This window comes from Xenopus laevis, chromosome 6L (genome assembly GCF_017654675.1).
Source record: "Xenopus laevis strain J_2021 chromosome 6L, Xenopus_laevis_v10.1, whole genome shotgun sequence".
In the NCBI taxonomy this organism is placed as follows: domain Eukaryota; kingdom Metazoa; phylum Chordata; class Amphibia; order Anura; family Pipidae; genus Xenopus; species Xenopus laevis.
The window spans coordinates 77047436-77335793 of record NC_054381.1 but is presented as its reverse complement, the minus strand read 5'-3'; the positions used below and the strand labels follow the sequence as shown (position 1 = coordinate 77335793).

At 39.9% G+C, this 288358-nt stretch overlaps 4 protein-coding genes across 8 annotated transcripts; 2 read left to right on the top strand and 2 right to left on the bottom strand.

Annotated features, from left to right (window-relative positions):
• The first annotated feature begins 51368 nt into the window (after positions 1 to 51368).
• On the top strand, positions 51369 to 54076 carry LOC121394663. Of its 2 annotated transcripts, XM_041566215.1 has the most exons (3): positions 51369 to 51483; positions 51839 to 52592; positions 52887 to 54076. In XM_041566215.1, exons 2-3 carry the CDS (start codon positions 51861 to 51863, stop codon positions 54072 to 54074), a joined length of 1920 nt encoding a protein of 639 aa, XP_041422149.1. In that variant the 5' UTR covers positions 51369 to 51483; positions 51839 to 51860; the 3' UTR covers positions 54075 to 54076. The 2 variants fall into 2 exon arrangements, with proteins under 2 accessions (XP_041422149.1, XP_041422148.1); XM_041566214.1 differs by having other exon boundaries at positions 51371 to 52592.
• A 16291-nt stretch (positions 54077 to 70367) lies between these two features.
• On the bottom strand, positions 70368 to 119356 carry fastkd3.L (FAST kinase domains 3 L homeolog). Of its 2 annotated transcripts, none has more exons than XM_018267663.2 (8): positions 119217 to 119356; positions 118002 to 118083; positions 105308 to 106771; positions 104057 to 104142; positions 99554 to 99728; positions 88537 to 88606; positions 86516 to 86630; positions 70368 to 71112 (listed from the first exon to the last, which is right to left on the bottom strand). In XM_018267663.2, the coding sequence occupies exons 3-8, from the start codon at positions 106746 to 106748 to the stop codon at positions 71014 to 71016; spliced, it is 1986 nt and encodes a 661-aa protein (XP_018123152.1). In that variant the 5' UTR covers positions 106749 to 106771; positions 118002 to 118083; positions 119217 to 119356; the 3' UTR covers positions 70368 to 71013. The 2 variants fall into 2 exon arrangements, with proteins under 2 accessions (XP_018123152.1, XP_018123154.1); XM_018267665.2 differs by lacking the exon at positions 70368 to 71112 and adding an exon at positions 75531 to 75586.
• Positions 119295 to 268040, top strand: mtrr.L (5-methyltetrahydrofolate-homocysteine methyltransferase reductase L homeolog). Of its 2 annotated transcripts, none has more exons than XM_041566211.1 (16): positions 119295 to 119422; positions 140668 to 140829; positions 141208 to 141751; positions 174186 to 174339; positions 180867 to 180984; positions 181986 to 182310; positions 183198 to 183320; positions 188470 to 188623; positions 214681 to 214769; positions 235578 to 235758; positions 247097 to 247139; positions 250577 to 250745; positions 251896 to 252014; positions 265525 to 265617; positions 266337 to 266519; positions 266936 to 268040. In XM_041566211.1, the coding sequence occupies exons 3-16, from the start codon at positions 141551 to 141553 to the stop codon at positions 267078 to 267080; spliced, it is 2097 nt and encodes a 698-aa protein (XP_041422145.1). In that variant the 5' UTR covers positions 119295 to 119422; positions 140668 to 140829; positions 141208 to 141550; the 3' UTR covers positions 267081 to 268040. The 2 variants fall into 2 exon arrangements, with proteins under 2 accessions (XP_041422145.1, XP_041422144.1); XM_041566210.1 differs by having other exon boundaries at positions 119409 to 119538.
• Positions 197830 to 201448, bottom strand: LOC121394662. 2 transcript variants are annotated; one of them, XM_041566213.1, is made up of 3 exons: positions 200564 to 201448; positions 198183 to 198222; positions 197830 to 198066 (listed from the first exon to the last, which is right to left on the bottom strand). In XM_041566213.1, exons 1-2 carry the CDS (start codon positions 201155 to 201157, stop codon positions 198208 to 198210), a joined length of 609 nt encoding a protein of 202 aa, XP_041422147.1. In that variant the 5' UTR covers positions 201158 to 201448; the 3' UTR covers positions 197830 to 198066; positions 198183 to 198207. The 2 variants fall into 2 exon arrangements, with proteins under 2 accessions (XP_041422147.1, XP_041422146.1); XM_041566212.1 differs by having other exon boundaries at positions 197830 to 198222.
• Positions 268041 to 288358: the final 20318 nt, after the last annotated feature.

The following is a 288358-nucleotide window of genomic DNA, read 5'->3' as shown; positions in this document are numbered from 1 at the left end:
TCTTGTACATAAACACTGGAAAGTAAGTTTAGAAGGCATTTTTACTAGTCTGTTCCGATGTAAATTCTCCCACATTTTAAATGTAAATCCCCCTGCCCCCCACGAAGTCAGGCTGCTGTGACTGATTACCATGTATAAGCTTTAAGGCCGAAACTCCACAGACGTCTTCAACGCGATCTAACGCAATTCGATGATTCGCATGCATTACTTCGGATGCGCCGAATCTAAGGTAAGTAATAGCAGTAAAATGTGCCCGTGGAGTTTTGTCCTTAAAGGAATCAGTACTGCGATTAGCTGGCTTCTGCATAGTTTACATCTCATATTCAGGCTGTAAAAGCCGTCTATTTTTGCTCAAACCTTACACTCAGATTGTACAGTAAATGCCCACATTGTTTACCTGTTCAACAGGCCTGGACTGGCAATCTATGGGTTCTGGAAAATGCTAGAGGGGCTGCTGTAAGTTGCAATAGACAGTCACTATTTGTTGGGCTGGTGGAGAGATGTTTGGGCCCCTGTGTACTTGAAATGCCAGGGCCTATTTTGACTCCCAGTCCAGACCTAGTTCACACCTTACTGTAAGTACTACAGATAGGGTTGCCACCTGGCCGGGAAAAATATAAATATATAGGAAGGCCAGTATTTTTTTTCCAGAAAAGGTGGCAACCCTAACTACAGGGCATATTATTTACCTTTGGGCTGATCTTTATTTCTACTCCGTGGAAGCTGTGATTTGTCACCCAATAGTATCTGGGAGATGCTGAAAAGTGGAAGCTATGAGGGGAATTTTTGAAATGTAACAAAATTCACAAAATATAGGAAAGCTGTCCCTAATTTAAAAGTCCCCTGAACTGAAATAGCATCATTAAATTAAATGTACCACAAGTGACTAAATCATCTGGCAGTGGAAGGGTTAAACAATGGACTACTCTAAGTACAAGTAGGCTTGGTTGCCAAGCTTCCCCCCAGCTCATTTACATTTAAATTTTTGTGTTCAAGAACTCACGCGTAAGACTTTAGTTGGCACTACTTATTGCTAACTTGATAGCAAATGATATTGTGAATATTAATACAGTCAAAATAAAATATTCAATACAGAAGTGTTTCCAATTTCAATGTATCCATTCCTTTTGTCCTTCAAACATTCCACATGCCTGGGTACTGCAATGCACTGTGAGTATTTTTGACCCTCAAATGGTTAGGATTTTGGGCTGGGGTTCTTTATGTTACTGACTGACAATTTCTTTTTCAATTTACCTATAATCCATTGATATTTAAAAGCATAATGTACATTTTACAACATATTAAATAAACATGTTTTTTTACTGTATATTGAGTCTATGAGCATTTTTATTTTTTTATTTATATATATATATATATATATATATATATATATATATATATATATATATATATATATATATATATATATATCTCTCTCTATATCGGGAGCCCCTAGGCCCAATGCCATTTGTGCCCACTGCAGCACAGTGAGCGCCTCCCAGATACAGCCCGGCCCCCAGCTCAAAACCATGAATGCGGCGGAGGGTGCGGATGATGGAGGGGGCCAGGAAGTAGGGAGAGAGGAGAAGTAGCGGAAAGCAAAGCAGCGCAGAGAGCAGCTGCATTGTTCATGCTGGAAGCGCTGCTGCACACGGAAGCAGCGGCGCTTCCATATTAGGGCTCTTACAGACGAGCGTTTTTACCTGCGCTCCCCTACGTTCCGTTTTTCTGCGTTCAGCCGCAGGGGAGCGCAGGAATAGACACATTACATTTTTTCCAATGGGGCTGTACTCACACAGACGCGTGTAGGCGCCAAACACAGGTTGAGATGCAACATGCTGCATTTTTCCTGCGTTCGGCGCCTACACGCGCCTGTGTGAGTACAGCCCCATTGAAAAAAATGTAATGTGTCTATTCCTGCACTCCCCTGTGGCTGAACGCAGAAAAACGGAACGCAGGGGAGCGCAGGTAAAAACGCTCGTCTGTAAGAGCCCTTACTGGTCCTTTAAGTATAGATGGGGGTTTCTCTCCCTACACAAAATCTCACATCACCATCTCCCACAACCTCTTAGGGTAGGGACACACTGGGCGATTTGGGGAGATTTAGTCGCCTGGCGACTAATCGCCGCGACTTTCCATGACCAATCTTCCCCGAATGCCTCCACTCGCTCTGCACCTGGCTAAAATGAAAAATCGCCTGCGCTAATCACACGCGGCGATTAGTTTTCCAAAGTCGCCCGAAGTTTCCTCGTGAGGCAACTTCGGCCGATTTCGGAAAACGAATCGCCGTGTGTGATTAGCGCCGGCGACTTTTCATTTTATCCAGGCGCAGAGTGAGGGGAGGCATTCGGGGAGAAAAGTCGCTGCGATTAGTCGCCAGGCGACTAAATCTCCCCAAATCGCCCAGTGTGTCCCTACCCTTACTAAGCATATGTAATACAACAACCCCCACCCCTACCCTTTGTTGTCTGTACCTTAATCACCTTAAATGTGTATTGCTGTGCACTTTTTTGCATTTGAAAAGCACAAGAGCTTGCTCATGTGAACTGTCTCACAAGCAGGGCAGGACTGCTGCTTTCAATGGGGATAGGATAGGATATAGTCTCTGAATGCACCCAGGTAAAGTTTTTTGCACCGTGTTAGCCCGTTGAGAAAGTTATAGGGAAGAGCTTTTGATATGAAACATAACAAAAGTGGTGTAAAGGTGATACCTTTATTGGCTAACTAAGATGATAATCACAGCAAGCTTTCAGAACATTGCAGTTCCTTCTTCAAAGCTGATTACAATGAAGCTCTGTTGGCACTGACATATTTACAGCATTTTGTTTACAAAGAAGACTGTGAGGGACAAAAGGAGAAACAACACATAAGCATAATTTGTATTACAAGCAAGGACAGATTTACAGAGAGGTGGGTTATGCAAAGTAGTCCAGACTAGGCACAAATTAGACCTACAGTGTGAAATAGATAACAGATTCCCATAGTAGTTTGTTGTCTCAACAGAAAAAATGAATGTGTTTGTTGCTAGTTTTGGTAATTTGCCATGAATCCATGGCATAAATTTAGTCCTGTCTCCAGACTCCTGAAGGTTTGCATACATTTGTGCACAAAATGCCCAACAAGAGGCATTTACATTGGAGAAACTGGACAAAGCCTCAGAAAAAGAACCAATCACTACAGGTTCACAATAAACAATAAAAAATTGGACACACCAGTAGGTGAACATTTTAATAGCCCCAACCACAGTCTGGGAGACTTTCAAATTTCTGTCATCAAAGGCAATTTCAAAACAGAAAATGAACGCAAAGTATGGGAATACAAACTTATGCAACCCCTCAGGAGTCTGGAGACAGGACTAAATTTAGGCCATGGATTCAAACAGGCTTCATGCCAAACAAAGGCACAGATATCAATATTAGGTGCCTATGTACAAATATCTAGGCTAATCATCAGAATGTGGGTGAGAGAATTGTGGTATCCCTGGATACTGAAAAGGCCTTCGATACCATAGAGTGGCCCTACCTGTGGCAAATCCTTTCCCGTTTTGCTATTGGCGGCAACTACATAGAGTGGGTTAGGGCTCTGTATGATTCACCCAGGCCAGAATACGGGTAAACTCAGGTCTGATGCAGGAAGTCCCCCTAGCAAGAGGGACCCGGCATGGGTGCCCATTGTCTTTCTCCTTTTTGCTCTAGCAATTGAACGTCATTAAAATCAGAGCAAACCCACAAATTAAGGGACTGCAGATGCAGAGATGGGAGGAAAAACTTTGACTATATGCAGACGACATGCTTGTCTATCTGGCAGACCCGAGGGACTCCCTGTGTGAGATAGCTAACTTTGGAGACTTTTCTGGCCTCCGGGTGAATTGGGGAAATCATTTGTTTTCCCCATTGACACCAGAGGCTAGCAGGACAGAAGCCATGGCCCCCTTCTGTAGTGGGTAGATAGCTTTAGGTATCTTGGGATAGAAATACATAACGATGACCTCAACCTAGCCCCTATTATTAAATTCCTAGAACTTAAAGTGCAGAATTGGGCGACTCTGTCTATATCGCAGCCCATATTGAAAATGGTCTTTTTGCCCAAATTCCTTTATGCCTTCCCAATCAAGTGGTAGTCCTCAAGGCAGGGTTAATCACCTCATTCAAGGCTCTGGCTAGTCAGTTGCACAGGGGACTTGCCTCCATATATAGTTTTATACCCGGTATGAAGACGGTATGTAGAGTCTTCCAAAAGATGGTGGTGTCTCCTTACCGAAAGAAAAAACAATGGTCCAAATGGACCCCTTTGTGGGGCAATGACAGTCTGACACAGCTAAGGCTGTTGCCTGATGCTGCCACTTGGGCAACTGCTTTGTGGGCAGCCCAAATTGTACCAATTGTCAATTCCTCATCTATATTGTTTTCACAATATTCCTGTAGATCATCGACAATTGCATTAGTCACAAAAGAATCTGATAAGAGAGATTAATTTAGACGCCAAGTATGTATGATGTGAGAAGGTTTTAATAGTGTGCAGACAGCAAGTAATGGAGCATGGTCTGACCAAGACATTGGGAATATTGCAGTTCGGGTAATATATTGTAAGGTATTATGACACTAGTATGTGTTCAATTCTGGAAAAGGAATTATGTATCGGGGAGAAAAATGTGAAGACTGCATCAGTAGGGTTCTGGGGGGAGATACCGAATGCCAAATGCACACTGGTAGCGAGAGACCCCCAGCGCTCGTTTCCGACTCCGCATGTTATGTTGGTGGGATATGTAGGAATGGATACTTATAAAGGTTTCTTTGTTTCCCGGTAGGTTTTTCAAGGTGAATTCGATTCAGGACTTGATGATTTCGATGAATGGGTTGGTGTCATCTTAGCTCATGTGAACAAGGAAATATCTTCAAATAAAAAGCAATCCAGACAAGCCCAGCAGGCATTAGAGGTGGAAGTCACATATATAGAAAATGTTCTCACAGATAACCCTTCACTAGAACTGGCTGCTCAATTAAAACAAGCTCTGGGGAAATATGCAAAGGCTATGTGGGAAAGATCCCAGTATAAACATTTGTTTGCCAAAGCCCACATTTTAGAACAAGGAGAGTAGGTAAGCTAAGTAGGGCTCAATCTACTCCCCCCACGGTAGTAAAACTTACAAATGCAGACTCAGTAGTCACCACAGACCCTAAAGAAATTAATCAAATCATGACTACCTTCTATACAGAACTGTATAGCTCTAAACTAGAACGCGGGGAAGCAGCACTGGATTGATTCTTAGGTAGGTTGAGGTTCCCTACCTTAACTGTAGAATTTAAACAGTTCTTAGAACAGCACTTGTCAATAATTGAAATTCAGGAGGCAATCGACTCTTTTCCCTCTGGTAAAGCAGCAGGATCTGATGGTATTCCAATTGAATTTTACAAAAAACATGCCCCTTTGCTAGCGCCAAAACTTTTAGAAACTCCCTAAACAACCAAAGGCTTCTTTTCTCAATGTATGAGGCTACAATTGTACTTTAACCAAAACCAGGCAAAGACTTAGCAACTCCTGAGGCTTATAGACCAATATCGATTTTAACAACTGATATAATAATACTGGCAAACGTGCTTGCCAGATGGCTAAATAATTACTGAAGACCAAACTGGCTTCATCCCTCAAAAAACCACTGCACACAATATTAGAAGGCTGATGCTCAATTTATCTTTGGATCACTGTAATAAGGGTCAGAGAGCAGTTGCTGCTTTGGACATAGCCAAAGCATTTGATACGGTTGAATGGGCATATCAATGGAGAGTTCTTAAAGCCTTTGGTGTAGGCCCTCAATTTACATTACTAATCAAACTTCTATACAAAGCCCCGGTGGCGTCCCTAAGACTCAATGCCTCACAAACTGAAAACTTTGCTCTACACGTCAGGGGTGCCCTTTGTCCCCCTTGTTGTTCGCCATGGCCATTGAACCTTTAGTCTTAGCAATTAAACAAAATACCCGTATTGTTGGCCTGCAGTTGGCGAATAGAGAAGAAAAAGTACAAATGTATGCAGACGATACCCTAGTGTATTTGGGGGACACACAAAATTCACTGGCAGAACTTCTGGCAATAACAGCTGACTTTGGGCGAATTTCTGGCCTAAAAATTAATCCCTCCAAATCAGCACGTTTACCAATTGATCCCATAATTGGTCCACTGAATCTAGATTGTACTAAACTGCAAATGGTTGACAAACTTACTTATTTGGGAATTCAAATTGCTATACCCATCTCTTCCTATTACACTCTTAACATTACCCCCTACTTCAATGGACACAAGCCAAATTTCTAGCATGGGAATGCCTTCCTTTTGGTAGAAATATGTAAAGGTATGGGACAAATCCAAGGCAGCAACTGGACTGAAATATTTCTTTATTTTTCCCACTTGACAAAGGGCGCTGCCCGAAACATGTTCTGTACCCCTATCCCCAATAAAGAAGTTTTGCAGTCCAGTTGCTGCCTTGGATTTGTCACACACCTTTACATATTTCTACAGATTGATTTAATTGGGATATCACACACAGGATACCCCGATGGGAAAATCCGACAAAGATATTTGGTGAGCTCCACTTGTACTCTTAATTGCATGTCCTTCCTTTGGGTCCCACTGGGCCTATACAACTTATAAAGATGGTGATTGCCTCAAAAATTCTTTACATCCTATGGCATGCGCCCATCAAGATACAGGTCCCCTTTTTTGAGCATTTGGCATCCCTTTTCCGGCAATTTATATGGGGGAAAAATAGAAGTAGACGGTCCATAAAACACCCAAAACTGAAGGTGGCACGGCCCTCCCAGATATGCACTTGTATTATGTCTCAGCCCAACTCTCACAAATTCGTACTTTGAAAAGTGCTCAGCCCGAGGATGCTCTATACCAACTTTGGCAGTGTCTACTAAAAACTGATCTCCCCCAATTCTATGCTATTTTGGGCCTGAACCTGTATAAGAAAAAGCAGATGACAATTAATTTCCCACTAGTGGAATCTCAGAAACTCGGTTTAAAATGGTCTCTCCAGTTTGTACAACATGCAATATTGGAACGGCAAACCCCCTTGGTATAACAGTAAATTGGCCCCTCTGGATAAATTAAGCCCTCCAAAAGAGTGGTTACAGGCCGGTGTGTGGTCCATAGGCCAGGTTTGGTCAGACCAGGGAATGAGCTGTGCTTTACAGGCTTAATAAGTCCAAGCACCTGCAGTTTGGTACCTCCTAGATAATGGAATTGCAATTGCAATCAGAGAACTCCAGGCACTCTATAACGCTCTTTTACAAAGAGCTACAAAACCTCCTACTACGGAAAAACACAATAAAAGCAAGGGCACAATGGGAACTCTCCATTGACTTTATAACTGATGACCGATGGACCCAGGTGTTACTGACCCCATTGAATATTTCCCCCATATATAAATATAGAATATTGCAATTGTATTTGATACACAGGGCTTATTACACAAGATCTAGGCTGCACAAAATCAACCCTGGTATCCCAGCAACCTGTGTGAGATGCAATGCAGCGGAATGAATGTTAATTCATACGTTCTGGTCCTGTCATGTGCTTACAGAATATTGGGCCGAAATACAAAAGCGAATTACCAAAATCCTAGGCTTTGAGCTTCCACTTAACTCCAAATGGTATATTCTGGGTATGGACCCACCTAATCAGCTGACCCGTCCTGCTCAAAAAATATTCCAAGCCTGTAGACTTATAGCCCAACAGTGGAAATCTCAGGCCCCCCCCCAATATGCAGACTGGGAAAAGTCGGTTCAAAACATGTGTAATGTAGAACAACTAATTGCTAGGAGAAACAATAATTCTGATCAATGTATGACAATATGGCAGTTGTGGTTCTGGAAAATGTATAACTAATTATGCTTGCATGTACCTAAAGAGAAATGGAGAAAGTGTCCTTTTTATATGACTTGCTACTATTACACTTTTGTACCCTGTCAGTATTCGAATTGTAATTGATATGTTTGACATACCTGTGTGTGTATTTTCATCAACAAATAAAATTCTCACCTGAGTTTAAAAAAAAAAAAAGGCCATTATAACGGACCTCTTTGGGTACAGTTTAGAAGCTGAATTAAAACTTTTTTATGCAACATTTTGTATTTCATTTTTAATAAAATTTTCACATATTATGTGGCTTTTAAGTTGATTAACATGTTTTTGGCAAAAAAAATACAAGAAACATAATTACCAGAATGCCAGACAATATGTTATGCATGTGTGTATGTATATGCATGTGTGTATGTATATTAATTTTAGAACTATTAAGGTACTGTCATGTTACAGAGTTAGTATTACCACTTATGGTTTTGTGTTTCCAGGTTTAGTAAATGCAGAATTAGCGTTGTCTGGCATGTTTTCATGCTGTGTAGTGGGCAAGGTTAGAACTAGGGGTAGACAAAAGCAGGGTCGGACTGAAGCCTTTGGGGGTCCATCGGGGCTGCAAAAGAAGGGCCTTTTGGCAGTCTCTGGGGCCCCTCGTGACCACTAATTCCTGGGCCCAGTGTGCACATGCGGGCCATACCTCCCATTTTTTGACCACACCCATTTTTGTGGCCACACCCCCTAATGGCCATTTTACAAAATTTGACAGGTTATGAAAGTGAACATATTTCTGTGTTTTTTTCAGTTATTACAGTTTTGTCAATGAAGGTGAATTGCCCTTTAAGCTGTGAGTCTGTCTCCCAAAGGACCTGTTATCTTATATTGCTACAATTACTTGTTTGCTTATCTCAAAATTGTTACAAAAGTATCTTATCTGCAGCTGTGGCTGTTCTGGGCTCTCTGCCAAAAGCCAATTAAGTTAGAAACATTGTTTCTTTTTCTGGCTGTTCAGTGCAGAGAAAATCGAGACTCTCCAGTACAAACGAAGGACTGCGGGTTGAGCTGTCAAAAGAGGGACTGTCCCCCTGAAAACGGGACAGTTGGGAGGTATGGCCGCGCACACGTTAGACTTTTTTTTGTTTCCATTTCCTGGAGTGATTTTACTGCCATTCCTTAAGTAAATTTAATGGGCCATATGCATTTTATGCAGTTATCTCCACTGGCGTATATTGGGTTAATACATAGTAACATAGTAAATTAGGTTGAAAAAAGACACACGTCCATCAAGTTCAACCTTTTAACTTTTTTTAACCTGCCTAATTGCTAGTTGATCCAGAGGAAGGCAAAAAAAACCATCTGAAGCCTCTCCAATTTGCCAAATTTGAAAAAATTCTTTTCTGACTCCAAAATGGCAATTGGACTAGTCCCTGGATCAACTTGTACTATGAGCTATCTTCCATAACCCTGTATTCCCTCACTTGCTAAAAAGCCATCTGTTATGTTTTGGTAGCCGAGGGTGAGTAGAGTATAACAGTGCTTTATTAGCAGGTTCATTGCAGTACAGTGCCATTACACTTCAACTCTAATACTTTAAAACAGTCTAGAAAGTACATAGAACAGTATAACCCTTGTGCACAGTGACACCTACAGGCCCTTTGTATAAACACCACATATTCCTCCTATAGTAGAAAAGCATTTGGGCAAATGTAATAAACAGCACCAATTAAACAGTATGCATCTTAAAGTAATATTATGCATTATTCACATCACATAGTCCTGGGTCCATGCAGGTAGTTTTCTGATTCTCTCAGTATGCCTTATAGGTTCACTTTCTTCAGGCCTATTGCAGTTGACATCAGGAGTAGGAAAATGTCCTTCATCAAATGGCGCTTCTCCAAAGTCATTCCTAACAGGAGCAAGACGACTTGCATTCCAAATGCTCTGTAGTTATGTAGGAACTCTGTTGTAAATACTTTCCAAGATTTCCCAGTAAGATTTGCTGTCTGCAGTGTTTCTTTCAGACTTCTGTTGAATCGCTCGATTTCTCCATTTGCTTGTGAGTAATACACTGAAGATTTCTTCTGCACAATATTTCTCTATCTCATAAACTCAGATGAGACAAACTGTGGGCCGTTGTCTGATATTAACTCCTTTGGATTATCTTCTCTGCTGAAGACTGTAGACAGAAATGTTATTACTGTAGCTGATGTTATTTGAGAAACAAATGCAATTTCTGGCCATTTACTGTAATAGTCTATCAAGGTTATAGCAAATCTGCAGTGTATAGGAGCATCTGTAAAAGGACCGACAATATCAATAGCAATTTTTTCCCATGCTTAATCAGGGAATGGTACTGGCTGAAGTTTAGGTGTATCGTGTTTTGTACGTACAATTCCTTGATGGCTCTCATGTGCAAGTTGTATGAGCTGTTCTCGCAAGGTCTTTGGTACCAGTAAACGGTGAGCTCAACGGACAACATAGCCATCTACTAAGGACAGTTTGTTTCTAATCCTGTAGTATGGTTGAAGATCAGGACTGAGTTTCTTCTCAGCATTTGGAAATTTGCTTTGTAAGATGTCCTGTAGTATAACTTGAATTGGACATGTGAGGCAAGCTTGCTTAAAATCAGCAGCTATAACTGTAGGTGATAGTAAATCAGTCAGTGCTACAACTTCTATGTCCTCATCCAGTGTATCAGAAGCTGCAGGTAAAGGTAAACGTGACAAACAATCAGCAGTAACATTTTTCAAACCTGGTTTGTACGCATTCCAGCTCTTCCTAGTCGCTTTGTTGTAAGCAGTGTAGTTAAAGGGCTATGATCAGTGCATAAGGTAAATTCTCTACCCCATAGGTAGGTTCTCCATTTTTCTGTTGCCCAAACACATGCTAGAGCTTCTTTTTCAACAGTTGAATACTTATGCTCTGTTTCTGTAAGTGTTCTGGGTGCAAATGCAACAGTTTTCTCTGTATGATCAGCATGGATCTGTGTGAGAACTTCACCAACGCCATATTCTGAAGCATCTGTAGTAACCATATAGTGGGTAGTGTAGGATCAAATAAAGCTAGCGCTGGACTGTTCACAATTAGCTGTTTCACTATTTCGAAGCTATATTGAGCAGACTCTGACCACACCAGACTTAAAGTTCCACGTAGTAGTGCTCTAAGTGGCTCCACAACTGAAGCATAGTTGGGAATAAACTTAGAATACCATGAAGTAAAACCTAAGAAAGCTCGTAAGGTCTGGAAATCAGATGGAGTAGGTGCTGGTGTAACAGCGCTGACATGGTCAGGGTCAGGCAGTAATCCATCTTGTAAAATTATATGACCCAGAAATGACAGCTGAGGATGTCTGAAGTGGCATTTGGAAAGGTTCAGTTTCAGTCCTGCAGAATCAATGCATTTCAGAGCATTTTTTAGGTACTTGTCATGAAGATCCATAGTTGGAGCATAGATGATTATATCATCCAAGTAGCATTCTACACCAGGTGTGCCATGGAGTATAGAAGACATCAGTCTTTGAAAATAACTTGGTGCTGAAGCCAGTCCAAGCGGTACACGCTTGAACCGAAACAAACTATCATGGTTGATAAATGCAATGAGGTCTCTGCTTTCCTCATGCAGTAATACTTGATGATAAGCACTCTGAAGATCCAGAGTAGAAAAGAATTTTGCTCCTCGGAGTTCTGAAAATATTCCCTCTATGTGGGGCAAACGATAATTATCTATAACAACTGCTTTATTAGGTTCACGGAGATCAACACACAATCGAATACCTCCAGTTACAACAATCAGTGAAATCTTAGATATGACTCTTGAGAACCAATTTCTTGTTCAGTGATTCATTTATTCAAAAACTGCATGACATGTTTCCGACCAAGTGGCCCTTCCTCAGGTGCTTGTACAAAAATCGGTGAAACCGGATTCTGATTTTTCAATCACATCTTGCTCTACCAGTTTCTTTAGTTCCTGTGAGACAGGAATCGCCTCAATTTGTGGCCTACTGGTTTTACATCTGGTCTCAACTTAACTTTGTGTACAAAGTTCTTTGCACAACCCAGTGAAGTGTTGCTTTGTTGTGAAATTTTAGACACTGGCTGTGTGGCAGGCACTGGTGCTGTAGTAATGAGACCATCAACTAATTGTAGGTTGGTTTAATGCAGCAAAGAGATCCCTTCCAAGTATAGCAGTACCCTTATTCACAATATAAAAGTCACATTTTGCAGTATTTGATTCAAATTGTACAGTCACTGGCAAGGAACCTAGCACAGGGATAGGATCCTTTAAGTAACTGACCAGTCTCAGGGCAGGTGCAACAAGTGGATCTTTTGCAAAGTATTTCAAGAAAATATCCTTTTGGTGCTCTAGGAGCAGTCTCTCTCTAATGCGAGAGGAGTTTGTTTTTTCCACTATTGGTCTCTTAGCATTTCATCTGTTAAGATTCCCAAACTCACAGGTAACAACCAGCTCTCTCAAAGCTGCTACAAACTGTTCTGTGGATTCGCCATTACGTTGTCCACATTGGCGGAATTTATATCTTTCAGCCAAGTTACTCATGGAACGAAAAAGTTCTTTACAGTAGTAAGAGCAGTTTCACAAGTATATAATGGTAATGTATAGAATATACGCTGTCGCTCTGCTCCCAGGCAGTGAATAAGTAAACTGTATATAGTAGAAAATCAGATTTCACACACTCTGGCAAATATGCAAAAAAACTTGTAGTTTATTGAGATCTCAAAAAACTACAAGTTTTTTGCACATTTGCCAGAGTGTGGGCCATCTGATTTTCTACTATATACAGATTACTGAAACCAAGGTTTGCAGCACAGTTTTCAGACTGAGCACCACCCGAATACACGCACAGGTTTTGCATTAGCACTGAGTGAATAAGTAAAGCACGCTTTCTAGCAGCAGAAATCTCCCCTTGGTCAGCAGTAATAATGTAATTTTCAAACATACGGATCCAAGAAGTAAAAGGTATGGTAGGCTCACCAGGGTTTGGGAGAAAAGCTGCAGGTTGCCGCAGAGGTAGAAGAGACATCTCATCACCAATATGTTATGTTTTGGTAGCCCAGGATGAGTAGAGTATAACAGTGCTTTATTAGCAGGTTCATGCAGCCATTACACTAAAACTCTAATGCTTTAAAACAGTCTAGAAAGTACTATGTACACAGTATAACTCTTGTGCTCAGTGACACTGTTAGGGACGTAATCAGTCCTGAGAGTATCTATTCCCGTCCTAATTAGTTTGTGCAAAGGTCTAGACCGGAAGAATGACACTGACACAGACAGTTCAGTATACAAAATGCTTCTTCTGCTTTATTCTAAGGCACAGAGAATTATATAGTCAAATAGGGAATTGAGTGGTAGCTCAGGATGTATGTGGTTTAGCTATTTAGCCAATAAGCATAGCATATGGCACAACATGTCCTTATTCGGAGTGTGTTTTTGCAGTCTTCTCTCAGGAAGCAGGTGCAGAGTGTCATGACCACAAGCCGTCATGACGTGTTCAGACTGACTCCTGGAGAGGTTGTAACTTGGTTTCATCTAGCAGTTTTGTGATATATGGTTTTGCAAATAGCTGAGCAAGGAAATAAGTGATAACACACAGCATAACAGTAAAATAGACTTTTTATCTAGAAGATAATAAAGTAGCACAGACACCTGTCCTCCACAATCCCCCCTAAAAATGTCTATTTTGCTGTCCCTACCTACCGTATATACTCGTGTATAAGCCGACCCGCGTATAAGCCGAGGTACCTAATTTTACCTATGAAAACCAGAAAAACTTATTGACTCGCGTATAAGCCTAGACACAACTATGTTATATATGTTGCTCTTTCTTCACGGCTGGGATGCCTCACTACAACATGCAGGAGCCGTGAATGCAAAGGTTCTTTGATCTTGAAACGCCATCATTTAGATTAAAGAAGAACCCAGATGTATAAAATCGCTCACTCTGGCAGTGGGGTATTTGACAGCCATGATCTATGGCAGGTAAGTGGTTAAAGGATACTATATTACTTGAATAAGGATAATCTTCCATTTACCTAAGGAAACAAAGTGTGAGGACATATTTGGTTTTATGTTTATGAGTGGAATATTGTTTATTGTTTAGCTATGCATGACAGTAAGCTATGCCCTTATATTTGCCTATAATAGAGTATTACCCAATAGCATTGCAAAAGTCATAGCTGGACAACAGATAGAGGGCTGCAGGTTTGACATCGCTGATTTTTATCAATGCACCTTCCACCATTCCTTCCTCCATGTGTGACAAGCAGAGAGTTGGGCAGGCACAAGATACAAGAGACGGCACTTACCCTGAGGTGAAGGTCTCACTGGTCGCTGCTTAAGGCGCTGGGACTAGAGAAGACGCGCACTCGCGCAGTTCAACAAAGCTGTCACGTGGGGCAGGGGTTTGCCTTCTCTGTACGGAACGCATTTTAGGACATATGCGCCTACCGTAATTACGGTACCTTTGACGCATGCGTTGTCCTATGCCTTCTCCATAGCCTTCTCCATAGCGCATCGTCACGCCTGCTCCAAATGCGCATTCACACCAGATGACACGCGCTGTTGCTCTTTGCGGCTGGGAGGGGGATTCATCGCTACAAGGCAGCTGACCCGCGTATAAGCCGAGGTAGGATTTTCAAGCACATTTTGGGTGCTGAAAATCTCGGCTTATACGCGAGTATATACGGTATGTAGAAGTTTGTAAGTTGCTCCAGAGGGAATACACCATAAGGGTGGGTATGGATGTTCAGCTTAGCCTGGAGAGGCCTGCACAAAGCCAGGGACCAACCCTACCAACTCCACAAACCTGACTATCCCTGGGAAGGAAATATTCAATTTGACAGTTGCAAAACGTTTAGTAATAGCCATTCTATTGATCAAGTATTTACCATCCTTATTCGTCCTGCCTAGGGCAGTGGCAGGCTTATATTCCCAATTGGGCCCAGTATTCCATCACATCGCAGCCCAGTAATCACAGTTGTTTCCCCAATACGTATCTGTCACACATATATATATATATAGGCTATTCCACGATCATCAGAGCTCACAGCTTCAGAGATTTCCCTACATGTTACATCACATCTTGGTGTCTGAGATAAGTGCCATGACTTTGATATGTCACAAACACTAAAGGTGTAAGTTGCTACATGGGTGTTAGAGGAGTTATACCAGAATTGTGTGAGTCCTGCACTTGTCTTGCGTATTGCCACCTCCTGGGCTAGTCCCAGGGCAGTAGGTAAAGGATATAGAGCAATATCTGGTTCCTTAGGTGCATCTGCTTTCTTGCAGTGTGAGGCATGGATCCAGGTGGGTTTTCCTTCTAGCTTCACTGAAGTAGCTGTGGTAAGGAGAACTTGGAAGGGGCCATCAAATCTGGGCTCCAAACAGTGCTTTCTCAGAAACTTCTTGACGATGACCCAATCTCGTTGCTTGAGGCTGTGAGTACCTGTGGCAAGAGAGGGATCTGGAATAGAAGAAAAGACCTGAGCATGCACTCTTGTTAGTTCACTGGTTAATTGAGATACAAAGTCAGTCAATACATTTGATTGTAATTGTAATTGTTGGGGAAAATAACACCCTAACCTGGGGGCTGACACAAACAGAATCTCGAAGGGGGACAATTTATGGTCCCTCCTTGGTGTGTATCTGACACTGAACAGAGCAATAGGCAGGCTGTCTGGCCACTGCATTCCGGAGTCTTGCGCCATTTTTTTTTTTTTTTTTTATTCATCCTTTCCACCTTTCCACTATTCTGAGGATGATAAGGCGTGTGGTAGTGAAGAGTCACTCCCAAGGCTGTCCAAATTTGTTTGTTAACATTTGTTTGTTAACATTGGCGATGATCACTCTCTATCACTTCCGGTATTCCATAGTGACATACTACTTCTGAGTGTAATTTCTTTGCGGTAGTCTTGGTGGTCATATTGGTCATATTGGTCACTGTGTATGCTTCTGGCCGGAAAACATCTCAATGATCACCAGAGCATATTCTAATTGTCCACTCTTTGACATTTGGATGTGGTCGATCTGGATCCTCTGGAAGGGATATAAAGGCTTAACTAAATGTTTTGATGGAGGTTTTCTCCAACCGTCCTGGGTTACATTTAGCACATATCGCACAGGATGCGCTATAGTTCCTGGTAATAGTGGTTATCCTGGGAGCAAAGTATGTCCTTGATATGAGGTTGTTCATCAAATTTTTGGATATATGTGCTGGTCCATGGGCCCATTGGACTAAGGCCGGATACAAGCTTTTTGGTATACACAATTTCTTATTGTGTGTATATACTCCATTCCGTAACACAGCTCCTTTTCCCAGCCACCCGTCCTTTTCCTCTTGACTTGCGTTTGTCTGACTTTCTTTCAGTTTGTCAAAATTATCTAGGAGATCCATCTGGAAAAGAGGAGCTGTTTCATTGGTCTCTTCCTGATGAGTCGACTCTACTTGCACATCTTCTGGCAATTCCTGTAATTGGTCCTTTGCCGCTTCTTTTGCAGTTTGATCAGCCATATGGTTGCCCAGTGCTTCTGGGGAGTCAAGTTTTCCATGAGCTTTAAATTTTAGGATGGCAACTTGTTTTGGAAGAGCTAGTGCATCCATAAGTTCAACAACAGACTTGCCATGCTTGATAGGTGCTCCCGTTGCTGTCAAGTATCCTCTTGTCTTCCAAATAACGCCAAAGTCTAATGCCACTCCTTGGGCATATCGGGAGTCTATGTGAATGTTGACACGTTTATCCTTAGCAATTTTGCATGCTAGTGTAAGAGCTTTTGGCTCCGCTTCTTGTGAGGACAGGATGGTGGGGAAGGCTCCTGTCTGAAGTACCTTATCCGTGGTGGTGACTGCATATCCAATCATGAAATTTTCCAGTATCATCTGCAAATCTGGATCCATCCAAAAACATGGTTATAGCTGGGTTATCCAATGGGGATGCACTAACTGTGGGAAGATGGGCCGTTTCTTGTTGCATAAGTTCAAAACAGTCATGTGCATCATGTGCTCCTTTCCCATTCCTTATGTTTTCGTTGTCATCGTCTATATCCTACTGTATTCCCCCCTCAGGAATTGGCAGAAGTGTGGAGGGATTGAGGATAGAGGGTGATTTTGTCGGGTATAAGGAGGGAGCATTGAAGGCGGAGATGGCGGGCGGCAGACATGTGCTTTGTTGTGAGAGTTGAATCCCAGATCATAGAACACCTGCATAATGCGGACCTTGTATTTCTCCACCGATTCCGCCTAATCTTGGTTGATGTCCTGAATGCTTATAGCCCGATCAGCCAACCTATTCTGTGCCCAGGATTTAATTTGCTCACAGAATTCCACACCGGATTCATAGGTTGTGTCATTTACAACTTTAGTGTTGTCAAGAGAATATGTAATCTATCTGCAATATCTGAAATGGGTACATTGAGTGTACATATTTGGCTGCAATAGATGAGAACCCAGGGCAAACCAAACTCTTGATACTGTATCACACATCCCCCCTTTTGAAATGTGGGTGAGACCATGTGAGGCAGCAACCAAATATGGTAACAGAGCAGGGGGTGCAACAGGGCAATTGCCTAAATAGCAAACAGAAACATCACCACTGGGAGTTTGTGTGCACCCGTCTTTAAGCCAATGTTCCTTCTCTTAAGGCTCCACTTGGTCCTGAAGGGCTGATAAAACAGCACTAGAGGGAACAGAGTTGGTTCTTTTACAACACATGCTTTAAACATTTTATTATACAATGCTGCCTGCTTCACAGCTACATCAACATGGGCATTACCTTGTGCTACAGGGTCAAAGAACCCGATATGGGCTTGGTACATAATGACTGTAACCTGCTTTGGTAGTCGGATTAGGCACTACCGGATGGGATGCAATAACAACTTTGTTAACTGCTGTGAGATCCTGAAAAAAAAAAAACACCACTCATTTTAATTGGCAAGATGGGCTGATCTTGTGAATTAATACTCCCCTCTCAAGTAACCCTTGAAAGACTGGGCGGATCCCCTCTACTTGCGCCCTGGACAGTGGGTGCTGTGAGATTTTGGGCAGGGGGGGCCCTGGGTTTACTTGTTTGGACACAGGTGGGATGGATGACATCAACTAGACATCCGTCGGTGATAAAGCCCATACATCACCTAGGACACATTGTAATTCAGGAGGTAGGTTCCTCCTTAGACATTTCTTTTAGTGACAGAAGATTTGCTGTATCTGGGGCATTAGTCATCTCAGACACTTACTGAGGTGGGACAGACACAAACACTGCATCCGGATTGCAGTATATGTTGCTCCCTAGTTTACAAAGGATGTCCCTACCTATGCAACTGTCAGGGATGGGGAAAATTATAAGAAAGGCAGCATGTGTAAATACGGGACCCCTACTTGTTTGATTACAACTAACATATCAGTCCAATTAGGGTTATGGGCACTATGGATAAACAAGAGTTCCTGTCCAAATTTGAGTGGATTAGTACGGGGTTGTGAAACGTCTTGAAAAATCCTTCTAAGATTTGGTGCTGTGTGTGTGTGTGTGTGTGTGTGCCTGCCTCCCCCCCCCCTTTTCTCTAGTTTGTACTGTATGGGCGGGGTAGAGCTAGGCTGCGGGGCTGAGAACTGCCTGTATCAGCGCTGCTGTTTTCAGCACTGAAAGATGAATTGTCTCTTCTCACTATTCTCTATTTTTCTAACTTAACCCTTCTGCTAGCAGCTTTTCTTGTTCTTCTCTTTGCTTTCTATTATGGGAAGCATTCCCAGTATAGGGGGCTGACGGCTCTATGTATGCCATATGAGTAACAACCACTCAACTCTTGTAGGACTAGAGCTTCTAATACATCACTTTAACTTTACTATTTGATTCGAAAATTCTTTGTGTAAGCATTTAACAACTTTGAACTTCAGCGGTCTCTACAAGACCCTTATCATGTAGCAATTTCTCTTCTTGGTTAAGAGAAGACGCCATTCTTCCGGCTGTAGCCGGGGGCCATTCTTGGTCAAATTGCATTCTTTCGGCAATCTATCTTATTTTCTTACGTACCTTTTACCCACCCGGCCTGCCACTAACTCACATGCCAGGACCCCCTCACTCATTGTACTGATGTTTTTGTCCCATTATTACTCTTCAGATCCAGACCGGGACAGTGACCAAGGGGAAGATGGCCACCAGGGAAACTCAATGACGTTTTAGTTCTCATACTATCTGTCCTTTTTCTGAGGCGCCATTATAGGGCGGTGGCTGTATATTTGCCATGCAAGGGAAAGGTGGTTCTCTGTGGTACAAATACTTGATTTTGCCATCTGGCTGTATAACCCTATCCCCAGACCTAATGCAAAAAATACACTTTGTGGATAGACAAGGAGTAGAGACTGTATTGCGCAGGGTTCTTGGTCAGTCTGTAGAATGATTAAATTGATACACATAAGTAAAACAAACATGACATAACTGAGCTCATGACATTGACATGGACATTGACACAACCTCAACTCTGTTGGGATGTCTTTACTGGGTTTAGTCAGAGATAGTATAATACGTACTCGTGCACTTCCGGAAGTGCCAGGACAGCCACACACGGGTTACTCCTCTTCACCACGTTGTACTGTCCCTTAGACGTATATAGACACACCACCCCCCACTGGACACGGTTCCCAGTCAAGGAGGGACCAGGGTATGTCTATCTAAATATATAGTCACAGACAATAGCCGCCATACAAGGACGGGCTCAACTCATCTATGCCGCCTCTCACTGCCTGGGCTACGCCACCTTTGACTGCTCTGAACTATTCCAGATTGCTACAGTGACAGTGAGAAGTTTACCCGGTATATATTTTGGGGATATAAGATACCACCCGATACTATCTCTTTTCTCTCCGTCCAGGGTCCCCTCTATTTTTAATCCAAATCACCCAGAGATGAAGTAACATATAACATAAACAGCCGGCAATGATTACAACCACAATCACAAAACATAAACAGGGCAATAGATACTCTTATACAGGTCAGGTAAATGGCACCAGGCAAGATGTTACCTGTCTTTGCTGGCTGCTAAAAGTCGATATTGACAACAGGCACCATCAGTAGTAGGTATAGGTATGACACAGGTAAGAAACTAATAACATAGGTCTTACCTGTGTCCCGGAGGTGATCAGTCTCCGTCCTTTTCCACTACTGGGTGACTGCTGTCCGTGGCATCGGCTAATGGTCAGCCAGAACCTGGTGCCCCACGTTGGGCGCCAAAATTGTTAGGGACGTAATCAGTCCTGAGAGTATCTATTCCCGTCCTAATTAGTTTGTGCAAAGGTCTAGACTGGAAGAATGACACTGACACAGACAGTTCAGTATACAAAATGCTTCTTCTGCTTTATTCTAAGGCACAGAGAATTATATAGTCAAATAGGGAATTGAGTGGTAGCTCAGGATGTATGTGGTTTAGCTATTTAGCCAATAAGCATAGCATATGGCACAACATGTCCTTATTCGGAGTGTGTTTGTGCAGTCTTCTCTCAGGAAGCAGGTGCAGAGTGTCATGACCACAAGCCGTCATGACGTGTTCAGACTGACTTCTGGAGAGGTTGTAACTTGGTTTCATCTAGCAGTGTGTATATGTGTTAGTATGGGTATAAGTAGGTAAGAATATAGGTGTGAGCTAAAATAAGTAAAGGACAAGCTTTGGGGTTTACCATGACGTGGTATGGTGGCTTATCAACTTTATGATCATAACTTTGTAACAAAAAACCCCTGTTTTCTAAACATATGCACTTGCATTTATACTGAATTATTTGTGAAACAGGGGTCCAGGGAATGTGCATTTAAAAATAGCACTTCCCTTATACTTAAATATAAACTATACATTAACTTAGCCTTTTGAGTGCTCCCACAACCCCGTATTACTGTATATTGTATTATAGCCTGAAGCTGTGGCTGAGCTTCATATGTGGTTTCTAATAGCACCCCATACCCACCATTTAAACTAATGGTGGTCCTATGTTTTTAACTGCACCAAGTAACACTTAAGAATTCATTCACATTCACTACACTTATTACTACACCTAATTTAGTTTGTCCTTTTTTTACTTTTACTCACACCTATATTCTTACCTACTTATACCCATATATATATATATATATACATATATACAAAAGTAATAGAATTCTTAATGAATCTGATGAAAATTGAGCATAGTACTGGCCAGATATGGGATGACCTTGACGTAGTTGGCCAGCTTAAATATATTGCAATATATGGACAAACAATCCCTGTTTTGTTTAAAGGGTAAGGCATTTTTCAGTAGCAGTATGGACAAAATGTCTCTGTCTTAAATATATTGATAATGGGTTGAGTGCAGAGGACTCTTGCATTTATCTCTCTCTCTCTCTCTCTCTCTCTCTCTCTCTCTCTCTCTCTCTCTCTCTCTCTCTCTCTCTCTCTCTATATATATATATATATATATATATAGAACAGTCCTAGTCAGGTGCACTCTCTCCCAAACAAAACATCCGCCTGGGTGCTGGTAAAATATTACTGTATAAACCTCTCACAAACCGCACTCCAAGGACTTAAAAGGTGCAAAAAATCAAAATGCCTTTATTTCAACGTTTCGGCTCTCACATGTGAGCCGTCTTCAGGAAAGTTTCCTGAAGACGGCTCACGTGTAAGTCACGTGTTTAAGTCCTTGGAGTGCGGTTTGTGAGAGGTTTATATATATATATATATATATATATATATATATATATATATATATATATATACATATATACATTTTCCAAGTGTGCACGTATAATTTTACTTTGCCTTCACTATTTTTACATCATTAAACTTTTTTTAAAAATGGACGCTGGTTTGGCCAATCACTCACTCTTAAAAGCGGCAAGTCGGCAGCGGGGGAGGACTTAGCCTTCAGACTGAAACCAAGGTTCAGCAGACTTTTACTTCAATTAATGGTACTATGCAGAGAGGCACTAGATCCTTTATACTATGACCAGAGGTAACAACTTAAGGACCACCGTGTGAGGTTTACCTTGACGTGGTATGGTGGCTTATCAACTTTATGATCATAACTTTGTAACAAAAAAAAAAACCCTGTTTTGTAAACATATGCACTTGCATTTATACTGAATTATTTGTGAAACAGGGGGCCGGGGAATGTTCATTGAAAAATAACACTTCCCTTATACTTAAATATAAACTATACTTTTTGAGTGCTCCCACAACCCCCTATTAGGGCAGTGACACACCAGGAGATCGCTAGCGATAAATAGGCAATAATGTGAATCGCTGGTGGTAAAACATGTGTCGCTCCAGTCTCCCAAGTTTCCTCTTGTGGCGATTTTGGGAGATTGGAGCGACACGTGTTTTATCACCAGCGATTCACATTATTGCCTATGGGAAAGCTTTTTACTGGAGAGTGCAGGAGATCAGTTGCCAAGAAAAGCAGCAATTTATCGCTAGCGATTAATCTCCTGGTGTGTCACTGCCCTTATTGTATATCAGATTTTCAATAAAGGCTTAAGGCAGCTAAGCCTCCCAAACCTACCTGACTTCTGCTAAAAGAAAAGTGAAAAAAAAAACCCATAATAAATCCATCAGCCTGTTGCTGTCCTCAGCCTTGCTGAAGCCTGATCTTCCAGAGTGAGGAGGCAGGGCTAGCTGTTGGTGGGAGCACACAAAGTCAGAAGCTCTTGATCGCAGCCATCGTTTGATACAGAAAATCATAAGCCTGCACTGTGATATGTTGCTTTGGATCAGTTATGGCTACAATGGTCACATATTCCTCATACCTCTAAGGAAGCTGACAATTCAGCGAAACGCGTTAGGCGAGGGAGACGTCGCACAAGGGCTGCAATGAAACGCCACGAGAAAGCTGGCAAGACTACCCCCTGGAACAACAGAGCGCCCAATCTCGGACTTTATGCGACTAACCTTAAGGACATTTGTGAGTGCAATTGTTTTTTATAAGAAATATTTTTTAATAAAATAGTATTACACTATTCAGATTCTCGTTTCCATGTTGGAGTCAGAAGATAGGTGTGCAGATGGTGGGAGACCCATGTGAGGATCCATAATACACAATACCAAACCATTGGTTTGTAAGTAGGCACTTTGGCCGTTTGGTGGAGGTGTTTCCTGGATACCCAACATAATAACGTATATTCACCAACACAATTGTAAAACTCTATTTTAATTCTTGGGGTGTCTTTTTCAAAGGTGTAAAATAAGCACCCTTGTATTAACCCCTGCGAGCACTGGGTGGCGCTGATCCCCCCTTTTTTATTTGAATGGTCACACATCTGCCTGCTAGATGGATTTTCATGGCTGTTCATTTGGGTTGAGGTCAGCTCTTTGTGCAGTTAAAGGGCACCTGTTGGGTTACAATGTTATCCCCAACCAAAGGTGTGGGCTCTTAGCCCACTTTCCGGCTGGGGATAACAATTGTTTTTTTTTCTAAAAAAAAATGCCAGCGCTACGCTACCCACACCAGGAGGGAGCATGTCCAGTCACTCGCATGCGCATAATGTGTATGTGACATTACGTTCATGCGCATAATGAGCAATTTGGGGCAGCTTTTCATTATGCACATGCGAATGACCAGACATGGCTGCTTGAACCGGGAGTTCCCTCCTGGTGCAAGTAGCGTAGAGCTGGCGGGGGGCTTTTTTTTTATATAAAAAAAAAAAAACTACTGTTATCCCCAACCGAAATGTGGGCTCTATTTGCCCACACCTTTGGTTGGGGATAACATTTTTACCCAACAGGTGCCTTTTAAGCTTTTATCTCAGCAAACCTGGCTTTGTGCAGGGGGAATTATTGTGCTGAAACAGGAAAGGGCTAAAAGTCCTTCTCCAAACTGTTCCACAAAATAGGTAGCACGGAATTGTCAAGGATATCATTATACCCTGTAGACTTAAGACTTGATTTTCTGGAACCCTACACCTAGCCCAAACCATGGAAATCAATGCAAGACTATGAAATTTTCTTCACCAAACCTTCCATCTGGCATTAGACATTAAGTCAGGCTCTATTCTCCTGGCACCCATCACGTGACTCACCACAGATTGCAAGATAGAAAATTACATTTATCATTCCGGAGTATATGCTTCCCAAGCTGCCTCTGGCTGACAACTGCCCATAGTTATGTTTGTCATGTGTAAGTACATTTAAACTGATTTTAGCCATATAATGTGTGTTCCAATGTTATTTATTTGTTGTTTGTTTGGATTGTAATAAAGTATTGAAATATTTATTGTCTATACAAGAATACAAATGGGAATGGCTAATAGCATGCGGTAATTAACCATTCAGCCTGTACACCCATTAGGTTATTACTTTAAGTGCATCTGTGTATGTTGCCTTTCTGTGTATGTTTAGCCTCTCCAAATAAAAAAATCACCCTTCGCCTATGCTTTCAGCTTTAATTAAGTGGGTTGAAAAAAAAGATTGCATAAAAATGTGAGGAACTAAAGCCTTTTTTTAAAACAAACACTTCATTTCAGGTGCTCAAAAGAAATTGGACAATTGACTCAAAGGCTATTTCATGGGCAGGTGTGGGCAATTCCTTCGTTATTGCATTATCAATGAAGTAGAGAAAAGTGCTGGAGTTGATTTGAGGGAGTGATGCTTGTATGTGGAAGATTTTGCTGTGAACAGACAACATTCGGTCAAAGGAGCTCTCCATGCAGGTGAAACAAGCCATCCTTAACCCTTTAACTGCCAAGCATGAACGGCGTATGTGCTAGCTGTTCAGGGCTCCGACTGCCAAGCACGTACACCGTACGTTCTCAGCAGCTGAGCCCTTCTCTCTGCATCGGCTTTTGCCGCCTCCGCAGATAGTTAGCAGCATTGACAGCCTGGGAAACAAGGCTGGGTGGCTGTCATGCTGGTCCTTTGACAGGATTGTCGCAGGGCCAACTTAAAATCCAAGAAGCAGCATGTGCGGCACTTACCGATTTCCTCCTGCTTGCATCTGCTTCTTCCTTCATCAGCAACGCCCACACACTTCTTGCTTGCCGAGACTCTGCATACATGCTGCTCCAGGACTCCTCCAGCCATCAGATCGTCCCTCCTGCTCCAGGAATGGTAAGTGGCCTTCATTTACACACTACACACACTTATTTTTGTGGTTTTATTGCAATTTTTGTGGTTTTATTGCAATTTCATCCCTGCATTATTGTTCCTTATGTATCTTTAGAATAGTTTTGTGGTTTGGTGCTTTAGTTTAGAAAGATATATTTTATCTTGTTTGATCTGTCAGAATATGTAATTTCCAAAAATATATGGTATGGTTTTCTGGGGGTTTTTATACAAGTTTGGGGGACTTACGGCACATAACTTAGGGCTCTGTTTTCAGCATCTGAGTTGGCCAGTGTGAAAATTCATATGCACGTTTTCCATTTGGGGTCTGTACATACCAAATACTTTGGTAAATCTATGCATATTAGCCATCAAACTATTCAGTAGACCTCTGATGGCCATATGTAGGGTGAATTTTCATTGTACATAAAACATTGTGTGAGATAAAATGAGGCAAAAATTTTTGGCGATTTTCAGAAATGTTATAAAAACCTCTACCTTTAGAAAAGCTTTGCAGTTTGGTAGTTTAGTGTAGAAAGACGTCTTTATCTTTGTTGGATTCATCAGAATGTGTACTTTCCAAAAATATTGGTTTTGGGGGGGTCTTTGTCCTGTTAGGGGGGTCTTGTGGCACATAATATGAAGTCAAGGGTTTATGTTCACAGAAGGCGAATCAGCAGCAGAGAAAATTCATATGCACTATTTTTATTTGGGGTCCATACATAGTTACATAGTTAAATTAGGTTGAAAAAAGACAAAGTCCATCAAGTTCAACCCCTCCAAATGAAAACCCAGCATCCATACACACACCCCTCCCTACTTTTAATTTAATTCTATATACCCATACCTATACTAACTATAGAGCTTAGTATCACAATAGCCTTTGATATTATGTCTGTCCAAAAAATCATCCAAGCCATTCTTAAAGGCATTAACTGAATCAGCCATCACAACATCACCCGGCAGTGCATTCCACAACCTCACTGTCCTAAATGTGAAGAACCCCCTACGTTGCTTCAAATGAAAGTTCTTTTCTTTTAGTCTAAAGGGGTGGCCTCTGGTACGGTGATCCACTTTATGGGTAAAAAGGTCCCCCGCTATTTGTCTATAATGTCCTCTAATGTACTTTTAAAGTGTAATCATGTCCCCTCGCAAGTGCCTTTTTTCCAGAGAAAACAACCCCAACCTTGACAGTCTACCGTCATAATTTAAGTTTTCCATCCCTCTAACCAATTTAGTTGCACGTCTCTGCACTCTCTCCAGCTCATTTATATCCCTCTTAAGGACTGGAGTCCAAAACTGCACTGCATACTCCAGATGAGGCCTTACCAGGGACCTATAAAGAGTCATAATTATGTTTTCATCCCTTGAGTTAATGCCCTTTTTTATGCAAGACAGAACTTTATTTGCTTTAGTAGCCACAGAATGACACTGCCCAGAATTAGACAACGTGTTATCTACAAAGACCCCTAGATCCTTCTCATTTAAGGAAACTCCCAACACACTGCCATTTAGTGTATAACTTGCATTTATATTATTTTTGCCAAAGTGCAAAACCTTTCATTTATTAACATTGAACCTCATTTTCCAGTTTGCTGCCCAGTTTTCCAATTTAGACAAATCACTCTGCAAAGTGGCAGCATCCTGCATGGAACCTATAGTTCTGAACAATTTAGTATCATCTGCAGTAGAAACAGTACTTTCAATGCCCACCTCCAGGTCATTAATAAACAAGTTGAAAAGCAAGGGACCTAGTACAGAGCCCTGCGGTACTCCACTAACAACACTGGTCCAATTAGAAAATGTTCAATTTAACACCACTTTTGTAGTCTATCTTTTAGCCAGTTCTCTATCCAGGTACAAATACTATGTTGCAGGCCAACATTTCTTAATTTAACCAGTAACCTTTTGTGTGGCACTGTATCAAATGCTTTAGCAAAGTCTAAGTAAATCACATCCACTGCCATCCCAGAATCGAGGTCTCTACTTACCTTCTCATAAAAAGAAATTAAGTTAGTCTGGCAAGATCTATTACGCATAAATCCATGCTGGCACAAACTCATAGTATTATGATTTGCTATGAAGTCCAGAATCTTATCCTTTATTAACCCTTCGAAAAGCTTTCCTACCACTGACGTACTGGCCTATAGTTTTGAGGCTGAGAACGGGATCCTTTTTTGAATAGAGGCACCACATTAGCAATTCGCCAGTCTCTCGGCACTATGCCAGATCTCAATGAATCCTGAAAAATTAAGTACCTGCTTTGGTATATCTATGCATATTGGGCACTGCTCGGTAGACCCTTGGTGTCAATATTTAGGGTGGTTTCCAGTTGTATGTAAGAATTTGAGAGGGATAAATGCGGCTAATTGAAATATTTTTGGTCGATTTTCAGAAATTTCATAAAAAACGCTGCCTTTACGTAGCTTTGCAGTATGGCAGGTGGAATATAAAAACGGAATTACCCATTTTTGATTTTTCAGAATGTGCATTTTCCAAAAATATATGGTTTTTGGGGTCTTTGTGCCATTAGCCGGTCTTGTGGCACATAATAAATTGCCAGGGGCCTTTGTTCACAGAAGGCGAATTGGCAGCTGAGAAAATTCGAATGCACTATTTTCATTTGGGGTTCGCACATGTCAGCTGCTTTGGTATATCTATGCATATTGGTTCAGTAGACCTTTGGCGTCAATATTTAGGGTGTTTTCCAATTGTATGTAAGAAATTGGGTGAGATAAATGCGGCCAATTGCAATATTTTTAGGCGATTTTAAGAAATGTAAAAACCGCTGCCTTTATCACCAAATTTAGGAAAGGTTTACGACTTGGTGCTTTGGAGTAGAAAGACATGCATACCCAATTTGGATTCGGGGGAATATGTACTTATATATGGTTTGCCCCCCCCCCAAAACTATGTAAATGTGTTGTTGTTTTTTTGCAGTACTTGAAATGACAGACCAAATGGGGGGGTCTTCATTTTGGGGCCCCTATATGCCACGTGCTTATGTAAACCTATACATATTAGGCATAAAACTATTCAGAGGACCCCAGGCTTTCATATTTGGGGTGATTTGTTTTGATACCCAAAAGTATGTGGGAAATACGATGCTGCAGGATGGAAATTTTGAGGTGATTTTTGGAAATGTCACCAAAATTCCCAAATTTAGGAAAGGTTTGCGGCTTGGTGCTTTGGAGTAGAAAGACATGTATACCCCATTTGGATTCAAGGGAATATTGTACTTTCCAAGAATATATGGTTTTCTGGGGTAAACATACTTTTTCTACCTTTACCCCCCCCAAACTATGTAAATGTGTTAATTTTGCAGTATCTGGAATTACAGAACTGATAGCTCAAATGGAGTGTCTACGTGCTTAGGTAAACCTATACATATTGGGCATCAAACTGTTCAGTGGACTCCTGCCAATCATATTTGGGTGTTTTATATTGGTACCTAATTATATGTGGGAGATATGATGCTGTAGATTGGAAGCTTTGAGGTAATTTTTCAAATAATTCACCAATTTCTATAAAACATTATAATTAGGAGGGGCGTGGCCAAGCTGACTACCTGAATGGCAGCGTGATCTGCGAGCTCCGTCCACCCGCTCCATAAGCAACCAGAAAATAAGCACAATACACAGATTTACAGCTTCGGTACTGAGAGGATACTGATCGGTAACTGTCAGATGGCTCCTAAACCGAGAGCTACTCATAAACCAGGCGAAGTGGCCGATTTCTTTAAATGTTAGGACCAGGCCTCAAACAGCTAAGATGGCGACGAGGTGGCTGTGTCCGAACCCTCGTTGGATACGACTGACCAGGTTAGCAAGCAGTACCTGAAGGACTTATACGATAACCTCGCTCATAACATTCTCGCAACAAAGAACGGTAAAGGAGATTACGGCAGAAGTGACGGCCCTCGGGGAGAGAGTTGCTGACAACGAAGAAGCCATTGAAGGGCTCCGTGCTTACTGCGCTCAAACTGAGGCGGATATCTCCGATATAAAGAGACATTTGTTTGCTTTGCAAGACCAGCAGGAAGACCTTGAGAATCGTTCAAGGCGCAACAACCTGCGCATTAAAAACCTGCCTGAAAGCTATACGGACCTGGAATCTACCGTCATGAAACTCTTACAGAACATTTTACTGGACATTGAGCCTGCTCAGCTCGAGATTGACCGGATCCATCCCACATTGCGAGGCAAACCTAGGGACGGTGATCCACCCAGAGATGTCGTAATGAGATTGCATTTTTTCAAAACCAAAGAATTGCTACTGCGTGGCACTTATAATAAGGAAACCAAGCTCGATGATGACACAGTAGTCCAATTCTATGCTGATATATCCCCAACCACACTCAAACGACGGAGGAAGCTTAAACCCTTAACGGAACTATTAAACCAACACCAAGTAAGATACCGCTGGGGTTTTCCTTTCAAACTGCTGGTCAATCACAACGGGAGAACCATCGCAATTTCTGACTTGCGAGAACAGAATAAATTGCTCACGGCTCTTGGAATCCCGACGGCAGAGGATAATGAACCGACAAGCTCCAAACAGATATCCCCGCCGACCTCGACATGGGCATCCACCAAGCCACATCGAGCCTCTAGGCCTTCAGATGAACCACCTACCTAAGCTGCACAAAGGCCAAAACAGAGCTCAAGCCTATATTTCCTCTTCCCTTCGGCCAACTGTTACTTCGTGACTGACTCTGCAGCGGGTGTTCGGGCGTGAGTACATACCTTCCTATGCACGACACCTACCTGGACGGTTATAGTGGGAAGGTGCCCGCTCCGATTAGGGAAACAGAAAATGTTCCCTTACTAGTTACACTGTTTGGCTTGTGGGCGCAGCCATTCACAACCACACATTTTGTTTGTTTTTGTTTATGTTTAATGCATTGCGCAGTTATCATGTTGTCACTGTGTCACGAAATGTTTGAAGCGCTTCCTGGGCCCCCTCTAACACAGCCTACCCAAATTGATAACCTCCATGGATCTGAAACTAATATCCCATAATGTTAAGGGTCTCAATAACCCCCCGTAAAAGACGACTAGCAGCGGATTATTACAAAAAATTGGGTGGTGATATCATAAATATGCAGGAGACCCACTTTCTCAAGGGAAAGGAACCCAAACATTGGGCAGGAGGCTTCACCAAAAGCTACTATGCTTCAGATCAAGTTAAAAAAAGGGGGGTGGCGATCCTCATTAAGAAGAACACTCCCTTCGTTGAGAAGAAAGTGATTAGAGATCCCAGGGGGCGCTTCTTGAGAAACGACTCTAGTGTCGGTTTACGCTCCTAGTGACAAACAAAAACTTTTCTATGATGATCTGGAGATGAGATTAGCTACTCACGCATCAGGCTACATCTTAATTGGGGGAGACTTCAATACTACACCTCAGGCTGGCCTCGATAGATCCGGCACCCATACCCTCTCCCAAGCGTTCCCACCCACTAGAACACTTACCACCTTTATGGCCAATTTGTCACTGTGGGATGTATGTAGAATCCAACATCCAGATGACAGGTCCTACACCTTCTATTCTAATGCCCACAAAACCTACCCTTGCATAGATCTCTGGCTAACTGACCCTAAGACTCTGCCCTTTATAAAACATACAGATATAACAGAAATCTCTTGGTCTGATCACGCAGCGATTCTTCATACATTAACGAATTGGGGCACAGTCAACACAAACAAGAGATGGCGGCTTAATGAATCGCTACTAGCTGCAGAGAGTGTCACCCAGGAATTGGCGGATGAAACTAAACATTACTTTACACATAATACCACAGAAGAAGTTAGTATAGCAACCACATGGGTAGGCTACAAAGCTGTAATACGGGATCACCTTATCAAACTAGCATCCCAAAAGAAAAAGTCTAGACAACAGAAAATATTACAGTTGACAAATAAAATACGGCAACTCACAAAAGAACAAACCCTCATACAATGCAGAGGTGAACTCAATGTGATTTTGTATGAACAAGCTGATCAGGCCATAAGATATACCAATAAAAATTTTTACGATAAGGCCAACAAAGCTGATACGCTGCTGGCACGTAAACTCAATCCCAGAGCTCATGCCCACACCCTACATCCACTCAAAGAACACAATGGGTCGCTGACGTACGTCTCGAATCGTATAGTGCAACTATTCCAAAATTATTACTCAGAATTATATTCAGGGCATACCACTAATCAAGCCATTAATACTCCTACCCAAATCAACTCCTTCTTAGATAAATTAGATATCCCTCAACTTCACGTACATGAGAAAGATGCGCTAAACAGCCCAATCACTATTGAGGAAACAGAGGAGGCAATAAAGTCTTTGAATGCAGGTAAAGCTCTGGGGCCTGACGGCTTCTCTGCGCAATTTTATAAAAAACTAACCAAAACTATATCCCAACACCTAACTAACTTTTACAATGCTGTCCTAGATGGCGAAGCTTCATTCCCTGCTGAAATGCTCCAAGCCAACATAGTTGTGATCCCTAAGCCGGACAGAGACCTGACAAATGTGGGTAATTACAGGCCAATTTCGCTGATAAATACAGACGTTAAATTATTGGCCAAGATTTTAGCCAATAGACTGAATACAGTAATAGGTAGACTGATACATCCCGATCAAACTGGTTTCATACCAGGTAGGCAGTCCACGGACAACATTAGGAGAATACTGGACATTATGGCCTTCACTAAAGCAAAGAAGGTGCCGTCGATCACTCTGTCATTGGACGCTGAAAAAGCTTTTGACAGGGTCGACTGGCGGTACCTTCACTGTGTACTTGTAAAATTTGGCCTCCCACTTAAATTTCTCAATGCGGTAACGAATTTGTATTCCAAACCCTCGGCCAAGGTGTGTAATCTAGGTATATCCTCTGACGATTTTCCCATACTCAACGGCACCCGCCAAGGATGCCTGCTTTCGCCACTACTCTTTAACCTTTGCATAGAGCCTTTAGCTATATTTGTCAGATCAGACCCCTCAATACAAGGGATAGATGTAGGTCGGGGAACTTACAAGGTTGCTTTATTTGCTGATGATACTGTTTTCACCTTCTCACGCCCTTTCACATGGCTCCCGAATCTATTCACATGCATTACGACCTTTTGCACAGTTTCAGGCTTTCGTATAAACCAATCTACGACAGTAGCTACACCACATATCCTATCAAACGCCTCTCTCAAGCTTCTCAAATTGAACTTTAACTTCAAATGGTTAGAAACAGGTATAGTATCTGGGGTTCAAACTGGCGGACGACCCCAACACACTCCACCACCTCAATTTCACGCCAATGTATGCCTACCTGAAAAACCTCATGCATGTCTTATCCAATATCCCTACTGGGTAGGGTTAATGCTATCAAAATGGTAATACTACCGAAACTATTATACCTGTTTAGGGCTTTGCCCATTAAAATACCAGAGAAAGAAATAAAAGCCTTTCAATCTCATATAACATCTTTTATATGGCAAAACAAGAGAGCTAGAATATCCGCAGCTATATTGGCAAGGTCTAAAGGCAGGGGCGGGTGGGGACTGCCGGACGTTAAAAGATACTATCTGGCAGCCAGATTAGCGCAGTTGGCCCAATGGAACTCGGCTATAGAGACTCATAGATGGGTTGAACTAGAGCACTATCTTACCTATCCTATCGGGGTCCAAGGGCTACCTTGGCTCACCAAAAAACATAGACCATCACACTCAGAATACTTATCTCCTTATATATATCATACGCTATTAGTTTGGGTTTCTTGCCGTTTAAGATACAATCTTCAAGGCTCACCAGGTCTGATTGTCCCAATCCATAATAATCGGGATTTTGCCCCGGGCCTGGTGACCCTCGGCTACAAACGCTGGGCTGCCAAAGGGCTATGGTCCTTACATAAATTCATTCAATGGGACAAACTGCTTTCATGGAGCACCTTTAAGGATAAATTTAGTATGACAGATCAGGATCAGTTCCAATATTTGCAAATATCCCATTTCATCTTTACTCGATTTCCTATAGCGCCTATAGCTAAACCGACTAGGTTTGAATGGTTATATTGTAACTTGTCCTTTCGTAAAGCTTTGATTTCAGAACTTTATAGGCTGTTATGGCATGATAGACCACCAGCGAAAACTAAACACCAAATAAGGTGGGAGACGCACATAGGTGAAAGCCTATCAGAAGAGCAAAGGACAGACATATTCATCGACATGGCGAAGATTTCTCTGAATGTTCTAATAAAAGAAAAACCATACAAAATACTGTACGATTGGTATGTGTCACCCACTTTGCTCCACAAATGGGACTCTACTAAACCCAAGACGTGTTTTAGAGGTTGTGGTCAGGAAGCTGACAACTGGCACAACTGGTGGACTTGCCCAATAGTTCAACAAATATGGACTGATACATTCAGCATAATTTCCTCGATTCTCCAAACTAATGTGGCTCCAGACCCATGGGCGGCGCTATTTGGCAGACGCTTGCAGCTCTCCAGGAATCGCAATAAATTAGCTACACAAATCTGCTCCGCCACAAGATGTGTTTTAGGTTCAATGTGGAAGGGCTCTGGCCCTCACCGATCAGCGCTGGAAAGGAAAATATTGTGGATTGCAGCCAACGAAAAAATTACATACCTGCTGAAAGATAAGATGGACAAATATGATCTAATTTGGACTCCCTGGATTACTAAAGATGACCCCATTTAGTCTGTTTATATCCCACTGAATGTGATATAACTCTATTCTTTGCTCATATAGGAAACTTGACTTGATGACACAGTGACAACAGAAAATGTATTTTTTTTCCCTTTTCCTTATTTTTTATTTTCTGTATTGTTTTATTGTATGTTGTGATACAGATTTGCAAATTACAACTTTACAATGGCATATTGTATAAGATGTTAAATCTGAATAAACACAAAGTTGAAAAAAAAAAACCCATTATAATTAGGAAATAATTGCAACTTGGTAGTTTGGAGTACATTTATATATTTTTATATTTACCCATTTTTGATTCTCCAGAATCTGTTCTTTCTAATAATGGATAGTTTTGTAGGGTAAACCTACTGTTAGCGGAATGTTTGTATGACGTTTTGTGGAGTGGTGCTTTAGAAATTTGGTAGTGTATTGCTTGTAGATTTTGATCTATACAAGTGAGAAATCTCCATAAAACTATATATATTTGGTATTGCCGCATTCAGGAGACATAGTCCTTTCCAAATCGGCTGTGTTCTTGTACATAAAATAAATTATGTAAATTATGTTTCCTATATATGTGATTGAACTTTGTGAAACCGGATTTTTTTTTTATTTTATTAGACACTTAGAAGCCTATATCTTTTTACAGAAGTGGAGTTACACCAAAATGCATATTTTGAAAGCTCAGATTGTCCTGAAAAAAACAATATATTGCTTTCTTGGGTAATCAATGTCTAAAAACTGCTTGGCAGTAAAGGTTCTCATTTAGGACAACATGGCTGGCAGGGAAAGGGTTAAGCTGAAAAAACAGAAAAAACCCATCCAAGAAACTGCTACAATATTAGGAGTGGCAACATCCACACTTTGGTACATCCTGAGAAAGAAAGAAAGCACTGGTGAACTCAGCAAAGACCTGGACGTACCATGGAAGACAACAGTGGTGGATGATCGCAGAATCATTTCCATGCTGAAGAGAAACCCCTTCCCAACAGCCAAACAAGTGAACAACACTCTACAGGAGGTAGGCGTATCAATATCCAAGTCTACCATAAAGAGAAAACTGCATGAAAGTAATTACAGAGGGTGCACTGCAAGGTGCAAGCCACTCATAAGCATCAAGAATAAAAAGGCTAGATTGGACTAAAAAAAAAAGCCTGCACAGTTCTGGAAAAAAACATTCTTTGGACAGATGAAACCAAGATCAACCTCTACCAGAATGATGGCAAGAAAAAAGTATGGAGAAGGCGTGGAACAGCTCATGATCCAAAGCATACCACAGCATCTGTAAAACATGGCGGAGGCAGTGTGGTGGTTTGGGCATGCACAGGGCCGGATTTACATAGCGGGCGCCCCTAGGCCCACTGCCGTTTGTCCCCCCTGTCCCCTACCCTTTATTCATGCAAATTTTCATGGAGATTGTATCTCCTGCGCATCCCCAGTGTTTTTGAACCAATGTGGGTGTGGTTGGGCAGCATGCCGCCCCCCTAAAATCCTGCCCCCCTAGGCCCGGGCCTAGGTGGCCTTCCCACAAATCCGGGCCTGGGCATGCATGGCTGCCAGAGGCATTGGGACACTAGTGTTTATCGATGATGTGACACAGGACAGAAGCAGCCGAATTAATTCTGAGGTGTTCAGAGACATACTGTCTGCTCATATCAAGCTAAATACAGTCAAATTGACTAGATATTTATACATAGTTATCATATCACCCCTTAAGTGTTTCTTCTCCAGCGTCAACATCCTAAATTTGGCCAGTCTTTCCTCATAGCTAAGATTTTCCATACCTTTTACCGACTTAGTTGCCCTTCTCTGTAGCCTCTCTAATTCTACAATGTCCTGTTTGAGCACTGGAGACCAAAACTGTACGGCACATTCTAGATGGGGCCTTACCAGTGCTCTTTAAAGTGGAAGAATGACCCCTCCTCCCTTGAATCTATGCCCCTTTCAATACAACTCAAGACCTTATTTGCCCTTGATGCTGCTGACTGGCATTGCTTGCTACAGCTAAGTTTATCATCTACAATGATTCCAATGTCCTTCTCCATAATGGATTTGCCTAGTGCAGTACCATTAAGTGTATAAGTGGCTTGTATATTTTTACATCTCAGGTGCATGACTTTACATTTTTCAACATTGAATCTCATTTGCCACTTAGCTGCCCAGATTGCCAGTTTGTCAAGATCCTGTTGCAAGGATGCCGCATTCTGGATGGAATTAAAGGAACAGTAACACCAAAAAATGTAAGTGTTTTAAAGTAATGAAAATATCATGTAGTGTTGCCCTGCACTGGTAAAACTGATGTGTTTGCTTCAGAAACTCTACTATAGATCATATAAACAAGCTGCTGTGGAGCAGTGCCGGGCCAACGCGGGCAGACGCCCTAGGCAGCCAGGCCCTGCAAAGCGCCCAATACGCTAGTGCGCATGCGCAAAAAGACGCAAGAGCGCATGCGCGAAAAAACACGAGTGCGCATGCGCACTTTATTTTCTGACGTTACTGTTCCTTTAATTGGGCTGGATAGTTTTGTGTCATCTGCAAACACTGATACATTACCTACAATACCCTCCCCTAAGTCATTAATGAACAAGTTAAATAAAAGTAGATCCAATACCGAGCCCTGAGGGACCCCACTAAGATCCTTACTCCAAGCAGACAGTGTACCATAAACAACCACCCTATGTACCCTATCCTGTAGCCAGTTTCCTATGTGCAAACAACTTCATTAAGCCCAACAGACCTTAGTTTACAAAGCAGTCATTTGTGGGTCACGGTATCAAATGATTTGGCAAAGTCCAATTAGATCACATCTTCTTCCCCCCCCCCCACTGTCCAGCATCTTACTTACCTCATCATAAAATGAAATCAAATTTGTCTGACATGACCTATGGCATTATGAGCAGCAATCAGCATGACTTTATGAAGATAAAGCCATGCTGTATGCCATCAGGCCCTGGAGCCTTGTTTACATTAATATTTATTAAAGCTTTATGAATCATATCCTGAGTTAACAACTGACTAGATTGAATTGAGCTATCAATGCAGCTATGACGTCAGCCTGGGAACTCAGACTCCTCTTATTGTATACACTGAAGAAAAGAACTGATTTAGCACATTTGCCTTTTCTGTATTTGTTACAATGATACTGGTACCATTATTTAAGGGAACAATACTCTCAACCCGCATCCTTTTACTATTAATATACTTAAAAACGTTTTGGAATTAGTCTTAGCATCAGCTGCAATGCACTCTCCAATTCCTTTCTTCGCCTTCCGAATTGCTGATTTACAAAATTATTATAGTGTTTATATTCATCAAATGCAGCTTCTGTCCCAACAGACTTGTAGTTTTTAAATGCCTTTCTCTTCTTTCCTATTAAAGGGATACGGTCATGGGAAAAAAAAATGTCAAAATGAATCAGTTAATAGTGCTGCTCCAGCAGAATTCTGCAATGAAATCCATTTCTCAAAAGAGCAAACAGATTTTTTTTATATTCAATTTTGAAATCTGACATGGGGCTAGACATGTTGTCAATTTCCCAGCTGCCCCAAGTCATGTGACTTGTGCTCTGATAAACTTCAATCACTCTTTACTGCTGTACTATAAGTTGGAGTGATATCACCCCCCTCCCTTTTTCCCTCCAGCAGCCAAACAAAAGAACAATGGGAAGGTAACCAGATAACAGCTCCCTAACACAAGATAACAGCTGCCTGGTAGATCTAAGAACAACACTCAATAGTAAAAACCCATGTCCCACTGAGACACATTCAGTTACATTGAGAAGGAAAAACAGCAGCCTGCCAAAAAGCATTTCTCTCTTAAAGTGCAGGCACAAGTCACATGACCAGGGGCAGCTGGGAAATTGACAAAATGTCTAGCCCCATGTCAGATTTCAAAATTGAGAAATGGATTTCAGTGCAGAATTCTGTTGGAGCAGCACTATTAACTGATTAATTTTGAAAAAAAAATTTTTCCCATGACAGTATCCCTTTAACCTCTTTACTTCTATATTAAGCCACATAAGGTGATTCCTAATGCTTCTATATTTACTCCTTAAAGGGGTGGTTCACCTTTAGGGTAACTTTTATTATGTTATAGAACGGTCAATTCTAAGCAACTTTTCAATTGGTTTTCATTATTTATTTTTTATAGTGTTATAGTTATTTGCCTTTGCTCTTTGCAGCTTTCAAATGGGCGTCGCTGACCCCTTCTAAAAAAACAAATGCTCTGTAAGGCTACAAATGTATTGTTATTGTTATTTTTTGTTACTGATCCTTCTATTGGGGCCTCTCCTATTCATATTCCTCTTTTATTCAGATCAATGCATGGTTGCTAGGGTAATGTGGACCCTAGCAACCAGATTGCTTAAGATGCAAACTGCTGAATAAAAAGCAAAATAACTCAAAAACCACAAATAATAAAAAATGAAAACCAATTGCAAATTGTCTCAGAATATCCCTCTCTACGTCATGCTAACAGTGATCAACCCCTTTAAAGTGATACTGACACGTTCCTTTATGTGTCAGTATCACTTTAAGGGAATAAATTGAGAACAGTAACAATTTAATATAATTTTAAATGACAACCATTTCTGTTCTGTGTTTTGAGCTGAAATCAACAACCTGTGCCATGAAATTGTCATGCAAAAAGTTTATAAACTTGTTCCCATTAACTGATCTGGCAGTACTGTTGCTCCAGTCAATATCTGGGTAATTAAATTCCCCCATTATCATTACGTTACCCAAACTAGCTGCCTTTTCTGTTTGCATCAGGAGCTTAGCCTCCTTCTCCTCACATACATTAAATAGCATACCCCTACACAGGGCCGGCCTTAGGCCAATTGGACCAATTGGGCCCAATTGGGCCCCGCACCTCTGGGGGCCCCGCACTGCCCCTTTCCTTTCTATTTTGTGCCTGTATGCCCTTATTTTCCTAAATACTTGCTGTGTCAGTAGCCAGCAACACTTTGTCTAGGGGCCCCGCCAACATGGTCCCAATTGGGCCCCACATTTGATAGGACCAGCCCTGCCCCTACAATTAATTTGCTGGACTCTTTACAATTGGTGAAGAACTCCACCCATAAGATTTCTGCCCCCCTCATGTTCTAACATAACCTCCTCCTTTACTTAAGCTTTTAAATCCAGCCTAATGAACAGACATACCACTCCTCCTTTTCTATTGCCACTGATATTAACTGCCCAGTCATGCAACTCATTCAGCCATGTTTCAGCCACACCAATATCATCATAATTTCCCTCCAGCACCAGCACCTCCAGCTCTCCCATTTTACCAGACTCCTTGCATTTGCAAACAAACATTTAGTACTGGTACCATATTGAACAAATGACATGTGGTGCTCCCTGTCCTTAACAGTACCCCCATTCAAATCTCCTCCCACATTTTCCCTTCCTTTGACCACTATCTCATCTAACCTGTCTTCCACTGAATCTTTTACTGAACCATTTCACCCATGCCTAGTTTAAAATCTCCTCCAACCTTCTAGCCGATTTGCCCCCCAAGACAGCTACACCATCATCATTAAGGTGCAGCCCATACCTAGCAAAGAGCCTGTAGCTGAGAAATCAGCCCAGTTCTCCCAAAATCCTCCTCCCTACACCACGGATTAATCTCCCTAACCTCCCGCTGTTTTCTTAACGTTGCTCGTGGCACAGGTAATTTCTCGGAAAAAATTACCTTGGAAGTCTTCGCCCTCAACTTTACACGTAGTTTTTTAAAATCGTTCTTGAGGACTTCATCACCTCGGTCTAATTTGTCATTAGTACCTAAGTGTACCAAGACCACTGGGTCTTCCCCAGCCCCTCCCAATAATCTGTCCACTCGTTCCACCACATGCCGAACCCTAGCACCAGGCAAGCAGCAGACTGTTCGGCATGAAGGGGCCTTACGGCAGATTACCTTGTCCACCTTTCTAATAATTGAATCCCCTATAACTTAAACCTGCCTTTCCTTCCTTGCACTCCCCCCACCACCTGTGTTAGAGCCACTGCCTCCCAGGGTGAGTCAGCCTGCTCCATACACGCCAGTTCAGAGCTTTCCTCCCCAACATCTTCAGCCAAAATGGTGAATCTGTTGTTTTAGACAAACTGTGGACCAGTCGCCCTACCCTTCTGTCCCCTACTTTCCCTCTTTACTGTAACACACCTGCTTCCCTCATTAGCCTCCACTGCCCCTTGTCCTCCCCACTACACTGGCCCCTGCCAGTGGTTGCTCTGCGAGCCTCCTTTCCTCCTTCATGTTTGCCACTGCCCTCAGTGCTGCAAGTTCCCCCTGTCTGCTGTTCAGATTCCATGATGAAAACCCACCATCTTTCATATGTAAATACTGCATGGAACTGCTGCTCGAACACCACATACATGCAACAAGACACACACCAAGTAATACCAGCAATGTTCATTGATTTCTACAGTGATCTCACTAAGTTAATTCAGTGCTTACTAATTTTCTGCAGCAACTTCACTGGCACTAAGGTTAATGTTATGTTCATTATACATTATTTTGGACTACTCTGCATCCAAAAGAACATACAGTTAGGCCCCTAAATCTTTGGACAGAGTCAACTTTTTTTCTTATTTTGGTTCTGTACATTACACAATGAATTTTAAATAAAACAACTCAGATGCAGTTGAACTGCAGACTTTCAGCTTTAATTCAGTGGGTTGAACAAAAAGATTACATAAAATGTGAGGAACTAAAGCCTTTTTTAACAGAATCACTTCATTTCAGGGGCTGAAAAGTAATTGGAAAAATTAAAAAACTGAAAATAAAATGTTAATTTCTATTACTTGGTTGAAAACCCTTTGCTGACAGCAACAGCCTGAAGTCTTGAACTCGTGGACATCACCAGATTCTGGGTTTCCTCCTTGTTAATGGGCCTTTGCTGTAGCGGCTTTCAGTTGCTGTTTGTTTGTGGTCCTTTCTGTCCGACATTTAGTTTTCAACAAGTGAAATGCATGCTCAATTGGGATCAGGTGACTGACTGTTCCATTCAAAAATATTCCACTTCTTTGCTTTAATAAACTCCTGAGTTGCTTTGGCTTTATGTTTTGGGTCATTAGCCATCTGTATTATGAAACGCCTCCTAGTCATTTTGACTGTACTTAGCTGGATTTGAGCAGACAGTATGACTGTAGAAATCAATGAACATTGCTGGTATGTCAGAATTAATTTGGCTGCTTCTGTCTTGTGTCACATCATAGATAAACACTAGTGTCCCAGTGCCACTGGCAGTCATGCACGCCCAAGCCATCACACTGCTTCTGCCATGAGCTGTTCCATGCCTTCTCCAATCTCCATACTTTTTAAATACAGAGGAGGCACTGCAAAAGGCAAGCCACTCATAAGTAAATCATTCATGCAGTCTTCTCTTTATTACCATAAAGAGAGACGGATATCGATACGCCTACTTCCTGGAGAGTGTTGTTTACTTGTTTGGCTGTTGTGAAAGGGTTTCTCTTCACCACGGAAATGATCCACCACTGTTGTCTTCCATGGACATCCTGGTCTTTTTGCATTGCTGAGTTCACCAGTGCTTTCTTTCTTTCTCAGGATGTACCAAACTGTGGATTTAGCCACTCCTAATATTGTAGCAATTTCTCGGATGGGTTTTTTCTGTTTTTGCAGCTTAAGGATGGCTTGTTTCAACTGCATGGAGAGCTCCATTGACCGTATGTTGTCCACAGCAAATTCTTCCACATACAAGGCCCCCCCCCCTCAAATCAACTCCAGGGCTTTTATCTGCTTAATTGATAATGACATAAAGAATTAATTGCCCACACCTGCCCAGGAAATAGCCTTTGAGTCAATGGTCCAATTACTTTTGAGCCCCTGAAATGAAGTGATTGTGCTAAAAAAGGCTTAAAGCTGAACGTCTGCAGTTCAACTGCATCTGAGTTGTTTCATTTAAAATTCATTGTATAAAGTATCTGACTAAAGAACTATTCATTCCAAAAATAAATAACAATGTATTGCTTGTGATTGGATGATCTATTCACCCTCAACAGGAACAAAATTCTGTGTAAATTTAATAGTAGTTTCTCTCATGCTGTCCGTACTTATTGGGATTCGATCCCTGGACTGTTCACTAAACCACTGTGCTGTTTTTGATCAATTTCTTTAAAGTGTGTCTTGTATTTCTGTATTCTGCTTTCTTTTCTCCACCCACCTCATTTACTTCACGTGTCAATTGTCTCTCAATTAATGGCCTCGATAAGCCTACCTTTGGCAACAAATTGTTGCTTGGCCATTATGCTTCTCATCTAAGATCTTGCTTCTCTGTGCTCCTTGTTCCCAATTTCCCTGCCTGGTTCCTTGCTCCAGTGTCCCTATAACCCTTTTCCTGTGGATCTCCCGGTTTTGACCCTTGCCTGCACTTTGACTCTGGTTGCCTGCTGTCTATCCTGATGGCTGGCCTGATTACTGTACTCTGACTCAGCCTGCTGTTAGCTACTTTCTTTGGCTTGTATAATTATGTTTGTATCTGAAGCTGTTAAATTATTTTGCTTTGTTTATTAAAGACTTGGCATTCACTCAACATGGCTTTCTGTCTCGGTTCTGTAATTTACGGGTATACTCTGGGATATTCATCATACAGGCTCCCATCTGACTGCCTTCTCTCAGTGACGGAACATAATAGAATGACAAGCCATATTTTAAGTAGCCTGCTGGTAACCCCTCCATTTTAAGCAAAGTGAATGAACTACATCTCTCTACTGCTTGGTGGCCTTCTTCACTCAAGGGTATAAAAGTGAGGAAGATTTATTTTCTAACATGTAAAGACTTTGCTCTTACTCCTTTTTTTTTTTTTTCAAACAAGCTTCTGATCTGCTAAGAACCAGACTTGAATTAATCTTTTATAGGCCCACTTTTTAGAAGAGCATTGTACCTTGTGGTCTTATTTGAAGGCAACCTTACAGGAGAGCTATCTGTTTCCATCATCAAGTACATCTTCAGCCCCTGGTTCTGAAAAGACTTAGTTTGGCATAAAGGTAAATCCAGCCAGTCCTGTTTTGCAGTTGGCAGGGAGAGCTATTTCCCTGGCAGTTCAGTAGTTGGCCAGGGGTGTCAGGTTTCAATAGTCTTTAAAGAGGGAAGGCACCATGTGCTCGATCTCTTTGGACCCTCCTTGCTGGAGGGGGTGGTTGATTCAAGAAGAGGTAGAGGCAGGCCTCTAGGAGTAGGAGTAGTCAGTGTCAGGAAAGAATTGTAATACTGCACTCTAGGAGTGAAAGATAGGATCAGGTTTGTAGAAGCCTATGAGGCCCTGCCAATGGGTGTGCTGGATGGATCTCTGGAGGAATCAAAGTGTTAGAAGTCACCAGGTGGTGGGAGTGGCCCTCCTGACTTGTTTGCAACAAACTATAACCCCTTCAACCTCAACATAATTCATGCTCAGCTACCACTTCCTCAGGAGGGCATGGGGTACTGTACATCTTACATCAATAATCAACCATTAACCAATTAATAACTGGAAAAGATTATAAACAAAGGTCAAACAATAAATAAAGGTATGGGATCTGTTATCCAGAAACACATTATCCAGAAAGCTCCAATTTACAGGAAGCACATTCCATCTGTAATAATAAACAAATTACTGTACAATGTTATCAACTAATTTTACTTTATATGCTGACCCTACTATCCAATACTTTTCAGAATTAGAAGGATGTTAGGAATGCTGAGGAAAAAGGGAAGCAAATTATTTGATGACTTCCCCTTTACATGTACTGTTTCTATACCATTTTCCCATGATTCAACTGTCTTGTGGATCCCCTGGGTCACCCAATTTTATTAGGCATTAATTCTATTACTTCCCATTGGTTTTATAGAGCATTTCCTACATCAGTTGGTAATTAATTTATCTTCTTACTTCTGTTTTACTTTGGAAAATTTAAATTGGGAAGATATGTTAATAGTGTCTTTAGTTTTTCAATCGCTTTATGCTTGCATCCCCCAACAGGGAGGGCTGTAGGCTGAAATGTACTTTTTAGAGCAATTTAGTAATCTGACATCACAGCAAGCCTTTATTTTGGAAGTAACTATGTTAATTTTTTATCGATGCTGAAAACCATTGTAACAAAAATGTTATATAACATTACAATTACATTTGCGACAAATCAGTTAGTTACAAGGTATTGAATAGATCTTACAAGTTGTAAACATCCCCCCCCCCACAATCTCCAAGTGAAGTCATGCACTTGTGAGGATAACAGTATAAGAACTATGTTCATTTTATAACACAATTATTTTTCGTTTAACAATCAATTTCTCAAACAGATGGTTTGGCTAATTTATATATATATATATATATATATATATATATATATATATATATATATATAGAGAGAGAGAGAGTAATGGACGCACACCTTCAAAATGGTGTAAATGTGGGTGCCAGTCTAGAAAAAATCCAATAGGCAATGCGAAATGACGGCACACCAAGGAGTTGCAACAACACAAAAGATTTGAAAATAAAGGAGGTTTATTAGGACTGAACCAACGTTTCAGTTCCTCACAGGAACTTTCATCAGGGAGTGAAAAGCATGGTGCACAGTGGGACGCTTATATTCAACTTAAGGCGCCAAAATTGGTTGCTAGGCAACCCATGTGTAAACAGAAACCGTAATGGTGGCACCTAGTAGTGAAGTGTGGGGAATTAAAACAAAACCGCATAGCGATACTTTCCAATATCCTACCTCATTAGCCATGGCAAGCCGCCTCTACATTGCGCTGATCGTGATTCTCAATATGTGGCTATGGCAAGACTTGGTCCTCGTCCAGGGTCCTGTAGGTTGTGTGCGTATCGCGGCTGCAGGCACGGAGGGGGCGGGGCTAAGTAAGTCATGCGCCTACTTGCGCGTCCTTGTACATTGCAGGCCATACAGATTGACAGCAGGGAGCCGTAACCAACATTGCTACATGGTAGCAACGGTGGCGCTCCCCTGCTGCTCTCCCAGAATACGGACACAGCAAAATAAGAGTGTGTGAGCTGCGAGTTAACGCAGGACAACACATCCATATTGCATTTAGTCTTGCTGGGTATTGATATGCCAATATTTGCCCCCACTTAAACCTCACGCTCAACAGGACAGGATAAGGAACCAGAGTTAGCCAATAGCAATTTACAGTCTATCGGGGGTATTGCCCATGGGATCAATATGCCAGGCTAAATCATGGGACAGGTGGAAAGAAGAAATACATCTAGCGGCCAAAAACTGTGAACATAAAAAAATTTTTGATGTTAAAAGATAACTAACACAGTGACTAGAGACAATAAGATACAGTTTGTACAAACAGTTGATATCATGACAGTCAATATAACGGAGTCCGTAGGGTGTTGGTGAATAAGTTCATAAGAAACATCCCAGAGGGAGTGTTTCATTTAAGCCACGAGGAGATACAGTGTCTAGTGAATGGATCCACCTGGATTCTCTTCTCAGTAAGGCTTGCGCCCGATCCCCTCCTCTTTCCAAAGGAGGTTGGTAGTCTATAGCCATGCACCTAAATGTCGGTAGGGTATGGCCTTCCACTAGGAAGTGTTTTGCCACGGGTTGCATGGCTTTTCCTTCCTTCCATGCTTTGCTGATGGCGGAACGGTGGTTGCTGATTCTCTCACGGAGAGTGGTGCATGTTTTCCCAACATAGTATTTGCCACAAGGGCACGAAATGATGTACACAATATATGTAGAGGTGCAGCTTAATCTCTCTCTTATCTTAATCCTCTTGCCAGTGTGAGGATGAGGAAAGTCGGGGCCTGTAAGTAAGCTTCTGCATGTAACACAGTTTGGACATTTGTAGCATCCTGGTTTTTTATTTGTTTGTGACAGCCAATCTGTTTCCGAAGTCTTAATGCCTTTGAAGTCAGTCCGCACCAATAGGTCTTTGAGAGATTTGCCTCTTCGGAACCCCATCATTGGTTTCTTGTTTGCATATAGTGAAAGAGATTCATCCATACCGAGCATGGGCCAATGTTTGTTAATACTAGAGGTGAGATGTTTAGATGCAGCAGAAAAAGTAGTGGTGAATATCAATGGAGTATCTGTAACCATCCTTTGCTGTTTTTTTGCCAGTAGGTCCCTTTGGGTATGTTGTAGAGCTTTGTCCAATTGTCTGTATAGGAGATCCTCTGAATACCCTCTTTCAAGAAACCGATTAAACATGTCACGAAGTTGTGTTTCAGCTGTTTCTCTTATGTTGTTGTTGCGTATCACTCTGAGAAATTGGGAGTATGGGATGCCCCGGATTGTAGCTGGCGGATGGTTGCTGGAGGCATGCAGTATAGAGTTGCGATCCGTCGGTTTCCTATACAGCCTGGTGCCTAGTTTAGAGTCTTTGATAAAAATGTTCAAATCCAGAAAGTCAATCTTCTCCATGTCATAATTGATGGTAAGTTTGATTGGACTATTTAGGTCATCCAGGTGTTGATGAAATGACTGGAGGGCCTCCTGTGTATCGACCCATATCATGAACAGGTCGTCGATATACCGAAAGTAGGTAAGTATAGACAAGCCAATCATTGGAAGAATGTGCAAACGTTCAAAATTTAGCATATAAATGTTTGCATACGAGGGAGCTAGTGCACTTCCCATAGCCGTCCCGGATACTTGTAGGTAGAAGGACTTCTCAAATCTAAAGAAATTCCTAGACAGAGTCAATTCAAGGAGTTGTATAAGGAATTCTGTAGGTACAAGTTTTGATGGTGCAGTGATGAGTGCTTCTCTGCATGCTTGGATCCCTTGATCGTGCGGAATGACAGTGTAGAGACTCTTCACATCCATTGTTACTAATATGCTGTTAGGGGGAATACACTGTAGTTCCTGCAATCGTCTGATAACATGACTGGAATCTTGTGTGTAAGATGCCATAGACTGTACGATTGGTTGTAAATGAAAGTCTACATAGGTAGAAATAGATTGGTAGAGGGAGCCGATGGCGGAGATGATTGGTCTTCCTGGTGGGGCCGAAAGGGATTTATGAATTTTGGGTAATGTGTATAGTATGGGAGTTCTTGGATGGTCGGTCAACAGATATCTGTAGGTGTCTTGGTCTATCCATCCGGCGTTCCTGGCCAGTAGGAGAAATTCATCCAGTTCGCGTTTAAATTTGTTGGTCGGGTCCCCAGGGAGGGGCCTGTATGTCGTTGAGTCTGATAGTTGTTCCAGGATTTCATTCCTGTAGTAAGTATAGTCCAACAGGACAATGGCACCACCTTTGTCAGCTGCTCGTATTACCAGGTCTGGATCTGCTTTCAGGGATTTGATCGCTTGTCTCTCAGAGGGAGTCAGGTTGCAGTTAGAGTTGAATTTTGTTTCGAGGTTCATGATGTCTCTGCTTAGGATGTTGCCAAACGTTTTGATAGGAGCGGGAGAGTTAGTGGGCTCAAAGGTACTTTTTTCTTTAAATAGTGGTGTAACACTTCTCGGTGAGTCTTTAAAAAATTCTTTTAATTTCAATTTCCGTTGAAATTTATGGATATCGACCAATAGGTCGAGAGTGTCTGGGACAACACTAGGCACGAAAGAAAGTCCTTTGGATAAAAGTGATGTTTCACCGGCAGACAGTGTGTGGCGACTTAAGTTGAAAATTATATTTTCTTGCCCCTTGGGGGTTTTCCTCTTATTATGCCTCCCGCCTCGTCTCGTGTGCGTTCTTTTCCTGTTCTTTCTTTTGTACTCTGAGATCTGGTGGCCACCCCTAAAAAAGAGTTAGGATTTGTGTTTTCTGGTCCAGCATCTGAGTCCGTAGACTGATCCGAGCTGTCCACGGTTTGGAATAGTCTTGGTATATGTCTCCTTCTGCGTGGGGGTGCTCTCTGATTATCGTGTCTTAGGCCCATCAGCCATCCATATACACGTTTTGCTTTGTAGTCATCAGTTACTTTTGTCAATTTATTTTGCTTGAAGAGTGTCAAGTCTTGTTTGTATTTGTCGGTTAACTTTTGGATTCTGTCTATCCAATCAGATGAGGTATCAGTTTTCAATGTCTCAAGGTATTGATCCTCCAGACGTTTGATTTCTTCTTTGACAGTGGTAAGCTCTTTGCCCACCTGTTCCACCACCAGTAGGATTAGATCAAATGAGCATCTATTAAGGATCCCACACCATTTGGCGCAGAATTCTGGATTGCTACGTCCCAAGGTGGGGATGTTATTGATTCTGAAACCTCTAGGGATTAATCGTTGCCGGTGATAGTTGGAAAGATAGATGCCGTGGAGTTGTAGATCGGTTGCTTTTTTCTTGAGGTTCAAAAGTTCATGATATATGTCATTGCTTGGTTTGTCCACAGCTATATCCAATGGGGTCTCTGTGAAGAGAATCCTATCCACGTCTTGTATATTAAAAGAAAAGTCCAAAGTGGTATCGATATCCAATGGTAATTGTGAAAGGTTCTCAGCCATGTTCATAAACAGTTCTGTGTTACAGATAAGACGGATAGTAATTTTCCCAGATGTTGGAGTTTCTTAAGATGTTTACGGCTGTGTCAGTTTCTTTTAAAATCAAAACTAATCTTTTCAGGGAACGACCTCCGATGCAGGGTTAAAACTTCAATCGACTTTTACAGGAAAGCAGGATCGTCCGCATAGGGGACGATTCATCCACAGGAAGCAGGGTGCGAGCCAAGATAGAACCCCAAACTGGGGTTGAATCGTATGTAGAGAGAGTAATGGACGCACACCTTCAAAATGGTGTAAATGTGGGTGCCAGTCTAGAAAAAATCCAATAGGCAATGCGAAATGACGGCACACCAAGGAGTTGCAACAACACAAAAGATTTGAAAATAAAGGAGGTTTATTAGGACTGAACCAACGTTTCAGTTCCTCACAGGAACTTTCATCAGGGAGTGAAAAGCATGGTGCACAGTGGGACGCTTATATTCAACTTAAGGCGCCAAAATTGGTTGCTAGGCAACCCATGTGTAAACAGAAACCGTAATGGTGGCACCTAGTAGGTGCCAATATGGGCCAATTAGGAATATCAGTTTATAAAAAAAGTTAAGTCACAAGTTCTTCTATAGCATTGTTATATTGACAATATCTTGCTTATCTGGACAGGGGGAGGGGAAGAATTGAAGTCCTTTGTAGGAACAGCAACTATTTCAATCTAGTTTTTACCCATACAGTCTCAAGAAGATCAGTACTGTTTCTATTTGTGTAAAATGGTATGTTCAATATCTGTACACATGTCAGTGATAATTTGTATTTACACCCCAAGAGTATGTATCCTTCCCATTACATTAATAATATCAGTGGATAAGGTCCATAAATTTTGATAAGTATGCTAAGGATCTTGCCATAAAATGTAGTGATAAGGGCTATGATGTGAATGTGGCCATAGAAGGACCCTTTTGAGAACTAAGAATAAGGCCAAAGAAGATCGATTTCCTCCATTTATCACCACTGCAGCAAACTCGATATGCAGAATTCTAAAGACATCGGCAGGTTCTATCTTCGGGATCCCATTTTAAATAAAATTATGCCACCCAAACCCAATATAGTTTTTGTCAAAAGGAACATGATTAAGAACATCTTGGCTCTAAGCTTAAAATGGGAGCTACAATGTAAACTAAGTAGTATTTCAGTAGGGAATCACTATAATGATAAGGGGGATTATTAATATTTCCAAATTCATCAAAGCAGTAAAACCCTTAACACATATGAAACAGCATTTTTAGTCTGGAGGGAAAGTGATTTGAAAAGAGAGAGGATTCCAGCAGAGAAGCAGAATTTCAGTGAGAAGTTTTATGTAGGAGACTGTACAGAACTCTACAGAAAGGCACATACAGGTGGTAATCTGGGTGCAGGCAGGGAATCTGTGGGTGTGTGTAGGCTGTGTTTTTTTTTAGTGAATTACACTGACATCTTAATGTAACATAGAGGCTCTGAGGGCAGAGAGCTGCAAATTATCTTTCTAGCTCAAAACAAATCTGCTTCCCAATTACTTTTGGTATATTTGTGCAATAAATGTGCTGTACAAGCGATTGTAATGTGTTTCTTAATGCTAAAATAGTAAGTTGTAACCATGTGCTCTTTGCCTCCCAGGATGATCTCATTTATGTTCTGCCTGGTAGGATGGTGATGTCACTATGAGCTGCCTGGTAGGATGGTTTTCCTATGAGTTGCCTGATGGGATATTGTTGTCACTATGAGCTGCCTGGTAGGATGTTGTTGTCACTATGAGCTGCCTGGTAGGATGCTTTTCCTATGAGTTACCTGGTAGGATGGTTTTCCTATGAGCTGCCTGATAGGATGGAGTTGTCTCTATGAACTGCCTAGTAGGATGGTTTTCCTATGAGATGCTTGATAGGATGTTGTTGTCACTATGAGCTGCCTGGTAGGATGTGTTGTCACTATGAGCTGCCTGGTAGGATAGTGTCGTTACTTTGAGCTGCCTGGTAGGATGGTTTTCCTTTGAGCTGTTTGATAGGATGTTGTTGTTGTCACTATGAGCTGCCTGGTAGGATGGTTTTCCTATAAGCTGTCTGGTAGGATGGTGTTATCTCTATGAACTGCCTGGTAGGATGGTGTTCTTATGAGATGCCTGGTAGGATGGTGTTTCTATGAGCGGCCTAGTGGGATGATGCCATTTCTATGTGCTGCCTTGTATATATAATATTGTATTCCTATGTGGGATGGTGCCATCTTTATATGCTGCCTGGTAGGATGGCGTTCCTTTGCGCTACCTGGTAGGATGGTGTTCCAATAAACTTCATGGTGGGATGGTGTTTATAGGAACACACCTCACCAGGGATCTCCTACCAGTGATGTCACCTCTATAAGCTGCCTGGTGGGATGGTTTACCCAAGACCTGCCTGGTGGGATGGTGTTCCTATTAGCGGCCTGGTAGGGTAGTATTTCAAAGAGATGCCTGGTGGGATGGTGTTCATATCAGCTGCCTGGTGGGATGGCATTCCTATTAATGCTTGGTGGGGTGGTGTCATTCCTATGAGTGAAAGGGATTGCAAGGGGCTAATGTCTTTTCCTGCCTGAACACTTGATTGCACAAGTATGCTTCTTATCAAATACACACAAGTTGTAGACTGTGTAAACCTACTATAGCCACTCAGGTGTTCAAACATTACCAAATATAGGGTAGTTACATTGTGTATGACATCACAATGGAATCTCTTTGTTTACTATGCTATATAAGTTGTAGTACTACCCATAATAAACTGAACTTGTTTTGCAACACACAAGCCTACAGTGTCGTTCATTGCAAGTTCCCTGATCAGCACGCTTGGAGAGATGATATCAGATGGTTTGCCGTTGCATCAAGTATAAGACGAGCCGGCTCGCAGCTGCAAGGACAGTGCAGGGATAGCACAGTGGAGTTTAGTGGCCCTAACAGTTTTCTGGTGTCAGAAGTGGAACGGCTGGAAATCCAGAGGTAAGTAGAATCACTGTCTGAACTGACGGTGTTTTCTCTTACCTTTGGCTCTTTCCGATTGACCAATTCTTTAGTTTAAATAAGTGTCTCATGTATGGTTGAGACTGTCTCATGTATGGTTGAGACAAGGGCATGATTTGCAGCTAAAGTGTCTCATGTATGGTTGAGACTGTCTCATGTATGGTTGAGACGGGTTATAGAGATCCCATGGTAGTATAGTAAAATAGGGATACTCAGGTTGTGCACGGGAACCATTTCTTACTGACTGATTAATCTTTCCATGCGTATTATTGTCTTGTCTGTGTATTTGTGTATTTGTGTTTTAAAATATATCTGTGAATGGTTGCAGTGTTAAGAGTGATCACGAGTTGCTAACGGGTATTGTCGGGACCTTGATCTCAGTTCAGCCCTGGCTTCTCTGTTTCGTTGCAATCGTACATGACACGTTCTTTGATAAGAATTTAAGGTATTGAGATATTTGTTTTTTTATTGAATTCAATAGTCGACATAATTGATTAACCAATATTTCTGTTGACTCTATTTCACTTCTCTTCCTTCGGCCTATTCTTATCCCATTATACACCGTAGACGTATAAACTCTGCGTGTTCAGAGTTCGAGGCTATCTTTCCTGCAAAAAGTTTAGATTTATGAGTCCAGGCAATAGGTGAATAAACCTGGAACAGAGAGTCAGCCTATAATATAAGAACAAATAAACAGTTCTCGTTAGGAAAACTGTGAGTTACATTTAATCATTACACCACTAATTAGTCTATCCTATACCTTCTTTTTCTTTTTTGATACTTACTAATCTTATTTGTAGACTGTACTTGTCTTGAATCAAGATGGGTGGTAAGACTTCAAAAAATTTACCACCGCCCCTCCTTAATGAGACTTGCAAACAGTATGTGTATAGATGTAGTCCTACTGGAGGATTTTATGTTGACCCCTGGGTAGATAATCTTGCAGGTTGGTGTGAACATTTAGAACTAGACAATCCTTTTCCACGTGATGGAGCTAATGATTTATATTATATGAATATAGTTTATCAAATGTGTGTTCAGAAGAAAGAAGGTGACCCTAAATGGGATTATACATATATGACACCGGGTGGGGAAAATTGGCTTAAGATTGCCCCAGGTTGGTACTCTACACCTTCCCTCCCTAAGAACCACAATCCTCGAAAAACTGGTGTTTTAAAACTATTTAAACGACACAATTCACAATGCTCTACAACCTGTGATCAAACTGTTAATACTACCCCACCCCCTTACATGGCTATCTACCCTAATTTGACACATAAACCAGACACCATGGAGGATGACGAGATTTGCATTGCTGTAGCTTCTGCTCCTATAGTACCCCAAGCTGCCCCTATAGCACCAGTCCAAGCAGCCCCATTGGTTCAACAACCAATGCCTGTCCCTGCCCCACCCCGTATGATTGAAGCTGCAGCCTACCCATTGCCGGCCTTCCCCCTATCTGGCTTAGATACAGTAGATACTGATAAAATTGAGATACCCCTAATGCCCGAATTAGAAAAAGATATGGGTATAATCACTCAAGCAGGTTATGAAATAGTTCATGAGTTTGTAGGTGCAGCACCAAGGAATCCAGGAGGTAGAAAAATTAAAAATATAAACCTTTATTCAAGCATTTTAAAATGGTAGTAGGAAAAAACTACCATTTTAAAATGCTTGAATAAAGGTTTATATTTTTAATTTTTCTACCTCCTGGATTCCTTGGTGCTGCACCTACAAACTCACTCTCTCTTTGGAAGCAACCGTTGGGATCTTCGGTTTTGTGACATGCACAGGTGAATCCTAGTACCTGGTAAGTGCTCCCACTATTTTTTGCAAGTTTTGTATGAAATAGTTCATATCACTCCTGACCGTCTGAAGATGACGGTAAGAAAAAAAGAACCTAAAAAAAGGGGGGATCAACATCCAGTTACAAAACAGTATCCTTTTCTTACTGTTGGTGAACAACTCATAATGAAACCTTTAAGCCCCACAGATTTACAAAATATACTTGCTAATGCCCCTGATCCCAGAAAGAATCCCGGTGCTTGTCTTGTTTATTTAAAAAGAATGTGTCAAGGACAATGTATGCATCAGTCTGATATAAAATTGATTATTGATGGGATCTTGGGCTACGATCTTGAATCAGGATGGGATTGGACTAAGGTTCCCTCAATCTCGGTACCTGTTAATGTTAACGCCATGAATGCTGCTCAATATCCATTAAATACCCCAGCAGGCATAGATATCATGTGGCAGGAGGTAGAACAGGAAATGAAACGCTTATGGACCGATCGACAGTCTATGTCGATCGCTCTGGGATGTAAGCAAAAATCGCATGAAACAGCAAGTGACTTTGTCAAAAGATTCTATAAAGTATGGAAAGAGGAAGCCGCCCTTTCCTCTGAGGGAAACATGTCGCAACTAAAGGTTCAAACATGTTTGGGAAACATGACTCCTCAATTTAGTCTTACTACTAAACAACTTATTTCAGAATGGCCCACACTCACCTCAGGAGATTTCCAGAAAAGAGTAATAGAGAAAGAAGCAGCAAGTTGTTATGAAAACCTCATTAGAACAGATAAGAAAGTACAAGGCACGTATATGGAAGTAGTTAGTCCAGAATACAATACCCAAAATGGGACTCTCTCTGGTCCAAACAGTACTACAGAAATGTATTCTCATAATCCTCAGGGTTTTAATAATCAATACACTGAAAGGGGTGGATATGGCAGAGGTCGCTGGAATAGAGGTCGTGGTAGAGGAAGAGGTAGACGTAATTGGGTTAATCAGAATAATAGTTGGGGTTCTCCCAATAACTCCAATACTTCACCAAATAATACTCGATGTTTTAATTGTCATGAATTTGGCCACAGGCGTAATCAATGCCCCTGCCCGCCGTGTCCTACTTTTCAAAATCAACGAACAGTCCCTAATGCCCCAGCCCCAACATTTCAAACACAAGCACCTCACACACAACCCCAGACTTCGACAAATTCCACTCCCAGACACACCATCAACTGGCCAGGTTCTACATAGGGCTGCCCTGAAGGTTGTACCCCACTTTTCCCTGTCATCTCATCCTCATTCAGTGCAGACCCATACATTGTATTAAACGTTGCAGGAGTGGATTTATTATTCCTAGTGGACACGGGAGCCACCACCTCCTGCATTAATACAAAATATTATGAGGGAGACAGACACGGATCGATACCTTCAGTTGGGATTAACGGGGTACTAACTCCCACCTTCCAAACACCGCCTTTACCTATTGTATGCCCAGGCTCTACCCGTACCATTTCACACCCATTTACACTCATCCCTGGGTGCCCCGAAAATCTGTTAGGCAGAGATCTATTCCACAAGTTAGGATTTCAATCCATCAGAATTTCCCCTGATGGGGGCCTTTCTGCAGATATTTTTGTTTCCGAAACTAACTCTATTTTTCTAAATTTTAACGACCTTTTTACTAACCCTTCCATTCTGTCTGTATGGGCTAATGACAAATTTGATGTGGGCTTTGTTGACTGTACACCTTACAAAGCACTACTTAAACCACACTCACATCCAGTATACATAAAACAGTACCCTCTTTCACAGGAAAAGCTAGATGGTATCCGTTTGTTAATACAGATATTCCTTAATCAGGATATCCTCACTAGTGTTGTGTCTCTTTACAATACTCCCATCAATCCAGTTCCTAAGAAGAACAATGAATTTCGATTCGTACAAGATTTAAGAACTATTAATTCACTAATTATACCAATTGCACCTATTGTGCCAGACATTACAGTTCTTCTTACCTCCATTCCGTGTGATGCTTTGGTGTTCACGGTTTTGGAGTTATCTAATGCATTTTTTTATGGTTCCAGTAGACCCTGAGACACAGTTACTTTTGGCTTTTACTTTTGAGGTGTTCCAACTTACCTGGAAACGCCTCCCCCAAGGCCTAGTGGATTCACCAGCGGCTTACTCCCTGGTGCTCCAGCATACCCTTAAGTCATGGGCCCCAGGCCATGGTTCTGTCCTGCTTCAATATGTTTATGATTTATTGTTGTGTAGTCCAAGCCAGGAAGCTAACCACCATGATACCACCTCACTGCTGCAACATCTGGCAGCAGAGGGTCATAAGGTTGCTAAACATAAAGCTCAGATGGGGGCTGAGACTGTTGAATATTTGGGATTCATTCTTTCCCACGGCCAGAGACAAATAAACCCAAAGAGAGTACAAGCACTGACTAAGATAAAAAAACCTGAAACTCCAAAGGAAATGCTGTCCTTCCTTGGCATCGTCAAGTATTGCCGTCAATGGATACCAAACTGTTCTTACTTTGACAATATCTTAAGACAATGTACTAAAAAGGATGCACCACCTTACGTACAATGGACTGAACAAATGACTAATGCTTTTCATTCTCTCCTACAGACATTGGTTACAGCACCTGCACTTGGTTTACCTAATTATGCTAAACCTTTTCATTTGTATGTCAAGGACACCTGTAAAACCATGGCTGCGGTCTGTGCTCAAGAATCTGGGGGAAGTTTTCATCCTGTGGCCTATTTTTCCAAAGTAATGCCACTTCCAGTACAGGGGATGCCGGCGTGTCTCAGAGCTTTAGCAGCTAGTGCTATGGCTGTTGAACTGTCACAGTCTGTCACAATAGGCCACAATACTATTTTGCACACCTCACATCAGGTTACACACCTATTGAAGAACATTACCACCCAACACATGACCTCCCAAAGATTAAGTGGCTATGAAGTTATTCTATTAGGTACTGCAAATTTACAGATCAAATACGCAATCAACACTCAAGGGCCTGCTGCCTTACTGCATGCTCTATTACAGTGATCCCCAACCAGTAGCTCGCGAGCAACATGTTGCTCTCCAACCCCTTGGATGTTGCTCTCAGGGTCCTTAAAGCAGGTGCTTATTTTTGGATTCCAAGCTTGAAAACAAGTTTTGGTTGCATAAAAACTAAGTATAGTGCCAAGTAGAGCCTCCTGTAGGCTACCAGTCCACATAGGGGCTACCAAATAGCCAATCACAGCCCTTATTTTGCACCCCAAGGTACTTCTTTTATTTGTGTTGCTCCCCGACTCTTTTTACATTTGTATGTGGCTCACAGGTAAAAAAGGTTGGGGACCCCTGCTCTATTACATCTTTCTGACCCTACTAATGCTTTTATACTCGATCCTCATGACTGTGTTGAATCTATCCACTACTCTACCTCATCTCGACTCGATCTAACTGACACTCCTTTGCCATATGCTACTAACGTTTTTGTTGATGGTTCCTGCTCCAGGCCTTCCGATGACACCTACAAAGCAGCATATTCAGTTGTCCAACTCCCTGATATTGTACTCGAGACTAAGTCTCGAGACTAAGTCTATCCCTGTTAATTCTGCAGAACTTATAGCACTCACTAGGGCCTGTCACTTGTTTGCATGATTTTGGCAAAACTTGGCAACAAAGAGGTTATGTTACTACAGATGGGAAATCCATCGCACACCCTGCCCTCATTGATAATCTTTTACAGGCCATCCAACTTCCTTCCGAAATTGCAATTATCCATTGCAGGGCACATACCAACAGAACTGATGAGATTTCCCTCGGTAATGCCCTAGCAGACCAGGTTGCCAAAACTACTGCATCCTCTGCCACTCCCACTGTCATCCCCATGTTTCTCCACACACCTCCGAGTTGTCCAAACAGTCAAATTCTACAGTATTTGCAAACATTTGCCACTCAGACTGACCTGCATTTTTGGGAACAGCAAAATCTTACCCTTGACCAGTTTGGTCTTTATTCCATCCAAGGCAAAGTGGGTACCCCGAAAACAGTCTACCCCTACTTACCCCTACTTCAGTAACAACATCTAATACAAAGTGTGGCTCTCCCCCAAAGGATCAAAGATGGAAGAGATACGATCTCCCTCGACAGTCTAGATTTTCAAATGACTCAAGACCTTCTCAAGTTCAGACCAAATCTAGATCGAGATCTCCACTTCCTCCTAAAACAGACAGTCTTCCACATTTCAGTGAAGAAGATATGATTTCTGATACTTGACTCTTAAGGGGAACAAACTTTTTCTTCAATATGACCCTGTAGTGGGTTGTTATTCTCTCTGTTTAACTCGTAGAGAGAGTTGTTAGTTTTCCATCCTTAGGGAAAAAAGGAAGTGTCCTATCACTTGATATACCTTGTTATTCGATTTTATAAATCACTATTTTTCAGTTCTACATGCTATTACTGATTACTGATCAATAATGTTTGCTTTGTTTTGTTCATGCCAGTGGATGTAATTATATATGTATTATTTTACTTAAATCTGCTCAAGCTCATCTTTCAGGTCGATGTTTTCACCTAGATCAAATTCTTTGTCCTTTGTTTCCTGGAATGTTAATGGATTGAATCACTTTTCTAAGAGAAAGATTATACTTAGAAATTTAAAGAAGACCAAATGTGACATAGCATTCTTACAAGAAACCCATCTTAATGGTTCAGAGAAATTCTGGATGAAAAAAGATTGGGTTGGCGAACTAGCTTTTTCCTCTGCTGTTAATAAAAAATGTGGAGTAGCTATTTTATTCCATCGTAAATTAAATGTTGCTATAGCAAAGTCAGTTGAGGATGAGCTGGGCAGATTTATTTATACTGAAGTACTAATTAACGATATTGTGTGGCACCTATGTTCAGTATATGTTCCAAATAGTTCTAAATCTGATTATTTTAATTGGCTCAAAAAACAAATCTCTCTGCTTCCTGCTAATAATATAATTCTGGCAGGGGATTTAAATGAGTCCTTTCTTAGTTCTTTAGACAGATCTGATTGTAAATTGAATAATCCTTATAAGAAGTCTATGCTCCTACGTGATTTTTGCAGAGATACTAATCTTAATGATGTTTGGAGTTTTTTTCACCCTGCTGAAAAAGATTTCACCTTTTTCTCATCTGCTCATCATGTAGGTACAAGAATAGATTATTTTCTAATTTCCAATAATCTGATAAATAGAACTATTGAAACAAATATAGGGAATATTAATATCTCAGACCATGCACTAATTTCATTGGTGGTCTCCATTTCACCTGCTCCCAGAAACTTTGTCTCTTGGTCTTTTCCTGATTTGCTTAAGGATAATCCAGACTTCATAAAGATGCTGCATAGCAGATGGGATTTGTTTTTCAAGGAAAATAAAATACACTTGAAAGATCCATCCTTGCTATGGGAAACATGGAAGGCAGTGGCTAGAGGGGAAATTTCCTCTTTTAAATCTCACTTCTTTAAAAAAGTTCACAAAAATCTTCTTGAATTGAGTAAACGACAAAGTGTCTCTTACATTAGATTTAAACAACATCCCTCGTTTGAAAATGCTCAAAAATATAAGAATATTTTGGATGAACTTAAAGTTTGGATCAAATTAAGACAAAAAGTTTTTACATCTTATTCCCAGGCCAGGCTCAATAACCTGAATAACAAAGCAAATAACCTACTTTTTAATCTTACTAAGGCTGAAAATAAACAGGCTAAACTTATTAAGATTAAAGATATTCATAACCAGCTAACAAATGAAATAAAATTGTAGGCATTTTCAAGGATTATTATAAGGATCTATACTCTAATCCAAATAAAAAATTCTGAGAAAATGGAGAATTTCTTTGAAAATGGTAAAATCCCCCAGATTTGGAAAATTCAGTTAGAAAAGCTAAATAGTCCGCTATTATTAAGAATCTGAAAACAGCAAAGGCAGGTGGCCCTGATGGCCTTACTCCTTCTTTTTACAAAATTATGAAGGATAAAATCTCACCTTTTCTGACAAACCTATTTAATGATATATTATTTTTTGGAAAAAGTCTACCTTCTAGTGAAATTTCAAATCTTAGAGTCATCCCAAAAAAAGACAAAGATCCATCCCTTCCTTTCTCCTATAGGCCTATTTCCCTATTAAATCAAGATATCAAGATATTATCTAAGGTCCTTGCTGATAGGCTTTCTTTAATTCTTCCCTCTATAATCTCCGAGGCCCAAAATGGTTTTATTAAGAATAGATCAGGAGTAAAAAATATTAGAGCTCTGATTCATATTTTATATTACGCCAAACAACACATGACCACATATGTATGAATGGAATTATTGCCGAAAAAGCAAAGATAAATCTCCTAATTAGAAGCGCCCGACAAGAGTGAAAAACTGACTTCCGGGAGAAAACACGCCGAAAGTAATCATCAGATCCGGCACCTGCGGCAGAACTGCATCTCCCAGCAGAGCTGGTAAAGAACGGCGGATCCCGACCGGCTAATCTATCCACGAGGATTACACCATCTGACCGACATTAAGAAAGGATAAACCGCATGTGAACACCTACGTCCGGTAAGCCTAAAACTTTTCGCCTTCCCCTGCACGCTAGCCGACTGTTCTGCACCATTGTCAGTTTTTTTCCCCGATGGCTCACAACAGATAAGACCGACTTCAGCAGGATCCTGAAGCGATCGCTGGCTTCTTACTGCTTGAGACTTCATTAACTCCCTGTGAGTAGTTTTCAGCGCATATTACCTTTATCATCTAAAGGTTAATACACCATCGAGGCTTTCTTTATCTCTCTTTCAGGGAATTGTCATTCTACCATATAGCGCACCTTCATTCGTTTTTATTTTCTTACAAGTGGATAAGTGGATCCATATCTTTGGTGCAGCTGTTACCTTCCCCCCCCCCTTTTTTCTAGCTAGCGCGGACTCTAATCTCCCGTACCTGATTTTCAAAAATACCACAGTAAGAAGACCGCTGCTGCAAACACAGAAGTATGGATATTTTTAACGAATGGAGAAATAGGAACGTGGACATTAACCATATATTTAAATACAAGGACGATAAAAATATGAACGGTGAATATATGATTAATGAATTGTATAAACTTCTTAACAAGGAAATGAAAATCTGGTGGGACATGGTAACTCTAGAAAAATACTTAGAACAAGACATGATACCCCAGGGATTATTGATACAAAAAGAACCCTCTTTTAACAGCATTGATCCCACTTTTAAAGAAAGATGGGACTTCATTCTAAAACGTACTTCATTTGACCTAATGAGTCTCATAATACTGGATCACAAAAACCAATTAGAAAAACTTGAAACTGAAATAAACACAATCCAAGAAAAATTGGAACCAATTAAAAGCATAAGAGAATATAAAGAACAAGCAATTGAAATACAAGGTAGACTAAAAAAACTGAAAAAGAAATAATAGAAAGAAAGAGAACCAAATTCTGGAGGGACAAGAATAGACCCCCTAAAGAAATAATTCTAATAAAAAAAGACCATAAACAAACTAGATACATGGAGACACAAAATCGACCACCTCCAAAGTACCCAAACCATATAGAACATTCAACATATTCAAACAGACAGCCATATAAAAATAAAAATAAGTATGATTATAAAACTCAGAACCAATCATCCAAATTTTGCTGTCCTAAATACCATAAAGATTCATACCATCACAATTGGGATTTTCAGGAGAAACAAAACAAAGACAGAGAGAAACGTCCCTCCCATCGCACAGGAGGACCCCCGCCGATAGGCACACCACACAAAAAAAGGAAAATGCTAGATTCAGAAAACGAGGATGTAGAGGTGGAAAGAAGTCCAATAAACAGAATATTGGTGGTGAGATTGTGGATCCCTAAAAGGGGATCCACATTTCCCTTCTGTCTTTTAATTCTCTAACACCTGATCAAATTAAAGTACTACGAAAAGGTTTAAAATTCGCTCCAACCAATAATTTCGACAAATTTCAAACATATATCGATACCCATAAGTTTATTAGAAAACTCAATCTAAAGAAATTCTTCAATAAACAATTAGACATCCCGATGGAATCAACTCAAACCTATCTACATACTACACTTAAACCCAAATCTACATTCAATCCCACTCATTCGAACAGTCATTTTATCAATACCTTCAGAGATTTGGTTATAGGCGACCTTGAAAATCTGCAATTTAACAAACTCAAAAAACCCAATTTAACAGCAGGTGAGCGCCAAGCCCTTAAACAACTCAAAAATGACAATACTATTGTAATAAAACCAGCAGATAAGGGCGGAAGCATCGTAATAATGACCAAAGATTATTACATTCAAGAGATTAAAAGACAACTATCAGATAACACCACTTACAAAAAACTCAACAATAATCCTACAAACGACTTTAAAGGACAGCTGAATCAGTTACTTGAGGATGCAAATAAATTAGGAATTCTAAACAAAAAGGATTTTTATTTTTTAATTTTAGTACATCAGGGTAAATCACCCCAAAGTTCCAGTCATATACACATTACCAAAAATACATAAAAATATAGACAAACCACCAGGAAGACCAATCATTTCAGGTTGCGGTTCCCTGACTTCAAACCTTTCAGAATATATAGATTTATTCTTGCAAAAATACGTAACAACTTTACCTTCCTATTTAAAGGACACTATTGAACAGGGCCGGACTGGGAGTAGAAAGCAGCCCTGGCAAAATAAATTAAAGCCGCCCACACAGAAATGCGTGCTGGTCTTTTATTTAAACACGAGCATATTTTATATATATATATATTATATATATATATATTAGTCATAAACAAATACAAAAGGAGTACATTTTAGTTTCTAAAAATGCATCCTATAAGATACATACCAATAGGCATTTAAATTTGTTTGCTTATAATTTACAGTAGGGGGTACATTATCCCTTATAATACATGAGTGATACTCAGAGTTCCCTGTATAACTCAGCCTGCAGCCTTGTGCCTTTATATGGTCACAGAACAACCCCTCAGTGACTTCTAATATCCTTATCATTTACAGTAGGGGGTACATTATCCCTTATAATACATGAGTGATACTCAGAGTTCCCTGTATAACTCCGCTGGCAGCAGTTCTAGAGGTACGCAAGTTAAGTGCAGCACCGCAAGGCTGGTCTTATCAAGTGTGGGGCTATTTTGGTGGGGACCCTTAGACTGAGTTGCCAGCTGGCATACCACAGGGACTCCAGTGCCTGTCTCTGCTTCTCTCCTGCTAACTGTTGCTATAACCCTGCCTGTAACACACGGGTTCGGGCCGACCCCTGGACAAAATGCGCGGGTCGCGACCTAGTACTGCCGGCTTCCGGAATATATAGACTTCCGCCTGCCCCGCCCCTTTCGTGACGTCACTGCGGGCCGGGCGCGGGTCTATAAATAAAGGGGAGCAGCGGGGCCGGGTCGGGTGCAGGTAGGGAGCAGGTGGGTTAGGGTTGGTTGCGGATCGAGAAATTCTTTTCCCGCACATCAGTACTTTGTACTGTATCACTTCCTTGTTCCATTAGCCCTAGCACTTAATGGAACATAGTGGCCGACAATTATTTCATACTATCACAGCCCACTGCTGCAAGAATTACAGAAAGAAAAGAGGAGATATCCTTTCTACTTTTTTCAAATTCTCACTCATAACCCTTCATTTTTCCACCCTTCACCATTTAGCTTTACTTTTTTCCAGCTTTCTGTCCTTATTCTGCTTGCCCATCTTCACTCCTATTTATTTTGCCCCTTTATTTTTTATTAGATCAGCCTCTCCTTTTTCTTCAATTGTTTAGTCTGCACAGTGCAAAAAAATGGATAATTGACTCTTATTGTGGCAGGGAGCATTGCATTCAGGCTCAGCACAGGCAGGCCAGCAAACAGCATAAAAAATATGATCCGCACCTCTTCACACCAGTAGTGTGCTGCAGCTGTCTGTGCTGATGCGGTCGCGCAGAGACAGGGGATTGACATGCCCTGTTGAAGGCCCTGTTCATCCGGCTTCCACTGTGAACGGCAGCAACAGAGAACGGAGAGAAGTGGGAGGGGCAGAGCCACAGTGGGAGCTAGGACGGAGGAGCAGTCCTAGAGCCCTCCAGATGCATTAAAAGGTACAGGAAATTCTAATTAGTATTATCTCTCAGGAGCGGCCCACTTAAGCAAAATATAGAGCGGCCCTTAGGGCAAATGCCCGACCACACAGATTGCCAGTCCGGGCCTGCTATTGAAACAATTAATTTTACGGACACTATCATTTGGCAAGATGATTACTTTTTAGGAACATGTGATGTCACTTCGCTCTACACTATCATCGAACAACAGTTAGGGTTAAGGGCAGTGAATAATTTTCTACAGGATGACACCTCTATGACAGCAGCACAACGGGAATTTATAATCAAAGGAATCTAATTTATTCTGAATAAGAACTATTTTTGGTTTGAAGGTGACCATTACTTACAAATCAAGGGCACTGCAATGGGAACACGATTTGCTCCGAGCTATGCCAATTTGTTTATGGGATATTGGGAACAACAATTTATCATACCGCTGCTGAACCAAAAAAAAAAGGACTTTTACAATGGAAATGCTATATTGACGATTGTATGTTTATTTGGCAAGGCTCTGAAGGAGAATTAGCCCATTTCCTAGATTCATTAAATAATAACGTGTACAATATAAAATTTACAACCAATTATTCTAAAAAGAGCGTACATTTTTTGGATTTAGTCATAACAGCAGAAAGCAGCAAATTATATACCAGTCTATACCGTAAGCCCACAGACAGCAATGGATTTATTTTAAACAGTAGCTGCCATCACAAAAAATGGCTGAATAATATTCCATTGAGTCAATTCAACAGAGTAAAATGGAATTGCAGCAAGCAGATGGACTATGAGAAGGAATGTGTCTTTTTGCGAAAACAATTTAAAGATAAGGGATACAACAATCAAATTGTCAGCAAAGTAAAAACCGCATGTGATCAAAAAGATCATAAAGAAATGCTAACAAGCAAAAATATAAAACAGGATGACATAACAAACAAATTCATTACTTTCATTACTACATACAACGGGTCTCATAAAGTGTTTCAACAAATCTTGAAAAAACACTGGCACCTTTTAAAAAAAGATAAAGATTTATCAGAACATCTATCCGAAATTCCACAAATAATATATAAAAAACCACAAACTTTAAAACAAATTTTAGCTCCTAGTTGTATTCCAGTAAAACAGAAAAATATCAAAACATTTCTCTCACAAGACAACAATGGATTTTTTAGCTGCAGAAACTGTAAGGCCTGCAGGACTTGCAAAAGCAAGGATAAGAAGATTTCCTCCTTCAGATCCAACGTAACAAATGAAAAATTTGATATTAAATGTTTCATTAACTGCAACAGTAACAATGTCATTTATCTCCTTGAATGTCATTGTAAACTGCAGTACATAGGAAGGACGGGTAGAAATCTCAAAATAAGAATACGTGAACACATTAACAATATTAAAAAAGGGGTCTTAACACAATGTATCGGCACACTTCAAATCCCACCATAACTCAGATCCCACACTGTTAACCTTCATAGGAATAACCCAAAAAAAGGTACATTGGAGAGGTAGCAACATAATTAATCAAATATCCAAAGAGGAGACATTCTGGATACATAAATTACAAACCCTGACACCAAAAGGACTAAATATAGAAATCGATCTTAAGTGTTTTCTAATTGATTAGTGTTTTTTAATTGACTAATTTTAACCTGTAAGAAATATCTTAAGTATTAACGAAAAATATCGTTCATTGTTTTAACCTTAATTGTGCTAATTATGCAAATTGACAAACCCACCTACCAACCTGATAAATTGTGGCAAATGGTTGTGTGGGTAATTTTGCCCCTGAGGAAGTATTCCAAGACACGAAACGCGTTGGGCTATGAGCTAAGCTAAAAGCTCTGTAAAGTTTTTTTATATCACAAATAAAATATCCTTTCATCCCCTACGACCACATGTGTATGAATGGCATTATTGCCGAAAAAGCAAAGATAAATCTCCTAATTAGAAGCGCCCGACAAGAGTGAAAAACTGACTTCCGGGAGAAAACTACCGAAACCAACCATCAGATCCGGCACCTGCTGCAGAACTGCATCTCCCAGCAGAGCTGGTAAAGAACGGCGGATCCCGACCGGCTAACCTATCCACGAGGATTACACCATCTGACCGACATTAAGAAAGGATAAACCGCATGTGAACACCTACGTCTGGTAAGCCTAAAACTTCTTGCCTTCCCCTGCACGCTAGCCGACTGTTCTGCACCATTGTCAGTTTTTTCCCCCGCTAGGCTCACAACAGATAAGACCGACTTCAGCAGGATCCTGAAGCGATCATGGCTTCTTACTGCTTGAGACTTCATTAACTTCCTGTGAGTAGTTTTCAGCACATATTACCTTTATCATCTAAAGGTTAATACACCATCGAAGCTTTCTTTATCTCTCTTTCAGGGAATTGTCATTCTACCATATAGCGCACCTTCATTCGTTTTTATTAACACAAAATTCCTAGTTCTATTCTTAATATTGATGCTGAGAAGGCGTTTGATAATGTTACCTAGGAACATTTATTTTTTTGCCTTAGAAAATTTGGTATCACGGCCGCCTTCTTCCAATACATCAAATATCTTTACAAAAATCCCAGAACACAAGTAATTTTGGGGGGAGCTAAGTCGTCACTTTTTGAAATATTTAAAGGGACGAGACAGGGTTGTCCTTTGTCGCCCCTTTTATTTAATATTGCATTAGAACCGCTAATTCGTTTCCTTGATCAATCCAAATCAATTAAGGGAATTTCTATCAATAGTAGACACCTTAAGGTATTAGCCTTTGCAGATGATTTATTATTAATTTTAAAAAACCCTGAGTCTTCACTTAAGGTGTTTTTGATTTATTTCAAGACTTTCAGTCTTTTTCTGGCTATAAAATAAATGCTGAAAAATCGGAAATAATGAATATATATGGTTCTTTTTCTTATTCGCTACTTAAGAAATTCCAACTTAAAAACCCAAAGAATCAAATCAAATATTTAGGATTAATAATTCCTTCAGATCTAAATTGAAGGGGACAACGAACCGACTGCTACTGGAACCTTTGGATTTCATCTGACCAACAATGCCTAGTATTCCGGATCCGGGGAACTTGCACAAAGAAACACCAACGAGTGGATCAGAATAACAAGTTCCGTTTATTGAAGGTCAAACATAGGCTTATATAGTTATAAGTAAAGACGTCCCAATATAGTGACGTATCAGCATAGTTATTAGCTTAGTAATAGGTATATCCTTCAGGATGGACAAGATAGAAAAGAGACAAATATGTGCATGCGCGTTAGCTAAGATATTTTGTCTGAGGCAAGCTGATAATATTGTTTATAGTACATGATGATACTTATGCAAGGTTGTCTAAGAAGAGACAGTACAGGGTCGTACAGAAAAACAAGTACAGAGGCCTAGAAGGGTCGGCACGTAGGCATGTTAACCCTTCATAAATAATTTATATTCTCTAAATATTACTCCAGCCTGTCAAAAGGTTTTTTCTATGTGTGAAAAATGGGCTAATTCTCCCCTTAATATTAAGGGATGAACGCTCTTTTTTAAATCCTTAATATTTCCCAAGCTAATATATCCATTAATTAATCTCCCTTTGCTTGTAAAGCACTGCGATATTAAAAAACTTGACTCTGCTTTAACTAAATTTATTTGGAACGGTAAAAAGGCAAAAATTACCCTCTATAAAATGAGAGCTCCAGTTAAGCTTGGAGGATTTCAGAGCTTTTAATTTGTCAGCCCTCACCAGATATCTTATTGATTGGATTTCTATAGGCAATAAATTTACAAACCCTGATATAGAGATCTTTCAAGAACCCTTTTTTGATATATTATCTGTTTTGCATAGCAAATGGGGCAATGTTCCTTATGACTTTAAGAGGAATCCTATCTATCGTGACTCTATATTTGTGCGGTAACCCCTTACATGCCAGCCAAACTCTTACTTAAACCTTCAGATCAAAAGTCTGATACTTTTATATTTTCAATTAAGAGAGTCACTGGTTTTGGTAAAAGATATATTTGATCCGCTTAAGAAATCAAAATCAGAATCAAAACTCAAAGAACAATACAAGCTTCAAGATTCTGATAGATATTATTTAGCGTGTAAATGAGGTCTTTCTCTGCTACATAATAATAATAACAAACTGATTTTAGTTGAACACAAGATTACAGACGATTTGGCAGAGTTTTTGGAATCCCCTGGTTTGATCTCTATTAGCTCTCTTTCTAAAAAATTTTGGAATGTCTATAGTTCAGATTCACACCCGTTATCGAAACCTTCCACTAAATGGTCAATTTTTACATTGTCAAATAACTTCCTTTAGATTTGGTAAAGTCTATTAGGGATTACAATAAATTAATTTTAGCAGAAAGTTGGAGGGTACAACATTTTATGCTTACCCACCTTGGCTATGGAAAATTGTTTTCAAAAAATTCTTCTAATAGCCCTATTTCATACTGTCCTAAATGCGACGAGACTGATGTGTCACTTTTACATTATTTATGGTCCTGTCCAAAGATTAATCTATATTGGAGGGAAATCACTGGTTTTTTTAATTATCAATTGAAGATAAAGTTTAAATTGTCTCCGTGCTTTGTTTTTTTACATCTAGATAGTATAGTGTTTTCTTCAGTTCCTAACACTAATTTTATTTCCCATGCAAATAAATTATTGCGTTTTTTTCTAGCTGCTTCCAAGAAAGCTTTATTTAATTCTTGGTTACAAAAAGAACCCCCCTCGTTAAAGGAGAAGGAAAGCTACAGAGGCATTTTATTGCCAATATATTAACTGCAAATAGTGCAAGCTAGAATGCTAAATTTATTTTTTAGAATGTTTTAAATGTTTTACTATACCTGTGTAAAAAGCTCTAGAAACTCTCTGTTTGTTTAGGATAGCAGCTGCAGTATTAACGTGGTGTGACATCACTTCCTGTCTGAGTCTCTCCCTGCTCTGGGCTCAGATTACAGTAGAGAAGGGAGGGGGGGGAAGAGGAGCAAACTGAGCATGCTCTTGCCCAGGGCAATGAGGTTTAAGCTGAAGACAGATCTCATCAGATCTCTGATACAGAAGCCCATGTGTACACAATAGAAGGAAAGAAATGCAGTGTTTCTTTTGACAGGGGACTCAGAGCAGCTTTGGGAGTTTACTGGTATACTTAGATGGACCTTTCTGATAAGGCTTACTTAGTTTTAACCTTCCCTTCTCCTTTAACAGATGCTATTTATTTTATGAACCAGCTTAGTTGGCAAGAAGCCTTATTAACCAAAACCAAAGGTAATAATTCCATAGACTCTTTTAAACTGATTAGGTCTCCTTATCTTGAAGCTTGTAACTCTAATACAGGTGAACAAATAGGACGGTTTCTCCATTTATAAGATGCGCTTTCAGACATTCCAGTCGATTTTTCTTTCTTTCAATATGTGTACATCCACTGGCATAGTTAATTTTAATTAGATGTTGTCAGTCTCTTAAATTGGTATTTCGTTTTTAATAATACTATGCCACTGAATCGATTACACAATGTCTTTCTTCATCTGCATATTTGCTGTTATTATTTGTTTAACATGAAAATCAAATAAAATATTTTCAAAGTGCCGCCACTCAGAAGTAAACCAGGATTTTTTTTATTGCCTGAGGAAGCAAAAATGTACTTAAGGGGGTGGTTCACCTTTAAGTTAACTTTTAGTGTGTTGTAGAATGGCTAATTATAAGCAACTTTTCAATTGGTCTTATTTATTTTGTATAGTTTTTAAATGATTTGCCTTTTCCTCCCAACTCTTTCCAGCTTTCAAATGGTTGACACTGAAACAAATTGCAAATTATCTCAAAATATCACTCTCTACATCATACTAAAAGGTAACTCAAAGGTGAACAACCCCTTCAAAACATCCCATGTGCCATTGCCCTTAGTGTTTTAGCTGTAAATTAGGACAATAAAAATAATCATCAAGAGGGTGGAAATGGATACAGAAAAGTTATGCAAATAAAAAAGCTGAATGAAGGGAAAGGAAGGAAAAGGGGAAGAACAAATATAGGGCAGTGGAGGGAAGATCTGAAGATAAGTGAGTGAGGGTAAAAGTGGACAGATTAACAGAAGTGGAATGGAAGGCAAAAGGGACTCAGAGAGGAACATATAGAGAGGATATACAGTAGGAGCAGAAAGGGAAGTAGTACCAGAATAAGAATGGGTTAAAAAAAACTTAGAGAATACTATGTGTTAGGATGACACCCTCCTGTCAGGCAGCTCATAGTGACATCATCATCCTACCAGGCAGAACATAACCGAGATCATCCTGGGAGGTAGAGATCACATGGTTACAACTTACTATTTTAGCATTAAGAAACCCATTACAATCACTTGTACAGCACATTTATTGCACAAATATACAAAAAGTATAGTTGGGAAGCAGATATGTTTTGAGCTAGAAAGATAATTTGCAGCTCTCTGCCCTCAGAGACATGTTACATTAAGTTGTCAGTGTAATTCACAGCCTACACACACCCACAGATTCCCTGCCTGCACCCACATTACCACATGTATGTGACTTTCTCTAGAGTTCTGTGCAGTCTCCTAGATAAAACTTCTCACTGAAAGTCTGCTTCTCTGCAGGAATCCACTATCTTTTAAAATCACTTTCCATCCAGACTTCAGCAGCCATGATACAGGAGGAGCAGATGACATCACACAGCACATCATCAAAGCGAGGAGCAGATGACATCACACACTCTATATCTGGCAGCTTAATTGAAAGCAATGCTAGAGTGTACTGACCAATGAGCTGGGGGAGGTGTGTTTAGCTTAGGAAGAGGGTGTGGCTGGGTTATCTGCCTGGTAGATAGAGCTGCCTTGAATGCATCCTTCGTTCCCTATTTTACTCCACTGCATTAATGCCAGGCTGAGACTATAACCCCTTTTAAATATTGAAATTACATCTGATTTCCTCAAATCCAAAGGTACCATACCTGATAAAAGTGAATATGAGAAAATCATAAATAGAGGTGTGGCTAAAGCTAAACAAAGTTCTTGAAGTACCCTAGGGAGTATTCCACCAGGACCCAGGCCATTGTTCACATTAATTTTACTTAAATATTTAAGGGAGAAAAAAAGGTGTACCCACTGTGGCCCAAATTGTTAGGCACCTGGCAGCAATTATAATCTATTACCTGAGACCTGCTCCTGTTAGCTGAAAATTGCAGAGGCTGAGGGTACTACTGTAGAAGTACCACATAGCAATATTCTTCCGCTTCTTCTATCTGCCATTTTAATCATTGGGGATGCTTATAATTTGGCACCCCATAGTTATTATACCTTTCATTTGAGTACGATATTCTGCGTGAGCCACTGATTTTTGTCCTGCAAATTCTCAATTGTATACTTTAACAAAAGATCAAGCACACTTGCTTTTCTGCATCTCTTATGACCAAATATTTTTTAATGGAGCCACACTTTCAAAACTTTTTGGGATTAGTCTTTGTTAGTTATAGAATTAAAAATTCTAAAATTAGTTTTCATAGCCGTATCAAAAACTACAGTTTATATTTTATGTTCAAAAACTACAGTTTATATTTTATGTTCTGGTTTATAGACAAAAAACAAAAAGACCACATGAAGGAGAACAAAAGGTTTTGAATCCATAAGTTATTCATAAAAAATTAAAAGATAAACAGCACATATTTATGTAGTAGAGCCTACAGTCAGTGAACCTTCTTAAAAAAAATCCGAAGAAGGATAGTAACTTACAGGATAGTAACAATTTATTATTTTGTCTATCATAATATGATGTAAGCTAATGTCTGGTTGATTAATACACTAGTACAAGTAAAATAGTAAAGTGCCAGAATGTGCATCCTCAAAGTCACTTTAAATGAAGCTTGGCCTCCAAAAACTAAATTCTCTAAATAAAGAAAATTTAAGTACAGTACTCCTTGTACAAAGACACATTTACACAGTTTTATACAAACTAAATAAAATTCACTATTTAATTATCAAAAGATCCGATAAGTGATTATAGAAAGCACATAACCCTCTAAGTAGAAATAATGCACAACTGTGAGACAATGTCACCAATTAAGTCTGTATGTATGAGGAAACACTTTCTTGTGAAGATACTCAACAATTTCTTCTTTATTACTTAGGTTGTCAAACTCATAGTATGGAATCTGAAAGATAAAAGGCCATTAAATAATTATATCTGTAAACAGGCACAGCTCACAATAACAAATGCCACTCAAATTAAAACAAACTGTTTGAACCACTGTATTAAGCAGAATATTGGAATAGAGCCATCATATAAATGATAAAAATTGGATACATCTACAACAGGCAATGACAGACAGATCACTGGCATCTTTATGCTGGTTCCCCACCCTCCAATCAACCCTTCCACTGTGGGACTTTAAAGAGTGCCTTTGATTTTATATGCCTTTTTATCGTGAACGTTTGTGAGTGTTATTTTAACTGTTTATTAAACATTGTTCAACGTTCCTGCACGTCACTTTTTATTGCCCACATAAGGATTGAAGAAGAACGCAAGAGGCAAAGTACTTGTATTCTGATTAATGCCTTAATCATGTGTGCTCTTGTAAGTATAAATCAACCGCTAGAACAGGGGTAGGCAACCTGCGGCTCTTCATGCTACTTGCTGCGGCTCGGTCTTGTGGCTTTGCCTGTCAGGTCGTATATACAGCCCTCGCACCTGCTGGTGGCTTCTTAAATGTGCAACCGCAGTAAGTTATCAGTTAGCTTACAGCGGTCGCAGACTCAGGAAGCCGCTAGCAGGTGCGAGGGCTGTACAGACGTCCCAGGAGTGACAGGCAACACCGAGCCACAGCAAGATGATTCATCATGGTCTTTACCGCTGTCACACACTCAACACTTCTGTTTGTTGTATGTTATGTGTTATGTTTTGCAGCTCCAGACTATTTTTTCTTTAGAGAGGCCCCCTCTTTAGAGGGGCAAAATGGCTCTTTTGATAGTAAAGTTTGATGACCCCTGCGCTAGAAACATTGCATTATTCTAGTGTTGATATTGATATTACCCTAATCCCTCTTATGCACAGTCCTTTGCTGCATGTGTGATGTAAGAATATTCACTTCACTTTCCATATCTATCACTACCACTGACTAAAGCTCCTTTTGAACACAAAGGATGGGAATGGTATTTGAGATACTACACAATATTATTATTTTATTTTCTCAGTTTTTTCCCCACTCATTAATGCTGGTTATTCGAGGTGTACAGCGATCCTTATTGGAAAATCACATTTACACACGCATACATGCTTTTACACACACACACACACTACGCATTTTACCAAAGTTAGCATTTTTCTTTGCTTCTCAGGCTTTTTTTCCCCTTTTGCATACATTTACACACTCAAATACACGTATAAACACATTTACGGCTTTACACACATGCATATACAAGCACACATTTATACATTTATTTTTAGTTCTTCATTTTATCATTTTGCCTCTTGTTATCTGCAGCATGACTATTCGATCAAACATTCTGACTGCTAGCCACACTGTTGAATCAGTTATTTTGCTATTTCATTGATTTGCCTAATTGGGTTTGATTTTTGTGATTTTATTTCAGTTTTATGCTTGCATTTTTGTTAATTAAATTTTTTTTGCACCGTTTTTCAATTTGATTGTTTGGAGTAGAAAGACATTTTTAGCTAATTTTTTCTAATGCATACTTTGGTAGTTTGGAGTAGAAAGACATAATTACCCATTTTCGATTCGTCAGAATATGTATTTCCAAAAAATATATGGTTTTGGGGGGGGGGTCTTTGTACTGTTGGGGGGTTTTGCGGCACATAATATGCAATCACAGGGCTTTGTGCACAGAAGGCAAATTGGCAGCAGAGAAAATTCATCTGCACTATTTTCATTTGGGGTCTGCATATGCCAGCTGCTTTGGTATATCTATGCATATTGGGCATCAAACAGTTCAGTAGGCCCTTGGTGTTCATATGTAGGGTGTTTTCCAGCTGTATGCAAAAAATTGTATGAGATAGATGCGGCAAATTGCAATAATTTAAGGCAATTTTCAGGAATGTCATTAAAACAGCTGCATTTAATTTAGCTTTACAGTATGGTAGTTTGGAATAGAAAGACATAATTCCAATTTGGATTTGTCAGAATGTGTACTTTCAAAAAAAAAATATAGTTTTCAGGGGTCACCATACTTTTGTAGCTTTTGTTCTTTCCAATTAGTTTTCTAGGGTAAACCTACTGTTACCGGAACTTGGCCTTGAAATCAGAAGTATGCAGTTTTGTGGAGTGGTTTTTGGAAATTCGGTAGTGTACTGCTTGTACCTATACAAGTAAGAAATCTCCATAAAACTATATATATTTGGTATTGGCACGCTTGGAAGACATATGACTTTCCAAATCTGCTGTGTCCTTGTGCATAAAATAAATTATGTTTCTGTTATATATATTTATATTATGGGAAACATATTTTTTTTTCATTTTTTAGACACTTAGAAGCCTATATCTTTTAATAGAAGTGGAATTATACTAAAACTAGCATATTTTGAAAGCTTAGGTTGTCTTAGAAAAAAAAATATTGTTTTCCTAGGTGAACTAAAAGACCCCCTCATGAAAGGCCCCTAAAGTGAAAGAGCGCAAAATGCTCAACAATGGTCTAGCAATAAAAGTAGCAAATCAGCTGGCAGGGAAAGGGTTAAAACACCCCAACACCATTATTTTATAAACAATTACTGTACAAAGGACAATTAATTAAATGTCTCCATTTTACCCGCAGGTTATTTTTATTATCGCTACAATGCAAGAAACCTGCTCCAAGATTATTTTAAGATAGCACAACACATTGGTACTGGTACATAATATCCAAAGGGCATCTTTTAGATTGTAAGCTCTTGGTACCTTGAAAACCCCAACCAAATTATTTTTAAACTATTAAAAAAAAAGACAATGAAATAAATGTCTTATTTTACCCACAGGTTATTTTAATTTCTCAAAAAAACAATTCCAACATTCTGAAGATGGCACCACAACTTGGTACTGGTACAAAAATATTTCTAAGGGCATATTATAGATTTAAGCTCTTGTGGGGGACCATCTTTACCCCTTATATCTGTTAAAAGTTGTATTTCTGAATGTAATCTGTATATTTAATGTATACACCCATTTATTGTACAACTGCGGATTATGTCGAAAGTAAATTATTAAGTGTTGTTGCTGATATTTTAAGACGACTAGCGGATGAAAACGTGTATAAAAAATTACCCAGTGATTCAACTTCCAGTTTTAAACGTAAGGTTGACTCTGCTCTCTCTCTCTGGAGTATCTGACTAAAGGCACTTAAAATTTTCTCACAAAGGGCTTATCTGTCCTATAATATTACGCTACCTTAAGATCCATGAAGATTTAACATCCACACCAGGAAATCCTATAGTTAGTACATGTGGTTCTCTCTTGTTCCAAATATACAGTCATATGAAAAAGTTTGGGAACCACTCTTAAAGGAAAACTATACCCCCCAAACAATGTAGGTCTCTATTAAAAGATACTGAGTAAAACAGCTCATGTGTAAAACCCTGCTTCATGTAAATGAACCATTATCATAATACTATACTTTTTTAGTAGTATGTGCCATTGGGTAATCATAAATAGAAAATTGCCATTTTAAAAAATAAGGGCCGCCCCCTGAGATCGTAAGATTCACTGTGCACACAAACAACCCACATGTAAGGTCACATGAGCCAATTAACAGAAAGAGTTCTGCCTTTTGCTTCCTCACTTCTTCCTGTTACAGTTAGTGTTGTAGTATTTCTGGTCAGGTGATCTCTGAGGCAGCACAGATAGAGTCACGAAATGGTGGTTCAAGGCAAGAGATGTAAAAGGGCAATATTTATGTAAATATATATTCCAGTTTGGTAAGATTCTTTAATATGTCATTCAATTTGATATAAACTATCTGTTGCTTAAGTGTTCATTTTGGGGGTATAGTTTTCCTTTAATTCTTTGGAGTTTTGTTTATTATTGGCTGAAGTAGCAACTTCCTTTAAATATATAACATGCCTTATAGAAACAGTAGTGTTTCAGCAGTGACAAAGTTTATTGGATTAACAGAAAATATGCATTATGCATCATGACAAAATTATTCAGGTGCATAAATGTGGGCACCCCAACAGAGATATTACATCAATACTTAGTTGATCATGCTTTTGCAAATGTAACCTGCCACTGTACATTGATAGCTCTAATGTGGAGATCGACAAAAGCACCAAATTCCTTGGTGTCCAACTGGTGGAGAACCTTACCTGGTACCACAACACCAGCTACTTAGCCAAGAAAGCCCAACAGCGCCTCTACTTATTGCGCAAGCTGAGGAAATCCCATCTCCCACCATCCATACTCAAAACCTTCTACAGAGGGACTATCAAGAGGATCCTGAGCAGCTGTATCACTGTCTGGGCTGAGAACTGCACTGTCATGGAGTGCAAGACCCTGCAGAGGATAGTGAAGACAGCAGAGAAGATCATAGGTGTCTCTCTTCCTTCCATCATGGACATTTACACCACTCGCTGCATCCGTAAAGCCACCAGCATTGTGGCTGATCCAACACACCCCTTACACTCACTGTTCACACTCCTGCCATCTGAAAAAAGGTACAGAAGCATTAGGGCCCTCACTACCAGACTGTGTAACAGTTTCTTCCCCCAAGCCATAAGGCTCCTGAATACTCAGGGACCGGACAGATTTCTCTCACACACATACTCCATCTGACCTTACTATATATCACAACGTTACACAGCCACTGTAAGTCATTTTATAATTAAATAGCCACTGGATACAATTGTTCTCTATGAGCACATCTGCACTTTATCATGTTCTTTATCATGTTCTTACTCCTATCATATCACAATGATACACCCATCATGTCTGACATTTAGCATTATTTACTTAACATATTACATCTGCTGAGTGTGCACTGTCTTATCCTGTCCCTGTACTATGCTGTCCTGTCTTGCAGGAGTTTGCACTTGCACTTTTTGTCTGTTGTCCGATACATCTATGTTGTGTGTAGCACCATGGTCCTAGAGGAACGTTGTTTTGTTTCACTGTGTACTGTACAAACGTATATGGATGAAATGACAATAAACTCACTCTTGACACTTAACAGCCTCTAGATGCCTCCAATAGCCTTTAATAAGTGTCTGGATTCTGGATGGTGGTATTTTTTTACCTGTCTTCCATACAAAATCTCTCCAGTTTAGTTAAATTTTTTTTTTTTAACAATTCTTTTATTGTGCAATAATTATAGCAATACAGAAAGACAGTCGTATAATAGCATTGCATCTTTGTTTTCCTTTTCAGTTCAGTTAAATTTGATGGCTGCCGAGCATGGACAACCTGCTTCAAATCATCCCATAGATTTTCGATGATATGCTAATCGGGAGACTGTGACGGCCACTCCAGAATATTGTACTTCTCCCTCTGCATGAATGCCTTTGTAGATTTCAAAGTGTGTTAAGGTCATTGTCTTGTTGTAATATCATACCCCCGCGTAACTTCAACCTTGTGACGGATGCTTGAACATTATCCAGAAGAATGTTGATATTGGGTTGAATTCGTGCAATCTTTGACTTTAACAAGGGCCCCAGTCCCTGAACTAGCCACACAGCATGATGGAACCTCCACCAAATTTGACAGTAAGTAGCAGGTGTTTTTCTTGGAATACGATGTTCTTTCACCATGCAAAGCGCTTTTTGTTATGAGCAAATAGCTACATTTTTATCTCATCAGTCCAAAGCACTTTGTTCCAAAATGACTGTGGCTTGTCTAAATGAGCTTTTGCATATAACAAGCGACTCTGTTTGTGGCGTGAATGCAGAAAGGGCTTCTTTCTCATCATACTGCCATACAGATGTTCTTTGTGCACATTTTGCTGAATTGTTGAACAATGTACAGATACATCATCTGCAGCAAGATGTTCTTGCAGGTCTTTGAAGATGATCTTGGGGTTGTCTGTAACCATCCTCGCAATCCTCCGCATATGCAGCTACTGTATTTTTCTTGGCCTGCCAGACCTGGGTTTTACAGCAACTGTGCCAGTGACCTTCAATTTTCTGATTATATTCCTTACAGTTGAAACTGACAGTTTAAACCTCTTAGATAGCTTTTTGTAGACTTCCCCTAAACCATGATATTGAACAATATTTGTTTTCAAATCTTTTTGAGTTGCTTTGAGGATCCCATGCTGTCACTCTTTAGAAAACGTCAAACAGAAGCACAACTTGCAATTGGCCACCTTAAATACCTTCTCTCATGATTGGACACACCTGCCTATGAAGTTCAAGGCGTAACAAGCTAAACCAACCAATTTGGTGTTGCCTGTAATCAGTATTGAGCAGCTACATGAATTCAAATTAGCAAAATTACAAGGGTACCCACATTTTTGCACAGCCAGTTTTTCACATTTGATTTAAATCAACTGAATACTGCTTTACTGAAAATCTTTCTTCAGAAAACACCCCAGTACTCATTTAGCTCATCTGCATGCACCCCACAACATGGGCAGTCTAGGCATAGGTGTAAAATAGCCTTCACTGCTGCAACTTGTGGGTTCAGAGGAGAGTGGGTGCACACATGTTCTCCTGGGGGGGAGGGGTTATATGGGATGAGTGTGTAAAGCCCCACAGTTTTCCTCAAGGTACACTGTGATGGGAGGGGGTGCTTGGCTCACAGCACCACTTAAGCTGTGAGCTCTGCTTATGCTGCAGCTGGAGACTACTGGCTACTAAACCTCTATTTGAATAGAGGAGGCCCCGCTGGGGTCAGATGTTTGTTTTATAAAGAAGGGGGCAATCAAGACTCCCCTGTCACTGACTAGATTCAGTTATATAGTCTCCACAGCGTCTCCTGGGTAATTTTGCTAATTTGAATGCATGTAACTGCTCAATACTGATTACTGGCAACACCAAATTGGTTGGATAGGCTTGAACTTCATAGGCAGGTTTGTCTAATTATGAGAAAGGGTATTTAAGGTGGCCAATTGCAAGTTGTGCTTTTGTTTGACTCTCCTCTAAAGAGTGACAGCATGGGATCCTCAAAGCAACTCTCAAAAGATCTGAAAACAAAGATTGTTCAGTATCATGGTTTAGGGAAAGGCTGCAAAAAGCTATCTCACAAGTTTAAACTGTCAGTTTTAACTATAAGGAATGTAATCAGAAAATGAAAGGCCACAGGCACAGTTGCTGTAAAACCCAGGTCTGGCAGGCCAAGAAAAATACAGGAGCGGCATATGCGAAGGATTATGAGAATGGTGACAGACAACCCAAAGTTCACCTCCAAAGACCTGCAAGAACATCTTGCTGCAGATGGTGTATCTGTACATCGTTCTACAATTGTAGAACGATGTACAGATACACCATTTTGCACAATTTGCACAAAGAACATCTGTATGGCAGGGTGATGAGAAAGAAGCCCTTTCTGCACTTACGCTGCAAACAGAGTCGCTTGTTGTATGCAAAAGCTCATTTAGACAAGCCACAGTCATTTTGGAACAAAGTGCTTTGGACTGATGAGACAAAAATTTAGTAATTTGGTCATAACAAAAATCGCTTTGCATGGCAGAAGAAGAACATCGTATTCCAAGAAAAACACCTGATACCTACTGTCAAATTTGGTGGAGGTTCCATCATGCTGTGGGATTGTGTAGCTAGTTCAGGGACTGGGGCCCTTGTTAAAGTCGAGGGTCGGATGAATTCAACCAAATATCAACAAATTCTTCTGGATAATGTTCAAGCATCAGTCACAAAGTTGAAGTTACGCAGGGGTTGGATATTCCAACAAGACAATGACCCTAAACACACTTTGAAATCTACAAAGGCATTCATGCAAAGGTAGAAGTACAATATTCTGAAATGGATGTCACAGTCCCCCGACTTGCCAGCGGAAGGGAAAAGGCACAAGCGCCGGGAGACTCTGTGGAGCTTATATAACCGATTCTAGTCAATGACAGGGGAGCCCTGGGTGCCCCCTTCTTTATAAAACAAACATCTGAGCCATGGGGCGCCTCCTCTATTCAAATAGAAGTTTGGCAGCCAGAAGTCTCCAGCTGCAGCGTAAGCAGAGCTTACAGCTTAAGTGGTGCTGTGAGCCAAGCACCCCCTCCCATCACAGTGTACCTTGAGGAAAACTGTGGGGCTTTACACAGTCTCAGCCCATAAGAAGTATTTAATAGAACCCCCTCACATCAACATTCCCTTCTAGTCTCGCAAAAAAAAAATCTCCTATACTCAAATTACCTTCTCTTTGAGAAAGGCAACAAAGGAGGAAACTACTAGCATACCTACTTAGGGAAACTAATAATCTAGCCCCTATCACGCAGGTACAATCTCCAGCCAGGAACGTTTGTGATACTGCTAGGGGAATTAATGACACATTTACCCGCTACCATGAGAAGTTATATAAATCCACACAGGAGGGGAACCCCCAAAGTCTGGGTGAATACCAAAGAAGGGAGGTGATCCTACAGACTGTGTGGCATACAGGCCCATATCACTCCTATCTAACATTGTTAAAATCCTAGCAAAAGTCTTAGCTAACAAATTAACCAAGGTTATCCGATCTATAGTACACCCGGACCATTCTGGCTTCATGCCGGGCGACTGACATTAAAATACGTAGGCTATACACAAATCTTAACTTAGCCTGGAAAGGAGGTTAGCAAGGAGTGAAATTACAATGGATGCCCTTTGTAAGCCAGTACCACCATAAGAAGTGGAAAGAGTGGTTAAAAGATTCTGGCCCATTTTGCAGGGTGGTAAGTCATTTTGTAAAGTGTGCTCAGAACCACCCTTGTTTTGCTACAAAAAAGCCGTACCCTGAGGGATTGGATTACATATGTGCAGTGGAACCGAAAAAGAATACTAGAAAAAGTTTTCTATTCCAGGGGACTGCGAAACCTTGTGAAACCACAGGAGTAATATATCTTTTAAAATGCCCCTGTGATCAAGTCTAGGTTGGACAAACAGTACGATCTGTAAAGGAAAGAATCAAAGAACACAAGTCTGACATTAGAAATTATAAAATAAATACCCCGACAGACATCTGTATCCAGACATTTCTCTGTCAATAATCAGTCACAACTGTAAGTGGTTAGTCCTCGAGGTTGTATATAAACCACAGAGAGGTGTTGACATGAAGAAATTGCTCCTACAATGAGAGGCAGTCTGGTCCCCTTCGGTTTAAATGAATATTGGAACATTGCACCATTTTTGTGATTACTTATATCTTGCTCTTTTTCACAGATAAAATAAACAGAAAATTCTGCTTCCCTTTCTAACGATTAATGAAAACCCACAGTGCGGTACAGACATAGAAGTAACATAATTGTTGGGCAGATTAAATATTTAAACAATAATTTTCATAATGTTGTATTTGATGCAGAATTGTGCTAAATGATGGATTTATTACAGCAATTGACCCTTTAGGTAGGCCAAAATGGCAGTACCTGGGAGTTGTACATTCAAAGAATTTGAAAATTTTCTATAAATTGTTTTTCTATAAATTGTTTTGTAATTGTAGACTGTGTGATTGTAACTGATTTGAGCCCAAAAGGACTTTTTACAAAACCAACTACATGTTGATATATATTACAATTAATTAAAGGAGTTGTTCACCTTTGAGATAACTTCTAAGTATGATGTAGAGAGTAATATTCTGAGACAATTTGCAATTGGTTTACACTTTTTATTATTTGTAGTTTTGAGTTATTTAGCTTTTTATTCAGCAGCTCTTCAATTTGCATTTTAAGCAATCGGGTAACTAAGGCCCAAAGAAAGCATGCATTGATTTGAATAAGAGACTGGAATATGAATAGGAGAGGTCTGAATAGAAGGATCAGTAATAAAAAGTAGCAATAACAATACATTTGTAACCTTACAGAGCATTTGTTTTTTTAGAAGGGTACAGCGACGGCCATTTGAAAAAATCCAAAGAAAAAGACAAATAACTATAAAAAAAAAATAATGAAAACCAATTGAAAAGTTGCTTAGAATTGTTTGTTCTATAACATAATAAAAGTTACTTTAAAGGTGAACCACCCCTTTAAGGGCTAGGCTCATTACCTCACTCCTCAAAGCAATGGCCCTTCCCATGTAATTATACTAGAGAGTGTGGTTTACGCTTTATATGTTTTGTTGCATTGTGGGTATCACTTGAGAAAGGGCTTTGCCCGAAACATCGTGAAATAAAACTTTTTTTTTGCAGTAAATCTGCAAGTGCCTGGCTCTACTTCACTCATACTAATATATTTTTATGGACTAAGGCAGGGCAGAAGGCACGTAAAAGGCAACACTTGGAACCAGTTATCTATATAGATACCAACTTCACGGTGGTGCTTCCCAAACTATTATACTTACAGTATTTCATAACTCCCCAATCCTACTCCCAAACAACCTATTTACCAGACTTGATTCCATGATACGCTCCTTTGTGTGGAATAATAAACAAGCCTGTGTAAGCCACCAAACCATAACAGCCCCTAAAAAGAATGGCGGTTTGGCGTTACCACACATTTTCCTGTATTACCTAGCTGCCCAACTAGTGTATGTAGCCTGATGGTTCTCTCCCTCGGCTGAAAATGCCGCCTTTCCCATCTCGGCAGAAGCAGCAGGGTCAATTCAAGCATTAGCGAATACTCCCATAAGGGGAACCACTCAAAGGAGATGCCCCCCACTACACTGGAAATGTTAATCCCAATATGGGAAAAAGCCCTTAAATATGACAAAATGCTACAGAACGTGATTTCCCCTTATATGCCTCTGTGGTGCAATCCCAAGCTACAACATTTTTTAATGGTACCTGACCCATCACTGTGGGCTAAGTTTAAAGTTAAAAATGCTCAAGGGTTAAAATCCTTCACAGCTCTAACTATGGAGTATAACCATGTGGTTCAGATATTTACAGCTTAGACAGTCAGCCATTAGTCAATTTTCTGATCTCCTCAAGGTGACCCTGTCTCGTCTAGAGGAGCTATTAAGGGCACCCAGTCGTTTGCACAATGCTACACCAAATGGACCTCGGATCTCCAACAACTAGACCCTGATGACTGGGACGACCTTACTCACTCATACCTACCTTCGGTGATTAGTAGTAATGATATCATGATACAGTATCGTACAATCCATAGAACATATCTCACACCGGCTACACTGCATTCGATAGGCCTTAAGCCAGAGAATTTATGTTTCAAATGCAGAACAAGTCCAGGCACATTCCTGCATGTGTTGTGGACATGCCCATTGGTTGATACATTTTGGGGAAAAGTAGTGTCATTTACAGTGGAAACACTAGACATGCCATACGTGCGGTCCCCAGAAGCATGTCTATTGGGTTTAGTAGAGAACAAAGTCCAGGACAAATATCGATGTACCCTCCTGAGACTCCTTCACTACTATGCCAGCAAAACTATTATCCTAACCTGGAAGTTACCTTCTCTACCCATCCTGAACAGATGTAAATCTATACTAAACCAAGCACTTCCCTTTTACAAGCTAACATATATTAGTAGAGGCTGCCCAGATAAATGTGGACTCCACTTAGAAAAATTACCTACATTTATGGGAAGAGAAGCTAACACATGTTCACACGGCCAAAATAACCCCCCCCCCTTGTACCCTTGTTTGAAAAAAAAAAAAAAAAAAGAGGTTTATTTCTGTATGTTGAAGATGCAACCAATAAATAAAAAACTTTAAAAAAAGAATATCATCAAAAATCTATGGGATGATTTAAAGCAGGCTGTCTATGCTCGGCAGCCATCATATTTAAAGGGATACTGTCATGGAAAAACATGTTTTTTACAAAATGTATCAGTTAATAGTGCTAATACAGCAGAATCCTGCATTGAAATCAGTTTTTCAAAACAAGAAATGGATTTTTTTTATATCTAATTTTAAAATTTGCTATGGGGCTAGACATTTTGACATTTCCCAGCTGCCCTCAGGTCATGTGACTTGTGCTCTGATAAACTTCAGTCACACTTTACTGCTGCACTGCAAGTTGGAGTGATGTCATTACCCCTCCCTCCTACAAGCTGCTGTAATGTAAATAGAGCCTTGTCTGTTGAGCCTGTCAATTGAACAATAGGCAGATATCAAGACAAGCTCTCACTGACACCACTTCAGAAGGACTGAAATAAGATAGTCCTGTGATCACTGCCCCCACTTACGTTTCAAAAATAAATATACAGATAGTTTATTATATTTGTTTACACAAAAATGAATGGCAGAAACACAGGAGTACAATCCCAGGACTGATGACAGGGAATAGAAAAAAGGATAAAATAAGGAGGACATACTTGAAAACCAGGAAAACTTAGGAGGAAGTCTAGGAAGGGTTAAAATAGCTTAGGAGAAAGTAGGCAGTAAGTAGTTAATGAAAAAAGAAGTATTGCAGGCAGGAAAGGAGCAAGGTCTGTGTGTGGTGGATAGCAGAGGGAACTCACAGCTCCTTTACCTCATCTAGTAACCAGTAAAACAAACTAGGAAGGCAGCAAGGAGAGAAAGCTCCCCCCTCCAAAGGAATGCAGAGAACAAACTTACAGAACGGCAGGAGCTTTGATAGTGTCTGTGGGAGGAGGGGCTGCTAGTGCACGCTGTAGAGAAGGAGGTAGGCAAGTGAAAGTAATTGCTTCCCTGCAAACCATGTGACCTCTCTCCTCCAAACATCACACGCATGGGCAGAGAGGGGAGGGGGAGTGTACAGCTAGATTCTCATGTCGTAGTGCGACCTGGCTTTTTATTAGAGTGGCTGCCTCCAAGCACACAGGTAATGCTGTGCCTGCTGTTAGAGCAGCCCAGGATGAATGTGTAATGAGCAGAAATGGAAGCCCCCATGACAAAATACAAACTAAAATAACTTATGCATTGATTTGTGGATTAACATTTTATTTGCCAGACAGTGTTTATTATGGATGTGTGTTTTTTATAAAAATGCAAAAAAAAAAAAAAAAAGTTTAAAATGACGACAGATTCCCTTTAACTGAATGGATTACAATCTCAGCCTGGCATTTATAGGTCAGTAAGTTTGTGTAAAACATCTGTGGTGGGCAAATTATTTGAAGGCTTGTTAAGGGATCACATTCAAAATGTTGTAGTGAATGGCATTATGAGCAGTATTCAACATGGCTGATTGAAGGATAGGTCATGTCAAGACAAATTTGATAGCTTTTTATGATGAGGTAAGTAAGATGCTGGACAGCCGGGGAGCAGTACATGTGATCTATTTGGATTTTGCCAAAGCATTTGATACAGTACCCCACAAACAACTGCTTTCTAAACTAAGGTCTGTTGGGCTTAATGAAGCTTAACATTCTTGCAAAAGAGATTCAATGTTGATAAATTTACAAGCACCTGGGATGCAAAAATATCCAAGCCATTTATACCTTTAATGGGACTGCACTAGGCCAATTCATAATGGAAAATGACCTTGGGAGTCAAAAGGTATGGAGCTATGAGGAAAGACTGGCCAAGTTGGGGTTTTTCACGCTAGAGAAGAGGCACTTAAGGGGTTATATGGTAACCATGTATAAATATATAAGGGGATCATATAATAATCTCTCTAATGCTTCATTTACCAGTAGGTCCTTCCAGTTGGCAAGAGGTCGCTAATTCTGAGGAGGTTCCGTCTAAATATTCAGAAGGGCTTTTTTACAGTGAGAGCTGTGAAGATGTAGGATTCTCTCAGTTGGCTGGCTGATACATTAGATAGCTTTAAGAAGGGGTTGGATTGCTTTTTAGCAAGGGAGGGAATACAGGGTTATGAAAGATTCATAGTACAAGTTGATTCAGGGACTAGTCGGATTGCCATCTTGGAGTCAGGAAGGAATTTTTACCCCATCTGAGGCAAATTGGAGAGGCTTCAAATGGGTTTTTTTTTCCTTCCTCTGGATCAACCAGATACTAACTAGCATTAGGAAAGTTACATAAAGACATAAAAGGTTGAACTTGATGGAAGCGTGTCCTTTTTCAACCTAACTTGCTAAATTACTATGTTACTATGAGGGTGTATTCCATCTGGACCTGCTGCCCTGTTCACATTAATTTTTAGTAAAGCTTTATGAACCATATCCTGAGTCAGACACTGACATAGCTGCACTGACTGAACCAACAGTGCAGCTATGAAGTGGGTCTAGGAACTCTGACTCCTCTATCCGCACTGAAGAACGGATTTAGCACATTTGCCTTTTCAGTATCTGTTACCACCATACTGGTAGCATTATTTAAAAGAGCCACACTCTGAATCTGCATCTTTTTACGATTAATGTACTTAAAGGAACAGTAACATCAAGTGTTTTAAAATAATGAAAATATCATGCACTGTTGCCCTGCACTGGTAAAACTGCTGTGTTTGCATCAGAAAAACTACTATTGTTTGTATAAATAAGCTGCTGTGTAGCAAGGGGGGGCTGCCATTCAATGGAGAAAAGACTCAGGTTACACAGCAGATAAGCTTTGTAGAACATAATGGTGTTATCTGTTATCCACTATTTAACCTGTGCCATATAGCCTTTTTTTCAATTTCTGTCATTGCTACACAGCAGCTTGTTTATATGAACTATAGTAGTGTTTCTGAAGCAAACACAGCAGTTTTACCAGTGCAGGGCAACAGAAAGATATTTTTATTACTTTTTTGGTGTTACTGTTACTTTAAAAAACTTCTTGGGGTTAATCTTAGCGTCTGCCGCAATGTGCTCCTCATTTCCAATCTTTGCCTTCCGGATTGCCGTTTTACAACATTCAAGAGTCAGATTTATCAAAATCGTGAAAAACAAATGCATCAGGAGCATAGACTCCTTCTCTCCGAAACAAAGTATAGCCACTGATATTAACTGCCCAGTCATACGACTCATTCAGCCTTGTTTCGGCAACACCAATCACATCATACTTTTCCACCAGTGCCAGCACCTTCAGCTCTCCCATTTTACCAGTCAGCCTCACTTTGAAAAAATACATTCAATACTGGAACCAGTGTGAGAATTTTGTGAATACAACATGTGGTCCTCCCTTTCCTTAACAGTACCCCCAACCAAAATCTCCTCCCCCATTTTCCCTTCCTATGCCCACTACCTCACCTAACTTCCACAGAATCCTTTATTGAACCCCCCCACACAGCGTTTAAAATCTCCTCCAACCCATTAGCCATCTTCTCCCCCAAAGCAGCTGCACCATCATCAATGCAGCCCATCCCTGGTAAAGAGCATGAGGCGATTGAGAAATCAACCCATTTCTGCAAAAATCCAATGACCTCCTTCCTACACCAATTTCTCAGCCACACATTAATCTCCCTAAGCTCCCACTGTCTTTTTGACGTTGCTCGTGGCACATGTAACATCTCTGAGAAAATTACTTGGTCCTCACCCTCAACTTTTCACAGTCTGTTTTGACAGGAAAAAATTACTTATGATAAAATGTTTCCCTTTTACAACAATATGCACATATGCAGACATAAAAATAGGTAGTCTAATGTACAATGCAAAAGTTCCTTATTAGGTCAGAATAAATTATATTCAAGATCTTACCTGTACAACTCCATAACCAAGCAACCGCAAATGTCTTTGTTTAATAGATTCTTTTCCAATAAGAATATGGGTGTTGCAACAGAACCGTTTTTGACCATCGATACAGAGTGCTATTCTGGAAGGGAAAAATAATTCATTTATTTGTCTTGATTTTGCTTATACTACTAATTACTTATATAAATAATAACACAGGACCACTCCATAAAAGGGGTGGTTCACTTTCAAGTAAAGTTTTAGTATGCTATAGAATGGCTAATTCTAAGTAAGGTCTTCATTTTTTCTTTTTTTATAGTTTTTGCATTATTTGCCTTCTTCATCTTCCAACTTTCAAAAGGGGGTCACTGACCCCACCTAAAAACAAGTGCTCAGTAGGGCAACACATTGTTATAACTACTTTTTATTACTCATCTTTCTTTTCAGGGCCTCTCATATTCATATTCCAGTCTCTTACCCATTTCAGTGCATGGTTGCTAGGATAATCTGGACCCTAGCAACTGAATTGCAGACATTACAAACTGGAGATCTGCTGAATAATTTGTCTCACAATATCACTTTCTACATCATGATAAAAGTTAATTTAAAGGCAAATAACCCCTTTAACATTTAGCAAATAGACAGTAACAGGAATTATAAATTATCTTTTAATTTATTGTGGTTTAGGAATTACTTTAATTTTTTGTTCTGTAGCAGAATTTAAACTGTTATTTGGTTGCTAGGTTCCCACCAAAGATTACTTAGAATTGCAGAACACTATAAACAGATGTGGAGAAAACTAACTGTGCTTTTCAGGTACAGCACAGTGCCAAAAACATGATAAGTTAGTTAGTCTTTTGTTGGCAAAAACAACACTGTGTATTTCTTATATCCAATTAAAAGTATTGTTCTGGGCCCTCTAGGCAAAACAAAATAGTAATTAAATTAAGTGTCCATTACTGCAAGACTAATGCTCAAACACTCCTAAATTATGCCTTTCATTACTTGACAGTCCCTTATATGACTTTAAAATGTTTAAGCACAGCACTGCTTGTAATACTGACCTAACAGTGAAGACTCTATACAGTTACAATTTCTAACAATGTGTTACAAGAAAAAGCTATCAAGGGTATCAAGATTTTACCAGGGCATCATAACAAAGTAATGACAGCCTACCTATGCTTGCGACTAGGTCTGATACTGAGCAGAGGATAAAAAAAATAGCAGGCAATATCTTAGAAACCAAAACTGTGTTCTTTTTGATCTTAAAGTTATACTACACTAAAAACTAATGTGTATATATTTACACACATTAAAAGTTACCTACAGGTCATGTTCATTTTTTTTCGTGGATAAGTCTACTTAAGTAATTATTACTTGAAGCTCCTAAATCTGCCAAGCTGAACCATCCCATTCCAACTTGTCAGGTAAAACACCAACACACTGCTGCAGCACAAATATTGCAGCCCCCTCATAAAGGAACAAGGGAATGTCATAGGTAACAATGTAAAACCATCAGACAAATACTTTTACAACAAAATGATAAAGCAATGTTATGATCAAAAAGTTTAATTTGTGTTGTCACTGTCTTTCAGGCTAATGCCACACCAGGTTTTTTCTTCAGCTGTGTATAAACAAAGAGGAAAATTTTAATCTCCTCCTCCTGTCTAGGAACATTTCTGCAGAGGCTTGGAGTGCTAGTGGTTGCTAAGGTCCAAATTACTTGCGACCATGCGTTGATTTGAATAAGAGACTGGAATATGAGTAGGAGAGGGACAAAATAGAAAGATGAGTAATAAAATGTAGTAATAACAATACATTTGTAGTCTTACAGAGCATTTGCTTTTTGAAAGCTGGAGAGTCATAAGAAGGCAAATAATCTTAAAAAACTAGAAAAAAATAAAAACCTTTTGAAAAGTTGCTTAGAATTAGTCATTCTTGAACATACTAAAAGTTAACTTAAAGGTGAACTACCCATTTAATTTTCTATATAAATCAAAACATTCAAATATGATACCAGAACATACTTAACAAGGTAACATGCAAACCTTTTGTGAACCTCTTCATGGCTGGAAGCTGCCAACACGAACCCTTCTTCATCCAGTTTGATTTCTACATCTAAATGGTAAAACAGCATTGTATTTATTAAATTTAGTGCATGTCTAACAATGTTTAGCTTTTATTTTGTGTATGTGTGTGTTATTGCCTCTTCTACTGGCTACTGGTTTTTGAAAAAATAGCAAATGATTATAGATAACCATGGAATAAAGATTCCTTTTAGGCTGAGACACATACCAACATTATTCTATTTTGGCACAAGAAACCACAAGGGCCAACAATATCAAAACTTCAAGTCTGCATGAGAAATATAAAGTGTAAGGAAGTAGCCCACATACACATATGCAAGTGGACCTACTGATTAGGACTGAAATGTCATGAAACTAGCAGATGAGCATAAGGCCATTGGGAGTTATTTAGTCCACTTTTTCTATAACTGCAAAGAATACCAGCATTTTTGGTGAGACTCAAAGTGGACTCCTTGCTCTCCTTACATAGCTTCTGCTAATTTTTTCATTGAGCCTAGTGTGGCAATCTTTTCCAACCCAATAAAATGGATCCTGAAGTCACCGTTTTATACAAAATTATGGAGGCAATATATTTTCTTTTGCTCTTTAACAATAAAACATAACAGTATTTCTTAAAACATTCATTAAATTGTACATGTTCCGATTGATATATTCAAGGTTATCTGGTTTGAGAACTTAAGTATCAAATGCAGAACATACGTCCCCAACTGACCTTATCAGTTTAGACACTAGCTTAACACTTTCTCAAGTGGTTTGTAACATAAAGCCAATAAACTTAGTTGACCAACTTCACTGAATCCGGAGATAGGAGGAGAGACCTACATTTTAGTTTGTTTTAGAAGGTGGATAATAATAATAATGTACTTTCTTTTCCATCTGGTGCACCTCCGTCAGCTATGAAGCCAACCTGGTCAAGAATGGGCATGATTTTCTGGAGCTGGGTAGCTATTATGTTTGCATATATTTTCACATCAGTATTAAGAAGGCTGATCTGTTCTACAGTTTTAGGGTACATTTGGATCTTTGCCTGGCTTAGGTCAAGAAGAATTTATTTAGGAAATGCCCCTACACTGGTTGCTAAGTTAAATGTGGTACCAGGACACTTTTTATAGTACAGATTGGTCAAGCTGCCCGGTCCTGGAGCTTTATTGCTGGGCAAAGAGGAGACCATGTCTGTCAATTCTATCTTTGTTATTGGTACTGTATCAGACATGTATTTGCCTGAAGTTGGAGCTTGTTTAAAAAGGTGTCTATATCATATGGATATAATATTATTGTCAAACTGTCTTTGCCTCATATTATAAAGAACTTTATCATTTACAAACTGGTTGCGAAGATCTTTAACAGGTTTTTATTCTGGTTGGCTAAGTAAATAGACAACTTGTGTTTAGACTGCAGTTGGTTTATTAACCATTTTACTGCCAAAATAATTTAGCACTTTAAAATTTAGCAGCGTGCATGGCCAGACAATTTCTGAATAGTTTGTTCATTTTTACTTTAGAGGCATTTCCTGGAGGGGCTTTTTGTTTATCACAGAAAACTATATATCTTGTTTTTCCCAAAATACGCCAGCATGGGTTAATATAGCTTTCTATTACTCAACTGCAATGCTTTGCTAACGTTAATGTTTTTTATAACAATGCCTAAAATTTTTAAATAATTACCTCAAAGCTTCCAATTTGCTGCATCTCATCTCTCAACGGTCATTAGGCACCAAGACAGAATATCCTAAATATGAATGCCAGTGGTCCGCTCATCAGTTTGATACCCAATGTGTTTAATTTTAGCTAAGTATGTGGCATGTAGGGGCTCCAAAATGAAAATAGTACACATGAACACTAATGTTAGATATTGAATAAGAAATCTAGAGAAATTTGGATTCATTAACACCTCTGCTGAAGTGTTAAATGTGTGTTGACTGAATATTAGCAACTATTGTATCAATTCTAACAGCTGCCTTTAATGAAACTTAAGGACGCTGCTCAGCAGGTCCAAAGATAAGATAACTAAATGTATAGATTTAGAATATTTTACAGTTAACTATTTATTAATTAAAATGTGACTTTTGCTAATTAGAAGCCCTTTTTATATTAGAAGCCTTTAATTTGGCATTTAATTCCGCAATAATTGTATGATTGCAAAAAAATGGCCCAAATATGCAAAGTTTTGCAGCACTACATAAGACAAAACCTGTTTTCCAAGATTGGAAGCTTTGATGTGATCCAGGAAGGTTTAATAACATATCAAAGCTCCAATCTTGCTAATACAATCAACACCTAATTTAATGACATCATTGTGGATTATGATAAACAGATTATGCTGATTGGAGCAACATTCCAGAGGATATATAGCGAAGCAAGATCATATGTACAAGTTATTCTGAATTGAGAAAAACAGTTGGATGACTGGTGAAACATCTTCAAGAAAAGTACAGCAAGTCCAGTTGATTTGGCTTATTTCTATAGATGTACCATGACCTGTATGAATAAGAATCTTCGCAAATTTAAATAATCTGAACACATACCATATATAGGATTGCCCGAGCTTTGTGCTACCAGCACAACTATTTCACAGAGAGAATTCCAACTTCACAGCTCTCATATTTAAAAACCCTTTTTGAATATGAAGATGGAACCTCCTTTCTAATCTGAATCAGAACAGTCAGTTAACAAGCATAATTTACCTGTCACTTTGGACGTTAAAAGGTTAGCAAAGTGTCTGCAGCAATCTTTTAATCCTTTTTCTTGACTAACACTAGTTATGCATTGGTAGTTTGTTGCAGTGGGTATACAAAATTATAATCTGTAAACAATTCGGTTCAGATGGGGTAACAGCACCCTAACAATATACACTATAAAGCTATTAAGGGTTTACGTGTCCTTCAAGGTGGCCATACACTATAAGATCTGCTCGTTTGGCGAGGATCTTTCCCTGATATGCCCACCAAAGGCAGGGTGATATTGGGCTAATCCAATCGCTCTGCCCTAGGGCCAAACAATCATATTTCAACAATGGTAATGGGCGCCGAGTTAAGGACCGCATCAACTAGCCGTTGTGGGGGATTGCAAGGGAAATCAAACCTGCCCAGTCAATATTTGCCAGATATTGACCGGGGAGGCCTTTCGGAATGCCCCGTACATGGGCAGATAAGATGCCAAATCCATCTAAAGGATCAATATCAGTAACTTCATCATAACCGCAACTTGATCAGTCTTTCTTCATAACGGAGACTTTGCATACCATCTTAGTTACCCATCTTTGGAATCTATCTAATTCATTAATATTCAGTTTGAGCAGTGGAGACCAAAAATGCATACTATATTCTAGATGGAGACTTACCAGTGCTTTTAATACAGCACAAAACCTTGTTTGCTACAGCCAAGTTTACTATACACAAGTATACCTAGGTCCTTCTTGAGTATGGATTTGACTCACACAGACCCATTAACGGAGAACTCAAGCTTAAAGGAAAACTATACCCCCAGAATGAATACTTAAGCAACAGATAGTTTATATCAAATTGAATGACATATTAAAGAATCTTACCAAACTGGAATATATATTTACATAAATATTGCCCTTTTACATCTCTTACCTTGAACCACCATTTCGCGACTCTATCTGTGCTGCCTCAGAGATCACCTGACCAGAAATACTACAACACTAACTGTAACAGGAAGAAGTGAGGAAGCAAAAGGCAGAACTTTGTCTGTTAATTGGCTCATGTGACCTTACATGTGGTTTGTATGTGTGCACAGTGAATCTTACGATCTCAGGGGGCGGCCCTTATTTTTTTAAAATGGCAATTTTCTATTTATGATTACCCAATGGCACATACTACTAAAAAAGTATATTATTATGATAATGGTTCATTTACATGAAGCAGGGTTTTACACATGAGCTGTTTTACTCAGTATCTTTTAATAGAGACCTACATTGTTTGGGGGGTATAGTTTTCCTTTAAAGGGATCCTGTCATCGGAAAACATGTTTTTTTCAAAACACATCAGTTAATAGTGCTACTCCAGCAGTATTCTGCACTGAAATCCATTTCTCAAAAGAGCAAACAGATTTTTTTATATTCAATTTTGAAATCTGACATGGGGCTAGACATTTTGTCTATTTCCCAGCTGCGCCTGGTCATATGACTTGTGCCTGCACTTTAGGAGAGAAATGCTTTCTGGCAGGCTGCTGTTTTTCCTTCTCAATGTAACTGAAGGAGTCTCAGTGGGACATGGGTTTTTACTATTGCGTGTTGTTCTTAGATCTACCAGGCAGCTGTTATCTTGTGTTAGGGAGCTGTTATCTGGAAACCTTCCCATTGTTCTTTTGTTTGGCTGCTTGGGGGAAAAAGGGAGGGGGGGTGATATCACTCCAACTTGCAGTACAGCAGTAAAGAGTGATTGAAGTTTATCAGAGCACAAGTCACATGACTTTGGGCAGCTGGGAAATTGACAATATGTCTAGCCCCATGTCAGATTTCAAAACGGAATATAAAAAAAATCTGTTTGCTCTTTTGAGAAATGGATTTCAGTGCAGAATTCTGCTGGAGCAGCACTATTAACTGATTCATTTTGAAAAAAAAAAATTTCCCCATGACAGTATCCCTTTAACTAAAGAAGAAGGCTAGAAATGTTGTACATTATTTTTTGGGCTTCTGTACCTGCCCAAGGCAACCATAACCCTTTAGCAGGGAAGATCTGTGCCTCCAAAGATGCCCCAGTAGCTCCCCATCTTTTTTTCTGCTGATACACTGCAGATGCTGTGTGCCGCTTTCAGTTACTCACCATAGGGACCCACTCACAATATTATTGAATATATATAATATAAATATCAGAATATAAGGCTGATTAGATAATAATTTAGATTATTGGTAGATGGCAGCTCAAAAACCAGCACACTTCGCATCAGAATGTAATAATCAACCCTGTAGCATCAGCTTATATTAAAAATAAATACGCCGACTCCTCAGTTTATGGTACCTCCAACTCCTCTGGTTTTAAAGTAGTAGAAACATCAAAAACTGAAAGTGTAACAAAATAATTAAATATAATTTCCTGCTTCTCTGTGCTGGTAAAAGTTGTGTCTTTGCTTCAGAAAGAATACTATAGTTCAGTGCTGTCCAACTTCTGTGGTACAGAAGGCTGAAATTTTTCTGGCCTACATAGTGGAGGGCCGACAATGGAAGCCAGTGTTGACCACTCCCTGTTTTTAAATCACACCCAATTTAAACCACACCCATGTTACCACAAGACCATGTCCACATTAATGGTGGTAGCACAAAAAAACCAAATGGTTGGTTCTCACTGCAGGGATATCACATAACTCATATGTAAAAAAAAGTTGTCATATTAAGACATACCCTTAAATCCATATGCCTACTTCTCCCCTGTGGATAATGCAGCACCCCCAGTACACAATTAAACACCTTAGGGCCCCTAACAATAATTTATTTTCAAATGCTAACAAACCCTCAGAACAAATACCAGGCTTATGTTCCACAGGTAGAGCAGGGCACACACAGACAGAGTATGGCACAGCATAACACACACATGGAGCATAGGGCAGGCAGAGCATTGCACACACAGGGAGCATAGGACAGGCAGAGTATGGCACACACAGGGAGCATAAGACAGGCAGAGCATGGCACACACTGGGAGTATAGGACAGGCAGAGTATGACACACACGGGAGCATAGGACAGGCAGAGTATGACACACACGGGAGCATAGGACAGGCAGAGCATGGCACACACAGGGAGCATAGGACAGGCAGAGCATGGTACACACAGGAAGCATAGGACAGACAGAGCATGACACACACTGGGAACTTAGGGCAGGCAGAGCATGACACACACAGGGAGCATAGGGAAGGCAGAACAGAGCAGGAGACAGGAAACCCATCAGGACCACTCTAAGATGTACTACACACAGTGACACAGTGCTGGTGCCCTATTAGCATTTTGTAAAAAGTGTGAACAGGTGAACTATGTGGGCAGTTTCAGTCTTTGTCTCAGGTGTGAAGAGCAACCATTCAAGCTGGAAAAAAAGGCACAGGTTACCTACAGCTACATGTCATGTTCAATTAATATAAACAGTTGGGTCCATAAATATTTGGACAGAGACAACTTTTTTTCTAATTTTGGTTCTGTACATTACCACAATGAATTGTAAATGAAACAACTAAGATGCAGTTGAACTGCAGACATTCACCTTTAATTCAGTTGGTTTAACAAAAATGTGAGGAACTAAAGCCTTTTTAACACAATCACTTTATTTCAGGGGCTCAAAAGTAATTGGACAAATTAAAACTGAAAACAAAATGTTCATTTCCAATACTTGAATGAAAACCCTTTGCTTGGTAATGACAGCTCATGATCATCACCAGATTCTGGGTTTTCTCCTTTTTAATGCTCTGCCAGGCCTTTACTGCAGCGGCTTTCAGTTGCTGTATGTTTGTGGGCCTTTCTGTCTGACGTTTAGTCTTCAACAAGTGAAATGCATGCTCAATGGGGGTCAGATCAGGTGACTGACTTGGCCATTCAAGAATATTCCACTTTTGCTTTAATAAACTCCTGGGTTGCCTTGGCTGTATGTTTTGGGTCACTGTCCATCTGTATTATGAAACGCCTCCCAATCAATTTGACTGCATTTAGCTGGATTTGAGGAGGCAGTATGTCTCTGAACACCTCAGAATTCATTCAGCTACTTCTGTCCTGTGTCACATCATCGATAAACACTAGTGTCCCAGTGCCACTGGCAGCCATGCACGCCCAAGCCATCACACTGCCTCCGCCATGTTTTATAGATGATGTGGTATGCTTTGGATCATGAGCAGTTCCACGCTTTTGCCATACCTTTTGCTTTCCATCATTCTAGTAGAGGTTGATCTTGGTTTCATCTGTCCAAAGAATGTTTTTTCAGAACTGTGCTGGCTTTTTAGATGTTTTTTTTTTTTTTAGCAAAGTCCAATCTAGCCTTTCTATTCTTGAGGCTTATGAGTGGCTTGCACCTTGCAGTGCACCCTCTGCATTTACTTTCATGCAGTCTTCTCTCCTTATGGTAGACTTGGATTTCGATATGCCTACCTCCTGGAGAGTGTTGTTCACTGGTTTGGCTGTTGTGAAGGGGTTTCTCTTAACCATGGAAATGATTCTGCGATCATCCACCACTGTTGTCTTCCGTGGACGTCCATGTCTTTGGATGGGTTTTTTCTGTTTTTGCAGCTTAAAGGAAAACTATACCCCCAAAATGAACACTTAAGCAACAGATAGTTCATATCATATTAAGTGGCATATTAAAGAATCTCACCAAACTGGAATATATATTTAAGTAAATATTGCCCTTTTATATCTCTTGCCTTGAGCCACCATTTCGTGATGGTCTCGGTGCTGTCTCAGAGATCACCTGACCAGAAATACTGCCGCTCTAACTGTAACAGGAAGAAGTGTGGAAGCAAAAGACACAACTCTGTCTGTTAATTGGCTCATGTGACCTAACATGTATGGTTTGTTGGTTTGTTTGTGAGTACAGTGAATCCTACGCCCTTATTTTTTAAAATGGCAATTTTCTATTTATGATTACCCAATGGCACATACTACTAGAAAAGTGTATTACTATGAAAATGGTTTATTTACATGAAGCAGGGTTTTACATATGAGCTGTTTTATGCAATATCTTTTTATCGAGACCTATATTGTTTGGGGGGTATAGTTTTCCTTTAAAAAGAGATACTGACTCCAGAAATGAAACTCTTTTTTACATCTATCATAATATTGCCTTTGAAAGCTACTTATAACTTTGCCATAAAGTATTTTCACAATGCTTTTATTACCTGCCTGATGCCCTATGTTCCTGTATGAGGGGGCTGCCATATTTGTGCAGCAGGAATCCGTTAGTATTGGAAGCTTTAACTGACAGGCTGAGATGGGACAGTCAGGTTGGCAAAACAGTCTGGTTTAGAAACTTCAACTAACAATAACTAAGATAAACAAACCTCTCAGCAAAAAAAACAATCAAAATGACCTATTGGTAACTTTTAATGTACATTCATATTTTAAAAAGTATTTTTTTAGTGTCAGTATCACTTTAAGGATGGCTTGTTTCACCTGCATGGAGAGCTCCTTTGACCGCAACTCCAGGGCTTGTATCTGCTTAATTGATAATGACATAAGGAAGGAATTGCCCACACATGCCCATGAAATAGTGTTTGAGTCAATTGTCCAATTACTTTTGAGCCCCTGAAATGAAGAGATTGTGTTAAAAAAGGCTTTAGTTCCTCATTTTTTATGCAATCTTTTTGTTCAGACCACTGAATTAAAGCTGAAAGTCTGCAGTTCAACTGCGTTTGAGTTGTTTTATTTAAAATTCATTGTGGTAATGTACAGAACCAAAAATAGAAAGTTGTCTCTGTCCAAATATGTATGGACCTAACTGTAAGTTGTTTTAGGTTTTCCAATTGTTTTTGGTTTATGCAGTTTAACTTTGATTTTGTTTTAGAATTACCAAAAGATATGGTTTGTATTTTTGAACTGACAGTGATAAAATGCCTTGTATGTTGTGTACTTAACTTCTTTCAATCAACATGGAAAATACATTAGTATATTAAAGCTTCAGTAACACCAAAAAATGAAAGTGTTTTAAACTAATTTACATATAATGTACTGCTAGCATGCAATGGTAAAAGCTTTGTGTTTGTTTTAGAAAGAATACTATAGTTTATATAAACAAGTTGCTGTGTAGCCATGGGGCAGCCATTCAAGATGGAAAAAAGAATTAAGGGCACAGGTTACATAGTACATAACTGATAAGCCCTGTCCAATACAATGGTGTTTTATCCGTTATCTGTTATGTAGCCTGTGCCTGTTTATATAAACTATAGTATTCTTTATGAAGCAAACACACAGATTTTGCCATAGCAAATCAATTAAGGTGGCCATAGACTATTAGATCCGCTCGTTTGGGGAGGTCACCAAACAAACAGATCTTAACCCGATATTCCCACTAACAGCTGGGCGATATTGGGTGAATCCGAACATTCTGCCCTGGGGCCCAATGATCGGAATACAATACTGCGAATGGGCGCCGTAGGGTCGCAGGACCACATCAACTAGCCGATGCGGTCCTGGATTGCGGGAAAAAAATAAATCAAACTTGCCAGATCAATATCTGGACGATTTTTGGCCTGATACCGATCTGGAGGACCCATCAGGAGCCCCCACACACAGGCAGATAAGCTGCCAAAACGGTCTAAAGAACTGATATCGGCAGCTTCAATCTGCCCGTGTATGGCCACCTTTATACTTTAATTACTGTTACACTTACAGTTTTTGGTGTTCCTGTTCCAGGACAGAGGAGACAGAATCAGAGTAGAACAGTAACAACATAAAATTTAATTGTTTTAAAGTAATGAAAATATCATGTACTGTTGCCCTGCACTGGTAAAACTGTTCTTCAGAAACACTACTATAGTTCATATAAACAAGCTGCTGTGTAGCAATGGCAAACATTTAAAAAAGGCTATATGGCAAAGGTTAAATAGTGTGTAACAAATAACACCATTATGTCCTTCAGAGCTTATCTGCTGTGTAACCTGAGCCTTTTTTCCTTTGAATGGCTTATTTATATAAACAATAGGAGTGTTTCTGAAGCAAACACAACAATCTTACCAGTGCAGGGCAACACTGCATTAATATTTTAAAACACTAATTTTTTGATGTCACTGTCCCTTTAAGTACCGACTGCACAGCACTGATGGGTGTGGGGCCTCATTGGGCCCAATAGGCCTAAGGCTGGCCCTGTTTATAAGGATCAGTTTACGTGCATGATAGAGCATGGTTGAAGCTAATTGAAGACTACTTGGTGTATTGGAAATAAGCCTGCAATTACATGATCCTTTAGCCAGTTTCTTATAAATGTTAATCTTAAAAAATGTTACTAATGGCAAAAGACCATAGTTTAGAAAGCATGCATTTATGCAACACTGCATCAAATGCTTTGGCAAAATCTATCAATTTACTACAACCCAACTTCCTAAATCATCAGAAAAATCAACCAGATTTTTTGGACATGACCTATCCTACATAACGCCATGCATAATACCACTCATAATGCCATTCTCCAGAATGCGATTTTGAATTTGATATTTTTACAACCATCAATTAACTTGTCCAGCACTGAGATCTAAATCCATTTTTAAATATTAGAATATCAGCTCTACTCCAATTAATAGGTACCATACAAGTCAGTGGCGGAGTCTGAGAAAATCAGAAATAGAGGCCAGTCTATGTACCATGTACTGCGACACTGACTAGATTGAGCTGAGCCATTAGTGCATCTATCAGATCTTGTAATACAGACTTCTATATTGAGTACACTGAAGAAAAATCAATACATTATTTTAAAACCAGATTGATTCCAGACATTAGTCGTCATCCTAACAACTAAATAATCTAAAATATTTTTTCAGTATATCTATAGAAATAATTCAAATCAACTGGACTTGCTGTGTTTTTTTCCTTGAAGACATTTCTCCAGTCATCCAACTGGCTTTCTCAATTCAGAATACCCCCCCCCCTCCACCTCTATTCAGACCTAAAGAAGCCATATATGTAAAAACTGAAAAATCAAGTCTGAATAGAGGCGCGCGGGGGGGGGGGTGCGACATCTATTCTCTGCCACATACAATGCTGTTTTGGCACCTCTCCCCTGAAAGGTTTAATAACACATCAAAACTCCAATCATGCTAATACAATCAACACCTAATTTAATTGTGGATTATGATAAACAGATTATGCTGATTTGAGCAACATTCCAAAGGATATATTCTCAAAGGAAGATTTAGAAGTTATTCTAAATTGAGAAAGCCAGTTGGATGACTAGAGTAACGTCTTCAAGGAAAAAACACACAGCAAGTCCAGCTGATTTGACTTATTTCTATTTTTCTTTTTTCAGTAACCTATAACAGGAATAAATTATTTACCCAAAGTGTAACAGTAAGGAGACAGCACATGAGATGCAAAATACATTCGTGCCCCTAGCAGGTCAATAAGACCAGACTTGACTCTGTTGTAAAGATGATCATCAACCATGGTTTCTAGTGAATGTCCAGATGCAGACAAAGATTTTACTCTGTACTTTGGAAGAAGTCTTGGACCCTAAAAAAAGAAAAGAAACAAAGAAACAAAGAAAGAAAGAAAGAAAGAAAAAGAAAGAAAAAGAAAGAAAAAGAAAGAAAGAAAGAAAGAAAGAGACCAGAATGAATGAAATTACATTTTGTAAAAATTCTAAACAAGATTTTTTTTCATTAGGCATTTCTTTATCAACATCTTAGTGGACACCAAACATTGGTTCACTAATAAAAAGAATTTAAAAATACTCTGTGCCATCATCTTCTATATATTGTGACAGAAAGTTTGAAAAATAAATTTGCCTAGCCTAAAAAGCACAGGGAAGCATGCAATTTAAGGACCATAATATGGGCTGCAGAGGTATGCCTAGCAGAGGAAGGGTTAATATTCCCTCGAAACAGGTAATTTGGTGGCAACTGAGAGTAGAGGTAAATAGGTGTGGTCCAATACCTGGAGGTTCTGGCTATTCCACATCTGACTAACTCAGTCAGCTGAAAAGCAGAAGTAATGTTCTGGCTATTATGTTAGTCATCCGGACTTTATAGATTAAAGGAGAAGGAAAGGTTAAAACTAAGTAAGCCTTATCAGAAAGGTCCATCTAAATATACCAGTAAACCCCCATAGTAATGTTGCTCTGAGTCCCCTGTCAAAAGAAATACTGCATTTCTTTCCTTCTATTGTGTACATATGGGCTTCTGTATCAGACTTCCTGCCTTCAGCTTAAACCTCATTGCCCCTGGCAAGAGCATGCTCAGTTTGCTCCTCTCCCCCCACCCCTCCCTTCTCTGCTGTAATCAGAGCCCAGAGCAGGGAGAGACTCAGGCAGGAAGTGATGTCACACCACATTAATACTGCAGCTCCTATTCTAAACAAACAGAGTTTCTAGAGCTTTTTACTCAGGTATGGTAAAACATTCTACAGAATAAATATAGCATTCTAGCTTGCACTATTGCAGCTAATCTATTGGCAATAAAATGCCTCCGTAGCTTTCCTTCTCCTTTAAAGTTTTGGCTAACTAACTATATTAGAAACATTTTTTTTATTGTGCACAGTTTATCTATTTACCCACTTTTTATTTTTACACTTAACTATTCCTTTAAGGGAATAAATTGAGAACAGTAATGATTAAACATAATTTCAAATGACAAATAGATTGGTGTATTATGTGTTTTTAGTAGAAAACATAATACACCAATCTATGTTCTAAAGGAACTTTAATTTAAACATAATACACCAATCTATGTTCTAAAGGAACTTTAATTTAAACATAATACACCAATCTATGTTCTAAAGGAACTTTAATTTTTATCTGCTATAAACAGCTGGCTCTGCTGTACTCCATCATTGGCCCTGGATTACATTGCTGGTTGCCACTTACAATAACACTTCCACAATCACTACAAATTGAATTGGACACCCACCGTTTTGGCAACCAGCGCGGCTCACTCCCAAATATTTGCAGAGCTGTGGAATGAGAAGCAATTTTGGGTATGTACCGACTCCTAATAACTTCTATGAAGGAGGATATGGCAGAAGTAATTCTGTTTCTAAGAACAATACTTTAGTTATTTTGGATGGTATTTAACGGCTATTCTACAGCTATATGCCAGGTCTAATTAATATACATATTGTTTTAGGTTTTCCAATTGTTTTTGGTTTATGTAGTTTAAGGGTGTTGGCAGACGTGGCTACTAGGGGAGATTAGTCCTCCAGCGATAAATTGCCTCTTCTTCAGGCTAGAATGTAAATCGCCAGCGGGATGGCACTCAGATTGCTTCGGCAGTGTTCTGAGTGCCATCCTGACGGCGATTTACATCCCAAAGACAATTTACATACTCCCCCAACAGCCACGTGTGCCACCACCCTAACTGTGGTTTAGAATAATAGAATAGGTAACGATATAGCAGCTCCCTAACACAAGATAACTGCTGCCTGGTAAATCTAAGAACATCACTCAATAGTAAAAGCCAAGTCCCACTGCATGACATTCAGTTACAATGAGTAGGGGAAACAACAGCCTACCAGAAAGCAGTTCCAGTCCTGCTCATTCTGAAAGCACGTAACCAGGCAAAATGACCTAAGATGGCTGCCTACACGCCAATATTACAACTTGAAAAAAAAATTAAAGTAATTAAATTTTATATTGTAGAGTGAATTGTTTGCAGTGTAAAAAGTGTAATTTAGAAATAAAAAATACATCATAAAAATCATGACAGAATCCCTCTGAAGTCTCTGCAGCACTGTGCCAGAAACAATGCTTATTATTATTAACATGTATTTATATAGCGCCAACATATTGCGTAGCACTGCTTAGACCTGTACCATAACATACTGGATTAAGTGTTGGTATGTCAGCTCCTATAACCTTTTGGTTGTGCCGACACCTCTTCCCTTATTCTCTTCTTTTACTGTATTTTCACTTAATTTCTTTTAGTAAATATGTAAGATAGCTCCTCCTTAAAGGGGAACTATTGTGAAAATAAAATTTTATATAAATCTTCATCATAGTAAAATAAGACACTTCTTTCTAAATATAATTAATTTTGTACCATTTCTGGAATAATTAGGGATGCACTAATCCACTATTTTAGGATTCGGCTGAATCCTTTGTGAAAGATTTGGCCGAATTCAAACCACACTGCAAAATTTTTTTGACTTGTTTGTGTGACAAAAAGTCACATGATTTTTTGGATTTGGCCGAATCCTGCTGAAAAAGGCTGAATCTTTGCTACATCCAGAAGAGAATCCTGGATTTGGTGCATCCCTAGAAATGATCACGTTTATCTTCACATCCTTTCTCTCAGCATCTGTTTCTTTTCATTCTGTCTTCTTGCAGGAGTTGGGTGTCAGATCTTGATTGACAGTTAGATCCAATATAACTTTTAGGGGGGACTCCCTTTTCTACTCTACAAAATCTAACAAAATAAATACATTTGTACCAAAGTCATAGAACAGGATTTCCGTTGTTATCAAAACAGTGAGCCCTAAAACTCCTGTAGGAAGAGAGACAGATGTTGAAATGGTGACAGTGAAGATAACTTGATTATTTCAGAAACAAGTTGTCACGACCAGCACCCAATACCAGAACAAGTGCCAAGTACCCTGGTCTCGGCTCGACCAGTAGTGTGACCACTGTTGGGCTTCGGGAGGAGCCCTCAGCGTACTTGGGTGCCACCTTGACTTAACGAGAGGTGCAAGGCAAGATGTTCTGGCTGGCAAAGGGGCACGGCTGTTAGCAAAGTCTTTTGGCCGAAGGTCACGGTACAAATGGAGCAAGCGAGAGAATCGTCAGACAGGCTGGGTCGAGGCAGGCAGATATCAAGAATCGTCAGGCAGGCAAGGGTCAAAACCGGGTAATCAAACAGAAAGAATAGTCGAAATGCAGGCAAAGGTCAGAGTTCGGATATCAGAATAGTCAGGAACAGGCAGGGATAAAAACCAGGAATCACAGATAAAGTTTACAAAAACAAACAGCACAAGGCTTCAGGAACCACTAGAATAAAGATTCTATCACGGGCACCCTCTGGAAGCCCTTTCGGCCTATTTATACAGTTTAAATTTGGCGCCATTGCGCGCTGGCGTAATCACGCCAGCGCAACTGCGCCTTTGAGAGAGATGGAGGCGTGCGCGCCCATAGTGGGACAAGATGGCGCTGGAGCATGCGGCGGGCGACCCCGCCGCACAGGTATTACTATTACACAAGTTCATATTTGTAAAAATGTTTATTTTAGTATGATGAAGCTTATATTAAATTTTCATGACGGTTCACCTTTAACATGAAATAGATTTATAATCTATAATGTGACACCACAGCCAGGAACATACTTCGCTGCCAAAGTATACAAGTGTCACTCATGTGAATGCAGTGTTTTTCACATACGTAAAGCATATTTTGTAATACGTAAAGATCCCTTTCTACACCTGTGCGTACAAAAAAATGGGGAAATAAAAAAAATACATAAACCAAATTAGATCATTTATCAGGTTCACCATAACAATCACGGAGAATGATCCACATCAATTAGTCAGACTGTTAATCCCTTACTTTGACCAGAGGTTTGATGGTCTTAAGCAAACAATTTAAACCAAAATAAGCAGAGTAGATGAAACCAGCCAACGTTTAAATGTGGTTAAACAGAGAATTAGTGATAATGAAGACCACATCACACATAACCAGGCCAGATTACAAACGCAATTAACACATGTGATACAGGAGAACGTAGTTGACCTATGAGGTTTTAAAAATATTAACATTTCAGAGGCTTCCAATAGAATATCACAGGTCAACTGTAGTATGTATCTTGTTTGCTACATGACACAATTTAGAAGTGAAAGGATTAAAAGTGACCCCATACCTCATAAAACGGACACTCCAACATAACAGTAAGGTACAGCTGGGTCAGCTGACATAAGACAAACTTATCCACATTTCCTGATTGATCTAGATAAAATAAAAAGGTATTATACATTTTTGCACAATAAAGGGTAGATGATGTTTATTTGTGACGTTGTGTAGACCATCAATATCTAGAGAGAATTTATAATTGGTCTTTTAGATTGGTCTGCATTTTAGATATCTTGTTGCTTTAGTCCAATTTACCCTCACAACCAAACAGGATTTGAGTGAGAGACTGGAAGATAAATTGGAATAAAAATAAGTAATAAACAATCTAACATTTAAACAACAATTTAACATCCACACATATACTAAACATATTTGTCTAAATTATTATTTTTTATATTGTCTTTCCTGCCCCTATGACTATACATAGAAATCACTTTCTCTTTTCATTCGGCACTTCTTAGATGTCAATGTACACACACCATTTTGGGATTTTGGGAAAGGTTGCCTTGATGAAAACGTCCACAAAATGGCACTGTTTGTGAATTCCACCACTGAAGGATTCAAAATTTAAATAATATTTAGAATGAGGGACCTTAACTTGGTTTGTGAGTTCACATATTTTGCCCTATGTGCGGTGCTAATATTTTCTTTTTCTGCAAAAAAACATTTATAAAGGCTGAAATTGTATACCAGCAATCATTCCCCTTACCATAAAGTTAAATTTTGACTACCAATCCAAAAATCTAATGGTCTGAGAGAAGCCATTATATTTATAATAAGAAATTGGAAGCTTTATTATGGCAGCAAAAAAAGAAAACCGTCAAGGCTTTCTTTGAGAACAAAATAGTTTTCTCTTATTTCAAGCATTTGGTAGTTCATATGGAAACAGTGTTTATGAAAAAGTGCATCCATACAATTTTATGCAAATTTGAAGAAAAGTCCTGGCAATTGCCTTCCCTAAACGTACCACTCTAATTTTTTTTAATATTTGCAGAAATTCTATTAACTCTAGTAAATTTTCCAGTTTTTAAAACAACAACTTTTTTTATAATGCTAGTTTTGTTGTTTTGAGGGTCATAGAAGCACTAAATCTCTGTCACAGTTCTCTCTTTCTATTCCAGTTCTGTTTTACAATTTAATTTTATTACATTTAATTTAGTATCCCACTGTTTACCAAAACTATAATTTTAAATTGTAATGATCTCTAAATTGCTATTACTTGTAAACAATATAGAAAAAACAAAATTGATAAAAAATGTACCTTGCAATTGCTGAATGAAATACGGACTGAAGATCTTTGCCACAAAATTGACAGGAAATCGCTCTAGAAGTAAGCATGAATGCAGTAGCTTGAGCAAAATTTGTGGCTGGAACTGGGAAAAACGGCTGCTCAGAATTTTTTCAAGCCGCCTAAACATAGAAGCTGCATTAGGAGGCAAGTAGTTCAGTTTTCCAAAAGGTATAATCTGTTGTGCAATTTGTAGAGTAGTCAATTTTTCTGAATTATACACAAAGCTTTCAGCTACTGCATCAAATATTGGCTTGGAAAGGATCAGTCTCTTGCTGCAGTATCCCATAATTCTACTGACCAATTCTGGTGACATAGTAAAAACCATTCTAGGAATATGTCTCTCCAAAGCCTCTGTAAAATATTTGTCACTGTGCCCAAAGTTAGTTAAGGCCACTATTACATTCATAAGCTCTTCATCAGTGAAATGAGGCATATATCTTACAGAATTTTTGCACAGTCTTATTACTAATGGAATTGCTTGTGTTTGTTTAAGCTCTACTAAAGAAGTAAGTACAGAACTAATTAATGCTGGATTCATTTGTGAGGCCTTGAAAACTGTGACTTCATGCATTTGATTTAACAGGTCTTGGTATTGTCCTTTTTCTCCGAGTCCAGCTTGCAATAACCCATAAACCATAGATATTTCCTCAGGAGTCCAGTCATTAATTTTCTTTTGTATCACTTGATCCATAACTGGTTTAAGCATTGCACATTCTGGTCCTTCTATTTCTAATAAGCATCTTCCTAGAATGCAAAGGTTCTGTATATTCATCTCTCCTTTGTCGACTCGCTCTTGGCTTTCAGATAACAAACGTACCATTAGAGTACTCCATGGATCGACGCGCAGTTGAACAAAAGCTTTTAAGGCATTGACAATAGCTGCTGTAGATAACTTTTTTGACTCTTGTTCAAACTGTAAACAGATAGCTTTGAAAATCATATTGTCAAATATATCACTTGGGCTTGTAAGTATGCTATCTTTTGTCTCAACTTGTGCAACTCTAAGCAAGGCTGCAGCTGCCATAGTATCAGTTAACACCTCAAGAGAGCTCAGCAGTTTAAATACTTGTGTGCAAGAATGGGCATATCTCAGGTCTGAAAAAAATTTATTTTCAACTGCTTTCTGTTTAGTAATGCTATTATTGGTGGTCCCGTTGTCTCCATGGTGACGGACTGAGCACCCAGCAATAGAATATGGCGGGTTCAAGATAACTGCATGGTATTTTCTGCAGAATAAATATGCAAATATACAGTCCTTCTTTGGCGTGTAATAACTATAGGGGAAGTTGTGCAAAAACCTTTTTCCCTTCTTAATGCATCTGAAAGGTATACTGACGTTTGCAGCTCTTCTACAAGCATTAATTATAAAAGAGATATTTGAATGACTGCCACGTATATTCATTAAGGCCATGCTGAAATACAAGTCTGTAGTACCTATGTGCAAATAAAAGAAAAAATACACATTAGAACAACTGACAGTTACTTTTAAAAACAAAATAATGATAAACTATCAGATCTAACAGATCTTAAAGTGATACTGACACTAAAAAACTACTTTTTAAAAATATGAATGCACATTTAGGGCTATTCCACACGGGGAGATAGCGACGCGTTTGCGGTCGCGGCGACAAAGCGCCGCGACAGTCGCCGCGACCGGCGCAGGCGACAGTTTTGTATGGGCGCCTATGTAAAAACGCCTGTGCTAACCACACGAGGCGATGCGCTTTTCAACAGTCGCCTGAAAATGCCTCGCCAGGCTTTTTCAGGCGTCGCTATCTCCCCGTGTGGACTAGCCCTAAAAGTTACCTATAGGTCATTTTGATCAATTCTTGCTGAGAGGTCTGTTTTTGTAAGTAATTGTTAGCTTTCCTTTACAGAAGTCAAGCAAAAGCTAAGAGACTAAACTTATCCTATACAATGCTTTACCCAGCAAAACTCAAAATAATGAATGCCAACATATCACACTTCTTCACATAACCTGAGGAAGCCATGGAATGGATTGAATCCAGACCCAGACAAAGTCTTCAAGCTTGATTCAGAGGCAATACTCCAAAGATGGACGGAAACTAAGATGACATGTCTCACCCTGGACATAAAAGCAAAGTTCTGGACTAAAGTACTACCCGGGCCATAGAGGGTAACACAAACCCTTAAAGAACCCGCATGCTCGCTATATCCTAGACAATCAAGAGAACTCAGTACACTGTCTAGATTAAACAAAATGATGAACTGTCAGGGGGGCAAACAGCAAGGAATTTAGATGGAACTTAACACCATAATTCCGTAAAACCCAATAACAGAAATGAAAATGCTAGAACTTTTTCATAACCTTACGTTAGTGTGGAAATACACGTTCTAAAGATGTTGACCCCCAAAACGAATCATCTCTTCAGGTTTACCTCCCCCACGCTTGATTCCCTGGGGAGCTTTCTCCTGGTTTATCCATCTTTTTCTTTACTACGCCACAGAGCAATGCTCCACCACAAGTGTTTACTACAGACTTTCTAGTTAGTGGCAACCACAATTCCCTGTTAATTCTGTTATGGGAACAAGGTGTAATGGATGCTGTACCTGTCTCCCAAGATGGTGTCCAAGATGGCTTTACTCCCCACCGCATGGCTCCTGCATCATCTTCGTCCCACTCCCTGATTGGTCGCCTGCAACAGCGCCGGCGTCGGAATGGACGTCGGCGTCAGAACGCCGGCGTCACTGACGCCAGCGCGCCGGAACTGACGCCGGCGCGTCGGAACTGACGCCGGCGCGCCGGAAATGACGCCACTGCGTCCAGATTGGCGCGAACCCTTTGCCTATTTAAAGGCGGACTTGTCATTGACTCAGTGCCCAATTATAGGTTCCAAGCTATTGTGTTCCTGGGTGTGCCTACTGCTTATATTGATATACTGTGTACCGACTCTTGCCTGCCTTCTCGTATTGTTGATTGCTGCCTGTACTGACCCATTTGCCTGTCCCTGACTACGTCTTTGATAAATCCTTCTTGTACTGCGAACCTGGTCTGGTCTCCTCCTTGGTCCTCATTCCAACGGTGCCTTCGGGCCCTTACAGTATAATTGGGCCATGGACCCGTCAGAGGAGAATCCTGCGCCGCCTGATGTCGGTGGAGCGCTTCGTGGTCTGGCATCCCGCATGCAGTCCTATGAGGTACAGCAATCTCACTTTGGTCAGGCTTTGGAATCCATTCTTGCTAAACTGTCGGAGCTAACACCTGCCGATCCTATTCCTGCACCAGTACCTTTGGTTCCGCTTCACGCCACCGAACCCCGCATTCCGGCTCCCCCACTCTACAGTGGTGATCCTACAGCTTGCCGTGGGTTTATTAACCAGTGCGAGGTCCACTTTACACTCGCACCCAGCCAATTCCTGTCGGAACGAGCCAAGGTGGGCTTCATATTCTCCCGTCTGCAAGGGAAGGCATTGGAGTGGGCTTCGCCTCTATGGGAAAAGGAGGATCCCATTATCGATGATGCCCGAGCCTTCGTCCGGGAACTTCGTGTGGTCTTCGATGCTCCGGGTCGTGCCACTGCTGCCTCCGCACGCCTGTTCCATCTTCTACAGGGAACTCGCTCAGTCTCGGAGTACGCCATTGAGTTCCGCACCCTGGTTGCAGAGACTTCGTGGAACAACGACGGGTATCACGCTGCCTTTTACAACGGCCTGGCGATACGTATAGTCTGATCTGGTGTCCAGGGAAATTCCATCCCGTTGGGAAGATCTAGTCGCCCTGGCCATAAAGGTAGATACTCGGCAGAGGGAGTTTCAAGCTGAACTCGACAGAGAGCACTCCCCAACCAAAAGATTCCACAAGTTCCAACCTACTCTGGCTCCTCGTTTTCAAAGACCCTTCCTTCCCAACCCGGCTTCCACCTTGTCTTCTCCAAATCCTGCGGTTCCTGCCTCTTCTTCCCTGCCTTCGGAAGAACCAATGCAGATCGGACGGGCTCGTCTGACCGAACAGGAAAAGCTTCGGAGAAGGGCTGCTGGACTTTGCCTTTACTGTGGTGGAAAATCCCACTTCGCCTATGAGTGTCCAGTGAAGCCAGGAAACGCCAACACCTAGGTAAGACTGGGGAGACTTACCTGGGTGGAATTGGTCCCTCTCCCCATTCTTCTGCTCAACGCTTCCTTCTTCCTGTGCAGATTCGTTTTGGAACCCAGACGATTTCCTCTGAGGCTTTCCTTGACTCCGGTGCAGCTGGGAATTTCATCGATAAGGTCTTTGCAGAAAGCCATTCCATTCCTCTGCGATCTCTGGCTGTTCCTCTTCGAGCATTGGCGATTGACGATCGTCCACTTCCGCTACTATTTCCCACTCCACCGATGAACTTTCCGTTATTGTGGGATCTATGCACCTTGAAAGATTATCCTTCCTCCTAATCGATTGTCCTTCTACTCCCATTGTACTTGGTCTGCCCTGGTTGAATATTCATAATCCTGTAATCGATTGGGCTTCTTCTCAGATTTCCCGCTGGAGTTCCTTTTGCCAACAGAACTGTTTACCTACCAAATCTATTATCAAAGTTTCTTCGGTGACTTCGAATCCATCCTTGCCATCTGTCGATCAGGCCTTCGCTGATGTATTCGATAAGAAGTCGGCTGAAACCTTGCCCCCTCATCGCCCCTATGATTGCCCTGTTGAACTCCTTCCTGGAACCATGCCCCCTCGTGGCCGCACCTATCCGCTTTCTCCTTCTGAAACCTCTGCCATGAAAGATTACATCCAGGAGAATCTTCAGAGAGGTTTCATCCGTCCATCCTCCTCTCCTGCTGGAGCCGGATTCTTCTTTGTGGAGAAAAAAGACGGCGGTTTGAGGCCTTGTATTGATTACAGAGGGTTGAATAAGATAACTTTGAAGAATCGTTACCCTCTCCCTCTCATCTCTGAACTGTTCGACCAGCTCAAGGGGGCCAGTGTATTTACTAAATTAGATCTTCGTGGGGCCTATAATCTTATCCGGATCAGAGAGGGAGACGAGTGGAAGACTGCGTTCAACACTCGAGATGGGCATTACGAGTACTTGGTGATGCCGTTCGGCCTTTGTAATGCTCCTGCAGTCTTCCAGGAGTTTATTAATGATATTTTCCGGGAATTGTTAGGGCAAAGCGTGGTCGTTTATTTGGATGATATCCTCGTTTTTTCCAAGTCACTTAATGAGCATCGCTGTCAAGTCCAGGAGGTTCTGTCCCGCCTGAGAAGGAACAATCTCTTTGCTAAATTAGAGCAGTGTTCTTTCGAAGTGTCGTCCATCTCTTTCCTCGGATACATCATCTCTCAGCAAGGCTTCAAGATGGATCCAGCCAAGGTTTCTGCAATCCAGGATTGGCCTCTCCCCACCAGTGTCAAGGCTGTCCAAAGATTCATTGGCTTTGCTAATTACTATAGACAATTTATTAAAGGTTTTTCGTCCAAAATCTCCCCAATCCTGGCTCTCATCCGTAAAGGGGGAAGACCTCAGCATTGGCCTCCGTCAGCCTTAGAAGCCTTCAAGAATCTCAAAGAATCCTTCTCTTCTGCCCCAATCCTTAGACACCCTGAACCCCTTCAACCTTTCTTCGTCGAAGTGGATGCCTCGGATGTCGGTGCTGGAGCCATATTATCTCAAAGATCGTCTGCCGATGGGAAATTACATCCCTGTGCCTTTTTCTCTAAAAAATTCTCTCCTCCTGAACAGAATTATGACGTGGGAAACCGTGAGTTGTTGGCCGTTAAACTGGCTCTTGAAGAATGGAGACACTTACTTGAGGGTTCTGCAGTGCCTGTAACCATCTTTACCGACCATAAAAACTTAGAATATATCCAGTCACTCAAGCGTCTCAATCCCCGACAAGCCAGATGGTCTCTTTTCTTCTCACGCTTCAACTTCATTATTACTTTTCGTCCCGGTTCCAGAAATAAGAAGGCGGATGCCCTCTCCCGGAGCTTTGTTCCTGATGATCCCATTTCTGAAGACCCAGAACCAATATTACCTCCTGCAAAGTTTATTGCCGCATTGTTTCCTTCCTTGGCCTCCAACTTATTATCTGCCCAATCCTCTGCTCCGGGGGATACTCCTGTGGGTATGGCCTACGTTCCTCCTGAATTCCGTCATGATATTCTGGTCCAGGCTCATAATTCGAAGCAAGCAGGTCATCCTGGAATCAAGAAAACTACAGAACTCTTATCTCGCCTTGTTTGGTGGCCCTCTTTGAGGAAGGACGTTAAAGATTTTGTCTCTTCATGCTCCATCTGTGCTGTTTCTAAGTCTGGACATTCCCCTCCCAAGGGGTTATTGTTGCCCTTACCCATCCCATCCCGGCCATGGACTCATTTGGCGATGGACTTCATTGTGGATCTTCCTGTTTCTTCTGGTTTTACTGTGATTTGGGTGGTAATCGACAGATTCAGCAAAATGGCACATTTTACTCCCTTACGTAAACTTCCTTCTGCTCCAGAACTCTCCAGATTATTCATTGAACATATCTTCAGACTTCACGGTTTTCCTGCGGAGATCGTCTCTGACCGTGGGTCTCAATTCGTCTCGAAATTCTGGAGGTCCCTTTGTAGTTCCCTTGGTGTTTCCCTTCAGTTTTCTTCAGCTTACCATCCCCAGTCTAATGGAGCAGCAGAAAGAGTCAATCAGGCCCTTGAACAGTTCCTCCGGTGTCATGTGTCTTTGTGCCAAGACGATTGGGCTGACCTCCTTCCTTGGGCTGAGTTTGCCCATAATAATGCCTTACACTCTTCCTCTGAAAAGTCTCCTTTTTTCTGTGTCTATGGTATTAACCCGTTGGCTTTTCCTCAGGATCTTCTTCTCACAAATGTTCCTGCTGCCAATGACCAAGCTGCCCACATGATGGCGATCTGGCATGCTACTACTGCTAATCTGGAGAAGAGTTCGTTGGCACAGAAGAAGTTCGCTGACAAGAGAAGAGTTTCCTCCCCTCCTTATGCCCTGGGAGACAAGGTCTGGCTTTCCACTCGGAATATCCGTCTCAAAGTTCCAACACCCAAACTGGGTCCGAAGTTCATCGGCCCCTTTCCTGTCATAGACATCATCAACCCTGTGGCGGTCCGGTTGCAACTTCCTCCCGAGATGCGGATTCCGAATGCCTTCCATGTGTCTCTCCTAAAGCCTGCAAATTCTTCTTCTTCTTCTTTTTCCTCCCCAGCTCCTGTTCTTGTGGATGGTCATCAGGAGTTTGAAGTGCAGAAGATTCTGGACTCTCGATTTTCTAGAGGTTCCCTGCAGTACCTTATCGAATGGAGGGGGTTCGGTCCTGAAGAGTGTTCTTGGGTGAGGAGCTCCGATGTTCATGCCCCTCTCCTTGTTCGGAATTTTCACAGACGCTTTCCTTCTAGCCCTGGTCCTGGGGGTCCTGGGGCCCCCCCTAAGGAGGGGGGTACTGTAATGGATGCTGTACCTGTCTCCCAAGATGGCGTCCAAGATGGCTTTACTCCCCACCGCATGGCTCCTGCATCATCTTCGTCCCACTCCCTGATTGGTCGCCTGCAACAGCGCCGGCGTCGGAATGGACGTCGGCGTCAGAACGCCGGCGTCACTGACGCCAGCGCGCCGGAACTGACGCCAGCGCGTCGGAACTGACGCCGGCGCGTCGGAACTGACGCCGGTGCGTCGGACCTGACGCCGGCGCGACGGAAATGACGCCACTGCGTCCAGATTGGCGCGAACCCTTTGCCTATTTAAAGGCGGACTTGTCATTGACTCAGTGCCCAATTATAGGTTCCAAGCTATTGTGTTCCTGGGTGTGCCTACTGCTTATATTGATATACTGTGTACCGACTCTTGCCTGCCTTCTCGTATTGTTGATTGCTGCCTGTACTGACCCATTTGCCTGTCCCTGACTACGTCTTTGATAAATCCTTCTTGTACTGCGAACCTGGTCTGGTCTCCTCCTTGGTCCTCATTCCAACGGTGCCTTCGGGCCCTTACACAAGGCCACCCAATTTGGGAGAGTTGGGCAGGGTGGGATGGGGATCCGGTAGGGGAATTTTACTAATTGTTTCTCCTTCATCTTTCTTTCTCCTTTCTAAACTTTTTCTTCCTAGACATGAAGTTAATGTAGAGGTGACATTACAACCAGGCGGGGGCATCTGGATGTTACTTGTGACAACCCATTTGGTAAGACAATCTCACAGATAACATATCTACCTAATGGTTGACATCAAAATCATTTCATGGAATGTCAGAGGCTTAAACGATAAAATCAAGAGAGCCTTAGTCTTTAACTACCTGAAAACCTACAATCCACATATCCTACTATTACAGAAAACACATCTGACAGGACAAAAGTCCTTGCAATAAAAACAAAAAAAAACAAACAAAAAACATGGGTCGCTCATGCATATCATTCCACTTACTCAACCTACAGTAGAGGTACCTCAATACTTATTAGAAAGGGCCTACCATTCCACCTAGAGGAGCTGTGCACTGACAAATAATTCACGGCTTGATAGCGGGTCTTCCCATCACAATAGTTAATCTATATATACCACATCCATTTACTGAAACCATTTTACACAATGTTTCTTCGGCTCTTGCACAGTTGCCCCCATCCCACATATGCATAAAAGGTGACTTAAACACACGTCTAGATCCGTCCAAGGATAAGCTTTCCCCCTCAACTCCTCTCACACACTAGGGACCGCTCCAAACGCACTGCCCCCAAAACTGTTCACTTGTGACCGGATGCTTTGTCCGCAGCGTCCGCACCACCAGCACATGTAGTAAATCTAACAAAGGACAGCACTCCAGTGAAAAATGGCAAGTTTATTGCAGAATCCTGCAGGTGTGCAAGGCCATGCACACCTGCAGGATCCTGCAATAAACTTGCCATTTTTCACTGGAGTACTGTCCTTTGTTATATTTTCCCTCTCAACAACCTTTCCCTCGAAACTTACAGATTGGCTCCAGGCTTACAATTTAACAGATGTCTGGCGCTGGAAGCACCCAAACGTTAGAGAATACACTTGTCATTCGGCCACACATCGCAAAACTGTCCCGGATAATCTAATCTTAGCATCCTCAGATCTTCTCACAAAAGTAAGAAATGTTAAATTTCTCCCACGTGCAATATCAGATCATGCACCTGTCTATTTATCAATACAATAACACCCATCACCCCAAAGTAAACAATGGAGACTCTCCAATATGGCTTAAAAACCAAACAATTATAGAAGACTCTACAGTGGCTTTGCAGAACTACTGGACAGAAAACTCAGGCTCTGCAAACCCAAACACTACCTCAGAGGCCAGCAAGGCAGTAATACGAGGGGCTTTAATAGCATCTATCACTAAAGCACAAAGTATTACCAAAGAACAATTAGATAGTCTTGAACTTAATGCAACACAAGCTAAGCAAGACTTCACAGATGATCTAAACCCACAAAAACACGCTAAATTTGTCACGGCTCTCCGACAAGTAGAACTACACAGGCTAAACATCACCAAAAACAACTTATAGTCCACCAGTAGAGATAAAAATGGCAAACCTCTAGCCTTTTTCGCCAAAACAATGAACCAGTCCATAGCTATTCCCAAAACAACTTACAAGGCCTGGCCATTTTGGCTCCCTTGGAGATAGTGGAAGAATTCAAAACATATTATGCAAGCCTATACACATCCAAAGCTCACTACACTAACAATGAACTGCATACTTATCTAAACAAGATCACTTTCCCACACGTAACCCAACATCAAACCAAATATCTAGACAATAAAATTATGCAATTAGAAACAGCAGAGGTGATAATGCCCATGTCTACAGGGAAGTTCCCAGGACCAGATGGATACGGAATTGAGTGGTACAGACTTCCCATAAAGCAGCTAATTCCCAAACTCCTAGAAACGATTACGTATGAAAACTTTTCAGTTCCCCCCTCATTTTCAGAAGCAACCATCATAGTATTACCCAAACCAGGTAAAGATATCACAATATGCACATCATATAGACCAATATCTCTTTTAAACTGTGAAATTAAAATCTTAGCCAAAATTCTAGCAAGAAGACTAATCAAAACCATCACCTCACTGGTATACGCAGATCAATCTGGCTTCATTCCCTACAAATCGAAAGCAATTAACATACGCAGGTTGTATTTTAACCTACAAGCAATGCATGACAATGTGGAAACAGGGGTAGTAGTATCCCTAGATACAGCCAAAGCGTTCGACTTGGCCCAGGTTTTATCAAATGGGTTCACCTAATGTACAGTAAGCCCATAGCCAGACAAAGTAAACATTGTCCTATCTGCCCCCCTTCAATCTATCCAGAGGAACCAGATTCAGGGCCTAAGATACAAAGGGTTAGAAGAGAAGATCTCTCTATACGTAGCAAACCTAACAGACTCATTAAGAATTACTCTAGAGACAATCCATGCCTCCAACTGGAAAACATTTGACACTGAAAACCCAGCTTTTCTGTTGGAAGCCCTATAATTTGGCTCCATTGAATCATTACATCATGCTCTCTACGGGACTAAAAAATCCCTACACATCTTGATTCCATTGCTAAATGCCACAAAAAAAAAGTAATGGAATATCCTCTACAAATCTACTAATAAAGATAACTGTTTTTCACCAGACATACCCCTATGGCACAATGCCGGACATATAACGCAAGCAGGTACCTTCAAAATCCTAGATCAATTCCAACAATCCCTAGAGCTGTCGGTATATAGCTACATTCAATGCAAAATTTATACCACTCGCAATTTCATAATCTGCCACCCAAAATACAACACACAACAGCAGAAACTATAATACACTCACCATGGAAACATAAGCTAGTTTCTAAAACATACACATACCTTGCAATTCAAAAATATGACCATAGACCCAGGGTCAAAATTAAATGGGATGGTAGTGGTATTCACGTGGAACCCGATGACTAGGAAGAGATAGAGGAAAGCCTATATTTCCCTCTAATAAGCACAAGAGACAGGCTCATTCAATTTAAAATTGTACACCAATTGAACTTGACACAAAAAAAAACTATATCATATGGATCGCCGGCAACATTCTAGATGCCCTCGCTGCAATTCACCAGATGCGGACTTTATACATCTAATATGGTATTGCCCAGATGTACATAAATTCTGGGAAAAGGTAATGCAGTTTTTAGCAGACGAATTTACATTACCGCAAGTATTGAACCCAACCACCTGTCTATTGGGCGTAAGACACTCTGGTACTAGATCTCATTCCATATTACTGATGAGAGCACTTTTGTTCTACGCCAGGAAAACGGTAGCTCTAGACTGGATGGGACCAACACCTCCTACACTTTTAAAATGGATTAAAATTATAAACTACCAGCTGGAACTTTACAAACTAATATATATATATATATATATATATATATATATATATATATATATATATATAAACTAATATACTATATAAAGTGTGTGTGTGTGTATATATATATATATATATATATATATATATATATATATATATATATATATATATACATACACACACACATATATATATATATATACACACACACTTAGCTAGAGATCGCAACAGCGGTCCGATAACTCTACTTAAGAACACTCTAACCTATCCTCTCCATGTCTACCTCTCCTTCTTCTTCCTTTCTACATGCCCTTCTCTATATTTTGTTTATTAATGAATCTTAAAAAGTTCCTATAAAAAAAAAAATAAGCATATATATCATGCAATATGGATGTTTTAAATAAGATTTGACAACTACACTTATTTAATTGCTTTTTATGAAGTCTTCAGAGAAAAAGGAACAAATTCTTTAATCACGTTGTAACTAAACTACAGTTAAAATAAACAGCATATAATAAACACACAATCTTGCCTTTATTTTAAGAGAGAATGGAAAACATTCAGCATGCACAGTACCTCAGCTGCTTGAGGGTGACAAAAAAAAGATAAAGACGCAGACAGCTTTTTCTTTCAAAATAATTTCATAGGAGACTGTTACCATAACGTGGGGTATCGACATATTAAGAAAAAAAGAATTTTAGAATAGATGTTGAAAATACAACTTTCATTGACTCCAACTCCGACTACAATAACTCACTAGGTTTTAGCTGCTGAATATTTTTATTTGAATATTTGATATTTTTTCAACTGTTAAATCTGAGTTTTCAAGTTCAGAAAACTAAAAAAAAGCAGTTATTCTTTGCTATGATGACCAAGTTTTTTGATTGCCTTGCTATGTCTGCCCCCTTAAACAAGAATTAACGTTGCATCAGGATTAGAACACCCAAGTGTATTAGCATTCCCTTTGTGCCTACTGCAGCATTAGGATGTTTAAGGACATTTTTTTATTCCAGTGTCCCCTAATTTTGGTACCATAAATATGATACCCAATCTAGTTATTAATACTTTTAATGTTGGTCCAAGTGTTATAAGAAGTACCATCCTGGATAAAAAAACTTCAGGGGAAGACAGTGTATCCTCCATTAGCTGTACCATGGCCATGGACAGTGTGTTAGAGCAATAATAAAACTGGTGAAAAAAAGAGTTACTATAAATTATATTTAAGATTAATTTCTTAAAATCTTTGTTGAGCTTACATCTGTCCCTCAACCACATCAATGTCTAGGCCAGTCTAGAGTTGTTAGATGCAAAATTGTTTTCCCCCATATCCTGCGTTTCTAGCCCCTTACCTGTTTCCCCAACTTTGTGTTCCTCTTTTTCCAAAAACGCACCAGTCCAGGGTTTCGTTAACAAAATCAGCAAGATACGTGTCTGTAAATTAATGGTGTATCATTCAATTACACAAATGATTTCATTACAAATTCCAAATTACCCTATCAACCATACAGTGATTTGAGCAAAAGACTGGAATAAAAATAGGCGAGGGCCTGAATAGAAAGAGGAGTAATAAAAAGTAGCAATTTCAGAACATTTGTAGTCTAACACAGCATCTGTTTTTTATATGGGGGTCAGGGGAAACCCATTTGAAAATTGGAAAGAGTCAGATGAAGGCAAATAATTTAAAAACCATGAAAAATAAACAATGACAACCAGTTGAAATGTTGCTTATAATTTGCTGCTCTATAAAATACGAAAAGTTAACTTAAAGGTGAACCACCCCTTTAACATTTGTCAAGAGGATAAAGGAAACTAATTTCACAGCTCTCACAGATTTCTCAGAATTACTTAAAGGAACAGCAACACCAAAAAAAATGAAAGCATTTTAAAATATAATTTACTTTTGCCCTGCATTGGTTAAAGTTATTTGTTTGGTTTAGAGAGAGGCACAGGTTACTTAACAGATAAATCTGTAATATAATTCAATTATATTCTACAGACTGCATCTGTTATCTGAGATGTAACCTTGGCCTTAAATGTCTGCCCAAGCTACACAGCACCTTGTTTATAAAACTAGAATGGGCTTTCTGAAGCAAACACACCAGTTTTACCAATGCAGGAAACAATACATTCTATTTTAATTTCTTTACAACACTTATTGTTTGGTGTTTCTGTCCCTTGAACCACTATACAGCATCAGATAGCAAGTATTTACAGTGATTCTTATTTATTATACTCCTTTGCCCCTTCCAACAACCCCCCCCCCCCTTCACGTGTTTCTGACAGCCTTCCGGTTTTCATTCTACGCCATTCTCTCAATAAGCCCATTCCCTCCCCATACAGTCAGCAATCCAAACCATTCCTCCGAGGGTTGGTAGTTAAGTTAATGTATATTAGTACACTCCGGAGACTTACGGACCCAACCCACTCTTCGGCATTAATGCGCCCGCACCGCTACAAACAGTATTCCAGTATTCTGAAACGTCGGTTCAAATTGGTGCAACTGCTACAGAAAGACCTGTCAGTTTTGCATTTGGTTAAACTAAAAACATTCATAACACGCTTACAAAAGTTCGCAGGCGTAGAGCGTATATCTCCAAGTGGGATTTACCACTTTCACAAATATGTGTGTTTAATGCTATATGCCCTCATCTTGTTGCAGCCACTGTAAGCGTATGGAACTCACCTACGTCACTTCCCTTCTTTCATACAGGAAGTGGTTCACAACGTGGAAAGTTCTTTTTCAATCAAGCTGAGGCTTTCCGGTGGAGAGGTAACTTGCTTTGCATCTTGGGTCTTAACTCAGCAGTCTTCACGTTTGTGTGCCATTGGTTTGAAGGGCAACAGCTTTGTGGTGTAGAACTTGTCGAGTAACAATTGACAATTTGGGTATGTGATGAGCGGCTGCTATACAGGGTTGTAATATTTTTTGTGATCTGATATCTGGTTTACGTAGTGCTCTATGCAATTGTCTGGGTTACTTTTCACAGATATTTAAATATTATGTAATATAAAAGGATACAATTGAGAAGTTTGTTTCTAATAATCATTTAATTAAAATAAAAATGTTTATGTTTTAGTACAGTTAGTTTTTCTTCTGTTGCATAACAAACCTGCTTTAGTGGGGGACATCTCAGCCTCATAGCATGTTATAACCAGAAAATTTGCTACACTTAGTGTTCCCACATTTATAGTTTCAACAAACCATGTTGTAAAACTTTTAAGATTTATCCAAAGCAAAAATGTAATCTGATTAAAAAGCATGAGCTACAGTTCTGATGTAAAGTGCAAAGAAAGTGTGTTATGCCCATACATCATAAAAAAAAAAAAAATTCTCATGCTGGATTAAAAAAAATTATACAGACGAGTTTTTAAAGCGATACTGACACATTCCTATAAAAATCATAGGAACGTGTCAGTATCAAGTAGTTGCTGCACCAGAATTGTTCCCCTGAAACTAGCTGACATACGACTGCTTCCGTCCACTGAAGCCAAACTGAATGATAATGTGGACAAATGGTCAAAACGCAGCTATTCTGCAAAAGTATAAGCACAAATTGTAGTGAACATGGGTCTAATCATTGATGTATGAGTTTATAGCAATCATTTTTATTTTTGTTGTGTATACTACTAAAATCAGTTTTCAGTGCAAATAGAGAGTTGCATTAAAGAGGACCTGTCACCTTGAGATATGAGTAATATATATCTTTCCCTCCTTAGTTAAACCCTATAGTCAACTGTTTTTGTTTATATCTAAAATGGATTAGAAAATATCCTACATGTAAAAAGTGTTTCATAGGTGCTGCCATCTTGAAACAGGACCCCTCTGTTTAGTGTGTGTGGGCTGTGCCAAACTGCCAAATCTCATGCATGCTTAACCCTTTCCCTGCCAGCTGTTTTGCCCTAGATGCGAATATCTACTGCCAAGCAGTTTTTACCAAGGGCCTTTCCTGGGGGGGGGTCTTTTAGTTTACCAAGGAAAGCAATATATTGTTTTTTTCAGGACAACCTGAACTTTCAAAATATGCAAGAATTTTGGTGTAATTCTACTTCTGTAAAAAAATATAGGCTTCTAAGTGTCTAATAAGATGGAAATAATCATGTTTATCTAGTTTTGTGGGGAGCAAAAATAGAAAAAAGTAAGTTCACCCCAGAAAAGCATATATTTTTTTGGAAACTACACATTACACATTACTGCGTTAATATCAAGGGGTTAATCAGTGCAGCATTAACAGCATTATATGACCTTTATTATGGTGCAGAGAGGGATTTTCTGAGAAACTTTGCAATTGTTTTTTTCATTTTTTTATTTGCAGTTTGAGTTTAGCTTTTTATTCAGCAGCTCTCCAGTTTGCAATTTTAGCAGTCTGGTTGCTAGTGTCCAAATTACCCTAGCAACTATGAATTGATTTGAATGAAAGATTATAATCTGAATCGCAAAGAGTCTGATTAAAAAAAAAAGTACCAATAACATGTTTATCCTTACAAGGCAATGCTCTTTATATGGGTGCAGTGACCCCACATTTAAAAGCTGGAACTGGGGACTGTTCCTGCTGAATTGTGCTTAGTACAGGGAATACCTATATACCATAGTTTTATGGGATCTCTCTGTACAGACTATGAGCAAATTTAGGGACTGTTCCTGCTGAATTGTGCTTAGTACAGGGAATACCTATGCTGCCATAGTTTTATGGGATCTCTCTGTACAGGCTATGAGCAAACTTAGGGGACTGTTCCTGCTGAATTGTGCTTAGTACAGGGAATGGCCCAGTGTCCTGCTCTGATGTCTGCTATGTGCCACCAGGTTATACTGATAAACAGGAGAATTGTTTTTAACAGGTCTTTGGTATATGAAAATCATGAATGACACAATGAATTTTACTAGAGCTCTTACATGCATTTGCCTATTTATAGAATCAATTCAGAATGAAATGCAATTAATTGGTTGAAATAATTTATTGTATATGAATGTATATTGATTAAATTGATAGTTATGTGATTTATACATGAAATCCAGACCCCTCTTTTGCTCAAATTTTTGTGCAAAAAAAGCAGCCACAGTGTCATCTCAGTTCTGAGCTCAGCCACAGCTCCTTCATTCTATTAACAGCACTACTCTGCAGCAGAACAGCTTCAATCCCCTCTCTCTCCTACACCCCTCTGGAGCGCACTCTGACAGACAGAGAGAAAAGACAAGTTTTGGAGAATTGGAGCACAGACTGACTAGGTTTACCTAGTTATTAGGTTTACCATGTGGTCGTAGTGGGCGGCGGCACACTGCAGGCTGCAGCAGGCATTCTCTCCCTCTCTGTGTCTCCCCAGCCCCCACACAGTCCGACTCCAGCCAGCAAAGCCACGGGGGAGGAGGCGTACATGACATCCACACTCTGTCTCTCCCCACACACCCAGTCACTTAACTTTATTTGCACTTGATCCTTACAACAAGCAGCACAAAATGCTGTGACAAGCAGCACAAAAAAATGAGGATGGAAATCTGACGGAGTGCGGAGAGCTTGGCTGTTATTGTGAGAGGCAGATAATGTGAGGCAATAGGTGAACTTCCACTCACAACCCCCTGCCTCCTCCTGATCTCCGTCCCTCCCGGTCAGTGCCCCTAACCTCTTATGTGTGTGAATGGGCTCCCGATCGGACACAGTGCACAAGCAGAAAGAGTGAAGGGTCATGATGCCACACCCCCACACCACTGAGACGTTTGTGTTAAATATTCCTGCGTCCCCTCAATAACAGCAGGCAGCAGTGTCAGGGCGCCACAACCGATTGCCTTTTGGGAAGCAGCTGTCCGAGGTAAATCATTTGAAGCTGTGCTGGCGTTTTAATGTGTGCGGTGCAGCTGTGAGACGGAAGTCAGTGCTGCTTCTGAACGGAGTGGGGGGGGGGCTCACAGACACACGGAGAGAGGGAGAGAGAGAGACAGACATAAGGACGGACGCACCGGCATCTTCCTCTGTGTTTCACTTCCGGAACACACACCCCCCTGCTCCGGCGTGCACAGTCCAACCTTCACCAAATCTCACGAGATCTACATATTTTCCCGTGAGGCTATGCGCACCGACTTTCACAAAGTCGGATCTTGTGAAGTCGCGTGCGCATTGTTAAAAACCCTGCATTCATTTCATTATTACAAAAAAGAATCAATGTATGTAATACCATTAACTCTTTCCTTACAAAACCACTACAACTGAAAAACTGACAGGTTTCCTTTAAGAGAGAATCATTGTGTTGTTAGGATTTGATTAAATACAGACAAGTATATAGAAAAGGAAATAGAAATAGAAGGGTGTCAACATCCCACAGAATACTGCTATCTCCATTTATTAGTAACTAATCCCTAGGGATACCATCTAGCTGGAGAATTCGGGACATCTAGGGCTGTTTATACTTTCCCTATATCGCAGTTGGAGAGGCTAAATTGCCTATAAAGCACTCACTGGTTATATTAGAGAGAGAAAAGCAAAATAACCAGTTAAAAAGCAATACACACTCGGTGGAGCGTTGGAGCCTATACAAGGGTTCCAGACGTGAAAGAAGGAGGATACTGCTCACAGTAGGGACTGAAATTAGCAGGCTGATTTGCAGCCTTCATTGTCCCTAGTAAAAGAGAATTTTATATTTACCCTCTGTAGTTCTCTAGATCTATTGTTAACATTGCAGGTTCCAAATTAACTTATCTTTATTATACTTGCAATGCAGTTATTGAAAAGAAAAACATGACCTCAAATGGCTGGCCTTGGACACTCTCAAATCAGGAACGAAGCAAACCAACTTTGTACCTGTCTCGGGCAACCCCCCCCCCCCCCCAAAAGTCACTGGCAAAAAAAAGTTTAGAGGGCTGAAAAGGAGGAAGTAGGTGTTCTGGCTATTACATCAGGCATCTCTTTTCCCCAGTCTTTATATATTGGTACAAATACACATTTTTCTTTGATTTACCCCTCTGCTCCTCAGTGTCAGAGGATTTATTTGCATACATTTCAGTTTCACCATGTAGAAATTACTACACTTTTTATACGTAGTCCACCTCATATCAAGGCACCATAATGTTTGGGACAATTGGCTTCATAGTGTTTGTTTTGGTGTGTTGCATTGCTTTATTAGTGCAGGTATAAGATACAGTTAGGTCCATAAATATTTGGACAGAGACTTACTTTTTTTTTAAAATGTTGGTTCTGTGCATTACCACAATGAATTTTAAATGAAACAACTCCGATGCAGTTCAACTGCAGGCAGACTTTCAGCTTTATTTCCACTGAATTAACCCACTGGTTGAACAAAAACATTGCATAATGTGAGGAACTAAAGCCTTTTTTTAACACAATCCCTTCATTTCAGGGGCTCAAAAGTAAATGGACAATTGACTCAAAGGCTATTTCATGGGCAGGTGTTGGCAATTCCTTCATTATTTCTTTCTTAATGAAGCGGATAAAAGCCCTGGAGTTGATTTGAGGAGAATGCTTATATGTGGAAAATTTTGCTGTGAACAGACATGCGGTCTAAGGAGAGCTCCATGCAGGTGAAACAAGCCGTCCTTAAACTGCAAAAAAAGAAAAAACCCATCCAAGAAATTGCTACAATATTAGAAGTGGCAAAATCTACAGTTTGGTAAATCCTGAGAAAGAAAGCAAGCACTGGTGAACTCCGCAACGCAAAAAGATCTGGACGTCTACGGAAGACAACAGTGGTGGATGATCGCAGAATCTTTTTCACAGCCAAACAAGTGAACAACACTCTCCAGAAGGTAGGCGTAACTAATCCTAGTCTACCAGAAAGAGAAGACTGCATGAAAGTAAATACAGAGGGCGCACTGCAAGGTGCAAGCCACTCCTAAGCCTCAAGAATAGAAAAGCTAGATTGGACTTTGCTAAAAAATAACATCTAAAAAAGCCAGTACAGTTCTGGAAAAACATTCTTTGGACAGATGAAACCAAGATCAACCTCTACCAGAATGATGGCAAGAAAAAAGTATGGAGAAGGCGTGGAACAGCTCATGATCCAAAGCATATCACATCATCTGTAAAACATGGCGGAGGCAGTGTGATGGCTTGGGCGTGCATGACTGCCAGTGGCACTGGGACGTTTGTGTTTATCGATGATGTGACACAGGACAGAAGCAGCCAAATGAATTATGAGGCGTTCATAGACATACTGTCTGCTCAAATCCAGCTACAGTAAATGCATTCTAATGGATTGGGAGGCGTTTCATAATACAGATGGACAATAACCCAAAATATACAGCCAAAGCAAGATGCAAACTAGCTAGCCACAAAACCAGGATGGCCAGATGACAGTATGCGAAAAAGTACTTAAATGAGCCTGCAGAAGTCTGGTAAAAGGTGTTGTGGACAGACCAGGTGCATAGAAACCTCTTATCTGCTCAAGTTCCAGCAAATGCTTCCAAACTTATTGGACAGCACTTCATCCTGCAACAAGATAATGATCCCATGCACACTGCTAAGGCAACACAGGAGTTTCTCAAAGCTTAAAAAATGGAAAGTTCTTGAATGGCCAAGCTAATCACCTGATTTAAATCCAATTTAACATGCCTTCCATATGCTGAAGAGGAAACAAGACTCTAGAACAAGCAGGAGTTGAAGGTGAGTGCAGTAGCGGCTTGGCAGAGAATCACTAGAGAAAATACTCGGCACCTGGTGATATCTATGAATCGCAGACTTCAAGCAGTCATTGCATGCAAAGGATATGCAATAAACTACTAAATGTGATTGCTTTAATATACCTTCCATTACTTTGTCCCACACATTATGGTGCCCTGAGTCCTGCGCGGGTCCGTTGTTTGTATGGGACCCATATCCACAACCCGGACTCGCAACCCGCATTCTTACCCGCTTGGACCCGCTACCCAACCGACCCGCAAGTACCTTATCCGCGACCCGCTGACCATCAAGAATCCAGAAGTGCTGTCATTGTAAACCGGAAGTGACATCATCGTAAGTAGCCGTGACTAGAAAAGAGCAGTACATTTCACTATTGAAAAGACCCATGGCCCGACCCGCAGACCCGCGTCTATAACCGCACCCAGAACTTCTATCCACAACCCGCAGGGTTATATGCAATTAAAGTCAGGAATGTGCAATTTAATCATGTGTGAATTGTTTGATTTAAAATTTTACATTGAGGAACAGAGGAGTAAATCAAAGAAAAATTAGTCTTTGTCCCAAACATTATGGAGGGCACTGTATATTACATTTTTGCCTAAACAATTATATGGGGGGGGGGAATTTGTGCACAGGCTCTTTTTTTTTTTTAGCCAGTTTAATTTTTACATTGAATTATTTCTTTAATAACTTGCGACCTCATGACTGTGCCTTTTGTCCTTCCCAGGCATGTGTACAGCATTACTCCATCAAAAGAAAGCATGTATGGCAATGTACTCAAATTACCTTCTTGCACCATCTAGAGGCAGGAGACACTTTTCAGATGGTGTCTTGACACTATGCAAAAATGTTACATAGGTTGAAAAAAGACGTCCATTAAGTTCAACCTTAAATGTCTATACATAACCTACTCAACTGCTAGTTGATCCAGAGGAAGACAAAGTATAAAAGTATACCTTTTAAGTATAGTCCATTAAGGGTATATCTTTTTACATCCCATGTGCATGACCTTACATTTATTGACAATGATTCTCATCTACCACTTAGCATATCACTTTGTCAAGATCCGGCTGTAATGAGTCCACATCCTGGATGTGCTGCATAGTTTTGTGTCATCTGCAAACACGGATACATTACTTACAATACCCTCCCCTAAGTCATTAATGAGCAAGTTAAATATAAGGGCTGGGACACACTGGGCGATTTGGGGAGATTTAGTCGCCTGGCGACTAATCGCCGCGACTTTTCTCCCCGAATGCCTCCCCTCGCTCTGCGCCTGGCTAAAATGAAAAATCGCCTGCGCTAATCACACGCGGCGATTCGTTTTCCGAAATCGCCCGAAGTTGCCTCACGAGGAAACTTCGGGCGACTTCGGAAAACGAATCGCCGCGTGTGATTAGCGCAGGCGATTTTTCATTTTAGCCAGGCGCAGAGCGAGGGGAGGCATTCGGGGAAGATTGGTCGTGGAAAGTCGCGGCGATTAGTCGCCAGGCGACTAAATCTCCCCAAATCGCCCAGTGTGTCCCTACCCTAAGTGGACCCCGTGGGACCCCACTTACCACCCTCTGTACTTGACACTGTAGCCAGTTCCCTATCCTTGTACAAACATTACTAAGACCAACAGACCTTAGTTTAAAGGCCAGACCGTACAGTGGTGAACTGTATCAAACACTTTGTCAAAATCCAGATAGATCACATCTACTGCTACCCAACTGATCAACTTCTTATTAACCTCATCATAAAAAGCAATCAAGTTTGTCTTACATGACCTGCTGATTAATGCTCATAATTCCATTTTACAGAACATAATTTTTAATGTGATCCGTTAAAGGGGTGGTTCATCTTTATGTTAACTTATAGTATATTATAGCCAGTACTAAACAACTTTTCAGTTGGTCTTCATTATTTATTTATAGTTGTTTAAATTACTTTTTCTTCTGACTCTTTCCAGCTTTCAAAAGGGGGTCACTGACCCCATCTAAAAAAAAAAATGCTCTGTAAAGCAACAAATGTATTGTTGTTGCTACTTTTTTACTCACATATCTATTCAGGTCCTTTCTTCATATTCCAGGCTCTTATTGGAATCATGCATGGTTGATAGGGTAGTTTGGACCCTAGCAACCAAATTGTGAAAAATCACAAACTGGAGAGGTGCTGAATATAAAGCTAAATAACTTAAAACCACAAATACAAAAAAAATTAAAACCAATTGCAAATTTTATCAGAATATCACCATTTACAGCATACTAAAAGTTAAATCAAAGTTGAACAACCCCTTTAACAATCCTTCAAATAATTTGCCCACCACGGATGTCCGACTCACTGGCCTATGATTGCCAGGCTGAGATCGCAATGAATTGGAGCATGCATGTGCCCCAACCAGGGTTGGACTGGGCCAGAGGGGCACCAGGAAAAAACCCGGTAGGTCCTGGCCCTCGCGGGCTCTGACCTGATCCCTCCCTGCAGGTACTGCCGAGCGAGCCACAAGGGGCTGGAGGGGAGAGGGAGTGTAATGAGCTGGCCTGGGTAGCGAGCGGAGCCCTGAGGTTGTGTGGGGTCCCCTGGAGCATGCTGGGCAACCTAGAGCTGGCGGGTACAATTTAAAACAAAAAACTATTGTGTCCCCCAAGAGTGCGGTCCCTAAAGTAACATGTGCCTTTAAATGCAGCTTCTGTCCCCTTCTGACTTGAAGTTTTTAAATGCCTTTCTCTTCTTTACTATTAACTTCTTTTCTTCTGTATTAAACCACGTAAGGTGGTTACTTCTTAAGGGAATAAATTAAGAACAGTAATGATTTAATATTTTAAATAACAACCATTAACATAATACCCCAATCTATGCTCTGAAGGGCAGCCCTTAAGGAGTTAAAATTTGCTTTTCTGAAATTCAGTGATTTGTTAAGGTTTGAGTTGTGTTTTTCATGAAAAATTCACGTTTTCAAGGTTATTTTTGAGTAGATTTTTCAAGTAAAAAAACCCCAAAAACCCCAAAAACTCAAATTTGTTGAGATTTATTATACCCCAACCCTGGAAATAGCTTGAATCCGAAAATACACCATCTAAAACCTGTCATGGTCATGTAGTAGTCAATGGCATAGGTCCCTTAAATCATTTGAAGATGTTAATAGCCTTCATGATGATAGATGTTTTCGTTGGGTTTCTCTTTAAAACTCGATCGATTCAAGTTTTTTTTTTTTTTTGCCAAAAACTTATCGATTCGAGTTTTCAGGTTTTGCAACTCGGAACTTGCTGATTCGTGTTTTTTGCATTCACATTTTTTCTTAAATAAGTTTTAAAAAAGCTCACATAGCTCTAAAATTCTCTCTAAATGAGATCACATTATGGTCACTATTACCCAGGGGTTCAACATTGCACATTTACTATATGTTCTGGGTTGTTAACAGATCACTAGATCCATTATAGCATAATTTCTTGTTGGTGCCTCAACAACCTGTGAATTAAAATTGTCATACAACAAGTTTATAAGCTTGTTTCCAACGTGCATGACATATAGCTAGGGATGGGCGAATTTGACCCGTTTCGTTTTGCCAAAAATTCGCTGCCGGCGAAATTTCGCCGACGCCCATTAAAGTCTATGGGCATCAAAAATATTTTGTCGCGCGGTGAAATTTTTTGACGCATCTTTTTATTTTGACGCACTACGCCATGCAAGTCTATGGCCGTCATTTTTTTGGCGAAAAAATTCGCCCATCCCTACATATAGCCACTTTTATTTGAGAAAGAAGAAAGTTTACAGTGTTTTGTGGTGAAGAGCCTTCAGGTGAAAAAAAAGGTACAACTATCTAGTCACGCGCATTTCTTTATACCTAGCTCTCAACAGTCCTTCTTAGTAGGTAGAGCTAAACATGTTTAACCAAATATATCACACATCTTAAGGTGAACAAAGTGAAAAAAGGCCACAAAAATGTCCATCCATATGTGTGGCAATTCAAGTCCCAGGAGCATAGTCATGAATAAAGACAGTATTCCTGTCAGGGCCCGACAGCTCTATGAAAGGATTTAGGGACCAAGGAGGAAGCAGCAGGCACAATTCAGAAAGCAGTATCCAAGGGGTTAAGCAGTAGCGAAGTCAAAGTTCAGGCAGGGGTCAGTACAGCCAGCAATGGTTCTTAAAGGAACAGTAACGTCAAACTAAGTGTTTTAAAGTAATGAAAATATAATGCAGTGTTGCCCAGCACTGGTAAAACTGCTGTGTTTGCTTTAGAAACACTACTATTGTTTATATAAATTAGTTGCTGTGTAGCAATGGGGGCAGCCATTCAAAGGAGAAAAGGCTCAGGTTACACAGCAGATAGCTAATAAGCTCTGTCTGTCTAATGGTGATATCTGTTATCCATTAGTTAACCTGTGCCATATAGCTATTTTTCAATTTCCGCCATTGCTCCACAGCAGCTTGTTTACATGAACTATAGTAGTGTTTCTGAAGCAAACAGATCAGTTTTACCAGTGCAGGGCAACAGTACATGATATTTTCATTACTTTAAAACACTTCAATTTTTTGGTGTTATTGTTCCTTTAATCAAATAGCAGGCTGGGTTCAAGATCAGGGATAATAATATAGGCAGGAATAGCGACCAGGAACATCAGGAGGAGAACCTATAATTGGGCACTGTTTACAGACTTCTAGCTTTTTTTTGGTGCCAAACAGACACAATGACATCACGCTTCACTCAATGACGTTGTGCGTTTGGGCTCGCTGACGCCGTGCATTTTGATGCGCTGATGCTGCACGTTCTGACATGATGAAGTCTCAACATGCACAACCCCTAGGCACCGCCATCTTGCCCGCGGTTCAGAAGAGGAGAGGAGCACCACCGGGAGCTCCTTACAGTACCCCCTTCCCATGGGGGGGCACTCAGGGCCACAAAGACCAGACTTAAAAGGAAATTGTGAGATTTCCCTATAAGCAGCGGAGCATGGACTTCAGAATGTTTAATCCAAGAGCATTCCTCAGGACCAAAATCCCTCCATTCAACCAAATACTGAAGAGAACCCCTGGAAATATGAGAATCCAAGATCCTTTCTACTTCATATTCCTGATGACCATCTACAATTACTGGAGCAGGAGAGAAAGGAGACGGTCCTTTTCCTCAGTTATAGGAAAAGGATGAATTTGGGACTTAGGAGATGGAACTTTAAGGTAAATATTCTTGGTGGAGAGCCAAAAGTTATACCCGAGGGAGTACAGAGTAGTAGAAGCATGTTTATTATCCGCATAAGACTTCTGAGACAAAGAACTTTTCTCCAAGTTGGATTTGGTAGCATGCCAGATTGTGGACATGTGGGCAACTTTATCATTGGCTGCAGGTACATTAGTAAGAAGTAGATCTTGAGGAAATGCTAGTGTGTTGGCCATATACACAAACAAAAGATCTCCCGAAAGAGGCATACATAGCAATATTATAAGCCAACTCAGCCCAAGGGAAAAGATCAGCCCAATCATCTTGAAATAAGGAAATATGACCCCTTAAAAACTGTTCAAGAGCCTGATTGACCCGTTCAGTGGCTCCATTCGATTGAGAATGATAGGCTGAGGAGAATTTAAGGGAAATTTGAAGGGATTTACATAAAGATCTCCAAAACTTGGAAATTAATTGAGTCCCTCTATCCGAAACCTTTTCAGTCGGTAAGCCATGAGGGTGAAAAATATGGCGTAAAAATAATTTGGAGAGTTCCATTGCCGTAGGTAACTTACTTAGAAGGAGAAAGTGTGCCATGTTAATCAATCTGTCTACCACTACTCAAATGATGGTGTAATTTAGAGAAGAGGGTAGAACCACAATAAATAAAATGGCTAGATGGGTCCAGGGCCGGGAAGAAATGGGTAGTGGTTGTAGCAGAGCTTGGGTAGAGAGTGACTGGACTTGGATGCAGCACAAATAGAACATGAAGTTACAAAGTCTTTAACATCTTTCCATATTGAGGGCCACCAGACAATAGATCAATAGTCTTCTTAATTCCTGGAATTGTGAGATTGGAAGAGGGATGGCAGACGCTTCTAGCGAGGGCATCAGCCTTCTTATTCCTGGAGCCTGGAAGATAAGTGATGATGAAGTTGAAACGTGAAAAGAAGAGTGCCCAGCGAGCCTGCCTGAAATTTAATTGTTTGAGGGCTTGCATGTATTCTAACTTTTTATGGCGCAATCCTTCCATAGGCTGATTACAAATGAAAACAGGAATTCAGCCTATGAAAGTATCGTTCCACTCCCAGCCCAGCGTCACTGAAGCAACGCGGAAGATGTGTTAGCTGTGTCAGCCGGTCTGCCGCACACAGGTTTGCTCGGGGAGGCTTTGTGGGGGGGGGCTTTTCGGGGAACTATTCCGGGTGCAGCATTTACTTGATACTGACGTTCCTATGATTTTTATAGGAACATGTCAGAGGACCTGACGAACATGTACCCGATGTTCGCCCAAATTCTTAGAAAAGATTAGTATATCATCTAAGGAAACCACAACACTTTTCCCTAGCAAGTCTCTGAAGAGGTCATTGACAAACTCTTGGAAGATGGCAGGCACATTGCAGAGCCCAAAGGCCATGAGGTACTGTAGTGCCCATCACGAATGTTAAATACAGTCTTCCATTTGTGACATTCTCGAATGTGGATCAGGTTATAGGCACCCTGGAGATCTTACTTTGTGAAAAGACCCCCCCCCTTTGAGTTGGTTGAAGATTTCCGATAAGGGGAAGAGGATAGCGTTTTTTAGAGGTAATTTTATTTAGACTTCGCTAAGGCCGGTAAAACTGCCATCTTTCTTCTCTATGAAAAAGAACCCTGCCCCTGCAGGTGAGGAGGAAGGTCGGGTAAAACCACTTTGAAGGTTTTCCTGTATATATTCTTTCATAGCCTTAGTCTCGGAGGGAGAAGGTGGGTAAGTGCGATCTCGAGGAGGCTGGGGAGTAAATCAATGGGGCAATCATAAGGCCAATCTTTTGCAAAAAACATCAGAAAAGTCCTGATATGTAGGGGGTAGCGAGCGAAGGTCCATTGAGGCAAAAGTCTCCCGTTGTAGCGTGTTTGGAGGAAGGCTGTTATGCTGGCAAAAGGATCTTCAATAAGATATTTGGGCTTCTGACCAATCAATGAGCCAGGGTAGCCCCAAAACCACTGGTGTAGACGGACAATTAATGATGAGAAATTAAAGTTTTTCATTGTGAAGTGCACCTATGGTTAAGGGTAACTCCAGCGAAGATTTTGAGATGAAGGCAGAAGATAGTCTGTAATCGGTTGCCAGAAACCGCAGAGGGAAGGTCAATGGTTGCAAGGGAATGCCATGGTGTTCAGCAAATGATTGATCAAGAAAATTCCCAGCCGCACCGGAATCGAGGAAAGCTTGAGCATTAATAGTCCTCGAGGAGACTTGAAGCTGTACAGGAAGCAGAAACCAGCGAGAGGATTTGTGAGGTGATAAATCAGTACCACCTAGTTGAGTCTCCCCTAACTTACCGTGGAAGTTTTCCTGCGCCACTGGACAATTGTAGGCAAATTGAGCTTTGCCCCCACAGTACAGGCATAACCCAGCAGTTTGTCTTTGGAGTTTCTCCTGTGGAAAGGCAAGCCCCTCCTACTTACATGGGTTCCTCAGCAGAAGGAGGAGAAGATGAAGCGGAGGTGTTGGGAAGAAGGGGTCTCTGAAAACATGGAGCCAACATGGGTTGAAATTTTTTGTTCCTTTCTTTGTCAGGCTGATGCTCTTCAAGACAAGTATGTATTTTAATGACCATAGCAATGAGATCTTCCAATTGCCCTGGCAGTTCTCATGAGACCAATTCATCCGTCACCCGATTAGACAGACCCTGATCCCTGATAAAACGCCGCAGAGTAAGCCTCATAATTCGTTTGTCTCAGCAGCAACGGTCCGGAAATCAATTGCATATTTGCTGGCGCTCTGACTCCCTTGACGAATCTGTAACAGATGTGAAGAGGCAGTAGCAACACGACCTGGAGCATTAAAAACAGTCCGGAAAGACTGAAGAAAGGCTTTGGCATTGTGAATTAGTGGAGAGTTCTTTTCTCAAAAGGGAGATGCCAAACAGATGCACTAAATTACATATACAGTGGTGTGAAAAACTATTTGCCCCCTTCCTGATTTCTTATTCTTTTGCATGTTTGTCACACAAAATGTTTCTGATCATCAAACACATTTAACTATTAGTCAAAGATAACACAAGTAAACACAAAATGCAGTTTTTAAATGAGGGTTTTTATTATTTAGGGAGAAAAGAAATCCAAACCTGTGTGAAAAAGTAATTGCCCCCTGAACCTAATAACTGGTTGGGCCACCCTTAGCAGCAATAACTGCAATCAATCGTTTGCGATAACTTGCAACGAGTCTTTTACAGCGCTCTGGAGGAATTTTGGCCCACTCATCTTTGCAGAATTGTTGTAATTCAGCTTTATTTGAGGGTTTTCTAGCATGAACCGCCTTTTTAAGGTCATGCCACAACATCTCAATAGGATTCAGGTCAGGACGTTGACTAGGCCACTCCAAAGTCTTCATTTTGTTTTTCTTCAGCCATTCAGAGGTGGATTTGCTGGTGTGTTTTGGGTCATTGTCCTGCTGCAGCACCCAAGATCGCTTCAGCTTGAGTTGACGAACAGATGGCCGGACATTCTCCTTCAGGATTTTTTGGTAGACAGTAGAATTCATGGTTCCACCTATCACAGCAAGTCTTCCAGGTCCTGAAGCAGCAAAACAACCCCAGACCATCACACTACCACCACCATATTTTACTGTTGGTATGATGTTCTTTTTCTGAAATGCTGTTACTTTTACGCCAGATGTAACGGGACGCGCACCTTCCAAAAAGTTCAACTTTTGTCTCGTCGGTCCACAAGGTATTTTCCCAAAAGTCTTGGCAATCATTGAGATGTTTTTTAGCAAAATTGAGACGAGCCTTAATGTTCTTTTTGCTTAAAAGTGGTTTGCGCCTTGGAAATCTGCCATGCAGGCCGTTTTTGCCCAGTCTCTTTCTTATGGTGGAGTCGTGAACACTGACCTTAATTGAGGCAAGTGAGGGTCTTTTGTGGCCTCTCGGATGACTTGTCTCTGTGCTCTTGGGGTAATTTTGGTTGGCCGGCCACTCCTGGGAAGGTTCACCACTGTTCCATGTTTTTGCCATTTGTGGATAATGGCTCTCACTGTGGTTCGCTGGAGTCCCAAAGCTTTAGAAATGGCTTTATAACCTTTGAAATTGAACTCAGGTGTGATAAACCACAGTTAAGTTATTTTTTAACAAGGGGGGCAATCACTTTTTCACACAGGCCCATGTAGATTTGGAGTTTTTTTTCTCCCTTAATAACGTAAACCTTCATTTAAAAACTGCATTTTGTGTTCAATTATGTTATCTTTGACTAATAGTTAACGGTTTTTGATGAGCAGAAACATTTAAGTGTGACAAACATGCAAAAGAATAAGAAATCAGGAAGGGGGCAAATAGTTTTTCACACCACTGTAGTATCCAGCAGCTAAAAAATGTTATGACTAATTTATCTTTTACTGTAGCAGCTGAAGATCATACCCATTTGGGAAATGCAGCTACAAATCTTGCTTACTTCAAATACGTTGAATACCTAGAACTTACATATTAGTCACACAGGAAACAGGTCAAATTGAATTCCTCATTCCTTTAGGTTTCAGTGTCTTTAACCTCCAAATCCAATAACATTCCCTTCTTAACAACTTATTTGTGAGATTCCCCCTCCCTTAAAAGCTCACCTTTTATAAAATCTGCCAACGCGATTGTGCCATGTTGTGTCCTTGTTTTACAAAATGTCTTTCTACAGGTGTATTTTTTGTCTGACTCTTAACAGGCCTAGATGTTTGGTTAATATACACCATTTCACTCAGGCACTTTAGTAGATAGACCATGTTTTTACTTTTGCACGTAGAATAATGCCAAAGTTTAATAAAACTGCCATCTAGTGTATGTGACACTGTTTCCCCCTTTAATAATTACTGTACAATGTGAACAGATTGAAAATTCAGCCTAGTTCTCTCCATCCTCCTTACACCAATCTCTCATCCATGCATTAATCTCCTTAAGCTTCCACTGCCTTCTTAAGGCCACCTGTTATGATAAAATATTTTCCTGTGCTAATAGTGTCTGCGGTTGGGGGGTAACATATGTTTTTGTTTTTTTTTTCTTTAAATTGACACCCAGTTCGAGCAGCCATGTTGTGGCCCACGCATTTGCATAATGAGCGTATGCAGCAACTACACAGCATGGAGCTCCTCCCAGTATGAGTGTCCTAGCACTGGCGTGGGCAATTTAATAAAAAATCCCAAAAACTACTGTTACCCCCAACCAGAGTGCAGGTTTTATTAGCTCGCACCTTTGGTGGGGAAAAATATTTTAGGGCAACAGTTGTCTTAATTTTTTACTTGTTGTTTTACTTGATTTTTTAAAATCATTCTTGAGGACTCTTCCCCCACCACCAACTTTGTCATTGGTATCTACAGTCAAACAAAAAAGTTTGGGAACCCCTCTCAGCCTTGCATAATAATTTACTCCACTTTCAACAACAAAAAAACTAATAACAGTGGTATGTTTGTCATTTCCCAGGAACATCTGAGGGGTGTTTTCTGAACAAAGATTTTTAGTGAAGCAGTATTCAGTTGTATGAAATTAAATCACATGTGAAAAACTGGCTGTGCAAAAATTTGGGTACCCTTGTAATGTTGCTAATTTGAATGCATGTAACTGCTCAATACTGATTACTGGCAACACCAATTCGGTTGGATTAGCTTGTTTAGCCTTGAACTTCATAAGCAGGTTTGTCCAATCATGAAAAAAGGTTTTTACGGTGGCCAATTGCAAGTTGTGCTTTTGTTTGACTCTCCTCTAAAGAGTGACAGCATGGGACCCTCAAAGCAACTCTCAAAAGATCTGAAAACAAATATTGTTCTGTATCATGGTTTAGGGGAAGGCTAAGGCTTATACTGTCAGTTTCAACTGTAAGGAATGTAATCAGGAAATGGAAGGCCACGGGCACAGTTGCTGTAAAACCCAGGTCTGGCAGGCCAAGAAAAATACAGGCGCAGCATATGTGGAGGGTTGCAACAATGGTTACAGACAACCCAAAGATCACCTCCAAAGACCTGCAAGAACATCTTGCTGCAGATGGTGTATCTGTACAACAGTCTACAATTCAGCGCAATTTGCACAAAGAACATCTGTATGGCCCTCTGTGGACACTCATGCCACAAACAGAGTTGCGTGTTGTATTCAAAAGCTCATTTAGACAAGCCACAGTCATTTTGGAACAAAGTGCTTTGGACTGATGAGACAAAAATTTAGTTATTTGGTTTACCAGCTAAGGAGGTCTTTCTGTTACAAGGAAAACAGAATAATACTAACTTAACATATAATTCTCTACTAAGCAATGCAAATTTTAAAAGTAGTAACCTCCGCTGTATGCTGGCAAATGCACGGAGTTTGTCAGGTAAAATGTGAGACCTAGAATTAATTGCATGCTCTAAAAATTATGATATAATTGGTATCACTGAGACCTGGTGGGATGAAACATGTGAGTGGATTGTGAATTTAAATGTTTACACCCTTTTTAGGAGGGACAGAGGGATTAAAAAGGGTGGAGGAGTGTGTTTGTATGTAAAGCCTGAATTAAAGCCATGCGCTAAAGTAATAACAATAGCTGGCACTGGTGAGGGTGTAGAATCACCCTGGGTAGAGATTTTGACTGGCCAAAAGGTAACAAAAAGAATTATCATTGGTGTATGCTATAAACCACCTTGTATAAGTGTCGATTATTTAGCCCAGCTACTTTTGCAGATACAAGCGGCTTCACAGCTGGGTCAAGTTGTTGCTATGGGTGACTTCAACTATCCAGACTTTGACTGGGGTAATGGGGTTGCTAAGACAGAAAAAGCTAGTAGGTTTGTAAATATGCTGAATAACAATTTTTTGTTCCAGCTCGTTCAAGAACCTACTAGGAATAACTCTCTTTTGGACCTTGTAATAACTAACAATACTGAACTCATCTCTAACATTTGTGTGGGTGAGCATTTAGGGAATAGTGATCATAACATGGTCTCCTTTGAGATTCTGTTGCAGAAGAAATTCTATAAGGGAGTAACTAAAACACAAAATTTCAGACGTGCAAACTTTGACAGTATAAGGGCATCTCTGCAACATATTAAGTGGGAAATGCTTTTCACAGGGTTAAACACAGAACAAAAATGGGAAGTCTTTAAAATGCTGCTTAATATACTTGTCAGTATATTCCACTTGTAAGCAAGGAATGTCGTTGCAAAGCAAAACCTTTTTGGTTTAATAGAAGCGTTGGTGTTGAGGTGGGTAAGAAAAGACGTGCTTTTAAGTCTTTCAAGTTAGCTGGTACAGCCGAAACATTTATAAGGTACAAGGAGGCCAATAAATCATACAAAGATGCTATAAGGCAAGCTAAAATTGATATAGAAAAGGATACTGCAGCAAGCAGTAAAAAAAATCCAAAATTATTTTTTAAATATGTTAATAGTAAAAAAATGAAGCAGGAAGGGGTGGGACCCTTACTATCCGAGGGGGGTCAGCTGGTTGATGAAAACAAAATAAAAGAACTCATATTTTTTATCTGTCTACACAAATGAGGAACCAGTAAGTGAAGGTTTCCTTTTTAATAGTACCAATTCTAGTAATACAACTAATGATGCATGGTTCACACATGAAGAAATTCAAAAGAGACTAGAACATGTTAAGATTAACAAAGGTCCGGGGCCAGATGGTATTCATCCCAGGGTAATTAGAGAGCTTAGCTCTGTGATTGCCAAACCTCTTTACTTAATTTTTCAGGATTCATTGAGATCTGGCATAGTGCCGAGAGACTGGCGAATTGCTAATGTGGTGCCTCTATTCAAAAAAGGATCCCGTTCTCAGCCTCAAAACTATAGGCCAGTTAGTCTGACGTCAGTGGTAGGAAAGCTTTTCGAAGGGTTAATAAAGGATAAGATTCTGGACTTCATAGCAAATCATAATACTATGAGTTTGTGCCAGCATGGTTTTATGCGTAATAGATCTTGCCAGACTAACTTAATTTCTTTTTATGAGAAGGTAAGTAGAGACCTCGATTCTGGGATGGCAGTGCATGTGATTTACATAGACTTTGCTAAAGCATTTGATACAGTGCCACACAAAAGGTTACTGGTTAAATTAAGGAATGTTGGCCTGGAACATAGTATTTGTACCTGGATAGAGAACTGGCTAAAAGATAGACTACAAAGAGTGGTGGTAAATGGAACATTTTCTAATTTGACTGATGTTGTTAGTGGAGTACAGCAGGGCTCTGTACTAGGTCCCTTGCTTTTCAACTTGTTTATTAATGACCTGGAGGTGGGCATTGAAAGTACTGTTTCTATTTTTGCAGATGATACTAAATTGTGCAGAACTATAGGTTCCATGCTGCCACTTTGCAGAGTGCTTTGTCTGAATTGGAAAACTGGGCAGCAAAATGGAAAATGAGGTTCAATGTTGATAAATGCAATGTTATGCACTTTGTATGGCAGTGTGTTGGGAGTTTCCTTAAATGAGAAGGATCTAGGGGTCTTTGTAGATAACACGTTGTCCAATTTTGGGCAGTGTCATTCTGTGGCTACTAAAGCAAATAAAGTTCTGTTTTGCATAAAAAAGGGCATTAACTCAAGGGATGAAAACATAATTATGCCTCTTTATAGGTCCCTGGTAAGGCCTCATCTGGAGTATGCAGTGCAGTTTTGGACTCTAGTCCTTAAAAGGGATATAAATGAGCTGGAGAGAGAGCAGAGGCGTGCAACTAAATTGATAAGAGGGATGGAAGACTTATATTATGAGGGTAGACTGTCAAGGTTGGGGTTGTTTTCTCTGGAAAAAATGCACTTGCGAGGGGACATGATTACACTTTACAAGTACATTAGAGGACATTATAGACAAATAGCAGGGGACCTTTTTACCCATAAAGTGGATCACCGTACCAGAGGCCACCCCTTTAGACTAGAAGAAAAGAACTTTCATTTGAAGCAACGTAGGGGGTTCTTCACAGTCAGGACAGTGAGGTTGTGGAATGCACTGCCGGGTGATGTTGTGATGGCTGATTCAGTTAATGCCTTTAAGAATGGCTTGGATGATTTTTTGGACAGACATAATATCAAAGGCTATTGTGATACTAAGCTCTATAGTTAGTATAGGTATGGGTATATAGAATGTAATTAAAAGTAGGGATGAGTGTGTGTATGGATGCTGGGTTTTCATTTGGAGGGGTTGAACTTGATGGACTTTGTCTTTTTTCAACCCAATTTAACTATGTAACTATAACAAAAATTGCTTTACATGGCGGAAGAATAACATCGCATTCCAAGAAAAACACCTGCTACCTACTGTCAAATTTGGTGTAGGTTCCATCATACTGTTTGGCTGTGTGGCTAGTTCAGGGACTGGTGTCCTTGTTAAAGTCGAGGGTCAAATGAATTCAACCCAATATCAACAAATTCTCCAGGATAATGTTCAAGCATCAGTCACAAAGTTGACGTTACGCAGGGGTTGGATATTCCGACAATGACCCTAAACACACTTCGAAATCTATGGGATGATTTGAAGCGGGCTGTCCATGCTCGGCAGCCAACAAATTTAACTGAACTGGAGAGATTTTGTATGGATGAATGGTCAAAAATACCGCCATCCAGAATCCAGACACTCGTCAAAGGCTATAGGAGGTGTCTAGAGGATGTTACATTTGCTAAATGATGCTCAACTAAGTATTGATGTAATATCTCTGTTGTGGTGCCCAAATGTATGCACCAATCTAATTCTGTTATGCATATTGCATATTTTCTGTTAATCCAATAAACTTTGTCACTGCTGAAATACTATTGTTTCCATAATGCATATTATACAGTATATTAAAAGGAAGGTGCTACTTTGAAAGCTCAGCCAATGATAAACAAAACTCCAAAGAATTTAGAGGGGTTTCCAAACTTTTTCATATGACTGTGTGTGTACCAACTCCTCCGGATCATCCCTAGCTCCTCCCAATAATCTGTCCACTCGTTCCACCATATGCCAAACCCTGGCACGAGGCAAGGAGCAGACATTTCAAATGACTGCACCCTTTTATGGCATTTTGGTTCTTTGTATTTAATAGATGATTTCAGATAGGTAAAAGCTTTATACGGTAGACTGACAAGTACTATAAATATTTTGCTAGGTCATGTAGCCGCAGATTAAAAGAATGGTAGGGTTACCTAATATATAAATATAAATCTTTGACAAATGGTTCTTTAATTATGAAAACACTGTATGTATCTTAAATTATACTATATTTGGGGAAATATCTATGCATGGCTTTTCGATTCTATATTTTACCTGTATGTTTTGCCTTCTACAGAGTAGTTATTTCGGCATAATGAATGGTGCAATAAAAAAGAGGTTTCTGCTACTTTATGGCACACAGCAAGGACAGTCAAAAGCAATTGCTGAGGAAATTGGTCAGCAGGCAGATCACCATGGATTTACCGTTGACATTTTTTCACTAAAAGATTTTAAAAAGGTGAGAAACAGCATGTGATTAAAATTGAAATCCATGGCTTTTGTCTTGGCTTTCTAAGCTGTAAGCAAAGTGAGTTTACGACTGCCATCTAGACTAATCTCTCCCATTTATTTTTTGAAATTGTGTGCATGCAGTAAATCCTTTCTATGTTTTTAATTTTTGCCAAACACTGACATAAGTAATACTTTTTACTAAACTATTGATATTTTACACAAGCTTAATACACGTTTAAAATTGTTTCAACCAGAGTTCTTACCTCAGCTGTCATAGCTAATTTTAAAAAAATGCCCCAGACAACATTGGAAATAATGTAAAACAGTTTTTCAGACAAATGCTAACTGAAGTGTATTTCTAATTCTGACTGTGCTTTATATCTAGATTCCTTGCCATAAAGCAAGCTAAAATGCTATTCTTATAGAAAAAGGGGGCGTCTATGCTGTCAGTTCATAATCAGCAACGGGACCACAGGGATGTGTCCACTGAGCAAAAAATTGGTCCCAGGGCCCATTTTTCATAAATATTCAAGTATGTATTCAATTAACATGCAGTCATAAAAATCTTTAGTAAATATTGACCCCACCTGTCTCTTGTGTCACCTGTCTGTGTGTTGAACGCAGGCATTAATGTTATTCCTAAACGTGCTCGTACACTGAAGGATATCTTGTCACCTAGTCTTTTCAAAGGAGGGATCCCCAAAAGAAATCTAGGACCGCTGACAGTGATGGGTAACTACAGGTGTGGCAGCTCTAGATGCATCACCTGTGGTTATTTCGGCATAATGAATGGTGCAATAAAAAAGAGGTTTCTGCTACTTTATGGCACACAGCAAGGACAGTCAAAAGCAATTGCTGAGGAAATTGGTCAGCAGGCAGATCACCATGGATTTACCGTTGACATTTTTTCACTAAAAGATTTTAAAAAGGTGAGAAACAGCATGTGATTAAAATTGAAATCCATGGCTTTTGTCTTGGCTTTCTAAGCTGTAAGCAAAGTGAGTTTACGACTGCCATCTAGACTAATCTCTCCCATTTATTTTTTGAAATTGTGTGCATGCAGTAAATCCTTTCTATGTTTTTAATTTTTGCCAAACACTGACATAAGTAATACTTTTTACTAAACTATTGATATTTTACACAAGCTTAATACACGTTTAAAATTGTTTCAACCAGAGTTCTTACCTCAGCTGTCATAGCTAATTTTAAAAAAATGCCCCAGACAACATTGGAAATAATGTAAAACAGTTTTTCAGACAAATGCTAACTGAAGTGTATTTCTAATTCTGACTGTGCTTTATATCTAGATTCCTTGCCATAAAGCAAGCTAAAATGCTATTCTTATAGAAAAAGGGGGCGTCTATGCTGTCAGTTCATAATCAGCAACGGGACCACAGGGATGTGTCCACTGAGCAAAAAATTGGTCCCAGGGCCCATTTTTCATAAATATTCAAGTATGTATTCAATTAACATGCAGTCATAAAAATCTTTAGTAAATATTGACCCCACCTGTCTCTTGTGTCACCTGTCTGTGTGTTGAACGCAGGCATTAATGTTATTCCTAAACGTGCTCGTACACTGAAGGATATCTTGTCACCTAGTCTTTTCAAAGGAGGGATCCCCAAAAGAAATCTAGGACCGCTGACAGTGATGGGTAACTACAGGTGTGGCAGCTCTAGATGCATCACCTGTGGTTATACTAAAGTGTCCACAAGCTTTAGGTCAACGGCAATGGGTAGGGAGTTCAAGATAAAGAGCTTTCTGAACGTAACACCCTTTACATGATATATCTAATCACGTGTTTGAGGTGCTGCAAGCAGTATGTAGATTGCACCAGTAGACGACTAAAAGAATGGGTAGGGGAACATTTGAGTCAAATTAGAAATCACGAACAGCGGAGAAATCAATGTGACCAGACATTTCACAAAATGCAATGTAGGTGACATTTCCTGCTTTTTAGTTCAAGGGATAGAAAGAGTGAGGTTAGGTGTTCGATTAGGCAATTTAGTTAGCAAGAAGGGAAGTATTTTGGATGTTTCATTTACAAACACGTTTACGTTTGGGTCAAAGTTATGAGTTTTTTGTATGTTGGGGTCATTGACCCCATTTGAAAGCTGGAAAAAGGCAAATAATTTAAAACATTTCTCATGTTTAAGTCAGGGGACTGTAAGGGCCTGTCATGATTGTGGCACTTCCAGCTGCACGTGACTTTCTGTGTGGGTATCAGGGGTCACTAGCTCAGTCTCTCAATCTCCTTGCACACAGTTTAGACTAATGCAACAGTACCCCAAAGACCAACCAACACCCACAAAAGTCACAAAAACTTGCTACCACCACTTTTCTCTCACACTGGCAATGAGAGATGCCAGGCACTCTAGCAGTAATAGGGTAATTGTTATTGAAACACACGTTCTTCCTACCAGCACTCAGCATGCAGAGGGCTAAGGCTATACTTGAAGGGGTTGTTCACCTTTTAACCCGTTTAACAGTTCAGTTGTTTTCAGATAGTTCACCAGAAATAGACTTTTTTTTTTAAATTAATTTTTATTATTTGTTATGGTTTTTATAATACTAAAGTTTAAACTTGAATTTTTCAACCTTCTAGGTATTTTTAAAGGAGACATATTATGTAAAAATCAAGAATCTGCCTGTGCATTATAGAAGCAATGTTCTTTAAAAAGTTCAGTTTCTGGTTACTTGAAAATTACTGCAAAAACCCTACTAGTCCCACCCATCTGTTCCATTTCCAGCGGCCTCCTTTCCCAGGCTGTGCAGGGGAGCCAGCAGCACTCAGCACACTGCATTGTAGGATAGGAGCCAACTAGATTGACCTGATAGGGAACTGAAGCATGTCTGCTTGTGTGACTGCAGGGCTGCGATTGGCTGTCCACACGCCCACCCCTCATTTGAAACACGATCTGTAGGGAGCTCCAATAAAGCAGCCTTTTTAAAAGAACAAAATATATTTAGAATAAGCTTACCATTCGTCCCCGTTTCACGGGGACAGGCCCCGTTTCAGGACCTCGGTCCCCGTTTGAAATTGCCCCGTGAAGCGTCCCTGTCTGCAGCACTATCTTAAAAAAATCCCCGTGAAGCAGCCGATCTGGCCCGTATTGCATATTTACCTGGCAGGGGGAGCAGGAGAGAGCAAGCAGGCAGCAGGCTGATGACATCACCAGCACAGCCACGAGGAGACTGTGAAGAGGAAAGGAGCGCCTATGCACCTCAGTCTGGTGGACTTTGCACTTTGCAGGATCATGTTCCAGTATCCAGTATGCTCCTGATTGCCCCTCTCCCCCTCCTCCCAGACGATCAGTGGCAGGCTGAGAATGCTGATAATTTTCTGGTTTTTTTCTCTGTCTGTCTCACTCAGTTTCACTCCCTCCCCACTATTCTCTCATCAATGCTCTTGCGAAGTTTTAGCTGCTTCACCTAGTTTCTCCATTGTGCCACCATTAACCCTTCCCTTACCTGTAATTCTGGGGGTTTTGTACCTGGAATTACCTTTATGCCAGTCTAGTATGAATTCTGGGGGTATTGTACATGTCATGGAATTGCCTCTATGCCAGCCTACTGTGAATTCTGGGGGTATTGTGCATGGAATTGCCTCTATGCCAGCCTACTGTGAATTCTGGGGGTATTGTACATGTAATTGCCTCTATGCCATCCTACTATGAATTCTGGGGGTATTGTACATGGAATTGCCTCTATGCCAGCCTACTGTGAATTCTGGGGGTATTGTACATGGAATTGCCTCTATGCCAGCCTACTGTGAATTCTGGGGGTATTGTACATGGAATTGCCTCTATGCCATCCTACTATGAATTCTGGGGGTATTGTACATGGAATTGCCTCTATGCCATCCTACTATGAATTCTGGGGGTATTGTACATGGAATTGCCTCTATGCCATCCTACTATGAATTCTGGGGGTATTGTACATGGAATTACCTTCATGCCACCCTACTATGAATTCTGGGGGTATTGTACATGGAATTGCCTCTATGCCATCCTACTATGAATTCTGGGGGTATTGTACATGGAATTGCCTCTATGCCAGCCTACTGTGAATTCTGGGGGTATTGTACATGGAATTGCCTCTGTGCCATCCTACTATGAATTCTGGGGGTATTGTACATGGAATTGCCTCTATGCCAGCCTACTGTGAATTCTGGGGGTATTGTACATGGAATTGCCTCTATGCCAGCCTACTGTGAATTCTGGGGGTATTGTACATGTAATTGCCTCTATGCCATCCTACTATGAATTCTGGGGGTATTGTACATGGAATTACCTTCATGCCACCCTACTATGAATTCTGGGGGTATTGTACATGGAATTGCCTCTATGCCATCCTACTATGAATTCTGGGGGTATTGTACATGGAATTGATTCCATGCCATCCTACTATGAATTCTGGGGGTATTGTACATGGAATTACCTTTATGCCACCCTACTATGAATTCTGGGGTATTGTACATGCCATGTTCATTTATATATTCACCGAGGGTGTATTTATAAAATGGGGAGTGGTTAGTGGGGGGGTTTTTTTCAAAGTGGGCGTGGTCTAAAAATTTACCGGGGACATTCTCCCCTGTCCCCGGATTTCTTTCCAAAAATCTGGTCACCTTAATTTAGAAGGCGAATAACCCTTTAACAAAATATATAAATTCCTGGTCCTATAGGCAAGAGTAAAGAAACTGGATGAGCTCTCGCCAAAATGGGTCCTCCAGAATAAATCCAAATATTATCAAGGAGAGCTGAATATTTACTACAGTTTGGAGGGACGTACGATAACTAGACACACCCCCCCCCCTCCCACTTGAATGGGGGAGGCTTGTCCTGGCAGGACAAAGCATGGGTTGAAACCTTAAACTTGTGAAGGCAAAGCGAGTGTGGGAGCTGCTTAGCGAGTGTTGCATGTGATCTAAGTGTTGCATGTGATCTAAGTGTTGCATGTGAATTAAGTGTTAAGCAGCGTTAAAAACCTTAAGGCGTTGGTGTTTGCTGTGCGTGCTGGGTGCAAGGAGGGAGTAAGTGCAAATAACTGACTGCTGTGTGTTCTGTGAGTTATCTGACTGAGACACAGCTTTTTCTTTTCTCTCTTTGGGGTAAACTAGTTGATACATTAAGTGCATTTATTTTCTTTTTGTGTTTTAGCTTTAGAGGTCTTAAGGGGAACATTTTTTTAACAAAAAGTTAATAAGGGGTTGTTTTACTGCTGGTAGCAAATAGCATTTTTTTCTCTTTTCCCTCTTTCTTCTAATTAAGGGGGAGGGGTTAATCAGGTAAATTCTGAACAGGCTTTGTGTGCTCTGGTTGAAACCTTATCACATGTATGTGGTGTTGGAGCAGCAGTTCCATGCAGTATTTACATGTGAGAGATGTCGGTGGGTTTTCATCTTGGAATCTGAGCTGCAGACTTTAAGGGGTGAATTTGCAGCACTGAGAGCATCGGCAAACGAGGGGAATGACAGGAGGCTCGCAGAGCAACCACTTTCATGGGCTAGTGGAGTGGGGGGAGGAGAAGGGGCAGTGGAGGCTAATGAGGGAGGAAGGTTTGTGACAGTCAAGAGGGGAAGTAGGGGACAGAAGAGTAGGGGGGGCTGGTCCACAGTTTGTCCAAAACAGCAAATTCGCTGTTTTGGCTGAAGATGCTGGGGAGGAAAACTCCGAACTGGCGTGTATGGAGCAGGCTGACTCTCGGAGCACCCCGGGAGGCAGTGGCTTTAATACGGGTGGTGGGGGGAGTGCAAGGAAGGAAAGGCAGGTTCTAGTTAAAGGGGATTCAATTATTAGAAAGGTGGATAGGGTAATCTGTCGCAAGGCCCCTACATGCCGAACAGTCTGCTGCTTGCCTGGTGCTAGGGTTCGGCATGTGGTGGAACGAGTGGACAGATTATTGGGAGGGGCTGGGGAAGACCAAGCAGTCTTAGTACACATAAGTACCAATGACAAAGTTAGAGGAGGTGGTGAAGTCCTCAAAAATGATTTTAAAAAACTAGGTGCAAAGCTGAGGGCGAGGACTTCCAAGGTAGTTTTCTCAGAGATATTACCTGAGCCACGAGCAACGCTAAGGAGACAGCGGGAGCATGGGAGATTAGTGCGTTGCTGAAAGATTGGTGTAGAGAGGAGGGTTTTGGGTTTTTGGAGAACTGGGCTGATTTTTCAGTCGGCTACAGGCTCTTTGCTAGGGATGGGCTGTACCTAAATGATGATGGGGCAGCTGTTTTGGGAGAGAAGATGGCTAGAAGGTTGGAGGAGATTTTAAACTAGGTGCGGGGGGGGGGAGGGTTCAGTAAAAGATTCAGTGGAAGACAGGTTAGATGAGATAGTGGGCAAAGAAAGGGAAAATGGGGGAGGAGATTTGGCTTGGGATACTGTTAAGGATAGGGAAGACCACATGTCATTTGTTCAATTGATACCAGTATTAAATGTATGTTTACAAATGCAAGAAGTCTGACTGGTAAAATGGGAGAGCTGGAGCTGCTGGTGTTGGAAGGAAAATATGATGTGATTGGTGTGGCCGAAACATGGCTGAATGAGTCGCATGACTGGGCAGTAAATATCAGTGGCTATACTTTGTTTTGGAGGGATAGAGGCAATAGAAAAGGAGGAGGGGTATGTCTGTATGTTAGGCAGGATTTAAAAGCTCATATAAAGGAGGAGGTTATGTTAGAAAATGAGGGGGCAGAAGTCGTATAGGTGGAGTTCTTCACCAATTGTAAAGAATCCAGCAAATTAATTGTAGGAGTATGCTATAGACCCCCTAATGTAAGTGAGGAGGAAGAGACAAAGCTCCTAATGCAAATAGAAAAGGCTGCTAGTTTAGGTAAAGTAATGATAATGGGGGATTTTAATTATCCAGATATTTACTGGAGCAACAGTACTGCTAGATCAGTTAATGGGAACAAGTTTATAAACTTATTGCATGACAATTTTTTAGCACAGGTTGTTGAGGAGCCTACCAGAAAAAATGCTATTCTTGATTTAGTGATCTCAAATGACCCAGAACTTATAGCAAATGTGCAAGTCATTGAACCCCTGGGTAATAGTGACCATAATGTTATCTTTTAATGTCTGGTGCAAGAAACAAAAATATACTGGGGCAACAAAAACCATGAATTTTGGAAAAGCTAATTTTAGTGCCTTGAGGGCTGCCCTACAGAGCATTGATTGGGGCATTAGGTTTTCAGCTAAAAACACAGAACAGAAATGGTTGTCCTTTAAAATGATATTAAATCATTACTGTTCTCAATTTATTCCCTTAAGGACTAAACGTAGAAGCTCTAAGAATCATCCTGTGTGGCTTAGGAAGTAAAGAAGTTAATGGGAAAGAAGAGAAAGGCATTTAAAAACTACAAATCTGTAGGGACAAAAGCTGCATTTAATGATTATAAACAGTGTAATAAATGTTGTAAATCAGCAATCCGGAAGGCTAAGCTAAGAAATGAAGAGTTAATTAACTAACCCTAAAAAGTTTTTTAAATATATTAATAGTAAAAAGATGCAGGATGAGAGTGTTGCTCCATTAAATAATGGTACCAGTATGGTTGTAACAGATACAGAAAAGGCAAATGTGTTAAAGGAACAGTAACGTCAAAAAATAAGTCTTTTAAAGTAATGAAAATATAATGCAGTGTTGCCCTGCACTGGTAAAACTGCTGTGTTTGCTTAAGAAACACTACTATTGTTTATATAAATAAGCTGCTGTGTAGCAATGGGGGCAGCCATTAAAAGGAGAAAAGGATCAGGTTACACAGCAGATAGCAAATAAGCTCTTTCTGTCTAATGGTGTTATCTGTTATCCATTAGTTAACCTGTGCCATATAGCCGTTTTTCAATTTCCACCATTGCTCCACAGCAGCTGCTTGTTTATATGAACTATAGTAGAGTTTCTGAAGCAAACAGATAAATTTTACCAGTGCAGGGCAACAGTAAATTATATTTTCATTACTTCAAAACACTTACATTTTTTGGTGTTACTGTTCCTTTAAATCAGTTCTTTTCTTCAGTGTATACAATAGAGGAGTCTGGGTTCACAAGCTCACTTTATAACTGCAGGAATGGTTCAGCTCAATCTAGTCAGTGGCTGACTCAGGATATGATTCAAAAAGCTTTAATACAAATTAATGTAAACAAGGCTCCAGGGCCTGATAGCATACACCCCCGGGTTCTAAGAGAGCTTAGTTCAGTTTTAGACCAGCCCTTATTTCTGATTTTCTCAGATTCACTGTCATCTGGTATGGTGCCTATGGATTGGAGAAAAGCTGATGTTATTCCAATATTTAAAAAGGGATTACGATCTCAGCCTGGCAATTATAGGCCAGTAAGCTTGACATCTGTGGAGGGCAAATTATTTGAAGGCTTGTTAAGGGATCACATTCAAAATTTTGTCCTAATGAATGGCATTATGAGCAACAATCAGCATGGCTTTATGTAGGGTAGGTCATGTCAGACGAATTTGATTGCATTTTATGATGTGGTAAGTAAGATTCTGGACAGTGGGGGGGCAGTAGATGTGATCTATTTGGATTTTGCCAAAGCGTTTGATACTGTGCCCCACAAACTACTGCTTTCTAAACTAAGGTCTGTTAATGAAGTCGTTTGCACGTGGATAGGAAACTGGCTACAGGATCAGGTACAGAGGGTGGTTGTTAAAGGGACATTCTCTACTTGGAGTAAGGTTCTTAGTGGGGTCCCCCAGGGCTCAGTATTGGGTCCACTTTTATTTAACTTGTTCATTAATGACTTAGGGGAGGGTGTTGTAAGTAATGTATCAGTGTTTGCAGATGACAAAAAATTATCCAGCCCAATTAATTCCATCCAGGATGTGGCATCCTTGCAACATGATCTTGACAAACTGGCAATCTAAGCAGCTAAGTGGCAAATGAGATTCAATGTTGATAAATGTAAAGTCATGCACCTGGGATGTAAAAATATCCAAGCCACTTATACCCTTAATGGGACTGCACTAGGCAAATCCATTATGGAAAAGGACCTTGGAGTCCTTGTAGATGATAAACTTGGCTGTAGCAAGCAATGCCAGTCGGCAGCATCAAGGGCAAATAAGGTCTTGAGCTGTATTAAAAGGGGCATAGAGTCAAGGGAGGAGGGGGTCATTCTTCCACTGTATAGAGCACTTGTAAGGCCCCATCTAGAATATGCCGTACAGTTTTGGTCTCCATCATTTAAACAGGACATTATTGAATTAGAGAGGGTACAGAGAAGGGCAACTAAGCTGGTAAAAGGTATTGAAAATCTTAGCTATGAGGAAAGACTGGCCGAATTGGGGATGTTCACGCTGGAGAAGAGGCGCTTAAGGGGTGATATGATGACTATGTATAAATATATAAGGGGATCATATAATAATCTCTCTAATACTTTATTTACCAGTAGGTCTTTCCAGCTGACACAAGGTCACCCATTCTGATTGGAAGAAAAGAGGTTCCGCTTAAATATTCGGAAGGGGTTTTTTTACAGTGAGAGCTGTGAAGATGTGGAATTCTCTCCCTGAATCAGTTGTACAGGCTGATACATTAGATAGCTTTAAGAAGGGGTTGGATAGCTTTTTAGCAAGTAAGGGAATACAGGGTTATGGGAAATAGCTCATAGTCCAAGTTGATCCAGGGACTAGTCCGATTGCCATTTTGGAGTCAGGAAGGAATTTTTCCCCCCTCTAAGGCAAATTGGAGAGGCTTCAGAGGGGTTTTTTTTGCCTTCCTCTGGATCAACTGGCAGATAGGTAGTTAAAAAAAAAAAAAAAAAAAAGTTGAACTCGATGGACATGTCTTTTTTTTCAACCTTACTTACTATGTTACTTCGTATAACATCCTGTGAGTAGACACTGCACCAAGAATATAATAATCATAACTCCTTACAGGAACGTAGTGGAGAAATTATATTATATTCATTGGTTATGGTTCCGTCTACTGATTCCATACATACTAAACATCAATACTATGTGACTTGCCCCTGCCCAGATATTCCCACCTAGTCATGTTTGAACTCCTTTGAAAGCTAATGTTGTACTGAACCCCCAAAGTATGGATTATGTTATGATATATGTTTTGAATTTCTGTTAAAGGAACAGTAACACCAAAAAATGAAAGTGTTTTTAAGTAATGAAATTATCATATACTGTTGCCCTGCACTGGTAAAACCGATCTGTTTGCTTCAGAAACACTACTTTAGTTCATATAAACAAGCTGCTGAGTAGCAATGGCGGAAATTGAAAAACGGCTATACGGCACAGGTTAACTAATGGATAACAGATATCACCATTAGACAGACAGAGCTTATTTGCTCTCTGCTGTGTAACCTGAGCCATTTCTCCTTTGAATGTCTGCCCCAATTGCTACACAGCAGCTTAAGTTATATAAACAATATTAGTGTTTCTTAAGCAAATACAGCAGTTTTACCAGTGCAGGACAACACTGCATTATATTTTCATTACTTTAAAACACTTATTTTTTGACGTTACTGTTCCTTTAAAGTGTGATCTCCACATCACCTATAAGGGGTCTTGATTTGAACTCTGTCACCCCTCTGTGGGCTTTCACTCCCCCCCCCCCCCAACATAGCATTGCTCTTATTAACCTTCACAGTGAGGACAGTGAGGTTGTGGAATGACCTGCCGGATGATGTTGTGATGGCTGATTCTTTTAATGCTTTTAAGAGTGACTTGGATGATTTCTTGAACAGGAATAATATATAGGCTATTGTGATACTAAGGGGCCCATTCACTTAGTTCGAGTGAAGGAATAGAATAAAAAAAAAATCGAATTTCGAATGGTTTTTTTTGGCTACTTCGACCATCGAATTGGCTATTTCAACCTTCGACTTTACGACTTCGAATCGAACGATTCGAAATAAAAATCGTTCGACTATTCAACCATTCGATAGTCAAAGTACTGTCTCTTTAAAAAAAACTTTGACCCCCCCCCTACTTCGCCACCTAAAACCTACCGAAATGCCATGTTTGCCTATGGGGAAGGTCCCTATAGGCTTTAGAACAATTTTTAGGTCAAAGAAAAATCTTTGACCGATGGATTAAAATCCTTCGAATTGAACGATTCGAAGGATTTAATCGTTCAATCAAACAATTTTTCGATCGATCAAACTATTTGCGGTAAATCCTTCGACTTCGATAGTCGAAGCATTTACATTCGACAGTCAAATATCTAGGGTTAATTAACCCTCGATATTCGACCCTAGGTAAATCTGCCCCTAAATTCTATAGTTAGTACAGATATGGATATATATTATGAGGGTATGGAGGTGGTGTATGTATGTATGGATGGATGGATGCTGGGTTTCATTTGGAGGGGTTGAACTTGATGGACTTTGTCTTTTTTCAACCTGATTTAACCATGTAACCTGTTATCAGTCAACTTGTGATCCCTTTATACATCGCTGATTCCAGACCATAGCGAACAGAACCCTGTTTATGTGTATGTATCTCTTTCCGGTACTGGCAGAATGGTTTTTCAATTTCTTGGCCTGCTTTATTAACTCTTACAGGCCTCTTTATTATTACAGGGCCATTCTAACTCCTTTCAATTTCTTTTCTTCAAGTAGCTCATGTTGGATTTCGAGTTATGTTTTGGATCATTTACATGTTGTAGGAGCCATTCCCTTTTCAGCTTCAGATTCTTTTACTATTTCACATTGGCCTCCAGAATTTGCTGATATTATGTGGACTCCATCACTAATTTTTAACAGTTGTAAAGTGTTTTTTTTTTTTTCATTAATTGTTGCTCCTTTTTACCCTCTCCAAAAAGCCTTTGGTTGTCCCCATCATTTTTCCACAAAAGACATTTATCTTGTGTAGATCTTATTTTGTATATATCACCCATTGATGTTTATGATAAGGTTGGTTTTCCTCTTGGTGCCTCTGTCATGTTTGATCTGGTTATGGAAACATGATAGTAATTATAAATTGTGAAATGGAAAATTACTGGAAATATATACAAAGCCGTAAATATGTACTTTTAGTGTAGGGGGGTAGAGAAAGTAACCAGACCTTCTACAGAATGGGAAGAAATTTAAAACAAACCCAAAATAGCACACACCATTGCACAATTGTATTAGAAAAAAAATATATATATGGTCGGCATGGATAGAGAAAACATAGAATAATTTGTACAAACATCTAAAATGCTATATGAAAAGGCAAAATCCTACTTAATCCAATCCATACATTTCAATCTGCTTACCCTCCTTTTCCAATAAAATATATGTTGTATTTATGGTAAACTGTGCAAGATCACCTACTGTACATAACTGAACTGTGTAACTCAGCTGTAGAAATGGTATTGCATATCAGGCTAACCCCTGTTCCCCGTTTTTTTTTTTTCCTGTACCATTCTTATGATAGTCTTGTTGAATTTAAACGTTTTATTTAATTCTTTCCAAATATTTTTCGGGATTTCATCTAATGATATGGGTCTTTTAGTCAAATATAAAAATAGTTGGAAACACATAGGGGCAGATTTATCAAGGGTCCAAGTGGATTAGAGTGAATTTTCGAAGTTCAAAAAGTTAGAATTTCAAAGTAAATTTTTGGGTACTTCAACCATCGAATAGGCTACTACGACTTTGACTGGAAGTAAAATCGTTCGGATATTCAACCATTCAATAATCGAAGTACTGTCTCTTTAAAAAAACTTCGAGTTCAATAGTTCACCAAATTAAACCTGCCGAAGTGCTATGTTAGAAAAATGCACTAGAAGGTCCCCATAGGCTAAGTTTTTTGTAGTCATCGATCATTCGATCGATCGCTGAGATCTTACTTCAACCGCAAAACGGTCAAATTCTGTAAAAAAAACTTTGATATTCGAAGTAGAAGTATAGCCATTCGATGGTCGAATTTCAAAGTATATTTCACTTTGAAATTCGACCTATAAGGTCTCACTTTAATTTGCTTGCAAATTAATTATCAAGCCAGTTTACATTGAAAATTGTTTTTCTTTAAAAATTAGATCATGCTACAAAAAATGTCATGCAATCGCCATTAAGCTGGTCATGCAGATATTATTGCCACCCTCTGAATGATCTTATTGGCTAAATGGTTGTTTTACAAATAATTCATCCATCAATGGTTAACCACATGTAAGAAGACTTTAGTTATATAGTTGGCGTATTGGCTGCATGATCTAACATATTAATCAATGACTTGATGCCTTAATGCTAACATAAACAATTGTTATCTGATTGCCCCATCCACTGACTGATTTCATTGTTTCACAACGTAAATTTTTAAACCTGTCAACTGTTGGGATGATGTCGGAACAATTGGAAATGTTGCAATCATTCACGTTTTTTATAGAGCTTCTGTATTATCTTTTTTCCTGTAAAATTGGTGTGTAGGCAGGCATCTCAGGTCATTGTGCCTGATCCCGTGCTTTCATAATGAGTCACCATTTCACAATGAAACTGCTTTCAGATAAGCTATTGTTTCTCCAACTCAATGTAACTCGAAGAGTCACAGTGGGACTTGGACTTTAACTGTTGTGCTATTTTCATATCTACCAGATTGCTGTTATCTTGTGTCAGGGAGCTGTTATTTGGTTACATTCCCATTGTCCTGTTGAGAGGCTGCTGGGGGAAAAGGGAGACAGTGGTATCACTTCAGCTTGCAGTGCAGCAGTAAAGAGTGACTGAAATTTAACAGAGCACAAATCACATGACAAGACACCTGGCAAACTAACAACTTGTCAAGCCCCATGTTAGATTTCAAAACTAAATATAAAAACACTTTTTGCTCTTTTGAAATTTTTTTTTTCAGAGCAGCATTATTAACTGATGTTAACAATTAACTATTGTCCCATGTCAGAATCCCTTTAATCCAAGGAGGAGCTTCCTATTTTATGTAATATACACATGGTTGATCAATTAATATTGTGTACAGAAACAGTTTTGCAATTTTCTTGTTTTTATTTACTGATAGCCTTGGACCTAAGTCTTCGTTCACTAAGGGATAAAAAATTGCACCTCTAAAAAAAAAAATATATATATAAATATATATATATATATATATATATATATATATATATCAGCTGTAGCAAAATTTTCCCTATTATCTTTGGATATTCTGTATTTAGGAATTAAACTGTCTAAACATTACTTCTACTGGGGAGATCTAAACTAAATGGACCATCTCTATTTGTGGTGAAAATATTGATAAAGCCTAAGCTCCCAGTTGGAGTAACCTTACCAGACTGTGTCAAATATTATAACACTGGGGTCTTAAACCATATTGTAGACTGGGAATTTAGTGGATGCTGGGGCAGGTCTACCTGCCTTGGTGGAGGAGGAGGAATTTGAATTTAGTGCTGTTTTTCATAGTCCAGGCTAGGCCTTGAAAGCCAAACTACACTTCAGTGTACAATGATATGTTTAACAATTATTTGCTTCCTGTTTTTGACAACATTCTGCAGAAAGTAATTTCTTTAGCACCAGTAGGCCCCTGTACACAGAACAGAATGGTTGGAATGCTGACACTGAGCCCCAGCATCTGTTATGTTCAGCCTATCAAACCCCTGTACCAAAAATGTCTGGCATTGCCCCCCCTCCCGTACTGTACATCGTTATAAAAAAAAAACTGTGGGAGCATGAACAGTTGGGCCAAGTCAGGAATTGTCTTCAACTGCTCATGCTCAATTCAATGTTCGGTACTGAAAGAATACAAAGCCACGGAAGATGGCGCCCTGGAGCTGCACTGCTCTGCATTTTAGGGTCAGAATTTTTTAAGGGTTTTCCCAGGGGACAATGGCAGGCAGTTAAGGGGGGGGTGGTACGGGGTTTTAGTTCTTTAAAGGAATTCTGTCATGTTTTTATTTCTAAATTACACTGTTGAAACTGCAAACAATTCATTCTAACATGTAAAATTTCATTCCTGGACCAACAAGTAAATATTTTTTTAGTTGCAGTATTGGTGTGTAGGCAGCCATCTTAGGTCATTTTGTCTGGTCATGTGCTTTCAGAAAGAGCCAGTGCTGCACTGTGGTACTGCTTTTTGACAGACTATTGTTTCTCCTATTCAATGCACTGTGGTACTGCTTTTTGACAGACTATTGTTTCTCCTTTTCAATGTACCTGAAGGAGTCACAGTGGGACATGGATTTTTACTCTTGAGTGTTATTCTTATATCTACCAGGGAGCTGTTATCTGGTTACCTTTCAATTGTTCTGCTGATGGGCTGCTGGGGGAGGAAGGGAGAGGGGTGATACCACGCCAGCTTGCAGTGCATCAGTAAAGAGTGACTGAAGTTTATCAGAGCACAAGTCACATGACTGGAGCCACCTGGGCAGCTGACAATATATCTAGTCCCATGTCAGATTACAACATTTTATATAAAAAAAATCTGTTCTTTTGAAAAATGGATTTCAGTGCAGAAGTCTGCTGGAGCAGAACTATTAACTGATGCATTTTGGAAAAAAACATGTTTTCCCCATGACAGTATCCTGCTTAGATATTAATGCTCCAGAAACAGACAGCACATTATCAGCAACTTTCTGTACATTTATTTAGCAAGGAACATTTATCTTAACACCAAACACAATATGTTGTACGAGAGCCATTAAAAATAAATTACTGCAGGTGTAGCACAGCACCCTCTAGGTTAACAACCAGTGGTAAAGACACAGATAAATATACTACAGTGTCAGCAGGCGTGAACGAGCCGGTGCAGCATTTGATCACCCAAGCCCAGGATAGCCTGCCCCTAGCTTCATGAACGAGAAGGAAAACTGTTACAATTGAGGTTTCAGGAAGCTGAAAGTGCATATGTATTTTACATGATCCAAACCTATAAATGAGCTAAGGCTTATCTAACTGTACAGTGCGTAAGTAAAGTCATGTTATGTAATCACAAGCAACATTTGCAATACTTCTTATCGCCTATAGCAATCAATTAGTAGGTAGGATTTACTCATCTGTTTAAAAGTAAAATTGGTTTCCTGGACAAACTGTCTTTTATTACATATGGGTTTTTTATGTATAGAGTATATTGCCATTTTAAACCCATAAATACTGTAACAGACAGACTTATGTATGTGAGCTGCTTAGATTTTTTTTTTTTTTTGCAAGGACCGTTTTAAAGGGGTTATTCACCTTTAAATTAAGTTAATTTAAAATAATTTTAGCATGATGTAGGGCGTGATATTTTGAGACAATTTGCAATAGGTTTTAATTTTTTATTTGTGGTTTTTGGTTACTTACAGTTATATGAAAAAGTTTGGGAGTCCCTCTTCATTCTTTTGTTTTGCTTATCATTGGCTGAGCTTTCAAAGTAGCAACTTCCTTTTAATATATAACATGCCTTATGAAAACAGTATTATTTCAGCAGTGACATCAAGTTTATTGGATTATCAGAAAATGTGCATCATAACAAAATTAGACAGGTGCATAAATTTGGACACCCCAACAGAGATATTACACCAATACTTAGTTGAGCCTCCTTTTGCCTCCAATAGCCTTTGATGAATGTCTGGATGGCGGTATTTTCGACCATACGTCTATACAAAATCTCTCCAGTTCAGTTAAATTTGATGGCTGCCAAGCATGGACAGTCTGCTTCAAATCATCCCATAGATTTTCGATGATATTCAAGTCGGGGGACTGTGATGTTCATTCCAGAATATTGTACTTCTCCCTCTGCATAAATGCCTTTGTAGATTTCAAAGTGTGTTTATGGTCATTGTCTTGTTAAATATCCAACCCCAGTGTAACTTTGTGACTGATGCTTGAACATTTTCCTGAAGAATTTGTTGATATTGGGTTGAATTCATCTAACCCTCGTCTTTAACAAGGACCCCAGTCCCACACAGCCCCATAGCATGATGGAACCTACACCAAATTTGACAGTAGGTAGCAGGTGTTTTTCTTGGAATGCGGTGTTCTTCTTCCACCATGCAAAGTGTTTTTTGTTATGACCAAATAACTACATTTTTGTCTCATCAGTTCAAATCAGGAGAAAGAAGAATAGAGTTTACACACACCGAAATACTTAAAAAATCTTTAGTAGTCCATATTAAAGTGGACCCGTCACCCAGACACAAAAATCTGTATAATAAAAGTCCTTTTCAAATTAAACATGAAATCCAATTTCTATATTTTATTAAAGCATTCATAGCTGTTGTAAACTCATTTAAAAATCTCAGCTGTCAATCAAATATTGTCTGCCCCTCCTCTATGCCTAGGCATAGAGGCGGGGCAGACAATTACTTTCACTTTCCATTCAGCACTTCCTACATGTCACTGCTCTCCCCACATTCCCCCATTCTCTTCACCATTTAATTGTGTAACCAGGGCATGGGGATGGACATCAGGTCCCCCATTCTGATGCACAAACAAGATTCTGAGATGATACAAGACTAGTCTTAATAACAGTGTCCCCAAAATGGCTCCTGCCTGCTTGTTATAATTATGACTTCCCAGACTGATGGAAACAAGATTCAAATAATTTATATAGTGTAATTAAAGTTCATTTTGCTTGACTAATGTGATAAAATAAGATTTTGAGTAATGTTTTTCAGTGACGGGTCCACTTTACAAAGCATACAGCATATCTAGCTTGACGCATTTTGTGTGCAGGCACCTTAATCATCAGTCCAAAGCACTTTTGTTCCAAAATGACTGTGGCTTGTCTATGAGCTTTTGCATTCAACAAGCAACTCTGTTTGTGGCGTGAATGTAGAAAGGGCTTCTGTCTCATCACCCTGCCATACAGATGTTCTTTGTGCAAATTGTGCTGAATTATAGAACGATGTACATATACACCATCTTCAGCAAGATGTTCTTGCAGGTCTTTGGAGGTGATCTTCAGGTTATCTGTAACCATTGTTAAAACCCTCTACATATGATGCCCCTGTATTTTTCTTGGCCTGGCAGACCTGGGGTTTACAGCAACTGTGCCCATGGCCTTCAATTTCCTGATTACACTCCTGACAGTTTAAACCTTAGCCTTCCCCTAAACCATGATACTGAACAATCTTTGTTTTCAGATCTTTTGAGAGTTGCTTTGAGGATCCCATGCTGTCACTCTTCAGAGGAGAGTCAAACTGAAATACAACTTGCTATTGGCCACCTTAAATAGCTTTTCTCATGATTGGACATACCTGCCTATGACGTTGAAGGTTTAACAAGATGATCCAACCAATTTGGTGTTGCCAGTAATCATTATTGCGCACTTACATGCATTCAAATTAGCAAAATTACAAAGGTACCCAAATTTTTGCACAGCCAGTTTTTCACATTTGATTTAATTTCATGTAACTGAATACTGCTTCACTAAAAATCATTGTTCAGAATGCACCCCAGTACTCTCACATGTTCCTGGGAAATGAAAGACATACCACTGTAATCTATTTTGTTGAAAGTGAAGTAAACTATTATGCAGGCTGAGAGAGGTTCCCAAACTTTTTCATATGACTGCTGAAATTGCAAACTGGAGACCCACTGATAAAATCTACAATCTGGTTGCTAGGGTATAAATTACCCTAGCAACCATGCATTAATCTGAATAAAAGACTAGAATATTAATAGAAGAGGCCTGAATAGAAAATAAAAAGTAGCAATACATTTGTAGCCTTACACAGAATGTTTTTAAAGTGGGGTCAGTGGCCCTCAGTGAAAGCTGGAAAGAGTCAGAAAAAGGCAAATAATTAGAAAACAATAAATAATGAAATAATGAAAATCAATAAATAATGAAAACAACTAAAATGCTTATAATTGGTCATTCTTTAAAATATTAAAAGTTAACCACCCATTTAAACTCCTGGTCCAGTGCAGAGTGTCTGTGTCCAACCTCACTAATGATTCTGTTGGTATATGAAAGCAAATTTCCACTATCAAGGTTCAAAAATTCAATGGAAAACTTTCATGCAGAATAGCGATGCCCAAAAGGCAAGATGCTATCAAAAACACTTTAGGTATTTATCACTGTAGGTATGGATCAACCATATTAAGAAAATGTGCTCTCTGGGAGCGTTGCTCAAAATGAACTAGTAGAACCCCCATTTTACATCCCCTGATTTTGTTTTCCCTCATTTTACATTGTTGTTTTGTTGTCCCGCCTATATATTATGCATAAAACATTTCCCTGATTTTACATTTTCCTGGATTTTACACCATTTTTTTCTGGTCCACTGAAAAACATAAAATGTATAACTAAAAAAGGTAGAATGTGAAGTGGTATTCCTTAGAACATGACCGTAACATGACACTTCCCCAGTGAGATGCCCATTTGATTAGAAAATATTTCCCCAGAAGCCTGAAATACAAAAAGTTTGGCTTTATTCATGACCTTCACCAAGCACATGACATGCTTTATGTGACATTTAAATGACATGCTTTACATGTATCATTATATACTGTTACACTGCACTGATAAAAAAAAAGTTTGAAAATGAGAAATAAACTTATAAATCAGCTGCTGTGTAGCGATGGTGGCAGCCATTTAACCCTTTAAGTGCCAAGAACGTAGCTCCTACGTTCTTTTAAAAAAGGCTTTAAGTGCCAAGAACGTAGGAGCTACGTTCTTTACTAAGTCAGCGCTCCCTCTGCACACGCAGCAAAAACAGCGTGCAGAGAGGAGCGATCAGCGCCACAACCCCCTAGGCAACGAGCTTACCTGCAGCAGATCGCCGATCCTCGCCGACACCCTTCTCCAGGAGCGACAGACGCAGCAACAGCTTCCTTGTCGCAGGACCCGGACCTCACGTGTTCCAGCACCGCCCACGCACTTCCTGCTGCTCTGACTCATCGATCCTGGACCCTACAGCTCTGAAAAGGACCCCCTTCATCTAGATTCGGTAAGTGCCCCTTTTTTTTTACTTATTTAGTACATTTACAAGCATTTACATGTACACAATGCACATATTGGTAAAAGTAGTTGTTTTTTTTTTTTTTTTTGCTTTTCTGACTTTTCTGATTTTTTTTAAATTTTTCACACTTTGGCATTTATTTACACACTTACATACACATATGCACAAATGTATACACTTTTTAGAGCTGTACATCCATGCATACACAAACACACACTTATAGGGGATTTTTGTACTTTTTTTTTTTTTTTAGCTCTTCATTTTCAAGTTTCCCTCTTGTTATTTCCCCAAAAAACGTTAGATTTCATAGCGTGACTACTGGATCAAGCATTCTGACCACTAACCACGCTGTCAGAAAAGTTATTTTGTTATTTCGTTGATTTTCCTAATTGTATTTGATTTTTTGTGATTTTTATTGCAGTTTTATGCTTGCATTGTTTTTCCTTGTGTCATTTTTTAGCATCGTTTACACTTTGATCATTTGGGGTAGAAACACATTTTTAGCAATCCTGTGTTCGTCAGAATGTGTACTTTCCAAAAATATATGGTTTTGGGGGGTCTTTGTACTGTTAGGGGGTCTTACAGCACATTATATGCAGTCAGTGTGCTATGTTCACAGAAGGTGAATTGACAGGCGAGAAAATTCTTATGCACTATTTTCATTTGGGCTCCGCACGTGCCCACCTGCTTTGGTATATCTATGCATAATGGGCATTAAACTGTTCAGTAGACCCTTGGCGTCAATATTTATGGTGTTTTCTAATTGTATGTAAGAAATTGGGTGAGATAAATGCGACCAACTGCAATATTTTTAGGCGATTTTCAGAAATATCATAAAAACCGCTGCCTTTAGCGTTGCTTTGCAGTATGTACGTTTGGAGTAGAAAGACAGTTTTAGCAAATTTTTATTCGGCAGAATGTGTACTTTCCAAAAATATTTGGTTTTGGGGGGTCTTTGTACTGTTAGGGGGTCTTACGGCACATTATATGCAGTCAGTGTGCTATGTTCACAGAAGGCGAATTGACAGGCGAGAAAATTCTTATGCACTATTTTCATTTGGGGTCCGCACGTGCCCACCTGCTTTGGTATATCTATGCATAATGGGCATCAAACTGTTCAGTAGACCCTTGGCGTCAATATTTATGGTGTTTTCTAATTGTATGTAAGAAATTGGGTGAGATAAATGCGACCAACTGCAATATTTTTAGGCGATTTTCAGAAATATCATAAAAACCGCTGCCTTTAGCGTTGCTTTGCAGTATGTACGTTTGGAGTAGAAAGACAGTTTTAGCAAATTTTTATTCGGCAGAATGTGTACTTTCCAAAAATATATGGTTTTGGGGGGTCTTTGTACTGTTAGGGGGTCTTACGGCACATTATATGCAGTCAGTGTGCTATGTTCACAGAAGGCGAATTGACAGCCGAGAAAATTCTTATGCACTGTTTTCATTTGGGGTCCGCACGTGCCCACTTGCTTTGGTATATCTATGCATATTGGGCATCATACTGTTCAGTAGACCCTTGGCATCAATATTTATGGTGTTTTCTAATTGTATGTAAGAAATTGGGTGAGATAAATGCGACCAACTGCAATATTTTTAGGCGATTTTCAGAAATATCATAAAAACTGCTGCCTTTAGCGTTGCTTTGCAGTATGTACGTTTGGAGTAGAAAGACAGTTTTAGCTAATTTTTATTCGGCAGAATGTGTACTTTCCAAAAATATATGGTTTTGGGGGGTCTTTGTACTGTTAGGGGGTCTTACCGCACATTATATGCAGTCAGTGTGCTATGTTCACAGAAGGCGAATTGACAGCCGAGAAAATTCTTATGCACTGTTTTCATTTGGGGTCCGCACGTGCCCACCTGCTTTGGTTTATCTATGCATATTGGGCATCATACTGTTCAGTAGACCCTTGAAGTCAATATTTAGGGTGTTTTCCATTTGTATCTAAGAAATTGGGTGAGATAAGTGAGACCAACTGCAATATTTAAAGCCGATTTTCAGAAATATCATAAAAAACGCTGCCTTTAGCGTTGCTTTGCAGTATGTACGTTTGGAATAGAAAGACAGTTTTAGCAAATTTTTATCCGGCAGGATGTGTACTTTCCAAAAATATATTGTTTTGGGGGTCTTTGTACTGTAGGGGGGTCTTACAGCACATTATATGCAGTCAGGGATGCTATGTTCACAGAAGGCGAATTGACAGCCGAGAAAATTCTTATGCACTGTTTTCATTTGGGGTCCGCACGTGCCCACCTGCTTTGGTATATCTATGCATATTGGGCATCATACTGTTCAGTAGACCCTTGGCGTCAATATTTATGGTGTTTTCTAATTGTATGTAAGAAATTGGGTGAGATAAATGCAACCAACTGCAATATTTTTAGGCAATTTTCAGAAATATCATAAAAACCGCTGCCTTTAGCGTTGCTTTGCAGTATGTATGTTTGGAGTAGAAAGACAGTTTTAGCAAATTTTTATTTGGCAGAATGTGTACTTTCCAAAAATATATGGTTTTGGGGGTCTTTGTACTGTTAGGGGGTCTTACGGCACATTATATGCAGTCAGTGTGCTATGTTCACAGAAGGCGAATTGACAGCCGAGAAAATTCTTATGCACTGTTTTCATTTGGGGTCCGCACGTGCCCCTCTGTTTTGGCATATCTATGCATATTGGGCATCAAACTGTTCAGTAGACTCTTGAAGTCAATATTTAGGGTGTTTTCCATTTGTATGTAAGAAATTGGGTTGGATAAGTGCGACCAACTGCAATATTTTTAGGCGATTTTCAGAAATATCATAAAAACCGCTGCATTTAGCATTGCTTTGCAGTATGTACGTTTGGAGTAGAAAGACAGTTTTAGCAAATTTTTATTCGGTAGAATGTGTACTTTCCAAAAATATATGGTTTTCTGGGGTGAACGTAATTTTTTGTACCTTTGCCTGTCACAAAATCCTGTATATGTGCTGATTTTGCAGTATCTGGAATTACAGAACTCGTATGGGGTGTCTTCTTTCTGGGGCCCCTATATGCCACATACTTAGGTGTACCTATGCATATTGGGTATCATACTGTTCAGCGGACCCAGACTTTCAAGTTTAGGGAGTTTTATCTTGGTATATAATGATATGTAGGAGATACAATGCTTTAGAGTTGGAGTATTGAGGAGATTTTTGTATATGTCATAAAAACTGCGAAATGTAGGAAAGCTTTGCTGCTTGGTAATTTGGAGTAGAAAGACATGCATACCCATTTTAGATTCGTCAGAATGTGTACTTTCCAAAAGTATATGGTTTTCTGGGGTGAACATGCATTTTTGTACTTTTGCCCCTCATAAAATGCTGTAAATGTGCTGATTTTGCAGTATTTGGAATTACAGAACTGTCTTCGTTCTGGGACCCCTATACGCTACATACTTAGGTGTACTTATGCATATTGGGCATCAAACTGTTCAGCAGACCCTGGGCTTTCATATTTAGTGTGTTTTATCTTGGTATATAATGATATGTGGGAGATACGATGCTTCAGAGTTGCAATATTAAGATGATTTTCGGTAATGTCATAAAAATTGCCAAATGTAGGAACGCTTTACGGCTTGGTACTTTGGAGTAGAAAGACATGCATACCCATATTAGATTCGTCAGAATGTGTACTTTCCAAAAATATATGGTTTTCTGGGGTGAACATGCATTTTTGTATTTTTGCCCCTTGAGAAATGCTGTAAATGTGCTGATTTTGCAGTATTTGGAATTCCAGAACTGATAACTCATATGGGGTGTCTTTGTTTTGGGGCCCCTATGTGCCACATACTTAGGTGTACCTATGCATATTGGGCATCAAACTGTTCAGCGAACCCTGGGCTTTCATATTTAGGGGGTTGTATCTTGGTATATAATGATATGTGGGAGATACGATGCTGTAGACTGGACACTTTGAGGTAATTTTTCAAAAATGTAACACATTTTTATAAAAACTGCTAACTTTAGGAAAGAATTGCAACTTGGTAGTTTGGAGTACAAATATATATTTACCCATTTTGAACTCGTTAGAATCTGTTCTTTCCAATAAGGTGTAGTTTTTTTAGGGTAAACCTACTGTTAGTGGAATGTTTGGTCTTGAAATCCGATGTATGCAGTTTTGTAGAGCAGTGCTTTGGAAATTTGGTAGTTTACTGCTTCGAAGTTTTTGATCTATAGAAGTAAGAAATCTCCATAAAACTATATATATTTGGTATTGGCGCGTTCAGGAGACACAGAACTTTCCAAATCTGCCATGCTCTCATGCATAAAATAAATTATGCTTCTGATATATGTGTTTTTATCATGTGAAACTTTTTTTTTTTTATACATTTAGAAGCCCATATCTTTTTACTGGAGTGGAATGACAACAAAATACTAGCATATTTTGAAAGCTTAGGTTGTCCTGAGAAAAATGATACCTTGTTTTCGTGGGTAAACTAAAAGACCCCCCCAGGCAAGTCCCCTAAAGTGAAAGAGCAAAAAATGTTCAAAAACGGTCTGGCAATAGAAGTTTCAACTTGGCCAAATTGGCTGGCAGCGAAAGGGTTAAGCTTAATATGGCAAAATATCATGTTTACAAATACAGATAGGGCAGGACTCTACAGACGCCGGAATCGTCCGTGGAGTCCTGCCCATAAGCTACGTAGAATACAATGGGTTTTGTTCTTGAAATTTCATTGATGGTTCTTTAAAGAATAAAACCTTTCATATAAAATAGGATGTGTGTTGCCAGGAAATTGTTTTCGAAGGTATTTTTCAGTCAAAATTCGTATTTTCGGGTTTAAAAAAAAAACCTTTTTTTTTTAGAGTTTTTAAAAGAAAACTCAAATTTTTCGAGATTTATTATACACAGAAGCTGGAAATAGCTTGAATCCGAAAATACACCAACCTGTTGAGGTCATGTACAAGTCAGTGGCAGAGGTTTCTTGAACCAATTGAAGATGTTTGTAGCGTTCATTATGTTCAAGCTTTTATTGGTAGGTTTCGCTTGAAAACTCAATCAATTCGCGTGATTCAAGTTTTTCACCCCGACTACACTGATTTGTTTTGTTTTTTTTTAAAATTTGTTTCTTTTTTTTTTTTTTGCTCAAAGAAAGGTTTATTGAGATAATTTTCAACATGTTTATAAATTACATACAGTCGTGTTAAACATGTACATTGGTAGACTTTAGTACAATAAAGATCTATAAGCATTCAACAATTCTGTATTTCCAACCACCTGCACCCAGCCCCATCAGATCTGTCCTATATGATAGTCCCAGTACCTTGTTTGTTCTCATTAGTAACCTAGCATCACCTTTATGTTGCCCTTATTTGTAGTGAGTCATTCCAGTGGCGCCAAATTTGTATATTTAAGCATTTGACCTCTTTTGTCTAGAATAATTCGCTCAAGATTGGTCAAGTCCTCCATGGCTTTTTTTCATTCTAGTATTGTGAGTGAGATTGGGTCTTTCCAGTGGAGCGTGATTAGTCGCCGTGCCTGAAATAGTGCCTTAGTAATGAACTGCTAAGTGTGCACATTCAATGAATCACCCAACTCAAGTGTCAGCAAACAATTCCTGGCATTTCCCACCCCCCAGTCTAGAATAGTTCTATTTAACCATAGGATAACCCCACACTGTGTGCAATAATGTGGCTGTTTCCCTTGTACACCTGGGCAAAAAGGAGAAGACACTGCATGCATAGCATATATTTTTTGCACCGTGTAGTACGCTCTGTGTATTAGGTATAATTGGAGCAAACTGTGTCTATCTGAGTAAGCCACTATCTTAGGGATAATCAACACCCCTTCCCATTGGTCATCTGATATTGGGCCCAGGTTGGTCTCCCACGCTCCTCTTGCTCTTATTTCACTGTCTACATATAGAGGCTTACTAAGCAGTTTGTAAGGTGGATATTTTCCTTCTATGGGTAGGCTCCACCAGTGTTTCGATGAATGGAGATTTTCCTACTGCTTGGCCAGTTTGTCTTAAAAACTGTCAAGGATGCACTGACCCTGCGATGTGTCAGCCATTGCATACTGGGAAGGTCCCTATAATCCCGGAATTGCTGTAGGGATATAATTTGGCTGTTCATCCGCTAAGGTTTCTAATTTAAGTCTGAGTCAGATTACTGGGGGGTGGGGCACAGTCCCCACCCTTGAAAACTCCCAAGTTTGCCCAGATCAGGGTCTGTGGGGCTAGCATTTTATAGCCTACCAGTTTGTGTGCTATGTTTAAGATTCTGCCCTGCAGCGTGGGTAATGGCGTCCTAGACTTGCGGGGATCTTTTCCCAAGAGAGTAACCCAGGGCGTGTATGGGTTATTGCTGCATCAGCCCACAGTTTGTATAATGGGGGGGGGATATGTCTTGATGAACCATTGGCATAATGTGCACCAGTTGAGCTGCAACAAAGTAAATATATAAGTCAGGGAGGGCCATGCCCCCCTCCTCTCTGGGTCTCATTAAGGTGGCCATTCTCAACCTTGGTCAGGAGTTTCCCCATATAAATTTACTGTTGATTCCATTGAATCATTTTTTTAGGGAGGTACACAGGTGAGTGCCATAGTATGTATAACCATTTCGGCAGTATGAACATTTTAATTAGCTGAATTCTACCTGCCGGGCCAATAGGAAGTGTTTCCCACGTTTTGAGTTTGTTTTGGGTCCACTTAATAAGTGTGTTAATGTTTAGGGCTTGGAATTTTGAGATTGGCAACGCTATTTGAACTCCTAGGTAGGTAAAATTAGCCACCACCTGTAGTAGGCACTCAGGGGCAAATTCACTAAGATGCGAAGTTACGCTAGCGAAGGCTAATTTGCATACAGCGCGAAATTCAAATTTCAATGGAGGAATACGTATCAGCACTACAAATGCCTAGAAAACCTTCAAATCAGCAAATAAAAATTTTATTTTGCCCTACACATGTGCCCACTGTCTAGGTAAGTTGCCATGAGTCAGGAAATGTAGGGGGGAAGGAGGGGAGCCCTAAAAAGTTTTTCGATCTTTTTCAGCCTATCACCCATCATGTAGAAAACACGCCAGCGTTTTTTGGGACTTAGAAAAAAATTTGACTTTTTTTGAAACAATCCCTATCTACTCTATTGCGCTTCGCCAGGTCTGAGGTGGCAAAGGAAGTCTAGCGTAAAAGGTAGCGTTCAGTACACTGCGCAAGTTAGTGAATTTGCGTAGTTACGTCGCTAGCGAAAATTCGCCTGGCGTAAGGGTGCGAAGTAACACTAGCGAAACTACGCCAGCGTTCGTTAGTGAATTTGCGCAGTAACGAAAATGCCAAACGCAAGCGAATTAACGCTAGCGTTCGGCGCTTAGTGAATTTGCCCCTCAGTGTTTCCCATTATCTCTGTTCATCTACCAGGAACAGCACCGATTTAGATGTGTTTGTCTGTAGGCCTTACACTTGGCCGAAGTTTCTTGTAAGTCCCACCAGTGCCTGCAACAACTGTTCTCTATCTCCCAAGTATACTAGGGTGTCATCAGCGTAAAGTTGAATTTTCTCTACCTGGCTACCCCTTTCAAATCCTTTTATTCGGGGGTGGGTCCTAACTGCTTGAGCAAAAGGTTGTATGGCAAGTGCAAAGAGCAGGGGCGAGAGAGGGCACCCCTGTCCTGTACCTCTAGATAGTGTGAAGCTAGGAGTGTTTAGTGAACTTAGGCGTATCGATGATGTGGGGTTTTTGTACAGCAGCTGGACCATTTGTATATATTTGTTGCCAAATCCCATAGCCTTCATAACTTGCCAAAGGTAGGGCCATTCCACTGTGTCAAAAGCTTTGGCGATATCCAAAGCAGCGATGGCCCTACCCCCTTGTTGTCATGGCTATTGGAGAGATTCAAATAAAGCCTTCTTGTATTTAGACTAGTAGTTTTGGACAGGATAAATCCCACCTGGTCATGGTTCACTACCTGTGTTACAACCCTGCTCAATCTTCTGGCTAAAACCTTGGCATAAATTTTCACATCAGCTGTGAGAAATGAGATGGGACGGAATGACTCACATAGTTGGGGATCTTTCCCCGGTTTGGGGAGCAGCACTATAGCCGCTTCATATAGAGATTGCGGAAGGTGACCTTCTTTAATGGCATCATTATATAGTTTCAACAATTGCTGTATCAGCTTTTTAGAATATCTTTTATATAGCTCAATTGGTAAGCCATCTGAGCCGGCTGCTTTACCCTGCGGGAAGGAGTCAACTGCTTTTTGGATTTCTATGGCTGTAAGGTCTGCATCGAGTTATTCGCTGTACTCTTGGCTGAGCACTGGAAGCTCAACAGTGTTTAAGAAAGTTGCTATTTCAGCCTCTGAAACTTCAAGTTTGCTGGTGTAAAGGTTGGTATAAAAGTCTATGAGCATGTTCCTAACCTTGCCAGGTTCTGTATGTAAAACCCCTTGCTTGTCTTTTAGTGCTGGGATTGGAGGTGGGATATTATGCGCTTTCGCCAGATGAGCTAACATGCGCCCAGCTCTCTCCCCCGATCATAAACCTTAACTTTACTGAAGTAGTGGTGGTTTAAAGCTTTGAGGCATTGCGCATAATTCTCTTGAGCCTCCTGAAGTTAATAGAGGGACGGGGCCTTTCAGCTTTGTGTGGGGGTTGGAACTGAAGTTGCAGCGGGGCATAATCGGAGATACCTCTAGGGAGGTAACTCTCACAGGTCAGGTATGGGACAGCCGCTGTGTTTGAGAGCCATGTCTATTCTGGACAAAGCTTGGTGTGCAACTGTATGACAAAATGAAAAGCTGCTTGTCTGGGTTGGTAGCTCTCCATATAGCTATTAGTGCTAGTGACTGTGCAATCTTACTGAGCCCGGTAGATTTTTGGGGAGGTCTGTTGGGGTATTTCCATAATCTATCCAACTCCGGGGACATGACTTTAAAGTCCCCCGCAGCTATGACCAAAGCGTGAGGATACCGAGTAATCTGGTCCTCTAACACTTGCATAACATGGGTCTCGAACCGGCGGGGGGGGGGGGGGAATATAGATATTGGCCAGGAGTATTTCACATGAATGGATAAAGCCATCTATAAAAATATACCGCCCCTTTTGATCTGTCTTTATGTTTCCAAATCTAAATACAATTAGTATGGAGACCCCTGATGAGTGAGTTGAGTACCCTGAGTGATAGGCCCAACCGACCCACGGCCTATGCAAAGCCAGTGTCTTGGAACCAGTTAGGTGGGTTTCATGAAGGAAGGCTATGGCGGTATGGTGTCTTTTTAGGAAATCCATAACTAACCTGCGCTTTATTGGGTCACTGAGGCCCCTCACGTTCCAACTAGTGATATTTATCCCCATTGTACCAGCTGTCTAAAAACATCAGAATATATATCAATTGCCATAACATACATGTCAAAAACTTCCTTTGAGCAATTCTTAAAGACAAAACAATTAATTTTTCACACATCATAAGCTTGTGCATGAACATTGCACTATTAAACTGCCCAGATTGTAGCATTCCCCCCTACCCTTCCACCCTCTTCCAAACTGTGGGTAGAATTTGTCCCGAAACACACCTCTCTGCCCCTAACGTGGATTGGGGTCAGTTATGCCACTCCAGATCCACTGTGCGATATGTGATTTTGAATCGCCTGGTGGCCACTCAAGCCCAGATGACCCTTAGGCTTTACCTTTTCGGTAGCACGACCCTCTGCACAAATGCTGAAGAAAGGGAAACTCCACCAAACTGGGAGCCGGAACTTGTAGTAGAGATAACCAACATGAGGATTGATAAACTCAAGGGGTCGCATATTGGAAGTCGACCCACCTCTGTCTCATTTGGGGTAGTGTCATGGTTTGACTGGTGTCACAAAGCAACTGCAGTGATGAGCCCTCCCCTTATGCCACTAATAGGGCATGAACAGCGCTTAGATTTTAGGTGGGAGGAAATGAGACAGATCATTAAAGACCCCTTGGAGCTATCATGTTGTAACATATGGAGAAGAACTTACATACTGGTTGTGGCTGCAGGATGAGCTGAGACCACCACAATTTTTGCCAGCTTTATGATTCTTTCAGGGAAGCGCACCTCGTGCATCCAGCCATTGGGTGAGCTCTCGTGGCGCAGTAAAAGTGAGTGCACCAGTCGGTTGAACCTGCAGCTTCGCTGGGTATAACATGGCGTAGGTGAGCACCTCTGTACGTAGACGATTTTTCCCACTTTGGAAACCGGCTCTCTGCCTCTGGACTTCCATGGAGTAATCAGCGTATATTGAGATTGTAGATGCTAGGTGCTGTAATGGGCCCTGTCTTCTGGCCAGCGCTAGGATCTTGTCCCTGTCGCGTGCATTAAGCAATTTTGCAATTAACGGCCTTGGAGGGGCTCGGGGGGGTTAAGTTGGCGGATAACTGTGCTGCCCCGAACGTGTCTTTCAGCCAGGATTCAAGAAAGGCCTCAGATGCAGTCCCCTCCGCCATCTCAGCAAACCCGACAAACCTGAGGTTGCTGCGCCGCAAGGCCGATTTTCTAGGTCGTCAGATTTACGTTGGCAGTCCTCTAGCAGCCTCTTTACTGCGCGGTATTGGTCAGGAATCTCCCTGCATGAATCCAGGTCTCTTACCCGGGTTTCCACAGCTGTCTTTCTCTCACGCAGCTTTTGCATGTCTTGTTTTATGATGGACAGATCTATGTTTATTTCCTCCTCGCGTTAATAAGGGTTGTACAGGCTGTGTTTGCCGCTTTGATTTCAGACATCACGTCTCTTAAAGTCAGTTCATCCTCTGGGGATAGAGCCTCCCATGCTTGGGCCCTGTCAGCAATTGCAGCCATTTTGTGACAAGTCCCATGCATACTTCTCCAGACGAACAGCCGCATCCGAGGTGCGTATGTTTGCTCAGTTTTGGCCCATGAACTCTCTTTGTGGTAGCGTTACCGGTCCCCGTGCTCCAGCTCCATTTTGCACAGGTGTTTGCAGGGATTTCAGGGTTTAAGGCAAGGTTTGGTGCGGAGCTCAGTTAACTGCGTGCGTTCAGACCAGTGGTCAGACCACGCCCACTGATTTGAGTTTTTTACATTCAAATGTGTTTTCTTAAATGCAAACACATTTGAGTTGTGAGTTCATTCGAGGCATAATAAAACTCTAAAACTCTACCTTTGATAAATAACACCCTAAATGTAAATAAAATATGTTTACTTTTTAATTTCACTGGTCCCTTCAAAGCTAAATACAAAGTATTTAGCCTTTACTTTAACTGAGGATATATTTGGTGAGAGTTTGTAAATTAAATTGTAAACTGGCATGTCTATAAGTGTGCTTAAGAAGATGGTAGTCCACAGCTGATTCCACCGATGGAATATTTTGAGTGGTGGCCCCATTTACTTTTGGCCAGTATATCATAACTATCTCTCCATTTTTTTGAATGTAAGTCAAAAGTAGTATCAAACAGAATGTCTAGTTCTAGCTATAGTTATGATTTGTTACCTTAGGAGGTAATATGGTCTTTCTGGACAGCATTTCCACCTGTTTAAGCCTTATTTACTAGTCCTGTTCAAGTTTTTTTTTTATTTCTGCTGTCTCTACATTTGATTTTCATTAGTGGAAAAAATTGCTTAGCCCACTTAATTTATCTTAGTCCCAGGTTGTTGAAAATTGTTAATGCAAGCTTATTCCGCCTTTAGTTCTTTTGGATAAACACCTGTTGCTTTGGAATGAGATGTTGGACTGACAGGTGTCTGGATAGTTTTGGCTGTATTGTGTGATTATTAATTGTTGTGTATGCAACCAAGATTGTGGAAAATGTTGAAAATCAAGACTCATTTATGTACACCCAGAAAACGAAGATGTATGCAATAATTGGATTTCTATTTTGGCAATATGTTTTTATTTATGTAAAAATGTAGCATTGTTTAGAAATGTAATATTGAAGATTCAAACATAAAAAACATACTTTTAGAGGATCAGCTTAATGGAAAACTAAAGTTTAAATCACTGTGGGGTATTAAAATGTTAGGCACCCCCCAGTGATTATAATGCCTTACATGATCCCCCAGGCCGGTGCTACTGTTCACTTAGGATTGATATGTGGTTTCCACGAAAATTCAAGTTTTTAAGGTTATTTTTTTGGTCAAAAATCACATTTTCGGGTTATAATAAAAACCTACAATTTTTTTTAGATTTTTCCCCAACACTGGAAATAGCTTGAATCCGAAAATACACAATCTAAAACATGTCAAGGTCTGTAGGAGTCAATGGCAGAGGTCCCTTGAACCATTTGAAGATGTTAATAGCCTTCATGATGTTCTTTTTTTTCCGGAGGGTTTTGTCTGATTCCAGTTTGCGGGTTGTTAACCCCGAACTCACTGATTCGAGTTTTTGCAATTCGAGTTTTTGCAGTTTTTGTTAAATTAGAAACCAGTTGAGTTGTAAGTTCATTTGAAGTTTAAGAAACTCTAAAATTCAACCTTTGATAAATAACACCCATAAAGTCAACCCCAAAATAAATATTTGTCTAATAAAAGAATACATCATTCTAAGCAACTTTCCAATATACATTTTTTAAAATGTTCAGTGCTTTTAAAGCTATCTGTATAAACATTTTATAAAACTGTATAAACATTTTATAAATAGTGAATAAAGTACCCCCTATTGTAAAATATAAGGATATTATAAGTTACAGAGGAGTTTCATGACCATATAAAAATACGAGGTCGAAGGCCGAGTGTTTTTATACAGGTCATGGAACTCCAAGGTAACTTCTAATATCCTCATATTTTGCAACTGGTGATACTTTATTTATTATAATACACAAGTCTCAGTGCGTCTTGTGACAGAAATGACATCAGAACTCACCGTTTATAACTGATGACATCAGAACTCACCATTTATAAGGATATAATTTACAAGATATTTACAAGATATTCATGGCTTTTGTGTATTCTAACTGTATAAACTCATGGTTGTTACTTAGTAATTAATTTATATTGCATAGTTGCTTAGAATTATGTTTTCTTTTAATTGGCAAAACATTATTTTTGGGTTAAACTGCATGGGTCCTGCGTATTTCTGTAGAAGATCATTGTCTCTATTAGCATCTTCCATCTTGTTATAGTTCTAGTCCAAGCAGGCACATGCACATTAGTGTGAAAGCGAAGGCAGGTACCATGGTATCTGGACAACACATTTGGTATTGTTACATAAGGACAAAAAAAGGAGAGTTTTAAAATGTATTATAGTTTCTGTCACCCTAGTGAAAATCTTTAACAGAAATTTTTTTTTCATAATGGTGGTGAATTGAGGTAAAACTGATCTGACTGAACAGGAATCAAAGATAAAGTCCACCCTACATCCAAAATTAACCAAGCTAAATCAAGCCGGCCTAAATTATGAACCAATGTTGCTTTTTTTCTTGTAGACAAAATAAGTTTTTCTAATTGATACAATAAAATTATCAAATTTGCAGCTCCATTTGCACTTCTCAATACTGTCTTTCTTGGTTAGCTGATTTTGGATTTATTTTGTTCCTCTGCATAAAAATTATATTTTGCATAAGTTGACATTATATTGTATGTTTTTGCAGTTTAACTTGGAAACAGAAAAAGATCCTGTGGTTGTTGTTATATCTACTACTGGTACTGGGGACCCTCCAGATGATGCTATTAAGTTTATAAAGAAGATTCAATGTAAAGAGCTTCCTGGTGATTATTTTGCAAATCTGAAATATGCTATATTAGGTAAGTAACCACCTACTGTGGTTTTTTGAGCATTGAAAGGATCAGTGGTTATTTCATCAGCACCACTCAGTGGCAGCATTAAAAAAGGTTTTGTCACCCAGTTATACCTATTGCATGTTTGTGTTGTAACTGAGAGAGCGGCTAATCAACTTTCAGCCATGATTAGGGACAGTGCATCAGCCCATTATTAATAAAAACAATTGCATCCACTTGGGTACACACAGATGTGCATTGCTAAATGTTTCAGTGTACATTTTCAGTTTGAAATCTGTCATTGTGTATAGTGAGAAACCAATGCCTTTGCTATAAATGTACACACAGTTAGGGGCACATTTACTATGGGTCGAATATCGAGGGTTAATTAACCCTCGATTTTCGACCTTCGAGGTTAAATCCTTCGACTTCGAATATCGAAGTCGAATGATTTACCGCAGTTCGTTCAAACAATTATAATCCATCGATTGAATGATTTTCCTTCGATCAGAAATTGCTAGGAAAGCCTATTGGGACCTTCCCCATCGGCTAACATTGGTGCTCGGTAGGTTTTAGGTGGTGAAGTAGGTGGTCGAAGTTCTTTTTAAAGAGACAGTACTTTGACTAACGAATGGTCGAAAAGTCGAACGATTTTTAGTTTGAATCGTTCGATTCGAAGTCGAAGGTCGTAGTAGCCTGTTCGATGGTCGACGAAGTAGCCAAAAAAATACTTCGAGATTCGAAGTATTTTTTATTCTAATCCTTCACTCGAGCTAAGTAAATGTGCCCCTTAGTATTGGATGGTGCTGGCATTTTCTTCACTTGTATTTTTCTAACCCAGAAAATGCATGTTTTTAATGATAGTGTCCACCTAAGGTTGCTTCAACTGTATTTACACATTTCAGATGCTGGTGTCATGTATGTTCTGTGCAGACAGGAACTGGGGAGCCCTCAGTGTAGTAAATTTTCTTTATTATTGCACTACATGTTTCGGACAGCAAGGTCCTTCATCGGGTGCATGTTACAAACAATACAATTAGTGTGACCTTTTAACCCTGTTCACCTCCCATAAGCCCCAAGTGTTTCCTCACTCCATCTTGTGGCCAGAGGAAAAATTACAAGAATTTATTCCATATGGATACTATTGTATACAATTAAAATATATCTACTTCAATACACCACAATGTAGCAACTACTTTCACAATGTTTCTTATATGTATAAATAAATCATTTACTTCTTGTAGTAAGTTTCTTTTTTTAGTCTCTCAATATATTTTTTGTTTGTGTTGAAGATTTTTCATACTGCAATAAATGTATAATTAATTAGCATTTTTACTCTGAACCATTTTTACATTTCACAGTGATTAACCACACAGCAATTATGTAAAGTATTTGCAAAAAAAACATTTAAGGCTCCATGCCTCATTCATACCTCTTAGTTCTATAGTATTCAGTTTGTCTATCCATTTTGCTTCACATCTCAATAGACAAGTTTTTTCTGTGAAAGTGGATAAACTAGGAATTTTTTCTTCATATGTTCTGTGCAGTATTTCACGGTACTCGGATAGTAGGTTGTTCCAAGCATCCAGAAGAACTTGTCACAGTTCTTCAGCCATCTTACTTAAAGGGGAACTCCACGAAAACATAACTTAAGCTTTTTTTCCAGGTATCCAGGGATACCTGGAAAGAAGGTGGCACGGAATTTGTAAAATAATAAAACATGGTAGTTGGATTTACTGGGGGCTGCCTAACATACTGGGAGACAAAAAGCTTGTTTTCTTTATTTGAGTTCTAACATATGTACACCGGCAGTTTCAGAACACTTCACACATCCATTCATGCAACTCTCACAAGTAACACCTCTTTCTAGGAGTTGCATGACACATTGGATAATCCTATCACAGTAACTACACAGAATCTACACCTCTGTGAATTTCTTCAGATGTCACCTCTTTGAAGAGTTACAATGTGCCATTGTGATTGGTTTAGGGGAAGAGTTCATATGCTGAGAATTTCACACACCAGTCAGTTGAACTGAAGAAGCTGCTCGGATGAGTAGTGAAACGTCTTCATTTATTACTCAGCAAGTCCAGTTGTTTTTAGATTTACCTATACTAGATATACCATGACCTGGATGAAGGAAAATCTTCATAGTCATACACCCATTACACTAATACAGACGTGCACACACATACATTTTTGTGGGATCAGGGGGTTACACAAACTCACAACATGCACACACACACAGGCACATAACACTCAATTTGCCAAGTGTAGACAATTTTGTGGCTTTTTTTTTTTTTTTACTTCTTTATGTATTCACTTATTGGGCTATACCTTTTGTATGTTATTTTGGTGATTATATTACAATTTGCTGCATTTTTAGCCATTTTATTGCATTTTCAGCTCTGCATAGATGTTGTTCGCTTGCAGCGTTTTCATTGGTTTTCATTATTTATTGGTTTTCATTATTTATTGGTTTTTAATTATTCGCCTTTTTCTGACTCTTTCCAACTTTCACTGGGGGTCACTGATCCCATTTTAAAACAAATGCTGTGTATGGCTACAAATGTATTGCTACTTTTTATTACTACTATTTCTTTTCATGCCTCTCCTATTCATATTCTAGTATTTTATTCAGATGAATGCATAGTCGCTAGGGTAATTTATACCCTAGCAACCAGATTGCATAGTAATTTACTCCACTTTCAACAAAATAGATAACAGTGGTACGTCTTTCATTTCCCAGGAACATCTGAGTACTGGAGTGTTTTCTGAACAAAGATTTTTAGTGAAGCAGTATTCAGTTGTATAGAATTAAATCAAATCTGAAAAACTGGCTGCACAAAAATGTGGGTACCTTGTAATTTTGCTAATTTGAATACATGTAACAGCTCAATACTGATTACTGGCAACACCGAATTGGTTGGATTAGTTTGTTAAGCCTTGAACTTCATAAGCAAGTGTGTCCAATCATGAGAAAAGGTATTTAAGGTGGCCAATTGCAAATTGTGCTTCTGTTTGACTCTCCTCTTAAGAGTGACGGAATGGGATCCTCAAAGCAACTCTCAAAAAATCTGAAAACAAAGATTGTTCAGTATCATGGTTTAGGGGAAGGCTACAAAAAACTAATTCAGAGGTTTAAACTGTCAGTTTCAACTATAAGGAATGTAATCAGGAAATGGAAGGCCACAGGCACAGTTGCTGTGAAACCCAGGTCTGGCAGACCATGAAGAATACAGGAGCGGCATATGTGGAGGATTGTGATTACAAACAACCCAAAGATAACCTCCAAAGACCTGCAAGAACATCTTGCTGCAGATGGTGTATCTGTATATCGTTCTACAATTTGCACAAATAACATCTGTATGGCAGGGTGATGAGAAATAAGCTCTTTCTGCACTCAGAGTCTCTTGTTGTATGCAAAAGCTCATTTAGACAAGCCACAGTCAAAGGGGTTTGGACTGATAAGACAAAAATTTAGTTATTTGGTCAGAACTAAAAGCGATTGTATGGCGGAAGAAGAACACTGCATTCCAAGAAAAGCACCTGCTACCTACTGTCAGGTTACTTCATGCTGTGGTGCTGTGTGGCTAGTTCAGGGACTAGAGCCCTTGTTAAAGTCGAGGGTCGGAAGAATTCAACCCAATATCCACAAATTCTTCATTATAATATTCAAGCAACAGTCATAAAGTTGAAGTTACGCAGGGGTTGGATATTCCAACAAGATAATGACCCTAAACACACTCCAGAATCCAGACACTCATTAAAAGCTATAGGAGGCATCTAGAGACTGTTACATTTGTAAAAGGAGGCTCAACTAAGTATTTATGTAATATCTCTGTTGGGGTGCACAAATGTTTGCAGCTGTCTAATTTTGGTATTTTACAGCTCATGGGGGCAAATTCACTAACCTCTAGAAATTCGCCAGCGACGGCTTTGCTCACATTGCCACACTTCGCCAGGTGAAAATTCGCCAGAACAATGCTAATTCACTAAAATGCAAAGTTGCGTCCAGGGAGTGGAACGATGGCAAAGTTTCGCTACCGTTAATTTGGCAAGCAAACTGAAGTTGCGCTAGCGTTGGCTAATTTGCATATGGCGGGAAGTTAAATTTCAATTGACGTATATGTAACCTAAATAAAAGACAATACAGTTGTTATATTGCCCTACACATGAGCCCAGTGTATAGTTTATGTGCCATATGTTAGGAAATGTAGGGGGGGAAGCGGGGTACCCTAAAAAAAATTAACTATCTTTTGCAGCCTATCACCCTGAAAATTATAAGTCGCCAGCGTTTTTTGGGACTTAGAAAATTTTCAACATTTTTTTTGAGGAACTCCTGTCTACTCTATTGCACTTGGTCTTGTCTGAGGTGGTGAAGGCAAGTCTGGCGCAAGAGGTAACGTTCATTAAAATCCGCATCTTAGTGAATTTGCGGAGTTACGTCCATTCGCCAGACCGAAAATTCACCCAGCGTTAGAGTGCGAAGTAGCGCTACAGTCTATCTCCTTCGCTAGCGAATTTACGGCAGCGTTGGCCACTTTGCCCTTTAGTAAATTTGCCCCATGGTGTGGAAGAAGTTTCTATTCACACAGTTTCTATTCCCTACTCATGGTAGCATTGCTGGTAAGCAAATAGACTCAAAGTTGCACCAAATCACCTCCACAGCTGCCAGCACTCCCAGGGACATTTGTGCCAACATATATGCTTTACTTTGTAGTTTGTACAAACAACAATGCATATATGTTATATTGCATTGTTCATTGCAATCCATTTATTCTATTTTCTGTTATTTGTTACACTTTCACCTATTTCCCTTGCCATTAAGTAAAATGGACAGACTTCAGTTCTCAATCTCTTTATTGGAGTGTGGGGAGGTTTAGCTGCATGTCGAACTACACATTACCCCAGGGTTAAACGTAGGGAGGACAGAGCACCTCTGCTGAAGGATTCAGCTGCCTAAACTGTTGGATCTGCACAAGCTAACAGCACTGCTTGCATTGTCCTGAATTTTAGCGAGTGGATAATCAAAACTGCCTATACTGCCTCCCAATAATTTAAGGTTGTTTGGGCATTTCTCTGATAGCTCAAATACACTAAAAAAACTGCCCCATGTGCCATTAGCCTCAGTTAACTTGAAAAGCAAAGGATATAAATAAAATATACACACAGTAAATAATGATACTTTGATTTCTCTGAATAATTACTCCAGATCCTAATTTCATTGTACAGTGAGAGGCAGAAGTTGTGGCACTCCATATACCTTAAATACTGAGAGAAACAGGGTAGTGGCACCACAAATACATTATATACAATGTAGGTACCCATCATGTACTCATAAAGAGGATCATCGTAACAGAGGCCACCTGTTCAGACTAGAAGAAAAGAACTTTCATTTGAAGCAACGTAGGTGGTTCTTTACAGTGAGGTTGTGGAATGCACGGGTGATGTTGTGATGGCTAATTCTGTTAATGCCTTTAGGAGTGGCTTGGATGTAATTTAACTATGTAATGTGAAGCAGTGTTAACTTTTGCCCCAAATATGTAGAATACCATGAGAGGCAATGTTTTCTGACACCCCAGACCAGAGCCAGGTTAAGACTAAATGGGGCCCTAGTTAAGGTAGTGTTTTTGGGGCAACTCATCCACTGGGCCCCAAATTAAAAAAAATGTGTAAATGTCCTTCCAATAGCACAGCAACAAATTTTGACCATGTCCACTTTTTGACCACACGGCCAAATACCATATTAATTTTACGAAAATACACCCTTTTCCATGTTTGGAATGGCAGCATTAGAAAGTGTACCAGAAGACAGACACAGAGGAACCAACCATTTTATGAAATATTGTGGTCCTAAGCATTCTATGACACACTGTTGCACTTGCATTTCATGACAGCAAGATCACTGCAGAAATGGCCAATGAGCACTCTCTTAACCCCAGATTCGCCAGTAAGTTTCTGCCACAGGACCAACAGATGTAGACCAAATAGTCTCACATTCTATTTTCTAGGTGTATTAAAGGACAAGGAAAGTCTAAAATAGAATAAGGCTAGATATCCTGTATTTTGTATACTAAACATGAGCATGACCTTACTGCAACACAAAGCCTAATCAAACAAATGATTTATGCTTTCAAAGTTAGCCACAGGGGCTGTCATCTTGTAACTTTGTTAAACCTCTTTCCCTGACCCTGCACATGCTCAATGTGGTCTGGGCTGCTTAGGGATCATCATAAACAAAGCTGCATGGCTGGTAAGTAAGGCGGGGGCTCCCCCTGCTGTTCATAAGTATGATTGTTTCCCAGCTCAGCAGTTAGGGACCATCTGACAATTCCTATCCACAGCAGTAAATGAAGGGAGAATTTCACTGCATACAGTCAGGTTTCTTATAAAAATGGCACACATTTTTTAATCAAAGTATATTGGAGATAGGTTTCTTTTTCATAAAATGGGATTTTATTTTTTTGCCTTTCCTTGTCCTTTAAAAAAAGTAAATATGTAGCAAAACCCTTTTTTTTTTTTATAAGTTTAAATACTTTTATGTTTTTCAGCCCTAGGTGACTCTGAGTATACTTACTTTTGCAACGGTGGAAAAATCCTAGACAGGAGACTGCAGGAGCTGGGAGCAAAACATTTTTATGAGACTGGCTATGCTGATGATTGTGTGGGGTAAGATTGATTCTTTGCATAATTTTGCAAATAATTCTAATTCCCTAAACTTACTTATTTCCTATAGTTAGCATCTGATAGGAATGACTGAGTACTTAATGAATTCATATCATTCACCTCCTTTCTGCACTGTACAGATTATTACAGTTCTATATACCCACCACTTAGTCAACAATTTCTTTCTTTTTTTTTTTTTTTTTTGGGGCCTGCTTAACAGGGAGTCGGTACCGCCAGCCCAGTCCAACCCTGGCTGGCATGTTATATCGGCAGATTACATATTCAAATTAGACGATTCCTGAACTGACAGATATCCACCATATATAGATATCAGTCAGGATCAGCTGGCCACCACACATGTACAATTAATTGCATTAAACTTTGTTTTGTGCAATATTATGTGTATTCGAAACACAGAAAAAAATCACCATCTCTCGATCTAACTCACGGTGTGGCATTGACCAGCTGCTATAAACACCCTTGTGCCAGTGCTCAGTCTAACCCACATTCTGGAGCTGACCAGCTGCTATAAACGATAAAAAGCCAATATTTGTACACAAAGAGAGAGAGAAAAATTGCCAGCACACGGTTTGCCTTTAAAAATAATTATAACAAAAAAAGAGGTGTTAGTACCACACTTTGGCCAAAACATGTAAGCTAACATGCCACATCAGTTAAGGGGAAAAGCACCATGGTCTTATTACTCAGTCACATTGGTTAATGGGGGCTGGATTTTAAATGCACTACAAACTTAGAATACTCACGAATAGTGTAGGACTTGCCTGCTTAATGCAAGTCATATTTGAGCAGCTGCAATAGATTGTATACTTATAACTACTAAATAACCAGGTTATTCTTTATTTAAAGAATACGTAAGCATTCAGAGTGTGTATAGTCCTTTAAGTAGGAATGAAAGTGAATGTTTAATTTTTAAGTTGAACTTATATTAGCAGTGATGCTATTGTAGTTGCTGAATTTTATTTTGACTATTTCTGTTGTTACAGTTTAGAATTGGTTGTTGATCCTTGGATTGAAGGGATTTGGGCTGCATTGTGCAACAAATTTATGCACAGAACAGAGAACATTGACCGTATGAAAAACATGACCACGGAACAACCTGCTACTTGTGAAGTACCTGAAAAACTGGATTTACAGATTCAAGCAATTCATCTTGACAACTCACTATCTGAAAACACTGTGTCCGAGAGTAACAGAATTAATGAACCTTCTCTTGTGCATTCATCATCTTTACTTTCTCAGAGTAACCTGAATGTTCCTGTTCTACCGCTTCCATACCTGGACGTGTGTGTTCTTGAAAGTGAAGGACAGGTGGGATGAATTCCAAAAACATAATGTTATACTTCACATTGTTGCAGTTTTATGCTGTAAAGCTCAAACAAGGTTCTAGATTTATAACTTGCTCAAAGAAGTAAAGAGGCAGGAAGGATTTTGTCCCCCCTTTTCAGCCTTCCTTTGGATTATGTTGCAGTTTTGGAAGGAAGCTGGACAAAAGTGTTGAACAAGATGGCTGTGTGTTTTTGTTTTTTCAACCTCATCTCAGTATGCCAGTTACAAGTGGACCACTTTTAAATTGAATTAGACAAGTAAACTTTAATGTTAAAGGGGAACTGTCAAGAAAAAGACAATTTAATAAGAGCTTCATCACACTCAAATAAGAAACTTTCTAGATATAATCAGTTAACAGTTGTGTAGAGCTTTTGAAATAATTGTTACTTTTCACTATCCCCCTCTCAGTCTGTCTCTCTTCATGCAGGAGTCGGGACTTTGGTTTTGAGTGACAGATCTAATACAGTGGGCTACCTTTCCTAGCAGATTTATCAGAGCTATATCTTTAATATATTTATGGACATGAAAAGGGCAAGATTTACTGGAAATAATGTGAATTTTAATAGAATTGGTGTTGTAACTGGGAGTCTTATAGGCAAAACAGACAGACTGTCCAAAATGAAGATTTAAAAACTTTTAAACTGTGTTATTTAGAGGTATGTCTATGGACAAGACAACTGTCATGATAGCTTGACAGTCATGGAAACTGTCAGGGTCAGACTGGGCCGGTGAGACACAAAGGTAAAAACCCGGTGGGCCCCAAACACCCCGGTCAGACACTGGAAACTATATGAAACAGGTTTTAACCAGGTTTAGATTTGCAATACACATGCAGCATTATTCTTATGTCAATAGTTTTTTCTTTTTAGGGTACTGAACTTTCAATGCATTATCCAGAAGAGAAATGTTTTAATGTTTCTATAACACAAGCAAAGGAGCTGACATCTGCAGATGCAGTGAAAACTGCATTAATGCTGGAGTTGGATATTTCAGTAAGTTAACATTTTTATCTCATATATTTTGTCTGTAACTGCTTTATGCTTGCACTAATTATTACAGTGTAAGATTATACTCATATATATCCTTTATTTTAGAGATATGTTTTCTATACTTGGTTGCCAGCAGTTGTTAAAACAGGGGTTCTTAAAGGGATACTGTCATGGGGGAACATTTTTTTTCCAAAATGAATCAGTTAATAGTGCTGCTCCAGCAGAATTCTGCACTGAAATCCATTTATCAAAAGAGCAAACAGATTTTTTTATATTCAATTTTGAAATCTGACATGGGGCTAGACATTTTGTCAATTTCCCAGCTGCCCCAAGTCATGTGACTTGTGCTCTGATAAACTCCAATCACTCTTTACTGCTGTACTGCAAGTAAGGGCTATTCCACACGGGGAGATAGCCACGCGTTTGCGGTCGCGGCGACAAAGCGCCGCGCCAGTCGCCGCGACCGGCGCAGGCGACAGTTTTGTATGGGCGCCTATGTAAAAACGCCTGTGCTAACCACACGAGGCGATGCGCTTTTCAACAGTCGCCTGAAAAAGCCTGGCGAGGCCGCAACGCGTGGCTATCTCCCCGTGTGGACTAGCCCTTAGAGTGATATTACCCCCTCCCTTTCCCCCCCCAGCAGCCAAACAAAAGAACAATGGAAAGGTAACCAGATAGCAGCTCCCTAACACAAGATAACAGCTGCCTGGTAGATCTAAAAACAGCAATCAATAGTAAAAACCCATGTCCCACTGAGACACATTCAGTTACATTGAGAAGGAAAAACAGCAGCCTGCCAGAAAGCATTTCTCTCCTAAAGTGCAGGCACAAGTCACATGACTGGAGGCAGCTGGGAAATTGACAAAATGTCTAGCCCCATGTCAGATTTCAAAATTGAATATAAAAAAATCTGCTTGTTCTTTTGAGAAATGGATTTCAGTGCAGAATTCTGCTAGAGCAGCACTATTAACTGATGCATTTTGAAAAAAAAAACATGTTTTCCGATGACAGTATCCCTTAAACCTATGTGCCAGGGCCCAAAATTCGTGTGTCGAAGGAATCTGTGTAGTATCCAGAAGAAACCCACGCAGCCATGGGGCAAACTTCTTGGCTGGAGTCAAACACAGCATTCTAGCACAATCATGACAATATCCCTTTTAAAGGAACTGCAACACAAATATTGCTGTCACTTTTAAATACTTTCATTAAGATATGTATCATAAAAAGATTGCAATAGGTGATGTGGCATCTGCTTGACGGTTCAAACTGTAAGTTAATGTGTCTTCGGAATCCTACAGTGATAAATGGGCTTGTAGGGATGGTCCAGGAAGAGGGATGGGGAGGGCAGTTTCTCCCTTCCTGCCTGTCTGTCTAAATCAGGGGTCAGCAACCTTTACTATCAAAAGAGCCATATTTCCCCCTCGTCCACTAAAGAATAGTCTGGAGCCGCAAAACATATAACAGATTATAAACTTTTAAAAATTTTAACTGTTACAACAACAGAATACAACAAACAGAAGTGCAGTGTGTATGTGTAGGCCTACTGAATAGCGCTATTAAATGCTAGTGTTCTCATCTACTGAATAGCGCTATTAAATGCTAGTGTTCTCATCTATTTAATGTGACTTCTGTTTCTGAAGTTCAATGCTGATCTTCCCTCTATTGTCTTTAAGTGTGTGACCGCGGTAAGGACCAGGATGAATTATCCGTTAACTTACCCCGGTCACACACTGAAGCAGCCACCAGCAGGTGCGAGGGCTGTATAGCCGAACTTATAGGCAAAGCCGCATGACCGAGCCGCAGCAAACAGGATGAAGAGCCGCATGAGGCTCCGGAGCCTCAGGTTGCCTACCCCTGGTCTAAATGGAGCACTGGCTGAGTTTGCATGGAGAGAGAGAGGGGGAGGAAGAAGGAACCCACCACTGGCCAGCATCTTACTTACCTCATCATAAAAAGCAACCAAATTTGTCTGACATGACCTATCCTTCATAATGTCATGCTGATTGCTGCTCATAATGTCATTGACTAGGACAAAATTTTGAATGTGATCCCTTAACAAGCCTTCAAATAATTTGCCCACCACAGATGTCAAATTTACTGGCCTATAATTGCCAGGCTGAGATCTTAATCCCTTTTTAAATATTGGAATAACATCAGCTTTTCTCCAATCCACAGGCACCATACCAGATGAAAGTGAATCTGAGAAAATCAGAAATAGGGGCTGGTCTAAAACTGAACTAAGCTCTCTTAGAACCTGGAGGTGTATGCCATCAGGCCCTAAAGCCTTGTTTACATTAATTATTAAAGCTTTATGAATCATATTCTGGGTCAGCCACTGACTAGATTGAGTTGAGCCATTAGTGCAGCTATAAATTGAGCCTGGGAACCCAGACTCCTCTATTGTATACACTGATGAAAAAAACTGATTTAGCACATTTGCCTTTTATGTATCTGTTACAACCATACTGGTACCGTTATTTAATAGAGCAACACTCTCAACCTGCATCTTTTTACTATTAATATATTTAAAAAACTTTTTAGGGTTAGTTTTCACCTCCACTGCAATTAACTCTTCATTTCCTTTCTTTGCCTTCCGGATTGTTGATTTACAACATTTATTACAGTGTTTATATTCATTAAATGCAGCTTCTGCCCCAACAGATTTGTAGTTTTTAAATGACAACCATTTTTGTTCTGTGTTTTTAGCTGAAAACTGAATGCCTCAAGGACAGCCATCAAGGCACTAAAATTAGCTTTTCCAAAATTTATGGATTTTGTTGCCCCAGTATATATTTGTTTTTTGCACCAGACATTAAATGATATAACATTATGGTCACTATTACCCAGGGGTTCAATGACTTTTTGCTATAAGTTCTGGGTCATTTGAGATCACTAGATCCAATATAGCATTTTTTCTGGTATGCCATAATGTGCCATAAAATTGTCATGCAACAAGTTTATAAACGTGTTCCCATTAACTGATCTGGCAGTACTGTTGCTCCAGTCAGTATCTGGGTAATTAAAATTCCCCATTATCATTACTTTACCCAAACTAGCAGCCTTTTTCTATTTGCAACAGGAGCTTAGCCTCCTCCTCGTCACTTACATTAGGGGGTCTATAACATACACCTACAATTAATTTGCTGGACTCTTTACAATTGGTGAAGAACTCCACCCATAAGACTTCTGTCCCTCATTTTCTAACATAACCTCCTCCTTTATATAAGCTTTTAAATTCTGCCTAACAAACAGACATACCCTTCCTCCTTTTCTATTGCCTATGTCCCTCCGAAACAAAGTATAGCCACTGATATTAACTGCCCAGTCATATGACTCATTCAGCCATGTTTCGCCCACACCAATCACATCATATTTTCCCTCCAGCTCTTCCATTTTACCAGTCAGATTCCTTGTATTTGCAAACATACAATACTGGTACCATATTGAACATATGACATGTGGTCCTCCCTATCCTTAACAGTATCCAGCCAAAACTCCTCCCCCATTTTCCCTTTCTTTGCCTACTATCTCATCTAACCTGTTTTCCACTGAATCTTTTACTGAACCCTCCCCCCCATGCCTAGTTTAAAAGCTCTTCCAACCCTCTAGCCATCTTCTCTCCCAAAACAGCTGCACCATCATCATTGAGGTGCAGCCCATCCCTAGCAAAGAGCCTGTAGCCAACTGAGAAATCAGTCCAGTTCTCCAAAAACCCAAAATCCTCCTCCCTACACCAATCTCTCAGCCACGCATTAATCTCCCTACGCTCCTGCTGTCTTCTTAGCATTACTCAGGTAATATCTCTGAGAAAATTACCTTGGAAGTCCTCGCCCTCAATTTTACACCTAGTTTTTTAAAATCGTTCTTGAGGACTTCAACACCTCCTCTAATTTTGTCATTGGTACCTATGTGTACCAAGACTGCTGGGTCTTCCCCAGCCCCTCCCAATAAAGCACTGCGTATCTTGACAGCGCTATATAAATAAATGATGATGATGATCTGTCCACTCGTTCCACCACATGCCGAACCCTAGCACCAGGCAAGCAGCAGACTGTTAGACATATTTGAACCACTGCCTCCCAGGGTGTTCGAAGGTTCAGTCTGCTCCATACATGCTAGTTCAGAGTTTTCCTCCCCAGCATCTTTAGCCAAAACAGTGAATTTGCTGTTTTGGACAAGCTGTGGACCAGCCCCCCTACCCTTCAGTCCCCTACTTCCCCTCCTGATTGTCACAAACCTTCCTCCCTCATTAGCCTCCATTGCCCCTTCTCCCCCCCCCCCACTCCACTAGCCCCTGCCAGTGGTTGCTCTGCGAGCCTCCATTCCTCCGCCTTCTTTGCCGCTGCTCTCAGTGCTGCAAGTACACCCGTTTGAGTCTGCAGTTCAGATTCCAACAAAGAGTTGGGAGAGATCAGCAGCCTGACCCCTACAAAATTTAATGGTATAGTTATTTTTTTCAAAAAACACTTATGATAATAAAATTACTTTGATATTTATACTCATAAAAGTGTTTATCAAGAATATTTTGAATGTAAACTATTTGTGTTACAGTTCCTTTAAGAAACCCCACACTAATATATACATGGATATATGTATTTTCTTATTTGACATTATTTATTTAGATTATATCTTTTAAAACATACTTGAAATATGCACAGCAGCAAATGTGCTACGTAGGGTAGAGGTGTAGGGTTTTTTTTTAGTTAAAGGAGAATTTAACCCGTAGTTTAAAAAAACCATCCCCCTGGGTAGACCCCCCACCCCCCCTGGGCAAATGCCTCTATTTTTTTACTGCACAGATTCTGGCCTCATAGTTCACAGCAGCCGTCTTCTTTCTTTGGTCTTTCCTGACGTTCGGGACTGGAAATTTACTCCAACTGCGCATGCGCCGAAAATGCCGTCAATGCACAAAGATTACCGGAGAAGAAGAAGATGGCTGCCGTGAACTCTGAGGCCAGAAACTGCACAGAGTGGTGAGTACAAAATTGGGGTCATTTGCCCAGGGGGCAGGTGGGGTTGAGGGTTTTTTTTAAACTACAGGTTTAATTCTCCTTTAAGGGTTGAATTCTCCTTTAAGGACCTTAGACATGCAAGGTGATGAATGCTGTTTATTACCTGATAATATGGTATTTTTTTCCCTTCTCCCCACAAGAATACTTCATTTCAATTCCAGCCAGGTGATTCGTTTTCTATAATCTGTCCTAATCCCAGGAGAGAAGTTGAGAAGCTTCTTGAGAAACTTAATCTGTCTGAAAAAAAGTGCTGTCAGGTACTCTTGGGCATCAAACCTGGAACTAAAAAAAAGGGTAAATAGCTAGTGAATATTTCAGTTCATGATACAAACGTGTTACATAGATGTTTTGTATGTTTCCCGTTAAAACAAATTTTTGGCACATTCATCAACTGCACTAAAGGAGTAACTTTATTGAAATAGCGTACAGTGTGCAATGTACCAGCTGGCACCATGATTATATACAGGTATAGGATCCGTTATCAGGAAACCTGTTATTCAGAAAGCTCCAAATTATGGAAAGGCATCTCCTATAGATTCAATTTGAACCAAATATTTAAAACTTTTAAAAATTATTTTTATTTTATTTTTAATAATAAAACCGTACAGTGTACTTGATTCTAACTAAGATATAATGAATCCGTGTTGCAGTAAAAACTGTCCTATTAGGTTTATTTCATGTTAAAAATTATTTTTAGTAGACTTAAAGTATGCTGAGACAACAGCTTCTTAGTTCACTGCAGCTTAGGCGGCGTCCTGGGCCCCCTCCTTAAAACTAGAAATCCACTGGGCACGGGACGACTGTCCCGTTGTGCCTTCCGATGGTGGCCCTGATGAAGGGCACTCAATGCAGGACACTACCTGCTAAATATAGCAAAAAGGAATTCAGGTTCTGGAGTACACTTGAGAGATCTCTTAAGATCTCATAATCATAAACTCTGCACACTGAAAATTTTTTTGCCACCAATATGGATTCAAGATATCTTAGCTGTAATCAAGTACTAGGTACTATGATAAAGAAAAAGGAAATCATTTTTAAAAAAAAATTAAATCATTTGTGTAAAGTTGAGTCTAGGGGAGATGGCCTTCTTGTAATTCTAAACTGTCTGGATAACGGGTTTCCGGACAAGCAATCCTATAACATATATATATAATTAAATATGGTGCATTAGGGGGGCGGAGTCGCATGCCGAGCTAAGTAGCCGCACAGCCACGGTGCTCCACTAACACAGGATCCTGAGCAGCCCATTCTGGCCCCGAGTTCAGCCTGTTACTAATTCCAGGGGACTCGCCAAGTGCAGGAATACCCTCCGACCACCGCGATGGGGATAAACACCCTACGTGGCCGCTCTGAAGCAGCGGTGAGGCTGGAACAATTTGCGCACACACCTAAACAAAAAGGTGGCCGCTCCTCTTCACCCCCACCGGAATAGCAGCAATGGCCTAGACGCAACAGAGCCTCCCGCACCAACGACGCAGGATATCCTTGCAGCCATCTCCTCATGCCAATCATCCTTCACGGCAACTCTGACTACTAAGTTTGAGGAGGTCAGAGTTGAAAACTCACTCCTGAAACACGATGTGCAGGCAATCAGGGAGAGAACATGGCTGCTGGCGGAGAGGGTGGGAGGCCTGGAGGGACAATGCAGCACCAGTACCAAGGGAGTTAGTCCAGCTACATAAGATGGTTAAGCAGACCATGGACAGGATTGATGATATGGAAATCGCCAGCGGCGCTCCAATTTTAGAGTGGTTGGGCTTTCTGAGAAAAGCAAGGGCCAAAATCCAGAGCTGTTTGCAGAGCCCACCGAGTCCCCACACAAGCTCCTCCTCCAGGGGGACCACCAAGACCCTTCCTCATTAAGCTCCTCAATTACAGAGATTGTAATGCTGCATTTCAGGCCGCAAGAAGAAAGGGAGATATTTTCTTTCAGGAGGCTGGGTTTCCTTATACCCTGATTACTCAGCAGCTTTATAACATCAGTGAAGCATCGTCCTTGGAATTAAAAGGCGCCTTAGAGAAAAGGGAATCATGTACAACGTGCTGTTCCCAGCTAAGCTACGGATCATTGACGGCAGTGGCGTAACTACAGAGGAAGCAGACCCTGCGGCTGCAGGGGGGCCCAGGAAGCATAGGGGCCCCACAAGGCCCTAATTAATTAAATATTCAATAAATATTGGTAAAACAGGCCAACCTCTAGACATTTTGGGGACCTTAAAAATAATTTGCTGTGGGGCCCAGTAATTTCTAGTTACGCCACTGATTGACGGAGCCACGACTCAGATATTTGAGCAGCCCTCCGGCGCAGAGCAATGGCTAGACTCCAGGCCGCGTTCCCCCGGCAAGGACGACCTCCCCAGCACCAGCGGAGTCCAGCACACTCTCCAAGGGGTGATGATGCCTGGCAGTGAGGAAGCGATGGTGTAAGTAACTTGTTATAGAGGGTCCGAGCAGACAGATCCCTGAGTGGCTACTTTTACGGAAACCTGGGGGGAATGTGGCGGGGTCTACTGAACGATTTATCCCTACCATTTGGGAATGTCTCTCATTCACTATGGGAATGCAAGTTTATTTGATTTGAGGCATCATACCACTGAGAGGCCTTTTCCCCTTGTACAGTCCCTGATTGCCAGGGAGAACATGACTGTGACGGTTCAGCTCAGGGGTCAACTGATTGTCCGATTGGTGGACTTGGCCCTCTCTAAAGAAACAACCTTACAACTTTAAGCCGGTGTCGGTACTTCATTGGATTGGCGATAGTTGCAGTTTGGATTTCACCAATCAAGTTTGGGGGATTGATCGGTTCATAAGTCTCATCTGTGGGCTAGCACCCCGTGGAAATTGTTTAGGGATCAATGTATCTTCAGTTGGGGGAGGAGGATACCGGGTGGGAGTTGGGGTTGGTCATTGTTAAATGTATTATTATTACTCTTTCTTTCTTCTAAAGCTCTACACTTCCAAGATGAGCTCCCTAAAATGTGTACGTACTAATGTGTTGCCAGCCTGTGTGCTGTTCTATAGGATGCAAACCATACATTATGGCAGGAATTAGTCTTAAACTTATATCCTGGAATGTCAGGGGTATAAATGACAAAGTGAAGTGGCCATTAGTATTGGTTTTTTTTAGGAAATGGGAGGCAATATACTTATACTCCAGGAGACACACCTGATAGGCCAAAGGGTCCAAGCGTTGAAAAGAAGGTGGTTAAGTCATAACTTTTCATGCGGAATACTCTCTGTACTCCCAAGCAGTGGCCATCCTCGTCAGGAAAATGGCTAGAGTTGGCTAGACAAAAATGGGAGGTTCATTATACTCAAACTAAAAACTGTGCAAAAGACTCTATTGGTTAACATGTACTCCCCCCCCCCCCCCCTGGAGAGATATCTCTTTTGCAGGCCATACTATTGAAAGTAGCAGATTTAGGTGATCATCCCACCCTTTGGATGGGGGACTTTAACCCTTTAAGTGCTAGCAGACTTTCACATTTTGGTAACGCGAAATGCCAGCTGTTTTTGAAACATTTTGTGCTCTCTCACTTTAGGGGCATTTTCTGAGGGGAAACCTATAGTTTACCTAGGAAAACTATACATTGTTTTTTTCGGCCAAGCACCAATATGTCTGCCAGCCCAGCTTGCCAGTACTGCTTGGAGCCGAGCTGAGGACCCTGTTGTCACGTGACGACATGACATGTTAATCAAGTCAGGTGCACGTTAATTGTACGTTTTAGGCAGTGAGGCTGAGGCAGGCAGCAAACGTAAACCCTGCGTGCGCATTTTATTCTTTTAGGTGTGGCTTTTTCAAGCACGTTCTGTATCGATCGTGGCTGTGAGAGAGCTTCTCTTCACAGTTCAGCAGGCAGCACCTTGGCAGTGCACTCCCTGTCCTATCTGTCAACACAGACGTTACTGGCTTAATTTCACTCATTCTGCCTCCAATTGAACCCCTTGTTGCAGGCTTACAGCATCACAAAAGGCACAGGTACTGACTTTTGGTCTAAATCTAGATTCTAACTAAACAAAAATTAGAAAAAACAGAAAAAAAAAATCTTAAAATGTTCTGTGTGTTACTGTCCACCGCCCACTTTTTTTTTTGTTAAAAATTTTTTTTGGCCACCCTGGGTCCCAATTCTGGCCCATCATCTGTCCGAACCCCCAATCTGTAATACACAGGGAGTAGTGCAGGAAAGTGACACCATTATTTGGGGGTGGAGTCAGGACCGACCGGGACCGCGTGCGTGTGTGTGCAGGACCTCAAGCCCTGTTGAGATCGGCCAGGTGCACAGTGAGGACTAAGAGCTGGAGAACCGATAAGACTATTACCTAATATAAGCGACAAATCCTTGATCTGGTGAGTAGGGACAATTGCAGGGCTCCGTTTTATTTATAGATAGTGGAACAGGGATTGTGTTGAAGAGACTGCAGTGAAGCAAACCATCAATGAATTGAATGTTGCAATGGGGGTCTGGCAGGGAGGGGAATACACTGACAAGGCGATAGCAGTAGAAGCTCCACGCAATTCACCTGCCTGCTGCGTTCCACGCAGCCGTAGGGCAGTTGCACGTGTGTTGTGCTGAGCTCAGCTTCCTGCCGATCCGCTCTCCTGAACAGGCCGCCTGTGGGGGCAACTCCCTTAAATCATTTCTCTCTCTCGAGTGCAATGGTGCCCCCTCCTTACACTCAGCACCATGCAGCCCCTCTCTTAACAGAATTAGTTCAGCACAGCACCATGTGGTTAAAAAAATGCCTTTATTCAAATTCTCATGGCAGACCCGTTTAGCCCCTCACTTAACACTTGGTTCTCTCACTGTTACAGCTTGTATAGCAGTGCACTGCTACCGGCTGCTATACAAATCCCACCATGCCATTGCTTCCATGAATCTGCTTAGCTGCCTGCAACGGCATAACAATTGCAGGGCTCCGTTTTATTTATAGATAGTGGAACTGCCAGGGATCGTGTTGAAGAGACTGCAGTGCATTGAACCATCCTTGATTATATAGGCACAATAACTTGTCTCCCTTGTGAGTAAATTACTTCCACAAATAACCGATTTCTATTGAAAGTATCACACCATACAGATTTTTTATTTAGGTGTAAAGTGAAAGTCTGCCTCTATAACTAGCACACTGAAACCCTTTCCAAAGGGATCTTCCATTTTATTTTGCTAATGTGTCATTTATGCGGGGGGGGGGGGATATGATTTAGTAGTTGAGGGAGTGGCACTGGGTGAGTCTGGCACTTGCACAGTTGTCAGGTTACAGGGAACTGTGAGTGGGAAAATGATGAGATTTGGAGGTTAGGGCATCTTGGAGCAGCTTCTCACAGTGCTACTGTCAAACACAACTGGTCCTCTCAGTTTACTTTACTAATACTGTTATAGTGCCAGTGCTTATCTGTCTAGTTACTATGATTTTAAACCCTCAAGCCCCTTTATCTGTTTTCATCTGTTCTCTCTTTCTGTCTATCACCTAATAATCCTCTATCCATCTGTCATCTCTCTCTTTATCTGTCCATCTCTCTATCATCTAATAATCCTCTATCAATCTGTCATCTCTTTTTATCTGTTTCTCTTACTATCTATCATCTCTATCTATCATCTCTATCTATCTATCATCTTTCTTGCTATCTGTCTGTCTATCTATTATCTATCATCTCTTTCTATTTATCTGTCTATTTATCTATATATCATCTATTTCTATCTAACTATCAATCATCTATCTCTTTCTATCTATAGATAGATATCTAGTATCTCATCTATTTATCATCATAGATAAACAGATGATAGATACTAGATATTTATCTATAGATAGAATGATAGATAAAGATACTAGATAGATAAATAAATAGATAGAAATACTAGATAGATACACAGATAGATAGATAAATAGATAGATACTAGATAGATACTAGATAGAAATAGATAGGTGATAGATGGATAATAGACAGGTAAATAGATAGAAATAGATGATAGATAATAGACAGATAAATAGATAGAAATAGATGATAGATAATAGACAGATAAATAAATAGATGATAGATTCTATTTGTCTATTATCTATATATCATCTATCATCTTTCTATCTATAGCTGTCTATTATCTATCTATTGTCTCTATCTATTTATAGAAATAGCAAAAAACGGTTGGAGGGCGAGGCTTAATAAAATGGGTGTGGCCAATAATTGTGGGTGTGACCTAAAACATTTTTTGATGATAGATGATATATAGATAATAGACAAATAGAATCTATCATCTATCTATTTATCTGTCTATTATCTATCATCTTTCTTTCTATCTATCTGTCTATTATATATCTATCTATCATCTCTTTCTATCTAGTTACCTTTCTATTATCCATCTATCATCTATCTATTTCTATCTAGTATCTATCTATGTATCTATCTAGTATCTATCTATCTGTGTATATATCTAGTATTTCTATCTATATATTTATCTATCTAGTATCTTTATCTATTCACCATCCCTCCACTTTTTCAAACCCAATTCAAGCACTGCCCATTATATACCCCACAATTCATAGCCTACAAGCATAAAGCATCCTAAATATGAACACCAGAGGTCTACTAAACAGGTTGATGCCCAATATGCATAGATTTACCAAACTATTTTGCAGACAGAGACCCCCAAATGGATATATAACAGAAAAAAATTTCCATGGGCAAAATGAAGTAACAATGAACAGAACGAAAATGTATAAAATCACTAAAATCCAATAAAACCACAAAAAACAATTATTTTTTTTCCATTTAGTGTAATCAGTAGTTTGTTTTTTTTAATTCAATAAATTTTTATTGTTTATAACAGCATTTGTGTATAGACAGTTATTTATATCAGACAACGCTAGTAACCACGTGTCAACATTAATATGCTATAAACCATGACATCAATTGCATATTAGAACACATAATGTGTTGAAAGCAAAAAGTCTGTACCACACGGTGAAATAGCATCACAAGCGACATATGATATTGCCAAAAAACCAATTACATTACCATAAACCAAAGGATTACATAGTCAAACTTTAATCCAAAAAAAAAAGAAAGAAAAGGAAAAAAAAATAATAAAATACCTCATCTGCACTGACTCTAAGTAGGAAAAAAACACGGATATAGAGAAAAAAGTATATAAGGCGCACCCGGCCCATATCTATACTCAATCCAGGGGCCCCAAGTTAACAAAAACTTCTGATGGGTGTCCAGCAAGATACTAGTCATTTTTTCCTCTGACATAATCCAGTCAACTCTAGATTTTACTGGGTCTGTAGGAATCCGTTTTGTTTCCAAGCCCCAGCTAGGGTCCTCTTAGCAGCCAACATTATTAAAGTGAATAAGCAAAACTGGGCATTGGTAAGTTCCTTAGGTTTAATGCCTAATAAGTTAATGCCTAATAAGGCTGTAGCAGGATCCCTGGGCAGGGAAATCTCCAGAACTGAGTAGATCATGTTAAAAATCCTTATCCAAAATCTCCGGGCCCCGGGAAAAGTCCACCACGTATGAAACATTGTGCCTATTTTCCCACAGCCCCTGAAGCAACCAGGATCAGCCACAGGAGAAAATTTAGCTATGCGTGCTGGTACTAAGTACCAACGGAAGAGAACTTTATAGTTTGCCTCTTGTAGAGAAACATTATTGGAAGACCGTTTAGTAGTGCTCCAAACATGATCCCAATCCTCAGAGGTTAATTCCCTAGAAAGGTCTTTATGCCAAGCCAACATATAAGGCAACCTCAGGGGCTGCGGGGAATCAAAGAATTTGTTATATAGACATGAAAATTACTAAAGTTGTCTAGGACAGCGAATGCACCACAGCTTATCCGTGAGCTGTTGTGAAGAAAGGTGGCCCAAAGGTGAACAGAACTGATGCCCTGATCAGACCACCACTTAAATTGTGAAGCTTGGAGGCCCGGGATAAACTGTGGATTCCGAAGAATAGGTGCTGCGGGGCTATGCGGGGACCCCAAATTTTAGTTTCTTGTTAGAAATGTCCCAGATTTTCAATGTATTTACAAGCCTGCTAGGATCTCTTCCCTGGGGAGCTTTAGATTAAAGCGATAGGGGAATATGGCCGGGTAAAAGAAGCTTCCAAAGAGACCCAATGGGGGCTGTCATTTGTGGAATGTAGGGTAAGAACCTGCGCTAGCTGGGCAGCCCTATAGTAAAAGGAGAGTTTCGGGAGGCCCAAACCCCCCCTAATTTTAGGTTGATAAAGAGTGAGTTTATTCACTCTTGGAGTTTTCCCCGCCCAGACAAATCTTAAAATTGTTGATTCAAATTTTCCTAAGTGCCCTACAGGGATTGGGATAGGTAGAGTCCTAAATAAATACAACAGCTTTGGTAAAAGTGTAATTTTAACTGAATTTATACGGCCTATCCATGATATATGGTGAGAACGCCATTTCTCTAAAAGAGCCGTCAAAGCCTTAAAAATTGGAGGGTAATTAAATTTGTATAACTGATCATAGGAGCTCGGTTTAATACCCAGTAAGGAAATATAATTAGGATGCCAATTAAATTCAAAATTGAAATGAAGCAATTTTTCTACTTCATAGGGAAGATTAATATTCAATGCTTCAGTTTCATGGTGGTTGATCTGTAATCCTGAAATAGAGCCAAAAGTGTCTAGCAGACCGTATAGGTTGGGGAAAGAGGTCAAAGGCGACCTTAATACCAGAAATATTAGGATTAGAGCGAATAGCAATAGCCAAAGGTTTAATAGCCAAAGGAAAGGGGAAAGGGGGCAACCCTGTCAAGTCCCCCTACTAATCTGAAACGGTTTGAAGGAAAAGCCCAGAATGTTGATAGTAGCCGATGGGGCATCATATAAAGCCTTTACCCAAGTAAAAAGGTTAGAGCCAAACCCCCATTTTGCTAATACATAGTACAAATAGTCCCAGGAGAGGGAATCAAAAACTTTGCGTATGTCTAATTTGAGGATCATAGATTTAATATCCGCAACTTTAGCATGCTGTGTAAGTACATGAGGCGCCTAGTAGCGTCAGAGGCTTGGTAACCTGGGACAAAACCCACCTGATCTTTGTTTTTTATTGAGGGGAGAAAGGCATTAATCCGTTGAGCTATAATTTTACCCAGAATTTTAATATCAGTGTTCAAAACCGAGATGGACCTGTCGTTTTTGCAATCAAATAAGTCTGTTTCAGGCTTAGGAATAGCCGATATTTAGCTTGTAATGATTCAGGTTGAAGTTTTTGACTGTCCCTAAGGCCATTAAGCATAGAAGTTAAATGAGGAATCAAAACCGTAACAAATTTTTTATAGTAATTATTTGCTATGCCGTCAAGACCCGGGCGGTATTAGATTTCAATTGCTTTATGGCCTGGGCAACCTCCTCTTGTGTCAGGAGAGAGTTGGGGAAGATCCAGGTCTTTAAAAAACCTAGCAAAGGTTTTGTCTGCAATGTATCTGTAATCTTCTGTGGGTTACCTGATAGATGCGTAATAATTAATCCAGCACACGAAGTTTGCTCAAGGGTTATTACCCGTGTTTAATGTCAAGCCAAACAGGTTACAACGTTTCGGGGGCGTACCCCTTCGTCAGGTGATCTGTGCCTCCCACTTCCACCATTAAATAGGTAAAAAAATTTTTTAAACAACACCCCCATATTAAGAAAAAATTTACATATCAATCAAGAACAATCAACAGGAATCCTTGGATTATAATAAAAGTCCAGAGTCCATCCAATATTCACAATAAAGTCCAAACCCCTGAAAAGTTTGAAAACATTTGTTCACACATTATTTTGTTATAAGTAGATCGTATCAAAAAAGAAAAAAATACTCAAAAGGATTCTTTAAACAATATAGGAAAGAATTAATCATACCTTTCCTTTTCTAACGAAAAAATTATCAACTTAGGAGAATCTGTAGAAAAATAGAAACAAATTAGCAACATAATCTCAAACCAAATGGTACATTGTTACAAGTAAGATCTCAGGCTGAATTCCTCATTTAACCCCCTCGGTGTCTGAGTTTGCAGCAGCCATATCCAGTAAGCCTCACGTTGTGCTAATCTTATCTTTAGATTTTGGTTCGATGAATATATTTTTTCTAGCACCTGCCATCGTAGTTGTGATGTCCTATGGCCTGCTTCAAAAAAATGTTGGTATAAAAAAGTTTCCTGCTTTTTCTTTTTATCACCAACTCCCTTAATGTCATCCTTTTGTGGTTTAAAATTTCTTATAGCAGCCTTATGTTCGTTTAACCTTATTTTAACCTGTCTACTCGTTTGGCCAATATATGCCAAACCACACGGGCATTTTAAACAGTAAATTACACCCTGAGAGTTACAGGTATGGAAACCTTTCGTGTTATGTTTTGTACCTTTTTGGGGATGTACCACATAATCTCCCTTAATAATACCAGTACAATGGCCGCAACAAAGACAGGGAAAAGTGCCTATCCTATCAGTGTGTACTTTATGGGGATTATGCTCCTTCTTTTTAATAATGTCACCAACATTCCTACCACGTTTATACGAAAACACAGGGGGCGATGTGAACAATTTACCAAATGAAACATCACCTTTTAAGACCTTCCAATGTTTCAAAATTGTTTTCCTTATATATTTCGCATTAATATCATATGTGGAAATAAAAGGTATGCGTTTATCCTTATTAGTAGTTCTAATCTGTTTTTGTAAGAGTTTAGTTCGAGGTATCTTACTAACCTCTTCACGAATTTTTAATAGGTTATTTTTGTCATAACCCCTTGTGTGAAATTTTTCAATCATCTTATCAGATTCACAAGCATACAATTCATCATCCGATGTAATTCTCCTAACCCTCATTAATTGGCTTTTAGGTAAGCCATTAAAAAGGCTAGGGGCATGGAAACTGGCAGGACTTAATAAATTATTACGATCAGTGGGTTTTGTAAAAACTGTAGTTTTAAAACCATTGTTAGATCTACAAATATCAACATCTAAAAAGTGAATGTTGGTAGGATGGTACTCTAGAGTAAATTTTAAAGTGCTATGTGCAGTGTTTAGATATCCAAGGAATTCCAACAATTTATCTTTGCCACCTTTCCAAAGAAAAAAAGTATCGTCCACATAGCGCCAATATGACAAAATATGCGGAGAAAATTCAGAGCTGGCAAAGATAAAAGTGTTTTCAAAATAATCCATAAAAATGTTTGCGTAAGCCGGTGACATATTAGCACCCATGGCGCAGCCTTGTGTCTGTAAGAAAAAATTGTTCTGAAAAGAAAAAACATTTTTCGTAAGCACCATCTCCAATAAAGTGCATAAAAAATTAATCTGATGTGTAGGTGTTTTAGTAAGGCCCAGATAAGAACGAACGCACTCAATGCCTTCATTATGCGGGATGGACGTAAACAAATCACATACGTCAAGGGAACATAGGAGGTAATCCTCTAAAGGTACAACAATCTCATCCAAACGTAACAGGAAATCACCTGTGTCTTGTACACAATGTTTCAACATTGGGATTATTTCTTGTAGTGCTATGTCAATAAAAATAGCAAGAGGCTGTAACAAAGAGCCCACATTACTTACAATAGGGCGCCCAGGTGGATTGATTAGGGACTTGTGGATTTTTGGCAGAAAATAAATGTGTGAGATTTTAGCTTGTTCACGAAACAGTAAATTATAAGTATCCTCTGTGATAATACCCTCCATAACCGCTGAATATAGGAAAATTTTTATTTCATCCTTAAGTTGTAAAGAGGGATCATAATCAATCTTCCTATAATGACAATCATTATTTAACTGGCGAAATGCTTCCTTTTCGTAATCACATTTATTTAACACCACAATCCCACCACCTTTGTCAGCTTTGCAGATCACAATAGAGTCATTCTCCTGAAGATTAACCAAAGCCTTCCTCTCAAGGGCCGATATATTTTGTTTGACTTTATTGTGACCATCAATCAAATGCTTTTCAACCTCCATTCTCACTAGAAATTCAAAAGCATCAAGTGAGGAATAATTCCCAGGGGGAACATATGTACTTTTTTGTTGCAATTTACAGGCCAATTTTTTATTTACCTCATCACTCTTAATGCCCACATTTTTATCAGAAAAATGCACCTTTAATTTAAGAGATCGCATAAATTTAAAGAAATCAACAGTAAATTCAAAAGGGGCATTCACATGCATAGGTACAAAATTAAGCCCTTTGTTTAGGACTGATAGTTCTGGTTCAGTCAAAACATGTGAGGATAAATTAAAAACGTTATTCACCTCAGTTTTTGTTGTTTCTTGGCTGCTGGCTGGCGTTTTTTTGCCCCTCCTGGTTCTCTTGTGTTGCTTTGGCGCTGGCCTAAAAAAGCCGGTGAGGATTGTGCAGAGGTGCCAGAAATAGAATCTGAATCCGAGGATTGTTGAGAGTAGGCTCCTTCCAAGTCCCCTGTTGATCTGGGCTGTCTTGTATATTGGGCCTTCCTTGTCGTTTTCCATGTATACACCTCCCCCCTCTCGTAATCTTTTGTATCTCTTTTGAATTTGCGCAATTTGGATTGAAGGATTTCCTGTTCGAGTGTATCTATCCTCACCTGAAGCTCTGCAAGCGTCGTTTTGACAGTATTCATCGTGTCCTTGGCCTTGAGTTCCTCCTCTGCTGTATGTATTTGCTGGCGAGTTTCCCGCAAGCCGTTTTGCAGCTGCTGCACAGTTAGAGTGATGAGATCGAGGCTGCATTTGTTTAGGATACACTGCCATCTGGAGACAAAATCCTTGTCCTCCCGGAACAGTCCTGGCTTTATGTGTAGTCTTAACCCCCGAGGTATTCTCTGTACCTTTGCATACTCGGACAAAGTAGAGGAGTGCAGTGTCCATGCTACCTCTCTCCTCTTTAGCCTTTCCAGCTCACGCAAGATTTCAGCGTCGCCCGCCGGTGTTATCGAAGGTAATGCTTGTGCGGCGTTCAGTATCCTTTTCCTTTCCGCCTCAGTAAAGCTGAAAGTATCAGCACGTTGGTCGGTTGAGGCGGAAATATCGGCAAATGACATCACGTAGGGGACACACACGAGGGTGCAAATACTGCTGCCGTAATAGTAACGAACTTCAGCCAAACGAAATGCAGATGCACACCTGGTCCCTCTTTCAACGTTCACGGTGCATGGATCATAGGAGGACGGCACCCCCAACGAAAGGTACGTAATAATTAATCCAGCACACGAAGTTTGCTCAAGGGTTATTACCCGTGTTTAATGTCAAGCCAAACAGGTTACAACGTTTCGGGGGCGTACCCCTTCGTCAGGTGATCTGTGCCTCCCACTTCCACCATTAAATAGGTAAAAAAATTTTTTAAACAACACCCCCATATTAAGAAAAAATTTACATATCAATCAAGAACAATCAACAGGAATCCTTGGATTATAATAAAAGTCCAGAGTCCATCCAATATTCACAATAAAGTCCAAACCCCTGAAAAGTTTGAAAACATTTGTTCACTCATTATTTTGTTATAAGTAGATCGTATCAAAAAAGAAAAAAATACTCAAAGGATTCTTTAAACAATATAGGAAAGAATTAATCATACCTTTCCTTTTCTAACGAAAAAATTATCAACTTAGGAGAATCTGTAGAAAAATAGAAACAAATTAGCAACATAATCTCAAACCAAATGGTACATTGTTACAAGTAAGATCTCAGGCTGAATTCCTCATTTAACCCCCTCGGTGTCTGAGTTTGCAGCAGCCATATCCAGTAAGCCTCACGTTGTGCTAATCTTATCTTTAGATCGTTGAAAGAGGGACCAGGTGTGCATCTGCATTTCGTTTGGCTGAAGTTCGTTACCTGATAGATGACCTTGTAAAGTCCTGATTCTGTGAATAGAAATAAGTTTGTCCCTTTTGTTCAGTTTACGGGCCAACATTCTACCTGGTTTATCTAGGAAGCTAAACAGTTTTTCTCTGCATTAGTAGTTGACAGTAAATCCAAACCTCTCTGGGCTTGTTGAAACTGATTCAGGTAAGATTCTGTGGGGAAACGCGTGTAAAGTTCTAATTTCTTGACTAAAATATCAGTCTTAGTTTTTTCCCTTTGGGAGCCTATTTGGATGAAAACACCCCTAATAAACGGGTTATGGGCCTCCCATAATATAGTTTTTGATGAATCCGAGGGGGATTTTCCGAAAAATACAAGACTAAGTTATCCTTAACCCTAGTTACCACTTCAGGAAAGCTTAAGAGTGACTCATTGAGCCTCCAGTGTCGGATAGGTGTTGGAGCTGAAATTTGAGAGAGTGTCTGCCATATGTATGCAGATTTGGGACAAGAGATCCAAAATGCTTACCTCTGTGGTGGTTGTGAGCAAATTGCCACTTTGGAGGCTCACGTTAGAGCACTAGAGCAACAAATTGCAACATTGCGGTCGATTGACAATCTTGAAAGGAGTCTTTTGCTCACTGAGCAGGACCTAGCGGGGTCAGATAGTTTGGGGGGAACAGAACAGCAGCAGGATGTTGAGGCAGCTAGCTGGGTGACAGTTAGAAAATCTAAGGTGGGCAAAAGGAAAATGGAGGCTGATCCGGAGATTATACATCGCAACAAATTTGCCAGATTGTGTGAAGATGATGGGAGTATGAAGTCTGGATTGGCAATTCTAGATGGGGCTGATCTCTCTAACAGCCGGGAGACCAGTTTCTCTAGTAGTGGTGGGGGGGAGAGTAGAGTCAGGCCTAAGCAGATTGTGGTTGTAGGGGACTCAATTATTAGGAAAGTGGATAGGGTAATTTGTCGTCCGGATCGCTACAACCGAACAGTTTGCTGTCTACCTGGTGCCAGGGTTCGGCATGTGGTTGATCGGATAGACAAATTATTGGGTGGGGCTGGGCATGACCCAGCTGTCTTAGTGCATATCGGTACTAATGACAAAATAAATGGTAGATGGAAGACCTTAAAGAATGATTTCAGGGATCTAGGCTCTAAGATCAAGGAAAGGTCTTCCAATGTCATCTTTTCTAAAATTTTGCCTGTACCACGTGCAAGTTTAGGAAAACAGCGGGAGTTTAGGGAGCTAAATGTGTGGTTCAAGTCTTGGTGCAGGAAGGAAGGGTTTGGGTTCCTAGAGCACTGGGCCGATTTTTCGTTGGGGTACAACCTATACAGTCGTGACGGTTTGCACCTCAATGGAAGGGGGTCGGCGGTGCTAGGGGAAAGAATGGCTAAGAGGTTGGAGGAGTGTTTAAACTAGGCAAGGGGGGGTGGGGTGAGATAAAGAATTATGGGGAAGCTAGGGTAGACGGGGCAGTGGGGTTAGTAAGGGGTCATGGGGGAGGAGTGAGGGGGGCATACAGTTTACCAGCTAAGGAGGTCCCTCTGTTACAAGGAAAACAGAATAATACTAACTTAACGTATAATTCTTCACTAAGTAATGCAAATTTCAAAATTAAAAGTAGTAACCTCCGCTGTATGCTGGCAAATGCATGGAGTTTGTCAGGTAAAATGGGAGACCTGGAATTAATTGCATGCTCTAAAAATTATGATATAATTAGTATCTTTGAGACCTGGTGGGATGAAACATGTGACTGGATTGTGAATTTAAATGGTTACACCCTTTTTAGAAGGGACAGAGGGATTAAAAAGGGTGGAGGAGTGTGTTTGTATGTAAAGCCTGAATTAAAGCCATGCGCTAAAGAAATAACAATAGCTGGCACTGGTGAGGGTATAGAATCACTCTGGGTAGAGATTTTGACTGGGCAAAAGGTAACAAAAAGAATTATCATTGGTGTATGCTATAAACCACCTCGTATAAGTGTCGAGTATGAAGCCCAGCTACTCTTGCAGATACAAGCGGCTTCACAGCTGGGTCAAGTTTGACTATGGGTGACTTCAATTATCCAGACATTGACTGGGGTAAGGGGGTTGCTAAGACAGAAAAAGCTAGTAGGTTTGTAAATATGCTGAATGACAACTTTTTATTCCAGCTCGTTCAAGAACCTACTAGGAATAACTCTCTTTTGGACCTTGTAATAACTAACAATACTGAACTCATCTCTAACATTTGTGTGGGTGAGCATTTAGGGAATAGTGATCATAACATGGTCTCCTTTGAGATTCTGTTGCAGAAGCAATTCTATAAGGGAGTAACTAAAACACTAAGTTTCAGACGTGCAAACTTTGACAGTATAAAGGCATCTCTGCAACATATTAGGTGGGAAATGCTTTTCACAGGGTTAAACACAGAACAAAAATGGGAAGTCTTTAAAATGCTGCTTAATAAATATACTTGTTAGTATATTCCACTTGTACAAGGAACGTCGTTGCAAAGCAAAACCTTTTTGGTTCAATAGAAGCGTTGGTTTTGAGGTGGGTAAGAAAAGACGTGCTTTTAAAGGAAAACTATACCCCCAAACAATGTAGCTCTCCATTAAAAGATACTGAGTAAAACAGCTCATGTGTAAAACCCTGCTTCGTGTAAATGAACCATTATCATAAAAATATACTTTTTTAGTAGTATGTAGAAAATTGCCATTTTAAAAAATAAGGGCCACCCCCTGAGATCGTACGATTCACTGTGCACACATGCAAACCACATGTAAGGTCACATGAGCCAATTAACAGACAGATTTCTGCCTTTTGCTTCCTCACTTCTTCCTGTTACAGTTAGTGTTGTAGTATTTCTGGTCAGGTGATCTCTGAGGCAGCACAGATAGCGTCACGAAATGGTGGTTCAAGGCAAGAGATGTAAAAGGGCAATACAGTATTTATGTAAATATATATTCCAGTTTGGTAAGATTCTTTAATATGTCATTCAATTTGATATAAACTATCTGTTGCTTAAGTATTCATTTTGGGGGTATAGTTTTCCTTTAAGGCTTTCAAATTAGCTGGTACAGCCGAAACATTTATAAGGTACAAGGAGGCCAATAAATCATGCAAGGAAGCTATAAGGCAAGCTAAAATTGCTATAGAAAAGGATATTGCAGCAAGCAGTAAAAAAAATCCAAAATTATTTTTTAAATATGTTAATAGTAAAAAAATGAAGCAGGAAGGGGTGGGACCCTTACTATCAGAGGGGGGTCAGCTGGTTGATGAAAACAAAATAAAAGCGCAGATTCTGAACTCATATTTTTCATCTGTCTACACAAATGAGGAACCAGTAAGTGAAGGTTTCCTTCTTAACAGTCCCAATTCTAGTAATACAACTAATGATGCATGGTTCACACATGAAGAAATTCAAAAGAGACTAGAACATGTTAAGATTAACAAAGGTCCAGGGCCAGATGTTATTCATCCCAGGGTAATTAGCGAGCTTAGCTCTGTGATTGCCAAACCTCTTTACTTAATTTTTCAGGATTCATTGAGATCTGGCATAGTGCCGAGAGACTGGCGAATTGCTAATGTGGTGCCTCTATTCAAAAAAGGATCCCGTTCTCAGCCTCAAAACTATAGGCCAGTTAGTCTGACGTCAGTGGTAGGAAAGCTTTTCGAAGGGTTAATAAAGGATAAGATACTGGACTTCATAGCAAATCATAATACTATGAGTTTGTGCCAGCATGGTTTTATGCGTAATAGATCTTGCCAGACTAACTTAATTTCTTTTTATGAGAATGTAAGTAGAGACCTCGATTCTGGGATGGCAGTGGATGTGATTTACTTAGACTTTGCTAAAGGATTTGATACAGTGCCACACAAAAGGTTACTGGTTAAATTAAGGAATGTTGGCCTGGAACATAGTATTTGTACCTGGATAGAGAACTGGCTAAAAGATAGACTACAAAGAGTGGTGGTAAATGGAACATTTTCTAATTGGACCAGTGTTGTTAGTGGATTACCGCAGGGCTCTGTACTAGGTCCCTTGCTTTTCAACTTGTTTATTAATGACCTGGAGGTGGGCATTGAAAGTACTGTTTCTATTTTTGCAGATGATACTAAATTGAGCAGAACTATAGGTTCCATGCAGGATGCTGCCACTTTGCAAAGTGATTTGTCTAAATTGGAAAACTGGGCAGCAAACTGGAAAATGAGGTTCAATGTTGATAAATGCAAGGATATGCACTTTGGCAAAAATAATATAAATGCAAGTTATACACTAAATGGCAGTGTGTTGGGAGTTTCCTTAAATGAGAAGGATCTAGGGGTCTTTGTAGATAACAAGTTGTCTAACTCTGGGCAGTGTCATTCTGTGGCTACTAAAGCAAATAAAGTTCTGTCTTGCATAAAAAAGGGCATTAACTCAAGGGATGAAAACATAATTATGCCTCTTTATAGGTCTCTGGTAAGGCCTCATCTGGAGTATGCAGTGCAGTTTTGGACTCCAGTCCTTAAAGGGGAAGGAAACCTAGTCGGCGCAAACCCCCCACCCCCCCTCCCGTTTGTTGCCCACCCTCCCCCCTTGCCTACCCGTCCCGCTGGGCAAATGCCCCTAACTTGTTACTTACCCTTCTGCGCAGGTCCAGCCAGGGAGTTCACAGACGACATATTCTTCCACGCGATCTTCTTCCTGCTTTGAACGGCGCATGCGCAGTAGGATCATTTCGCCGGTACGATCTACTGCACATGCGCGTGACTTTTGGCGCATGCGCAGTAGATCCGTACCGGTGAAATGATCCTACTGCGCATGCGCCAAAACGCCATTCACAGCAGGAAGAAGATCGTGTGGAAGAAGATGTCGTCTGTGAACTCCCTGGAGTTCACAGACGAGAGGGGTGTGTGTATGGATGCTGGGTTTTCATTTGGAGGGGTTGAACTTAATGGACTTTGTCTTTTTTCAACCCAATTTAACTATGTAACTTCTTCGGCCTGGAAACAATTGTGTATAAAATGTCCCCATAGTAAGGGAGTAATATCGGTCTTGTATAAGGAAATATTACATTCTGTAACTCCTGCTATCCCGGGTTATATTAAGCACTGGGAACAAGCATTGAACATATCATTAGATGAACCAATGTGTCAATCAACATTTTAGCATAAGAAACATTGTACAGGTATGGGACCCATTATCCAGAATGCTTGGGACCTGGGGTTTTCCCAGATAATGGATCTTTCCATAATTTTGATCTTCATACCTAATGTCTACTAGAAAATTATATAAACATTAAATGAACCCAATAGACTGGTTTTGCTTCCAATAAGAATTAATTATATCTTATTTGGTATCAGTATTATTACAGAGAAAAGGAAATAATTTTTAAATTTTGGATTATTTTATTATAATGGAGTCTATGGGAGACAGCTATTCTGTAATTCGGATCTTTCTGGATAACGGGTTTCCGGATAATGGATCCCATACCTGTATAAGGTAATCTCAGGTTGGTACATTGTACCACTCAAATTACATAAATTCTATCCCAATATTATCAATGATACATATTTGGTGGCAATGTAGAGAAGCTGCTAGATTTTGGTCCAGAATATATACTCTAATTCTATTCTGGGGATCAACATTCCGAAAGACCCCGTCCAGGCTTTACTCAATAAATCACTTCCAGTCCCAAATAAGCCGAAAGAAAATTAATACAATATATTTTTATTGCAGCAACTATACAGTGGTGTGAAAAACTATTTGCCCCCTTCCTGATTTCTTATTCTTTTGCATGTTTGTCACACTTAAATGTTTCTGCTCATCAAAAACCGTTAACTATTAGTCAAAGATAACATAATTGAACACAAAATGCAGTTTTTAAATGAAGGTTTACGTTATTAAGGGAGAAAAAAAAACTCCAAATCTACATGGGCCTGTGTGAAAAAGTGATTGCCCCCCTTGTTAAAAAATAACTTATCTGTGGTTTATCACACCTGAGTTCAATTTCAAAGGTTATAAAGCCATTTCAAAAGCTTTGGGACTCCAGCGAACCACAGTGAGAGCCATTATCCACAAATGGCAAAAACATGGAACAGTGGTGAACCTTCCCAGGAGTGGCCGGCCGACCAAAATTACCCCAAGAGCGCAGAGACAACTCATCCGAGAGGCCACAAAAGACCCCAGGACAACATCTTAAGAACTGCAGGCCTCACTTGCCTCAATTAAGGTCAGTGTTCACGACTCCACCATAAGAAAGAGACTGGGCAAAAACGGCCTGCATGGCACATTTCCAAGGCGCAAACCACTTTTAAGCAAAAAGAACATTAAGGCTTGTCTCAATTTTGCTAAAAAACATCTCAATGATTGCCAAGACTTTTGGGAAAATACCTTGTGGACCGACGAGACAAAAGTTGAACTTTTTGGAAGGTGTGCGTCCCGTTACATCTGGCGTAAAAGTAACACAGCATTTCAGAAAAAGAACATCATACCAACAGTAAAATATGGTGGTGGTAGTGTGATGGTCTGGGGTTGTTTTGCTGCTTCAGGACCTGGAAGACTTGCTGTGATAGATGGAACCATGAATTCTACTGTCTACCAAAAAATCCTGAAGGAGAATGTCCGGCCATCTGTTCGTCAACTCAAGCTGAAGCGATCTTGGGTGCTGCAGCAGGACAATGACCCAAAACACACCAGCAAATCCACCTCTGAATGGCTGAAGAAAAACAAAATGAAGACTTTGGAGTGGCCTAGTCAAAGTCCTGACCTGAATCCTATTGAGATGTTGTGGCATGACCTTAAAAAGGCGGTTCATGCTAGAAAACCCTCAAATAAAGCTGAATTATAACAATTCTGCAAAGATGAGTGGGCCTAAATTCCTCCAGAGCGCTGTAAAAGACTCGTTGCAAGTTATCGCAAACACTTGATTGCAGTTATTGCTGCTAAGGGTGGCCCAACCAGTTATTAGGTTCAGGGGGCAATTACTTTTTCACACAGGTTTGGATTTCTTTTCTCCCTAAATAATAAAAACCCTCATTTAAAAACTGCATTTTGTGTTTACTTGTGTTATCTTTGACTAATAGTTAAATGTGTTTGATGATCAGAAACATTTTGTGTGACAAACATGCAAAAGAATAAGAAATCAGGAAGGGGGCAAATAGTTTTTCACACCACTGTAGCTGCCTCTTGGAAAAAGCCTTCTATTCCTATCATTATGTTTCTTCTTAAAATGCACTGGATCGTGGTGAATGAGAGATTATCGAGTATAGCTTTGGAGACTTATAATACTTATGTTAAAATATGGTCCCCTTGGATTTCATATACCAAAATGCGGAATGAATAGGCTAAATAGCTCATCCAATTTTCCTATACATAAAAGATTTATAGTTACATAGTTAAATTGGGTTGAAAAAAGACAAAGTCCATCAAGTTCAACCACTCCAAATGAAAACCCAGCATCCATACACACACCCCTCCCTACTTTTAATTAAAATTCTATATACCCATACCTATACTAACTATAGAGTTTAGTATCACAATAGCCTTTGATATTATGTCTGTCCAAAAAATCATCCAAGCCATTCCTAAAGGCATTAACTGAATCAGCCATCACAACATCACCCGGCAGTGCATTCCACAACCTCACTGTCCTGACTGTGAAGAACCCTCTACGTTGCTTCAAATGAAAGTTCTTTTCTTCTAGTCTAAAGGGGTGGCCTCTGGTACGGTGATCCACTTTATGGGTAAAAAGGTCCCCTGCCATTTGTCTATAATGTCCTCTAATGTACTTGTAAAGTGTAATCATGTCCTCTCGCAAGCGCCTTTTTTCCAGAGAAAACAACCCCAACCTTGACAGTCTACCCTCATAATTTAAGTCTTCCGTCCCTCTAACCAATTTAGTTGCACGTCTCTGCACTCTCTCCAGCTCATTTATATCCCTCTTAAGGACTGAACTGCATACTCCAGATGAGGCCTTACCAGGGACCTATAAAGAGGCATAATTATGTTTTCATCCCTTGAGTTAATGCCCTTTTTTATGCAAGACAGAACTTTATTTGCTTTAGTAGTCACAGAATGACACTGCCCAGAATTAGACAACGTGTTATCTACAAAGACCCCTAGATCCTTTTCATTTAAGGAAACTCCCAACACATTGCCATTTAGTGCATAACTTGCATTTATATTATTTTTGCCAAAGTGCATAACCTTGCATTTATCAAGAGTAAGCAGTGTTTTTCCAGAATAAATTGTGAGTTTTGTAACCTTGATACTATATATTTTATGCTACCCCTAAATATATGTATTTTATAACCCTTGGAGAAATTTAATAAAGAAATGAGTAATAATACGGAGATAGACGTCTGAGTTTAAATGTTAACATTTTTTTTTTTTTGTAAACCACTTCTGTACTTTGATTTAATGTAAAATTATATTACGATACATTGTACAAGTATTCTTTGAATATACAGTATAATTGTAAATATTGTAAGCGCTCTCCTCTGCGTAGGTGGGCATTTATCTGAAAAGGAAAAACAAAGGAAAAGTATATGTGAATAAAAACAAATACTGTATGTACGTTCAATAAAAAAAGTTTTAAAAGCGAAAGAACTGTCTTGATCTGTCGATCCGGTAAGTGGGCGGAGCAGACAACCAGGAAGTGCGCACAGCAGCAGAGCATGTCCATTGCACGTGTTCTGCTGCTGCCTGTGGGGCCCCTGGGCGATCGCACCCCAGGGGCCACTCGTTCCCGGCCCTAGCTCATTGCCTAGGGGCTGGGGAACAAGAAGGAACAGAGCGAGCGGCTTGAAAAGCCGATCCTCCTTTCCCAAACCCTGTAATGCTGCAGAACGTAGAATCTATATTCTGTGGCACTTAAAGGGTAAATGCAGTCCCAGACGCAGAGATGGATGGGCTCCGGCCACTTAAAGGGGAATCTGGGGGAATGGCTTAACGCCACAAATTTTACGGATGTGTGGATATGGGCATATCCAACAGAGAAGCAATATTCGTGTTATACCACGTCCACCTCAGCGCTGTCCCGGATCAATTTGGCTGTAGCATTTCCGCAATCCCTTCCTATAATAAAATCCATCTCCTTCATCCCAAGAATATGCTCTGACCATGCACCCCTTCAGGTAGATTTGCAGCTGGGAGGAAGGAGCAGACATCAGCAATGGAGGCTGCCTCCAAAATGGATTAGCCATGACCAGGTCAGGGAGGCCTTTAAAACACAGTTTAAAGAGTACTGGTAGCTTAATCAGGGATCCGCCCAAGAACAGATAGTTTGGGACACAGGTAAGGCATTTGCGAGAGGGGCATATATTTCGCTAATCAAGGCAGCTAGAGTTATACAGGATGCTGCACTGCCTCCGAGGGAAATTAGGGGAAGCAGAATTCATTAAGGTCCCTAACGAGTCACTGGGAACAGACCTGGCGGCTACACAGAGGGCTGATAATTTGGCATACGTCCAAAAGTATTCGCAGGGGGAACTTCAGAGAGCTGCATTCTGGTATGATAAAGGGAATAAAAGTGGGAAACTTCTAGCCATCCTCTCAAAGGATCCCAAGCAATTAACATCAACCCCCAGGTTGGTAGCTACAGGGGGCCAAGAAATTCGTGCACAGGATCAGATCCTTATGGTATAAATTTTTATACTAAGCTATATAGCTCTAAGAGTCGGAGTATGCCAGAAACTCATTTCCTAAGCAATACCCCAATTCCTAGGCACTCACTGGAGGCGCAGAGGGTCTAAACAAGCCGATAACCTCAGAGGTGGTGATTGAGGTGATAGAAATGTTCCCCAATGGTAAGACCCCCGGTCAGACGGGCTTTCCATTGAGTGGTAGAAGGCTAAGAAATAGTGATGGGTGAATCTCTCCCATTTTGCCGAAAAATTTGCAAATTTCACAAAAAAATCGAGCAATTCAAACCTTTTTGAGTGAAAATCAGAAAATGACGCCGGCGAATTTTTGTGGGAGATTCGCAAATTTGTGCCAGCTGAATTTATTCGCCCATCACTACTAAAAAAGAATTCTTGGGACCTAAGCTTAGTTCAATTTTTAATGCGATCTCACTGGGGGCTCAGTTACCAGACAGGTCCAAGCTGGCTATAATTACCCTGATACTCAAATGGTAAGCCAGCGGAAAAATGTGAATCCTATCGGCCCATTTCCCTGTTAAATTCTGATGTAAAAATATTGGCCAAAATACTTGCAAGGGTTTTATGCCAAATAGGGCTACAGATGTCAACATAAGGTGCCTATTCACAAATATGTGGGCCAAGCATGATGTCACTGGTGAAAGAATAGTCGTGTCGCTGGACACTGAAAAAGCTTTTGAAACTGGAGTGGCTTTACTTATGGACACTTTTGACCAGATATGGGCTGGGAGACGAGTTCAAGTGGATTATAGCTCTGTATAATTCACCTAGAGCCAGAATATTGGTGAATGCGGAACTGTCGCAGAAGTTTGTGTTGTCGAAGGGCACGAGACACGGGTGCCCACTGTCTTCGCACTGGCTATAAAGCCAATAGCCATTAGAATACGAAATAACCCTAATAATGAGGGACTCAAATTACAGAGGCCGGAAGAGAAAATCTCACCTTATGCGGGTGGATTATAGCTCTGTATAATTCACCTAGAGCCAGAATATTGGTGAATGCGGAACTGTCGCAGAAGTTTGTGTTGTCGAAGGGCACGAGACACGGGTGCCCACTGTCTTCGCACTGGCTATAAAGCCAATAGCCATTAGAATACGAAATAACCCTAATAATGAGGGACTCAAATTACAGAGGCCGGAAGAGAAAATCTCACCTTATGCGGATGACATGCTGGTGTACCTCGCCAATGCGAAAGATTCCCTCTCAATACTATTGCAGGAGATTACTGAGTTTGGAATGCTTCTGGATAAAACTAGTTGATGACACCCTCCCTAGGCAAAAACTGACATATGCTGCCCGTGGTTACCCTGAAAAATTTGGGAAACTTTGGGACAAATGGCTTGCGGTCCCTCAAATGGGTATGGTAACTTGATTGTGGTTGAACAGATGCATGATATATCATCATCATCATTTATTTATATAGCGCTGTCAAGATACGCAGTGCTTTATATATTACTTAAAAGGGACATAAAAGTTGTGTAATTAGGAAAGCTCATCTTGCTCAGCTTTCTTCTTCTTTTCTTTCTTCCTCTTTATCTAATGTTAATTGAAACTCATTAAAGAAAACATTTTTTTAAAAAATGGTGCATTATGAATTTGTACAATTTTAATATAATTGTATTCAAAGTCAAATATAACATTAAAAAATAAAAATTAATTCAGAGTGAACTTCCTCTTCAGGTTTTGCCATATTTGGGCAGATCTAGTTATTGTATTTAGCCACAGAATGACTAGACTTGAAATCTTGGAAATCGTTGCTTGTGGTTTTGTCAACAATCTTAAAATGAACTTTGTAAGAAAGCATGGTAATAATTTCAACCTTTTCCAGTAAAGGTATGGGATCTGATATCCGGAAACCAATTATACAGAAAGCTACAAATTATGGGAAGGTCATCTACCATAGATTTTTCATTTTAAGCAAATAATTACAATCTTAAAAATATTATTCTTATTCTTTGTAATAATAAGGCAGTGCATTGTGCGTGATCCCAGATAATATTTTTGGTTCATTTAATATTTAAATAACTTTTAGTATAATATGGTGATCCAAACCCCCTTATCTGAAAAACCTCAGGTCCTGAGCATTTTGGATAACTAGCCCTATACCTGTACTCTGTGTTTCTTTACTAAGATTATGTAGGAGGCTTGGCACCTGGGGTATTGTGGATAAAGAATTTTTTTCGTAATTTGAATCACCATACCTTGTCTGCTAAAAATTATTTAAACATTAAATAAAGCATTGTTTTGCCACCAGTATGGACTTATATCAGTTCAAGTAGGATCAGGGACAGGGATGGGATCCGTTATCTGGAAAGCCATTATCAAGTAAGCTCCAAATTATGGCAAGGTGATGTCCCATTTTAATCAAACAATCGAATGTTTTGAAACTGATTTCCTTTTTCTCTGTAATATTATATTAGGCAGTTACTTGTGTTGGATCCCAACTAGGATAAACTTAACCCTTATTGCATACAAAACAATCCTATTGGGTTTATTTAATGTTTAAACGTTTAAATGATTTTTTAGTAGACTTAAAGTTTGAAGATCCAAAATGCGGACAAATACCTTATTAGGAAATGCCAGAAACTCCATTTCCTAAGCAGTATAACAGGTGCTATACCTTTACAAAGTGTACTGACCATCCCATACCTGTTTCATTATTTCAGTCTGGGCTAAAAACATGTGAAAAGCCTGGTTCCTATATCACACCAGAAGGCATTCAATTTTTCATCATACTCTGTGTGTAAAAAAAATATTGTTTTGGAAAATTGTTTTAGAGATGTGTTTTTCTGCTTTTTGTTGGGGTGAAATCCTCTCACAGATCTTTTTTTTTTTTTTTTGCTAATATGCATGTGTTCAATCTAAAGACTTTACATTTTTTCTTTTGAACAGTATTTCAAAAAATGTAAAAAATAAAGTTCAGATTTTAATTTTTCTCCTCTGCTTTATAGGAGCATCTGTTCCTGGCTATATTCCTGAAAGGTGTTCTTTGCAAGTTATTTTCACATGGTGCCTTGAAATTAGAGCTGTACCAAAAAAGGTAAGCCATCTGATTAGATTTTTTCTCTGGTCATGTTATAGTAATGGCTGTATTACTGCACTTAATCACTTTGAAAAGACCAAATCTAATTTTTCCGATATACATATATACAATCTTTTGCGAAGGACTTGCTAAATCCCAAACCATATCCTAATTTGCATATACATGTGAAGTGGTATTATTTTAAGGGTTCTGATTCGGTTTTCCTGTCGGAAAAAGGCGTTAATATGCAGAATCCCAGACTTAAGGTCAAAGTGCATCCCTAAAAAAAAACATTTATTACTTGTTAAGTTTCGTCCTGCATCCATATTGCTAATTTTGGTGCTATTGATAGCAGATCTCGATAAACCAATGGAATAATACTGCCTTACTTAGCCTAATGTTATCATACATGTTCAATTTAAGGTAGTCAATATCTAATATAAGTAATTCTAAAACAACTGGACTTGCTGAGTAATCATTGAAGACGTTCGACTACTCATCTGAACATACAATGCTGTTCTCACATCTGTACCTCGGGAGTTTCAGAACACTTTACACATCCATTCATGCAACTCTCATAAGTAATACCTCTTTGTAGGAGTTGCATGACACATTGGTTAATCCAGGGGTGTCCAAACTATGGCCTGCGGGCCAACTGCGGCCCGCGATCCATTTTTAATGGTCCCGCATCAAAGCGAGCCGAGCCCTAACTTCCCAGCGGCCACTGACCGACTGACTGGGAGGCGGCGCAGAGCTGTAAACATCACCCTGTCCACCGTCCCCCAGCCAACTGCGGCGCACCATGCCCACCGCGGCAGGCACCTCATTCTCTCTGATTGCAGTGCAGCTCCCTAGAGAATAGAGCGACTGCTGCTGCTGGGCCGACACGCTTCGCTGGCTGGCCTGTGTGGAGACTCGGTGGGTTGTGAGACAGAGTGTGGACGTCACAATAGCTGTGCTGCCCCGGCACTCCCCCCTCCCCACGGCTTCACTCTGGCTGGCTGGAGTCAGACTGTGTGCCTGCCCTCTGTGGGGACTGGGTGGGGAGACAGAGTGTGGACGTCTCAGGAGACTCTGAGAGAGACTACCTGCTGCAGTGTGCTGCCACCCACCACGACTACGAGGTAAACCTCAGTCAGAGTCAGTTTGTGCAGGAGTCTTCTCTTCTTCTGCACTCCTCCACAACTGTCTTCTCTCTCTGGCTGTCAGTGAGCTACAGAGGGGTGGAGGAGATTGGGGGTAAGGTTGCCAGTCCCAGGCAAGTAGCCTATACACACACTGCTGGGAGCGGTAAGGCATCTACCATCTGCTTTGCATAAGGGAAAGGCTCAGCTTGAGAAGCAGCTGGGAGAGGGGGAGAGATTGAAGGGCTGCTAATTTAGTTAACAAGGGGTATGGGAAATAGAATTGGCAGTGTATGAATTGGGCTAGTTTTGGGCTACTTTGAAAATGGCTTTTGGCTACTTTTTGGCTAGTTTTTTTTATAGGCTTTGGCTGGTTTTGAAATGTAAACCTGGCAACCCTGCCCTCTGCGCAAAATACGCCTGTCTTCTAAAAACCACACCCACAAGTCTTGCTAGTGAACCCATGTGACACCCCTCTCGCCTGCGGTTTTCACCGCTGTGACGAGAACCCTGTAGACTAGATAATAAAAGCTGCGATCCAGCACTGAGCGTTTGCGCTGCGGAAGCAGAATAATTGCTCTCTAGTAGAGGTTCCAAGAATATCGACTGAGATTCGGAGTCCTGTGTTCTCCAGTTGTTACCCCAATCTTCTTATTTGCAGTGACATTGCTGCAGACATTGCCAATTTGTAATGTCGCTCTGACAAAAATACCGTGCAAATGCTTTATTTTATAAACCTGCGGAATGCATCTCTACTGATGGCTCTGATAATGCGCAATTCGTCCAGTGAATTCAGATATGAATCCCCAGTAAGGGCAGCTACCCTAGTATAGCATTAGCTCAAGGCATCTAAGTTCAACTGTCAACTGTCAGCATATCCACTTGCTTATTCATTTCGGCATTTGCAGGTTACAAATAGCATGGTTCTGGATCTGGTTAAAGAGGTTGTTCACCTTTGAGATAACTTTTAGTATGACATAGAGAGTGATATTCTGAGACAATTTGCAATTTCTTTTATTTTTTTATTATTTAAGGTTTTTGAGTTATTCGGCTTTTTATTCAGCAGCTCTTCAATTTGCATTTTAAGCAATCTGGTAACTATGGCCCAAATTACCCTAGCAACCATGCATTAATTTGAATAAGAGACTGTGATATGAATAGAAGAGTCTGAATAGAAGGATCAGCAATAAAAATTAGCAATAACAATACATTTGTAGCCTTACAGAGAATTTGTTTTTTTTAGAAGGGGACAGCGATGCCCATTTTAAAGCTGCAAAGAATCAGAAGAAGAAGACAAATAACTATAAAACTATGGATAAAAAAAAATTATGACAACCAATTGAAAAGTTGCTTAGAATTGGTCGTTTTATAACATACTAATAATTACGTTAAAGGTGAACCACCCCTTTAAGGACACCAGTGTAGAATAGTTCTGGTTAGGGGCATCGCCATATGAGCATTATGGTTAGGGACAGTGTTATGTAATCATTCTGGTTAGAGAACACTGTGAGACATAAGACATAAGCACTTTGCAGAGAGAAAGAGATGCAGGAAGCTTGTCAGGGCTGATTAGTGTGGTAAATAATTATTTATCCCCTCAAGTATAAGCTGAAACAAACTATTGTACATTAGAGTTGCCCTGTCCATTTTGGGGCCTCCCATTCTGTTGTGCCCCCAGATAATGGAACAATTAGAATGATCGGCCCAACACATTTATACCTCATCAAATCTGGCCCTCGTTGTAAAAAGTTTGGACACCCCTGGGTTAATCCTATCACAGTAACTACACAGAATCAACATCTCTGTAAATATCAGATGTCACCTCTCTGAAGAGTTACAATGTGCCACTGTGATTGGATTAGTGCAGTGATCCCCAACCAGTAGCTCGCGAGCAACATGTTGCTCTCCAACCCCTTGGATGTTGCTCTCTGTGTCCTCAAAGCAGAAGCTTATTTTTGAATTCCAGGCATGGAAGCAAGTTTTAATTGCATAAAAACTAAGTATAGTACCAAGTAGAGCCTCTTATAGGCTGCCAGTCCACATAGGGGCAACCAAAGAGCCAATCACAGCTCTTATTTGGCACCCCAAGGGACTATTTTATGCTTGTGTTGCTCTCCAACTCTTTTTACATTTGAATGTGGCTCACGGGTAAAAAAAGGTTGGGGACCCCTGGATTAGTGGAAGAGTTTAAATGCCGAGGACTTCCCACACCAGTCAGTTGAACTGAAGAAGTTGCTCGGATAAGTAGTGAAACTTCTTTTTTGTATTTACACACTCAGACAACTTTTAGAAGTGCACAGACATGTATACACAAAAACTCACAAACAGTTCTTTCATTTATTTTTTTAACTTATTCATTGTACATTACCTTTTATTTTTTTTGCCTAAAAACTTATTTTGGCAGTGTGACTATTGATTATAATAATCGATTTTGGCCACTAATTCGCTGTCGGATCAGTTGTTTTGTTATTTCATTGATTTACACAATGTTTGTGGTTTTATTGCAATTTTATCCCTGCATTATTCTTCCTTATGTATCTTTAGTATAGTTTTGCTGTTTGATGCTTTGGTATTGAAATATATATTTTATTTAATATGTGCTTTACAAACATATATGGTTTTCTGGGGGTCTTTTTACAGTTTAGGGGTCTTACTGCACATAACGCACAGTTGGGGCTCTCTTTTCAGCAGCTGAGTTGGCCAGCTTGAAAATTCATATGCACGTTTTTCATTTTGGGTCCGTACATACTGCATACTTTGGTAAATCTATGCATATTGGGCATCAAACTATTCAGTAAACCTCTGACGTCACTATTTAGGGTGATTTTTCTTTGTACATAAAGCATTGTGTGAGATAAATGCTGCAAACTGCAACATTTTTAGGCGATTTTCAGAAATGTTGTAAAAACCTCTATGTTTAGAAAAGCTTTGCAGTTTGGTGTAGAAAGATGTGTTTATCTTTGTTGGATTCGTCAGAATGTGTACTTTCCAAAAATATACGGTTTTGGAGGGTCTTGTGATACATAATATGAAGTCAAGGGTCTATGTTCACAGAAGGAATTGCCAGTGGAGAAAATTCATATGCACTATTTTTATTTGTTGTCCGCACATGCCAGCTGCCTTGGCATATCGATGCATATTGGGCATCAAACTGTTTAGTAGACCCTTGGCATCAATATTTAGGGTGTTTTCCAGTTGTATGTAAGAAATTGGCTGAGATAAATGTGTCTAATTGCAATATTTTTAGGCAATTTTCAGAAATGTCACGAAAACCGCTGCTTTTAGCTTAGCTCTGCAGTATGGTAGTTTGGAGTATAAAGACCTAATAACCAATTTTTGTTTCACCCAAGATCCCCCCAAAATATATGGTTTTGGGGGGATCTTGGGTGAGATAAATGTGGCCAATTGCAATTTTTTTAGGCGATCTTCAGAAATGTAAAAACCGCTGTCTTTATCGCCAAATTTAGGAAAGGTTTGAGGCTTGGTGCTTTGGAGTAGAAAGACATGTATACCCAATTTGGATTTTTTGGGAATGTGTACTTTCTGAAAATATATGGTTTTCTGGGCTAAATATACTTTTTCTACCTTTGCCCCTCCCCCCCCAAAAAAGATGTAAATGTGTTGATTTTGCAGTAACTGAAATGAAAGACCATATTGGGGGGAGCTCTTTATTTTGGGCCCTATATTTCACGTGCTTAGGTAAACCTATACATATTGGGCATAAAACTGTTCAGAGGACCCCAGGCTTTGATATTTGGGGTGATTTGTCTTGATACCTAATAGTATATGGGAAATACGATGCTGCAGGGTAGAAGTTTTGAGGTGATTTTTGAAAATGTCACCAAAATTGCCAAATTTAGAAAAGGTTTGCGGCTTGGTGCTTTGGAGTAGAAAGACATGCATACCCAATTTGGATTCGAGGGAATGTGTACTTTCCGTAAATATATGATTTTCTGGGGTGAACGTATTTTTTCCTACCTTTGCCCCCTAAAAACTATGTAAATATGTCGATTTTGCAGTACCTGAAATGACAAACCATATGGGGGGGCCCTTCATTTTGGGGCCCCTATATGCCACTTGCTTAGGTAAACCTATACAAATTAGGCATCAAACTGTTCAGAGGACCCAAGGCTTTCATATATAGGGTGACTTGTCTTGGTACCTAATAGTATATGGGAAATACGACGCTGCAGGGTAGAAGTTTTGAGGTGATTTTTGAAAATGTCACCAAAATTGCCAAATTTAGAAAAGGTTTGCGGCTTGGTGCTTTGGAGTAGAAAGACATGCATACCCAATTTGGATTCGAGGGAATGTGTACTTTCCGTAAATATATGGTTTTCTTTGGTGAACGTATTTTTTCCTACCTTTGCCCCCTAAAAACTATGTAAATGTGTCGATTTTGCAGTACCTGAAATGACAGACCATATGGGGGGTCTTGATTTTGAGGTCCCTATATGCCACATGCTTAGGTAAAACCTATACATATTGGGCACCAAACTGTTTAGATGACCCCAGGCTTTCATATTTGGGTTGATTTATCTGGATGTTGGAAATACGATGCTGCAGGGTGGAAGTTTTGAGGTGATTTTTGGAAATGTCACCAAAATTGCCAAATTTAGGAAATGTTTATGGCTTGGTGCTTTGGAGTAGAAAGACATGCATACCCAATTTGGATACTGGGGAATGTGTACTTTCCAAAAATATATGGTTTTCTGGGCTAAACATACTTTTCTACTTTTTTTCTAAAAATAAATGTGTTGATTTTGCAGTAACTGAAATGAAAGACCATATTGGGGGGGTCTTCATTTTGGGGCCCTAAATGCACGTGCTTAGGTAAACCCATACATATTGGCATAAAACTGTTCAGAGGACTCAAGGCTTTGATATTTGGGGTGATTTATCTTGATATCTAATATTATGTGGGAAATACGATGCTGCAGAGTGGAAATTTTGAGGTGATTTTTGAAAATATCACCAAAATTGCCAAATTTAGGAAAGATTTGCAGCTTGGTGCTTTGGAGTAGAAAGACATGCATACCCAATTTGGATTCAGGAGAATGTGTATATTCCGAAAATATATGGTTTCCTGGGCTAAACATACTTTTTCTACCTTTGCCCCCCCCCCCTCCCAAAAAAAAGATGTAAATGTGTTGATTTTGCAGTAACTTAAATGAAAGACCATATTGGGGTGGCCCTTAATTTTGGGGCCCTATATGCCACGTGCTTAGGTAAACCTATACATATTGGGCATCAAACTGTTCAGAGGACCCCAGGCTTTCATATTTGGTGTGATTTATCTGGATGTGGGAAATAAGATGCTGCAAGGTGGAAGTTTTGATGTGATTTTTGGAAATGTCACCAAAATTGCCAATTTTAGGAAAGGTTTGCGGCTTGGTGCTTTGGAGTAGAAAGACATGCATACCCAATTTGAATTCGGGGGAATGTGTACTTTCCAAAAATATATGATTTTCTTGGGTGAACATACTTTTTTCTACCTTTGTCCTCCCCCCCAAACTATGTAAATGTGTTAATTTTGCAGTATCTGGAATAACAGAACTGATAGCACAAATGGGGTGTCTACATTTTGGGGCCCATATGCTTAGGTAAACCTATACATATTGGGCATCAAACTGTTCAGTGGACTCCTGGCAATCATATTTAGGGTGTTTTACATTGCTAATGAGGTGCGGAATATGATGCTGTTGATTGGAAGCTGTGAGGTAATTTTTAAAAACAATTACCAATTTCTATAAAACATTATAATTTTAGGAAACAATTGCAACTTGGTAGTTTGGAGTACATAGATATATTTACCCATTTATGATTCTCCAGGATCTGTTCTTTCTAATAATGGGTAGTTTTCTAGGGTAAACCAACTGTTAGTGGAATGTTTGGCCTTGAAATCCGAAGTATGCCGTTTTTTGGAGCAGTGCTTTGGAAATTTGGTAGTGTACTGCTTGTACATTTTGATCTATACAAGTAAGAAATCTCCATAAAACTATATACTGTATATTAAGTATTGCCGCTTCTGGAGACATAGATCTTTCCAAATCGGCTGTGTTCTTGTACATAAAATAAATGATGTTTCTGATATATGTGATTGTTCTTTGTGAAACATGTTTTTTTTTTATTTTATTAGACACTTTGAAGCCTATATTTGTTTACAAAAGTAGAATTCCAAAATTCTTGCACATTTTGAAAGCTCAGGTTGTCCTGAAAAAAACAATATATTGTTTTCCTGGGTAAACTAAAAGACCGCCCCAGGACTGGCCCTTAAAGTGAAAGAGTACAAAATGTCTAAAAAATGCTTGGCAGTAGATGTTCGCAATTAGGACAAAATGGTTGACAGGGAAAGGGTTAAAGGAGAAGGAAAGTAATTTATACTTGGCGGTGCCAAAAGTTAGGCACTCCCAAGTGGTTGTTTTTACTTACCTGGCACTCCTGGTGGTGCTCCTATCAGCAGAAAACTGCTCTGGCCCAGGGTTCCTTCTGCGAGCACCACAGAGTGATTCTCTTCCTGCTTCTTCCTTCAGCTCGCAGCTGCCCATATGCTGTAGAGCGAAAAGCCAGCTATTTCGTTCTACTGCACATGCATCTGCCCGTTGAAATTTGAAAAGCAAAGAAGACAATCACTCTGTGGTGCTCGCTGACAGGCCGGTGCAGTTTTCTGCTGATAGGAGCACCAACCCAGAGTGTCAGGCAAGTAAATATAACCAATTGGGGTGCCTAACTTTTGGCACCCCCAAGTATAAATTACTTTCCTAGGGGAGATGATGATTCTAATTGCTTACCTGAGACCCCGGTACTCATGTTACTAGCCCGGGGGAATTTCTGAAGAAGTTCTTTGGCATAATCTTTTTTCTCTCTTCTTCTCCAGTGACAGGCATGCACATGTGCACTACTGTGAAAAAGCCAGCTCTTTGTTTCTAGGGTGCCTAACATTTAGGCATCTAGAGTGATATAGATTTTTGTTCTCCTTTACCTCTCATTCCCAGAACATTTTCTATTGTAAGAACTATAAAGGAAGTAAAGACCACTAAAGCAGTTGCTCTGACTATGGTATGGACTGCATGCTGCTATAAACAACTCCCTTCAACCTTAGATTGAGCAAATTGTGATTTAATCACAACTGGAGGGCTGCACAATTGTAACTAGGTAGTTCTCCAGATATTGCAGAACAACAACCTATCTCCAGCCAAGGTCACGTTAATGTTTTCTGTAACAGCTGGGGCCACCGCTCACAAGGTGAACATGAAGTCATCCAATAATACTTAGAAGGTGCCCTCCAGCTGTCTCTGAATCACTACTTCCAGCCAAGGGTGGAGACAGTTCTCACTGTGGGGGACTACCTGCTTACACTGTGGGGTTATTCTTTTTCTAGGCAAGGTGAATGCAGTTCTTGTCAGATAAGAGCTGTCAGAGCTGATTGGTGCTATTGGATAACAAGAAGATCTGTGGCTAGTATTTTAGCTAGTATTTTTGTGTTAATGAGAGATAGATAGAAGATCTGTGGCTAGTATTTTAGCTAGTATTTTTGTGTTAATGAGAGATATTGGTCAGTATGAACTTCATAGGGTGAGGTCTCGCCCAGTTTTAGGGATAACTATTATGAGGGCTTCTAGAAATGATGGTGGCAGGGACCCACAGTCCCAAGCAGCCTCGAAAGTTTCAAGGAGTGGGGAAAGACCAACTCATCTAGGGACTTGTACCAATCTGGGGAAGCACATCTAATCCTGGGGTTTTGTTGGAGGGTAAGGCTTGTATTGCCGACATCACTTCTTCAATGGTTATAGGTGCGTCAAGCCATGCACTCTCTGCAGGGGATAGTTTAGGTATGGCTATGGAATCTAAGAATTGAGTTAGCTATGGTATAGTGCAAGTGGTGGAGGAGCTATAGAGAGATTTGTAGTATTTGGTAAATGCTTCAGATATCAACTGTGGTTCGTGAACCATAGTGCCGCTCGTGGTCAGAATTCTTGGTATGGCTGGGTTGGATGGCTTTTTAGCAAGTGAGGGAATACAGGGTTATAGAAGATAGCTCATAGTACAAGTTGATCCAGGGACTAGACCAATTGCCATTTTGGAGTCAAGAAGGAATTTTTCCCCCTCTGAGGCAAATCATTAATATAACCCTTAACAAGTCTTCAAATCAAATTTCTTGCCCATGACAGGTGTCAGACTTACAAGTCTATAATCGCCAGGCGAAGATCGTAATCCTTTTTCAAATATTGGAACTACATTGGAGATTGTCTCCAGTCCATTGGCACCATACGAGATGAAAAGGAGTCTGAAAAAATCAGAGTGGTTTGGCTAAAGCTGAACTAAGTTATCAAAGTAACCTAGTGAGTATTCCATCAGGACCAGGTCCCTTGTTAACAATAATTATGTACTAATGGGCACAAACCTCCTTTGTTCTAATTGAAAAACTTTTTACTTTCCAAGGTGCATCAGATTTGGTGCATAGCACAGCTCCTGCATGTACAATGTACTGAAAGAAATAGCAACACCAAAAAATGAAAGTGTTTTAAAAGAATGACAATATGATGTACTGTTTCACTGCACTGGTGTATTTGCCTCAGAAACAAAACTATAGCTTATATAAACAAGCTGTTGTGTAGCCATGGAGGGAGCCATTCAAGCACAGGATAAACAGTAGATGACAGATAAGTTCTGAAGAATAATAAAAAAAGGTGTGAGGGAATTGATACCATGAGGCGCAGAGTTTCTGCTGCAAAAGTGCCTTTATTCACCACCACAACCTGTTTCGAGCTACACAGCTCTTTTTCAAGGGATTCAATCACAGTTATACAATGTTTAAATACAAAAGGTCCCTCCCATCCCTGTTTAATTGGTTATAAGGCAATTGCTAGGAGGATTTACAGCCTAGCCAACCAATTTATTCCAAGAGGAAGTTAATAATACAAGTTTGTATATAAATCCCAGAGTCCAGTTCCATTATTCAAAGTGTGCAATATTAAGTTCACCATGTTCCTGGTATTCTAAGTGCAAAAAAAGTATTTTTAGTAGTCCAAAAATCACTTGACCTCTGCACTGCCCACCTGGGACCTGCTGAAAGCTTTGTTAGTCAAAACAATGTGAAAACTTTATAACAATATATGTATGCAGTTGCTGCCCATATTATAACTAGCCATTATGCATATGCATCTTACCAGATGGTAGATATCAAATTCACAGGTTCAAAAGGCAGCACTGTCGGTTAAAAAAGGAAGACAGTATTAGTATCTGAATCTAAGGCTTACCACACTCCATTGGTCATTCAAACCCTGTGGTTTTAAAGCACATACCATTTTTATCCACAGAGCTTCTTTTTGTAACAGCAGTATTTGTCTGTCACCTCCCCTCTGTGGTTCCTGAATCAGTTCTAATACAAGCCATTTAAATTGTGACATGTTATGTCTACATAAGTTGAAGTGATGTGAGACGGAGGTGTCTTGTGTTGGTGTTAGATTTAACATTTTTAATGTCCCTCTATGTTCCTTAATTCTGGCTTTTGCTTGTCTGCCCGTCTGCCCTACAAATACATTACCACGGGGACATTTTAATATGTACACAACCCCTACTGTTTCACAAGTAGCATAGTGTTTTAGTTGGATGCTGTTGCCTGTAGTTGGCTGTTGTACAACTGCACCTTTAATGATGGAAGAACAACAAACGCAATTCAGGCATGGAAAGGTCCCAATGTTAGGATTACTTTTAAATATTCTTCTCATCCTTTTGGGCTGGTGGGGCTCTGCTGGACAAAAGCTATCCCTTAATGTAGAACCTTTTTTGTAGCTGAACATGGGGGGTTGTGGGCATGATTTGCCAAATATTTTATTCCCATGGAGGATTGGCCAAAATCTTTTAACGATTTTTTCAACCGAACTACTTTGGTTTGAATATTTGCTAACAAAGGATATTCTCAGTGATTTAACCTCTGTGTCAATTTGTGTTTTTTAGACAGGAGTGTGACCCTTGATACATCCCCCCACTTGTTTGGCTGTATTTATTAGAGCTATTTCATTGAAGCCTTTAGCTTTAAACCTGTCAATTAAGGTGGATGCTGCCTTCCAATACCTCATCTCTCTAGGCTATTCTTCTATCTCTCAAGAAGTGTCCTTTTGGAATACCTTTAACACAATGGGGGTTATGAAAACTAGATACTTTTAGTAGATATTTTCTATCGGTGGCCTTTCTATATACAGTCATATGAAAAAGTTTGGGAACCCCTCTCAGCCTGCATAATTATTTACTCCACTTTCAACAAAAAAGATAAGTCGTATGAATTTCATTTCCCAGGAACATCTTGAGTACTGGGGTGTTTTCTGAACAAAGATTTTTAGTGAAGCAGTATTCAGTTGTATGAAATTAAATCAAATGTGAAACCTGGTTGTGCAAAGATTTGGGTACCCTTGAAATTTTGCTAATTTGAATGCATGTAACTTCATAGGCAGGTGGGTCTAGTCATGAGAAAAGGTATTTAAAGTGGCCAATTGCAAATTGTGCTTCTGTTTGACTCTCCTCTGAAGAGTGACAGCATGGAATCCTCAAAGCAACTCTCAAAAGATCTGAAAACAAAAATTGTTCAGTATCATGGTTTAGGGGAAGGCTACAAAAATCTATCTCAGAGGTTTAAACAGTCAGTTTCAACTGTAAGGAATGTAATCGGGAAATTGAAGGCCATAGGCACAGTTGCTATAAAATCCAGGTCTGGCAGGCCGAGAAAAATACAGCATCGGCATATGCGGAGGATTGTGAGAATGGTTACAGACAACCCAAAGATTACCTCCAAAGACCTGCAAGATGTTCTGCTGCAGATGGTGTATCTATCTGTACATCATTTTGCCAACATCTGTATGGCAGGGTGATGAGAAAGAAGCCCTTTCTGCGCTCACACCACAAACAGTCGCTTGTTATATGCAAAAGCTCATTTAGACAAGCCACAGAACAAAGTGCTGTGGACTAATGAGACAAAAATTTAGTTATTTGGTCATAACAAAAAGCGATTTGCATGACGGAAGAACACCACACTCCAAGAAAAACACCTGCTACCTTCTGTCAAATTTGGTGGAGGTTCCATCATGCTGTGGGGCTCGTTCAGGGACTGTGGCCCTTGTTAAAGTCGAAGGTTGGATGAATTCAACTCAATGTCAACAAATTCTTCACGATAATGTTCAAGCATTTATGCAGAGGGGGAAGTACAATATTCTGGAATGGCCGTCACAGTCCCCCCGACTTGAATATCATAGAAAATATATGTGATAATATTAAGCAGGCTATCCATGCTTCGCAGCCATCAAATTTAACTCAACTGGAGAGATTTTGTATGGACAAATGGTCAAAAATACCACCATCCAGAATCCAGACACTTATCAAAGGCTATAGGAGGCGTCTAGAGGCTGTTACATGAGCAAAAGAAGGCTCAACTAAGTATTGATGTAATATCTCTGTTGGGGTGCCCAAATTTATGCACCTGTCTAATTTTGTTATGATGCATATTTTCTGTTAATCCAATAAACTTTGTCACTGCTGAAATACTACTGTTTCCATAAGGCATGTTATATATTAAATGGAAGTTGCTACTTTGAAAGCTCAGCAAATGATTAACAAAAGGGAAACATCACCTTTCCAAATTACCAGAATGTCATCCACATAACGTAAATACACTAGGATATATTCACTGTATTTGTTTTTAGAAAAAAGTAGATTTTCAATCATGTGGACAAACAGATTTGCAAACGAAGGTGCTACTGCAGCACCCATCAATGTTCCTTGGTGCTGCCAGTAATATTTACCTTCAAATCTGAAAGTTATTTTTAAAGGAGAAGGAAAGCTACAGAGGCATTTTATTGCCAATAGATTAGCTGCAATAGTACAAGCTATAATGCTATATTTATTGTGTAGAATGTTTTATCATACCTGAGTAAAAAGCTGTAGAAACTCTCTGTTTGTTTAGAATAGGAGCTGCAGTATTAATGTGGTGTGACATCACTTCCTGCCTGAGTCTCTCCCTGCTCTGGGCTCAGATTACAGTAGAGAAGGGAGGGGTGGGGGGAGAGGAGCAAACTGAGCATGCTCTTGCCCAGGGCAATGAGGTTTAAGATGAAGGCAGGAAGTCTGATACAGAAGCCCATGTGTACACAATAGAAGGAAAGAAATGCAGTATTTCTTTTGACAGGGGACTCAGAGCAACATTACTTTGGGGGTTTACTGGTATACTTAGATGGACCTTTCTGATAAGGCTTACTTAGTTTTAACCTTTCCTTCTCCTTTAAGAACAATATTTTATTAAAGCATTCATAGCTGTTGTAAGCTCATTTAAACATCTCCGCTGTCAATCAAATATTGTCAGGGCAGACAATTACTTTCACTCTCCATTCAGCACTTCCTAGAAATTGCTGCTCTCCCCACATTCCCCCATTCTCTTCACCGTTTAATTGCTTAATTAGGGCATGGGGATGGACATCAGGTCCCCCATTCTAGTGCACAAACAAGATTTGTCTTAATATTACAGTGTCCACAAAATGGCTCCTGCCTGCTTGCTATATATAGAGTTCCCAGACTGAGGGAAACAAGATTCAAATAATATATATAGTGTAATTAAAGTTCATTTTGCTTGACTGATATGATAAAATAGGATTAATAATTGATGAATAATTTTTTTTGGTGACGGGTCCCCTTTAAGTATGTAGTAATATTCTGGACTAATGGCTGCAGGTATTTATAGTTACATAGTTAGATTGGGTTGAAAAATACAAAGTCCATCAAGTTCAACCCCTCCAAATGAAAACCCAGCATCCACACACCCCTCCATACCTTCACATAAATTATATATACCAATATCTATATTAACATTAGAGTTTAGTATCACAATAGCCTTTGATACTATGTCTGCCCAAGAAATCATCCAAGCCACTCTTAAACCTCGCTGTCCTCACTGTGAAGAACCACCTACGCTGCTCCAAATGAGAGTTCTTTTCTTCTAGTCTAAAGGGGTAAAAAGGTCCCCTGCTATTTGTCTATAATGTCCTCTAGTGTACTTGTAAAGTGTAATCATGTCCCCTCACAAGCGCCTTTTTTTCCAGAGAAAACAACCCCAACCTTGACAGTCTACCCTCATAATTTGAGTCTTCCATCCCTCTAACCAGTTTAGTTGCATGCCTTTGCACTCTCTCCAGTTCATTTATAACCCTCTTAAGGACTGGAGTCCAAAACTGCACTGCATACTCCAGATGAGGCCTTACCAGGGACCTATATATATAAAATTATGTTTTCATCTCTTAGGTTAATGTCCTTTTTTATGCAAGATTATTTGCTTTAGTAGCCACAGAATGACACTGCCTAGAAAGGCCAGGTGTTAACTACAAAAAACCCTAGATCCTTCTCATTTAAGGAAAAGCCCAACAGACTAAAGTTATTTAGTAACTTTCATTCTGCAGAGGTTAACTCATAAGAGGATATATTTACAACAATATTATCCTTTACCCTATGTTCCTCTGTCTGCTTGGATACTTCCCTTTGGATTGGGGCACGAGGATTTATACTTGATTCAGGCGATAATCCTGAGTGTCAAGCTCAAATTTCACCTGTTTCACCTGCGCTCCGTGTTGTTGTCTTTGTTTCATAGTGGTCTCTCAGCATTACCTCCTGGTCTCTCAAGATGGCTGCCGCTTGCTCCGCCCCTTTTTCTTACGACATTTGTTCCTTCACCTCTGCGTTCTTTGCACAGACGGAACCAAGTCTTGCCTGTAACCGTTCTACTGTAAGGACTATCGTTTGTTGTGGATTTCCTGCCATCTTTTGGATAACCTGTGCTCATGAGAGCACAGGTTAGGTCTTCTATCAAGTCGCAGCCCCCAAGGTATACGCTTTGTTCTAGCATATTGTGGTGTGGTAATGAGTAGGGATGCACCGAGTCCACTATTTTTGATTCAGCCAAACCCACGAATCCTTTGCGAAATATTTGCATATGCAATTTAGGGGTGGGAAAGGGAAAACATTTTTTACTTTCTTGTTTTGTGACATGGCATATGCAAATTAGGATTTGTTTTGTCCGGGCAGAAGGATTCGGCCAAATCCTGCAGAAAAAGGCCGAATCCCGAACCAACATGTAGATTCAGGCTAATCTTTCTTCTAAAGATTCAACAGCAGTTGATCCACTCAGGGGGATATCTCCATCCTCTATTTCTCCCAATATTCTTTGGATTTCTGCATCACTGTAAAATGCAAATGTGGAGGCACCACAAAGATCAGAAACTTGATCAGGTTCATTCATTATACCTAAAAAGTATAGGGCTAGGCTGTAAATCCTCCCAGTAATTGCCTTATAACCAATTAAACAGAGGGTGGAAGGGACCTTTTGTATTTAAACATTGTATCACTGTGAATGTTACACTCGAAAAAGAGCCTTGCAGCTCGAAACATGTTGTGGTGAATAAAGGCACTTTTGCAGCAGAAACTTCCTTTGCACGTTTTTTCTGATTATATGCTATGGATGGAATCAAGGTACAGTACCGGATTTTTGATTTATTAAGTGCTTTTAATATACCAGTTAAAGACTTTGTAAGTTCTGAAGAATCCCTTTGTATGCTACAAAACTGAGCTGTTATCTACTGTATATCCTGTGTCTTTTCTCCTTTTTCAACTTTGAATGGCTGCCCCCAATGACACACAGCAGCTTGTTTATATAAGCTATTGTAGAGTTTCTGAAGCAAACATGTGAGTTTTAGAGTGCAGCAAAACAGTATATTATATTTTTATTACTCCAAAAAACTTATTTTGGTGTTACTGTTCCTTTAATGCCTTCCAGTACCGTGTTGCAGCCTGCACTTTCTGGTGCTTCCTAACTTGCTCTTTTCAATGACATGCAAGGTGGGGGTCACCTACATTCATGAATACAGAGCTGTGAAGCACAGGCAGCATTGTGTTCATGGTGGTGGACAGAGACCTTTTCCGATTTCAAGGTGCAAAGTGCACAAAAATGACTGCTACTGTTATCTGAATAAATCTTAAACCAATAGATTGGAGCCTGTCCAGGACATAAATAGATCCTAAACTTCATTGTGGCTCCTGTTAGTTTTGCCACTGCTTCAGCATATAGAAAGAAGTTATTTTTTTATTTTTCTTACCTTAAATATCATCTTGATATTAACTTTTAGTTTAATGTTTAGACTGCAGTAGAATCTTTAGATACAAATATTTCAGCAAAGTGATTATTATTATTATAATGTATATATTATTTCTATTAGTATTATCTTCTTGGGCTTATTAATTATCCTTTTTTATACTTAGTGGACTGGTTTTTTACTTGTTTCTTCCACCAGTGTTGTTCAAAATTATGGTAAACCAGAAACAACTATAGGTTAGATGAGTCATGTTACTATATGGACTGGGTTGGTGACCACGCAGTGAAGCTTTACATATAAGCAGGGCTGTGGTCTATACACCACATGCTTAATTATATAGGAAATAAGGTCAATTAGTGTCACAAACTGTGAAGCGAGAACCCAGAAGACTGTTTGAGTGATCGCAGTCTTGAAAAGGAGAGAGGCCAGTTTTCACCAACACGCTTTTAGGGCCCCAGACAGAAAGGGCCGTCAGAGAGAACCAGAAAGCTGTGAAGTTTGATTCAAAGCACGCTACAAGCAAGGATTTACTGGAATCATAGTCAAGTACAGGCAAGGAGTCATCAAGTTTAACTTGAGAATTGCTGTTTGAAATAGGTGATTTATTTAGCCCAAAAGCATTCAAAAGCAAGGCATCGTTTTGGCCCCGTCCGGGCCCTTTATCAAGCTTAGTGAGTACATATTAGTGAACCTGTATTTGAGGAGGTAAGGGGGATGGGGAGGGAGGGAACTACAAACACCTCCCACATTCCAAAGTGATGTCATCCCAAATTGGTATATTAAGTAGTCCACAATGTTCATATGTCTCTTAATATTGTCCATAAATATCCATGTGGTAAGTCCATAACACACAGGGGCAGATTTATAAAGGGTCAAATTTTGAAGTGTAAAATACTTCGAAATTCGACCATCGAATTGAAATACTTCGACTTCAAATATCATCATCAAATATCGAAGTCGAAGTATTTTTCACAGAATTTGGACATCCTATGATCGAAGTAAAATCGTTTGAACGATTAAATTGTTCGAATCGAACGTTTCAAGCGATTTTAGCGTATGATCGAACAAGTTTACTTAGATGTGTAAAGACTTAGAAAATGGTTGTAGAAGGTCCCTATAGGCTAACATAGCACTTCGTCAGGTTTAATTTGGCGTTTGAAGTCAAGTATTGAAGTCGAAGTTTTTTTTAAGAGACAGTACTTCGATTATCGAATGGTCGAATATTCAAACAATTTTTACTTCAAATCGTATTCGAAGTCGTAGTATCCTATTCGATGGTTGAAGTATCTATAAAATTACTTTGAATTTCGAATTTTTTTACTTCGAAAATTCCCTTTAATTCACTTCGACCCTTGATAAATCTGCCCCATAAAGTCTGAGGAAAACACCTCCAATGGAGAGTATCATTTCAATTTATTGTCCATTGAACTAACATAAATATATGTGAATATCTAGTGCTTTGACTATGTGATAATCAACATAGCTGAGATGTACAGATCTGCATATGGCTCTCTGCACATTTCCTGAGACGTTTTAAACATGCAGTAGTCCTGAACCACACTCAGTTTGTTCAGTGTTGATTTGGATATTATGCTTGTTCAAGAAATCATCCAAGCCACTCTTAAAATCACTTGGTTGGCACACCATCAAAACATAGAGATTGCTGGGTGCTCACTGTAAGGGGCTATCTGCAAGTCCCCACAAGCTACCAAAAACATTAAGTGTAACAGGGCACTCCAGCAGAAAACCAACAACAAAGCTTTTTTATTAAATATCAAAAGGACATAACCCAACACGTTTCAGCCCTAACAGTGGGGTCTTTGTCTGGAGAGCATTGGAGTTACAGTGGCCATTTAAGTCAGAGTTTTGTAACGTTTCATTTTTCTGTACGTGGAAATCCCTTTAGATTTCAGTGTAGAGATACCAGGGATAGATACCAGTGTCTGCTCATCACACTACTTTATTTTTATTTGTTGTAAAACAAAAGATACTTAATTACTAATGTGGAAGACAATTTCCACAATTCAGTAAACCATAGGCTATACATTTAATTTAGTTGTTTTGCTGAGCAGACCAATTGCTGTTTTTCACTAGTTGCAGCTTTTTTATTCATATAATGTAGTCTTGAATCCTGTTTTATGTGACTGGTGGGGTGGTTCACCTTTAAGTTAACTTAAGTATATTATAGAATGTTTAATTATAAGCAACTTTATAGTTGGCCTTCATTTTCTTATTTTATAATTTTTAAATTGTTTGCCTTCTTTGTCTGACTGTTTCCAGCTTTCACTGACCCCATCTATAAACAAATTCTCTACAAATTTTGAATAATTGCTACTTTTTATTAGTCAACTTTCTTTTCAGGGCCTCTCCTTTTCATTTCCCAGTCTCTTATTTATATCAGTGCATGGTATTGGAATAAAATGTTAAACAGCACTTTATAAAAGGTGTCTCCCTGCTGAGTCATAGTCATAGGCGGAGGGTGATTTTTTTGTTTGGAGAGGCTAAAGTTGACCATGCTAAATTAAAGGGAACAAGTCATCCCGAATTTCTTTTACCCCATTAATAGAGCTAATAGAGTTTGCACGCTGGTTGGGTTAAACAGTAGTTTGTTTTTTTTCAAAATATATTAAGTATATTGAAGACAGTGGGTCCTGGCACATTATACTCAGTGGGAGACAGTGGGTCCTGGCACATTATACTCCGTGGGAGTCAGTGGGTCTTGGCACATTATACTCAGTAGGAGACAGTGGATCCTGGCACATTATACTCAGTAGGAGACAGTGGATCCTGGCACATTATACTCAGTGGGAGACAGTGGGTCCTGGCACATTATACAGTGGGAGACAGTGGGTCCTGGCACATTATACAGTGGGAGACAGTGGGTCATGGCACATTATACACAGTGGGAGACAGTGGGTCCTGGTACATTATACTCAGTGGGAGACAGTGGATCCTGGCACATTATACTCAGTAGGAGACAGTGGATCCTGGCACATTATACTCAGTGGGAGACAGTGGGTCCTGGCACATTATACTCAGTAGGAGACAGTGGATCCTGGCACATTATACTCAGTGGGAGACAGTGGGTCCTGGCACATTATACTCAGTAGGAGACAGTGGATCCTGGCACATTATACTCAGTGGGAGACAGTGGATCCTGGCACATTATACTCAGTGGGAGACAGTGGGTCCTGGCACATTATACTCAGTGGGAGACAGTGGGTCCTGGCACATTATACTCAGTGGGAGACAGTGGGTCCTGGCACATTATACAGCGGAAGACAGTGGGTCCTGGCACATTATACTCAGTGGGAGACAGTGGGTCATGGCACATTATACACAGTGGGAGACAGTGGATCCTGGCACATTATACTCAGTGAGAGACAATGGGTCCTGGCACATTATACTTAGTGGGAGACAGTGGGTCATGGCACATTATACTCAGTGGGAGACAGTGGGTCCTGGCACATTATATTCAGTAGGAGACAGTGGATCCTGGCACATTATACTCAGTAGGAGACAGTGGATCCTGGCACATTATACTCAGTGGAAGACAGTGGGTCCTGGTACATTATACAGTGGGAGACAGTGGGTCCTGGCACATTATACAGTGGGAGACAATGGGTCATGGCACATTATACTCAGTGGGAGACAGTGGATCCTGGCACATTATACTCAGTGAGAGACAATGGGTCCTGGCACATTATACACAGTGGGAGACAGTGGATCCTGGCACATTATACTCAGTGAGAGACAATGGGTCCTGGCACATTATACACAGTGGGAGACAGTGGGTCTTGGCACATTATACTCAGTGGGAGACAGTGGGTCCTGGCACATTATACACAGTGGGAGACTGTGGGTCCTGGCACATTTATACTCAGTGGGAAATGAAATGCTAATTTACATATAAAAGCCTCAGGAAAAATGGTAGGTATAACAGAGGACTGTTTACATGAAAACAATGAAAAAAGTCAGAAAACTAGTATAAAGCAAGAAGAAACAGAGCAAAAAAAAAGAAAAAGAACTTAAAAAAACCTTTAATATTTATTCAAGCTGGTGTAGAAGCTGCTGTATATAGTACCTGTGAGTTGAATGAAAGTTGCAAACATGGCCAGCTGGATGTTCCAACTGCTTCATATCAGTCTCCCTTCTGCCATGCTGCCTTCAATCGGTAAAGGTTTCCCAGCCACGCCTACTCTGAACCTGGTTGGTACATTTCACTGTCTGTAAAGTTAGCTGTGCTCTGATTGGACAAGCTACAAACCACATAAATCCAATCAGAGTGCAACTGATTTCTTCAGCATCGTGGTTTGGAGGCGGACCTTAGCTACAAATCCGTGATTAAAGAAACAGTGCAGTCAGCAACGGAGCAGGTTTTATTTTGTTTTATTTCTTTTTATTTTAGTGGTCAGACAGGTTTGGGGAGGCTTAGCCTCCCCTAGCCTTATTGAAAATCCGCCTATGGTCATAGTCTATGTATATTTTATGTATTAAATATTCTACAAATGTGAAATTGCACTTTGTTGTTGTGTATTTGTTGATAATCATCTTCATCTCTGATCCTATTACCACAGGCCATGATCCGTGCTCTGGTGGAACATACATCTGATGCAACAGAAAAACGTAGACTGCAAGAATTGTGTAGTAAACAAGGCAGTTCTGATTATAACCACTTTATTAGAGACAACAGCATCAGCATTTTAGACCTTCTTAATGCTTTCCCAAGCTGCAACCCTCCTTTAAATCTTTTGATAGGTAAGCAGTAAATGTTCCCAGGTATGATCTTTATAAAAGTTCAACAAAACATCTTTATATGACTCTTAAAGGGTGGTTCATCTTCAAGATAACTTTTAGTATGTTATAGAATGGCTAATTTTCAATTGGTCTTCATTGGGTTTTTTTTTCATAGTTTTTAAATGATTTGCCTTCTTCTTCTGACCACATTCGTTGTTATTGTGACTTTTTAACTCATCTTTCTATTCAGGCCTCTCCTATTCATATTCCATTCTCTTATTCAAATCAATGCATGGTTGCTAGGGTAATTTGGACCCTAGCAACAAGATTGCTAAAATTGCAAACTGGAGAGCTGCTGAATAAAAAGCGATATAACTCAAAAACCACAAAAAATGAAAAAAAAATTGCAAATTGACTTAGAATATCACTCGCTACATCATACTAACAGTTAAATCAAAGGTGAACAACCCCTTAAATACTGAGTATGGGAACTTCAAAAAAGTATTTCAAAACAAATATTTATAAAAGTACAGGTTTTTCTTTAGGACATAGACATTTCTTGCCTAATGGGGCTCTAACTCACTTACATGTTAGTGCTTTTGACTTTATATCAATCTTTATATCAATAACAAACATTTTTGCTTTTAAAACGATGTGTTTTGAAATACTTTTTAAGGCTCCCTTATTCAGTATGAAATTGTTTTTTTTTTTAGCCCTTTAACTGGGACTTTTGTCCCAGACAAATTACTGTAAGTCAGTGAGTTATTAAATGATTTGGATCATATGTTTTAAGCTTTTTGCGAGTGCACATCTGTTATAGCTAGCAGCTCCTGTGATCACATTCTAAAATAGCTGAATTGCAGAGATTAAATTATGAGCATTTTATTTTAACAATTAGCCTTTGTAAACTGTTTTGTTTCAATTTGCTGTGCATAAAACCTTGCTTTTATGCTGTTTTTTTCGATAACATTAACAATAAGCATTTATTTAAGGCAGTACAGCAAGTCCGGTATTTGGAAATTTGCTGTGTACAATAGTCTAGTATTTGTCTCTTTCAAGATTAGTATTGCAGAAATTGTAGCACTGGATGTTTCTACTATATTAACATTTCTAAATTACATTAATTACATAAGTGTAAACAAACATTTTAAACCAAGGAAAAAAGAAAAAAATTTAGAGCACACTTCCTCATAAAATAAAAAATTCCACACGTGTTTTTAATATAACAATATTATAATAGTTTTTTATTTTATGAGGAAGTGTTCTCTTTTTTATTTTTTTCCTTGGTTTTGGATCAACACAGTTTGGAGAGTTCTGCATTAATGCAGGCATACTGAATCCCCTGCAGTCTTTGTGAGACATCTCACAATAAAGGGAGCAAGGATGAGTCTGCATGGTTTTTTTAAGTTACTAAACAAACATACAGCCAACAGGTTTACCAGTTCAACTGTATGGCCAGGGGTATAAACATTAATACAGTATTCACTAAAAGTGGCTCAAGTGTGAGATAAATTGTCGGACACACTTTTTAGGTTTTGCATCATTCATTATAACAGTATCAGTGTTTGTGGTCATGCATTGTTTCATACATTTTCATTTTAAACTTCTATAAATTGCAGTATAAAAACCACATTAGCATAATTGGGATTTGCAGCCTTGATATCTTTGTAGAAGCCCTAAATTTTGTTTAGGTAACAATAAATCTAAAAAGCCTTGTTAGTATTTCTTACATTAGTACAGCACTCAAAACAAATTTCGGGTATTTTATACCCTTTTATATATAAATAATAAATAAGTGCTAAAAATGTGAGATCATTTGCAAAAAGTAATTTAGTTAGTTTTAGCCTGATAATTTAGAAAATAACATTTTAGGTGAAAATATCTCAAAGATTATCCTAGCGGAGGTAATACCACATTATAATAACAAATGCTGTACTTCATTGATGAATTGGGATATAAAACATGATTTATTTCGTATGGACCTTTAGGAAACACACCTTTAAGCTTTCCAGGTGTGGCATTGGCAACTACCATTTACTGGTCATCTGTTTAATAGCAAACATATTGGTTACTGCAAACTTTATTAGTGCTCTTTATTACATATAGGGGAGCTTTAAAGCTGAAATATTTGTTCATCCCTAGAGGTTGTGAAGTATTTAGTGTATGAGTGCAGATGTCTGGGTTAACTCTGATCCCCTCTGGAGGCAGGACAAAAGAATCAAAACTGTAACTCCTCCTTCCCCTATAACTCTGGGGCTCTCTCTTCCCACTCTAGTTTTTCTTTAGTCCTGATTCAGGAGGTTAGGACTAGGGTTTTTTTCCCTCATTATAGTGTAGTGAGGTTTATTTAGTAGGGAAGCGCGTGTTTCACCATTTCCCAGGGTCCTGAGCTTGGTCTCCCCCTCCTTGCAAGATTCTGCCAAGTGGGGAGTACTCTAGTTGCTGCAGGTCCTGCAAAAATGCTCAGGTAAGCTAGGCCCTGGAGGCACGAAGAGGTTACCGGCACTCACCCTGTCTGTCAAGAGGCTGTTGTGCCGATGCGCAGGATCCGTCCCAGTTAGCCGCAAAATACCGGCGGCGGCAGCAAAGGGGATGTTTGGAGAATGGCACGCATAAACGCGCTTGTCACGTAGACGCCAGTTGCCCTAACAACCTGTGTTCGCGCGATACCACGCTCCTTCTCTGGTGGCGGTGACATCATCTTAAGGAGCGTTGCACAAACTCGCTGCTGTTCAGCAGAGTCCTGTGCTAGGGGGTACGGCGTTGTGCTGCGACAGTGCACTGCTTGCGGAAGTCACATGGGCGCTTCAGATTGGAGCAGTTATCTGGGCTCAATAAGCTTCTTTTTTTTTTCATTGCTGGGCAGTATGTCAGTTCCTCAGGCACTAATTGACCTCATTCAGGATATGCCTTCCAAAGCCTAGAAAGTCTAAATCGAAGAAACCAAAAAAGTCAGAGCATGAGCACTCTCCATCTGCTACAAACCCTAATGCTGTGGCAGAAATTAATCCTGCTGCACAGTCTGCAGTGTAGGTACAAGGTTTAGATTTAATCACTGATCCTGGCCTACTACAGCCTGATGTTGCAGAAGCTCGGCCAGGTACATCCCAGATCAATTTACAACAAAATCAACCTGATTTAATCAGCTGGCTTAAATCAACTGTTAAGAAATCTATAGAACACCAATCTAATGCAAGGAGAAGGGCACGGTCACCTTCTACATCGGATTCAGAACTTTCTTCAGGGGAAATACCAGGAGGTCAGCAGTCTCCAGATTCTCCAAGCGGTGATTCAGATTCTAGTTCAGGGGATGAGTTTCCCTCCTATGTTAGTTCTGAACAGGGATGCAGGCTTCTTAGGGATATGCTCCAAACCCTAGAAATTAAGGATACAGCTGATCCAGTTTCCAAAGCTGACAAAGTCCTTGGTATGCAAGTTAAGAAACCCAAGTGCTTTCCAGTATTTAAATCCATTAATCAAACCATTGATTCTGAATGGCGTACACCAGAGAGACGCATGAATCTAAGGAAGAAGTTCTTCACAAAGTTTCCACTCTCTCAGGAATTTGGGATCAAGTGGGACAAACCTCCCAAGGTAGATTCAGCAATATCGCGCTTATCTAGATACACAACTCTTCCAACAGAAGATGCCACGGCATTCAAGGATCACATGGATAAACCAATGGAGAATAATCTCAGAAGAAGTTATGTTAATGTAGCGGCCACCTTTAGACCAGTTACAGCAATAGCTGGATTAGCCCGTACAACAAAGTTTTGGACTCAGGAGATTCTAAATCAGAACGAACAAGATAGCCTCAAAGGGTAGTCTCATAGCCCTTCCATTCTCGGGGGAGCATTTCTTCGGGCCAGAATTAAAACAAATTATCACTGAGGTAACAGGGGTGAAGAGTGCATTTCTTCCTCAGGGGAGAAGGTTCTGCCCTGAGGCTAACCGTAGACCGCCTAACAGACAATGGGGGTCTTCGTCTCGTTCTTTTCGTACCTACAGGAACCAGAGTCAAGGTCAATCCTCGTCAACCATCTACTCTAATAGACTACCCCCTGGCCTCCATGTCACAAGCAAAACAGGAAGCCAGCACTACCAAAACCCAATGACGCATGAAGGTCAGGTCACACGGGAGCAACAGGGGCTGTTGGTGGAAGGCTTCTTCGGTTCTCCCAGGTGTGGCAAGACAACGTCCAGGACGAATGGGTGCTTCAGATTGTAGGAGAAGGCAACAAAATACCTTTTGCTTCCCTTCCCTCCTGGAGAGTATTCGTACCCGCTGCCATCCCTCGCAACCCAGTCAAGCACAAAGCACTCCAAACCTGCATACAGGAACTATTACAGAGCAATGTTATAGTTAGAGTGCCGCATCTGTTCCGGTTCAGAGGGTTCTACACCAATATGTTCTTGGTCAGAAAGCAAGGAGGTCAGTACAGACCAGTGCTAAACTTAAAACCACTCAACAAGTTTGTCAGATGGAAACGTTGCGATCTGTAATCAATTCAATAGAACCAGGACACTTCAAGTCTACCATAGATTTAAAGGACGCTTATCTGCACATACCCATACACCCAAACCAACAGAGATTTTTGAGGTTTGCAGTGGCAGAGGATCATTTTCAGTTTCGAGCCCTACCATTTGGGCTAACCACAGCACCGTGTGTTTTTACCAAGGTTCTGGCTCCATCCTAAGAAGAAGAGGCATTATGGCAATACCGTACCTAGACGACATACTTATCAAGGGCCCTTCACTAGAAGTGACGAGGTACCACATGCAACAGACACTCCAGACTTTGGAGGAATTTGGTTGGATTATCAACCACAAAAAAGTGCATTAATTCCAGACCAGAAGATTCGCTTTTTAGGGATGATATTCGATTCGGCAGCTCAAACAATTGCTCTCCCAAAGGAGAAGGTATTCAAACTGCAGTTTACAACCAGACGGTTCTTAGCAAAGCAGGCAACATTAGCGGAGGATTGTCTGACGCTTCTGGGTCTAATGGTCTCGGCCTCAGAGGCAATTCCATACTCGCATTTTCATATCAGAGCTCTGCAAACGGCCTTCCTCGAAGTCTGGGACAAGAACCACAAAGACCTATTGCAAACAATTATTATCACCGACACAGTCAAGTCTCAGATCACATGGTGGCTAAACAGTCACAATTTGACCAAAGGCCGCCTATGGGCACTTCCTCCATGGAGGGTAATCAGCACAGACGCCAGTCTCACAGGCTGGGGGCCCATATGGAGGGTCTTTCTTGTCAGGGCAGGTGGTCTCAGGAGGAAGCGAGCCTGCACATAAATGTCTTGGAGCTCGGAGCAGTCTACAACGCAATAAGGCATTGACTGATCCGGATTCAGTCAGACAACGCAACGACATTTGCTTACATCAATCGTCAGGGAGGAACAAGAAGCAAGGATGCCATGATGGAGGTATCCAAGATCTTTGAGTGGGCGGAAGACAATGTTCCTGCCATCTCAGCGATGTTCATACCGGGAGTGGAAAACTGGGAAGCAGATTATCTCTGAGTTTTTCAGACATGGTGCAAAGACAACGGTCTAAGTTGGCAACATTGTTCAACTCCTCAGTTTATCAGCTTTTTGCAGAGGGGGCTGGATAAAGGTCTTGGCCTTTCCACCCTGAAGATGCAAACGTCTGCACTGTCCGTTCTGTTACAGTTCCAGTGGGCCTTATTACCAGAATTAAAACAGTTTTTCCGGGCAGTAAGCATATCAAGCCACCATTTAAAGATCCGACACCACCTTGGGACTTAAACTTAGTTCTCAGGGCTTTACAGTGGGAGCCTTTCGAGCCTCTACGGTTGTGTGATATTAAGTTCCTCACATGGAAGGTAACTTTCCTGTTGGCAATTTGCTCAGCAAAAAGAGTTTTGGAACTACAAGCTTTGTCAATTAAGGAACCATGGTTAATATTTCACAAAGATAAGGCAGTTTTCAGAACACCAAAGGGGTTCCTACCAAAGGTTGTATCTGGATTCCTCATTAATCAAGAGATAGTGGATCCATCACTCTGCCCAGAACCAAAGAATGATGGGGAATGCATACTTCATTATCTCGATGTTGTAAGAGCATTACGGATTTATGCCAAGAGGTCCTCTTTTAGGCGCACAGAGGCTTTGTTAGTCACTTATGGAATCCTCAGAAGGGGGTTAGGAGCCTCAAAACGAACAATCGCAAGATGGCTAGTAGATACCATTTCATTTGCCTATAATCAAGCAAACAAACCAGTACCGTTTCGAGTGAAGGCGCATTCTACCAGAGCAGTAAGCACTTCTTGGGCACTGCAAAATATGGCATCACCGGAACAGATTTGTAAAGCGGCAACTTGGTCTTCAATCCATACCTTTACCAAGTTCTATAAGCTAAACACTTTTGCTTCTTCGGAAGCTGCTTTTGGGAGTAAAGTGCTCCAGGCAGTTGTTACTGCATGAGTTACTGCCCTCCTGGTCTGGGCACAAACTGCTTTTTTACATCCCCAGACGTCTGCACTGACAGGAGGGCCGCCCTGGGAAAAAAGAATTTTCATACCGGTAAATCCTTTTCTCCCGGGCCCGTACTGTCAGTGCAGTAAGTCCCTCCCTTTTTTGTTATGGAGGTGTTGGCTATTGCCAAGGATCCTTTCGGCCCAGTTACCGGTTATATTTTGTTTTGAATGCTATTAATTCTAGTCACTAATTTATGTGATGTATTTTGTTACCTGTGTCTGCTCCTATATCTCTCTGCTTCTAGCTTTAGAAAGAGAAACTAGAGTGAGGAGAGAGCCCCAGAGTTATAGGGGAAGGAGGAGTTACAGTTTTGATTCTTTTGTCCTGCCTCCAGAGTCAGAGTAACCCAGATGTCTGCACTAACAGTACGGGCCCGGGAGAAAAGGATTTATTGGTAAGCTTTACCTTTGTTTCACACTTTCAGCAGCTACAATTTTTTAACCCTAGGGAGGGACCTTTACCTCTTTAAAAGGGACCTTTCATCTAAGAAATAATTCCAAATTATTTTCTATTGTGTTACCCAAGCAAAATAAACTTACACTAGATAAATTGTTTAAATCTCGTTTCCTTCAGTTTTGAATTGACAATCCTAGCAAGCAGGCAGGTGCCATTCTGTAAACACTGTTATCAAGGCAAGCTTTGTATCATCCCAAAATCTTTATGTGCCAGAATGGGAAACCTGAAGCCAATGCCCATGCCCTGGCTATACAATTAAATGGAGAGAAAGGTGGGGGAATGCAAGAAGTGCAGTCATATCTAAGAAGTGCCGGATGGCCTGAGGCATAGAGGCCCGACAGGTAATATATGATAGACAGATGAGATTATTAAATACTTTTATAAAAAGTATGGAAGTTTTGATTATAAAGAAAATAATTTGGGGTCCATGTTTAATTTGAAAAGGACTTTTAGTATGCAGCTTTTTTATGTTTTTTATTCCTGAAATTTAACAGACTCAAAAGTGCACCAAAGGATGACTAGAACCCTGATAATACTTTGGATTTATGTAGAACAAAAAACAAGAGACCAACCTTTTAGACACTGTTCATGGTAAAGTTTTGATATACCCTGCTGTGTAATATTATGGCAGATTCTAATATTTCTTCTTGGATGACTTCTTGGACAAGTATAATATCCAAGGCTATGGTCTTCTCAAGATCTACCGTTTAGTATAGTATAAAAATAAGGGGGAGCCTAAAAAATACCTTTCAAAATTCAGGGTATTATAGTATAGCACAATTTGCCAACAATGCATAACCAGCTTTATCAGCATTCTATTTATAGACCCATTAAAAGGGCATAGGATATCCATAAAAGGATACTTTGACAGTATAGAATTAGTCATATATGGGTCGAAATGTCCATGTGTTCTGATGTCTACATGTCACTTTGCTGAGCCTTTGCAAACTCAAAAAACATTATCCCTACACCTGGGATGTAAAAATATCCAAGCCACTTGTACCCTTAATGAGACTGCACTAGGAAATCCATTATGGAAAATGGCTGATACATTAGATAGCTTTAAGAAGGGGTTGGATGTAAATGAGGGAATACAGGGTTATGGAAGATAGCTCATAGTACAAGTTGATCCAGGTACTAGTCCAATTGCCATTTTGGACTCAGGAAGGAATTCTTTCCCCCTCTGAGGCAAATTGGAGAGGCTTCAGATGGGTTTTTCCCTTCCTCTGGATCAATTGGCAGTTAGGTAGGTTAAAAATGGTTAAAAGGTTTAACTTGATGGATGTGTGTTTTTTTCAACCTAACTCACTGTGTTACTATGTATTATACACGATAATTTCAGATCAATACATTTCAGTACAGGCTTATGTGTGAGGGGTATTATTAACTAGTGCGTTTTGAAAACAGCCTGTGTTTTCATAGCAGTATACCTTTAAAGTTAGACATAAAAATGGAAAGATCCGTTCAGTGGATTTCAGTAACTGTGGGTCTGGGTGCATATGACCCAGACCTTCAGTAGAGGGAGTTTGCACAGGAATACACAGTTGCAGGCAGGAACCAATCCGGACCACATAGTTGAAATCAGGAACCATACATTTTATTTTAAAAATAATTTGGATTTATCCTGCATTGCGAATATATAAAACAAAAAAAGCCTTACATGTTTTGTGTCACCAAGGGACACTTAATCATAGGCTAACTCCTTAAAGATTCTTTAAGCATTTTTATTTATTTGTGCTTTTTATATTCAGATCTTTTAAAAAACGTAGAAATTTGTGCTTTTTTGCCACAATGGCAATTCCACCATTTTTGGAATCACGATTGATGGAAAGAATGTTATCATTATTAGTCCTGTATTTTTTAAAGAGGCATGATCTGTTTGTTTAGTTGCTTTTTGAAGGCTTTTTTGAGATTATTATGGTTATATCCTCGCTGCAATAGTCTTTCCTGTAGTTCTTTAGATTTATCAATGAATTCCTCATAATGTTTGTATAAATGACATTGCAAAAATTGACTATATGGGATGTTATTGATAAGGTGTCTTGGGTGACAAGATGAGGCACAGAGAACAGAACAGAAAGTGATAAAGCAATACTACTTGCAGTTGCCATTGGCAATCATTTTTGATACACAATGCTTTTGGTTCCCATGCAGTGTGACTGTGAGTTACTTCTTAATTAGTTTTGTATCATTCATTTTATATTGTATATATGTTGTATTCTGTGGTTCATGCCATAAGCTCAGGTCAGCATAGCAAGTGTAACCACAGAAAACAAGAATGCTACCTACATGGAAAAATAAAAAATATGTCATATTTTTGTATTTTTAGAATTGCTGATATGTATAATGCCTGTGCATATTTCACTACCAAGTTTTCATCTCTGAATGTAAAGTCTGTTTGGTAATGCATGTGCCATTTCCATAAATTGACATGGAAATCAGTTAGTGGTACAGGTTTGAATATATTATCTGAAATGCTTGGGACCTGGGGGCTTTCCAGATGTTTTTTTTTCTCTTTAATTTGATCCTCATACTTTGTCTAATAAAATACATTTTAATATTAAGGGCAAAGACACTACATGAAAACTACATGGCACAGCTACAAAATAGACAATACTGAGAATTGTCTCTACATCTGTTTTAGCAGAGACAATTCACAGTATTTTCTATGGCAGGGTATTTTCTGGCATTTTGTTGCTGCAATAAGCAGCTGCCTACAAGAAGCTCTGTGTGTTATAGCCCTTAAAAACCAAGTAGGTTTGTTTTGCCACCAGTGTGAATTTATGAAACTTAGTTAAAATTAATAACTCTGAAATGGCACTCGTCCGCTGATAATGACAGGTGGGTAGAACTTGAGAATCAATTAACTGCCCCCCACAAAGTAGCAGATCTACTGTGGCTAGAGTACAAACACAGGCCCAGAAGACTCATGACCAACATTTTCATCAAGTATTCCGTTAACACTTGGGACAAAGTGAAGGCGGCATTATATCCGAATAAACGGCCATCCCCACTCACGCCATTGTTACATAATCCTGCTTTCCCTCCAGGGATGAACTCCTCTTCATTTGCATGGTGGGCAACCAATGGCTTCTTGAAAGTACAGGATCTGTTTCGTAACTCAAAATTACTGACGTGGGACACTATGCGAGCACAATATCAAATTCCTTTGAGAGAACACTATCGTTTTCAACAGATATCCCACTTTATTTTGGGATTAATGGGGCGGGACTGTCCAGACTCCTCACCTTTTGAATATGTTTGCAATAACCCCCACCGCAAGCACAAAACCAGCTTGCTTTACACCGAACTCATGGAACGATTAAACTCTAGAGGGAAAACAAAGGCAATGCTTAAATGGGAGCAGCGCCTAGGGGATACTATTGCTGATGAAGAATGGGAGCTGATTCACAGTACTATGGCAAAAGCTTCAATTAACACTTGTATAAAAGAAAATGCGTATAAAGTCTACCACGATTGGTATTATACACCCCAAAAACTAAATAGATGGTTTCACATGACAGATCTTTGCCCGAGAGGCTGCGGGGAAATTGCTGATGAAATGCATATGTGGTGGACGTGTCCATTAATCAACAGACTCTGGAAAGAAGTCTTTCGGACAATTAATGATACCCTAGCAACAGCTTTAGCTCCGGATCCTTGGACGGCTCTACTGCTACGTAAGCCAGAACAAGTGACTTCTAATGAACACGAGTTATGCGTTCAACTATGCTTAACGACCAGGGGCTTGATAGCTAAAAGGTGGAAAGGACCCCCCCCCCCCCCAACGATGCAGGAAATACGAAATAGGTTATGGTGGACTATCGAAATGGAGAATCTAACTGCTTTAATGAATAACAGATTACACAAATTTGAAGAAGTGTGGAATATCTGGTTATTTCGAGAAGGCTTACTGCATAGACAGGTTTAGCGTTTCAACCACCAAACGGTCCCCACCCGCACCCCCTCCCCAGTTTTCTCCTCCCCCTCCCACGTTATAGTTTTTCTCATGTATAAATATGAAAGTACGATTTTTCACTGCTTAGAAAATAAGTAACTAGCATAATCAAAATGTGAATGTATGTCAAGATGCTCTTTATTCATGCCTATATGTTTTCGTGTGAGTAATACATTCCATTGTATGTTTTGCTTCTGTCGAGCTTTAATAAAAACAAAGTTAAAAAAAAAAAAAAAAAAAAAATTTAATAACTCTGTACTTAATGGTAACAAGAGAAAATAGATTTATTTGCTTAAAAGGGACTCTTAGAGAGGTAAACGTGTCATTCTAAAAACTGGTTTCTGGACAAAAAAATCCTATACTTATATTTCAAAATGGTTTAACAAACTACCTTTTTTGTTTTCCTCTAAAGTATTTTTTTCTCTTCCCCTCAGAGCATCTTCCTAAATTGCAAGCCCGACCTTATTCAGCTGCAAGGTAATAACTCTTTATTAATACTTGCACTTGCATACTTGAAATTACGCAGTGAAGAAAAATAAATGATTGTCTCCTGTAACACACCATACATTTGCAGAAAAGTTGTACCTATAAAGGTTTTGTACTTTAAAAGACTGTAACCTTGGTTAAAAAAAAGACTGTAAAAGGTAACCCTTGTGACACCAGTTTAGACAGCATGCTCATAATAATAATGATAGTTTCATAAAGGGGTGGTTCAACTTCCAGTTAACGTTTATTATGTTATAGAATGACAACTTTTCAATTGGTCTTCATATTTTCAATATTATAGTTTTTACATCATTTGCCTTTTTCTTACGACTCTTTCCAGCTTTCAAATGGGGGTCATGGAGCCCCATTGACAAAACAAATGCTCTATAAGGCCACAGGTTTGTTATTTCTACCTTTTATGACCTCTTTCTATCCCGGCCCTCTCCTTAACCAGTATATTATTCAATTCAATGCATGGTTGCTAGGGAAATTTGAACCATAGCAACCAGCCAAATCCTGCTGAAAAAGGCCGAATCCCGAACCTAATCCTGGATTCGGTGCATCCCTACTGAAATTGTAAACTGGAGATCTGTAGAATAACAAGTTAAATAGCTAAAGTAAACTTTAAAACATACTAAAAGTTGATCCCTTTTAATATGATCCAGAAGTTCTTACTTTACAAAAAAAAAAAAAAGAAATACTTTTTTATTATATAGAAACCAGTAGTGGGTTAGTTTCTTATCTTTAGTTTATTAATAGTTTAGTTCAAAGTGGTTTCTCCTTCAAATATATGACTACCCACCTACATGGAAATTTCAAAAAGAAAGTTGAGCAGCATTCACGGACATGCTTCTTTATTAAAATCAACAGGAAGCCATGACTGTTTTTTGTAGCTGTTCCTGTTGTTTCTAATAAAGCATGGGAGGACCATCATTATGGCTACAAGAGGCTAAGCCTCATCAAACCTACCAAAAAACAAAGTAAGAGAGGAAAAACACTTGCTTCAATGCCACTGTCACTGATGTTAAGCCTGTCTGGATGGGGGAGCGGTGTATCTGCCTTGCAAGCAGGGCCGGAACTAGGGGTAGGCAGAGTAGGCACGTGCCTAGGGCGCAAAGCTGGAGGGGTGCCAGGCACGCACCTTCTCTGCCTCTGCTATCCACTAGTCCGGTCTCTACTCTGGCCGACGCATGCGCGTATCTTTGTTTTGCGCATGCGCACTTTAGTTTTTCACGTATGCGCATTCGTTTTTTCCGTGCATGCGCACTCGCATATTGGGCACTTTGCCGGGCCAGGCTGCGGTCCAGGTAATCGGTGGCCTCTTGTTTATTGTGTGAGTAAATTTTAGATTTAAAATGTTTAACCCTCCTTTCAAAACGAGGTAAACTGGATATTTTATGTAGATTTGCGGTCACTGAAAGGGTTAAACTCTTAATTTCATGGATATGCATCTTATTTTTTTCCCAACTAAATTTAAGATTCAATGTGCTGCAGATGACTGAACAGTACACAGTGAGTGCTACCAGAGCAGGGACACAGTGGTTCCAGTGCTGGTAAATCAGAAGATATTCTTGGAAAAAGCATTCCCATCTATACTTTTGCATGGTCCCCACTGTAGTTAAGTGGGGTGATTATATAGACTAGCAGCAAATCCATTATATATAAAATGTTGCATTGAAGTCAGCCTTGTGTATCTCCAACTTTATGTAATAAAGGAACATGTCCGTCATTTTTTTGTTTTACATATATCAGAAACATATTTATGCATGAAATGCAACTGATTTGGAAAGTCCAATGTCTCCCAAACACACACATATTAAAATCTATAGTTTTATAGAAATGTCTTGTCTTTTATTGGTTAAAGACACTTCAAAATCTGCACTTTTAAGGCTGAAAAAAGGAAACAGTTCATTTTTGGAAAGAAGGCAGTCTCCTGAATCCAAAATGATTAAATGTCTTTCTACTCCAAATTAACAAACTGCAGAATTTTCCAACAGTTTTGATGAATTTTAGCAAATTGCCCTAAAGCTTGCGCCTTGCAGCATCGTATCTCCCAGATAACATAAAACATCATAAATATGAGTGCCAGGGGCCTGCTAAAAAGTTTGATTCCCAATGTGTATAGGTTTACCCAAGTATGTGGCATGTAGAGGACCCAAAATCAAATATAAAAAACAGTTTGCCACAGAAAGCCAGATATTTTTGGAAAGTGGACATTCTCTCTAAGCTACCAAACCACAAAACTTTCCTAAATATAGCAATTTTGATAACATTTCTGAAAAATCATCTTAAAGCTTGCACTTTGCAGCAACATTTATTAGGTGCCAACATAATACATCCTAAATATGAATGTTAAGGGTCTACTGAATAGTTTGATGCCAAAAGCAAAGCTTTACAAAAGTATATGGCATGTTGAGGTCCCTAAAATATATGCATACTAATTTCATGACTTATAATTCAGCTACTATCTGTTTTATGTGTGGTAAAATCTCTGTAAAGCTTCCATTTTCCTGATCTCCCACATCATTATATACCAAGATCAAACATTCTAAAATGAATGCCAGGGGTCTAATGAATAGTGATGCCAAATGTACATATATATGGCATGTACATGCTTTATAGTTTAAATTTTGGTGACTGCAATTGATCCTGCATGGATTTTGTGTCGCATAATAGCCCACAAGAGTATGTAAACCCCAAACCATATGCTTTTGGAAAGTACACATATTACTGAATCAAAAATGTGAAAATACGACTCTAAGCTACCAAACTGCAAAGCTTTGCTAAAGGCAGCATTTTTTATGACATTTCTGAAAATCACTTAAAAATATTACAGATTTCTGCATTTTATCTCTCTGTTTAATACATATAAAGATTAAACATCCTGTATGTTGCATTTAGGGCCCTAAAATGTAAATATTGCATATGAATTTTCTTGGCTGGCAAATCAGCTTCTGCAAGCAAATATAAAATAAAAATAAAATGGACAAATATATATATTTCTACTCCTAACAGCCACAATTCAAAGCTATACTAACATACAAAAACCAACAATACAGCAATACAATTAAAATAAAACCACAAAAATCTAATACAGTTATGCAAATCAGTCAAATAAAATAGTTGATCCTACAGCATGATTAGTGGTTCAAAAAGTCACCAGTGCAGAGAGAAACTCTGTCTTTTATGTTCTTGGCAGACATAGAGTTAAAAAAAAAATTGTAAATGTTCCTACAACTAAATGTTTTGTGGATTGTGGCCTCCTTGTGGTAAGCCATTGCATATACTTGTAGACACACCTTGAATCGCTATTTATCTGTCTACCTAAATATATGATCACAAACTGTGTGCAAGTACTGTATATACATATACAATGGGCAGTTAGACTATTTCCACTCTTAATACAATTCTGCATTTTCTCTTTAAAGCTCTCCTTTATATCACCCAGGAAAAGTTCACTTTGTTTTCACTGTGGTAGAGTTTCCAACCTGTCCAGATCGACCAGCACCTAGAAAAGGTGTGTGCACTGGTTGGCTTGCTGAACTTGTAAGCCATATGTATGACCCAACAGATGGAAAAAAAGTTTTTACTCCAAAGGTATCATATCAATTGTTTTTTTAACTGAAACTGATATCACAATCCTGTTTGTGATGAGTTTATTAACAGTACATATCATAATTACACATCTTTACTGGTACAGGTTATGTGATCTGTTATTATGGAAACTCGTTATCCAGAAAGTTCTAAATTACATGATGACCATCTCCTATATATTCCGTTTTAATCACATAATTGACATTTAAAAAAAAAAAATTATTTGCTTTTTTCTCTATAACATTAAAACAGTACATTTACTGGAGCTCAACTAATATATATACATATATATACATATATATATATATATATATATATATATATATATATATATATATAAAATCCTTGCTGGCAGCAAAATCATCCTATTAGGTTTAATTAAAATGTAAATGATTTTTAGTACACAAGGTAAACCCCTTATCTGGAAAATCCCAGGTCTCGAGCATTCTGGATAACAGGTTCCATACCTGTAATAGGAATAGGAACGTATTATTTGATTTTGAAAAAAATCCTGCAGTTTAGGCCTTTTATTGTCTGAAAATGAAAGAACATTGGCTATTACATATTGAATGCTAGGAATTCCATTTATTTTTATTTCCTTTGATGGTGCCTAAGCCAACTCACTTCCTGTCCACCTTTTCTGGTGCTTAAGCATCTGTTACTCTAAAATATGTTCCCCCACCAAAGGTGTGGACTAATAGAGCCCGCACTCCGATTGGGGGTAACAGTAATTTCTAAATATAAATTTGCCCCCGGCCAGCGCTAGGGCACCCGTACTGGGGGAGCTCCAGGTTCGAGTGGGCATGTTGGGGCAAACGCATGCACAGAATGAGCAAATGCAGAATGGTTCTATTAGTCTGCACCTTTGGTGGGGGAATATATTTTAGGGCAACAGGTGCCATTAAAATCACCAGAATGCTTTGTGCTTGCCACAGAAATACTTTTTTTTTGGGGTGAATGGGAAACGCTGTGGGTTAAACATGTGAGTCATGAAAAAATCGTGTTCACTGCAGGTGACAAACTGCCCCATTCGGCATCACCCTAAGACAAACAACACTGATAAAACCTAGATAGTCTTAAATCAATTCCTGTTACAGCCACTAGATTTGGAAATACCATTGTTTACTCATGAATTCAATTCTTTTTTTTTTAGATATCAATTTTTGCTCGGCCATCCACTACTTTCCAGTTGCCAAGAGACCCCTCAGTACCTATTTTAATGATTGGACCTGGAACCGGAATTGCACCATTTATTGGATTTCTCCAACATAGGCAAGTAAACAAGTACACTTTGCGCAAGAAAATACTTCTTTATGATTCCCTCAGGCAGTAGAGCACACTTTTAGTGTTCGTTCAAATACAGTTAGTTAAAAGTTTGCATTTTACCCCATTATATGCCCCACATTTTACATAGTAACATAGTAAGTTAGGTTTAAAAAAAAAAAAAAAAAAAAAAAGTCCATCAAGTTCAACTTTTTAAGTCTATATATTTACTATCTCTATTGATGGCATGCTCATTAATCCTGTCAACTCAGCTCGCTGTCTGGGGGTAATCTTTGACTCCTCTCTCTCCTTCTCTGATCATATTAACACCACTGTCAAAACCTGTCACTTTTTCTTACGCAATATTGCCAAAATCCGTCCCTTCCTTTCACCTGATACATCCAAGACGCTCATGCATGTTCTCATCCTATCCAGACTAGATTACTGTAACCTTCTACTAACTGGCCTCCCTAACTCCCATCTCTCCCCTCTACAGTCTGTATTAAACACTGCTGCAAGAATTATCCTCCTCTCGTCCAAAAGGGTACAGGCCCCCCGCTGCTGAAGGCCTTATCATGGCTTCCTATAAAACAAAGAATAACTTATAAACTCCTCCTCATAACCTTCAAAGCCCTTCATTCCTCTGCACCTAACTACATCTCATCTCTTGTCTCTCTATATGTTCCTGCCCGAAACCTCCGCTCCTCTCAAAGCAACCGCTTGCTTGTACCCCCCACTACTACTGCTGTTTCCCGTATCAAACCCTTCTCTCTTGTGACTCCTTATATTTGGAATGCCATTCCTGAATCTCTCAGGAGAGAATCCTCCTTCTATGTTTTTAAAACAGAACTCAAAGACTACCTCTGGGAGCACCTGAATAACACTTGAACTGGCACTTATATAACAGTGTAACTAACTGTAACCCACAGCACCTTAATACCCCTCGCAATTGTGTCTGTATGTTACCCTCCCATTTAGACTGTAAGCCCTACGGGGTAGGGTCCTCTAGTCTTTTGTATCCTTGACATTGAGCACTTAATCTGCATTGTAATTATATTTTATATTTATGTGAATTGTATTCTAATAATGCACTTATTGTTTCTTTTTTATTCCAACGACCCCTTGTTTGTTACTACAAATTTATTGTTTTGCTTTACAGTGCTTTGCCCTCGAGGAGCGCTTTACAAATAAAAAAAATACATACATACATACATACATACATACATACATACATACATACATACATATATGCGGAACTGACTGCTAGTTGATCCAGAGGAAGGCAAAAAACAAAAAAAAACAATTTGAAGTCTCTCAAATTTGCCCCAGAGGGGGGAAAATTCCTTCCTGACTCCAAAATGACAATTGTACTATGAGCTATTCCTAACACTGTATTGCCTCATTTGCTAAAAAGCCATCCAACTCCTTCTTAAAGCTATCTAATGTATGAGCCAGCTTCCACTGTAAAAAAAAATTGCCTCCTTTCTTCTAATTGGAATGGATGCCCTCTTGGCAGCTGGAATGACCTACTGGTTAAATAAAGCATCAGAGAGATAATTATATGCTCCCTTAATATATTTATACATAGTTATCATATCACCCCTTGAGTGCCTCTTCTCCAGAGTGAACAACCCCAACTTGTCCAGTCTTTCCTCATAACTTTCCATACATTTCCATACTTTTTACCAGCTTTGTTGCCCTTCTCTGAACCCCCTCTAATTCGTTAATGTCCCGTTGGAGACCAAAACTGAACGGCATATTCTAGATGGGGCCTTTCCAGCACTTTGTACAGTGGACAAATAACCCCCTCCTTCTACGAATCTATGCTCATTTTAATACAGCTCAAGACCTTGTTTGCCCTTGAAGATGCTTGCTACAGCCAAGTTTATTATCTACAAGGATTCCAAGGTCCTTTTCCATTATGGATTTGCCTAGTGCAGTCCCATTAAGGGTATAAGTGGCTTGCATACTTTTGCATCCCAGGTGCTTGACTTTACATTTATCAACACTGAATCTCATCTGCCACTTAGCTGCACAGTTTGTCAAGATCCTGCTGCAAGGATGCCATATCCTGGATGGAATGAATTAAGCTGCACAGTTTTGTGTCATCTGCAAACACAGATACATTACTTACAATACCCTCCCCTAAGTCATTAATAAGAAGGTTAAATAAAAGTGGACCCAATACCAAGCCCTGAGGGACCCCACTAAGAACCTTACTCCTAAGTAGAGAATGTACCCATTAACAACCACCCTCTGTACCCGATCCTGTAGTCCGTTTCCTATGCTAGTGCAAACGACTTCATTAAAGGGGAAGGAAACCTAGCCGGCGCAAACCCCCCACACCCCCACCCGTTTGTTGCCCACCCTCCCTCCTCCCCCCTGGCCTACCCGTCCCGCTGGGCAAATGCCCCTAACTTGTTACTTACCCTTCTGCGCAGGTCCAGTCCAGGGAGTTCACAGACGGCATCTTCTTCCACGTGATCTTCTTCCTGCTGTGAACGGCGTTTCGGCGCATGCGTAGTAGAATCATTTCGCTGGTACGGATCTACTGCGCATGTGCCAAAAGTCACGCGCATGCGCAGTAGATCGTAACGGCGAAATTATTCTACTGCGCATGCGCCGTTCAAAGCAGGAAGAAGATCGCGTGGAAGAAGATGTCGTCTGTGAACTCCCTGGACTGGACCTGTGCAGAAGGGTAAGTAACAAGTTAGGGGCATTTGCCCAGCCGGACGGGTAGGCCAGGGGGGAGGAGGGAGGGTGGGCAACAAACTGGTGGGGGGGGGTTGGTTTGCGCCGACTAGGTTTCCTTCCCCTTTAAGCCCAACCAACCTTAATTTAGAAAGCAGTTGTTTGTGGGGCACTGTATCAAAGGCCTTGGCAAAATCCAAATAGATCACATCTACTGCTCCCCCGCTGTCCAGCGTCTTACTTACCTCGTCATAAAAAGCAATCAAATTTCTCTGGCATGACCTATCTTTCATAAGATCATAATGCCATTCACTAGGACAACATTTTGAATGTGATCCATTTAATTAACTGAAATTAACTTTTAGTCTGATGTAAAGAGTGATATTCTGTGACAGTTGGGTTTCATTATTTTATTATTTGTGTTTTTTTTAGTTATTCAGCTTTTTTATTCAGCATCTCTCCAGTTTACAATTTCAGAAATCAGTTTGCTATGGTCCTAATTACCCTAACAACCATTCATTGATTTGAATTAGAGACTGGAATAGGAATAGAGGAGAGACTAAAGAAGCAATAACATTAAATCTGCAGCCTAAAAGAGCATTTGTTTTTTAGATGGGGTCAGTGATCTCCATTTGAAAGCTGGAAAGAGGCAAATAATTTAAAAGCTATTAAAAAATGTATAATGAGGGCCAATTGAAAAGTTGCTTAGAATTAGCCATTCTATAAAATACAAAAAAAAGTTTAGCTTAAAGGTGAACCAACCCTTTAGCAAAAGACATCTATGAGTACCGGATGGTATTAAACGCGTAAGGTGGGCCATGTGGGATCAGTATATACCATTTTAATGTGATATTTAATAAATTCAAATATTTTTCTTTATTTGAGTCTTGGGACATATATCTTAGACTCCCCATCAATGATATAATAGATTTTTTCACCCCTTTAAGAAACCTTGAAATAATTTGCCCACCACGGATGTCAAATTTACTGGCTTATAATTGCCAGGCTGAGATAATAATCCATTTTTAAATATAGGAATGACATCAGCTTTTCTCCAATCCATAGCTACCATGCCAGATGAAAGTGAGTCTGTCAGAAAATCAGAAATAGAGGCCAGTCTTAAACTAAGCACTGTTAGGACCTGTGGGTGTACTCATTTGGCCCTGGCACCTTGTTCACATTGATTTTGGTAAAGCTTTTGTAGGGGATCAGAAAAATCCTTCTCCTGTTTTTCTGTCTGTGACATCATCCAGCCCAGTTACAGGCTGGAGAGCCAAACCGCCCCAGTGCATCATTGGGAGAGAGGGAGTGCCTGACTTTGGAGCCTTTTGTACAGGGTCTCTGACAGAGTTGAACAGGGGTTGTGTGGTGAAAGATCCAGCCAGAACCAAGTCTTGTGAAACTGTCCAAGCTGTTGAATCTGTGGAAGTACAAAGAGAGCCCAAGCTGCTAGAGACTCGAGAGGAGAAAGGTGCCACTGGTGAGATTTATCCTGCAGCCAAGCTGTCTGTAATCTCCAGTGTAATTTCCTCTGAGAGCACCCCGGTGAGTGAGACACCCAAATGAGGATATTGGCAAGGATACAAGCGTGGGGGCCCCAATTTGAAGACAGGTCTTGTGCATTTACCTGCTACATGGGAACGGCTTCTAAGTTCCAAAGGGAGAGGTACTTTTGGGAAAGGTGGCGCTACCTGGGGTATAAGCGCTCTGGGGAAGGGACATTCTATTTGAACTGAACTGTGTGTTTATAAACCCCTTCCAGAGGATTGGGACTTTGATAAAAAAAGGGACTGTGTCAGGTACCTAATAGTGAGTTAGGTAGGTCCCACGTGTCCCCAGTGCAGGAGTGTATTGTGTATTAGATTGCACAAGTTCTTTCACTATTTCACTAATGTTTATATAAAGTTTATATCTGTTTCATTTGCAAACTGTATGTTTATTTGTCTTAGTGGAAGTTCCCTGAGGTGTTCTCCTCAATGTTCCCTAGGTGTGCTGTAAACCCCAGTTCCTAGTACTTTTCATACGCAAAAGGTACTCAGGGCCCCTGGATTGCCAAGGGTTAATTGCAATTTAAAGAGACAATAACCAAATTAGGGTTACACTTTTTTAAAGTACAAGCATAAAACTTCCTAAATATGAACTCTACTGAACAGTTTGATACCCAGTATGCATAGATTTTCTAAACTATGTAGCATGCAGAGGCACCCAAATGAAAATATAGCCCAGTGTAAACTGCAGTCAGTATCACTTGGCTTTCACTTGGCCAAATACATTTTATGGACAGAAACAAGCAGTCAAACCTATGCAGAACTGAAAAATCAATAAAAGCATTAAAAATTCAACTAAATCACCCAAAACTGAATATAATCACCAAAATCGTATACAAAAGATATTGCACAGTGTGGTTAGTGAATACACTATTCACAATGGCAATAAAACTTTTTCATGCAAAAAAACATGCAAAGCAGTAGAAAAAAAGGCCACAAAATTGTGTAAGCATGTATGTAGAGTAGAGTGTGCGTAGACCTGGCAAAATGCGTGTTGTTTACATGTTACATAGTTAGTTGCATAGTTAAATTGGGTTGAAAAAAGACAAAGTCCATCAAGTTCAACCCCTCCAAATGAAAACCCAGCATCCATACATACACCCATCCCTACTTTTAATTAAATTCTATATACCCATACCTATACTAACTATAGAGCTTAGTATCAGAATAGCCTTTGATATTATGTCTGTCCAAAAAATCATCCAAGCCATTGTTAAAGGCATTAACTGAATCAGCCATCACAACATCACCCGGTAGTGCATTCTAAAACCTCACTGTCCTGACTGTGAAGAACCCCCTACGTTGCTTCAAATGAAAGTTCTTTTCTTTTAGTCTAAAGGGGTGGCCTCTGGTACGTTGATCCACTTTATGGGTTAAAAGGTCCCCTGCCATTTGTCTATAATGTCCTCTAATGTACTTGTAAAGTGTAATCATGTCCCCTTGCAAGCGCCTTTTTTCCAGAGAAAACAACCCCAACCTTGACAGTCTACCCTCATAATTTAAGTCTTCCGTCCCTCTAACCAATTTAGTTGCACGTCTCTGCACTCTCTCCAGCTCATTTATATCCCTCTTAAGGACTGGAGTCCAAAACTGAACTGCATACTCCAGATGAGGCCTTACCAGGGACCTATAAAGAGGCATAATTATGTTTTCATCCCTTGAGTTAATGCCCTTTTTTATGCAAGACAGAACTTTATTTGCTTTAGTAGCCACAGAATGACACTGCCCAGAATTAGACAACGTGTTATCTACAAAGATCCCTAGATCCTTCTCATTTAAGGAAACTCCCAACACACTGCCATTTAGTGTATAACTTGCATTTATATTATTTTTGCCAAAGTGCATAACCTTGCATTTATCAACATTGAACCTCATTTTCCAGTTTGCTGCCCAGTTTTCCAGTTTAGACAAATCACTCTGCAAAGTGGCAGCATCCTGCATGGAACCTATAGTTCTGCACAATTTAGTATTATCTGCAAAAATAGAAACCGTACTTTCAATGCCCACCTCCAGGTGGATAAACAAATGAATAAATTAACAAATGAATAAACAAATTGAAAAGCAAGGGACCTAGTACAGAGCCCTGCGGTACTCCACTAACAACACTGGTCCAATTAGAAAATGTTCCATTTACCACCACTCTTTGTAGTCTATCTTTTAGCCAGTTCTCTATCCAGGTACAAATACTATGTTCCAGGCCAACATTCCTTAATTTAACCAGTAACCTTTTGTGTGGCACTGTATCAAATGCTTTAGCAAAGTCTAAGTAAATCACATCCACTGTCATCCCAGAATCGAGGTCTCTACTTACATTCTCATAAAAAGAAATTAAGTTGGTCTGGCAAGATCTATTACGCATAAAACCATGCTGGCACAAACTCATAGTATTATGATTTGCTATGAAGTCCAGTATCTTATCCTTTATTAACCCTTCGAAAAGCTTTCCTAATACTGACGTCAGACTAACTGGCCTATAGTTTTGAGGCTGAGAACGGGATCCTTTTTTGAATAGAGGCACCGCATTAGCAATTCGCCAGTCTCTCGGCACTATGCCAGATCTCAATGAATCCTGAAAAATTAAGTAAAGAGGTTTGGCAATCACACAGCTAAGCTCGCTAATTACCCTGGGATGAATACCATCTGGCCCTGGACCTTTGTTAATCTTAACATGTTCTAGTCTCTTTTGAATTTCTTCATGTGTGAACCATGCATCATTAGTTGTATTACTAGAATTGGGACTGTTAAGAAGGAAACCTTCACTTACTGGTTCCTCATTTGTGTAGACAGATGAAAAATATGAGTTCAGAATCTGCGCTTTTATTTTGTTTTCATCAACCAGCTGACCCCCCTCTGATAGTAAGGGTCCCACCCCTTCCTGCTAAATTTTTTTACTATTAACATATTTAAAAAATAATTTTGGATGTTTTTTTACTGCTAGCTGCAATATCCTTTTCTATAGCAATTTTAGCTTGCCTTATAGCTTCCTTGCATGATTTATTGGCCTCCTTCTACCTTATAAATGTTTCGGCTGTACCAGCTAACTAGAAAGCCTTAAAAGCACGTCTTTTCTTACCCGCCTCAACACCAACGCTTCTATTGAACCAAAAGGTTTTGCTTTGCAACGACATTCCTTGCTTACAAGTGGAATATACTGACAAGTATATTTATTAAGCAGAATTTTAAAGACTTCCCATTTTTGTTCTGTGTTTAACCCTGTGAAAAGCATTTCCCACTTAATATGTTGCAGAGATGCCCTTATACTGTCAAAGTTTGCATGTCTGAAATTTAGTGTTTTAGTTACTCCCTTATAGAATTGCTTCTGCAACAGAATCTCAAAGGAGACCATGTTATGATCACTATTCCCTAAATGCTCACCCACACAAATGTTAGAGATGAGTTCAGTATTGTTAGTTATTACAAGGTCCAAAAGAGAGTTATTCCTAGTAGGTTCTTGAACGAGCTGGAATAAAAAGTTGTCATTCAGCATATTTACAAACCTACTAGCTTTTTCTGTCTTAGCAACCCCATTACCCCAGTCAATGTCTGAATAATTGGTCACCCATAGCCACAACTTCACCCAGCTGTGAAGCCGCTTGTATCTGCAAGAGTAGCTGGGCTTCATACTCGACACTTATACGAGTTGGTTTATAGCATACACCAATGATAATTCTTTTTGTTACCTTTTGCCCAGTCAAAATCTCTACCCAGAGTGATTCTACACCCTCACCAGTGCCAGCTATTGTTATTTCTTTAGCGCATAGCTTTAATTCAGGCTTTACATACAAACACACTCCTCCACCCTTTTTAATCCCTCTGTCCCTCCTAAAAAGGGTGTAACCATTTAAATTCACAAACCAGTCACATGTTTCATCCCACCAGGTCTCATTGACACCAATTATATCATTTTTAGAGCATGCAATTAATTCCAGGTCTCCCATTTTACCTGACAAACTCTGTGCATTTGCCAGCATACAGCGGAGGTTACTACTTTTACTTTTGAAATTTGCATTACTTAGTGAAGAATTATACGTTAAGTTAGTATTATTCTGTTTTCCTTGTAACAGAGGGACCTCCTTAGCTGGTAAACTGTATGCCCCCCTCACTCCTCCCCCATGACCCCTTACTAACCCCACTGCCCCGTCTACCCTAGCTTCCCCATAATTCTTTATCTCACCCACCCCCCCCCTTGCCTAATTTAAACACTCCTCCAACCTCTTAGCCATTCTTTCCCCTAGCACCGCGGACCCCCTTCCATTGAGGTGCAAACCGTCACGACTGTATAGGTTGTACCCCAACGAAAAATCGGCCCAGTGCTCTAGGAACCCAAACCCTTCCTTCCTGCACCAAGACTTGAGCCACGCATTTAGCTCCCTAAACTCCCGCTGTTTTCCTAAACTTGCACATGGCACAGGCAAAATTTCAGAAAAGATGACATTGGAAGACCTTTCCTTGATCTTAGAGCCTAGATCCCTGAAATCATTCTTTAAGGTCTTCCATCTACCATTTATTTTCTCATTAGTACCGATATGCACTAAGACAGCTGGGTCATGCCCAGCCCCACCCAATAATTTGGGTGGGGCATCTTTGCAAGTATGTGTGTTAATTAACCCTTTCCCTGCCAAGAACATAGCTCCTACGTTATTTTAAAAATAGGCTGCAAGTGCCAAGAACGTAGGAGCTACATTCTTTCTTTAAACAGCTGCCTCTCTGCACTTCTGCAAAAATCGAAGTGCAGAGAGGTTCTCCTGGCCCCTCCACCCTCTAAACAACTAGCCTATGGGGGCTGCCAGTCGGGTCCTGTGCTGCGATTGTCGCAGGACCCGACTTCTTACTAGATCCTGGCTGCTGTCTGCTGCTCCCCCTGTGCTGCTTCTTCCTGGACTCGACCTCTCGTGAAGCTCTGCCCACGCACTTCCTGCTGTTGATCTCTGCGATCCTGGAGTCTGCAGATCTGCTTCTGATCCCTTCTTCTCCAAAAAACGGTAAGTGCCCTTCTATTTACACAGTTACACACACACACATACATGCAATCACACATACATACATGCATTTACACATACACAGCACACAGATAACTAAAGGTAGATTTTTTTTTTAATTTTCTGGCTTTTGTTGTGTTACAGAGTCACATACAGATATACACACACACTTATACACTTGTCAGAGCTGTGCACACATGTATACACAAACACACACATGTATACACAAACACACACTTATAGGATCTTTTTGACATTTTTTTTTTTTTTTGTTAGTTCTTCATTTTATCAGTTTCCCTCTTGTTATTACCTAAAAAACTGTCGCTTTACCAGTGTGACTAGTGGATCAAGCATTCTGACCACTAACCACGCTGTTGGATCAGTTATTTTGTTATTTTATTGATTTGCCTAATTGTATTTTCTGATTTTTATGCTTTCATAGTTGTTCCTTACAATTTTTTAGCGTCGTTTGCTCTTTGATCATTTGGAGAACAAACAAATTTTTAGCGGTTTTGGGTTCGTCAGAATGTGTACTTTCCAAAAATATTTGGTTTTAGGGGTCCTTGTGCCGTTAGGAGGGTCTTGTGGCACACAGTCAAAGGTCTTTGTTCACAGAAGGCGAATCGGCAGCCGAGAAAATTCATATGCACTATTTGTATTTGGGGTCCGCACATGCCAGCTGCTTTGGTATATCTATGCATATTGGGCATCAAACTGTTCAGTAGACCCTTGGCATCAATATTTTACAATTGTATGTAAGAAATTGGGTGAGAAAAATGCAGCCAATTGCAATATTTTTAGGTGATTTTTTAGAAATGTCATAAAAACCACAGCCTTTAGCGTAGCTTTGCAGTATGGTACTTTGGAGTACAAAGACATGCATACCCAATTTGTATTCGGGGAATGTGTACTTTCTGAAAATATATATTGTTCTGGGGTGAAATTACTCTTTTCTAACTTTGCCCCCCTCAAAATGATGTAAATGTGTTGCTTTTGCGGTACCTGAAATGACAGACCATATGGGGGGGTCTTCGTTGTGGGGCCCCTATATGCCACGTGCTTGGGTACATCTATACATATTGGGCATCAAACTGTTCAAAGGACCCCAGACTTTCATATTTGGGGTGATTTCTCTTGATGACTAAAAGTATGTGGGTTATATGATGCTGCAGGGTAGAAATTTTGAGGTGATTTTTGGAAATGTCAGCAAAATCACCAAATTTAGGAATGGTTTGCGGCTTGGTACTTTGTAGTACAAAGACATGCATACCCAATTTAGATTTGTGGGAATGTGTACTTTCTGAAAATATATGGTTTTCTGGGATGAATCTACTTTTTTCTACTTTTGACCCCCCCCAAACAATGTAAATGTGTTGATTTTGCTGTACCTGAAATGACAGACCATATGGGGGTCTTCGTTTTGGGGCCCCTGTATGCCACGTGCTTGGGTACACCTATACATATTGGGCATCAAACTGTTCAGAGGACCCTAGGCTTTCATATTTGGGGTGATTTCTCTTGATACCTAAAAGTATGTGGGTAATATGATGCTGCAGGGTAGAAATTTTGAGGTGATTTTTGGAAATGTCACCAAATACACCAAATTTAGGAATGGTTTGCGGCTTGGTACTTTGGAGTACAAAGACATGCATACCCAATTTAGATTCGTGGGAATGTGTACTTTCCGAAAATATATGGTTTTCTGGGGTGAACTTACTTTTTTCTACTTTTACCCCCCCCCCCCCCCCAAACCATGTAAATGTGTTGATTTTGTAGTATCTGGAATTACAGAACTGATAGCTAAAAATGAGGTGTCTACATTTTAGGGCCCCTATATGCCACATGATTGGGTACATGTATACATATTGGGCATCAAACTGTTCAGTGGACCCCAGGCTTTCATATTTGGGGTGTTTTACATTGATACCTAATGATGTGTGGGAGATATGATTCTGTAGATTGGAAGCTTTGAGGTCATTTTTCAAAAAATTCACCAATTTCTATAAAACATTATAACTTTAGGAAACAATTGCAACTTGGTAGTTTGGAGTACAACAATATTTTTACCCATTTTTGATTCACCAGAATCTGTTCTTTCTAATAATGGGTATTTTTCTAGGGTAAACCTACTGTTAGCGGAATGTTTAGCCTTGAAATCAGAAGTATGCCGTTTGGGGAGCGGTGCTTTGGAAATTTTGTAGTGTACTGCTTGTAGATTTTGATCTATACAAGTGAGAAATCTCCATAAAACTATATATATTTGGTATTGCCGCGTTCAGGAGACATAGACCTTTCCAAATCGGCTGTGTTCTCACACATAAAATAAATGATGTTTCTGATATATGTGCTTGTTCTTTGTGAAACATGATTTTTTTCATTTTATTGGACTCTTAGAAGCCTATATTTTTTTACAGAAGTAGAATTACACCAAAATTCTTGCATATTTTGTCAGTTCAGGTTGTCCTGAAAAAAACAATATATTGTTTTCCTGGGTAAACTAAAAGACCGCCCCAGGAAAGGCCCTTAAAGTGAAAGAGTGCAAAATATCTAAAAACTGCTTGGCAGTAGATGTTCGCATCTAGGACAAAACGGCTGGCAGGGAAAGGGTTAAACCTGTGAAAAGGCTTCCTTTTTGATGATCTGGATGAACTGAGCATTGAGATCACTGACCCAGCTGCTGTTCTAAGCTGTCAACATATATTATGCCAATCATCTTAGGTGTAGCATATCAAGGTCAGAATTGACATCATCAAAGATGACAACCATTGACTTCACCTCAGAGACACAATATCAAGTTAGGTTTTTAAAAAATATTGCAGGAAAACAGCAAAATTAAAAGTGGTTGGGTGATATTTCCCTTCTGCTAAGGGTAATGATTCTGTTTTTTACAACTGGCTCTGGGTTTGCTTAAAAAAAAATTGCAATAGCCAGCTGCTTTCCGCTCCTTGTATGTAAGGGCACTGACAGGCTGATGCTCAGCCCATTGGCATGCACACAGAGCAAATTATGGTGCAGAAATATTAAAGTATACATTTTAGCTCTGAAATCTGCTATGTGTGCACAGAAGGCAGCGGAATGGCTTTTTCCCGCTGGCTTATGTATGTGGCATGGGGAGTTCAAGATGTGGTTTGACTGATTATAATTTTTTCTAGCATGCCAGGCCATTAGGATAAATGTCCATATGGAGAGCTATATGTTTATTGCTTATGGGAATTTTATTAAAAAATATATGTACATGGTACAGTATGTGGATAAAGGGACTGAAGTGCCATACATCGAGGATTGTACACTATGCAGCACCTTTACGTTGGGGGGGGATCGGCTTTTAATGCCAGTCCTTCACTACCCACTAATCGTTCCCCAACCCCTTGACAAAGGGCAGAGTGGGGAAAAGAGCGATTGCCCATGGTCCGCTAGGCAGTTGAAATGATGTCTGCTGCTGCCTCAACTTCCTGGACCCTTCAGTGCCACCCCCCCGATATGGAACCTACAGGATGATGCCCTCCTCCTCATGGTGAAAGTTTTTCTCCTCCTCCTCTGGATTTCCAGCCTAGTGCAGAGACATGCAACTAAAAAGGTAAAAGGGATGGAAGATTTCATCTATGATGGTTGACTATCATAAAAACAATCAACACATCAGAGGCCACACCTTTATATTAGAAGAACAGAACTTGCTAAAGCAGCTTAGGGGGTTTGTCAAATTGAGGGCAGTTTGTGGAATGCCCTGCCTGGTCATGTGATGGCTGATTCTGTTAATGCCTTGAAGAGTGGCTTGGATTACACTACAATCTTTATAGATATTGTTATATATAGTTTATATGTGTGAGTGTATAGATCAGTTTGTGTATATATGTGCACTGTAGTTCATTTGGAGGGGTTGAACTTGATGAAATTGATGAAATTTGATCTTTTGTTCATGAAAACGTAACTGTATAGAAAATATGATTTCCTTTATGTATGAATATAATCATTCAGCTGTGCAGTGATATGTATTGAAGCTCATTAATCAAGCCGAAATTTCGTCCTCTTCTCATGATTTAATATGATATTGTCTTTTTCAAAATTTTCAAAATGTTTTTCAAACATTTCACTTATGTTTTATTACTTTTATGTTTTTAACATACCATAAAGCCTACAGTACTGATGCTTAAATTACAGTATGCCAGTGCCACAGATCCTCTTTCAATAATCCTGTATTTTCAGTGCATTTAGTATGGCATAAATCCAAGTGCACGCAAAAGGTTAACAAATTAAAAGACTGGCTAACTTCAGTTTCATCAATCCATCTTTTTTTTCCTTTAGAGAAAAGCTCAAGCAACAGAACAAGGAGAGAATATTCGGAGAAACATGGCTGTTTTTTGGCTGTCGTAGCCATGAGAATGAATACTTGTTTAGGTAATGTAAGATTATATGAAATTAGTAACAGTTTGCAGTGATCATCTTAAGAAATAATGATGGACAGAATTTATAGGAATGGGGAGTTTCTGTCATCTAGTATGCACTACTGTCTTGTTAAATTACAAGGAGCTGCCAAACCAAACATATCTGTTCCTTAGAAAGACTGAATAGAAAATCACACAGCTATTGATCAAACCGTCACTTGGCAGTTATTCTTGTCTGAGTTTATTTCTGAATTCTTATCAATTAGTGGTGTAATTTGTACCTTGATTTAAAATATGGATTTACTGGATTTCCAGACTCCAGAAATTCATATCAAAACCACATGGCTTACTAACGCGCGTGGTCATATAAATAATTGCCAGCTTTATTGGATGTTTGGCTGGAAAGAATTTACTCATTTAATAATCATTATGTCAAAAAACTGTTTAAAACAGCTTAAAAATTTACTCTGCTCAGGGCAAAATAGCTGCTTTCTTTTTTTAGTGTTGTTCTGCTTGCTGTCTACTCATTTTAGTCAAACCTGGCTTGTCATTAAATGCATACATAAACATACATAATTCTCGCTGGCAAAGACACCAGTGCAAGTGTTTGGTTTTTTTTAATTTCTAGGTATTCCTATAAAACATGCCTGATCTAATCCATTAGATTTAGTTAATGTTTTGCAAACTGCAAAAATGTGTATTATTTGTATACAAATCTGTTTTTGTCTTCAGACAGGAGCTAAGGCACTTTACTGAAAGTGGTATATTGACATATCTAAAGGTCTGCTACTCTAGAGATCCACCTATCAATGCTGGTGCTGTATCACCAAAATATGTTCAAGACTTTCTGAAAATTTGTTCTAGTGATGTTGCTAGAGTTTTGGTCAAGGAAAATGGGAGCATTTATGTGTGTGGGTAAGTTAAAATAGCCAGTATTGCAGTATTGTAAATCACTCTGCATGACTTAGAGGCTATAATAATGTAAATATAAAATTTGTGTGTGCACGCCAGTCACACAACAAAGCTCCATGTGTCACTGAAAACAAGTGACATGTCCTGGTGGATTGCAGGCTCATGGAAAATGATCATGTAGCAGAGCAAATAGAATGCAGTATATACTAAAAAGAATATGGTATAAAGCATTGTTTAGCACAGAACTAAGCCGTTTTGTATTTCAAAATATTCTATTAATCATAATGATGTGTCATAAAATACTTTATCAAATAACATTATTTTTTTGATATTAATGGTTAGAAATATTATTTTAATTATGTTGCAGACTGTCAGAATGTTGCATATATGTTAATGTCTCCTATTTTTATTCTTTACAGCGATGCAAAAAATATGGCTAAAGATGTAAATGATGCTTTAGCTGATATTCTAAGTATGGAGCTTAACATGGACAAACTGGAAGCTATGAAAACACTTGCTGTTTTGAGAGATCAAAAGCGTTATTTACAGGATGTCTGGAGCTGAAATTAGGAGTTAATTTGCTACTAGTATATTTTATACATCATATGAATTCATTATATTTAAAATATTTCTATTAGCAGATCATCCTAAAGTGACCAGTGAGTGGGTATTATTCTGGTTGTAATAAACAGAAAGGGAAACAAATCTTTAAACTCTCGAGTTCTCCCTAAGAAGTATATTGTGAAATGCAAGTTAGAAAAGTTTTTTTAATCTGATGGCTACCACATTCTATAAACTTTTTATCCTGATGCCTACGTTATCTGTCATAGCGTCACTTTTTCCTGCCCTTTGCATTGTAAAACTTGCAATGAGCATGTTTTTATTTAATTTCTTAAAATGACCTGTAATACTTAGCATTTTATCATCTGCCATAAAAAATATTTTTATGACAGACGATAAAATGCTAAGTATTACAGGTCTCTGAACTGTATTTTCCAGAAGAACTGTGTTTAAGATATACCTCTGTTAATCAGTATGTCTGATTTGATTTGCTGTATAAAATAAAATATAAGGATTATGTCAGTTGTGCGTAATACAGAGAAATATTTTTATGAATTTTTGCTGAATAAATTAATGGATACAACTAGTGCTGCCAAACCACATAGATCCAATTCTGTCTGTCATGCTGGAACGAGTGTAGCAAGTTCATTAAAGGAAAACTGAAACCAAAAGAAGTATGTGTGTTATATGCATTTACTGTGCACTGGTAAAATTTATATCAATTTATATATAATTTATATAAATCAGCTGTTGTGTAGCTATGCAGCAGCCATTCAAATTGAAAAAGGCACATCTTAACACAGCAGATAGGATAGACATTCCTAGACACAGCAGGAGGACAGAAGTGGAGACACATACCTTAAGAGAGGCCACTACCTCCAATAAAAAAAAACTCAAATCATTTTAATCTGTCTGTTGAGAATATGCCTCATATGATATAAACCATGTATAATAAATGTGTGATATAAAATGAAACGATTACTTTTAATGTTGTCATTATAAAGAACCATATTTTTGTCAAAAAAAACAATTTTGATTCCTCTGCTTTACTGCTTTAATGATGCAACCAAAAACACAAAAGGCTTTAAAAATATTGCAGAAAGAGTGAGAATTAATTAGTCCAGTGTATAAATATTCAACTTTAAACACACAAACTTTTATAATATTACTCTGCTACTTTTCCAGATTTTCTTAACTGCTTATCTTACTTTGATTTACGCTTCATGAATATAAGTATTTTGACAGCCCATTTTATTTGACTAAGCCACACCCATAACATTACATATTGCTAAAAGTAAGGCTAATCCTCTAGGCTTGGTCAAAGTGCAGAAAATACACTTACACAACAAAGGTGCAGGAAAGGTGCTAAAATGATATCACAAATCACTGGAGTGTGACAGTGTAAACAAAACATCACACAACATTTTGATGTGTAGAAATCCTTCACCATGCATTATAAGAGGTGTACAAGTCAGTCGGGCATCTCTTTGTAGAGCTAAATCACAAAGCACTAATTACAGTATAACTATGTAACAGAAAAATAGCTACAAAGTAGCAAATATGCATCACTTGCTGATATAGAAGTAGCTGTTACATTAGAAATACTAATAAGGATTTTCCCCTGATTATAACTACCTACTCACGTGATAGTGTTTATTTACGTAAGGAAGTACAAAAATATTGGAAAATTTTGGGTCAGGATCCCAAGGTGAGAGATATTTTGCCTACGCAACCCTATTTTGCTTTCAGAAGGGGACCCAATTTGGGATCAATGCTATCTCCCAGTCTATTCACTGACTCCGACCCCCTCTAGACCTTCACATTGGTTAGATATTAAAGGTTGCTTTAGATGTGTGAATTCAAGGGTAACCTAAATCCCAGGTGTTCTAAGATCAATTTTTATGCCAATTGTGGCACAAGTAACATCATTTATCTAATCACTTGCAGCTGTGGACTACAATATGTAGGTAAAATGAGAAGACTTTTGAGAAAGCGATTATCTGAACACTTGAATTGTGTATCCCGTAATGACTCCACTTCCGCCGATTTAATTGATCATCATGGAAATAAATTGTTTATATGTGTCCAAATTATAGATAGGATGGTACCAGATGTGCAGAAGGGAGATACTGAAGTGTCTCTCCTTAGGAAAGAGGCCTTTTGGATACATAAGCCTAATACTGTTACAACAGAGAATGGGAACTGACTATTTTTATTGATTATTAGGTCTAACAACTTTGTTCCTTTGAATGGTTGACAGCTTTTCCTATCTAATATGAATTGGATATTTAATATTTTAGTATTAATGAATTTGCCAGCTGTTAATATGATGGTATCCCATTCGGGTGCAATAATTTTCATGAAATCCCACTGCATATGAATTTACATTAATTATTTTATTATACATATATTTATTCGTTAAATGTCTCCTTGCAACAATTATTTAGCACCTCTTAATTTAATACTATGTGCATTATATTACACTTGATTCTTGTGTTTTCCTGTATACCACATGAGTATGTATAATTAATTATTTACTGATTTATGCTATGGTTTGTGATGCACACACACAGACCCATATTCTGTGCTGATTCACATATTGTGACTTTTATAACAGGGGTTTTCCATGTTCTTATTGCTATTTATATGAGATGCCTGTAGAGGGCGCCCATGCTTTTGAAGAAGTGACATAGCAGTCACGAAACGCGTTAAGCTACACATTCCCCTTGCCCGCTATTTGTATTTTAAATACATCAATAATGCCATATATGTTTTAATCACATGGTTCCACCGTGAATGATGTTCCGGAAGTCCTCGTGGTCGTGCACCGGTTTGGATTACATTCCAAAAGACACCTGTTATATGGAGTGTAGTGATAAGAGGAGGTTTGAAAGAATAGTTTAGAAGAGAATAGGTTTGAATTGGAAAAAGTCAAACCCATAAGTGATCAAAGGAATTGCACTGGTCTTCAGATATGAAATCAAATAAATGTACATTCCCTCATATAGTACTGGAGCCTCTGCACTGTTTATATAATTGATACAAACTTAAATGGCTCGGCATCACTGCAAGTCAAATATCGATGCAGTAAATTAAACATATATATACTGCTTTGATGGTTGCATGTGGTTCTGTGCCAGTAATAGACTCTCTGGTGGTCTGTGGTTGCATTCAGTATTCGTACCTATACTGGAGTCAAACACTAGCACTCAAATAGGCCAATTGTTTTATTAAGTTGCCCATTAAAAAAACTATGAGTAAGCGCTGTATACAGGGATCAGTTTTTCACCTGAGTATATCAAGCAGGAAAATGAGCTGGCAGTCCTGCTGTTACCCATATTAAAGGATCCACACACAGAGACATTTGACACAATCCCCATCCACTATGAGGCTTTATAATTCCAGTGCCTCAAAAGTAGCATAAAATATATTTGTTATTTAGAAATGTATTTACAAAAAGGATAATTATACCTTAAGCACTTACAAGTTTATAAGTAGCTAAAAGGACCAAGCAATATACACACCTCCCACAGAGAGGCAGTAAAGGAAAAGTACAGAAATAAACAAAAGCTGGAAATTGATGGGAAAATGTTCAGTTATTCACTGCAGATTTTTCAATAGAATATGGGCATGTTCTAATATTGGTCCAACAATCAAAGATATAAAACCAATAGTTACCCCCTTTTTTTAGTAATCAAGTTCAATCCAATATTCTTTCGGTAGATGGGCTTAAATTTAACTTGAATATGAACAGCCAAATAGCAATTCAACCAATCGAAAGTTATTGTGTTTATTGCGAGTAAACACAGACTCATCGCTCACAATCTAGAAAAATGGTGTATATGAAATTACTTCACTTAATTCATGGGGACTGATGATGAAAATGTGAAGCCACTGGGTTTTCTGCTTTACCAGAGGAAAGTGCTGTCAAATGGCAGAACAATGGTTAGCCATCTTGTCACACCAGAGGTGGTAGTGGTCCTTCCAATATAAATATATCCGCATGGGCATTTGATTAAATAAATTATGTACTTCGAGGTGCATATGTGACTCATTGTTGCATTAAGATGGGTTTGCCTGCATGAGGATAGTTATATGATGGACCAGCAATCATCTGTCTGCAGGTTGTGTAGTCGGTGCATATGTAGCAACCCATTTTTGGAGCGCCCAACCACGTATGTTGTGCAGCAGTTTCATAGCACTGTTGGGGATTATGACTATGAAGATTTTCATTCATCCAGGTCATAGTATATCTAGTATAGGTTAATCTAAAAAACAACTGGACTTGCTGAGTAATCAATGAAACAAGTAGGTCCCTGATGTTATGGCCTCTCCCATATGCTCGCCTTGAGGTTTCCATTAAAATGGGGGGCAAGGTGTTTCATCTGTCTCAATACGTTGAGTAGTAATCTCAATGCTCTATTTACAAACCGACAATTTCAAGTCCAAAAAGGTTATTTCTGTGGTGTTGATTGCGGCTGAAGTGCATCGACCATCTCCTAGAACAGTGCCCACCCATAGTATAAAAAGATTGCCTATAAATCTCCAGAGTCGGAAAATGTTATCACCATACACAGGGATAACATGTCTCTGTTCAAATTGGTCCATGTATAGATTTGCAAAGGCAGGTGCTACATTACTACTTAAATTGTAAATAACAGGAAACTGTTCATTGTATGGCACATATCCAAGAGTTTGATGAGGAATTCTGTGGGCAGTCTAGTTGTATCTGGGCATTGGATCAACTTCTCCTGCACAAACTCAACCCCCTCAGGAATGGGAATGACAAGTGTATAGGGATGAGACATCCATTGTGGCAAGTTTAGTATTAGGTATATACAAGGTAGTCAGCACAGCCTCCTGGCTTTTTCTTTCTTGTGGTGCAAGTTATCCAGTGGCCACTTTTCCACGGATATACACTTAGTAGTACAAGACGAAACAGCACCACCTTCTTTTTAGAAATTAAAACGCCTTTATTGGAACCCTTTAGAGCATTACAGCAACGTTTCGGGTCACACCTGACCCTTTGTCAAGCTTGACAAAGGGTCAGGTGTGACCCGAAACGTTGCTGTAATGCCCTAAAGGGTTCCAATAAAGGCGTTTTAATTTCTAAAAAGAAGGTGGTGCTGTTTCGTCTTGTACTACTAAGTTTAGTATTAGGTGCAAGTGGCAGAATTTGCTTTAGTTTAATAAGAAAGTCGCCTGTATCCTTTATGTACGTGGGGACTGTTTGTACCAATGGCTGGAGATAGTAATCAACAAACATTGCCAAAGGTTGTAATACTGAAACCCTTGAGCTTACTATGGGGCACCCCCGGGCATTGTTGAGGTCTTTATGATTTTTTGCGCGTGTGTAAAGAATGGATTGTAAAGGATGTGATTGTAATAGGAGCTGTATACCGTTTATGAGATAAATCCCTGCCCAATCTTATGTTTATAGATCAGTGTAGGGTCCCTGTCCAGTTTTCTATATACATTGGACTATGAAGATTTTCATTCATCTAGGTAATGGTATACTAACGCCAATTAGTTGAACTGAAGAAGCTGCTCGGATGAGTAGTGAAACTTCTTCTTTTTTTTAAATTGTTTTTATTAATTTCCAAAGCATGTTATACAGTTCTTGGACATTTTATATGTCCAGTTAATGATACATATTAATTATATAGAAAGGAAGAGAATTAAACACAAATAGTGAAACATCTTTAATGATTACTAAGCAAGTCAGAAAGTTGTCGCAGTACTTCCCACCTATTTTTAGTGTAGTCCTGTATGACTATGGCACCCCCTTTGTCTGCTGTACTGTAATAATATTAGAGTCCTTAGTCAAGGTGGCAATGGCATCCCTTTCCGCCCAAGTAAGTTTGGAACCTGACTGACTTAATTTTGGTTTCTGAGCTTCATCCACCAGACAGCGTGTAAAAGCTTGTATTGATTTAGTGGTGTTTATAGGTACTCTTAGTCCTAAAGGGGGTTGACTCTGATTGCCATGTCTCCAGCATAAGCTTCCACCATGCTATGGTATTTCATGACTCACTTGCTGTGAACTCTCTCCCTCTTTTCAGGTATATATCCAGCACTTCCATAAGGCCAGTTAGAGCAGTGCAATTGAACCTATCTGGTTACCGTACTTCCACCATGTGACCTAGAGCAATGCATTTGGGAGACAAGACTCCATTTCACAGCTTAAATACAGATAATTGATCCTCTAAAACATTGCAGCTTATCCGTCTGGTGATCAGAGTCTGTTAGCGTCTCTTTTGTTCCAGCACGCGTGTCTCGGGTCTCCAGCTGCTGCTTCCACACTCCTATTTCACCGCTAACATGTTTAGCCACCTGGCTTCTTCCAAAGAGCAATGTATCTTGTTTCCGGATAGTTGCTCCTTTTACCCACAAAAGTTCCAAATCTAAAAACTTTATTGTCCCCCAAGCATTAGGTTTAACTCTTAAAAACATCCCATTTATATTATTTGCAACATAGTAACTAATACTAAGTGTCCTATAAAAATACATTGTAACCTGGAAATCCTTATGTTAGAAAGAAAGGCTCTAAGATTAAAATCAACATTAAGACCATGGGGGGATAAGGATTTTAACCTGTGAATCCACCAACTTTCCTTTTGCAGTGTGTCATTCACCATGTCTCCTCCCCTCCAGATAATTTTAACTCTTTCAATCAATCCCTAACCATTTTAAACCTTTTGGATTTTTGTTATGCTTTTCTGAAAAGTGTCTTGATACAGAGTGTTTTAGGAAACCTTTACAAATATTATTTACATGCTCTCCTATTCTTTCTTTTAGTTTTCTGTTAGTTTTACCTATATATTGGAGGCCACAGGGGCACTCCAACATATAAATCACATTTTTGGTATCACATTTGATACCTTTAGAATTGCGTTACTTTAAAAAGTTTTGGATTTCACACCAAACCTGCATGCTTTGCACAGACAACATGGAAAGAAACCTTGACATATCTCCTTTCTTTTTTTATGTTCTTAGTTGTTGCAAATGTGTACCAGTTTTTGTTTTAAATTAGGGGCTTTCTGGAAAATTATTTTAGGTTTCTTCGGAAGAACTGCTTCTAATTCTTTATCCAAACTCAGAACATTCCAATGTGTCCCCACTATTCTCCTTATTTTTACTGCTTTAGGATTATACTGTGTTATAAAATACATATCAAAATTTTCTTGTTTTTTGGTATTCTATGTTTGTTTTTATTTTCTATACGCTAGTATCTCATCTCTGTTTTCTTTTCTCACTGTCATATGCTTCTTCTATAGCTTTTTCTTTGTATCGCCTTTCTATAAATCTTTCTGTAAGGGTCTTGTTCATTATAGTCACTCAAATTACTGCAGTTCTTTCTTATTCTCCTGAACTGCCCCTGTGGGATGTTCTTAATCCACTGTGGGTTATGGTTGCTGCTTGCCAGGACATAATTATTTGTACAGTTTTAAAAAATGTGTGGGTGTGTATTAAGCCTTCTCTATATATATCTGTAGATCTAAAAAAAAATCAATTCTATCTGAACTATAGTTTATGGAAAATTCTAGATTGAAATCATTTTGGTTCAACAAATTTTTTAAGTTCTACTTCCCATTTATTCCAGATGATTAATACGTCTTCTATATATCGTTTCCATAGTGACAGACCCTCACCTGATTCTTTGGTTCTAGTATGTGCTCCTCCCAGTACCCCATGAATAAGTTTGTGTAACTGGGTGCGAAACGCGTTCCTATCGCAGTCCCACAGACCTGGAGATAATATTCGCCATTATACCAGAAGTTATGGTTTAAGATGAATTCTATTCCGTTCACAATAAACTCCTTACACTCTGGACTCGTGTTCTCATCCACAGTTAAATAATGTTGTATAGATTTTAGCCCTTGTTCATGTTTTATGCAGGTATAAAGGGATTTAACATCTAAGATGGCAAAAATCCATTCTGGGTTCCAGTTCAAATCCTTCAGGGTGTTTAAAACGTGTGTAGAGTCTTTCAAGTATGAGGGCAAGGTATTCACATAAGGTTGTAACTTGGTATCTATATAATGGGAGAGATTACTAGTTGGTGAATTTATTCCTGAAATTATTGGTCTTCCTGGGGGTATTAGTGGATTTTTATGTACTTTGGGCAAAATATAAAACAGAGGGGTTTTTGGATGTTTCGTTATTATATTTTTTTTTTCATTTGTGTCTATCACATTTTCAAGTTCCGCTTTTTTTCTAATTTCTTTTGAAATGTTTCCATTGGATTGCTTAGTAATTTTTTTATAAGTGTTCTCATCCTTTATTAGTTACTCACACTTTCAACTTTATACTTATCCATATCCATTATTAATGTACCTCTGCCCATGTCTGCTGGCTTTATTATTATATTTTCATTTCCCATTAATTCTTTGAGGGCTTGTATTTCCCCATTTGTTAGATTATTTTTATTTCTACTGATCTTATTATGTTTTCCCAATTCCTCTAAATCTTTTAACACCAATTTTTCGTATCTCTCAGTTGCTTTCCCTTTTTCTTGAGAGGGTATGAATGTGTATTTTCTTTTTACTTTCTTTGTTTTTAAGTCCCTATTTTCATAATTTTTTACTTCAGCATTAGTGTTTAAAAAATATTTTTTTAGGGTTCATTTCCTTATAAATTTATGTGGATCAATAAAAAGATTAAAACTATTAGGTTGATTTGTTGGGGCAAAATGAAGTCCTTTCTGAAGAACCCTGTAAACCAATGGTGTCCAAAAGGTAGATCTGGATCTACAAGTAGACCTTTGGTTGGTAATCAGTAGATCTCAAGACAGTGGGGGTCATTTATAAAGTTTGCGCAGTGCAAAATAGTTCGCAGTGCACGCAAAAGCTTATTACGCACAGTCATATTTAAAAATGCTGGGCAAATGGTACGCACAGAGCAATGTGGTTTTGCGCATTCGCTAATGTCCGTTATAAATATTCGCAAAGCAACTAAAGACATACGTTTTCGACTGTCCATCTGTTACAGAACATGCGCATTTTTTGTGACTTTTACTGTTGACATAAGATCCAGTCACAAATTGCGAGTCCCTGTTCTACAAATGTGCATTTAAACTCAATTAAAAGAAGCACATTTAACTGTAACTGTTTTTTGCCTATATTTGTTTTTGTTATTGACAAAATTACATTCTTTTAATGTGTGTCTTGGTGGAAATGGGTTAGTTGTTTATTTCAACAAATTTATGTTTTAGGAACGGCCGCGAAAATCCAATACGCACTTCGCATATTACGTGATGACGTCATTTGCATTACGAGTCATGCGATTATTTATGGCGTGAAAATTTTTAAGTGAATTCGCTGCCGTTTAACACAAAATGGCTATGGCTGAAGAACAGGTGTCCATGACTGAATCTGAATGGAAACAACTGTTATTATTGTTACCTGTACTTAGGGCAAATGCACAGGCTGTTGTCCCAAATGATCAGCCTGTACAAAATAATCTTAATATGGAGAGTGTCGAATTAGACAAAAATGTGGTGCCTTCATGCTCTAAAGGTACTCATGAAGCATTTAAGAAGGTTAAATCGAAGTCCTGTTCTAAGGTCCTGTCTGAAAATGAAACATCTGATAATGAGGAACAATGTGAAAAGGATGACTGTTTTCCAAAACAGAAAAATAGAAAAAGAATGGCGCATTTTACGAATAATGAACTAGAAGTCTTAATAAGAGAGGTAAGTTATAGCACAACTGCAGCATAATTCTAGTGATGCTTTGCAGATGCAGAAATTATGTAGTTACTCTAGGCCAGGGATCCCTTACATATTTAACCCTTGGTCTACAAGAGTAGACGTTTAAAACATGAAATAATTGCGGTTGTGGAGTCAACTTGTTTTGAAGGTGTTGTTCTTTTATATATTAGTATAATGTTCTAATTAGCATAATATATTTGTATCCTTAGTGGGTAAAATTAAGCAACATGTGTGGAAGCGTTTTAAAGGAAAACTATACCCCCAAAATGAATACTTAAGCAACAGATAGTTTATATCAAATTGAATGACATATTAAAGAATCTTACCAAACTGGAATATATATTTACATAAATATTGCCCTTTTACATCTCTTGCCTTGAGCCACCATTTCGTGACTTTATCTGTGCTGCCTCAGAGATCACCTGACCAGAAATACTACAACACTAACTGTAACAGGAAGAAGTGAGGAAGCAAAAGGCAGAACTCTGTCTGTTAATTGGCTCATGTGACCTTACATGTGGTTTGTATGTAAGCACAGTGAATCTTACGATCTCAGGGGGCGGCCCTTATTTTTTTAAAATGGCAATTTTCTATTTATGATTACCCATTGGCACATACTACTGGAAAAGTATATTATTATGAAAATGGTTTATTTACATGAAGCAGGGTTTTACACATGAGCTGTTTTACTCAGTATCTTTTAATAGAGACCTACATTGTTTGGGGGGTATAGTTTTCCTTTAACAGTTTTAAGAAATAGTAAAAATTACACTCCAAAACATTTATAATTTCAAATCCCTTTATGAACATTGCAGAGAGATGCTAACTGACACGGATTAACAGACGGATGCGCTGCAATGTTTTTAAAGGGATTTTTTAAAACTGTTTAAACACTTTCACACATGTTGCTTAATTTTACATATTAAGTATACAAAATAATTATAAGGGAAGCAGGACAACTACCAATCTTAAACACTTACTTTAACTTACTTATGTAATTATGATCACTTGGTAAACTCAGAAAGAAATGAGATTGTGGGCTTTTGTGGAACTACAACTAGACACCATGGGTGCAATACCTACTTTATTTTATTAACATGTATTTATATAGCGCCAACATATTGTGTAGCACTGTAAAGTAAATGTGATTATACAACTACATCACATGAATTACATACATAGAACATATGGAGTAACAAACATCACAATCAAAACAGGTACAAAAAGGTGAGGAAGGTAGTTGGGTTTGGTAGTTAAGCAGAGTGAGGGTAGGCTTCTCGAAAGAAGTGCGTTTTCAGAGATTTCTTGAAAGCAGAAAGGTTGGGAGAAAGTCGGACAGACCGTGGGAGAGTGTTCCAGAGGAGGGGTGCAGCCCTTGCAAAGTCTTGAATGGGAGCATGTGAGGAGGTAATGAGAGAAGAGTTGAGTAGCAGGTCAGTAGAGGAGCGTAGTAAGTGATTGGGTGAGTATATAGAGATGAGTTCAGAGATGTAGGGTGGGGCAGAGTTATGAAGTGCTTTGAAAGTCAGTGTCATTAATTTGAATTTGATTCTGAAAGGTAACGGAAACCAGTGCAGGGATTGACAGAATGGCAAGGCAGAGGAGGAGCAGTTGCTGAGGTGTATGAGCCTCGCAGCAGTGTTCATTATGGACTGGAGAGGTGACAGTCTCTGGAGGGGGAGGCCAATTAAAAGAGAGTTACAGTAGTCTAGACGCGATATGATGAGAGAGTGAATAAGAATTTTGGCAGCGTCTTGGGTGATAAATGATCGTATTTTGGATATGTTCCTTAGGTGGAAGTGACATGATTTAATAAGTGACTGGATATGAGGAGTGAATGACAGGGCAGAATCTAGAATAACCCCAAGGCACCGGGCCTGGGGAGAGGGGGTGATAGTGGAATTGTTAACTATTATGGATACTTCCGGGATGTTACTGGTGTTAGTTGGAGGAAAGAGAACCATTTCAGTTTTAGAGAGGTTTAATTTAAGGTAGCGTTGCGACATCCAGGTAGAGATAGCGGACAGGCAGGAGGAGACGCGAGTTAGGAGTTCTGGGTTGAGATCAGGAGATGAGAGATAGATCTGAGTATCGTCAGCATAGAGGTGGTAGTGGAAACCATACGAATTTATTAATTTGCCGAGGGAGGAAGTGTAGAGGGAGAATAGTAATGGTCCCAGGACAGAGCCTTGAGGAACTCCAACAGAAAGAGGTAGGGGAGAAGATGATACTCCATTGTAGGAGACACTGAAGGAACGATTGGTGATGTAAGAAGAGAACCAGGACAGGGCTTTGTCACGAAGGCCAAGCGACTGGAGGGACTGGAGGAGGAGAGGGTGATCTACAGTGTCAAATGCGGCTGAGAGATCAAGCAGTATTAGTAGTGAGAAATAATTGTTGGCTTTAGCGGTTAAAAGGTCATTAGTTAGTCGAGTCAGGGCAGTTTCCATGTAGTGTTGTGGCTTAAAACCAGATTGTAGGGGGTCCAGCAGGTTATTATTTTTATACCCTTTGTTTATAGGGGGTTGTATTCAACGAAAGCATATGTATTAAGGTGGCATGCAACAGAAAATTTTGTTGTGACATTGGCACTTACAACATCTTTTAGAGTATATGTGGACATTTTACTCATAAGTACTACACAATATATATATAATGTTTCTGTTATTTTTCCACCTATATGGTTTTTACCTTTGAGGTATACAGCAATTCGATCTTGAAAATTGTATTTTAAGGGTGCTACCTCTAATTAGTCAAATTACAATTACTGTGGCATTTCTATAGATAGATATACCAGCACTAATCCCTTATTGCGTTAAATTGTAATTTTGACTAACACACATACCTTCTACATGCCCTCCTTTGTTTAACATCAGTGATGAAATGCTAAACCCTTGTAGTTAAAACAGTTTATTTTAGAAGATCATAGTAAAATATACTATAGTGCTGTTAAAGTTTATATTGAAGGTAAAAATTTACTGTAACACATATACATGATTTTACATATTTAATGTTAATTAGTTTCCTTGTTTCAAGTAAAATGGGGGTTGTATAAAACTATATGAATTTATACAAACTGTATTAGTGTTACCGGGTTTAGCATGTATATGTGAATGCAAAATTTGTACATCAATATACTAATTGCATTAGATATTTTATTTAGATTCAATGTAAAAATGTGAGTTTTTTTGTTTATTTAGATTACAGAAAACTATGAATTGCTGTACGGGTCTATATCTGGGAAAATATCTACTCAAAGGAAAAACCAAATCTGGGAAGGAATTAAAAATAAAGTTTGTGCAGTAGGAGTTGGCCAGAGAACAGTAGTCCATCTCAAAAAACGATGGCTAGATATTAGACGGTATGTAAAGCAACCAATATTCTCCATTTCTAGTCTACAATGTGATTAGTTAAACTAATATTATGTTTTCTTGTAGGTCTGTTGTATTAATAGGAGTTTTTTCAATAATGGCTCATGGTAATACTCTGATTAAACCCAATAGCTCATCGCAATACTTTGATAAAGAACTGTATAAAATATAACACAAAGAACTGTTCTACTGTTGAACCCAATGTCGTATGTTGAGCCCAATATAGTGTAAAAAGACAGCTTTGTTATAATTGTGTATAACAAAGCTTTGTATGATAGTATACAAGACGGCCTTATAATCCATAATCCTGTATAATGAAGCGTTGTGCAAGAGAAATCATGGGACGTAATCAACTCGATGACCTAATACTTGTTCATTATTCTCATATGTATTATGTTTTATGATTTCTGCAGCCCTTATCAGACTTTCCTTTATTGTAGCTAGGGGCACAATATGCTATTCAGCTACCAGCTAGCTAAGATAAGATCTCTGCTTCGGATGTGCTTGTTGGGAGTCTGGCCAGATCCTGATGAGCGCATGGAAAGCAAGATCTGTTATTAACCAAACCATTATATGAATAATATGAGCTATTGATTAAACTACTATATGAGCTCATTGTTTGCTAAGCCTATATAAACTGGGGGTCTACATTCGGTCAGTTGAGATCTCACTTGTGGGGTTGACGCGTGCCGCCACAGGACCTTCCGTGCACCGTTTGAGGGATTTAATCTGTTGACTGTTCCGGGATCTCCCAGTCTTGATTGTAGATTGTCTGCTTCGCTCTTTTACTCATTCGGTAATGTATATCTTCTTCATTCTATGTATTTAATAAACCTTTGCTTACACATAGCTGGTGTGTTTGAAATACTTCCAAGAGACTCATAGAACCCCAATTAAAACAGTCTGTAAATACTATAAATGTTAAAAATTAACTTGCAGAGAGAAGCAGGCAGTCAATAATATCTATGTCTGTTTTGTATTAGGTGCACAAAGGACAAATTAAGTGTATTAGAAAAGAGCAGGCGAAAAACTGGAGGAGGTGATGGAGAAAGTAAACAACTCAGTCAATTTGAGAGCCAAGTAATGTCTACTTTTAGTATTTCTGGGATTATGAAATATAATAATATTCTGGCATAAATTCTCTGTACATGTTTTAAAAGATCAATTTTAATGGTAAACTATAATGTTTGTCCTTAATATTTTGGCCATTCAAAGATAAAAACATTTATATTGGGAATTCAAAGTAGGGGCAGGAAACACAATTACAACTAGATGGTGTCGTTTCTGAAGAAACCACAAGATGTTGGCTTTGAAACGCAAGAGGTGTTGGGGCCAGTCGCCCCTGGTGCATAGAGAGTACACAAAGTTGGTAGAATCTGGTTTAAAACGGTGAAAATGGAAGCAGATCAAATTGTACCATTAAAATCAATCCAAAAACCTGATTGGCTGTTTTTGGCTCCACCCACTTTTAAAATTTGAATCCCGGTCCCCCTGTGACCGACTGTGCCAAGTTTGATGTCCCTTCCATTAACTGTGAAAGAATGGCAGCAACTTATATATTGACATTGATTAGCAATAGGTAACATTTGATTGGCTGTTTTAAGCTCCACCCAGTTTTCCGAATTTTAACCCCAGTCACCCAGTCATGGTCTGTACCAAGTTTGGGGCCTCTGGCTTTAAAACTGTGAGAATGGTAGTATTTGAAACTTTTACATTGAAGTCAATAGGTAAAATCTGATTGGCTGTTATTGGCTCCGCCCACTTTTCCTAAATTTTGACCACAGTCACCCAGTGAGTAATTGTGCTGAGTTTGGGACACTTGGCATGGACACCATAATAATAGCAGCAATTTGGCGTTTTTCATTAAGGTCAATGGCTGAAGTCCGATTGGCTGTTGTTGCCCCGCCCCCTTTTTTTCCTAATTCTGAACCAGAGTCACCAAGTGACTAACACTTTAAGGTTTCGGAATCATGACATTTAACCTGTAAAAATGGCAGCAGTTTTATGTTTTTCTCTTGAAAATCAATGAATGACATTTGATTGGTTGTTGGTGGCTCCAACCACTTTTCCTAACTTTGAAGTGCAAACACCCAGTGAGCACATTTGTGATATTCGAGGTCCATGACATCAATAACGTGCAAATGGCAGCAATTTTAATTTTTCCCATTTAAATCATCAAAGAAATCTGATTGGTTGTTTTTGGCTCCACCCACTTTTCCAGATTTTGATCCCGGTCCTCCAGTGACCAACTGTGCCAAGTTTGAGGACCCTCCCATGAACAATCTAAGAGCGGCGACAGTTTTATCTTTTCCCATTGAAACAAATGGCTAATATTTGATTGGCTGCGGTAGACTCCGCCCACTTTTCCAAATTTTAACCCCAGTGACCCATGGTGCCAAGTTTTGGGTCTCTGGCTTTAACACTGTGGGAATGACAGTGTTTGACATTTTCTCATTGAAGTCAATAGGGAAAATCTGATTGGCTGTTTGTTGCTCCGCCCACTTTTTGGAGTCCCCAAAATGTGACAGAACTTTTCAGGTTGACCCCATGACTAAGTGACCCAAGTTTGGTGAGTGTAACTTTAATGCTGTACGAGTGGCGAAAGTTTCAAATTTCCCAATGAAAGTCTATGGGAAAAAATGGGGTCTTTGGGGGGCCGCCACAGGGCCACGGAGGGTGGGATTGCTTAACAGAGCACAAGCAACCTATTCGGGTATGAGCCCAACAAGTGTGCAAAGTTTCATAATTGTACTCCTAAAACTTTGGGAGGAGTAGCGTTTAGAAAATTGCTAAAATTTCATTGGCTGTTGGTAGCTCCGCCCACTTTGGGGTGCCCCCCCAAAATACATATTTTTATTCGGGGTGGCACCAACAATATGCGGTCCGAGTTTGGGGAGTGTAGCTTCAAAACTGTACGAGCGGCAGCGATTTGAAAATTTTCCCTGTCAAAGTCAATACGAAAAACGGCGTCTTCAGTGGTCCGCCGCACGGGCGCAGTGGGTGGGATCGCTTACTAAAGCACAAGCAACGTACATTGCTATAAGGCGAATAGGTGTGGAAAGTTTGGCGCTTGTACCCCTAAAACTGTAGGAGGAGAAGCGTTTAGAAAACCGGGGGGCGCTAATAATAATAATAACTAGATGGTGTCGTTTCTGAAGAAACCACAAGATGTTGGCTTTGAAACGCAAGAGGTGTTGGGGCCAGTCGCCCCTGGTGCATAGAGAGTACACAAAGTTGGTAGAATCTGGTTTAAAACGGTGAAAATGGAAGCAGATCAAATTGTACCATTAAAATCAATCCAAAAACCTGATTGGCTGTTTTTGGCTCCACCCACTTTTAAAATTTGAATCCCGGTCCCCCTGTGACCGACTGTGCCAAGTTTGATGTCCCTTCCATTAACTGTGAAAGAATGGCAGCAACTTATATATTGACATTGATTAGCAATAGGTAACATTTGATTGGCTGTTTTAAGCTCCACCCAGTTTTCCGAATTTTAACCCCAGTCACCCAGTCATGGTCTGTACCAAGTTTGGGGCCTCTGGCTTTAAAACTGTGAGAATGGTAGTATTTGAAACTTTTACATTGAAGTCAATAGGTAAAATCTGATTGGCTGTTATTGGCTCCGCCCACTTTTCCTAAATTTTGACCACAGTCACCCAGTGAGTAATTGTGCTGAGTTTGGGACACTTGGCATGGACGCCATAATAATAGCAGCAATTTGGCGTTTTTCATTAAGGTCAATGGCTGAAGTCCGATTGGCTGTTGTTGCCCCGCCCCCTTTTTTTCCTAATTCTGAACCAGAGTCACCAAGTGACTAACACTTTAAGGTTTCGGAATCATGACATTAAACCTGTAAAAATGGCAGCAGTTTTATGTTTTTCTCTTGAAAATCAATGAATGACATTTGATTGGTTGTTGGTGGCTCCACCCACTTTTCCTAACTTTGAAGTGCAAACACCCAGTGACCACATTTGTGATATTCGAGGTCCATGACAGCAATAATGTGCAAATGGCAGCAATTTTAATTTTTCCCATTGAAATCATCAAAGAAATCTGATTGGTTGTTTTTGGCTCCACCCACTTTTCCAGATTTTGATCCCGGTCCTCCAGTGACCAACTGTGCCAAGTTTGAGGACCCTCCCATGAACAATCTAAGAGCGGCGACAGTTTTAACTTTTCCCATTGAAACAAATGGCTAATATTTGATTGGCTGTGGTAGACTCCGCCCACTTTTCCAAATTCTAACCCCAGTGACCCATGGTGCCAAGTTTGGGGTCTCTGGCTTTAACACTGTGGGAATGACAGTGTTTGACATTTTCTCATTGAAGTCAATAGGGGAAATCTGATTGGCTGTTTGTTGCTCCGCCCACTTTTTGGAGTCCCCAAAATGTGACAGAACTTTTCAGGTTGACCCCATGACTAAGTGACCCAAGTTTGGTGAGTGTAACTTCGGTGGTCCGCCGCACGGGCGCAGTGGGTGGGATCGCTTACTAAAGCACAAGCAATGTACTTTGCTATAAGGCGAATAGGTGTGGAAAGTTTGGCGCTTGTACCCCTAAAACTGTAGGAGGAGTAGCGTTTAGAAAACCGGGGGGCGCTAATAATAATAATAAGAAGAAGAAGAACGAGCTGAACTAGTAGAACAGTATGTTGGCTTCTTCAAAGCCAACATAATAATAAGAATAAGAACGAGCTGAACTAGTAGATCAAGATGTTGGCTTTTTCAAAGCCAACATAACTAGATGGTGTCGTTTCTGAAGAAACCACAAGATGTTGGCTTTGAAACGCAAGAGGTTTTGGGGCCAGTCGCCCCTGGTGCATAGAGAGTACACAAAGTTGGTCGAATCTGGTTTAAAACGGTGAAAATTGAAGCAGATCAAATTGTACCATTAAAATCAATCCAAAAAACCTGATTGGCTGTTTTTGGCTCCACCCACTTTTAAAATTTGAACCCCAGTCCCCCTGTGACCGACTGTGCCAAGTTTGATGTCCCTGCCATTAACTGTGAAAGAATGGCAGCAACTTATATATTGACATTGATTAGCAATAGGTAACATTTGATTGGCTGTTTTAAGCTCCACCCAGTTTTCCGAATTTTAACCCCAGTCACCCAGTCATGGTCTGTACCAAGTTTGGGGCCTCTGGCTTTAAAACTGTGAGAATGGCAGTATTTGAAACTTTTACATTGAAGTCAATAGGTAAAATCTGATTGGCTGTTATTGGCTCCGCCCACTTTTCCTAAATTTTGACCACAGTCACCCAGTGAGTAATTGTGCTGAGTTTGGGACACTTGGCATGGACGCCATAATAATAGCAGCAATTTGGCGTTTTTCATTAAGGTCAATGGCTGAAGTCCGATTGGCTGTTGTTGCCCCGCCCCCTTTTTTTCCTAATTCTGAACCAGAGTCACCAAGTGACTAACACTTTAAGGTTTCGGAATCATGACATTAACCTGTAAAAATGGCAGCAGTTTTATGTTTTTCTCTTGAAAATCAATGAATGACATTTGATTGGTTGTTGGTGGCTCCACCCACTTTTCCTAACTTTGAAGTGCAAACACCCAGTGACCACATTTGTGATATTCGAGGTCCATGACAGCAATAATGTGCAAATGGCAGCAATTTTAATTTTTCCCATTGAAATCATCAAAGAAATCTGATTGGTTGTTTTTGGCTCCACCCACTTTTCCAGATTTTGATCCCGGTCCTCCAGTGACCAACTGTGCCAAGTTTGAGGACCCTCCCATGAACAATCTAAGAGCGGCGACAGTTTTAACTTTTCCCATTGAAACAAATGGCTAATATTTGATTGGCTGTGGTAGACTCCGCCCACTTTTCCAAATTCTAACCCCAGTGACCCATGGTGCCAAGTTTGGGGTCTCTGGCTTTAACACTGTGGGAATGACAGTGTTTGACATTTTCTCATTGAAGTCAATAGGGGAAATCTGATTGGCTGTTTGTTGCTCCGCCCACTTTTTGGAGTCCCCAAAATGTGACAGAACTTTTCAGGTTGACCCCATGACTAAGTGACCCAAGTTTGGTGAGTGTAACTTCGGTGGTCCGCCGCACGGGCGCAGTGGGTGGGATCGCTTACTAAAGCACAAGCAATGTACTTTGCTATAAGGCGAATAGGTGTGGAAAGTTTGGCGCTTGTACCCCTAAAACTGTAGGAGGAGTAGCGTTTAGAAAACCGGGGGGCGCTAATAATAATAATAAGAAGAAGAAGGACGAGCTGAACTAGTAGAACAGTATGTTGGCTTCTTCAAAGCCAACATAATAATAAGAATAAGAACGAGCTGAACTAGTAGATCAAGATGTTGGCTTTTTCAAAGCCAACATAACTAGATGGTGTCGTTTCTGAAGAAACCACAAGATGTTGGCTTTGAAACGCAAGAGGTTTTGGGGCCAGTCGCCCCTGGTGCATAGAGAGTACACAAAGTTGGTCGAATCTGGTTTAAAACGGTGAAAATTGAAGCAGATCAAATTGTACCATTAAAATCAATCCAAAAAACCTGATTGGCTGTTTTTGGCTCCACCCACTTTTAAAATTTGAACCCCAGTCCCCCTGTGACCGACTGTGCCAAGTTTGATGTCCCTGCCATTAACTGTGAAAGAATGGCAGCAACTTATATATTGACATTGATTAGCAATAGGTAACATTTGATTGGCTGTTTTAAGCTCCACCCAGTTTTCCGAATTTTAACCCCAGTCACCCAGTCATGGTCTGTACCAAGTTTGGGGCCTCTGGCTTTAAAACTGTGAGAATGGCAGTATTTGAAACTTTTACATTGAAGTCAATAGGTAAAATCTGATTGGCTGTTATTGGCTCCGCCCACTTTTCCTAAATTTTGACCACAGTCACCCAGTGAGTAATTGTGCTGAGTTTGGGACACTTGGCATGGACGCCATAATAATAGCAGCAATTTGGCGTTTTTCATTAAGGTCAATGGCTGAAGTCCGATTGGCTGTTGTTGCCCCGCCCCCTTTTTTTCCTAATTCTGAACCAGAGTCACCAAGTGACTAACACTTTAAGGTTTCGGAATCATGACATTTAACCTGTAAAAATGGCAGCAGTTTTATGTTTTTCTCTTGAAAATCAATGAATGACATTTGATTGGTTGTTGGTGGCTCCAACCACTTTTCCTAACTTTGAAGTGCAAACACCCAGTGAGCACATTTGTGATATTCGAGGTCCATGACATCAATAACGTGCAAATGGCAGCAATTTTAATTTTTCCCATTTAAATCATCAAAGAAATCTGATTGGTTGTTTTTGGCTCCACCCACTTTTCCAGATTTTGATCCCGGTCCTCCAGTGACCAACTGTGCCAAGTTTGAGGACCCTCCCATGAACAATCTAAGAGCGGCGACAGTTTTATCTTTTCCCATTGAAACAAATGGCTAATATTTGATTGGCTGCGGTAGACTCCGCCCACTTTTCCAAATTTTAACCCCAGTGACCCATGGTGCCAAGTTTTGGGTCTCTGGCTTTAACACTGTGGGAATGACAGTGTTTGACATTTTCTCATTGAAGTCAATAGGGAAAATCTGATTGGCTGTTTGTTGCTCCGCCCACTTTTTGGAGTCCCCAAAATGTGACAGAACTTTTCAGGTTGACCCCATGACTAAGTGACCCAAGTTTGGTGAGTGTAACTTTAATGCTGTACGAGTGGCGAAAGTTTCAAATTTCCCAATGAAAGTCTATGGGAAAAAATGGGGTCTTTGGGGGGCCGCCACAGGGCCACGGAGGGTGGGATTGCTTAACAGAGCACAAGCAACCTATTCGGGTATGAGCCCAACAAGTGTGCAAAGTTTCATAATTGTACTCCTAAAACTTTGGGAGGAGTAGCGTTTAGAAAATTGCTAAAATTTCATTGGCTGTTGGTAGCTCCGCCCACTTTGGGGTGCCCCCCCAAAATACATATTTTTATTCGGGGTGGCACCAACAATATGCGGTCCGAGTTTGGGGAGTGTAGCTTCAAAACTGTACGAGCGGCAGCGATTTGAAAATTTTCCCTGTCAAAGTCAATACGAAAAACGGCGTCTTCAGTGGTCCGCCGCACGGGCGCAGTGGGTGGGATCGCTTACTAAAGCACAAGCAACGTACTTTGCTATAAGGCGAATAGGTGTGGAAAGTTTGGCGCTTGTACCCCTAAAACTGTAGGAGGAGTAGCGTTTAGAAAACCGGGGGGCGCTAAT

Coding starts and splice junctions, on each gene's coding strand:
- fastkd3.L (XM_018267663.2), bottom strand. CDS start 106,748: ATGGCCTTAATGAATATACGTGGCAGTCATTCAAATATCTCTTTTATA. Junction 99,729..104,056: donor TGGAGTGTCCGTTTTATGAG/GTATGGGGTCAC, acceptor TTCTTTTTTTAG/GGTCCAAGACTTCTTCCAAA. Junction 86,631..88,536: donor CATGAAGAGGTTCACAAAAG/GTTTGCATGTTA, acceptor TTTCCCTTCCAG/AATAGCACTCTGTATCGATG.
- LOC121394662 (XM_041566212.1), bottom strand. CDS start 201,157: ATGGACACTGCACTCCTCTACTTTGTCCGAGTATGCAAAGGTACAGAG.
- mtrr.L (XM_041566211.1), top strand. CDS start 141,551: ATGGGTAACTACAGGTGTGGCAGCTCTAGATGCATCACCTGTGGTTAT. Junction 182,311..183,197: donor TTCTTGAAAGTGAAGGACAG/GTGGGATGAATT, acceptor TTTTCTTTTTAG/GGTACTGAACTTTCAATGCA. Junction 252,015..265,524: donor ATTGGATTTCTCCAACATAG/GCAAGTAAACAA, acceptor TTTTTCCTTTAG/AGAAAAGCTCAAGCAACAGA.
- LOC121394663 (XM_041566215.1), top strand. CDS start 51,861: ATGGGTGGTAAGACTTCAAAAAATTTACCACCGCCCCTCCTTAATGAG. Junction 52,593..52,886: donor TCACTCAAGCAGGTTATGAA/ATAGTTCATGAG, acceptor GTTTTGTATGAA/ATAGTTCATATCACTCCTGA.